This window comes from Dendrobates tinctorius, unplaced genomic scaffold (genome assembly GCF_039654945.1).
Source record: "Dendrobates tinctorius isolate UK_male_01 unplaced genomic scaffold, ASM3965494v1 ptg000032l, whole genome shotgun sequence".
Classification (NCBI taxonomy): domain Eukaryota; kingdom Metazoa; phylum Chordata; class Amphibia; order Anura; family Dendrobatidae; genus Dendrobates; species Dendrobates tinctorius.
Window position 1 is genome coordinate 37,052,238 of NW_027361700.1, and position 288,358 is coordinate 37,340,595.

The window sequence follows — 288,358 nt, forward strand, 5'->3', positions numbered from 1 at the left end:
ACAAGGCAAGGAACACAAGCAGAAACAGAGCCAGGTCAGAGCGAGGACAGAGTCTAGCAGCGGAGCGTAGGCAGAAGCCCAGAGCCGGGCCAAGGGAAGACCTTGGGACTAGACATAGAAACGAGCACTAAGGAGAGGAGAAATGGTGCGTGTGCCAGGGAGCACTACAGAGCACCATAGGAGAGAGCGAGGCAGAGCAAGCAAAGACTGAGACCATAGGGAGGAACACAAAGCAAGGAATAGCAAGGCAGAGAACACAGGGAGGACTACAAGTCACAGCATAGCAAAAGCAAGACATGGCAAAACAGGCGAGGCAGAGAACACAGGAAGGACTATAAGTCAAAGCATAGCTAAGGCGAGACATAGCAAAACAGACTAAGACAAAGAACAGCAGAAGGACTACAAGGCAAAGCAAGGCAAAGACAAACATGGCACAAGACAAGAGGCGGAATACGAGCACGGAGCGTGTGCAGAGACGCACGACAGAGCAGAGTGCAAGGGCACAGAATAGAGGGAGCGCCCCACAGACCCAGAGCCTTGCAGGGAAGCAACACAATAATCAGGCCCTGAGCATAGGAAGGGGCGGCCTGATATAGGGCATAGCACCTCCTCCTCCAGGTCAGGACCAGGGGAGCACTTCCGGGATTCTAGACATGACGAGATGATAGCAGAACCAGACAGTGCAGGATCTTAAGAAACGTCACATGATCAAGGACTCCAGACATGACGAGAAGATCACAGAAGGCAGAGCAGAAACGCAGGCATCCTGTAGCTCAGACATGAGGTGAGTGTGCACACTGCTCTAAGGAACATGCAGGACAGCAGACAAAACATGCGCATGCACATCACTCCAGGAGTTCTTGAGACAAACAGACATGGCAGACATGGCGGACGTGACAATAGCCCAGCACAGTATACAGCCCAGCATAGTGTATAGCCCAGCACAGTATACAGCCCAGCATAGTGTATAGCCCAGCACAGTATACAGCCCAGCACAGTATACAGCCCAGCACAGTATACAGCCCAGCATAGTATACAGCCCAGCACAGTATACAGCCCAGCACAGTATACAGCCCACATAGTATATAGCCCAGCACAGTATACAGCCCAGTATACAGCCCAGCATGGTATATAGCCCAGCACGATATATAGCCCGGCACAGTATATAGCCCAGCATAGTATATAGCCCAGCATAGTATATAGCCCAGCATAGTATACAGCCCAGCATAGTATACAGCCCAGCACAGTATACAGCCCAGCATAGTATATAGCCCAGCACAGTATACAGCCCAGCATGGTATATAGCCCAGCACGATATATAGCCCGGCACAGTATACAGCCCAGCATAGTATATAGCCCAGCATAGTATATAGCCCAGCACAGTATACAGCCCAGCATAGTATATAGCCCAGCATAGTATATAGCCCAGCATAGTATACAGCCCAGCATAGTATACAGCCCAGCACAGTATACAGCCCAGCTTAGTATATCGCCCAGCATGGTATACAGCCCAGCATGGTATATAGCCCAGCACAGTATACAGCCCAGCACAGTATACAGCCCAGCACAGTATACAGCCCAGCACAGTATACAGCACAGCATAGTATATAGCCCAGCATAGTATACAGCCCAGCACAGTATACAGCCCAGCACAGTATATGGCCCAGCATAATATATGGCCCAGCATAATATATAGCCCAGCATACTATACAGCCCAGAACAGTATACAGCCCAGTATAGTATACAGCCCAGCACAGTATACAGCCCAGCATAGTATATCGCCCAGCATAGTATACAGCCCAGCACAGTATACAGCCCAGCATAGTATATCGCCCACCATAGTATACAGCCCAGCATAGTATACAGCCCAGCATAGTATACAGCCCAGCACAGTATACAGCCCAGCATAATATATAGCCCAGCATAGTATACAGCCCAGTATAGCATACAGCCCAGCACAGTATACAGCCCAGCATAGTATACAGCCCAGCACAGTATACAGCCCAGCATTGTATATCGCCCAGCATAGTATACAGCCCAGCATAGTATACAGCCCAGCACAGTATACAGCCCAGCATAGTATATAGCCCAGCATAGTATATAGCCCAGCACAGTATATAGCCCAGCATAGTATATAGCCCAGCATAGTATACAGCCCAGGATAGTATACAGCCCAGCACAGTATACAGCCCAGTATAGTATATAGCCCAGCATAGTATACAGCCCAGCATAGTATATAGTGGGCCCCCCCGAATGGCCCCACAGTCCAGTACTTACACTGATATATTTAAAAAAAAAAACACTATTCTCACCTCTCCTCTTGCCCGTGCTGCTCCCGGCTTCTGTGTCCTCTGCCTGGCACACAGTGAAAGCGTGATGATGTCATCGCGCACCCGCTGTGTCAGAGGCAGAGCCAGGAATGTTGGAGAGGGAGCGTCAGCTGATGCTCTCTCCTCCATCATTGGTTTGAACTGTACCGTCAGTCGCCGGTATAGTTCAGTGCGGCGGCGGCAGGCAGAGTTGGCGCTGGGGGCAGGCGGGCCCCCCTGCCTCACAGGGGCCCCATAGCGGCTGCGTGATGTGCCACTAGCTGGGGGCCTCTGGGGGAGCGGGGGCCCTAGGCAGCTGCCTGGTCTGCCTGCCTCGAACGCCGGCCCTGTCGGGAACACTATTCTATCCTTTTTCAAAATGGTTTGCACCTTACCACTTGTACGTATATTCGGTTCCATTATCTGCACGCAGGGCTTTTGGCATTCTTCCAAATTTGTAAAACATTACAGCAAGATATTCTTCAAGTTTCTGTGGAACTTCATCCTTACTGTGAAGCAGGTAGGCAAGTGTACATCTGGAGTAGTCATTAACAAATGTGATAAAATATCTCTTCTTGCTAGGAGTTTGAACACTCATTGGACCACATACATCTGTATGTATCAGATCCAGAGGCTGTGCAGATCTACTAGTGCTTATTTTTTTTTTGGAAAGGATTTTCTGGACATTTTCACTTTAAGACAGCTAGTGCGCTTCATCATTTGACTACACTGGTTGATTTCAATACCATTTGCAAGTTGAGCTAGCTTCCTTACTGCTTCTGGGTCTCTGTGACCAAGATGTCTGTGCCATACATGCGTACATACATGTCGATCTTGTCTATCACTGTACACTCTTTCATTGCATTTTAGCTGATAAAGTTCATCATGGATTTTTCCTTCTGCAAGAGTGTGACCCTTCTTTGAGATGATGCAGCTGTTATCTTTAAAAGTAACTACATTCCCCTTTTGCGTGAGCTTCTTTACTGACAGAAGATTGCTTTCAAGGCTGGGAACAAAGAGAACATCCTTTATTGGGATCTTTCTGCTTTGTGCTGAGGAAACTGGACAGTGGAGATAGCAATATCCTACTCCTTCTGAAGTCATATAGTGACCATTAGCTAAGATGACCTTTTCTGACTTGCTTTCAATAAGGTCAGTGAAGAAATCCTTATTTGTCATATGACTGCTTGCACCAGAATCTATATACCATATATGCTTTGCAGATGGGCCTGTACTGCTATTAAATGCAGCTTCAACACATGCAGAATCTTCCTTTACAGCTGTTTTAACCTTTGGATTACTGTTCTGCTTTTTAAGCTGACACATTCCTGCTTACCGAATTCTGCAGTCTGCTTTAAGGTGGCCAGGCTTTTTACAGACAAAATTTTCACAAGTTTCTCTTATATTTAGGGAAATTCTGTGTCTTTAATGCTGTTTCTGCTCTGGATTCATTACTGTTGCTTTCATGCTGCATTTTTCTCTTGAATTCATCCACAAGTTTGCCTTTAACATACTATAGTGTCAGCTCATCATCTGGCCGTGCATCTAGTGCAGTCACGAGTGTGTCATAACTCTCCGGAAGACCACTTAACACTTAATAGAAGTGCAGCAACATGAAAATCTTTAATTTCTTCTCCAATACCCCTGAGATGCTCCAAAATATCTAGGGTGTTTCTTATTTAATCCTTCATATTCTGTCCATCACTTAGCTTAGACTGATACAGCTTTCTCATGAGATAAAGCTTATTGCTGAGATTTGATCTTTCATGCACTTAAGTTTCTGTAACTCATCCCACATCTCCTTTGCAGTTGCACATTTGCATATATGCACAATCTGATTATCATCTACACTGCTTGCGATCATGTTTTGTGCCTTCTGATCCTTCTCTGGCCAATCATCTGGTAATGGATGAGGCACTTGTTCCTGATTATATTTCCACATACCTTCTCTTATAAGCAGCATCTTCACCTTGAATTTCCAGGACTGGTAGTTCTGGTTAGTGAGGCTTGGCACTGAGAAATTGACAGGATTGCTGCTAGTGGACATCTCTGTTGCTCTGTGCTGCTTTTGCTCTGGGCATCTTGAAACAGCCACACCGCTAGTTTTCAGAGAGTCCAGTATTTCAGCTGATGTTATTTGTGTGCATTTCTTTGCATCCCGAACAATTTTCCTGGCATTTGTCACAGGTGAGGATGTTATCTGTAGTAGCCATTCAAACACATTTGTGTCAAATTCTGTGCATGTTATCAGATCAAAATCACCAGGGTATGTGAACTTTTGATAAGGGTCATTTGGATGTTTTGGGTTGTCATTATGATGTAAAAAGAGAAAACACAGTACTTTAACAATAAACCCTACCACTAACCATGAGCAGAGGAAAAAGTTTTGTTATCATTCATATTCTCTGATAAAAGGCAAAGAAAGCAAAGTTCTGCCGGGGTATGTAAACTTTTGAGCACAACTGTATATATATATATATATATATATATATATATATATATATACTATATAGATATATCTATATCTATATATATATATATCAAATGAAAAAGACAGGACGCGGACAGCACCGCTGTTACCATGGTGGAATCAAGTTGTGTGCCATGTTCGGAATGCTCCCTTGCCTGCAGCCACGGGTCCCCGTCCTGGAAAATCACAGCGATGAATGAATCTAGTGGAAGACAAAAGGACCGCACTCAACAGGATGAAGCGCTGGTACAGAGCGAAACGGCCGTTGTCAGCTCTATTTTCACTCCTGCTATCACTCCCCCGGCCAACATGTATTGCATGTGCCAATAAAACAGCAACATTTCTTCACCAGCCTGTTGAGTGTGGTCCTTTTGTTTTCCACTGGAAAAAAGGACCTCAAACAGAGAGAGGTCCACGACTCCCAGGACAGAAACGTCGCTGTATGGGCAACTAGCCAGATGGGCTAATAAATAGCACTTTGACTGGATTTTTTTTGGTGTGCTGCTTTCATCTTGAGGATATATATATATATATATATATATATATATATATATATATATATATATATATATATGTGTATATATATATACAGTGGGGTAAAAAAGTATTTAGTCAGTCAGCAATAGTGCAAGTTCCACCACTTAAAAAGATGAGAGGCATCTGTAATTTACATCATAGGTAGACCTCAACTATGGGAGACAAACTGAGAAAAAAAAATCCAGAAAATCACATTGTCTGTTTTTTTTTCATTTTATTTGCATATTATGGTGGAAAATAAGTATTTGGTCAGAAACAAGCAAACAAGATTTCTGGCTCTCACAGACCTGTAACTTCTTCTTTAAGAGTCTCCTCTTTCCTCCACTCATTACCTGTAGTAATGGCACCTGTTTAAACTTGTTATCAGTATAAAAAGACACCTGTGCACACCCTCTAACAGTCTGACTCCAAACTCCACTATGGTGAAGACCAAAGAGCTGTCAAAGGACACCAGAAACAAAATTGTAGCCCTGCACCAGGCTGGGAAGACTGAATCTGCAATAGCCAACCAGCTTGGAGTGAAGAAATCAACTGTGGGAGCAATAATTAGAAAATGGAAGACATACAAGACCACTGATAATCTCCCTCGATCTGGTGCTCCACGCAAAATCCCACCCCGTGGGGTCAGAATGATCACAAGAACGGTGAGCAATAATCCCAGAACCACGCGGGGGGACCTTGTGAATGAACTGCAGAGAGCTGGGACCAATGTAACAAGGCATACCATAAGTAACACACTACGCCACCATGGACTCAGATCCTGCAGTGCCAGATGTGTCCCACTGCTTAAGCCTGTACATGTCCGGGCCCGTCTGAAGTTTGCTAGAGAGCATTTGGATGATCCAGAGGAGTTTTGGGAGAATGTCCTATGGTCTGATGAAACCAAACTGGAACTGTTTGGTAGAAACACAACTTGTCGTGTTTGGAGGAAAAAGAATACTGAGTTGCATCCATCAAACACCATACCTACTGTAAAGCATGGTGGTGGAAACATCATGCTTTGGGGCTGTTTCTCTGCAAAGGAGCCAGGACGACTGATCCGGGTACATGAAAGAATGAATGGGGCCATGTATCGTGAGATTTTGAGTGCAAACCTCCTTCCATCAGCAAGGGCATTGAAGATGAAACGTGGCTGGGTCTTTCAACATGACAATGATCCAAAGCACACCGCCAGGGCAACGAAGGAGTGGCTTCGTAAGAAGCATTTCAAGGTCCTGGAGTGGCCTAGCCAGTCTCCAGATCTCAACACTATAGAAAACCTTTGGAGGGAGTTGAAAGTCCGTGTGGCCAAGCGAAAAGCCAAAAACATCACTGCTCTAGAGGAGATCTGCATGGAGGAATGGGCCAACATACCAACAACAGTGTGTGGCAACCTTGTGAAGACTTACAGAAAATGTTTGACCTCTGTCATTGCCAACAAAGGATATATCACAAAGTATTGAGATGAAATTTTGTTTCTGACCAAATACTTATTTTCCACCATAATATGCAAATAAAATGAAAAAAAAACAGACAATGTGATTTTCTGGATTTTTTTTTCTCAGTTTGTCTCCCATAGTTGAGGTCTACCTATGATGTAAATTACAGACGCCTCTCATCTTTTTAAGTGGTGGAACTTGCACTTTTGCTGACTGACTAAATACTTTTTTGCCCCACTGTATATATATATATATACTCAGAACAACAGCAGCACATATTATAAATAGTGAAGAAGTAAGGATCCTTTATTCTGTAATGCTCCACGGAGAGAGCTGAAACAAGGCTGGTGTTGGGAAATTAGGGAGCCTTACCTTTTTGCTATTTTGGATGTGCTGCTTCCTTTTTTTGGTTATATATGTACTATGCAAACATTTTAGGAAGGTGTGGAAGAATTCCTGCAAAGCAAGAAGAATGCTTTAAAAAGAGAAGTGTTCATAGTTTATTTTTGCCAATTATAAAGTTAATAAAATGCAAAGTCAATGCAAGGAGGAATTTCAATGAGGAACCAGATCTTGTTTTGTGTTTTGTTATGTCTTAATAATACATAGAGTTTAAAAAGGATGTACTTATTTTTCTCATGACTGTATGCATGTGTATACTGTGTTTCTATATAATATACTGTATATGAGCTTTTGATGTGATGTGATTGCGTTAATTTGCTATGTTTAGTTTTCACCAAACATGGTGCAGGCCATTATCTAATGTGCATGTATATTTATGCCTTCTCTGTATGTGTGTGGGTTTCCTTCATGTTCTGGTTTCCTCCCTCAATTATGCTTTAACCTACTGCATTCAATAAAATGCCCACAATGTATATTTATGTGGTTCTATAATGAAATAATATACAGAAGAAATGCTAGTCTAAGGGGGTCAGATTCCTTGTAGAAATGCTTGGACCTGACACCCATAATGTGCTAGTACACCATCTTGCTGGAAAAACTCAGGGAACGTGCCATCTTCTGTGCATAAAGAGGGCAACACATCATCATGTAGCAATTTCAGATATCCAGTGGCATTGAGGTTTCCATTGATGAAGAATGGCCCCACTATCTTTGTACCCCATATACCACACCATACCATCAATTATGGGTGTCAGGTCCGAGCATTCCTATATGAACAGTTTCCTGGAAAGTGAATTGGTCATCGTGGGCCAGTTGAATGGCCACCAAGGTCTCCCGATCTGACCCCCTTAGACTTTTATCTTTGGGGCCATCTGAAGGCAATAATCTATGCTGTGATGATATGAGATGTGCAGTATCTGAAACAACGGATACTGGAAGCCTGTGCTAGCATTTCTTCTGCAGTGTTGCTATCAGTGTGTCAAGAGTGGGAGAAGAGGGTTGGATTGACAATCCAACACAATGGGCAGTGTCACAATCAGGGGGTGTGACCTTTGGCCGCACACGGCTATCACAGGCACAGGGGGGCTTATCTTAGTTATCCCACCGCTGGCACCATGTGATAAAAAACAGCAAGCTAGTCTTGCCCTAACAATTTACCGCAGGGGGTTTATTTTAGTTATCCCACCACTGCCACAATATGTTTCAAGCTATCGGGATTTACAGTATGTATATCCCACTTTCCAGTTCCACTTTGGAACTTGCAGCTCTCCGGCGCCCCCCTTACCCTCAGGTCAGTCAGGGAACTACACCTAGGATAATTAGTCGCCGGACGGGCTACTCGTTGTGCACTGGCTATAAAGCCACTGCGTGGGGGAATTGTAACTAGTCCTGGCCGCAGCAAGACAAATCAGCATATAAAACCCCTTCTGTCACTGCCAGCTGGCCCACCTGCCCAGAGCACACTTTGCTGCCACCAGCTTCAGATTTCTCTTATTAATATTTAAAATTAAAGAGGGGTTCAAAGCTAACCCAAATTAGTAGCGTAATTAGCTTATAGGCATGTGAATTTGTCACAGAGCAAGGAGATAGAGCTAATAAATTTTATAGTTTATCCCCAAAAGATGGGCAGTGTTTGAAAAAGATAAAAAGGCTTTATGATATTAGACAATAACAGTATGTACAATGCAACTACAAATAAAAGGGATTTTAAAAAACAGAGATAAACTTACATATTGCTTAGATCATTTCAGGCAGAACCATGTGGGGAGGAGGAGCCAAACATCACCATTCATTTGAGATCTTATTGCCACGGCATCCCAGGCTAGAATGAGGGAGGGGTGGGGGAAAATACCTTATACCTTTGGGCTTGTGACATGACTAAATGGGCTGGCTTGTGATAGTCCTCCCCTTTCTCAAAGTACAGATTTGGGTCCTGAAAACTTATAACCATCATATCGTGGCCGGAGAATCTAACAGAATATCGGCAGAACCATCATTCATCTTATATTGAAATTAGCTTTGTAATGACGTCAAACACTAGCTGTCTATTCCGCTCTGTTCAGGAGAAATCCATTTCTCTGGTTCTGTTGGTGCTAGAATTTAGCAAGAAACACTGTAGTGAAGCCTGATCGGAGCACGTCCCAATATGTCATTTTCATATTTTTATTATAATCTGGCGACGTTCTATGACCAAGTGATTAGATTCTCATTATAGTCTATGAGAGTAGCTTCAAATGGTGGAAAAGAGACAAAGGAAATTCTGCTAATTAAGACATTCCTGAGGAAGAGGGGGGACAGGAAAGAGTAAGTGGATCACACACTGGAGTCTAATGTTACAGTCAGGCAGAGGGAGGATACAAAGCTGCAATGTGTGACAAGGGGGGAAAAGAACAGGGGGGTCACTTATCTCTGGGCAGCTATGCATCCTTCTAGAAAGTGTAGAGAATGGAAGATTCTGGAGTGTTCCGGAGAAATCATACATGATATTTTACATTATCGTTACAGGCAGCACTTTGAACACATTTTATAAGTGGTCATAATAAACTTGTAAATAATACGAAAACTAGCCCATGGAAGCTTAATACCGTTTCCGGAAAACTAGTATATGCAAATTGCCTGTTCAGAGAGGAAGAGGACTTGAACACCAGCACCACCTATTGGAAGTAGCAATCCTAAAAGTCACTATTGACCCTGTGACAAGCTTTACCACATGACTTAGGATAAAAGCCAAAACAGAATCTCAATTTTCACACACAGAGTTTCGGGGTGTTGTCCTTATCAGCACACAGTGTAAGATCTGATTCAGCTAGGTGAGAGGCTTAAGACTTGGATCTATGGGGTAACATTTCTCCTTGTGGAGAGTGACAAGCCAAGTCTGATATGTCAGAGAAAGGTGAGGAGTAGGGATGAGCGAGCATATTCGTGGGTACTCGGCGAGTATTGCGGTACTCGGAAAATAGCAAGTATTTCACTACTCGCCTCGCTATTCGGTTCTCCCGCCCAGCAGTTGCCAATGACAGTAATGCCGCACCCTTCTTGGTTGTGGGCGGCATTACTATGATTAGCTGGCCGCCCAGCGTCCTATGAGTCATCATAGCCTGGCACATAGCCCTGCCGCCGCCATTTTCTGCACATTGCATGCAGAACACAGCTAGTGTAGGGAGAGTGTGAGCAGCTGCTAGGGAGAGTTGTGTTTTTTGGTTCAAATCAGCCAGAAATCCTCTGTGAAACCCCAAGGCTCTTTTCAGAGCTGAAAGTATAAGGTCAGGGTGGGACTGAGTAGTGACCATTTTCCCAGCTTTTTTTTAGGTCACATTTACCCCTACAGGGCAGGTTTTTTGTGCAGTTATGGTGCTGTATTCACAGCGAATATTACGCACGCACGGTACTGCACAACTGACACGCAGCCAGCACCGCTGTCTTGTGTGGTGTCTGGGCTGCGTTTTCTTGCCTTAAACCTCAGGGCAGTTTTTTTGTGCTGTTGCGGTGCTGTGTTCACATAATCACAGCGAATAGTACGCACGCACCGTACTGCACATCTGACACTCAGCCAGCACCGCTGTCTTGTGTGGTGTTTGGGCTGTGTATTCTTGTCTTAAACCTCAGGGCAGTTTTTTTGTGCTGTTGCGGTGCTGTGTTCACATAATCACAGCGAATAGTACGCACGCACGGTACTGCACAAGCACAACTGACACACAGCCAGCACTGCTGTCTTGTGTGGTGTCTGGGCTGCGTATTCTTGCCTTAAACCTCAGGGCAGTTTTTTTGTGGCAGCACCGCTGTCTTGTGTGGTTACTAGGGTGCATAATCTCACCTTAAACCTCAGGACAATTTTTTTTCTGCTGCTGCGGTGCTGTTTGTAAAACACAAAGCAGTACTAGGCTGTAGTCCTACCTTCCACAAAGCACTAACTGCTCCCTGTTCCCCATCTGAACATCTGCAACTATGGCAGAAAAATCCAAAATTCCTAAAAATGCTGTTGTGAAGGGACGTGGACGTGGGGTCATTGTTACCCAACAAGGCACAGAGTCTGGGAGATCGAAAAAGGTTGATGCATCTAGTTTTCTGGTGAAATTTCCCAGTCTGGAACATAAACGGGTCTGGAAGCCAGAAGAACAAGAGCAGATACTGTCTTGGATGGCTGATAAGGCCTCAACGAAATGTTCTAGCAGCACCCACTCGTCCATGACAAAGCAGTCTACTGTCCATACAGATAACGCTGGGTCATCCTATTCTCAACCTGTTCCTAGTTCATCACCTGGTCAGGAGTCACAGGAAACATTTGACCCCAACCTTGGTCACTCCGAGGATCTGTTTGATCCATTTCCTTGCATTGCCTCTGGCCTCTCACCGCACGAAATTGAAAAGGAACGTGAGGGGGTATCGTCTGTTGAAGATGGCCAAATATTTGAAACCCCACGTCCAGAAGAAAGCCACTTTCATCCACGTGATATACCGGGTGAAGGGGTGGAGGCTGATGATGATGACACACAGTTGCCATCTGGCCAGTCGCCAATATCAACACGTAAGGAGGATGACATGGACGACGAGGTGGTCGATGATGAGACCACCGATCCAACCTGGGCCGTTGGCACGCATAGCCAGCACAGCAGCACAGAGGATGAAGGTGGATACATAGCATCAACAAAGACACCAAGGGCTACTGGTTTGAGCAGAGTGCGAACTGTGTCAACTGTTGCCAAGAGCAATCCCTCTGTGCCCCAAGTCAAGGCAAGGGTGCGTTCAGCCGCTGACTGGAAATTTTTTTCCGATAGTCCTTCTGAACCAAATCTTGTCATCTGTAGCATCTGCCATAGGAAGCTGAGCAGAGGCCAGGGCAAAGGCAACCAAAGCACCACCAGTATGCGGAAACACATGGCAGCCAAGCACCCAAGTCGGTGGGCTGAACTACAGGGTACCAAATCAGTGTCTGCGACTGCGGGTCAAACCACTGCCATGTCACTGTGATACATCCTTTCCAATCTGCTGGGCAGGGAGCAGGTGATCATCATACCTCTTGTTCACAAGCAGCGGTTGCACAAACACAGGCCAAAACAAGCTCATCCACTTGTTTGTCCCAGGAAAGTATCCAATTGTCCGTGCCCCAGGTGTATGAAAGAACGCGTAAATACCAAGCCACACATTCACAAGCAGAAATGCTGAATGCGCACATTGCCAAGTTGCTAGCAATGGAGATGTTGCCATTTAGGCTTGTGGGGACACAGTCTTTCCGTGATCTTTTGGCTTTGGCTGCCCCACGATACTCGGTTCCCAGCCGACACCATTTTTACCGGTGTGCCATCCCCGCGTTACACCAGCACGTCTTAAACAATCTAAAGCGGTCTCTCACCAACGCCGTAACCTGGAAGGTCCATCTTACAAGACACACGTGGACGATACAGCTCTGTCACGGCACACTGGCTCAACCTGGTGGATTGTTGGACAAAGTCTCAAACTGGACCATCAACACATATCCTACCCACGCCATGAATAGCGGGCCCAACCTCAATCAGGGTTTCTGCCTCATCATATACATCTAGTCTCCCCTCTTCCTCCTCCTCCTCGTCATCATATGCTGAATCACCCTCCACATCACTCCCAAGTTGGGAGCTGTGCAGCAGCAAAGCGGCAAAACACTCTGCTGAAGCTGATCATCTTAGGTGAAACACCACACACTGCAGCAGAGCTATAGCAAGGAATAAAACAACAGACCGATCAGTGGCTCTCCCCACTGCAACTCCAACCTGGTCTGGTTGTCTGCGACAATGGGCGTAACCTGGTGGCGACTTTAAAGCTCGGGAAGCTGGTACACGTGCCATGCATGGCTCACGTGCTGAACCTAGTGGTCCAGAAATTTATAAAAACATACCCTGACTTGCCGTACCTACTTGAGAAGGTGCGCCGTATTTGCACCCATTTCCGCCACTCCTCAACCGCTGTTGCCGATCTTGCAGTGCTTCAAAAGCAATTTAACTTGCCAAACCACAGACTCATTTGCGACATGCCAACACGGTGGAACTCAAAATATCATATGTTGGCAAGGGTAAGTGAGCAGCAGAGGGCACTTTCTGAATACCAACTTAAACATGCCCGTCACACTGAAACTCAGCCAAGACACATAACAACTGTCGAGCGGGTGTCGATCGCTGATATTTGTGAGGTGCTTGATAACTTTGAGTACTGCACCAAGCTTGTGAGCTTTGATCAGGCTATTAGCGTAACCATCCCTATGCTATGTCTGCTGAAAAAAATCACTGGAGAATCAAAAAATGGAATCCTTGTGTGCCCAGCAGCTGGGTATGGAGCAAGATTTCACAATGGGTGATCCTACACAGCCCAGCCAAAATCATCAGGTAACATTGGGGGATGAAGATGATGATGAAAATGAGGAGGGAGAGGAATTCTTTTTCAGTGGTACCGAGGGGACACCTCATGCTACAGAGGGGAATCCCAACCCCAGCTTCATGTCTGTCCAGCATGGGTGGGCAGAAGAGGAGGAGGTGGAGGAGGAGAGTCAGTGTGAGGAGAGGATGGGTATTGTTCCTCCTTCAGGGGTCACAGAAAACTTGCCTCTTTGCAGCTTGGCACACATGGCACACTTCATATCTGACTGTCTGTGCCAAGACCCTTGCGTAATCCTCATTTTCAATAGCAGCCTATACTGATTGGCCACCTTTCTAGACCCACGGTACAAAGACAAATTTCCTTCGCTACTGTTGCAGTCACCAAGGGGTTTCACAATGGAATTCTTCAAGAAGGCCGTTGTCGATAATTTGATGGCAACAGCACCCTCAGACACCACTGCTAGCAGAGATACCAGATACCAGATACCATGCGCATATTTAATGAGCGGGTACCACGTGACCGCTGAACCAGGAAGAGAGCAGCGCCGACAACATGGAACAAGCAGGGGAGCTGCAGAGACAAGCGCCAGGACCCGGTGAGTATGAACGGGGGGGAGGCATAGTCACCTGTCCCTGCGCTCTGCTGTCTTGCGTCCTCTGCAGTGACATTCAGGTCAGAGGGCGCTATCGCGCTCTCTGCCTGCACAGTCACTGCAGAGCGCAATGCTGTTGAGCAGGGGGCAGCGACGGAGGTGAGCATACAGGTTTTTGTTTTTTTTTGTAAGGGAGGCAGCGGCAGCAGCAACATGATGGGGCCACTCACTGTGCAGAAAAGCTGGGGCCACTCACTGTGCAGAAAAGCTGGGGCCACTCACTGTGCAGAAAAGCTGGGGCCACTCACTGTGCAAATAACTGGGGCTACTCACTGTGCAAATAACTGGGGCCACTCGCTGTGCAGAAAAGCTGGGGCCACTCACTGTGCAGAAAAGCTGGGGCCACTCACTGTGCAGAAAAGCTGGGGCCACTCACTGTGCAAATAACTGGGGCCACTCACTGTGCAGAAAAGCTGGGGCCACTCACTGTGCATCATAACTGGGGCCACTCACTGTGCAGATAACTGGGGCCACATACTGTGCATCATAACTGAGGCCACTCACTGTGCACCCTCGACTTATACGCGAGTCAATACATTTTTCCCAGTTTTTTTAGGTAAAATTAGGGGGGTCGACTTATACACGGGTCGACTTATACACGAGTATATACGGTAAGTCCTCTAGATGACAGTATCTCAACCTAAAGTCACCCAACACTTTATTTTTAAAAATTGGTGATCACATCCATCCCATTCCCTTCCCATACAAGCCCCTTTTCTACTTCTAACACATGTTTTCAAAACCTGCTTCTGACACATGTACCTCATGGTCAATAAGCTAAAAACATTGTTACGTTAATAAATATTTCCCATCAGAGGCACTTGTGAAGCGAGTGAGACCCTTCTTCCTTCATCAACCATGGTATCATGCCCCTTGGGCTAATTTTTGGAGACACTATGGCTATGCCTGGACACTGGGCATGGCCACCTCTATGCTAGTAGTCCTAGCTTCATCATAATTGTTTGGCCCTTCAGACCTGTCTTGCTTCCTTCATCAACCATGATACAGCCCCTTGGGCTAATTTTTGGAGACTATGGCTATGACTGGACACTGGGCACGGCCACCTCTATGCTAGTAGTCCTGGCTTTATCATAATTGTTTGACCCTTCAGACCTGCCTTGCTTCCTTCATAAACCATGATACAGCCCCTAGGGCTAATTTTTGGAGACACTATTGCTATGCCTACACATTGGACAGTGGCACAACAAGGACAGTAGTCCAAGCTTTATAATTGTGAATCCCTTGTGATTATGATGATGATGATGGGTGGCTTCTTCCTGCGTTAACCATAACACAGCCCCTAGGGCAGATTGCTCTCCTTACATTACTTATGCACTTAGCCGTCAGAAGATCGTCTCCATCATCAGTCGCTCTTACGACACTTCTGATATATCACTGGCACTGCGTAAGTGGCATACAAGTCCCACTCTTCCGGCAAAAAACACAGGACTTCAAATAGTATTTGTACATTCTAGTGAAGCAGTGGTGTAAAAGCAATCGTGCAGCCCCTGACCAGGTGCCCCCATGTTATATATATTTGTCTACAGCATACATTTTTTAACATTTACACTTTTTTTAGGCTTTTCCTCAGCCCCCAGATCACTTTGTAGGGTCCAGCAGACAATTACTCGCATTTTTCATTGACTTTCATTGGACTCGCTATTCGTACCGAATACCCGAGTATTAGGGTATACTCGGTACGAGTATAGCGAGTCCGAATACTTCAGTTCTCGCTCATCCCTTGTGAGGAGACTTATGTCATGCATGCTCCTCTGGGAAATTTAATTGGCAAATTGCCTCTCAGAGAGAAAGAGGATTAGAACTCTAGTGCCACCTATTGGAAGTCAATATCAACTCTTTAACAAGCCTTAGCATATGACTTATGCTAAAAGCCAAGCCAGAATCTCAACTTACAGTATGTTGTGGTGTTGCCCTTCCTCAGTGCAAAGCATGATATCTAATTCAGCTGTAATTTGGCTTTTATCCTTAGTCATGTGTCAAGGCTCATTAAAAGGTCGATATTGACTTTTCGGATTGCTACTTCCAATAAGAGGCACTAGAGTTCTAGTCTTATTCCTCTCTGAAGACTTAATTTGCATATTTAATTTCCCAGAGAAGCCATGACTGTATATAGTGCAGAAGAGCCCGCCTGCTAATACTATGGGCGTGATCAATAGGCTGTTCAGACACTTTGCACCACACTGTGTGACTGATGTCCTATGCAAGCCTTATCTGTGTGCATTTTTCCCACTTCGCAGCCAGCTCCTTTTTTTTCCTTTGGATACTGGCTGTCTTCATCAGTGAGTTGCACCTGTGCTGCCCTAAGCCTTTATCAATGGAGGCCTGCTGCATCCTGCTAGTGCATCAGTCAGTGTTTGGTGAGTCTACCTTTCATATGTAAGCTTGGAGATGTCCTTAATTTGGTTGACTGGGACAATTTCCTCAGAAAAAAGAATACAGATAATAAATGGGAAATGTTTAAGAACATCCTAAATAGGCACAAGAAATAGGAAAAGCCCAATGTGGCTAAACAAAGAAGTAAGAGGGGCAATTAACATAAAAAAGAAAGCATTTAAACTACTAAAGCAGGATGGCACCATGGAAGCTCTAAAAAATTATAGGAAGAAAAATACTTTATCTAAAAAGGGTTTGATACTGTGCCACACAAGAGGTTGGTACACAAAATGAGAATGCTGGGTCTGGGGGAAAATGTGTGTAAATGGGTAAGTAACTCGCTTAGTGATAGAAAGCAGAGGTTGTTATAAATGGTTTATTCTCTAACTGGGTCGCTGTGACCAGTCGGGTACCGCAGGGGTCGGTGTTGGGACCTATTCTCTTCAACATACCGTCTATACTTGTGTATAAGACGACCCGTGTATAAGCCGACCCCCTTAATTTTGCCACAAAAAACTGGGAAAACTTCTGTAAATTATTGGAGCCGGCACCCAAACGACAGTAAAATGACAGTGTTCAGCAGCGATACAGCTATTGTATCTTTTGTATGTGTTCACCTACAATGAATTCATATTTAATAGGGATTCAATTGGGAAGAAAAGAGCCAACTCTTTTCGGCGAGTGAAGCCAAGTGATCAAGATCACCAAGAAGAACAGTCATCCTGAAAGGACAAAACAGCTCCAGAGGCCAGTGTGAAAACTGCAAGATTAATACCGTGTATAGTCATGTATAAACCGACCCCCCTAATTGTGCCACAAAACTGGGAAAACTTATTGACTCGCGTATAAGCCTAGGGTGGAAAATGCAGCAGCTACTGGTAAATTTAAAAAATAAAAATACATACCAATAAAAGTAAAATCAATTGAGACATCAGTAGGTTAAATGTTTTTGAATAGCCTAATTGATTCAGGAGCCCCATATAATGCTCCATACAGTTCATGATAGCCCCATAAGATGCTCCATACAAGATACACCCGATATAATGCTGCGCAAAGGTTAATAATGCCCCCATAAAATGCTCCATAGAATATGCCCCATATGCTGTTACATAAAAGTTATGACCCCATAAGATGCTCCATAGATTATGCCCCCATAAGATGCTCCATACAAAATACGCCCCTTATAATGCTGCACAAAGGTTAATAATGGGCCCATAAGATGCTCCATAGAATATGCCCCATATGCTGCTCCATAAAGGTTATGGCCCCATAAGACATTCCACAAATTATGCCCCAAATGCTGCCCCATAAGATGCACCATTGAATATGCCCCCATAAGATGCTCCATTGAATATCCCCCATATGCTGCCCCCATAAGATGCTCCATTGAATATATCACCATAAGATGCTCCACTGAATATGCCCCCATAAGATGCACCACTGAATATGCCCCATATGCTGCCCCCCTTAGAAGCTCCATTGAATATGCCCCCATATGCTGCCCCCATAAGATGCTCCAATGAATATGCCCCCATAAGATGCTCCATTGAATACCCCCCCATACGCTGCCCCCATAAGATGCTCCATTGAATATGCCCCCATAAGATGCTCCACTGAATATGCCCCCATATGCTGCCCCCATAAGATGCTCCATTGAATATACCCAAATATGCAGCCCCCATAAGATGCTCCATAGATTATGCCCCCATATATTGCTTCTGTAGGTATTAAAAAAAAAAACATACTCACCTCTCATCACTAGGGGCCAGGTGCCAGTGTGCTGAGCAGGCGGACACCGGCGTGCTATGGGGGACAGGTGTTGCCGCTGGCTCAGGATCCGGCACCTGAGATATTCACCTATCCCGGTTCCAATGCTGCTCGCCTGTCTGCCCACCGGGTCTCTCTGTCAGTGATGTCAGGCAGCAGAGGGCATGCACTGACTACATCATCGCGTCCTCTGCTGTCTGAATGTCACTGACAGAACGACCAGGCGGGCAGACAGTGGCTAGCAGCATTGGAACCGGGACAGGTGAATATAGCATATGCTTACCTTCCCCTGGCGCATTAAAGTCATAAATATGCGCATATGCATGAAATTTAATGAGCGGTACCATGTGACCGCTGTAGGAAGGAAAGGAGACCGTGGGACAAGCAAGGGGGCTCCAGAGACGCAGATCAGTATGATGTGACTCCCCCGCTCCCCCTCCCCCACGACCCCCTGGCTATGTGACTCGCGTACAAGCCGAGAGGGGGACTTTCAGCCCAAAAAAATGGGCTGAAAATCTCAGCTTATACGCGAGTATATGCAGTATTTATTAATGATCTGGTAGAAGGTTTACACAGCAAAATATCGATATTTGCAGATGATACAAAACTATGTAAAGCAGTCAATACAAGAGAAGATAGTATTCTGCTACAGATGGATCTGGACAAGTTGGAAACTTGGGCCGAAAGGTGGCAGATGCGGTTTAGCAATGATAAATGTAAGGTTATACACATGGGAACAAGGATTCAATATCACCATTACACACTGAATGGGAAACCACTGGGTAAATCTGGAGAAGGACTTGGGGATCCTAGTTAATGATAAACTTACCTGGAGCAACCAGTGCCAGGCAGCAGCTGCCAAGGCAAACAGGATCATGGGATGCATTAAAACCGGTCTGGATACACATGATGAGAGCATTATACTGCCTCTGTACAAATCCCTGGTTAGACCGCACATGGAGCACTGTGTATAGTTTTGGGCACCGGTGCTCAGAAAGGATATAATGGAACTAGAGCGAGTACAAAGGAGGGCAGCAAAATTAATAAAGGGGATGGGGGAACTACAATACCCAGAGAGATTAGCAAAATTAGGATTATTTAGTCTAGAAAAAAGACGACTGAGGGGCAATCTAATAGCCATGCATAAGTATATAAGGGGACAATACAAATATCTCTCCGAGGATCTGTTTATACCAAGGAAGGTGATGGTCACAAGGGGGCATTCTCTCCGTCTGGAGGAGAGAAGGTTTTTCCACCAACATAGAAGAGGATTCTTTACTGTTATTGCAGTGAGAATCTGGAATTCCCTGCTTAAGGAGGTGGTGATGGCGAACTCAGTTGAGAGGTTCAAGAGAGGCCTGGATGTCTTCCTGGAGTGTAACAACATTGTATCTTACATATATTAGATTCTTTATAAGCACGTAGATCTGGGGATTTATTCTGACAATATAGGATTAAATGGATGGACAAATGTCTTTTTCAGCCTTGCTAACTATGTTACTACTAGATAGAGGCCTGATGCTATTGCATCGGGAGGGCGGTAATGTCATGATGGGGGCAGGCTTTGCAGCATTGAGAATCTCTTCCCCATGTGCTCACCCACCTATCCACTCTCTCTTTCCAAATGTGCTGTCTTCTGTATGTGCTCTCTCCTTTGATCTGTTTACCCCATGTGCTATCCCCTTGTCTGCTGTCTCTCTCCTTCCTGTGCGGTGTTCTCCCCTCATATGCTGTCCCGTTTGAGCTGTCTCACCCCTGTGCTCTGTCTCTCTCACCATCTGCTGTCTTCTCCTCTCATTGTCTGTGTCTGACTGTGTACAGAACATACCACAGCTCCTGGGCAGAGGAGGAAGCAAAAGACAATACTGACATTACAGCAGGAGAATGCAGAGGATACATTTTGTGAGGTAAAATATTGTTTAGAAACATTCAGTGAAATATTTTACCTCACAAAATGAATCCTCTGTGATCCCCTGCTGTAATGTCAGTATTGTCTGTTGCTTCCTCCCTTGCCAAGGAGATGTGGTATCTCCATAAACGGTCAGACACAGACAATTTTTCAAATGAACTTTCATTCATGGGAAAACCCCTTTAATGTGACCATCTTACTCTACCTCTAGACACGTCGCATATCTGCCACCGGGATCAGCCAAATGATTCACTGTGCCTGCGCAGGATTCGCGCAGGCGCAGTAAATCAGACCGCCATATAGCGTACACAGTGTTTGTGTGGTGCGACGTGTTCTGGTGGTAGTACCCCGCAAGAGGCTGGTACCACCAGCAGTTTCCATATTGAGACACCCATCACTTGGGTGTCCCAATATGGGGGTCGGTGAACATCCGCCGCTTGGAATTCTGGGATCCGGATACATTTGGATGGAACAGGATGTGAAGACTTTACAAGGTAATTATATATAGACTAGATGAAGGCCCGATGCTCACCCACCTATCCACTCTCTCTTTCCCCATGTGCTGACTTCTCCCGTCTGTGCTCTCTTCTTTGACTTGTCTACCCCATGTGCTATCCCCCTTGTCTGCTGTCTCTCTCATTCCTGGGCTGTGTTCTCCCCTCATGTGCTGTCCCGTTTGAGCTGTCTCCCCCATGTGCTCTGTCTCTCTCACCCCTGTGTCTGACATTGTACAGAACATACCACAGCTCCTGGGCAAGGAAGGAAGCAAATGACAATACTGGCATTACAGCAGGAGAATGCAGAGGATACATTTTGTGAGGTAAAATATTGTTTAGAAACATTCAGTGAAATATTTTACCTCACAAAATGAATCCTCTGTGATCCACTGCTGTAATGTCAGTATTGTCTTTTGCTTCCTCCCCTGCCCAGGAGATGTGGTATGCTCCATACCACGATCAGACACAGACAATTTTTCAAATGAAATTTCGCTCATGGGAAAACCCCTTTAATGTGACCGGCTTCCTCTGCCTGTAGACACGTCGCGCATCTGCCGCCGAGATCAGCCGAATGATTCACTGACCCTGTGTGGAATTCGAGTGTATGAGAGTGTCTGCATGTGAGTGTGTGTGAGTCTAAGTGTGTGAGTATGTGAATGTGACAGTGAGTGTGTGTGGTGCGACGGTGTACCGCACAATAGGTTGGTACCAGCAGCAGTTTACATATTGAGACATCCATCACTTGGGTGTCCCAATATGGCGGTCGGTGAACTTCCTCCGCTTGGAATTCTGGGATAGGGTGACATCTGGACAGAACAGGAATGAAAACATTACAAGGCAATTATATAAATAGATGTTACTATTTCATGTGACAAGGCTTATAAAATAGTTGATATAGTTGCTTCTTCCAATAGGTAGCACTAGAGATATATTCCTCTTCCTCTATGAAAAGGCAATTTGTACATGGAAAAATAGTAGACATTTTTTTTTAACCTCTTATATACTGATAATCATGCACTGATAAATCCTTAGGATTATTACAGTATCATTTTGTACCTGATAATATATCTAGGTAATGCCTGTGCATTGTATATAGTGTGTTTATATACAGACTTTATTCTTTTTTAACTTGTCAGTCATTAGGTCACACTCCTTCTGCAGTGACTGACATAAATCTGAAAGTCTATGGCAGACAAGCTAAGAAGCCCCAATAAGATTACTCAAGACTTCCAGTTTAATATCAGAGTATCAGGACTTAGCCTGAGAAGTCCGACTTAACCAAGTGATTAGTGACAGGGATTGTTCAACCCTCCTATGACACGAGAAGAAATAGAATGACATGTAAGCTCTGACATTCTCAAAGAATGGGACAAGTCAGATTGGAAATCACAAGTGTTGAGAGGTAAGTAACACACAGCAGAATGAGGCTATGTACAGGGATGCTTTGCAATAGGTAACACATAGCTCTGCATAGGAGCTGTTACACAATGTGGTAGGATATTATTAGAAAGACTAGATTAAAAGGTGCTGTATTTTTAATATCCAATGCACTGGAACAAAAAACAGTTGCAAAATGTACACACCCCATTTGACATCCACTGTGCTTATTTTATAATGTGATGTGATTAGGTCGAGGGTATATAAAGAGTATGGAGAGGTATATGTGGCGCCCCCAGGAGTATGGTCGCCACAATGGCATTGCCTTCCTCCAGGGAGGGTGATGTCATGCTTGGAAGCAGTGAAGGGTCTCTCTCGCAGTTAACCTATGCATGCAACACAGTTCCACTCCAGGCCAGCAGGGGGGACTCTGAACCGGAATTGAAGAATTGAAGGGAGGAGTGCTCTCTGAGGGCTAAGAGGAAGGAGTGGTCAGTTAGTGCGAGGAGGTCCACGTGTGCAGACGTGTGGCGAGAAGCTGGAGGTTGAGCTGAGGAAAGAGAGCTCCCTCACAGCGAGAGCACTTGAACTGGAGCCTGGTCTCCACGGTTGTATGGATACTAATGGTCCTGCAACAGACACCAGAGGAGGAGGCTGTAAATGTCCTACCCCCATCTAAGACTCGGAGGCACAACAGCACGGAGTGAGCCAAGAGAGGAATAGCGGCTACAGCTGTCTGCCATGCGAGGAGTACTAGTAGAAGAGAATTAGGAGGAACTTCAGTATGACTCAGTACTAGGAGTACTTCACTCAAATAAGCGCTAAGAAGGAGACTGCACAGCCCATCTGCTGAGAGAGAATCCCTGAGCTGCTTCCAGGCTAGCCTGCTCCAGTACCATCTGTAATCCGGACCCTGGACTGCATTTATCAAGTAAAGGTACAGAAATTTCACCCTGCTGAGTCTTTGTCTGCTCCCTACCCTTCTGGCACTGCTACATCCCCGTGCCAACCACATCTACACTGCCCTGGCACTACAGCTTCACCTGTGGGGAGCTTTTACATCTTTGCTGCACCATACCATCAGTCCCAGTGGATCTGAATGCAGCGTCGGCTTAACATCTCACTTGCCGAAAACCACAGGTGGCGTCACAAAATATTCCATTAACTACATTCCACCATTCAATCTCCCCTAATACTTGGGCGCCCAGGGCCGCGGACCGGGTCACCGCTGCTGTGACACATCCCGCTGACACCGGCCTGGTACCGAGTACCCCACAGCCCTGGGAGGGCAACCCAACTTGGCGTCACAAACAGGATTACGGAGCCCGGTACCCCCCGGGTCCTGTGTGCCATAGACTGTGTGTAAAAGACTGTGTGAAATTGGTGCCAATTGCCGCCATTGCCGCGCTGCTTGGCGCGCTCGGGAAGAAAAAAGGGGCAAGCCTTCGTGGGCGGAGCCTGCCGCAGAGCACGAAGAAGTGAAGTGCCGCGCGGGAAGAGAGGACAGCGCGCGAGAAGGGGAGGAGCTGAGGTCTACAGCCGAGAGCGTCGGGCCTGCGAAGCGGCCGCCGGTAAGCTCACTCAACCCCCAGCCCTGGCTAACGTTAACTAGGGGGGAAGAGAATGTCTGCGCCAAGCAGCAATGCAGTGGTGGACGCCGCCGCCAACCCCTCAGCGCCGCAAGGAGTAGCGCCCGCTGCAGCGGTCCCCATAATGCCGCTATATATGCCCTACCTTCCGGGAGCAGCCTGGCTACCGCAATACTCGGGTGAGTCACATACCCTGAGTGAATTTAAAGAGAGACTGTGCAGTTTGTTTAAAGTATACCCTCTGTCTGAAAGCCAGAAAGTGAACATCCTTATTGGACAGCTAACGGGTGCAGCACAGAGAGAGGTGAAAGCCTGGCAGGACACTGACAAAGAGACTGTTAAAAAGATTCTAGCCAAGCTGAGAAGTACCTTTGACCCCCGCACTGCAGCGGAAATCAAGAAGCGATTCTTTGGATGTAAGCAGAGAATGCAGGACAGTATAAGGGACTATGTTCTTAACCTGCAGGAGGCGCTGCGAGCAGTTAAGCAAGTTGATCCTGACAGTGTGAAGGAGGAAGATAAACTGTTAAAGGAGCAGTTCATTGAAGGACTCCTATCCAGTACCCACAGAGGGCAGTTGCGCATCATAACCCTGCAAAACCTTGACCTGGACTTTGCTGATTTTAAGGACAGGGCTATTCGGGTCCTGCAGGAATCAACTGACAGCCGTCCAGCGCCCCCTAGGCTCCCAGCGATCACCTACCATCAGGAAGCAGCCTCTTTCCCTTCCATCCCTGTGGAGGCTGATGCACAGACTCTGGATAAAGATCCTACAGAAGAGCTGCGTCTTCAGGTCCAGGAGTTGACCAGGGGAATGGCTGCACTTACTAAAACCGTGCAGTCCCTGCAGGTGTCCTCCAAGGAAAAGATCCAGCTTTCTTCCAGTCCAGAGGATATCCCGTGGCTCCGGAGGAGGAGAACCCCGCCACTCCGAGGAAGGAACAACCATCGCTATGACCAGGACGGACGTCCCATCTGTCGTCGCAGTTACAAGGCAGGTCATCTTGCAAGATTTTGTCCTTTAAATGAACAACCCCTGGGGCAGAGGGCCAACCCCCAGGAGTATGACCACAAGGCCCAAGGAATTGGCGAGCCAAGTATGTTGGAGGGAGACCGGTCCTTCCTGTGGTGGCATCCCCATGAACGCTTTGCTGGACACTGGCTCCAAGGTGACCACTATGCCCTATATCCTCTACAAGCGGTATTGGGCTGCCTCTGAACTCACCCGTGGCCCAACTAATGAACTAACAGTAGTTGACAGCAATGGTCAGTCTTTACCACAAGTGGGATGTAAAGAAATTACTGTTAAGGTGGGGAGGGTGGAGTTGAAATCTCAAGGTCTGATAGTGGTGGATATTGATCGACGTGAATGTAATCCCATGATGACTCTTGGTACAAATGTAATTGAAAATTGTCTTTCCAAGGTTATTGTCTTGTTGCAACAGGTGGCTGAGACTGCTGGTTCCAGTGAACAATGAGTCCTGCAGAAGATCAAGGCCCTGATGCAAAGACAACAGGTAGAACTCTCTGGCGGAGAAATTGGTAGTGTCAGAGTGAGTGATGCTTTCCCCATTGCAATACCCCCCAGATGTAAAATGTTGATTTGGTGTCAGGCAGCCATAGGCCTCAGAGGGAAGGATTACCAGGCACTGGTAGAACCAGTATATTCTGATAGCAGGCCCACTGTCCTGACAGCCAGAGGGGTGGATGATGTACGTAAAGGGAGAGTACCTGTACGCCTTTTGAATTGTGGGGAGGAGGAGGAGGCCACAATACTTCGGTACGCCACAGTTGCTAAGCTGCTCACTGTTAATAATAACTCTTTGCAGGCAGCAGAGCCCTTGGTCTCATCCGATCAGGTGGAGGACGATGGCTCTGTGAAGCAGCCAGATGAGTGGTGTCAGCAACTGCAGGTGGGGACTAACTCTACACCTTCATACCAGAAAAATGGGGTTTAAAGAGTGACACAAGAATATGAGCGGGTATTCAGTAAACACCAACTAGATTTTGGGCAGGCAAAAGGGGTTCAACATCATATCCCCACTGGAGATCAACCACCCATTAAAGAAAGGTACCGGCCTATACCCCCAACACAATACCAATGTGCCAAAGGTATGTTGAGAGAGCTGAAGGAAGCAGGGGTTATCAGAGACAGTTGTAGCCCCTGGGCAGCTCCAATAGTTTTTGTAAAGAAAAAGGATGGTACCATGAGAATGTGTGTTGATTACAGGAAAATTAACAGCATTACACATAAAGATGCCTACCAATTACCCAGAATTGAAGAGTCATTAGCTGCACTTAAAACTGCTAACTAATTTTCCACCTTGGATCTCACTAGTGAGTATTGGCAGGTTCCCGTGGCAGAGGCAGACAAGGAGAAAACAGCATTTACCACTCCAATGGGTCTCTGTGAGTTCAACTATATGCCATTCGGGCTCTGCACTGCCCCAAGAACATTTCAATGGCTGATGGAGTGCTGCCTGGGACACATGAACTTTGAGACAGTCCTGTTGTACCTTGATGATGTCATTGTTTTCTCCAAGACTTATGAAGACCATCTGGAGCACCTAGCTGAAGTGTTTGAAGCCTTGTCCAACTTTGGCCTGAAGGTGAAGCCTTCCAAATGTCAACTCCTGAAGCCCAAGGTACAGTACCTCGGTCATGTAGTGAGTGCAGAAGGTGTGGCACCAAATCCTGACAAAGTCACAGTCATCCGGGACTGGCCGAAGCCCAGCAACCTCCATGAAGTACGCCAATTCCTCGGGTTGGTAGGCTACTACCGAAGGTTCATTAACGGCTTCACTGAAATAGCCACTCCTATGCAAAATCTTCTGGTGGGGCAGTCCAAGACAGCCAAACAGAAGAATTCCACGTTTGAATGGACTGAGGAGTTGGAGAGGTCCTTCACCCGACTGAAGATGGCTCTCACAGGAGATGAAGTTCTGGCCTATCCAGTTTATGACAAACCCTTTGTGTTGTATACTGATGCCAGCAACGTGGGACTGGGAGCTGTACTGTCACAGGTACAGAATGGCAAGGAAAGGGTGATCTCCTATGCTAGCAGGAAGCTTCACCCCACTGAAAGGAACCCAGACAACTATAGTTCCTTCAAGCTGGAGTTCCTCACCATAGTCTGGGCTGTGACTGAAAGATTCAAGCATTACCTAGCTTCAGCCTAGTTTACCATCTTCACGGACAACAACCCGTTGACTCACTTGGACACTGCAAAACTAGGTGCACTGGAACAACAATGGATGGCTCGGCTGTCTAACTATGAGTTTACCATCAAGTACCAGGCAGGGCACAAGAATGCCAATGCTGATGCGCTGTCCAGGATGCCTAATCTGCCAGATGCAGAAGAAGACCCTGAGGCTCTTGAAGAAATAGAGTTACCTCACTTCCACCGGCCACTTGCGACCCAGGGTGCTCAAGGAGTGAGAAACAGACGGTCTGGCTTGAAAGAGGTCACCCTAAATCCATTGCCCCATCATGACTGGGCAGAAACTCAGGATAATGACCCTGCAGTCCGCCTGGTGAAGGAGCTACTGTCACAAGCTGACTCACGCCCAGAATCGATTGCTCCTGAAGAAACCCAGCAGTTGTGGAAGAGGTCGGCTGTTCATTTATGAAGGAAAGCTGTGTCGGAGGAGTATCAATGCCCGCACTCATGAGCTGGTTTGGCAGGTGATAGTCCCAAAGAGAGAGGCATCAATAGTCCTGGAAGCATACCACAATGGAGCTGGACACTTCGGATGGAAGAAGTTGGAAGCATTGCTCCGGGAGAGATTCTACTGGGCTGGTATGAGGAAAGCCATTGAGAAGTGGTGCCGAGAGTGTGGACAATGTAACCTGCGCAGAAAGGATCAAGACAGCCAGAGAGCTCCTCTGGAGCCAATAGTGACCAAGCAGCCACTCGAGTTGGTTGCCCTGGACCATGTGAAGTTGGTCTCAAGCCGGTCGGGCTACATCTATGCTCTTACCATTGTGGACCACTACTCAAGATTCCTGGTAGTTGTGCCTGTCAAAGATCAAACAGCCAGGACAGCAGCCAGAGCATTCCAACAGCACTTCTGGAGACCACATGGATATCCTGAGCAAGTGCTTACAGATCAAGGTCCCGCCTTTGAGGCAGAAGTGTTCCAGGAATTCTGTAACTTGTATGGTTGTAAGAAGATCCGGACAACACCGTATCACCCACAGACCAATGGCATGTGTGAGAAGATGAACCAGGTAGTGATTGACCTACTGAAGACCTTGCCTTTTGGAGGAGAGGAATCTGTGGCCAGAAAAGTTGCAAGATCTGGTGGACCTCTACAACCACATTCCTGTGAATTCCACCAACTGTACTCCAGCCTACCTAATGAGAGTAAGGCCTGGGAAACTGCCTATTGATTTGGACATGGGAGTCCTGACACCTGAAGTAACATCACCAGATGTGGACTGGGATACAGAGAGGCAGCAACGGTACAGAAGAGTACAAAAATGTGTGGAAAAGAGTTTAGCTCAGGCAAGAAAAAAGCAAGAAAGGAACTACAATCAGCATGCACCTGCAGTTCCCTTGTCACCAGGAGAACAAGTCCTCAAGAGGAAAAGAAGACTGCATAAGCTGGATGATCAATGGGAAGCTGAACCCTACACCATTCTACCCTCAAACTTTGACAATACCAAGGTGTGCCTTATTAGTAAAGATGGAGGAGAAACATCAACAGCAATATCAAGAGATCATTTGAAATTATGCCCTGATCAGTTAAAAGAAAGAATGGAAGAACAAGATAACGTCCAACCCATAGAGGAAGAAAAGGTCAGCACCATACTTGGAGAATTCCCTGCAAATTGGACTAAAGTAAATTATGCGATAGTGGTGCCAGTGTTGATATTTCCCCAATTGGTAGCACAGGAAGAAGTGACTCAAGAAAATCAGGAAAATCAGGCAGCAGATGCCACACCAGCAGTGGAGCCAGAGAACCCTCGACCTGCCAGTGGTGAACCTGCTGTACCCCTGGTGAGTCTAAGAGTTCACAGACACAGACAATCTAGTATCCCTGTGCCATGCGCCATGCAGAACCACCAGTAGTGTATCCAGTACATTACACACTACACCAGTATTACGCAGATCTACCCGTACTACACAAGGTATACCACCCATCAGATATCGTATATAGCCAAAGCAAATGTAAATGTTGAAATTGTGTATATATGTAACTGTTCTCAAGTTTTGTGCCTACAAGTAATCTGTAAGAGTTTCCTTTGGAATTTGCCAGTTTTGTTTTATGAACATTGTACCACAGGACTTGTGTGGTCAAAAACTTTCTTTGTAATTAGTTCACCATTTGCCCAGGAATGGACTATGGGCATTAATGCTTGGACTTGTCATCATAGGACTGTTTTTGGAGCTTGTGGTTTTTGTACATTTTTCATTTTTCAAAATCTTGTACAATTATATTTGTTATATGTTCATATGTTTTTCATCAGCCCAGGAGTGCTGACTTGCACTGGGGGGAATGTGGTGCCCCGAGGAGTATGGTCGCCACAATGGCATTGCCTTCCTCCAGGGAGGGTGATGTCATGCTTGGAAGCAGTGAAGGGTCTGTCTCGCAGTTAACCTATGCGTGCAACACAGTTCCACTCCAGGCCAGCAAGGGGGACTCTGAACAGAAATTGAAGGGAGGAGTGCTCTCTGAGGGCTAAGAGGAAGGAGTGGTCAGTAAGTGCGAGGAGGTCCACGTGTGCAGACGTGTGGCGAGAAGCTGGAGGTTGAGCTGAGGAAAGAGAGCTCCCTCACAGCGAGAGCACTTGAACTGGAGCCTGGTCTCCACGGTTGTACGGATACTAACGGTCCTGCAACAGACACCAGAGGAGTAGGAGGCTGTAAATGCCCTACCCCCATCTAAGACTCGGAGGCACAACAGCACAGAGTGAGCCAAGAGAGGAATAGCGGCTACAGCTGTCTGCCATACGAGGAGTGCTAGTAGAAGAGAATTAGGAGGAACTTCAGTGTAATTCAGTACTAGGAGTACTTCACTCAAATAAGTGCTAAGAAGGAGACTGCACAGCCCATCTGCTGAGAGAGAATCCCTGAGTTGCTTCCAGGCTAACCTACTCCGGTACCATCTGTAATCCGGACCCTGGACTGCATTTATCAAGTAAAGGTACAGAAATTGCACCCCGCTGTGTCTTTGTCTGCTTCCTACCCTTCTGGCACTGCTACATGCCCTGGGACTACAGCTTTTACATCTTTGCTGCACCATACCATCAGTCCCAGTGGATCTGCATGCAGCGTCGGCTTAACATCTCACTTGCCGAACACCACAGGTGGCGTCACAAACTATTCCATTAACTACATTCCACCATTCAATCTCCCCTAATACTTGGGCGCCCAGGGCCACGGACCGGGTCACCGCTGCTGTGACACATCCCGCTGACACCAGCCCGGTACCGAGTACCCGACAGCCCTGGGAGGGTGACCCATATAAGTATAGTGTCATATGAGTGGAGTGATCTTTACTGAGCGCTCTAATCTGTGTGAACAGATGGGATCAGCTCATACTTCCTAGTATAGCTGATTAACAAATTAGACCATGACCAATGTCCTCAGATCATTTCTTCATTACTAGGTGACAGGAGACTAAGCGCTAATACCTGCTAACCCAGGGTAAATGTTGAAAATCAGAGCAGTAGGGTGAGCGAAAGCAGGCTTTTACCCTTGTGCTGGGAACTAATGGCCAGCAACAAACCACTCACTCTTTGACAGGATATTTCAGATTAGGACTAGCGCTTTACTCCTGGTCAAAGAACCAAAGTTGTCCTACAAGGAAGTGGTGACAAATCTCTTACACTTTAGACATTATGGTTGAAGAAGCATTCCTACTTCAATAAGTTATGCATAACCCATTTCTGGGACCCCACCAATCTCCAGAATAGCTATCTCTAATCTCCTGCTGAATGGTCAGGTCTGCACCTATCAGACATCATCTATAGTGCGAATTCCCCTATAAGGCTGGAGTCACACACAGCGAATAAAAAATTGGTCCCATTTTAACGGTACGAAATCGCACAAAGAATTCTTGTTCAGGGATCGGTCTGTCATCCCATTTTCCGGCGTGGAACCGATTTTATACGCATCTAAGCATCAAATTGACATCCAATGCCAATGCCTGATGCTCTTTGCTGTTGACCTAGAGAAGTCTTGCGATTTAATCGCAAGTCACACGTGTGGTGCGTTTTCAATGCGATTTTTAATCGCATCCATAGACTTGCATTGTCGAATCCGATCCGAAAATCGGTGACAATCGCAGCATGCTGTGATTGTCTCGGTCCGACGATCGGATGCGATAAAAAATCGCATGATGTGAGCTGCCCCATAGAATAACATGGGTTCGAATGCAATGCGATTTTTTTATCACATTGCATTCGTCCGTTTTAATCGCCAGTGTGACTCCGGCCTAATAGTTGGAATTTGACCAGGCCTGACACCAACTCATAGATCTGATTAATTTTACCAAGTATACTTGGATATCAATGTAGAATATAATAAAAAATCTCAGATATATTGAGGTATTGGTCTGTTTTTATTACAGATACTTTGAAAAATCCAATTGTAAGTGAAATATGGTTTGATTGACATTCCTACTACATATCCCATCATCCTCTTCTGAAAGCCAAAGGAGCAGCCTCGTTTCCAAAATCTTACAGGCAAACACAATTTACTCTAATGACTGGGCTACAATGGGAAAAGTTCATTGCATGGCTCCAGGAATCCGGTTTTGTGCAAGTGTCAGGAAACAGAACAGCCACCTTTCTCTTTAAATGGGTTTTTATCTTCTGGTACTCCTTTAATCAAGGGATCCTCAGTTGCTAGAGATTCCACGTAGGTCTTCATTTCCTGGGCAGATTTAGAGACCTTCAAAGAGAACAAAATAAATGTTGCCTCTGTTAATCTATAAACCATGACCATAACATTCCCCAACCATGCTTGATCCATAAGTGGTTTACATTTACAAGAAGCTCAAGCTAAGGAAACACCTCACAAGGTGTTTTACACCATAACTTTCCAAGATCAGTGCCTTTTCTGACTGCCTATCCTAAAGACTACAAAGTGGTTGACTACATAAAAAGTCAAAGGCCATTGTGTCCATGTGGTCTTCTTTTTTACCCTGGTACTCTACTAAAGATTCCAGGAGAGAAGTCAACAATGAAATTCTGTTACATGCCTGATAGACCCTGGAAGGGTTCACTAAAAAAGCATTGATAAAAAGCCATATATAGCTTATTAGCTATACCTAATGCAGGGCCTGAGGGGATAATACATGGCAAAACTTCTACACAACTTCCGAATACACTTAAAAAAGGCTGATGTGCAACAAAACATGGTCGACTATAATAGATTACCATGATTTATTATCAAGATGTAGGAGTTGTCCTTTATTTTTAGTTAAAAAAAAACGACTAACATCTTGCAAACTAAAGATTAGGTCTATGGGTGTTTCCTTTTATTTGTATGGGAGGGTGCTGTGGGCATGCTGGTGACACGTGCAGACATCACTGTGCCTGGAGAGGGAGAAGGAGCTGTTTTATGTCATCTGCTCGGATCCTCCACAGCTATTTGCCTCCAGTGTCCACGACAGACTAAAAACTGCAATATTTAAGTTTTAGGCATTTTTTTTATTTCATTTAGATTGACATGGAAAAAGAGAGAAATTTGCAAAAAATATAAGTAAAAGTTCTGTTTTTATTACTGTAAGGAGAGATTGAGGAACACAGTAAAGTAGGAAGTTCCTAAATGACTTGGTGACTTCCTCAGACAACCAATAGTCAGCACAAGTTTAGTCAATTATCTTCTGGAAAATACAGTGTAGGCCAACGCTATAGAAAATCAAGAAAAATTGGTAATAGTCAAATCAACGTATTGGCCTCCCTTCCTGGTGTATTGTCATACTGAGGCTTGACTTTAGGTTCCTAGGACCCCTTTATAGATCTGTCACAGTGCTCCAATCAATGAGGTGCCATGTGTATTAATGGTGTCTTCTTAGGCTGCAAAGGGGCCTACAGGCAAAATGCACCAGGACCTAGTTGTGGCTGTTACATAGTTCTATGCCCAGATCTATGTTCAAAAAGGTAACTGAAGGGACATAGAATATTAAGATGTCCTCAGTTCTGAGAACATCCAACAATATTATTTTGTGCAGTAGATGTCTGCTGTATCAATAGCTATTTCCACATTATGTGACCGATTGGTTTTGTATCTATGGGATGTCATGGTAGCCTTCGGCCTAACAAAGGTCCCTTGTCGGCCATATGTATTTGCCTATTGGATACCTTATACAGGGAACGTTAAGTATCTGTAAAACAGTGACGGTGAATAATACACTGCAATGAAGAGTGTTGCAGTGAATCACTGGGCAATCAGAGCCTACAGTACATTATATGTAGCTCCTAATCGTGTCTTAAAAAATACAACTCTTCTTGCAAAAAAAAAATCGAAGCCCTCACACAGGTAGAATTTTTTTTTAATTGGAATGATTAAAAAAATGCTTTGTCTGTGAGAATAAAAATAATAGATTATGGTAATTTAGATTACTGAAATATATTCTGTTCTGTTATTTTTAGTGATGAGCGAGTATACTCGTTGCTCGGGTGTCCTCCGAGTATTTTGGCGTGCTCTGAGATTTGGTTTTCGTCGCCACAGCTGCATGATTTGCGACTGCTGAACAGCCTGAATACATGTGGGAATTCCCTAACAAACAGGCAATCCCCACATGTATTAAGCCTGTCCAGCAGTCGCAAATCATGTAGCTGAGGCGACGAAAACCAAATCTCCGAGCACGCCAAAATACTCGGAGGACACCCGAGCAACGAGTATACTCGCTCATCACTAGTTATTTTATCATTTGAGAATATTTTATGTATATCAATATTTTTATCTGTAGAAATAAACTAATTCATTCTATTTTTATTACATGAGCATGAGGCAGCCAACCCATCTGATTGACTTTTAGGTATGTTCTTGGTATGATCTCTGACCTGTGCATGGGTCACTGTGGAGGGAGGTGGTGAACAGTGTCTAGCACGAGTTGTCAATGCCTGATCCTATGCTGTCTGCCTTCAAGAAATGACTACTGACATAATCTATGTAGAACAGGTAGTGTCAATTTAAGATGAATGGCTATTGTTACAACTTTTTTTTAAATATAGAAAATGGCATTGACAATTCAAAAACAATAAAAAATGTTTAGATAATGACATATTGTTTGAATCAAGTTTCAATGTTAATGATACCTTTTCTTTGAAGGGATTGTGATAATAAAGTCCTTTCAAGTATTTTTTGTATTTTGTTTATTTTTATGTAAAACACTTGAGAATAGAAAAACTTTTACTTTTAATACACATTTGTCTATGCATTTGCTTTATCTAAAGGTAATAATAAATAAGATTTTTGGTGGATTCTGAATTCCTGTATACTGTATATGATATATGAGATATCCAATTGCATGCACATGTAGAGACCTTTGGTTTTAGAGAACTTGCTGCTCCCCAAGAAAAATAGACAATTATATACAACTACCCAAAAGAAGATACAACTAGAAAACAGAATATAACACTCCTGCAGAAAAAAAGCGAAAACTTAAAACACATGAAGATATACTAGTAATAAAATGAGAACATACATGATAATATACCAAGCAAAGGACATACAATTATGCAAAATGACACAATACAAAAGAACGCACTCTTACGCTAAAAAAGAGAAAATGTAACACAAGGGTTCATACAACCAAAAAAGAGAACATGCAAGATGATACCCTACTTAAAAAAACAAACAACTTTGCAAAATATCATAACATAAAAAATATCCAACAAGACGGAGGACCAAACAACTAGAAAATGTACAACTACACTAAAGAATATAATACAAGACAAACAAAAAATCATACAACTACAGGGGAGAACATATAACCTAAAAAGTTACGACACCAAAGAACATAATACATGGTAAGCAAAAAACATACAGCTAGATGGAGGACCATATACCTAAAAAATGTACAACAACACTAAAAGACATAATACATCGCAAACAAAAATCATACAACTAGATGGAGGACCGTACAACTAAAAAGTAGACATCGACACTAAAAAACATAAAACAACATGAACAAAAAAAGCATACAACTACATGGAGAACCATACAACTAGAAAATGTACAACTATACTAAAGAACATAACACAAGAGGACATATAACTACACAAGAGAACATGAAAAAAGCGAACATTCAGTTACACAGAGACACATAGATACGAATGAATAGACATAATAATTTTGATGTAAAAAGGCTGATACATTACCAGCACCCTTTCTGTTTTGGTTTCTTTTCGTAACTGCTCAACCTCCATCTTTAGAAGGTCTTTCTCTGTCATGTCTTGGGCCATTTTACAACTTTATATGAGCCCTACCGATTATATAGTCCCAAATAAAGAAGGTAGTAAGTGGTCTTCACAACGAGATTATCACCTTTTGTTGATACTGTGATAGTAGCCCTAGTTTTCTGGATATTTTTGATGGTGATGGTGGTCTTCAAGAGTAGGATTTTTTTGTGAAGAAAACTCAAGAAAGCTCCTTAGAAGATGGCATCTTGCTGCTCATCTAAATGCATATAGAGAACGTGGATGTCTTTATGTATAGAGTATGCAGAACCAGGCCTTTCTATCTCCTCTCATGTCTCATCACTCTCATTGAGACTGGCGATATTGAAGACCACAGATGGAATATCCTCTTTAATCCTAATCTGATAAAGGGCTTAGCATCTAACCTGCTTACAGCTCTGTCGGGATATACAGTATATACATCTATGCGTCAGATAAGGAAAAAAATGTTTGCTGTCTAGAGCAACTGCAGAAATGTTCAGTATATAAACAGCATATATACTGTTACCATACATATAGGACTGTTTCTATGATATATTATGCAATATATTTTACAATCATCAGAGAATTACAGGGGGCTTTTTGTATCCCTTTATCCATTATAATTAATTCTATCTCTGCTCAACCTCTGCTCATTAAATAAGCGGCAGCCACGTCTAGTCTACTTAGTATTATTGTCTCTTTCCCTTTAATAAATAAGATGGGGGCTAAAAGGGATATATTGGCTCTGTGTGCCATTGTTGCTATGGGCAGATTACTGATTGAGATTTTATAATATTACTGGGTCATTAAAACATTGACAGAAGCTGATATAAATCATTTATTTATCCAATGAGGTTGCTCATATGGCTCAAGATCGGGGAAATCCAGTGAAGGTTTGTATATTAACAACATTGAAATCCCCCAAATCAGGATATTTAGTTCTTACCTACCCCTGAATGCCCCCTATAAGGGCATTAATGGAGAAAATTTGCCTTCTCTGTTCCTTTTTCTGTTCAGTTTTTGGAAATATCTTCACAAAATTGGGACAATATTGATTTGAAAAGGACCAAGCACCCATTGTGCTGCATTTCATTACTGAAGGCTCAACATTAGTTAAAGAGTAGCTAAACTTTTATAATATTATTTCATTAACCTCCAAGCATAATACATTTTTGTAGTAAACCTCATTACCTTATTTTGCTTTTATCACTCCCAAATTGCAGTGCTGTTTCGAGTCCCAGTTCCTGCTCCTTTAGAAGCTACTTTCAACTGCTGCTCGACAAAGATCTGTCACTATATTCAGTGTGTTTGTTGGAATTCTCCTGTCAGAGTACCATGATGGAGAGCAGGGAGGCTCCATCAGTGAATATCCCATATACTGTTATCAATATGAAAAAAGTTTATTCTTTAAAGAAAGGTCCTATCACCTTTCAGCCTTAAATTAAGTGGGAGGAAGGTAGATCAATGCTGGGCTCTGCTGCCAAAAAAAAGGGAGTGAGATGCCATGGACCATAACCAAGAGGGGTTATTTTTTACTATGTGGTAATACAGGTTAAAATGGTGATGTCCTCATGTTCATGAAGGGAGCATATGATCCTGCATTTGCATGGAGTGTGCATGCATGCATGGATTTCCTACACATACATCAGTTTCTCCCAATACAAAAGTTTGGAAATTAGAATGTGAGCCCCAAGGGGGTCCGAGAATGAAGTGAGTGATGATAATTTCTGTACAGCACTCTTGAATTTGTTAGCGATATACACTGCTCAAAAAAATAAAGGGAACACTAAGATACCACATTGCAGATATTACTGAATGAAATATCACTGCTGCAAATCTTTATTCATTACATAGTGGCATGCGTTGATAACAAGAAAACATAAAAATGATCAATGTAAATCAAAATTAATATAGCATGGAGGTCTGGATTTGGAAGGATACTCAAAATCAAAGTGGAAAATCAAATTACAGGCTGATCCAACTTCAGTGGAAATGCCTCAAGACAAGGAAATGATGCTCAGTAGTGTGTGTGGCCTTCACGTGCCTGTTTGACCTCCCTATGACACCTGGGCATGCTCCTCATGAGTCGGCAGACGTTGTCATGAGGGATCTCCTCCCAGACCTGGACTAAAGCATCCACCAACTCCTGGACAGTCTGTGGTGCAACGTGACGTTGGTGGATGGAGCGAGACATGATATCCCAGATGTGTTCAATCGGATTCGGGTCTGGAGAATGGGCAGGCCAGTCCATAGCTTCAATGCCTTCATCTTGCAGGAACTGCTGACACACTGCAGCCACTTGAGGTCTGGCATTGTCCTGCATTAGGAGGAACCCAGGGCCAACCGCACCAGCATATGGTCTCAAAAGGGGTCTGAGGATCTCATCTCGGTACCTAATGGCAGTCAGGCTACCTCTGGAAAGCACATGGAGGTCTGTGCAGCCCTCCAAAGAAATGCCACCCAACACTATTACTGACCCACTGCCAAACCAGTCATGCTGAAGGATGTTGCAGGCAGCAGATTTCTCTCCATGGCGTCTCCACACTCTGTCACATCTGTCACATGTGCTCAGTGTGAACCTGTTTTCATCTGTGAAGAGCACAGGGCGCCAGTGGCGAATTTGCCCATCCTGGTGTTCTGTGGCAAATGCTAAGCGTCCTGCATGGTGTTGGGCTGTGAGCACAACCCCCATCTGTGAATGTCAGGCACTCAGACCATCCTCATGGAGTCGGTTTCTAACCGTTTGTGCAGACACATGCACATTTGTGGCCTGCTGGAGGTCATTTTGCAGGGCTCTGGCAGTGCTACTCCTGTTCCTCCTTGCACAAAGGCTGAGGTAGCGGTCCTGCTGCTGGGTTGTTGCCCTCCTACGGCCCCCTCCATGTCTCCTGGTGTACTGGTCTGTCCTGGTAGTGCCTCCAGGCTCTGGACACTACACTGACAGACACAGCAAACCTTCTTGCCACAGCTCGCATTGATGTGCCATCCTGGATGAACTGCACTACCTGAACCACTTGTGTGGGTTGTAGAGTCCGTCTCATGCTACCATGAGTGTGAAAGCACAACCAACATACAAAAGTGACCAAAACATCAGCCAGAAAGCATTGGTACTGAGATGTGGTCTGCAGAAACACTCCTTTATTGAGTGTCCACATAGAAAAAAGGTCGCACTCTTCGGGATGAGACAATTCATGGGTTTATTGACATATAAATTACATGTCAGGCGGGGAGAGTAACATATCAAGTGCAGAAAAGGCTGACAACGGCCGTTTCGCACTGTTCAAGCGCTTCAACGGGTCTCAACGTGACCCGTTGAAGTGCTTGAACAGCGCGAAATGGCCGTTGTCAGCCTTTTCTGCACTTGAAATGTCACTCTCCCAGCCTGACATGTAATTTATATGTCAATAAACCTGTGAATTGTCTCATCCCGAAGAGTGCAACCTTTTTTCTATGTGGATTCCAAGGATTATCTATTTCCAGGTCCGGCACCCGGGATTCCCAGTGGTTGGTTATCTGCATACTGCGCTACACAAGAATTCATACGGTAACAGTGGTGCCGTCCACGTTTTTTCTCCTTTATTGAGTGTGTCTTGATAATTGCCAATAATTTCCATCTGTTGTCTATTCCATTTGCACAACAGCAAGTGAAATTGATTGTCAATCAGTGTTGCTAAGTGAACAGTTTGATTTCACAGAAGTTTGATTTAAGTGGAGTTATATTCTGTTGTTTAAATGTTCCCTTCATTTTTTTCAGGAGTGTGTATATATATTATATATACACTCACTGGCCACTTTATTAGGTACACCTGTCCAACTGTGTGTTAAGACTTAATTTCTAATCAGCCAATCACATGGCGGCAACTCAGTGCATTTAGGCATGTAGACATGGTCAAGACAATCTCCTGCAGTTCAAACCGAGCATCAGTATGGGGAAGAAAGGTGATTTGAGTGCCTTTGAACGTGGCATGATTGTTGGTGCCAGAAGGGCTGGTCTGAGAATTTCAGAAACTGCTGATCTACTGGGATTATCACGCACAACCATCTCTAGGGTTTACAGAGAATGGTCCGAAAAAGAAAAAAAATCCAGGGAGCGGCAGTTCTGTGGCCGGAAATGCCATGTTGATGCCAGAGGTCAGAGGAGAATGGGCAGACTGGTTCGAGCTGATAGAAAGGCAACAGTGACTCAAATTGCCACCCGTTACAACCAAGGTGGCCAGAAGAGCATCTCTGAATGCACAGTGCGTCGAACTTTGAGGCAGATGGGCTACAGCAGCAGAAGACCACACTGGGTACCACTCCTCTCAGCTAAGAACAGGAAACTGAGGCTACAATTTGCACAAGCTCATCGAAATTGGACAGTAGAAGATTGGAAAAACGTTGCCTGGTCTGATGAGTCTCGATTTCTGCTGCGACATTCGGATGGTAGGGTCAGAATTTGGCGTAAACAACATGAAAGCATGGATCCATCCTGCCTTGTATCAACGGTTCAGGCTGGTGGTGGTGGTGTCATGGTGTGGGGAATTTTTTCTGGGCACTCTTTGGGCCCCTTGGTACCAATTGAGCATCGTTGCAACGCCACAGCCTACCTGAGTATTGTTGCTGACCATGTCCATCCCTTTATGACCACAATGTACCCAACATCTGATGGCTACTTTCAGCAGGATAATGCGCCATGTCATAAAGCTCGAATCATCTCAGATTGGTTTCTTGAACATGACAATGAGTTTACTGTACTCAAATGGCCTCCTCAGTCACCAGATCTCAATCCAATAGAGCATCTTTGGGATGTGGTGGAACGGGAGATTCGCATCAGGGATGTGCAGCCGACAAATCTGCGCCAACTGTGTGATGCCATCATGTCAATATGGTCCAAAATCTCTGAGGAATGCTTCCAGCACCTTGTTGAATCTCTGCCACGAAGAATTGAGGCAGTTCTGAAGGCAAAAGGGGGTCCAACCCCTTACTAGCATGGTGTACCTAATAAAGTGGCCAGTGAGTGTATATATATATATATATATATATATATATATATATATATATATACATATATATATATATATATATACACTAGCTGAAGAGCCCGGCGTTGCCTGGGCATAGTAACCAACTGTGGTTTGTTATAACAAATTATAATGATTATATTGCACATAAAAACCGTACATCTAATCCTATCCTGTGTGATACTGACTGCTGAGCCATGTGTCTAATCCTCTCCTGTGTGATACTGACTGCTGAGCCGTGTATCTAATCCTATCCTGTGTGATACTGACTGCTGAGCCGTGTATCTAATCCTATCCTGTGTGATACTGGGCTCCCCCTGCAGTCTGTGTCAGAGGGTGGTCTGTGTTGGCACGGTAATAAATTGTGTTATTTCCAGCTTTACAGAAGGACGATAACACCATAGAAATGATAAGAATAATAGGCCTCAGTTACCACAACTGTCTACAAAGAAAACTGTTGCTGATAGCAACCAATCACAGCTCATTTTTCATCTTTTAAACAGCTCTGGGACAGCGTGGCGAGTTTTGAGTGGCGACTTTTGTGTTTCAACTTTTATGTGGCGAGGTTGGTGTATGTGTGGTGAAATGTGTGCTGAGGGTGGTATATGTGTTGAAGCACGTGGTAGTGTGTGGTGCATTTTGTGTGTGTGTTCATATCCCCATGTGTGGGGAGTATCTCATGTCAGGGCCCCACCTTAGCAACTGTACGGCATATACTCTTTGGCGCCATCACTCTCATTCTTTAAGATCCCCTTGTTCACATCTGGCAGCTGTCAATTTGCCTCCAACACTTTTCCTTTCACTTTTTCCCCCTTTATGTAGATAGGGGCAAATTTGTTTGGTGAATTGGAATGCGCGGGGTTAAAATTTCACCTCACAACATAGCCTATGACGCTCTCGGGGTCCAGACGTGTGACTGTGCAAAATTTTGTGGCTGTAGCTGCGACGGTGCAGATGCCAATACATACATACACTTTTGCCCCATTATGTAGATGGGGCAAAATTGTTTGGTGAATTGGAACACGCGGGGTTAAAATATCGCCTCAAAACATAGCCTATGACGCTCTCAGGGCCCTGTCATGTGACTGTGCAAAATTTTGTGGCTGTAGCTACGACGGTGCCGATGCCAATACATACACTTTTTCCCCATTATGTAGATAGGGGCAAAATTGTTTGGTGAATTGGAACACGCGGGGTTAAAATTTTGCCTCTCAACATAGCCTATGACACTCTCGGGGTCCAGACGTGTGACTGTGCAAACTTTTGTGGCTGTAGCTACGACGGTGCAGATGCTAATACATACACTTTTTCCCCATTATGCAGATAGGGGCAAAATTGTTTGGTGAATTGGAACGCGCGGGGTTAAAATTTTGCCTCACAACATAGCGTATGACGCTCTCGGGGTCCAGATGTGTGACTGTGCAAAATTTTGTGGCTGTAGCTACGACGGTGCGGATGCCCATCCCGGACATACATACATACACACACCCACATTGAGCTTTATATATTAGATATACAGTAGATAGATAGATAGATAGATAGATAGATAGATAGGTGGATATGAGATAGATAGATAGATAGATAGATAGACATATATATATACTGTATATATATATATATGTAATTTACTCAGGATGGGGGGGCGGTCTAAACCTTGCACCAGCCCCCATCAGACTCTAGTTACTCCACTTACTGTAGTGTTAAAGCTGGGTTATGTAGGACAAAACAGTGTGCCTCACTAGCCCTGGAGGAAAATACGGAGGAAGGAGATTAAAACTAGAGAATGATTTGTACTGTGAAGGAAACGTCCATAAGATTTTGTACCCACTATCCTTTGTGTATAACCTTTACCAAGTTACCATTCAGTAATGTTTGTGTTGGAACAGAAGTCTCTCTCTGAACTGCAAACCACATGGTCCTGGCCAGCCCACACTACCGGCTAAGGCCCTCACAGCATATGTCCACACACCCACCCAGGACCCAAAGTGTCATGTGGCATGAGAGGTCGTAAAAAGGCATGACTGCCTCACATGTGGCTACAGAACCGCACCACGCTACACAGCCACGAGCAGTGATAGGAATGCCCATGGCCCATTATCCTTGTGTCTGCACACCACACATTCACCCCCATAAAGTCAGTACTTTCTAGAGCCTCCTTTTGCAGCAAATACAGCTGCAAGTCATTTGGATAAGTCTCTATGAGCTTTCCACATCTTGCCACTGAGATTTTTGCCCATTCCTCAAGGCAAAACTGCTCCAGGTCCTCCAGCAGTATGCTTTGGGTCATTTTATTGGAAGGTGAACCTCCTTTCCAGACTCAAATCACTGATAGACTGAAACAAGAATATCCCTGTATTTTGCACCAGCCATCTTCCCCTCGACATAGCATTTACCTTTGAAGCCAAAAAGTTCAATTTTGGTCTCATCTGACCACAGCTCCTCTCTCCATACATTTGGGGAGTCTCCCATATGTCTTTTGGCAAACTCAAAACGAGCCTTACAATTTTTGCGTGTAAGTAAATGCTTTTTTCTGCCCACTCTTCCATAAAGGCCACCTCTATGGAGTGTACGGCTTATTGTGGTCATATGGACAGATACTCCAACCTCTGCTTGAGAACTCTGCAGCTCCCTCAGGGTTACCTGTGGTCTCTGAGCTGCCTCTGACTTACAAATGTAATTGCTTGCACCAGACATGTTTTATTGCAAAACGGAATAAATATGCACATGCCAATTTTAATTATTTGATCCCACAAATTTAATTTATGCCTACATTTTTCTCACTTCCTTTCACCAACTTAGACTATTTAGTGCTGATGCCTCACACACAAATTGGATTACAAATATATTTAAACACCGGTTGTAAGGTAACAAAATAAGTAAAAAGCCAAAGGGGGGAATACTTTCGCAAGCCACTGTATTTCCAATGTTTGTCCAAGTGTTTGTCACCTTTCCATGTGTGCCTTACAACCCTAATAGGAAACGGGAGAACCCTTCTTAAAAAAAAAAAAAAGACTGGATGGTTGCCCCCACACACAAACACAAAATCTATCCTCCATTTTTAGCATTTTCTAATAACAGTTAACATATTTTCCAACATGTATATTGGTAAAATAGGGGCATTTAAGATCTGCCCAAACTCTAAGCTGGGAAAAGGCAAAACCAGGACTGCTATCAACTAGGATCTTGTTTAAGGCTCTAATCAAAGAACAAAGCATGGGAGTCTGAGAAGTTAAAAAGTCATCTCACACTGTATTTAACTCAATTGACCAAAAAATGTTCTGAGTAGAGGGCTTACACAATAAATTAAGGGGAATCTGTCACCTATTTTTAGCCCTATCAGCTGCAGTCACCGCCATCAGGGGCTTTTCTACAGCATTCTGTAATGCTGTAGATAAGCCCCCGATGTAACCTGAAAGATAAGAAAAACAATCTAGATTATACTCACCCCGGCGTCCGGTCCGATGGGTGTCGCGGTCTGGTCCGGCGCCTCCCATCTTCTAGCGATGCCGTCCTCCTTCTTACTTTTGCCGTGGGCAGAGAAAAGTACTGCAGTGCACAGGTGCCAGACCTCTCTGACCTTTCCCCGCACCTGCGCACTGCAGTACTCTGCTCTGCCTTCAATAGGGCAGATTAAAGTACGCCTGCGCAGGAGCCATGGCAGAAGTAAGAAGGAGGACGTCATCGGTAGATGGGAGGCGCCGGAGCGCGACACCCACCGCACTAGACCGTGCCCCCCGGTGAGTATAATCTATCTCGTTTTTCTTATCTTTCAGGTTACATCGGGGGCTTATCTACAGCATTACAGAATGCTGTAGATAAGCCCCTGATGGCGGTGTCGGCAGCTGAAAATAGGTGACAGATTCCCTTTAAGTCATCTATAACACAGATAGCCATTAGGGTGAGAGTGCCAACGATGAAGACAATGAGGACGTCAATATGAAAAATACAACACTCCGATCTCCTATAGCATGTTATCTGGTAAAAAAAAAAAATCACAAGAGCCAGAACATTGTCATAGGTTGTTCCCCTGGTGGAGGTTTTGTCTCTTACTTCTTCATTCATCCAAGAGAGAAGTAGTTCTTAAATCTAGTTTGTTTCTCTGCTGCAAAAACCCCTGACCTATTAAATTGTACTCTGTGAACATGTAAGAAAAGCATGAAGCAATGACAGAGAAGCATGACATTTCGTGAATCCACTGCAGGCGACACAGTACATTGTGGTTTCATGTGAGGAAGTGTCTCAGAGGCACCGTCTGTTGTTCTCAGAGTCACTGTTAAGATGCTTTGAAGGCGCTACAGTTGCAGAATGGCTTACTTGATGAATAAGACTCCAGATGTCTCTTCACCAAGACATGAAATGAAAGACATTTACAGAGAAGTGTCTACAGCAAGGGAAGCCTTGAGGGACAGCTACCAGAACCTTCAGGATGTTGCCGATTACTGCGAAAACAACTACATGGAGGTAAGAGGACAATAGAAAACCATTGACTCCAAGAATGAAATCATGTTTGACGAGGGAGTTTTTGAGATATCAGGCTTGATAAGCCATAAGTAGTTTTACTGGGTGTGGGTGGGACAACTAGTAGGATCATCTCTCAAGTTTGTGGTTGAGTACCAACTTTACTCTTATGGTGTCGATGGGTGGTATAAAGGAGAAGGAGTAACTAAACTGTTTCCATATTGAACCTTGAAAGACATGGAGGTATTTATAGCTACAGCTAAACCATTTCAAGATGACTACTCTATGTGGTACCATTGTACCAAAGCACATTTTTCAGAGCAGAGGTCAATGTTTGCAAAATTTTATCCCATGCTACAACAGCTAATCTATTCCGCAAAGACTTCATCTATGGTTAAAAGTCAGAGAATTGTATCATATGTTATAAAGTGCTACTTTCTATCACAAAATGTTATTCTTTATACATTAAATATTGCATCACATATTGTTTTTCTATGACACAGAAGACTGGTAGCACAAAATATCATTTCATGACATATACTGTTTACAAACTGGACACTGGGTAATAACCTGCAGGACATGAAGTTTTGTTTTCTATATACTCCAAGTATATTGCAGTGTTTTTTTAATGCAGATTAGTCTTTGCTCTTATTTCATATTGGTAGTAAATATGTTGGCATAAAATATCAATATGTGCTTAGTATATGGTAAATGGTGATGAAAGGAAAGATTTTGAGAAATACAGATAAATATGGTATTAGCTATATAAATCCTCCATGTCCCTTCCAATCTGTACAACATTATGTAGAGGTCAATAATCCATAGGCTTAGCATACCCTCCGTATACTGTTAAGACATCTATTAAATGTGACAGCTACTAAGGCAGTATTAGTGGGTCTCCTCCATTATCAGCTTTAGCAAGGCCCTGAACCACATTCCCTCTGCAGTCACTAGGGATGAGCTGACCTGTGGAATTTCGGGTTCTGGTACCCGAACTTTATTCCAAAGTTCAGTTCGGGTACCAGAGCTGTACCCTAATAGAGCTGAGCTAATATCTTTGGTTTCCTGCTTGTTCGGCAAGCTATAGTGCTTGCCAAATAAGCTACAGGGGGAACCCAGCTTCCTGGATCACGCCGGATGAACAGCTGTTCGCCGCAGCTGCATGTGTCGCGGCTGTGTCACAGTCACAGCACTTGCATGGAGAGCCCAACATACAGGCTCTCCATGCATGTGCTGTGACTGTAACACAGCCGCGGCCACATGCAGCTGCGGCGATCGGCTGTTCATCCGGCGTGATCCAAGAAGCCGGGTTCCCGCTGTAGCTTATTTGGCAAGCACTATAGCTTGCCGAACAAGCAGGGAACCAAAGATATTCGCTCAACTATATACCCTCTCCATTTCTCACTCCCTCTCTTTCCCCGGAACTCCGAACATTGCAAAGGACTTCCTGGAGAAGTCTGTGTTCGACATTTAGCACCGGACACTAACTGTCTGGTACAAACTCCGAACTTCGGGTTCGCTCATATCTAGTAGTCGCCAGTAGTGATGGCACTAAAATGCTCTGATGCTTGTTAGGGCCCCGTCACACATAGCGACTCACCAGCGATCCCGACAATGATATCAACTTGTCGCTGGTGAGTCGCTAAATGATCGTTGGTGAGCTGCCAAACAGACAGCTTCACCAGCGATCAGCACCAGTGACGCCGAGCGCGCGGCATCGCTGTGCAGGGAGCTGGTAACTAAGGTACACATCGGGTTTCTAAGGGGCGTGCGTCACTTAGAAACCCGATGTGTACCTTGGTTACCAGCTCCCTGCATCAGCGCGCTGGTAACTAAGGTACACATCGGGTTTCTAAGCACCGCCCGGTGCTTAGAAACCCTGCGTTTACCTTAGTTACCAGCATGCTGATCGCTGCTCACTGGTCTCCCGCCTGTCAAACGCAGCGATGCGTGCTGGCCATCGGGAGACCAGCGATCAAAAAAAGTCCTGGCTTTTGCAGGATGATTAGCGATAACCGGCAGGGGGGCCGGTCGCTGGTCAGTGTCACACACAGCGATCTCGCTGGTGAGATCGCTGTTGCGTCACAAAACTTGTGACTCAGCAGCGATCTCGCTAGCGAGACCGTTATGTGTGACGGGGGCTTTACTCGAGCCAAGCAATTAATAATGCACGTTTCAAGTAACAAGTATAATGGACTCAATGGGGAAATCTGAGCATTTCTCCAGCAGACCTTACAGGGAGGTGTGTGAGACAGTGAAAAATGTTGAAGTTAAATTGGAGTTTACAGGAAAAAAATTTAAGAGACATTCTTTCTTGTATAATGACTTATATATAAAATAAGGCAGCATTTTAAAAGGATTTAAAAATAATAATAATTTAAGTAAACCAAAATTAAAATTCTTATTAAAAAATGGAAATTTCAGTGTAATTTATGAAGGAATCAAAAACTTCCAAAACTTAGATGGAAGAAGGACAACACCCAGTATTAGACATAAAGATGTTCCTCAAACACATTCTATTCAAACTGTCATGTAGTACTCCTAGACTTATAAAGGCTTTGCACTAAGTGCAAAGCCTGTCAAAAATTACAAGCAGGATCACCCATACACTTTTGAAGGCACCAATTGTAGTATCTCATTCAAATATTGTGAGCAAAGTATGGTTGTGGTACTCTTACACTCATAAAGGCTCCAGCAACAGGCGTAGTCTCACCTGCCTCACATTCTAGCCGTCTTCGTGCACCATCATCAGCACTTCCACTTCCCCGTCCCTTACCGCGCGCCTTACGCATTTTCTAATTGCTAGGTCTCTGGAAACTAAGTTTACTTGATTTAAAAAAAAAATTGGTCACCTGTAGCAGAATGTCACCAACCAATACGGTTAAGTCCAGTGGACAACACAACTTATACCTACAACGGGATGGATGGGGTGAGGAAGGCTCTAACTGTAGGGAACTAGAGACAGGGGCACCTCCTGAGCTCCAACCTGAGCCTGTCCCTAAACTGCCCTGACGCCCTAAGCGTGTCCTTCCCCCGCCACCATCACGTGCCTAGTCCCTGATTGTGACCTCACTAATCCCTGGCTAGTGCACTGGCCAACAATGACGCTAGCCTCACCACTGCAAATGATGAATAATACAGGGAGAGTGACAAAATACAAGACAGACAGATAGAGGGGAGCTTATACTTAACAACTGTCTCTGCTGCAAAGCACCACACAGCAGAGGATAAGGCACCAGGACCAGGAACTCCATGAAAATAGCAGATTCACTACTGCAACCACAGAGCTCCTTACTCCCGGCTTGGTCAACATAGAATACTCTATCACCGACAGTCAGCTGATGGGTCATGTGACTTTTTAAAGGATGGTGGAAGTGGTCACCACCCACATCAGCTGACTAGCAACAAAGCAGCTGTCAGCAAGGAAACTGATATTTAACCCTTGCTGGCTTGAATGAAAAAAACTATATTTAAATTATAGTGGAACCAGAGCTGCCACGAATCCAAAAATGAATCGTGACAGTGGCCAAGCATTTTTTTTTTTTTTTATTTCAAACCACCGTTATTTCACACAAATCACGTTAAACTGTATGGTTGACAAATTCCATTCTGTAAATATTTTTAAACTTTTTTTGGAGTTTAATACCATTGTAACGTAACACAAAGCACGTTAAACTGTATGTATGACAATATAGTCAATATTCTCACCAAAAAAATAAATGTGATCTTGTGCAACAACTATATAGTTAACAACAGACTGCAAAGCCCTAAGCCCTGCCTATAGGCTGTATTCAGCCACTCTGCCTGCTCCAGCAGCTGTCGCTAGGCTAACTGTAGAATGTATAGCATAGAAACAGCAAAGCACAAGGTTAGCCCTCAAAAGGACTTTTAGTATGATGGTTAAGCAAAGTATCACCACTAGAGGACTCTAATTCCTTAAACTGTGCACACACAGGCCTGGATAACTGCTCTCTCCCTCCAATCTGAACTATCCCTGAGCTGCGCAATGGCGTCAGTGTGCTGAGCGTGGTGACACTGGTCTTTTTATAACCTCTGATTAGGTAATGTGGCCAGCCAATCACAGTAATGCCACTACCAAAACGGCTACGCATTACAGTGATTAACATGCAATCCCTGCATGTTTATTGGCTGTGTAACAGGCGCCAAACATACGAGGAGGGGATTCGAGCATTAAATCCGAGCACCAGCCAATGCTCGGTGAGTGTCGGCACATCCAAGCACTCAGATACTCGAGTGATATCCGGGTATCCCCGACCTCATTTGCTCATCACTAGTCACCAATCATTCAGTAATTTTCTCAGCTACTATTGGAGATAGTCTGCTCAAGTATTTAAGTATTTTTTTTTTCCTTTCATTTCTTTAACTGTTATTGAATCCATATAATGTGCAGGGAGTAAGTGTTAAGTTTCTCTGTAGCTCCCCCACAGGAGAAATAAAGCATTACACTTTTAAAATTAAAAACAATGAGCTGTCCATATCATGTACTTACAGATGGAGTCCTTCAGAGAGAGTTATATTTTGCAGCTGCTCTGCTTTATGGTTAACTGATGGAGAACCAGACTGTGTAAAGACAAGTGGCATGGTAGACTATTGGATTTGGCCACCTCTAATAAACTCCCATCAAAACATTTCTTTCAGAAAACGCTTATACCCTGATAATGAAGGCTGTGATCCGGAATGGTAGACACTCCATTATTTGAGAAAGACAAGATTTTCTAGGGCCGCAATAATAACTACAGCCTTTTATAGGAGATAGGCAGCTGTTACCTAGGAATCAGTGTCTCCTATCATTCAGGCTTTGAGCTGCAGAGCAGATTGGCAGTGAGCTGACATCAAATTTGATACAATCAGGCTCATTAGTACCCATACTAGTTGTCTATACACCAGTTTCTGTGATGCACAAGGAAAGACATTACCCCTTAGATCTCCTTCGGATGCATCTTAACCACCCAAATAAGATCTCCTGTTTTGCACTGATGATGGGTAAACTCACCTGAAACATGTGTCTGCAAATAGAGTGTGTGGCTTAGCATTTATCCTAAGTCATGTGGCAAGGCTCGTTAAAAGGGTGAATATTCACTTTTAGGATTGCAATTTCTAATAGATGGTACTAGAGTTCAAGGAATCGTCCTCTCTGAAGAGTCATTTTATGTACCACTTTCTAAAATATTCTTATTTTATAGCAATATCGGTTAAAAAAATACATATATATATATCATTTCTTCTCCCCTTGCTGTGTTTTCAGGCCCCTGACAAGCGTAAGGCCCTGGAGAGCACCATGTCTCTAGTCACACAGACGCTGGCCAGTGTGGCCTGTCAAGTGGGAGTGGCTGCCCGCCATGTGTCGGATATGTTGGAGGTACAGAGCCTAATGCTGCAGAAAGAGGAAGTAAGACTCCGGTATGTTTCTCAGGTCAGTCACAAAGAAGATCTGCTGTGTCACGCTAAAAAATGTCTGCTTATATTTAAAGTGGTTGGCTGACCATTGGGTACAAGACTCTCATTCGCTCTCCACTCGGAACAATAAGGCTATGTGCACACGTTGAGGATTTTCATGCGGATCCGCAGCATTTTTCCATGCGTTTTCTGCCAAGAGATGCAGATTCTCAGCAGAAAATTGTGCAACGTGTGCACACACCCTAAAACGGGCGCCTGGGAGAAGTTTAGCACTGGACACTAACTGTCCGGTATGAACCCCAAACTTTTAAGTTGGGGTTCGCTCATCTCTACTTGTCTATAGCTAGGAATTCTAAGAATATCTAGACATGTTTATTCATATAGCTAGCCAGTACCTAGAAATACCACTGAATATACTTGTTGTATCAAGTCCTCATGGGGTTTTTACATCTCTATATGCGGATTTTGAAAAAAATCTTGACAAAGGCAAGGACAGAGTATTATTGCGATACTTTCCAGCTTTGAAAGGGAGCACAAGTGACTCAGTAACATGGGGAATGCAAATGATTTCTATCTGCAGCTACTAGACATCCACGTGGAAAAAGTTGCCCGGCAGAAAATTGGGACGATGACAACGGCCAAAAAATTTCAACACTGCCCGAAAATCCAAAGTGGAGAGAAGAGCCGACCTCTGGGCTCTTATTCCAGAATGCCCATTAGCTTCACTGCTCTTGATAATACAGGCCATGGGATCATGGTAAGACTCGTACTATCTGCGCACTACTGGGGCAGAGGGGGCAGATACTTAATAGAAGCACAGTGTCACATGACCACTAGGATGTTGTCACTATAGATGACGGATCATTAACACTAGACCTAAGTAAGCCCCCAACGTGAGGATTCTAGCGCCTGCGAGGGCTTGTGATGACTGATTGCATTAGAGTTATAGGGAGCAACTACCTTATCTGGCATGGAAGCCCCCAAAATGGAATGTACAATGAATCCTATCACTATCCTAGACCACCTGGGAATTCACAGTGAAACTTCTCACTAGTATAAAGGGCATGTCACACTAAGAGATATCGCTAGCAATATCGCTATAACTAGTGACGTTATAGCGATATTGCTAGCGATATCGCTGTGTCTGATACTTACCTACAACCCGCTCCCCCGCTGGTTATCGCTGATCGCGCGAGAACAGGCTGGACCGTTTCTCGTCGTCAGCTTCCTGTGGCGCTTCCTGCTGTGACGACGAGCGACGCGTGGAGCCGGGCGGGAGGACGCAGGATCGCCTAGTGTGACAGGTAAGTAGTGATCCCCGTCCCCTGCTATGTCGCTGGTGAGATCTGCCTGTGTGGCAGCTCACTAGCGACCACCTAGCGATGTACCAGCCATCCTGACCATGTCATATCGCTGGTCGGGATCGCTGGTACATTGCTAAGTGTGACAGTACCTTAAGACCACCTGGCAATTTACAATTAATCCTTTCTCTTCCCTAGACCACCAGGGAATTTATAATGAATCACATGAATCCTTTCAGTACCCTAGACCCCCAGGGAATTTAGAACAAATCTTTTCACCACTAAAGGCAATCAGGGAATTTACAATGAATCGTTTCACTAATCTAGGTCACCAGGAAATTTACAATTACTTATTTTACTATCCAAGAGCACAAGAGAATTCAAATACAATTAATTATTTCACTACCCCAGATCACCAAGTCACTTACAACTAATTTTTTCAGTTCCCTAGACCACCAGGGACTTTACAATGAATCCTTTCACTGCCCTAAGCCACTAGGGAATTAACAATGAATTCATTGGATACCCCAGAACAAGGAATTTGCAACAAATCCTTTCACTTCCCTAGACTTCCAGGAATTTACAATGAATCCTTTCACTACCCTAGACCACTAGGGACTTTACAATGAATCCTTTTGCTACCCTAGACCACCAGCAAATTTACAATGAATCATTTCACTACCCTAGACCACCAGGGAATTTACAATGATGAATTCTTTCACTTCCCTAGACTTCCAGGAATTTACAATGAATCCTTTCACTATCCTAGACCACCAGGGAATTTACAATGATGAATTCTTTCACTTCCCTAGACTTCCAGGAATTTACAATGAATCCTTTCACTACTCTACACCACCAGGGAATTTACAATGAATCCATTGGATACCCCGGAACAACAAGGAATTTGCAACAAATCCTTTCACTACCTTAGATTACTAGGGAATTTACAATGAATCTTTTCTCTACCCTAGACCACTAGGGAATTTACAATGAATCCTTTCATTACCTTAGGCCACCAGGGACTTTGCAATGAATCCTCTCACTACCCTAGACCACCAGGGACTTTACAATGAATCCTCTCACTACCCTAGACCACTAGGGACTTTACAATGAATCCATTGGATACCCCAGAACAACAAGGAATTTGTAACAAATCCTTTCACTACCTTACATTACTAGGGAATTTACAATAAATATTTTCTCTGCCCTAGACCACCAGGAAATTTAAAATTACAAAACATAACTATTCATGTAAACAAATTATTTATTTCTAACAGGGTTGTTTCATAGCTGAAAAAAAATCTGTCTCCACAAAATGATCTGAACCATGTAATAAGATGTTACTTTCGGCTTTCAGACACAACGTCACTGATACAATAACGTCAGCTGTACCGAGAGGCACCATCCAGACCACTACAGGAGCATTGAGTAATAACTAAAAGGAGAAGTGGTTATACAAAGGGAGAAATGTGCAGCAAACTTTTCCCATCACTGAGTCTAAGGGGCAGAGACAGCACGAAAGAAACATTTGAGTATTCTTACAAAATAGCATCACGATGAATGACATGCTTCTATGGGTTCAAATAGGTGATCAGTGAATGGTCCTTATCACCATGCGGTGTACTTGACACATGCATAACTAAATTAGGCAGTCAACTAGAGCCCTTTTATAGGGGTGCACAATTTATACATTCGGATACTGTCTCAGCAGGTGTCAGCGTTCAATAAGAGCTTGTTCTACATTAAAGGGTTACATATGTTTTTTTTCTCAAAGAGTCGGCTAATGATAAGCAAGTCAGAGGGCAATGTATTCTGTGGAAGAAGCAGCACCACCACAGGGTAAATTTAAACTGATCCGCCATCAGATTTGACAAAATAATCGACATACATTCTTAAATAGATATCTTTGAATTGATGAGGCTGATGTACTTACTCTGACAATCCATGTGAGAATGGCTGTATAATTCTATGTGGCAGTTTGCTTGATACTAGAATGAAAATGTTATGAGTGGAGATGAAATTGCTCAGTTATCTATCTGGTTCATTTTAATATGGAACTTCAAGGTAAGTACATCAGCATCATCAGGTCCATGATATCTATTAAATCTATACAAGGTACATATACAGATATACAGCTTTTATTGTGAAATCTGGCAACAGATCAGCTTTACTGTCATAGGTGGCTCCACCAGAGCATGAGACAATCTTCAATGGCGCAAATGGTCTTGAAGTACTCTTTTACATAGATCTAGTTTTCTTTCAGTGAGAATTACATTATATCTGATCACGTCTCATAGAACTCAAATCTTTTCTCAAATTGCTTTGTGTAAAATGCACCCTTGTGGGCAAGCTGGGAACTGCAACATCACACAGACAGTGAGCTATCAATCAAGCTGGAAAGGCTGTTGGTGGGCGAAGAAACAACCTCAGAAGTCAGGCACGGAAATTAGATAGTGAGCTATGAAACAAGCTACAGAGGCTTGTACTGGGTGAGGAAACAACTTCAGGAGCAGAGGCTTGTTACGTGCTCTTTCAAACCCAGAGCACATAAAGGGGTATTCCCATCTCTGAGATCCTATCCCAATATGTAGTAGGTGTAATAATAATAATATTAGCAAATACCTACAATTAGAAGTGTAGTATAGTTTTTCTGATTCCCTATGTCTCTTTTCTCATGTGCAGGCATTGTAGTGGCTTATGTATCCATGGTTACCACCACAGATGTAGTGACAGTTAGTTAGCTAGTGGTCGTAACCATGGATACCTAAGCTACTGCAATGCCTGCACATGAGGAAAGAGACAGGGTGAATCAAGAGAACTATACTACATTTCTAATTGGCAATATTTGTTAATATTGCTATTATTACACCGGCTACATGTTGGGATAGGATCTTGGAAATAGGAATACCACTTTAGTGCTTAATTTGCATGTAAATTAAAATAATGATTTATTGGGAATGCAGCAATAGATAGAAGATGTAAAAAAAATTGACAGATTTAGCTGTGTGCCAATATGTGCGGTTTGAGCAGGGGTTGATCTTACTGACAGACTCCCTTTAATCTAGGACCAGATTTCTTTTTCATGGATTTTGATTTTGTTCTAAGAAACGACAATCAAGGGACCCATGTGTCCTATAACAATCCCCAGTGCTGTAAGAGGACCCTGGTATATATTTTGCATTCAGGCCAGAGGCTTCGGCTCAGAATGTTGGCTCCACAGATTAGAACTGAATGTTGATACTAGTAACTATAAGATGGGGATTTCCATTTGTTTCCAATATCTTAGGATTCTGACTCACAGTTATCTAGAACTGGAACGATGTCCCGGAAAATAAGTGTGAAAACCATGGGCCAGACACACGGTTCGCTGGGGTAAGTAGGCTATGGTGAATGTTCTCCATATCTGAGAGCGGTAATAATGTATTCAAGTACCATTATCATTTAAAAGCTAAGAGAGACATCTGTGATGTTGGAGAAATGGGGAAGGGTGTAACACCACTGGCACCGCAGAGATGGGGCCGATTTGTTTCCTATCTGTTTTAAGATTGAAGATTCACTGGAATTACCATATGGCATTACTTATGGGCACTGTACCTAAAAGTCTATATGGCTTGGGCATCGTAGCTGCCACTGATATGAGCTGTTGGCACAATTATACACCCCCCATCATGCCACCCTGGGCATGTACATGTGGCAAGTCCTACTCTACCTGGACTCTGGGTAGCTAACAGTCCATAATTTACGCGCAGTCTGTAAAAACCCGGCCCTCTTCCCTGACGTACGTAGCACAGGTCTGTGATTTTTTTCACTTTTCTTCCAATGTTTGTACTGCGCATGTGCTAGAGAGGCTGCCAAGTGCAGTAAAAACATGACCTCACTGTAAGAAAAATGACGTGTGCTCCAGGAGAGAAGGTCCCCCAAGCCTGGACAACCTCTTTATGGCTTCTCGCAGTAGCAGAATTAGCATGTGGCCTTGTATTGTCGTGTTGAAAAATGGATCCTAGGACACATTGGAGAAATGGCCACTCCACTGGTACAATCATTGATCCATTCTGTGCTACAAGTAAAATTGTTTGGCACAACAACCAGTCTCCGCACAAACCATTTGAAGTTCTTTATATGACGTCCAGCTACAGGCGTCCATGACCTGACACCCCCGATCTCAAAGGTTATCCTGATTCAGAGCAAGACGGCACTGGAGGCCGGACTAGAGGTCTTTCCTCTTGCTGGAGTATTTCTTATTATTGTATATATTGCATCAACTACTATTTAGTACTGTTTAATAGTGCCTGAGTTTCTGTCTCCAGCAATAGTGTTATATTTTCAGTAAAGCAGTGTTAAAAAAAAGAAGGTTCCTGCTCACTGTGTCTGTAGCTGGAGCACTTTCACTTTCCCTTTGCAAGCTGCCAGACGATGCTAAGATCCTAAGCTATAAGAAACACCAGTTCTAAGCTGTGTTATCTTTGTTCCTGAATAAAAATATATTCACCTTTGAACGGCTGGACAGTTTCATCCATGAGTCCTAATTTTTTCTTGACTGCATCAATAGCCGGAGATTGGTCTGGAGACCACATAGGGAATGCATGAAAAGGCTGTCATGAAGGGACATCATATCAGACCCACTCCTAGGATTATGGTGTCAGGTGGCATAATTTACAGTATCCATATCCCTCTAGCCTTCATTCAAGGTACACTAACAGCTCAGCATTAAACTTACAATGGGTATAGAAAGTATTCAGACCCCTTTACATTTTTCACTTGTTGTTTCATTGCAGCCATTTGGTAAATTCAAAAAAGTTAATATTTTTTTCTCATTAATGTACACTCTGCTCCCCATCTTGACTAAAAAGAAAAACAGAAATATAGAAAATTTTGCAAATTTATTAAAAAAGAAAAAACGAAATACCACCTTTGCTCAGACACTCATATTTAAGTCACATGCTGTCCATTTCCTTGTGATCCCTGGAGGCATTACTCAACATGACAACACTGACAAAGATATCAATTCTTTGTTTCTCATTTGTTCTAGAATTTCTTTGGATTGCGGCAAGATGTCTAGCTTTTGAGAATCTTTTGGTCTACTTCACTTTGTCAGGCAGGCCTTATTTAATATGAGAACAGGTGTGGCAATAATCAGACCTGCGTATGGCAATAGAATTTAAACTCAGCTTCAAGAAGGAGAGTGATGGGGTGCTACGCCAGATGACCTGGCCTCCACAGTCACCAGACCTGAACCCAGTTGAGATGGTTTGGGGTGAGCTGGACCGCAGAGTGAAGTCAAAAGGGCCAACAAGTGCTAAGCATCTCTGGGAACTCCTTCAAGACTGTTGGAAGACCATTTCCGGTGACTACCTCTTGTGTTATTTCATAGTTTTGATGCCTTCAGAGTGAATCTACAATTTTCATAGTCATGAAAATAAAGAAAACTCTTTGAATGAGAAGGTGTCCAAACTTTTGGTCTGTACTGTACATATATATATATAAATATATATATATATATATATATATATATATATATATACATATATATATATATATATAGTACAGACCAAAAGTTTGGACACACCTCATTCAAAGAGTTTATTTTCATGACTATGAAAATTGTAGATTCACTCTGAAGGCATCAAAACTATGAAATAACACATGTGGAATTATATAATCAACAAAAAAGTGTGAAACAACTGAAAATATGGCTTATATTCTAGGTTCTTAAAAGTAGCCACCTTTTGCTTTGATTACTGCTTTGCACACTCTTGGCATTCTCTTGATGAGCTTCAAGAGGTAGTCACCGGAAATGGTTTTCACTTCACAGGTGTGCCCTGTCAGGTTTAATAAGTGGGATTTCTTGCCTTATAAATGGGTTTGGGACCATCAGTTGTGTTGTGCAGAAGTCTGGTGGATACACAGCTGATAGTCCTACTGAATAGACTGTTAGAATTTGTATTATGGCAAGTAAAAAGCAGCTAAGTAAAGAAAAATGAGTGGCCATCATTACTTTAAGAAATGAAGGTCAGTCAGTCCAAAAATTGGGAAAACTTTGAAAGTGTCCCCAAGTGCAGTGGCAAAAACCATCAAGTGCCACAAAGACACTGGCTCACATGAGGACCACCCCAGGAAAGGAAGACCAAGAGTCACCTCTGCTGCGGAGGATAAGTTCATCCGAGTCACCAGCCTGAGAAATCGTAGGTTAACAGCAGCTCAGATTAGAGACCAGGTCAATGCCACACAGAGTTCTAGTAGCAGACACATCTCTACAACAACTGTTAAGAGGAGACTTTGTGCAGCAGGCCTTCATGGTAACATAGCTGCTAGGAAACCACTGCTAAGGACAGGCAAGAAGCAGAAGAGACTTGTTTTTGCTAAAGAACACAAGGAATGGACATTGGACCAATGGAAAACTGTGCTTTGGTCTGATGAGTCCAAATTTGAGATCTTTGGTTCCAACCACCGTGTCTTTGTGCGACGCACAAAAGATAAGCGGATGGACTCTACATGCCTGGTTCCCACCGTGAAGCATGGAGGAGGAGGTGAGATGGTGTGGGGGTGCTTTGCTGGTGACACTGTTGGGGATTTATTCAAAATTGGAGGCATACTGAACCAGCATGGCTACCACAGCATCTTGCAGCGGCATGCTATTCCATCCAGTTTGGGTTAAGTTGGACCATCATTTATTTTTCAACAGGACAATGACCCCAAACACACTTCCAGGCTGTGTAAGGGCTATTTGACCAAGAAGGAGAGTGATGGGGTGCTACGCCAGATGACCTGGCCTCCACAGTCACCAGACCTGAACCCAATCGAGATGGTTTGGGGTGAGCTGGACCGCAGAGTGAAGGCAAAAGGGCCAACAAGTGCTAAGCATCTCTGGGAACTCCTTCAAGACTGTTGGAAGACCATTTCCGGTGACTACCTCTTGAAGCTCGTCAAGAGAATGCCAAGAGTGTGCAAAGCAGTAATCAAAGCAAGAGGTGGCTACTTTGAAGAACCTAGAATAGAAGACATATTTTCAGTTGTTTCACACTTTTTTGTTGATTATATAATTCCACACGTGTTAATTCATAGTTTTGATGCCTTCAGCGTGAATCTACAATTTTCATAGTCAGGAAAATAAAGAAAACTCTTTGAATGAGAAGGTGTGTCCTAACTTTTGTCTGTACTGTGTATATAAATATATGTCTTTACATTGCCTAGAGATAGAAGAATAGCCCTTAATTCATTTGTCAGCTTCTGTAAAGTCAATGCAGAAGCCGACTGGATAGGATACATGTTTTACATACAGTAAACCCATGCAGAACAGTTAGATTTATATATGTCAGTGTCTAATACTGTTAGTAGTATGTGTGTGTAACATTTGGGACCTGTATGTATTTATTAAAAGATTCTTTTCACGGAAAAAAATGGCGTGGGCTCCCGAGCAATTTTCTGCGACAGAGAGGGAAAGCCAGTGACTGAGGGCAGATATTAATAGCTAGAGAGGGACCATGGTTATTGATCCCCCCCTGGCTAAAAACATCTGCCCTCAGCCACCCCAGAAAAGGAGCCTCTGTAAGAGGCGCCAATTCCGGCACTTAGCCTCTCTTTCAAGCTCTGGTTCAGAAAATAGCGCTGGAGCCCTCACCATTTTTTCCATGAAAAAAATCTTTTATTAAATACATACAGGTCCCAAATTTTACACACATACAGTGGGGTAAAAAAGTATTTAGTCAGTCAGCAATAGTGAGTTCCACCACTTAAAAAGATGAGAGGCATCTGTAATTTACATCATAGGTAGACCTCAACTATGGGAGACAAACTGAGGAAAAAAAATCCAGAAAATCACATTGTCTGTTTTTTTTTCATTTTATTTGCATATTATGGTGGAAAATAAGTATTTGGTCAGAAACAAGCAAACAAGATTTCTGGCTCTCACAGACCTGTAACTTCTTCTTTAAGAGTCTCCTCTTTCCTCCACTCATTACCTGTAGTAATGGCACCTGTTTAAACTTGTTATCAGTATAAAAAGACACCTGTGCACACCCTCTAACAGTCTGACTCCAAACTCCACTATGGTGAAGACCAAAGAGCTGTCAAAGGACACCAGAAACAAAATTGTAGCCCTGCACCAGGCTGGGAAGACTGAATCTGCAATAGCCAACCAGCTTGGAGTGAAGAAATCAACTGTGGGAGCAATAATTAGAAAATGGAAGACATACAAGACCACTGATAATCTCCCTCGATCTGGTGCTCCACGCAAAATCCCACCCCGTGGGGTCAGAATGATCACAAGAACGGTGAGCAATAATCCCAGAACCACGCGGGGGGACCTTGTGAATGAACTGCAGAGAGCTGGGACCAATGTAACAAGGCATACCATAAGTAACACACTACGCCACCATGGACTCAGATCCTGCAGTGCCAGATGTGTCCCACTGCTTAAGCCTGTACATGTCCGGGCCCGTCTGAAGTTTGCTAGAGAGCATTTGGATGATCCAGAGGAGTTTTGGGAGAATGTCCTATGGTCTGATGAAACCAAACTGGAACTGTTTGGTAGAAACACAACTTGTCGTGTTTGGAGGAAAAAGAATACTGAGTTGCATCCATCAAACACCATACCTACTGTAAAGCATGGTGGTGGAAACATCATGCTTTGGGGCTGTTTCTCTGCAAAGGGGCCAGGACGACTGATCCGGGTACATGAAAGAATGAATGGGGCCATGTATCGTGAGATTTTGAGTGCAAACCTCCTTCCATCAGCAAGGGCATTGAAGATGAAACGTGGCTGGGTCTTTCAACATGACAATGATCCAAAGCACACCGCCAGGGCAACGAAGGAGTGGCTTCGTAAGAAGCATTTCAAGGTCCTGGAGTGGCCTAGCCAGTCTCCAGATCTCAACACTATAGAAAACCTTTGGAGGGAGTTGAAAGTCCGTGTGGCCAAGCGAAAAGCCAAAAACATCACTGCTCTAGAGGAGATCTGCATGGAGGAATGGGCCAACATACCAACAACAGTGTGTGGCAACCTTGTGAAGACTTACAGAAAACGTTTGACCTCTGTCATTGCCAACAAAGGATATATCACAAAGTATTGAGATGAAATTTTGTTTCTGACCAAATACTTATTTTCCACCATAATATGCAAATAAAATGAAAAAAAAACAGACAATGTGATTTTCTGGATTTTTTTTTCTCAGTTTGTCTCCCATAGTTGAGGTCTACCTATGATGTAAATTACAGACGCCTCTCATCTTTTTAAGTGGTGGAACTTGCACTTTTGCTGACTGACTAAATACTTTTTTGCCCCACTGTATATTAGACACTGACATATATAAATCTAAGGGTATGTGCACACGTTGCGGATTCTGCTGCGGATTTGCTAAATCTGCAGGTAAAATGACCTGCGTTTTACCTGCGGATTTAGTGCAGATTTACTTCTGATTTACTGCAGATTTTGTGTGGATTTCAAATGCGTTTTTACACCTGCGAATTCCTATAATGGAAGAGGTGTAAAAACGCAGCAGAATCTTCACAAAGAATTGACATGCTGCGGATTCAAAACCGCAGCAAATCTGTGCAGAAAAATCTGCAGCATATGCACAGCGTTTTTTGTTTTACATTGGTTAAAATGGTACTGTACACCGCAGGAGAATTTGCTGCGGATCCACAGGGCCAAATCCGCTGCAGATCCGCAGCAGAATCCGCAACGTGTGCACATACCCTAACAGTTCAGCATTGGTTTACTGTATGTAAACCATGTCTCCTATCCTGTCGGGTTCTGCAGTGATTTTACAGAAGCCGACAAATGAAATAACGGCTATACTGCTATCTATCTTTCTGTGCAATATAAATACATATATACAGTATATGTGTGTAACTGACATACTATATATATATATATATATATATATATATATATATACACCTATTCTATGTGTATATATGTATTCTATCTATACTTTCGTAACCTGTCAGTGTGACTGACACAGATGCGTAAAAATCGCACAGCACTCGCATGGCATGATTGCTGTGCAAGTGCTGTGCAATTTTTTTATCGCACCCATTGACTTCTGTTGCGGGAAGCAATCCATTTTCTGATGACAATAGCAGCATGCTGCGATTTCTTTTCCAGCCTGAACTTGATTGGATCCGAGCTGGAAAAAAAAGCGCAGATGAGCACACAATCATAGTTTAACATTGGTCCAAATTTAATCCGATTTTTTATCGGATTGAGTTCGTCCGATTTCATCGCAAGTGAGCATGAACCCTAAGTAGCACACTACTCTGAATGTCCAGGGCCTTTTGAAGTTCGCCAATGACCAAGTGGATGATCCAGAGGAGGCATGGGAAAAGGTCATGTGGTCAGATGAGACCAAAATAGAGCTTTTTGGTATCAACTCCACTTGCTATGTTTGGAGGAAGAAGAAGGATGAGTACTAACCAACAACACCATTCCAACCATGAATCATGTTGGGAGAACCATCACACTTTGGGGGTGCTTTCTTGCAAAGGGGACAGGATGACTGCACCGTATTGAAGTGAGGATAAATGGAGTCACGTATCATGAGATTTTGGCCAACAAACTCTTTACCTCAGTAAGAGCATTGAAGATGAGTCATGGCTTGATCTTCCAGCATGACAATGACCCGAAACACACAGTCAGGGCAACTAAAGAGTGGCTCCGTAAGAAGCAATTCAGGGTCCTGGAGTGGCCAAGCCAGTGTCCAGACCTGAACCCAAAAGAACATCTTTGGAGGGAGCTGAAACTCAATGTTGCCCAGTGACAGTCCTGAAACCTGAAAGATCTGCAGAAGATCTGTATTGAGCAGTGGGGCAAAATCCCTGCTGCAGTATGTGCAAACTTGGTCAAGAACTACAGGAAACATCCGACCTCTGTAATTGCAAACAAAGGTTTCTGTACCAAATATTAAGTTCTGTTTTTCTATTGTATCAAATACTTATTTCATACAATAAAGTGCAAATTAATTATGTAAAAATCATACAGTCTGATTTTCTGTTTTGCCTTTTTATATTTTTAGATTCTGTCTCTCACCGTTGAGGTGTACCTATGATAAAAATGACAGACTTCTCCATTCTTTGTAGGAGGGAAAACTTGCAAAATCATCAGGGTATCAAATACTTATTTTCCCCACTGTAATTACACCCACTGCCTATTGCCACTTCTCCTATCCTTTTTGCTGGGTGTAATTCTCTGTATGTGTTCTTATTCTCAATTACTTTGGACATCGCAGTGGGGATGGTTTTATCAGTGGGCACAGTTTTATCAAGATCGTCGCTTTATTAAGGGTCTTAGCTAATATCCATAAAATTATTTGTACCGTCCGTCAATTTTGGTCCAGTTGTCAAAGAAAAACTGAATAGCAAATTGGCAACCCTGCCTGGACAGCACTTAAAAAATAAACTATGGTCCAATACTATGCGATTGATGACTAATAAGGAAAGAGTAAAAAGTAGGATTCAATAATATAATTTGGTTTTGGTAAATAGCATTTCATTTTTTTTACAGAAGAAATTCTCGGCTTAGGGATCCTGTAACTCCTCCATATATCCCAGCACAAAAGTTTCAGTGCCCAATGTAAGTACTGAACTAGGCTTTCATATTTTAACATTAGTATTAACCTATACAAACATCCACAGAATATTATCTTCTACATATATGCTTGTACAATATACATATAAGGCTAGTTTCACACTAGCGTTTATGAGCGCAGCGACGGCCTGCGCACGGCTGCCGCTAAGCCCCGCCCCCTGCCGCGCCCCCGCCGGTAGCTCCGCCCACCGGCGCAAGACGCTGCATGCGCCCTGCGTCCCCTATCTTTATCACAGGGGGCGCAGGCCGTGCGCAGTATGCGTTTGGTGGCGCATGCGTCCTTTTGACGGTGCGCCGACCTGCACCAAACGCAACCTGCTGCAGTTTGGTTGCGTCGGCGCACCGTCAAAAAGGCGCATGCGCCGCCAAACACATACTGCGCACGGCCTGCGCCCCCTGTGATAAAGATAGGGGACGCAGGGCGCATGCAGCGTCATGTGCCGGTGGGCGGAGCTACCGGCGGGGCGCGGCAGGGGGCGGGGCTTAGCGGCGGCCATGCGCAGGCCGTCGCTGCGCTCATAAACGCTAGTGTGAAACTAGCCTAAGAGAGTAATGCTGTCCTACAGCGTAACTCCAAAGTGCTCAGAAAGAATGTCTAACCTCTCCTCTCCCTATATCCACTCCTATTACTCCATATAACCTCCCTATATCTCCTCCTATTACTCCATATAACCTCCCTATATCTCCTCCTATTACTCCATATAACCTCCCTATATCTCCTCCTATTACTCCTTATAACCTCCTTATATTTCCTCCTATTACTCCATATAACCTCCCCTATATCTCCTCCTATTACTCCATATAACCTCCCTATATCTCCTCCTATTACTCCATATAACCCCCATATCTCCTCCTATTACTCCATATAACCCTCCCCTATATCTCCTCCTATTACTCCATATAACCTCCCTATATCCCCTCCTATTACTCCATGTAACCTCCCTATGTCTCCTCCTATTACTCCATATAACCTCTCTATATCTCCTCCTATTACTCCATATAACCTCCTCTATATCTCCTCCTATTACTCCATATAACCTCCCTATATCTCCTCCTATTACTCCATATAACCTCCTCTATATATCCTCCTATTACTCCATCTAACCTCCCCTATATCTCCTCCTATTACTCCATGTAACCCCCTATATCTCCTCCTATTACACCATATAACCTCCCTATATCTCCTCCTATTACTCCATATAACCTCCCCTATCTCTCCACCTATTACTCCATATAACCCTCCCCTATATCTCCTCCTATTACTCCATATAACCTCCTCTATATATCCTCCTATTACTCCATATAACCTCCCTATGTCTCCTCCTATTACTCCATATTACCTCCCTATATCTCCTCCTATTACTCCATATAACCTCCCTATATCTCCTCCTATTACTCCATATAACCTCCCTATATCTCCTCCTATTACTCCATATAACCTCCCTATGTCTCCTCCTATTACTCCATATTGCCTACCTATATCTCCTCCTATTACTCCATGTAACCTCCCTATATCTCCTCCTTTTACTCCATATAACCTCCCTTTATCCCCTCCTATTACTCCATATAACCTCCCTATATCTCCTCCTATTACTCCCTACAACCTCCATATATCTCCTCCTATCACTCCATATAATCTCCCTATATCTCCTCCTATTACTCCATATAACCTCTCTATATCTCCTCCTATTACTCCATATAGCCTCCCTATATATACTAATATTACTCCATATAACGTCCTCTATATCTCCTCCTATTACTCCATATAACCTCCCTATATCTCCTCCTATTACTCCATATAACCTCCCTATATCTCCTCCTATTACTCCATATAACCTCCCTATGTCTCCTCCTATTACTCCATATTGCCTACCTATATCTCCTCCTATTACTCCATGTAACCTACCTATATCTCCTCCTCTTACTCCATATAACCTCCATTTATCCCCTCCTATTACTCCATATAACCTCCCTATATCTCCTCCTATTACTCCCTACAACCTCCATATATCACCTCCTATCACTCCATATAATCTCCCTATATCTCCTCCTATTACTCCATATAACCTCTCTATATCTCCTCCTATTACTCCATATAGCCTCCCTATATATACTAATATTACTCCATATAACGTCCTCTATATCTCCTCCTATTACTCCATATAACCTCCCTATATCTCCTCCTATTACTCCTTATAACCTCCTTATATTTCCTCCTATTACTCCATATAACCTCCCCTATATCTCCTCCTATTACTCCATATAACCTCCCTATATCTCCTCCTATTACTCCATATAACCCCCATATCTCCTCCTATTACTCCATATAACCCTCCCCTATATCTCCTCCTATTACTCCATATAACCTCCCTATATCCCCTCCTATTACTCCATATAACCTCCCTATGTCTCCTCCTATTACTCCATATAACCTCTCTATATCTCCTCCTATTACTCCATATAACCTCCTCTATATCTCCTCCTATTACTCCATATAACCTCCCTATATCTCCTCCTATTACTCCATATAACCTCCTCTATATATCCTCCTATTACTCCATCTAACCTCCCCTATATCTCCTCCTATTACTCCATGTAACCCCCTATATCTCCTCCTATTACACCATATAACCTCCCTATATCTCCTCCTATTACTCCATATAACCTCCCCTATCTCTCCACCTATTACTCCATATAACCCTCCCCTATATCTCCTCCTATTACTCCATATAACCTCCTCTATATATCCTCCTATTACTCCATATAACCTCCCTATGTCTCCTCCTATTACTCCATATTACCTCCCTATATCTCCTCCTATTACTCCATATAACCTCCCTATATCTCCTCCTATTACTCCATATAACCTCCCTATATCTCCTCCTATTACTCCATATAACCTCCCTATGTCTCCTCCTATTACTCCATATTGCCTACCTATATCTCCTCCTATTACTCCATGTAACCTCCCTATATCTCCTCCTTTTACTCCATATAACCTCCCTTTATCCCCTCCTATTACTCCATATAACCTCCCTATATCTCCTCCTATTACTCCCTACAACCTCCATATATCTCCTCCTATCACTCCATATAATCTCCCTATATCTCCTCCTATTACTCCATATAACCTCTCTATATCTCCTCCTATTACTCCATATAGCCTCCCTATATATACTAATATTACTCCATATAACATCCTCTATATCTCCTCCTATTACTCCATATAACCTCCCTATATCTCCTCCTATTACTCCATATAACCTCCTCTATATATCCTCCTATTACTCCATCTAACCTCCCCTATATCTCCTATTACTCCATATAACCCCCTATATCTCCTCCTATTACACCATATAACCTCCCTATATCTTCTCCTATTACTCCATATAACCTCCCCTATATCTCCTCCTATTACTCCATATAACCTTCCCCTACATCTCCTCCTATTACTCCATATAACCTCCTCTATATATCCTCCTATTACTCCATATAACCTCCCTATGTCTCCTCCTATTACTCCATATTACCTCCCTATATCTCCTCCTATTACTCCATATAACCTCCATATATCTCCTCCTATTACTCCATATAACCTCCCTATATCTCCTATTACTCCATATAACCTCCTCTATATATCCTCCTATTACTCCATCTAACCTCCCTATATCTCCTCCTATTACTCCATATAACCTCCCTATATCTCCTCCTATTACTCCATATAACCTCCCCTATATATCCTCCTATTACTCCATATATCCTCCCTATATCTCCTATTACCCCATATAGCCTCCATATATCTCCTATTACTCCATATAAGCTCTCCTATATCTCCTCCTATTACTCCATATAACCTCCCTATATCTCCTCCTCTTACTCCATATAACCTCCCCTATATCTCCTCCTATTACTCCATATAACCTCCCTATATCTCCTCCTATTACACCATATAACCTCCCTAAATCTCCTCCTATTACTCCATAAAACCTCCCTATATCTCCTCCTATTACTCCATATAATAACCTCCCTATATCTCCTCCTATTACTCCATATAACATCCCTATATCTCCTTCTATTATTCCATATAAACTCCCTATATCTCCTCCTATTACTCTATATAACCTCACTATATCTCCTCCTATTACTCCATATAACCTCCCCTATATTTCCTCCATTTACTCCATGTAACCTCCCCTATATCGCCTCCTATTACTCCATATAACCTCCCTATATCTCCTCCTATTACTCCATATAACCTCCCCTATATATCCTCCTATTACTCCATATATCCTCCCTATATCTCCTATTACTCCATATAATCTCCCTATATCTCCTTCTATTATTCCATATAAACTCCCTATATCTCCTCCTATTACTCCACATAACCTCCCCTATATATCCTCCTATTACTCCATATATCCTCCCTATATCTCCTATTACTCCATATAACATCCCTATATCTCCTTCTATTATTCCATATAAACTCCCTATATCTCCTCCTATTACTCTATATAACCTCACTATATCTCCTCCTATTACTCCATATAACCTCCCCTATATTTCCTCCATTTACTCCATGTAACCTCCCCTATATCGCCTCCTATTACTCCATATAACCTCCCTATATCTCCTTCTATTACTCCATATAACCTCCCTACATCTCCACCTATTACTCCATATAACCTCCCTATTTCTCCTCCTATTACTCCATATAATCTCCCTATATCTCCTTCTATTACTCCATATAACATCCCTATATCTCTTCCTATTACTCCATATAACCTCCCTATATCTCCTCCTATTACTCCATATAATCTCCCTATATCTCCTTCTATTACTCCATATAACCTCCCTACATCTCCGCCTATTACTCCATATAACCTTCCTATGTCTCCTCCTATTACTCCCTATAACCTCCATATATCTCCTCCTATCACTCCATATAACCTCCCTATATCTCCTATTGCTCCATATAACCTCTATATCTCCTCCTATTACTCCATATAACCTCTCTATATCTCCTCCTATTACTCCATATAACCTCCCCTATATCTCCTCCTATTACTCCATATAATAACCTCCCTATATCTCCTCCTATTACTCCATATAACCTCCCCTATATCTCCTCCTATTACTACATATATCCTCCCTATATCTCCGCCTATTACTCCATATAACCTCCCTATGTCTCCTCCTATTACTCCCTATAACCTCCATATATCTCCTCCTATCACTCCATATAACCTCCCTATATCTCCTATTGCTCCATATAACCTCTATATCTCCTCCTATTACTCCATATAACCTCCATATATCTCCTCCTATTACTCCATATAACCTCTCTATATCTCCTCCTATTACTCCATATAACCTCCCCTATATCTCCTCCTATTACTCCATATAATAACCTCCCTATATCTCCTCCTATTACTCCATATAACCTCCCCTATATCTCCTCCTATTACTACATATATCCTCCCTATATCTGCTTCTATTACTCCATATAACCTCCCTATATCTCCTCCTATTACTCCCTATAACCTCCCTATGTCTCCTTCTATCACTCCATATAACCTCCCTATATCTCCAATTACTCCATATAACCTCTTTATATCTCCTCCTATTACTCCATATAACCTCCCTATATCTCCTCCTATTACTCCATTTAACCTCCCTATATCTCCTCCTATTACTCCCTATAACCTCCATATATCTCCTCCTATTACTCCATATAATCTCCCTATATCTCTTCCTATAACTCCATATAACCTCCCAATCTCTGCTCCTATTACTCCATATAACCTCCCTATATCTCCTCCTACTAATCCTTATATCCTACCTATATCTCCTCCTATTACTCCATATAACCTCCCCTATATCTCCTCCTATTACTCCATATATAACCTCCCTATATCTCCTTCTATTACTCCTTATAACCTCCCTATATCTCCTCCTATTACTCCATATAACCTCCCTATATGTCCTCCTATTTCTCCATATAGCCTCCCTATATCTCCTCCTATTACTCCATATATCCTCCCTATATCTCCCCCTATTACTCCATATAATTACCTCCCTATATATCCTCCTATTACTCTGTATAACCTCCTTATATCTCCTCCTATTACTCCATATAACCTCCTTATATCTCCTCCTATTACTCCATTTAACCTCCCTATACCTCCTCCTATTACTCCCTATAACCTCCATATATCTCCTCCTATTACTCCATATAGTCTCCCTATATCTCCTCCTATTACTCCATATAACCTCGCAATCTCTGCTCCTATTACTCCACATAACCTCCCTATATCTCCTCCTATTACTCCATATAACCTCCCCTATATCTCCTCCTATTACTCCACATATGACCTCCCTATATCTCCTATTGCTCCATATAACCTCCCTATATCTCCTCCTATTACTCCATATAACCTCCCCTATATCTCCTCCTATTACTCCACATATGACCTCCCTATATCTCCTTCTATTACTCCTTATTACCTCCCTATATCTCCTCCTGCTACTCCATATAACCTCCCTATATGTCCTCCTATTTCTCCATATAGCCTCCCTATATCTCCTCCTATTACTCCATATAACCTCCCTATATCTCCTATTACGCCATATAACCTCCCTATATCTCCTCCTATTACTCCATATAACCTCCATATATCTCCTCCTATTACGCCATATAACCTCCCTATATCTCCTATTACTCCATATAACCTCCCTATATCGCCTCCTATTACTCCATATAACCTCCCTATATATCCTCCTATTACTACATATAACCTTCCTATATCTCCTATTACTCCATATAACCTCCCTATATCTCCTTCTATTTCTCCATATTACCTCCCCTACATCTCCTCCTATTACTCCATATAACCTCCCCTATATCTCCTCCTATTACTCCATATAACCTCCCTATATCTCCTCCTATTACTCTATATATCCTCCCTATATCTCCTCCTATTCCTCCACATATCCTCCCTATATCTCCTCCTATTACTCCATATAACCTCCCTATATCTCCTCCTATTACTCCATATATCCTCCCTATATCTCCTCTTATTACTCCATATAACCTCCCTATATCTCCTCCTATTACCCCATATAACCTCCCTATATCTCCTCCTCTTACTCCATATAACTTCCCCTATATATCCTCCTATTACTCCATATAACCTCCCTATATGTCCTCCTTTTTCTCCATATAGCCTCCCTATATCTCCTCCTATTACTCCATATAACCTCCCTATATCTCCTCCTACTAATCCTTATATCCTACCTATATCTCCTCCTATTACTCCATATAACCTCCCCTATATCTCCTCCTATTACTCCATATATAACCTCCCTATATCTCCTTCTATTACTCCTTATAACCTCCCTATATCTCCTCCTATTACTCCATATAACCTCCCTATATGTCCTCCTATTTCTCCATATAGCCTCCCTATATCTCCTATTACCAATATAACCTCCCTCTATCTCCTCCTATTACTCCATATAACCTCCTTATATCTCCTCCTATTACTCCATATAACCTCCCTATATCTCCTCCTATTACTCCATATATCCTCCCTATATCTCCCCCTATTACTCCATATAATTACCTCCCTATATATCCTCCTATTACTCTGTATAACCTCCTTATATCTCCTCCTATTACTCCATATAACCTCCCTATATCTCCTCCTATTACTCCATTTAACCTCCCTATACCTCCTCCTATTACTCCCTATAACCTCCATATATCTCCTCCTATTACTCCATATAGTCTTCCTATATCTCCTCCTATTACTCCATATAACCTCGCAATCTCTGCTCCTATTACTCCACATAACCTCCCTATATCTCCTCCTATTACTCCATATAACCTCCCCTATATCTCCTCCTATTACTCCACATATGACCTCCCTATATCTCCTATTGCTCCATATAACCTCCCTATATCTCCTCCTATTACTCCATATAACCTCCCCTATATCTCCTCCTATTACTCCACATATGACCTCCCTATATCTCCTTCTATTACTCCTTATTACCTCCCTATATCTCCTCCTGCTACTCCATATAACCTCCCTATATGTCCTCCTATTTCTCCATATAGCGTCCCTATATCTCCTCCTATTACTCCATATAACCTCCCTATATCTCCTATTACGCCATATAACCTCCCTATATCTCCTCCTATTACTCCATATAACCTCCATATATCTCCTCCTATTACGTCATATAACCTCCCTATATCTCCTATTACTCCATATAACCTCCCTATATCGCCTCCTATTACTCCATATAACCTCCCTATATATCCTCCTATTACTACATATAACCTTCCTATATCTCCTATTACTCCATATAACCTCCCTATATCTCCTTCTATTTCTCCATATTACCTCCCCTACATCTCCTCCTATTACTCCATATAACCTCCCCTATATCTCCTCCTATTACTCCATATAACCTCCCCTATATCTCCTCCTATTACTCCATATAACCTCCCTATATCTCTTCCTATTACCCCATGTAACCTCCCTATATCTCCTCCTATTACTCTATATAACCTCCCTATATCTCCTCCTATTCCTCCACATATCCTCCCTATATCTCCTCCTATTACTCCATATAACCTCCCTATATCTCCTCCTATTACTCCATATATCCTCCCTATATCTCCTCTTATTACTCCATATAACCTCCCTATATCTCCTCCTATTACCCCATATAACCTCCCTATATCTCCTCCTCTTACTCCATATAACTTCCCCTATATATCCTCCTATTACTCCATATAACCTCCCTATATCTCCTTCTATTTCTCCATATTACCTCCCCTACATCTCCTCCTATTACTCCATATAACCTCCCCTATATCTCCTCCTATTACTCCATATAACCTCCCTATATCTCTTCCTATTACCCCATGTAACCTCCCTATATCTCCTCCTATTACTCTATATAACCTCCCTATATCTCCTCCTATTCCTCCACATATCCTCCCTATATCTCCTCCTATTACTCCATATAACCTCCCTATATCTCCTCCTATTACTCCATATATCCTCCCTATATCTCCTCTTATTACTCCATATAACCTCCCTATATCTCCTCCTATTACCCCATATAACCTCCCTATATCTCCTCCTCTTACTCCATATAACTTCCCCTATATATCCTCCTATTACTCCATATAACCTCCCTATATGTCCTCCTTTTTCTCCATATAGCCTCCCTATATCTCCTCCTATTACTCCATATAACCTCCCTATATCTCCTATTACGCCATATAACCTCCCTATATCTCCTATTACTGCATATAACCTCCTTATATCTCCTCCTATTACTCCATATAACCTCCCTATATCTCCTCCTATTACTCCATATATCCTCCCTATATCTCCTCCTATTACTCCATATAATTACCTCCCTATATATCCTCCTATTACTCCGTATAACCTCCTCATATCTCCTCCTATTACTCCATATAACCTCCCTATATCTCCTCCTATTACTCCATTTAACTTCCCTATATCTCCTCCTATTACTCCCTATAACCTCCATATATCTCCTCCTATTACTCCATATAACCTCCCAATCTCTGCTCCTATTACTCCATATAACCTCCCTATATCTCCTCCTATTACTCCATATATCCTCCCTATATCTCCTCCTATTACGCCATATAACCTCCCTATATCTCCTATTACTCCATATAACCTCCCTATAGCTCCTCCTATTACTCCATATAACCTCCCTATATATCCTCCTATTACTACATATAACCTTCCTATATCTCCTATTACTCCATATAACCTCCCTATATCTCCTTCTATTTCTCCATATTACCTCCCCTACATCTCCTCCTATTACTCCATATAACCTCCCCTATATCTCCTCCTATTACTCCATATAACCTCCCTATATCTCTTCCTATTACCCCATGTAACCTCCCTATATCTCCTCCTATTACTCTATATAACCTCCCTATATCTCCTCCTATTCCTCCACATATCCTCCCTATATCTCCTCCTATTACTCCATATAACCTCCCTATATCTCCTCCTATTACTCCATATATCCTCCCTATATCTCCTCTTATTACTCCATATAACCTCCCTATATCTCCTCCTATTACCCCATATAACCTCCCTATATCTCCTCCTCTTACTCCATATAACTTCCCCTATATATCCTCCTATTACTCCATATAACCTCCCTATATCTCCTTCTATTTCTCCATATTACCTCCCCTACATCTCCTCCTATTACTCCATATAACCTCCCCTATATCTCCTCCTATTACTCCATATAACCTCCCTATATCTCTTCCTATTACCCCATGTAACCTCCCTATATCTCCTCCTATTACTCTATATAACCTCCCTATATCTCCTCCTATTCCTCCACATATCCTCCCTATATCTCCTCCTATTACTCCATATAACCTCCCTATATCTCCTCCTATTACTCCATATATCCTCCCTTTATCTCCTCTTATTACTCCATATAACCTCCCTATATCTCCTCCTATTACCCCATATAACCTCCCTATATCTCCTCCTCTTACTCCATATAACTTCCCCTATATATCCTCCTATTACTCCATATAACCTCCCTATATGTCCTCCTTTTTCTCCATATAGCCTCCCTATATCTCCTCCTATTACTCCATATAACCTCCCTATATCTCCTATTACGCCATATAACCTCCCTATATCTCCTATTACTGCATATAACCTCCTTATATCTCCTCCTATTACTCCATATAACCTCCCTATATCTCCTCCTATTACTCCATATATCCTCCCTATATCTCCTCCTATTACTCCATATAATTACCTCCCTATATATCCTCCTATTACTCCGTATAACCTCCTCATATCTCCTCCTATTACTCCATATAACCTCCCTATATCTCCTCCTATTACTCCATTTAACTTCCCTATATCTCCTCCTATTACTCCCTATAACCTCCATATATCTCCTCCTATTACTCCATATAACCTCCCAATCTCTGCTCCTATTACTCCATATAACCTCCCTATATCTCCTCCTATTACTCCATATATCCTCCCTATATCTCCTCCTATTACGCCATATAACCTCCCTATATCTCCTATTACTCCATATAACCTCCCTATAGCTCCTCCTATTACTCCATATAACCTCCCCTATATCTCCTATTACTCCATATAACCTCCCTATAGCTCCTCCTATTACTCCATATAACCTCCCTATATCTCCTCCTATTACTCCATATATGACCTCCCTATATCTCCTTCTATTACTCCTTATAACCTCCCTATATCTCCTCCTATTACTCCATATAACCTCCCTATATGTCCTCCTATTTCTCCATATTGCCTCCCTATATCTCCTCCTATTACTCCATATAACCTCCCTATATCTCCTATTACGCCATATAACCTCCCCTACATCTCCTCCTATTACTCCATATAACATCCCCTATATCTCCTCCTATTTCTCCATATAACCTCCCTATATCTCTTCCTATTACCCCATGTAACCTCCCTATATCTCCTCCTCTTACTCCATATAACCTCCCCTATATCTCCTCCTATTACTCTATATAACCTCCCTATATCTCCTCCTATTCCTCCACATATCCTCCCTATATCTCCTCCTATTACTCCATATAACCTCCCTATATCTCCTCCTATTACTCCATATAACCTCCCTATATCCCCTCCTATTACTCCATATAATCTCCCTATATCTCCTCCTATTACCCCATATAACCTCCCTATATCTCCTCCTCTTACTCCATATAACCTCCCCTATATCTCCTCCTATTACTCCATATATCCTCCCTATATCTCCTCCTACTACTCCATATAACCTCCCTATATCTCTTCCTATTACCCCATATAACCTCCCTATATCTCCTCCTCTTACTCCGTATAACCTCCCCTATATCTCCTCCTACTACTCCATATAACCTCCCTATATCTCTTCCTATTACCCCATGTAACCTCCCTATATCTCCTCCTCTTACTCCATATAACCTCCCCTATATCTCCTCCTATTACTCTATATAGCCTCCCTATATCTCCTCCTATTCCTCCACATATCCTCCCTATATCTCCTCCTATTACTCCATATAACCTCCCTATATCTCCTCCTATTACTCCATATAACCTCCCTATATCCCCTCCTATTACTCCATATAATCTCCCTATATCTCCTCCTATTACCCCATATAACCTCCCTATATCTCCTCCTCTTACTCCATATAACCTCCCCTATATCTCCTCCTATTACTCCATATATCCTCCCTATATCTCCTCCTACTACTCCATATAACCTCCCTATATCTCTTCCTATTACCCCATATAACCTCCCTATATCTCCTCCTCTTACTCCGTATAACCTCCCCTATATCTCCTCCTATTACTCCATATAACCTCCCTATATCTCCTCCTATTACTCCATAACCTCCCTATATCTCCTCCTCTTACTCCATATAACCTCCCCTATATCTCCTCCTATTACTCCATATAACCTCCCTATATCTCCTCCTATTACTCTATATAACTTCCCTATATCTCCACCTATTACCACATATAACCTCCCTATATCTCCTCCTATTACTCCATATAACCTCCCTATATCCCCTCCTATTACTCCATATAATCTCCCTATATCTCCTCCTATTACTCCATATAACCTCCCCTATATCTCCTCCTATTACTCCATATATCCTCCCTATATCTCCTCCTACTACTCCATATAACCTCCCTATATCTCTTCCTATTACCCCATATAACCTCCCTATAGCTCCTCCTCTTACTCCGTATAACCTCCCCTATATCTCCTCCTATTACTCCATATAACCTCCCTATATCTCCTCCTATTACTCCATAACCTCCCTATATCTCCTCCTCTTACTCCATATAACCTCCCCTATATCTCCTCCTATTACTCCATATAACCTCCCTATATCTCCTCCTATTACTCCATATAACCTCCCTATATCTCCTCCTATTACTCTATATAACTTCCCTATATCTCCACCTATTACCACATATAACCTCCCTATATCTCCTCCTATTATTCTTCAAGGACATTAAGTGATAAGTGTTTCTTTGCTTTATTAATGCAGAAGTCCGGATACAATTTCTCCTAATTTTTCTCATCCTGCTGAAATAAATTGTGACTTACCTTTGCCCCCACCTGAGCACCAAGATCCTTTTACACTTGAGACCCAACGATCACTAGAGGCAGGTACGTGAAGATGTGTGATATCTCTGATGAGTTTACTATCTACAATCAATATGTCACATTACTGTAAAACCATGTGAAATTGACCTTAAAGGAAAGCTATCATCAGGAAATTGCCTATTCTTTGAATCAGGTTTTGCTGTTAAATATACAGTCATATGTAAAAGTTTGGGCACCCCTATTAATGTTAACCTTTTTTCTTTATAACAATTTTGGTTTTTGCAACAGGTATTTCAGTTTCATATATCTAATAACTGATGGACCCAGTTATATTTATGGATTCAAATGAGGTTTATTGTACTAACAGAAAATGTGCAATCTGCATTTAAACAAAATTTGACCGGTGCAAAAGTATGTGCACCCTTATCATTTTCTTGATTTGAACACTCCTAACTACTTTTTACTGACTTCCTGAAGCACTAAATTGGTTTTGTAACCTCATTGAGCTTTGAACTTCATAGCCAGGTGTATCAAATCATGAGAAAAGGTATTTAAAGTGGCCACTTGCAAGTAGTTCTCCTATTTGATTCTCCTATGAAGAGTGGCATCATGGGATCCTCAAAACAACTCTCAAATGATCTGAAAACAAAGATTATTCAACATAGCTTTTCAGGGGAAGGATACAAAAAGTTGTCTCAGAGATTTAACCTGTCAGTTTCCACTGTGAGGAACATAGTAAGGAAATGGAAGAACACAGGTACAGTTCTTGTTAAGCCCAGAAGTGGCAGGCCAAGAAAAATATCAGAAAGGCAGAGAAGAAGAATGGTGAGAACAGTCAAGGACAATCCACAGACCACCTCCAAAGACCTGCAGCATCATCTTGCTGCAGATGGTGTCACTGTGCATCGGTCAACAATACAGCGCACTTTGCACAAGGAGAAGCTGTATGGGAGAGTGATGCGAAAGAAGCCGTTTCTGCAAGCACGCCACAAACAGAGTCGCCTGAGGTATGCAAAAGCACATTAGGACAAGCCAGTTACATTTTGGAAGAAGGTCCTGTGGACTGTTGAAACAAAGATTGAGTTGTTTGGTCATACAAAAAGGCGTTATGCATGCGCTGTATTGTTGACCGATGCACAGTGACACCATCTGCAGCAAGATGATGCTGCAGGTCTTTGGAGGTGGTCTGTGGATTGTCCTTGACTGTTCTCACCATTCTTCTTCTCTGCCTTTCTGATATTTTTCTTGGCCTGCCACTTCTGGGCTTAACAAGAACTGTACCTGTGTTCTTCCATTTCCTTACTATGATTCTCACAGTGGAAACTGACTGGTTAAATCTCTGAGACAACTTTTTGTATCCTTCCCCTGAAAAGCTATGCTGAATAATCTTTGTTTTCAGATCATTTGAGAGTTGTTTTGAGGAGCCCATGATGCCACTCTTTATAGGAGAACCAAATAGGAGAACTACTTGCAAGTGGCCACTTTAAATACCTTTTCTCATGATTTGATACACCTGGCTATGAAGTTCAAAGCTCAATGAGGTTACAAAACCAATTTTGTGCTTCAGGAAGTCAGTAAAAAGTAGTTAGGAGTGTTCAAATCAAGAAAATAAGGGTGCCCATACTTTTGCACCGGTCAAATTTTGTTTAAATGCAGATTGCACATTTTCTGTTAGTACAATAAACCTCATTTGAATCCAGAAATATAACTGAGGCCATCAGTTATTAGATATATGAAACTGAAATACCTGTTGCAAAAACCAAAATTGTTATAAAGAAAAAAGGTTAACATTAATAGGGGTGCCCAAACTTTTACATATGACTGTATATATTTTTTTATTTTTTTGGATTAGTTTACTCTGCCTTTAAACCAAAATAGTAATCTTCTTCCTTACAGGCAAAATGTACTGTTATATACAGATAAATAGTATAATAGCAAAAAGTGGTATCAAAAGTTAGCTTTTAATGTATCTAATATATAAAAAATATTTACCAAAAAATAAACTAAAGTGAAAATAGTGCAACACCGCACAAGACTGCTATGAATAAGCATATAATATGTCACTAGTACTGACCAACATATAGGACAAGTGTTCCGGCAGTATGAAATTAGCGACAAAATATATAAAAAGAACCTGAATAGAATCAGTCAATTATTCAGGGTGTGTATCTGTATAAAGTCCTGGTAAACACAAGCATGTAGACTGCATTAATGGTCCCACAAATATCCCCATACAAAAGGCATCACATATAAGAGGAACCCTTTCACCCAATTAGTTGTATGGTAAACGGAGTAGGTCCAAGTAGTGATGACCAGGGAAGCATACAGTTTACGAGGGTACGCTGCTCCCAACGCATCTCCTTTCCGTAGAGTTCTTCATCGGATTCATATCACCAAACTAGCCACGGTTGCCCGCTGATACGGTATAGAACATACCACAAAGCAGTGCAGCATCACGCTGTCTGCGGGCAGAGGCACTATCACGCTTAAATAACATTACTGGCAACCCCATCGGAAGCACTAAGCCAAGCTTCTGGTCAGTGAAGCTCATCAGTTGAGGGTGACACGCACACGTCACCGCCGGGTTACACGTCACTTCCAGGTGAATGCCACGTGATCACTCTCTCTATATAGCACGCTATGGGCTAAAGACAAAAGAAAGTCAGTTTTTTCTCCAGAAACGTACTAAAAAATAACGGCGCTAAACCAATTACAATACATTTTTATACATTTTTCAAAGATAAATGTCACAAAGCAGTAAATTACATGGACATACAGTGTGTAGTATCTTTGTAATATTAAAAATGTAGACAATACAGTGAAATATTATTTATTGTGATCAGTAAATGCCACACAGCTTGTCTTGTAAAAGCTAGACCTCACAGATGTTTAAGCAAAGATAAACATCTATGGTTGGTACAGTTAAACTATGAATATGGAAGAAGAAAGCAAAAGTAATTTTTGTGCATATGCATGTGTAATATGTATATGAGCATGTTATATGTATATTTTATATATGCTTGTGTAAATGTCTGTATGTGTGTATGTGTAAGTGTCCCATGGACTAATATGGTCTCTATCACCCTAAGCACCAGTGACATGGGTTCCTCTAGGACTTTGTGTGTTATTTTCTTCAAATGCTTTCCACTACATACCCTCAGAGGACACAGGAACCCCAGGTGTAAAACAATGAAGGATTCAGTTCATTTTGTGAAAATTAAGTTAACTTTACTGGTGAAACTGCTGTATCATATATTCAGAAGGTATCAGGTACAAAGCTTGGTTTTCACATCTACTGCTATACACAGAGGTACCGACAGATCGGTTTCATATGGCAACACGTTACTTGTAAATAACATTTGTGCAATACGGCATGCCTGTCTTGAACACTCCATTCTGTTTTTTATCAGTCCATTAGTGACCATAGCCCATTTCCGTGAGAAAGCTATGCCCCAGGCTGTCACGTCTATTCTTCTATAACTAATGCTTCCAAGTCCAGCCTGCACATCGCTTCTTTAGCCCCACTCCTCTAGTTGTCCCGGGTCCCCACAAACTGACAGCTCTATCTTACCACAGCTGAGCTCTCCTACCTTATCTGTTCCACTTTCCAGGATCCAGAATGTTATGGCCGTATTAATATCCAGACTGCCACTGATATAGTTACTAATTAAGGATTGCTACTTCAGAATTCTCCTTCCTTGGACACACCAAGTATGCGAATGTAATAACGTTCAGGAGAGGTATATGTTACCACGGAGCAGGCAGACCAACAGTAAAAGGGGAGGTTTATTTACAGGGGAAAATACTGGTAATACAAACAGTATAAAAGTGAATGTGATGTGAACAAATTATATCAACAGCAGAGAGACATATACAGAGTGCAAACAGTAGAAAAGTTATTTTCCTAAGAGACAAACTTATCAGTCCTCAGGGGTCTTGATTGGAGGGATCACTCTTCTCCAACGTTGGAACCGGTGCGGTGCTTGCTGTCCTGTGTCTCTGGGGTCCTCGATGTAGTCCAGCTGAAGTATGAGGGATTAACACGGGAGCCAAAGGGGTATGAGGCTGACAATATCCCCATTTGCTCCAAGCCCTTCTCTCTGATAAGGCAGCGGTGTTCTCCCACCGAGATCAGGGGCTCTGCCTTACACAGTCTCTCTTTACAGGTCACTGTCCCGTCACTGAACGCCCCTCGGTCACAGGGGAGCGTCTCAGCACATAACCCGGTCTCTCTGTGGGGGAGCATCTGGTCGAGATACGCAGTCTCTCTGTGAGGCAAAGTCTCATCAAGGAGTGGAGTCAGCAGCCTTCCTGGCAGTGCAGTACCAGGCTGCTCGTACTCACTGCCCACCGCCTGTGTCCGCGGTCTTTCTGACTCCACCGGCTGTACCCGTATCCTCTCCCCTCCTCCATCAGTGTCCTCTCTCCTCCGGTCTCTGCGCTGCTCTGCAGAAAGCACGCGCAGTTTTCCCGCTCCCAGTCCTGCCCTCTTCCTGTTCCAAGCTTCAGACCAGTCCTCTAAAGCGTCCCCCCCGGGGAACCTAATGCCCTGCTCAATGGTTCCGGGCACGGAGCTGGGAAGGCAACTCCTCCCGGGCACGGAGCTGGGAGGGCAACTCCACCTCGGCTCCTTCGGTGCTTCACCCCCTTACATTCCCCCTCTCTGTGAGCTCGCCATTCCATGGCGAGAGTTTGTGGAGTTCTTGCTGACAATCATCCAGACCTCGTACAATTTGCTGCCAGATGAATTCGTCCTGGTTGTAGCATCTGGGGGGCACACCTGCCGTTGATCGTTCAGAACGGCTCAGATCAGTGGAGGTTGTGGAATCAGCCACCGGAAAAGTGGAAGTTGGAGTTTCCTCGGTTACTTTATTATTATTTATTATTTATTTATTGTTCTAGCGCCATTTATTCCATGGCGCTTTACATGTGAGGAGCGGTATACATAAAAACAAGTACAATAATCTTAAACAATACAAGTCATAACTGGTACAGGAGAGAGGACCCTGCCCGCGAGGGCTCACAATCTTCAAGGGATGGGTGATAATACAGTAGGAGAGGGTAGAGCTGGTCGTGCAGCAGTTTGGTCGATCGGTGGTTACTGCAGGTTATAGGCTTGTCGGAAGAGGTGGGTCTTCAGGCTCTTTTTGAAGGTTTCGATGGTAGGTGAGAGTCTGATATGTTGTGGTAGAGAGTTCCAGAGTAGGGGTGATGCGCGAGAGAAATCTTGTATGCGATTGTGGGAAGAGGAGATAAGACGGGAGTAGAGAAGGAGATCTTGTGAGGATCGGAGGTTGCGTGCAGGAAAGTACCGGGAGACGAGGTCACAGATGTATGGAGGAGACAAGTTGTGGATGGCTTTGTATGTCATGGTTAGGGTTTTGTAATGGAGTCTCTGGGCAATTGAGAGCCAGTGAAGGGATTGACAGAGGGGAGAAGCTGGGGAATAGCGGGGGGACAGGTGGATTAGTCGGGCAGCAGAGTTTAGAATAGATTGGAGGGGTGCGAGAGTGTTTGAGGGGAGGCCACAGAGCATGAGGTTGCAGTAGTCAAGGCGAGAGATGATGAGGGCATGGACTAGGGTTTTTGCAGATTCTTGGGTGAGGAATGAACGGATGCGTGAAATATTTTTGAGTTGAAGTCGGCAGGAAGTGGAAAGGGTTTGGATATGTGGTTTGAAGGAGAGATCAGCGTCAAGGATTACTCCGAGGCAGCGAGCTTGTGGGACTGGGGAGAGTGGGCAGTCATTTACTGTAATTGATAGGTTCGTAGGGGGGGTCACGTGAGATGGGGGAAAGATGATGAATTCTGTTTTGTCCATGTTGAGTTTCAGATATCTAGTGGAGAAGAAGGATGAAATAGTGGACAGACATTGAGGGATTCTGGTTAGTAGGGAGGTGATATCTGGTCCAGAGATGTAGATCTGTGTGTCATCAGCATAAAGATGATATTGAAAGCCATGAGATTCTATGAGCTGTCCCAGGCCAAAGGTGTAAATAGAGAACAGCAGGGGCCCAAGGACTGAACCTTGTGGGACTCCGACAGATAGGGGGCGAGGTGAGGAGGTGGTGTGTGAGTGGGAGACGCTGAATGTCCGGTCTGTTAGGTATGATGAGATCCAGGAGAGGGCCAAGTCTGTGATGCCGAGGGATGAGAGGGTCTGTAATAATAGGGAATTGTCCACTGTGTCAAAGGCAGCCGACAGGTCCAGGAGGAGGAGGACAGAGTAGTGTCGCTTGCTCTTGGCAGTTAAGAGGTCATTGGTGACCTTAGTAAGGGCAGTTTCAGTGGAGTGGTGTGACCGGAAGCCAGATTGTAAGCGGTCGAAGAGGGAGCAAGAAGAGAGATGGGAGGACAGTTCAAGGTAGACGTGTTGTTCCAGTAGCTTGGAGGCGTATGGGAGAAGTGATATAGGGCGATAGCTAGATACAGAGGATGGGTCAAGAGAGGGCTTTTTGAGGATAGGTGTGATGGAGGCATGTTTAAAGCTTGAGGGGAAAACACCAGTTGTTAGTGATAGGTTGAAGAGATGGGTTAGGGTTGGGATGAAGACTGTGGTGAGGTTTGGGATGAAGTGGGATGGGATCGGGTCGAGTGCACAGGTGGTGAGATGTGATTTTGAGAGTAGAGTGGAGAGTCGATCTTCTGTAATGGTGGAGAAGTTGGTTTTGAAGGTGGAGGGCTGGGAAGTCGGGAGGAAGGGCTCTGGGGGTTGTTGACCAAAACTGTCCCTGATGTTATCAATTTTCTGCTTGAAAAATGAGGCAAAGTCTTCAGCTGAGATGAGTGGGGAGGGAGGAGGTGCTGGGGGGCGGAGGAGAGAATTGAAGGTGTTGAATAACTGTTTAGGGTTGTGAGACAGGGAGGATATGAGAGATGAGAAGTAGGTTTGTTTAGCTGTGGCGAGTGTGGTCTTGAAAGTAGTGAGGGACTGTTTGAATGCGATGAAGTGCTCGTTGGAGTGGGATCTTTTCCATCTGCGCTCAGCAGCCCTGGAAGCTCGCCTCAGCTCTTTGGTCAGGCTGGTGTGCCAGGGCTGTCTGTTGATTTTGCGAGTTTTGGTATGTGTAAGTGGGGCAGCGGATTCCAAAGCTACAGCTATTGTGGTGTTATATAGAGCGGCAGCGTCATCCGCATTGTGTAAGGAACTTATATCTGTAAGAGGGAGGAGGGATTCAGAGAATGAGTGTAGGTCAAGGTGTTTAAGATTCCTGCGAGGGTGTGAAAGTTTGTGGGGTGGGGATTGTAGACATGGAGTGAAGAGGGAAGAGAATGTGAGCAGGTTGTGGTCAGAGAGAGGAAGAGGTGAGTTAGAGAGGTTAGATAGGGAGCAGAGGCGGGTGAAGATGAGGTCCAGTGTGTGGCCATCTTTGTGGGTGGCTGTAGAAGACCATTGAGTGAGGCCGAAGGAGGAAGTGAGAGATAGAAGTTTAGTGGCAGCTGAGAGGGAAGTGTCAATGGGGATGTTGAAGTCGCCCATGATGATAGTAGGGATGTCCGCGGAAAGGAAATGAAGTAACCAGGTGGTGAAGTGGTCAAAGAAGGTGGTGGCTGGCCCTGGGGGGCGGTAGATGACAGCCAGTTGGAGGTTGGAGGGGGAGTAGATGCGCACAGAGTGCACCTCAAAGGAAGGGAGGGTAACAGAGGGTGGCAGTGGGATTGGGGTGAAGGAGCAGGTATCTGACAGGAGAAAACCAACTCCTCCACCATGTTTGCTGCTGGGGCGGGGGGTGTGAGAAAGGTGGAAGCCGCCATACGAAAGTGCAGCAGGAGAGGCTGTGTCAGAAGGGGTGAGCCAGGTTTCGGTGATGGCAAGGAAGGAAAGTTTGGTAGTAACAAAAAGATCATGGATGTAGGAAAGCTTGTTGCAGACAGAGCGAGCGTTCCACAGAGCTCCTGTTAGTGGGACTGGGGAAGCGGGGGCTGGGTGAATGGGTATAAGGTTGGAGAGGTTACGGAAGGTTGTGATAGAGTGTGGATGGGAGGTAGAAATGACTGTGGGAATGTGGTGAGGAGGACCAGGATTTGGAGAGATATCACCAGCAGTGAGAAGGAGCAGAGAAAGTGTTAGCAGGTGGGAGTAGGAGAGGGCATGAGGGGGCTGTCTGTGTTTGGAGACAGAGGATTGTATGTTAAGGAACAGTTTTGAGGCGGAGGTGAGGTGGATGGGGAGGATTGAAGAAGAGATGAACAGTTCCTTACTAGGAGTAGGGATTAGGGGAATTAGCAGAAAGTGAAGGATTATTGGGGTGAAAGTGAAAACAAACAGAAACATTGTTTACAGTGACTGTGTCCAGTTACCTTCAGGTTCAATTCTGGTTTTAATTCTTAAATTAATCTTCACACTTCTACAACACACTTATAGGAATCACAATGCAGACTGAAGTCTATGCAGACTTGTGCTCTGCAATATATGTACAACTAAGTGCAGTCAGGTGTGAAGCAGAGAGGAGTGGTCTCTGCTCTTCTTGGTCAGACAATTAAGAGTGGACCAGATGTATATGATCAAGCCAGAGTAAACAAGGTCATAAATAACACTGGGGTAAGCTGGGGTTAGCTGAAAGGCATACCATGTGAATGCTAGGTGCAGAGGCAAGTCTATGTGCAAAGCTGGGTGATGCACTGTGTGTCCTTCATAGACAGACAGCAGGAGAGCAGGAGAGCTGGGTGGATGGACCTACCATGTGAATGCTAGGTGCAGAGGCAAGTCTATGTGCAAAGCTGGGTGATGCACTGTGTGTCCTTCATAGACAGACAGCAGGAGAGCAGGAGAGCTGGGTGGATGGACATACCTGTTGGAAGAATAGAGATGCTTGTTAGAGTGAGATGGTGGTAGGTAGCAGGGCACAGTCTGTATACATCCTTCTGGTTTTAATTCTTAAATTAATCTTCACACTTCTAGAACACACTTATAGGAATCACAATGCAGACAATGCAGACAATGCAAACTACTTCCGTAGTTTCAGGCACCAGCCCTGTTTCCGGGTTTCCCTGAAGGGGTAGAGAGTCTCCCTCTTCTTCATCTTCAGCAACGATCACCGGTTCAGCCACCGGGGGCGCCGGGGCAGATGGCACCACTGGAGGGTCTCGAGACAAACAGGGACGCAGCATATTCCGATGTAGTGTACGAGTGGGGAGTTCTTCACTTGTTTCAGGTTGAACTTCATAGACGGGTCCCGGTCCACCGAGCCGTCGTTTCACCCTATAAGGGCTCTTCTCCCACCGACACTCCAATTTGCTGTTAGGGCGCTTCTCCCTTACTAAGACTTGATTCCCTGGTCGTAGGGCTGTCCCCTTCTGGGGAGTGACCTGAGGGTGTTCCAATCCACGGAGTCGGTTCTGCACCAGCCGTTGAATGGTCCGTAGCCGGCAACGATGTTCTCGAACCCAGGAGTACACCCCCGTCCGCGGGTAGTCCTCCTCGGGCTCTAACGCCACTTCAGTCAGGCCCTTCCCGGGTCGGCCGAAGAACAGTGTAAAGGGCGTGAATCCCGTGGTACTGTGTTTACGGTTATTGTTATTGCCCACACTAATTCGGAGACGGACTCAGTCCAGCACGCTTTCTGATCCTCTTCAAGTGTCCTCAGCATCTGGATCAGGGTGCGGTTGAATCTCTCACAAGCTCCGTTCCCCTGTGGATGGTAAGGGGTGGTCCGAGACTTACCGATTTTGTACAACTGATGCAACTCTTCCATCACCCTCCCAAGGAAGCAGGCTCCTTGATCAGAATGGATTCGCTTGGGACACCCGTACACTTGAATGAAATGTTTACAGACAGCATAGGCTGCAGACCCGGCAGTCTGGTCCCGAGTGGGTGTGACCACAACAAATTTGGAATTTTGGTCAATCATCACAAGGCAATGCTCATAGCCCTGATGTGCTGGTCCAATCGTCAAGTAGTCTATGGCCAGTAACTCCATAGGGGCAGAGGACCTCACTGTTTCTGTGGGGGCTCGCTGTTCCGGCAGCTTGACTAGTTCACAATTCCGGCACTGCTGACATACTCTCTCCACGACGGACCTCATGTGGGGATGATAGAACAGCTGTTGCAGCCACTGGAATGTTTTTTCCGTCCCGAAGTGTGCTCCCTTCTCGTGTGCGTCCTTAGCCACCTGTCCTACCAGGGACGAGGGGATGATCGTTTGCCAAACGAAACTCAGTTCAGATTGTAGGTACACTTTCCTGTACAAGATACCATCCCGTAACTGTAGCCACTCCCACTGGCGCAACATTTGAAACATCTCAGGAGACATGGCTGCCCTCTCACTCTGGCTGGGCACCTGTTTGGCTACGAGCCACCGTCTCAGCTGAGCTATCTCTCGATCTTCCTGTTGTATTCGAACCCACTCATCACGGGGTTGTTCCAGCAAATTCTCGGGTGTACTTTCTTGAACTGTTTCCCGCGTCGCTGCCACCGTTCTGGCAGTCCCTCCAAACTCTGGAACCTCTATAGCCTCCAACTCTTCATCCAGACTAGGCGCTGGCGGGTGGTAATCTACTCGGGAAAGGGCGTCAGCATGAGTATTCTCCACTCCTCTCCTGTAGGAGATCCTGTACCGGAATTTTGCCATTCGTGCTACCCAGCGTTGTGCTAAGGCCCCCAGCTTAGCTGTTTCGAGGTGAGCCAACAGATTGTTATCCGTACGCACGTGGACTTCCGAGCCGTCCAAATACTCTGCAAACTTCTCAGTCATTGCCCACACCAGCGCCAACACCACCAGCTTGAATGAGCTGTAATTATCCGGATTTCTTTCTGAGTCATGTAAGAAGCGACTGGCGTATTCGATGACACGCTCCTTCCCATCCTGCATCTGTGAGGGTACTGCCCCGAGTTCTTGTAGACTTCCGACAGTGTGCAAGATAAACAGCTGTGTGAAGTCGGCATAGGCCAACACCGGGGCCTCAGTTAGGGCCTTCTTCAGGGCCTGAAATGCTTTCTCCTGTTGCTCTCCCCAGTGTATGTTCCTGTTCTTCGCACATGAGGGCACTCCTTTCAGCAATTCCAGGAGGGGGTTTGCGATGCGGGTAAAATCCTTCACAAAGCGTCCGAAGTATCCCGTGAGTCCCAGGAATGCTCACACATCCTTCACGGGTTTTGGGGTCAGCCACTTCTGCACCGCAGCGATCTACTCCCGCGAGGGCTTCACTCCCTCAGCGGAGACCACATGCCCCAGATAATTGATTTGTGTTTGGAAGAGGTGGCACTTCTGGGGTTTCACCTTCAACCTGTATTTTTGTAGCCGACTCAGAACTTGCTCCAGTCTCCGGAGATGTTCTTCAACAGTGGGAGCAAAGATGATTATATCGTCTAGGTAAATCAGGGTGGCTTCGAAGTTCAAGTCTCCCAGACACTGCTCCATGAGACGCCGAAATGTTCCCAGGGCATTGGCTAGCCTGAAGGGCATGCGGTCGAACTCAAATAGTCCCATAGGAAAAATGAAGGCTGTCTTAGCTCGGTCTTGTCCAGACATGGGTACCTGCCAGTACCCGCTGGCCAGGTCCAGTGTAGAAAAATACTGGGCATTCCCCAATGCCGACAGGGACTCCTCTATTTGTGGTAGTGGATATGAATCTCGCGCTGTGCAAGCATTGAGCCGGCGGTAATCCACACAGAAATGTAAAGTTCCATCCTTTTTCTGCACCAAGACGATGGGGGAGGCCACGGGCTCTGGCTCTCAAGGATCACTCCCTTCTTCAGCATCTGTGACAGCATTCCTTTTACCTCCTGATACATTTGTGGGGGTATCTGGCGATATCTCTCCTATATCGGTGCCGCGTCCCCAGTGGGTATCTAATGGGTGATGGCAGTCGTGCGCCCAAAATCATCTTCATCCTTTGTGAACACCTCCTGGTACTTCCCTAGCAAGACCTCCACCTGGGGAATGAGAGGGCATTTCTGAGAGTTCTGCCCGCATTTGCTTTAGAATCTGTCGGCCTTCTTGTAGCACCCTGGGATCTGGGGTGACCTCCGTCTTTACAGTCACCACCCATGGGTCTTCTGCCTTGGCAGTCAGCTGCACTGTTTCATAGGGCACCAGCTCGTCTGCTACACCTAGAATGTGGGCCAATTCTGCTCTGGGAGCCAGGGTCATGTCAGTCTCTCCCAAGTTCACACAAAGAACGAGGACGGTGCCGTTCCGCACAGTGGCCAAGGTCCGTGCAACTAGTATCCCTGACGGCAATTGATCAGCTGGGCTAGGCTCCACCTGTACCTCCACTCCTTCTAGTGGGACTCCTGCTTGCACAGGCAGGGGAAGCACGGTCTTTCCAGGGGGTAACACTCGATTCAAAGAAGCAGGGACGATGATTTTGCCTAGTTCTTTTCCGCTGCTGCATATTTCCCGGACCCGTGCTGCCCGAATCAGTTGTTGAAAGACCCTCTTCTGTGGAGTCTGGTCTCTCCACTGTCGTAAGAATTGGTCTGGGGTCTCGTTGAGCAGTATGCTTTCGAGGTCTTTAAAGCACATTCATGCCCAGGGTCATGGTATGATCCCTAGCGGCTTCTCCATCTACCAAAACTACTCCTTTTCTTCCCACATCTTTTCCACAGACTTCTATGTTCAGCCACACCAACCCTGCGACCGGGATGGGTAGGTGGGCCGCCGTAAGTTTAATGACTGGGCCCCATTCAGGCCGCAGCGCCTCTGTGAAGTGTCTACGAAAAAATTTTTCAGGCATGGTGGTCACTTGCGAACCAGTGTCTACCAGGCATCGCACAGCTTGCCCGTTGATTTCGGCCCAGACCAGTGGGCACATGGAAACAAGGCTGGTGAGACTATTTTCCCTTCTCATCTGCTCTTCACGCTCTGGGCAGTGTCCCTCGTGTTCGGAGCCACCTAGTTTAACGGGAGCCGCGGGGATGGTCGGCTCCGCTGGGGACACCACCGGGCGATATGACCGGGCTCTCCGCAAGTATACCATGTGTGGGGACGTCTTCTCGGGGTAGCTGTAGCTTCTCTTTGGGGAACAGCTCCTCTTCCTCGCATCAGTGGACCGGACCTCTCTGCCTGGGTCCTCCTGGAAGTCGCCATTTCTTCTCGGAACTGACTGATCTCCATCCTCGGGTCTTCCACCCATTGGGGAACTTTGTCTTCAGTGGTGGTTGCCTCCCTACTCCGCACCTTTCCCACTGAACCTGTCACATCCTGTTCTTGCTCGCATGCGCACCTCACTACCTACTTCAGAGAAGGTCATGTCTGGCTTCACCGGCAGGCGCTCTCGCACAGCCTGCTTCATCATTCCATCACGCAACCCCGTCACCAACTGATCCCTGAGCACCATGTCTACTGACCCTACACCTACCCCATCCTTTCTTTTAATAGCAGTGTGGAGCTCTTGTAGGGTGTTCATAAACTGGGTCACAGTCTCTCCCTCTCTTTGCACCCAATGGAACAGTCGCATATGTAGTTCCCCTACGTCAGTGGGGTCCCCATGTGTCTCCTCTAGAATACGCAGCACCTTGTCCAAAGTATTTCTTTCCTGGGGGGGTCTGTGCATGACAGAGTCCCGTGCCTCCCCCTCCAAGGCCATCAATGCTATTTCTGCCTCTAGTGCTGGTGCCAAGGGGTGCATCCGCAGTAACCCCTGAATTCTCTCAGTCCAGTTCCATAACATCACATTGTTCCCCATAAATCTCTGTAGATTATTCAACATGGCTCCCAGAGAAATGCTAGTCTTGGGGCATTCCCTGACTGCTTGGTCCACTCCATCCGCGCCTCTGTCTCTGGAGTCCTCGATGTAGTCCAGCTGAAGTATGAGGGGTTAACGCGGGAGCCAAAGGGGTATGAGGCTGACGATATCCCCTTTGCTCCAAGCCTTTCTCTCTGATAAGGCAGCGGTGTTCTCCCACTGAGGTCAGGGGCTCTGCCTTACACAGTCTCTCTTTACAGGTCACTGTCCCATCACTGAACACCCCTCGGTCACAGGGGAGCATCTCAGCACATAAACCGGTCTCTCTGTGGGGGAGCGTCTGGTCGAGATATGCAGTCTCTCTGTGAGGCAAAGTCTCATCAAGGAGGGGAGTCAGCAGCCTTCCTGGCAGTGCAGTACCAGGCTGCTCATACTCACTGCCCACCGCCTGTGTCCGCGGTCTCTCTGACTCCAGCGGCTGTACCCGTATCCTCTCCCCTCCTCCATCAGTGTCCTCTCTCCTCCGGTCTCTGCGCTGCTCTGCAGAAAGCGTGCGCAGTTTTCCCACTCCCAGTCCTGCCCTCTTCCTGTTCCTGGCTTCAGTCCAGTCCTCTAAAGCGTCCCCCCGGGGAACCTAATGCCCTGCTCAATGGTTCCGGGCATGGAGCTGGGAAGGCAACTCCCCCCGGGCACGGAGCTGGGAAGGCAACTCCCCCTCGGCTCCTTCGGTGCTTCACCCCCTTACACGACTACACCTCTTGCTTCTCCCTGTTACACCAACCACTAACTAACTAACCATGAAGCATCCACTCTTTGCACCCCTGAGCTCCTTTTAGGTACAGAACTAGGCCAAGTGATCAAGGGAACCTGTCGTGAAAAACACTATAAACCTGCAGATATGGGGTTAGTCAGCAGGTTAATAGCATTCTGAGTATGCCGTTTCAGTCATAAAGGCGTTTCCAGCGTGGTTTCAGTCGCTGCTTGGTACATAGCGAGCTGCATCTGTAACCAAGCCCTTGACAATGACTACTGGCTCTACAATGCATCAGTGCTGAGCTGGCTATCAGTCAGTGTCAGGGGCATGGCTACAGCTGCTTCTCACTGTGTACCAAGAGGTAACTGAAGTCTGGCCAGTCGTGCCTCTGACTGAAAGCTGTAGGCTTCCTGGTGAAATAAAGTTAATTTCCTCCTGACAGCCATGGTCTTAGTATGGCAGGCACATGGCTTCAGAAGGTTATTAACCTGCAGATTAACCCCATACATCCAGGTCATTACCATTTTTTTCACATGACAGACACCCGTCAATCCTCTGTGCTCTGCAACTACAATATTACTTCCGCTTTCCCCAACAAACTGTATTTGCATAGAAGCAGCAATAATAATACATTAACAGTCATATCAATTATTATCAAACACAAAAAAATCAACGATTTAGTAAATTACATTAATTACACCTTCAGGGGGTGTTTCTTCTTCAGCCATACTCGTACATGTAATACATAATACATGTAACACCTGTTCATAATGTGTAAATGCATTTGATTTCTTAATGTCTATATATGTGTATTTCATAAATATATGTGGGTGTATTTGTGTGCCTTATGTGAATATGCAAGTGTATGTGCATATTGCGTTTGTGTGTTTGTATGTGCATGTGTACAGTATATGTAGGTGGGGCGTAAAGGAGGGGGCTGCCAGACATCCTGTGGGAACTTTTACTGTCAGTGTCCGCCTCTGCTGAAATCCCCCAATGATCACTCAAACCACCATTGTATGTTTGTCTGTCCATTAATAAACGATTAATGGGGATATTTGGTGTCAGACCCCAAATGAATTGTTAATGATGACCTGTCCTAAATTCAGTTGAAACCAGAAGTTTACATACACTGTATAAAAGGACAAATATGCATGTTTTTCAAAATATTTGACATGAAATCAGAATAAACCTTTCCCGTTTTAGGTCAATTAGGATTACCATCATTATTAATATTGGCAAAATGCCAGAATAATGAGAGAGAGAGAATGTTTTAATGTTTTAAGGCATTATTATTACTGCAAAGTCAAAAGTTTACATACACAAAGATTACTATGCCTTTAAACAAATCTGGACTGCCCATAAGCTGATGTCATGTGTTTGGAAGCTTCTGTTTTTGGCAACATCCGAGTTAATTAGAGATACACCTGTGAACGTATTTTAATGCACACTGCTTTTTTTGTGTAGCATCATGGGAAAGTCTCCAGAAATCAGCCAAGATATCCGGAAGAGAATTGTGGACTTGAACAAGTCTGGCTCATCCTTGGGTACAATTTCAAGATACATGAAGGTGCCTTGTTCATCTGTACAAACAATTATACGCACGTACAGACAAGATGGGAATGTCCAGCCATCATACTGCTCAGGAAGGAGACGGGTTATGTGTCCCAGAAATGAACGTGCTTTGGTCCAACATGTGCATATCAACCCAAGGACAAAAGCAAAAGACCTATTGAAGATGATGGCGGAAGCTGGTAAGATTGTGTCAATATCCAGAGTGAAATGAGCACTGTATCAACATGAGCTGAAAGGCCACTCTGCCAGGAAGAAGCCATTACTCCAAAAGAAACAAAAAAGCTAGATTAATGTTTGCAAATTCACACAGCAGCAAAGACCTTAATTTTTGGAGACATATCTGTGGATCTGATGAAACTAAAATTAAACTTCTTGGGCATAATGACCATCGTTACATTTGGAGCAAAAGGGGAGAAGCTTGGAAGCCTAAGAACACCAACCCAACTGTGAAACATGGGGGTGGCAGCATCATGTTGTGGGGTTGTTTTTCCTGCAGGAGGGACTGGAGCACTTCACAAAATAGATGGCATCATGAGAAAAGAAGAAGATTATGTGTCAATACTGAAGCAACATCTTAAGACATCAGTCAGAAAGTTAAAGCTTGTGTGGGAATGGGTCTTCCAAATGGACAATGACCTGAAGCATACTGCCAAAATGGTAACAAAGTGGCTTAAAAACAATAAAGTCAATGTTTTGGAGTGGCCATCACAAAGCCCTGGTCTGAATCCTATTGAAAACTTATGGGCAAAGCTGAAAAGGCAGGTGCGAGCAAAGCGACCTACAAACCTAGATCAGTTACACCAGTTTTGTCAGGAGGAATGGGTCCATATTCCAACCAACTATTGCGAGAAGCTTGTGGAAGGATATTCCAAACATTTGACCCAAGTCATTCAGTTTAAGGGCAATGGTGCCAAATACTAATGAAATGTATGTAAACTTCTGACTTTGCAGTAAGTAATAAAAATGCATTGAAACATTCTCTCTCTCATTATTCTGGCATTTGACAAATATTAATAATGATGGTAATCCTAATTGACCTAAAACAGGTAAGGTTTATTCTGATTTCATGTCAGATATTGAGAAAAGCATGAATATGGGTCTTTTTATATAGTGTATGCAAACTTCTAGTTTCAACTGTACATGGACAAGCCCTTTAACCCCTTTCCTACATTAGACGTACTATTCCGTCCATGTGACCTGGGACCTAAGTCCCAAGGACGGAATAGTACGTCTAGTGCGATCAGCTGCGGCCGGGTGTCAGCTGATTATCACAGATGACACCCGGCACTATGTGTCAGGGGTGGTCACAGACCGCCCCCGACACGTTAACCCCTGGCACACTGTGATCAAACATGATTGCGGTGTACTGGGGGTTAAAGGAAGCATCGGCAGGGAGGGGGCTCCCTCTGTGCTTCCCTGAGACCCCCACAGCAGCGCAATGTGCAGCGCTGCTGCGGAGGCCTCCCTCCCTGCATGCATCCAATATGGCGACGGGGACCTTTGGGGGCCTGCAGGGAGCTGGCTTCCTAACTGCCCGCAGAGCACAGGCATGAGGAAGCTTGCAGCAGTGCCTGTGACAGATCGCTGATCACAGCGATCTGTGATGTGACAGATGACAGTGATGTCCCCCCCTGGGACATTATAATAAAGTAAAAAAAAAAGAAAAAAAAAAGTGTAAAAATAATTTTAAAAAAAAAATCGCTAAATAAATTTAAAAAAAATATTCCCTAATAACTTCATTTTTTGAAAATAAAAAAAAACAACAATAAAAGTACACATATTTGGTATCACCGCGTCCGTAATGACCCGCCCTATAAAACTATCCCATTAGTTAACCCCTTTAGCGAACCCCTTAAAAAATAAAAATAAAAAACGAACCAAAAAATAATGATTTATTATCATACCGCCGAACAAAAAGTGCAATAACGCGCGATCAAAAAGACGCATATAAATATCCATGGTACCGCTGAAAACATCATCTTGTCCCGCAAAAAATGAGCCACCATACAGCATCATCAGCGAAAAAATAAAAAAGTTATAGCTCGCAGAATAAAGCGATGCAAAAATAATTATTTTTATCTAAAATTGTTTTCATTGCATAAAACCGCCACAACATAAAAAAAGACCAAAATGAGGTATCGCTGTAACCGTACTGACCCGAAGAATAAAACAGCTTTATCAGTTTTACCGCAAGCGGAACGGTGTAAACGCACCCCCCCAAAAGAAATTCATGAAACGCCAGTTTTTGTTCATTCTGCGCCCCAAAAATCGGAATAAAAAGCGATCAAAAAATGCCACGTGCCTGAAAATGGTACCAATAAAAACGTCAACTCATCCCGCAAAAAATAAGACCTCACATGACTTGGTGGGTCAAAATATGGAAAAATTATAGCTCTCAATATGTGGTGATGCATAAACTATTTTTACAATAAAAAGCGTCTTTTAGCATATGACAGCTGCCAAACATAAAAACCGCCATAAATAGTAAATCAAACCCCCCGTTATCACCCCCTTAGTTAGGGAAAAATAATAAAATAAAAAAATGTATTTATTTCCATTTTCTCATTAGGGCTAGGGCAAATCAGGTATCAGCGTACTCAGGACAAATTGCATAATAACTTTTCCAGTCCAATTTCTCCTGTTACCCTTGGAAAAATAAAAAAAATTGAACCTGAAATAACTTTTTTTGTGGAAAAAAAGTTAAATGTTCATTTTTTTTTAAACATTCCAAAAATTCCTGTGAAGCACCTGAAGGGTTAATAAACTTCTTGAATCTGGTTTTGAGCACCTTGAGGGGTGCAGTTTTTAGAATGGTGTCACTTTTGGGTATTTTCTGTCATATAGACCCCTCAAAGTGGCTTCAAATGTGACGTGGTCCTTAAAAATAAAATGGTGTTGTAAAAATGAGAAATCGCTGGTTAACTTTTAACCCTTATAACTTCCTAACTAAAAAAAAATGTTGGTTCCCAAATTGTGCTGATGTAAAGTAAACATATGTGAAATGTTATTTATTAAGTTTTTTGTGTGCCGTATCTCTGTGATTTAAGGGCATAAAAATTCAAAGTTGGAAAATTGGCAAATTTTCACCAAATTTCCATTTTTTTCACAAATAAACGCAAGTTATATGAATGAAATTTTACCACTAACATGAAGTACAATATGTCACAAGAAAACATTGTCAGAATCACCGGGATCCATGGAAGCGTTCCAGAGTTATGGCCTCATAAAGGGACAGTGGTCAGAATGGTAAAAATTGGCCCGGTCATGAACGTGCAAACCACCCTTGGGGCTTAAGGGGTTAAGCTCCAGTACAATGCTGTCATCTAATCCTTGAAGTCATGATGGTGCCTGACAGCCGCTAAGCTCTGGAGTATACTTACTGTTTATAATCCTTCATCTCTGATTATAGAAATGTATCTGATTACACTCCTGGACACACACCAGTGCTGAAAATGTCATAACACAAAGAATGTAAAGATGTCTCTTTCTTGCTTTTACTTATGCTTGAGTTTTAATATTTTCCCATCAATATTTCAATTTTGTCTCTCTCTTCCTTTATTTTTCAGGCTCCAACTTCCCTGACGCTTATTCTTTGCCGTGCGTTGACCTCCCTCCTCCTCCAGAATCTGACATGAATGGGTCACTGTGGCTCCCCGCTCCCATTATAACAGGTATTTTTGCTTTGTTTGGGAAACTTATAAACCGGGAAACCTCAGTGAATAATGCATTAAAGGCCAAAAGATGAAAACTGAAGCCGCCCTTCTAGCTTTTGCGCTCTGTGCTTGCCGCCAATGTATTGTGCTGTAGTATGGCACCATCTAGTGGAAAGATAGTATATTACATGATTCACAGATTCCTTTATATAATATGATATAGCCTAAGCAGGCTTTCTTTCTATAGAACTTTATGGCATACAGTCCTCAGAAAAACTAAGTACACCCTCTTTGAATCCTATGGTTTTATATGTTAGGAGGACATAATAAACAAAATTCTGGTCCATAGAAGGTCTCACAATTAGGTAAAATGCAACCTGAGTAGAAAAACAAGTGACAACTTACACCGTGTCATTATTTATTTATCATCAACTAGGCCAAAACACAGAATCAGTGTGTGGAAATTAAGTGCACCCAATGAATCAATGAACCTGCTTTAGGAGCAATCACTTGAGGGAATAGTATTCTGTATGACTTTATCAGTCTTTCACATCGTTCTGGAGGAATCATGGCCACTCTTCTTTATAACCTCACTTAAGTTCATTGAGGTTCTAGGCAGAGCGCTCATAAGATCCCACCAAAGGATTTCATTAGGATAAGGTCCACTATTACAACACCTTCATTCGTTTCTTCTTCAGCCATTTTGATGTAGAGTTGCTGATGTGCTTGGGATTATTGTCCTGTGACCCAGTTGCGGCCAAGCTTTAGCTTTTGAATAGATGGCCTCATAATTGAACTCTAGGATACTTTGGTATTCAGAGGAGTTAATGGTCGACTCAATAACCATAAATTGCCCAATACTTCATGACGAGCTGTGTTGTTCCCTATGACAGAAAATTCACTCCAGTGCCTGACTGGAGTGAGATTTCTGACGTAGCGCACCGAAATGCATGCCACTCATCAAACGTTTGAGATTCATCAAGAAGACTTCAAGAATCAGCGACGCAAGCATGCTGCCTCATCAAGACTGGCGTAAAAAACACCGATCTTGATGATTTGGGCACATTGTTCCTGGGGTCTTGTGCTTTGTACACATGCAAGTTTGCAATCCTTAGCCATGCTGCCATGTTCTTTTTAGGAAGGAGAGGACTTCTCCTGGCAACGCTTCCAGACAAGCCACACTTGTTGAGTCCTTTTCTAAATGGACTGTCATGAACTTGAACATTTAATAAGCTGAGGCCTTTGAACACTGAGCTTTAGCTCTTGTGCTTTTTTGCAATTCTGCTCTGAGTACTGCACAGCCTGGCATTTGTCTGAATTTGCTGGGACATCCACTTCTGGATGTCAACTGTCTTTAATGATGGACTCCAAATTTATTGAAAATTGTCTTGTAACCAGAATAATAGCAACTATCTCTTTTCTAGCTGATGTCTCTTCTCCATGGCATTGCAGTAACACACACCTGAATGCTCCAGAACAGCAAACCTGACAAAACTTCTGTTTTTGTAGATTTGGTCACACTTGCTGATGAACAGTTATAATTGTAATTATTAAAGGATATCTGATGTGCAGCACAGATTCTTAGAATTTTGACCTAGATTTTGGTAATATTATGCCCAGCTAAAAGGAAAGGCAGGCCACACCTTTATATGCCCATGATGCAAACAGACAGGAAAAAAAAACCGAAAGGTATGAACTGGGACATAAACTGGTGTGCATGCAGCGTGTAAGCGCATGTTCACACTTGCCACTGACAAGAAAAAAAACAAAGATGATTGAATACCCTGCAGTAAATAAATAAACAGCACTAGTGCATGAAAAAAATGATGGCTTTCATATTTTTTAAATAAAAAACATGTTAACTAAGTACCATATATTATTTTCATGCACTATGCTATTTATTTATTTACTGTAGGGGATTCAATCATTATGTGTCTGTCTGTTTTTTCTGTTCAGTGGCCAGTGTGAACGTGCGCTTACACGCTGCATGCACACCAGTCTGTGTCCCAGTTTATACTTTTGTTTTTTTTCCCCTTAAAAATGCACCATTAATTCCACAGCGCTTTACAGACATCATCACTGCCCCCATTGGGGTTCACAATCTAAATTCCCTATCAGTATGTTTTTGGAGTGTGGGAGGAAACCGGGGAACCCAGAGGAAACCCATGAAAAACACGGGGAGAACATACAAACTCCTTGTAGATGGGATTTGAATCCAGGACTCCAGCTCTGCAAAGCACCAGTGCTGACCACTGAGCCACCACGCTCAGGAGCTGTGCACGCTCCATACAGGGCCTGCACACAGTGGTGTGCGGTACAGTAAACTTTTAGTGTAGTTTATTGTACCATACACCACTATACATCATCTTTGTACTTTTACCCTACAGTTTGAGCAAACTGTGGGGGTCTCAGGACTCATAGCCTCACCGATCAACATGGATTTTAATGGGCTATAAAATATCAGGATTTAAAAGTTCAGTTTCAGTTTAAATGCGCTGAAAAAAGCAAGTTACACAACGTATTAATATACTTCAGTTTTTAAAGGTGCTGTGATGTGAAGATAGCCGCTATAGGCAAAGATCCTGGCAAATCCACGTCTGGCTTGTGCACAATACAGGACAGTGTTTTCTGTGTTAGTTGACTGCTTACTTTCAAAATGTAAGACCGTCCTCCTGTGTGTCACAGCGGCTGTATAGTCCGGCTTAGCTATCGAACTGAGCCAGTAAGCCAGCCCCATTCAACTAACAGTACTGTGCTGCTACACAAGCTTTCTTTTTTTGTACGCTCCCATTGTAAAAACATATTTTTTTTCTGTAGATATGGCTCTATGTATCAATCTGCCCAGATCTTTCTAGTCTATAACTTGCTGTCTAGATATCAGATGTCATAGTTGTTGTGATAAGTTCACTTGAAGCTGTTTTCTTTCCCTCTCTCACAGCAGGAAGTCCCAGCACGATATTATTGGTGTGTTACTAACACATTGTAGTTTCTGCTGAGTTTTTTTGTCATCGATTCAAACATGATAAAAGTAACTTATGCTAGTCCACCGGTCAGTCTGAAATATGGCGCCATCCATAATGTTCACCCTGGAAACGAACAAGCTCAAGCAACAATCCATAACTGTCACCCATCCCAATAACAGTTGTACCTACCCACATGGTTTGGAATTTTTTTTTGTAGAAGAATCATAGAATCATAGAATCGTAGAGTTGGAAGGGACCTCCTGGGCCATCTGGTCCAACCCCCTGCTCAAAGCAGGATTCGCTAAATCATCCCAGTCAGATGTCTGTCCAGCCTCTGTTTGAAGACTTCCATTGAAGGAGAACTCACCACTTCTCGTGGCAGCTTGTTCCACTCATTGATCACTCTAACTGTTAAAAAGTTTTTTCTAATATCTAATCTGTGTCTCCTCCGCTTCAGTTTCATCCCATTGCTTCTAGAAACTGTGCTGAAGACTAATTAAGGAGGTCTCTTTGTCTTCTCTCTCAGAAAGATGTGCCAACACAATCTTAGAGGGGATGTCTGGGCATATAATATTGATGACTCATGTTCAGGATAGATCATTAAAGGGAATCTGTCACCTATTTTTTCGACTATCAGCTGCCGGCACCGCCATCAGGGACTTATCTACAGCATTCTGTAATGCTGTAGATAAGCCCCCGATGTAACCTGAAAGATAAGAAAAACGAGTTATATTATACTCACCCAGGGGCAGTCCGGTCCGGGTCCAATAGGTGTCGCAGTCCGGTCCTGCACCTCCCATCTTGATGCGATGTCGTCCTCTTCTTTGCTTCCCATCGCGACTCCTGTGCAGGAGCACTGCTCTGCCCTGTTGAGGGCAGAGCAGAGCCCTGCAGTGCGCAGGCACCGGAGGGCAGAGCAGTGCGCCCAGGCTCGGACTGGCCCACCGAGGTACCGTTGGATCCCTCGGTGGGCCCCGCCCCCGAATGTCACTGTCACTCACTGGTCGCTGGTACCCAGGGGCAGGGCCGGCGTCAGCACCCGGGCAAGTCACTGGGATACCCGCCGGCCGCCGCCACGCCCCCCATGTACTGGCCCCATCCTGCGCCCTCCGCGAGGGACCCACGCAGTGACGCAGCCCCTTACAGCCAGCAATGATCATCGCTTCCTTCCGCTGTAATCTTGTGTGCGGTGCCAGCACAGGACCTGTGATGAGGTCACAGGAGGGGAGGAGTCGGGTCACATGACCAGGGTGGCTGCAGGACTCTGCTGTGCTGGCCGCTTGTCATTATGGTGCTGGTCTGGATGGATGAGGTAACGTTTATGTGTGGGACAGTGGGGTCAGGGAGGGGTTTAACAAGGTGGATGTAGCAGAGCCGTGTGTGTACTTGTGTGGGGTCAGGGAGGGGTTTAACAAGGTGGATGTAGCAGAGCCGTGTGTGTACTTGTGTGGGGTCAGGGAGGGGTTTAACAAGGTGGATGTAGCAGAGCCGTGTGTGTACTTGTGTGGGGTCAGGGAGGGGTTTAACAAGGTGTATGTAGCAGAGCCGTGTGTGTACTTGTGTGGGGTCAGGGAGGGGTTTTACAAGGTGGATGCAGCAGAGCCGTGTGTGTACTTGTGTGGGGTCAGGGAGGGGTTTAACAAGGTGGATGTAGCAGAGCCGTGTGTGTACTTGTGTGGGGTCAGGAGGGGTTTAACAAGGTGGATGTAGCAGAGCCGTGTGTGTACTTGTGTGGGGTCAGGAGGGGTTGTACAAGGTAGATGTAGCAGAGCTGTGTGTGTACTTGTGTGAGGTCAGGGAGGGGTTTAACAAGGTGGATGTAGCAGAGCCATGTGTGTACTTGTGTGGGGTCAGGGAGGGGTTTAACAAGGTAGATGTAGCAGAGCCGTGTGTGTACTTGTGTGGGGTCAGGAGGGGTTTACAAGGTGGATGTAGCAGAGCCGTGTGTGTACTTGTGTGGGGTCAGGAGGGGTTGTACAAGGTAGATGTAGCAGAGCCGTGTGTGTACTTGTGTGAGGTCAGGGAGGGGTTTAACAAGGTGGATGTAGCAGAGCCGTGTGTGTACTTGTGTGGGGTCAGGGAGGGGTTTTACAAGGTGGATGTAGCAGAGCCGTGTGTGTACTTGTGTGGGGTCAGGAGGGGTTGTACAAGGTAGATGTAGCAGAGCCGTGTGTGTACTTGTGTGGGGTCAGGGAGGGGTTTAACAAGGTGGATGTAGCAGAGCCGTGTGTGTACTTGTGTGGGGTCAGGGAGGGGTTTTACAAGGTGGATGTAGCAGAGCCGTGTGTGTACTTGTGTGGGGTCAGGAGGGGTTTACAAGGTGGATGTAGCAGAGCCGTGTGTGTACTTGTGTGGGGTCAGGAGGGGTTTACAAGGTGGATGTAGCAGAGCCGTGTGTGTACTTGTTTGGGGTCAGGGAGGGGTTTTACAAGGTGGATGTAGCAGAGCCGTGTGTGTACTTGTGTGGGGTCAGGGAGGGGTTTAACAAGGTGGATGTAGCAGAGCCGTGTGTGTACTTGTGTGGGGTCAGGGAGGGGTTTACAAGGTGGATGTAGCAGAGCCGTGTGTGTACTTGTGTGGGGTCAGGGAGGGGTTTAACAAGGTGGATGTAGCAGAGCCGTGTGTGTACTAGTGTGGGGTCAGGAGGGGTTTACAAGGTGGATGTAGCAGAGCCGTGTGTGTACTTGTGTGAGGTCAGGGAGGAGTTTTACAAGGTGGATGTAGCAGAGCCGTGTGTGTACTTGTGTGGGGTCAGGGAGGGGTTTAACAAGGTGGATGTAGCAGAGCCGTGTGTGTTCTTGGGTGGGGTCACGAGGGGTTTACAAGTTGTACAGAGCAGAGCCGTGTGTGTACGAGGTGTACGGAGCAGAGCCGTGTGTGTACGAGGTGTATGGAGCAGAGCCGTGTGTGTACGAGGTGTATGGTGCAGAGCCGTGTGTGTACGAGATGTACGGAACCGAGCCGTGTGTGTACGGAGCTGAGCCGTGTGTTTATGGAGCGGAGCAGAGCCGGGGGTGTACGGAGTGAAGCTGCGTGTGTACAAGGTGTACAGAGCGGAGCCGTGTGTGTACGAGGCATACAAAGCGGAGCTGTGCGTGTATGGTGGGGAGCATTTATACCTCCCGAGTCCCAACTGTCCCGGATCCAGCGAGACAGTCCCTATTTTGAGAGAGAGACTGCCCCAGCCGGGAGCATACTTTCCCCGCGGGACACAGGAGTACACAGCGGACCCCCAAGGAGCAATTTAAAACTTGCACATAACGTTCTGCCGGAAGTGACGTGCTGGAAGCTGACCAGAAATTAGGTCATTTCAGTAGGAGATTGTGACGGAACCATGGAGGCACTTCAGGGAATGCTTCAGATCCATCACCGTGTCCTCCTCTGACAGCGGACAGCGAGATTGCCTTGGAATCGGGGATGCCAGCCATGTGAGCGGATCATGATATGTCCTGCACCAGGAGGCTCAGGTAGGCACTACAATGGGAGCTGGGCTGCTATAGTATCTTTATAGAATTTTTCTTTCTCTGTTTCTTTCTCTCTCTGTTCTTTCTCTCTAATCTTTTTTTCTCTCTCTCTGTTCTTTCGCTCTCTGTTCTCTTTCTTTCTTTCTGTCTCTGTTCTCTCTGTCTGTTCTCTCTTTCCTCTCTTTCTTTCTCTTTCTCTGTTCTTTCTTTCCCCTCTTCCTCTCTGTTCTTTCCCCTCTTTCTTTTTCTCTCTACCTCTCTGTTCTTTCTTTCCCCTCCTTCTTTTTCTCTCTCCCTGTTCTTTTTTTCTGTCAACTCTTTTTCTCTCTCCGTTCTTTCTTTCTTTCTTTCTTTCTCTCTGTTCTTTTTTTCTGTCCACTCTTTCTTTCTCTTTGTTCTTTTTCTTTCTTTCTTCTTTCTCTCTGTTCTTTCTTTCCCCTCTTTCTTTCTCTATCTGTTCTTTCTTTCTTTACCCCCTTTCTTTCTCTTTCTCTCTGTTCTTTTCTTTCTCTGTGTTCTTCCTTTCTTTCTCTCTGTTCTTTATTTTCTTTCTTTCTTTCTCTGTTCGTTCTTTCTATGTTCTTTCTTTCTTTCTCTCTCTGTATCTTTCTCTGTTCTTCCTTCCATTCTTTCTCTTTCTTTCTCTGTTCTTTATTTCCCCTCTCTTCTTTCTTTCATGCGTACACTACTAATCAGTAGCCTTCATCACATGAACGTGTTTTGCCACAGAGCGAGTGTCCGTGTGGATCACATGCGTGTCCGTGTGATCCACATGGAGACAAGTCCGTTTTTGGCCGTCACCACGGATGTCACATGGCATGAGTCGTGGTATGTGTTAAGGGGGGGCCAACTGAGACTTTTTCGCCCGGGGCCCTCAAAAACCTGGAGCCGGCCCTGCCCAGGGGTGGGATTCAGCGGGTTCTCCCTGGTATCTGGTACACAGGCCAACGCCGGGTCAGTGAGTTACTTTCTGTATGTGCTGCGTATTGGGGACCTGTGCTGCCTACTAGGGACCTGTGCCTGCCTTTTGGGGACCTGTGCTGCCTACTAGGGACCTGTGCTGCCTACTAGGGACCTGTGCCTGCCTATTAGGGACCTGTGCTGCCTACTAGGGACCTGTGCTGTCTGTTGGGGACCTGTGCTGCCTATTGGGGACCAATGCTGCCTATAGGGAACAATGCTGCCTATTGGGGACCTGTGCTGCCTATTGGGGACCAGTGCTGCCTATAGGGAACAATGCTGCCTATTGGGGACCTGTGCTGCCTATTGGGACCTGTGCTGCCTATTGGGGACCTGTGCTGCCTATTGGGTACAATGCTACCTATTGGGGACCTGTGCTGCCTATTGGGACCTGTGCTGCCTATTGGGGACCTGTGCTCCCTATTTGGGACCAATGCTGCCTATTGGGGACCTGTGCTGCCTATTGGGGACCTGTGCTGCCTATTGGGGACGTGTGCTACCTATTGGGGACCTGTGCTGCCTTTTGGGGACCTGTGCTGCCTATTGGGGACCAGTGCTGCCTATAGGGAACAATGCTGCCTATTGGGGACCTGTGCTGCCTATTGGGTACAATGCTACCTATTGGGGACCTGTGCTGCCTATTGGGACCTGTGCTGCCTATTGGGGACATGTGCTCCCTATTTGGGACCAATGCTGCCTATTGGGGACCTGTGCTGCCTATTGGGGACCTGTGCTGCCTATTGGGGACCTGTGCTGCCTATTGGGGACGTGTGCTACCTATTGGGGACCTGTGCTGCCTTTTGGGGACCTGTGCTGCCTATTGGGGACCTGTGCTGCCTATTGGGAACCTGTGCTGCCTATAGGGACCAATGCTGCCTATTGGGGACCTGTGCTGCCTATTGGGGCAGCTAATCGCACGGGTAACGGGAGGCTTTCGCCGCTAAGACCGGCAGGCAGCAACACTGCCTGGCTGGTCCGGGCGAATTTTAGCCCCCCCCTGCAGATACGAACGCTTCGATTGGCTGGGCTGTGTAGCATCTACCATGGAACTCTTGTTGGGACAAAGTGATCACTATACCCCCTACGTCAATCCTTGGGGGTGTAGATTCCAAAATGGGGTCACTTTTTAACTTCAAAGTAACACAGGTCAGATTTGCAAAAAATGGCCTGGGCATTAAGGTGAAAACAGGCCTGCGGCCCTAAAGGATTAAATGAATCGTAGTGCGGAAAGATCTGCAGCATATGAACAACGGTGCAGCTTTTAGTAGAATTAGGATGCTGAAATGATGCAGATTTGGCGTGGGATATACGGCAAAAGAACCCATGGTGTAATTCTGCGGTCTCAAAGCCTAAATGTTGAGTTGTACATTACTGTAGGTGGGCCCCTAAAATTAATTCCCTTGGTGGGCCCTAGACACCCCAGTCCGACCCTGAGTGCGCCTGTGCAGGAGCTGCGACGGGAAGCAAAGAAGAGGACATCATCGCATGAAGATGGGAGGCGCCGGACCATGACACTCATCAGAACGGACCGCCCCCCGGTTGAGTATAATATAACTTGTTTTCCCTCTCTTTCAGGTTACATCGGGGGCTTATCTACAGCATTACAGAATGCTGTAGATAAGCCCCTGATGGCGGTGCCGGCAGCTGATAGTCGAAAAAATAGGTGACAGATTCCCTTTAATATCAGGCTAATCGGGGTCTGACGCCCCCTCCAATTAGCTGTTATTGGCTCCTGCGTTGACCACTATACAGCACAGCTGTCTAATGTGTAGCACAGATCAGCACCAATATAAAAAGATAGAAGCTAATCTGCAGCTCTCCGCAGCAGCCACTACATATTGAATAGAGCTGTGCTGTTCAGTTCCTTTCAGTGTTTATATCCTGTTGCCACGAGTGTTAATAACAGCTGATCGGTGGTCGCGCCAGATATCAGACCTCCACTGATCTTATACTGATGACCTACTCTGAGGATAGATTATCAATATTATATGCATGGACAACCCCTTTAAGCTTCAGTCCCATGTCATCGTCTGATCTTTCTGTGATACAAAGTGAAGTCTTGATGGTGACTGACATCAGCTTAGCTCTTGGGTATACTTACTGTTCATAATGCTCCATCTCTATAGTTATGTATCTGATTACAGTCCAGGAATAACCATTGCTAGAAATGTTCTAAAAACAAAGAATTTTATGATTTTTGCTTCATTACTTTCACTTGTTCTTTCTATATTTCTATATTTTCCCATCTTATATTTCAATGGAACTTTTTTTATGGATTTAGTGCGCTGCTTAACATGACACACAATTACTCATGCATTAACAGATCGATGCTTTATTCATACCCAACGCGTTTCGAAGTACAAATACCATATATCATTGCCTGAGGAAGAAGTGATTTGTACTTCGAAACGCGTTGGGAATATGAATAAGGCTAGTTTCACACTAGCGTTTTTTCAATGCAGCGCACGGTGCCGCAAGCCCCGCCCCCTGCCGGCTCCCTGCCCGCCCCATCCGGTCATCGCCGCCTACTATCGCACATGGACGCTTGCGATCTGCGCACCCTATCTTTAGCATAGGGTGCGCAGATCGTGCGCTGGCCATGCACAGCGCACGCCAAAATCCTTCTAGCGCACGGCCAGCGCACCCTATGCTAAAGATAGGGTGCGCAGATCGCAAGCGTCCATGTGCGATAGTAGGCGGTGATGACCGGATGGGGCGGGCAGGGAGCCGGCAGGGGGCGGGGCTTGCGGCGCCGTGCGCTGCGTCGAATAAACGCTAGTGTGAAACTAGCCTAAACTATATGTTTCGGCGGTCACTCTTCTGGCCTATGGATGTGCGGCAGCTGACTGATAATTTCATGCACTATACCTCTCCTATATCAGGTGAGTAGAATTTTAATACCTTTCGTACCCTGTTTATCGGATGAGACCCTATTTGCGCTTTTCTCCATTCCTATAGTGTGAATCAGTATATGTGACGAGCACCAGCTTACGCTGAGTCGTTTTTCTTGAATGAGTGGACCCTCTGGGCCGTGGCACCCACCCACCTAGGGCGAGCTGACCTAGTGAGAAGCCACCCCCTATACAGGGAGTGTCAGGGGCAAGACCAAGGGGGTAAGCCACCACGGCAGCTGGACCAGACGGCCGGCTCAGGGAAACACTAGACAAGGCACGGGACAAGAGATGGAGTACAAGCACGGAGTATGTGCAGAGACGCAAGACAGAGCAAAGTGCAGGGGCACAGAATAGAGGGAGCGACCCAGCAGACCATGCAGCCATGCAGGGAAGTGTGGCGCCCCTGAGGCTCAGTCGCCACAGAGGTACTGCACCTTCTCCTAAGACAAGGCGAGACAAGACGTTAATTCAAAGAAACTGTTAGGAGTGGCGGAAGACACTAAAAAAAATAAATAAATTAAGTGCCTTCGCCACTTGGGGTCCACCGTGCGGTGGATGGCGAAACTGAAAGAGGCAGAGCGGTAATGTGCACAGGGTTCTAACTCACCCAAGTGCAAACAGGCAATCTCTGTTAAAGGACACAGAGCTGCACAGGTAAATAATGAAAAATATAGTAACGCTGAGTCTGTTAACCGCACAGAGTCTCAGCGGCACACGTACGGTAGCCAGTAACAGGAATAGTTAAAACGTCACTACAACCGAGCGGACTTACCATAGAAGAACGTGTGCTCGGCGTCGCAACTGCGCACGCCCGGAAGGACTGCAACCGCAATATCGCAAGCGCGATGCAGGACGCTTAGCTGCTGTAATAGATGAAGCTTGAGCGCGCTGGCGCTAGCGCTGCTACTGGCTGACCCAAACACTCACACACTTGTAATAACCAAGGAAGGGGATATTTAATGAGTCAGTCACCAGTCCAAGCATCCATCATCAAACACACAGCAGCAAGTATGAGAAATACTAGCACATGGCAGAACAGCCATGCGCACTTTTTATAGCGTATGGGACCCTCCGGAAATCTCCAGAGCCCAGAGCAGAACCAATGAAATCAGGAGCAGGACCTGAGCACCTGACTCCTGAACTCCAATGAGAGCTCGTCCCGTGGGCATGCTCAGAAGCTGGAAAAAAGGACTTAGCCTCTGGAGACAAATGTGAGAATCTGGATTCCTGCATAGGCATCATAGAAACCAAATTCCTAACAGTAACTTCATTAAGGAACACTTCAGGGTAATAACAAGTGCCAAACGTAAATACACAGGGAACACATAGCAAAGTGCGTGCAAGGGCACGCCAAGGTCCAAAGCATGGTACGTGCAGGATGGTAGGCAGAAGCATGATGATGTCAGACTCCGGACGGCAAGCAAAGATCAACCGGGACATCAGGTTCTGTAGCTCTGATGGTGATCGGCAGGATCCAGGCATCCGGTAAGCAGACTAGGGTTCCATGCAAGGAGGCAAGAAAAAGTTAGAGACATGATGCGTGTCAAGAAACACGCCAGGGTCCAGGATAGGGTGGGGTGGGGTGGCATCGGGATCCGGAGTGCTGGCATCAACCGACAGGATCCAGGAATCAGGCTGCTGGAGTCAGCTTCGTACATCAGGCCGCAGTCATCTAGGTCCGGACCTCTGGCAGCGGTCGTCAGGTTACGGAATTCGGCAAACAGGACAGGGTTCAAAGCAGAGCAAAGTAAGCAAAAGACTTGTGCAAGAGTAGCACGAAAACGCACAGTGCGAGAACCAGCGTGAGTGCAAGGGAGCACGGAAACCACAGCTGGGGCACCGGCAGGCGGTACTGGCGGGTGGCACAGGCAGGCGGGCACCACTAGAGGCGGCACGGCTGAGGCACACACAGGCGGTAACCACTATAGCACTGGACAGCGGGCATGGCTGAGGCACACAGGCGGGCACGACAGGAGCGGCATGGCTGAGGCGCAACAGGCGGGCAATGGGCGACCAGGGGCGTGCAAGAGGGCACGGAGCCACAAGGCAGGGCTAGGCAAAGGTACAGGATAGAGACGCGTGCGATACAGCACAGCAAAGCCTAGTATGAGAGGTGCAAGAGCGCACGAAATATCAGAGACAAGGCATAGAGTATGAGGCAGAGTCCTGCGCATGCAGAGGGCATGCCAGGGGCAAAGTACAAGGCGAGACCTGCGCATGCCGAGGGGCACGCCAGGGACAGGTTCTAAGCGAGGCCTGCACGTGTAGAGAGACACGCCAGGGACAGGGTACAGGAAGCAGCAAAGCAAGACAGGAAACCAGGCTGAGCTTAGGCAGAGGACGGAACCAGGAACAGAAGCATAGGCAGAAACACGGAGTCAGGTCAGAACAAGAACAGAGCTAGCAGCGGAGCGTAGGCCGAAGCCCAGGGCTGGGCCAAGGCAGAGCCTTGTGACTAGCCTAGAAACGTGCAAGAGAGCACAATAGGACAGAGTCTAGCAGCAGAGCGTAGGTCTAAGCCCAGAGCCGGGCCAAGGCAGAGCCTTAGGACTAGACATGGAAAAGAGCACAAAACAAAACGAGGAGGAATAGTGTGAGAGCCAGGGAGCACTACAGAGCACCATAGGAGAGAGCGAGGCAGAGCAAGCAAAGACAGAGACCATAGGGAGGAACAAGGCAGAGCGAAGGCAAGGTACGGAACAAGGAACGGGAGCACAGAACGGAATCAGAGCAAGGAAGGACTACAAGGCAAAGCAGAGCGGAGACAAAACATGGCACGAAGGACAAACACTAGACAAGGCACGGGACAAGAGACGGAGTACAAGCACGGAGCGTGTGCAGAGACGCACGACAGAGCAAAGTGTAGGGGCACAGAATAGGGGGAGCGACCCAGCAGACCAAGCAGCCATGCAGGGAAGCAACACAATACTCAGGCCCTGAGCATAGGGAGGGGCGGTCTGATAGAAGGCATTGCACCTCCACTTCCGGGTCAGGACCAGGGGAGAACTTCCGGTTCAGTCCTCAGGATAACAGAGAGCAGTCACATGATCAGGATTCCAGGCATGCAGAGAGGATTGCCGAACCAGACAGTGCTGGATCCTAGGAAAGGTCACATGATCAGGGGTTTTCAGACATGCAGAGATGACTGCAGAACCGGACAGTGCTGGATCCTAGGAAAGGTCACATGATCAGGGGTTTTCAGACATGCAGAGAAGATCACAGGAGGCAGAGCAGAAACGCAGGCATCTTGCAGCCCAACAGTCACAAGGTAAGTGTGCACAATGCACCAGAGATCACGCAGGATAGCTGACATGATATGCGCGTGCACTTCGCTCCAGGGGCTCTTGAGGCAAAACAGACATGGCGGACATGACAGACATGGCGAGCATGACAGTACCCCCCTCCTTAAGCCCCCTCTTATCGGGACTGGAAAAAAAATTTTTTGGCCAAATCCAGAGTTTAAGTAAAAGTCACTCCTGACAACGACGATCCGTCTTCTTGAAACGGACACCTGCACCGGTCAAGACACAGGAGCTGCAGGCGAAGATACGTGGATCCAGTGGGGAGGCCTGCGGGTAGACAAGGAAGTCTTCACTCTCTGGTTGCCACAATTTTCCAAGCGAGTACAGAGGGTATAGGCCGGGTCTGATTCTTCATCAGAACGGTGGCCGAGGTACCAGCGGAGTCCATGACCTGAGTATTCTGTGACGAGCGTCAGCTTACGCTGAGTCGTTTTTCTTGAATGAGTGGACCCTCTGGGCCGTGGCACCCACCCACCTAGGGCGAGCTGACCTAGTGAGGAGCCACCCCCTATACAGGGAGTGTCAGGGGCAAGACCAAGGGGGTGAGCCACCACGGCAGCTGGACCAGACGGCAGGCTTAGGGAAACACTAGACAAGGCACGGGACAAGAGATGGAGTACAAGCACGGAGCGTGTGCAGAGTCGCACGACAGAGCAAAGTGCAGGGGCACAGAATAGAGGGAGCGACCCAGAAGACCAAACAGCCATGCAGGGAAGTGTGGCGCCCCTGAGGCTCAGTCGCCACAGAGGTACTGTACCTTCTCCTAAGGTATAGTGCCCCACCATCCAGGTAAGGTGAGAACTCCTTTCCACGCTCCAACACTCGCACCCCACACGCCAGGGTAGTTCTGCACAACCACATTGCGGCTCAGTGCTTAGAGAGTAGCAGAGCAGCTTTGGTGGTTCCCTGCTTGGAACACTGGACGTGCTGGGAGGTGGGTGGAGTTAGAATCCATAAAAGACTGGGAAGGTTTAGAATTAGAAGTCAGTCTGCGGGGGGCAGTCTGCGAGAGCAGTCCCCTGGGGAAGTAGATGAAGGAAGCCACTCGGAGAGGAGTGGGGATCCCTGGAAGAAGGGATGGAGGAAGGAGTGCTGCAGCTGCCTCAGTGACCTGAGCCAGCTGGCACGGGAAAGGAAGGAAAGAAGAAGGACACTGATCTGTAACCTAAGCATCCATAAGAAAGAGAGAATAGTACGGAACGAAGGAGAATAGAACAGAGAGGACGTGGGTTGGAAGGAAGCACCCTGCATATAGGTTCTAAGCGCAAGGCCGGGGCCCGGTCCCCGAGGTTGTATGGACACTTATGGTTCTGCAGCAGACACCCGTGGAGTAGTTGGCTGTAAATGCACTACTCCCATCTAAGACTTGGGGCACAACAGCATTTGGATAGAGACCCGGGACTCAGGAGAAGGGTGTCCCCGAAGCAGGCTACAGCTGTCTGTCATACAAGTAGAGTTCTTGGGAACATCTGATGAGAGGAACTCCAGTGTAACTCTGTACTAGGAGATCTTCATACTTTTAGGCACTATAGAGGAGACGTTCAGAAAGGTACATGTTGGCGGAGTGTTGGAGGGGAGCCTACCATCTTGCCTGGAGATTGACTGAGTCTCTGACCCGGAGGACACGGCCCGGAGGCAGGCACCTGTGTGCACTACAGACTGTGAGTAAAGCTTTGGAACTACAAGCCCCGGTGTCCTCCATTCATTATTGCGTCTACATCCTCAGCACCACTACATCTGGGTACCAGCTCCTACACTGCCTGCGCTTCTCCTCATCCATTACACCTACACTGCCCTGGGGCTACAGCTCCACCTGTGGGGAGCTTCACCATCTTGGCTGCCACACACCACCAGCCCCAGAGGATCTGCAAGCAGCGTCGGCTTAACACCTCACTTGCCGAACACCACAGGTGGCGTCACGAACTATTCATTCAAACTAACTACAATACGAATTTCCCCCATTACTTGAGCGCCCAGGGCCACGGACAGGGGCACCGCTGCTGTGACACATCCCGCTGACACCGGCCCGGTACCGAGTACCCAACAGCCCTGGGAGGGCTACCCAGAAGCAACACAATACTCAGGCCCTGAGCATAGGGAGGGGCGGTCTGATATAGGGCATTGCACCTCCACTTCCAGTTCAGATCCTCAGGATAACAGAGAGCAGCCACATGATCAGGATTCCAGGCATGCAGAGTGGATTGCCGAACCAGACAGTGCTGAATCCTAGGAAAGGTCACATGATCAGGGGTTTTCAAGACATGCAGAGATGATTGCAGAACCGGACAGTGCTGGATCCTAGGAAAGGTCACATGATCAGGGGTTTTCAGACATGCAGAGAAGATCACAGGAGGCAGAGCAGAAACGCAGGCATCTTGCAGCCCAACAGTCACAAGGTAAGTGTGCACAATGCACCAGAGATCACGCAGGATAGCAGGCATGATATGCGCATGCACATCGCTCCAGGGGTTCTTGAGGCAAAACAGACATGGCGGACATGACAGACATGGTGAGCATGACAGTATATTTTCCCATCAATATCTCATTTTTGACTTTCACTTCCTTCGTTTTCCAGGTCCCAACTTCCCTGACCCCTATTCTTTTCCATGCAGTGACCACCCTCCTCCTCCTCCAGAATCTGACGTGAATGGTACACTGTGGCTCCCTGCTCCTGTTATAAAAGGTATTTTGATCTTGTTCTGAAAACACCTGCTTTGTAAAAACTAGGAAATACACTGAATAATGCATAACAGACAAAATCCAAAAGAAATTAACTGAAGCCGTCCTTTGAGCTCTTGCACTCTGTACATGCAGTTGGAACACTATGTAAACTGTAAAGAAAATAAAAATGCAATGTTTTGGAAATCTCTTATAGCCATATTTTATTCACTACAGAAAACACATATCAAATGTATCAAATGCTGAGCATTGGACATTTTTTCATTTAGTTTGAAAATAATTTACTCATTTTGAAATTATGGCCTGATGAGACGAATATTGAACTTTTTGGCAATAATTCTAAAAGGTATGTTTGGTGCAAAGCCTACACTGTGCATTGTAAAAAGAACACAATACCCACAGTGAAGCATGGTGAAGGCAGCATTATGCTTTGGGGTTGTTTTTTTGGCAAGGTAAATGGAATTTTGAACAGTTACACATGTCAGACAATTTTGCAAAGAAAACTTTAGGCCTCTGCTAAAAAGCGATAGATGAAGAGGAATTCCATCTTTCAGCATGACAAAGACCGTAAGCACACCTTCAATTCCTAAAAAGAATAGTTTAATGAGAAGAAGATTAAAGTCCTGGACAAGAAATGAATCCAATAGCAAACCTATTGGTTGGCCTGAAAAGGGAGATGGTTGCCAATTTTAGATGTGCCATGCAGATAGTCTCTAGGTTACAAACTACATATGTTCTGTAGCTTTGTTCCTAACTCATATACTGTATGTAGTTAAGTTAGAACAGGGAAGGGAGAAGAAAAACTAATATTTACCGCACCGCTGATTGCTCTTCTGTCATCGGGCACTCTGCATCTCTCGGCCACAAAAAACACTATAGATTAGGACTTACAGCCACGTCAAGGCCTCGGAGGCTACGGAGCATGATAAAGTTGCAATAGTGTGGGGAAGGTGACTTGACGGACAGACTTGACTGGAGGAAGAGGGGATGGTTTGTGCACTATAGACGGGGATTGGCAATGACAGAAGGGTAAAAACTGGGGAAGATAGAAAAGGGAGTGCAATACCTGGATTTGACCACAAGATGGCAGGGGGGAGCGTAGTTTAGGACTTGACAGCAGCTTAAGGCTATAGAAACCGCTTAGTCATGGGGGGCGGGGAGATAGGAACCCAGGAAGGGATTTCCCAAGGAGGGAGATAAATAGAACAGGAGTGGGTTTCAGAAAGTTCTAGTCCCGGGAGGAGCTCAGGAGCAGAAGACTGACAACGGTGGAGAGCTCAACCAGGGGACTGACGGGAAGAGACAGTCAGGGGGGTGGTCCTGACATTAGGAACCACAGGACAGACGAGGCCCCGGGGGTACCGATTGGACGACGACCTCGGGCAGGTGAAGCGCTGGCGGTAGATAAGTCTAGGACAGCCCCAGCGAAAGATCCGCGAGAAACGTCACTACGACTGAAGGAAGGTGAAGGTACCCGGGCCTGAGTACGGAGGGCTGTAAAGGAACTGCGGTGTATGGCTACGATCGTCAGGAGGACAGCCAATAAAACCCGGACCTGTTGCAACTGAAATCTGCCTCCGTCTCGTCTCTGTGTCGGCTGTGCGCGGTAAGCAGTGGACTACCCCCCAATCTGGGCCCCTACCACAATGGCATATTTGCGTCTTTATGATGGACTGTGACCTCCAAGGCCTGGACACGGCCAGAAGTCTTGGAGATGCTGCATGCGAAGGCAGAAAGAGGACTGGACAGCGAGGAAGGTTTTTCAAAGTTTTGCTAGTGTCTATAATAGTGGTGCCCTTTCTTTATAGACTGGAAATGATGCATTTTTAGGATAAATTAATATTGAATATACTGGTCTGCATGTGAGCTGCTACATAGCCTATAGGCCTGTGTAGGTATTTGGCAGAAGTTCTTGTCCATTTATATGTGATACTTACAGTACCTTACCTCTGTCACCCTGGGTTCAAATCTATGCTGATCAATCTGACATGGGCAATTCTGTTACCAAGAGGACTGGATTTTTTAATTACAGTATATTCCATACCTCCTCATGGTTTTAGCATAGCAGTTTACCTCTATTACCATCATGTCTTCAGCATCAGCATGGCACATCTAGAATTGGCAAGCTTTGCAGTAGCTCCAAATCTGTCAAATTGAACATCTCCTACATACAGCTCCCTCTTCAGGTAATTCACAGATTTTTAATTGTATTTATGTCTTGACTCTTTTTTGCCCATTCCAAAACTTTTCTTTCCTAGCAAAGTCATTCTTTTGTTGATTTGATGATATGCTTAGTGCCTTTGTCGTCCAGAAAGGTAAAATTCCAGCTGCCGAAAAATATCCCCAAAGTATAATGCTGCCTCCTACATGCTTCACTGTGGGTATGGTATCAATCAAACATACCTTTTAGAATTATCATTTAATCTTACTCCGTGGTCCTCCACAGCCACCCAACACAGAGAGACATACATTAGACCTTATCTCCACCCACCTCTGTTCCCTATATAACCCTACAACCTCACCTCTCCCCTATTTGCCCACCATCTACTCACTTTCTTATCCCTGTCCTCACCTGCTTCAGAAACTAGCACACCCCTGCAGAAACCTTGCACACCTAAACATTCACATGCTCTTCGACTCTATTCCCCCGCTGTCCTCCATATCTTCACTCCACAACACAGACAGTGCTATCATTTGCTACAACAACACACTGGCATCGGCTATTGACTCGGTCGCCCCTTTCATGCAAGGCAGAGTGCAACGAAGCAATAATCTACTCTGGCACAACAACCTTGCAAAAAAGCTTCACCAAGTGTCAAGGGTTGCAGAGCGGTGCTGGAAGAAAACTAACTTGAAAGAAGACTTCCCAGCATTCAAAACAGCAACTTTCACATTCAAATCAACCCTCATCTTTGCTAAAAAGGTCTATTTGACAACCCTTGTATCTTTTTTATCCTATAACCCCAAACAGTTATTCAACACTTTTAACACCTTCCTCCGACCTCCCTTATCTCTGCAGAAGACTTTGTACACTTAAAAAATAAGGTCGACCAAACAAGGCAGTTCTTTACTGCCCATCCACCACAACCCCTATGTATAAGAAACCACTGCCCCTCCCCCATAACCTTGCTCCCCACCATCGCTAAAGGAGATCTCACTCATCTCCTCTCCAAATCGTACCTCACCATTTGTGTAATTGACCCTATCCCATCCCAACTCTTCCCCAACCTCACCACCATGCGTATCCCAGCCCTAACCCATCTTTTCAACCTATCACTAACCTCTGTTAACTTCCATTCTGCTTTCAAACATGCCATGATCACATCTATCCTGAAGAAACCATCCCTTGACCCGACCTCTACGTTCAGCTATCATCCCATATCGCTGCTCCCGTTCGCCTTGAACAGCAATGTCCATGCTGAATTTTCCTCCCATCTCTCATCTAACTCACTCTTTAATGACCTATAATCCAAGTTCAGGTTCTGTCCCAAGGATAATCCAAATCCCACGCTTGTGAATCACTGTCCGTGGCACTCGCCTATTCACATACAGAAGAAAAATGTGTGCACAGATAAAAAAAATATACAAGAACAAGTAGCGTGCTACTGCCCCGGCCCATGTCAAGAAAGCAGACCAGTCTGATGCAAATTTTCCCCATTCAATGGGCCTAATCCCAGCACAAATACAGCCTGTCACACTCAGATTTCTGCCCCGAATCTTGTAATAAATATGCAAATCTGACATATCTGAACATATCCCAACTTAGCTGAAGTAAACCATAAGTTAGGAAACAACATTCACATTTGCAGTTTCAACTAGTGATGGGTCATTTGCAATAGAGTCAACTTGATGAGATAGCTCCTTTATGTGGGCTATGAGAGCCCTCTTCCCTCCCAATGAAAGCAACTTGCACTTTATAAATGGATCACACTGGGGGTAAAATGATGCTGTCCAGCTGCCAATGTGACTGAAACCCACCCAGCCTGCACTACCAGTCAAAACCTTGAAAGGCCACCTGGTATTGGCTAGTAACAGGTGGGTGAGATGTTGATTACTTCAGGACTGGGTGATTGTGTGTGGTACAGGGAGGTAGTCGTGGCTGAGAGCATTTGCATTGGCGCGCCCTGACCTCCCATCAAATGCACACACTGTCCATAGCTCTGCATACCTGTGATTTCATAACCTGCACATTTATGAAGGCTTCCTCGGTCCGTTTTTTACAAAATGAGCAAAAGTCCAGTTCAACTTTCAAATAAACAACTTTACTGATCCTTGTACACAGCATATCTATATTCCTTCCAGCATCAGCATCAGTTTTCACATCATGCAACTCTTCTTCTGTCCCTGTCCTTCTGTCTGTGTCACTAAGCTTGCTTCCAGGACGGACCGTACCTTTCGGTTCTTCAGCGTCCTCTCTGTGCAGGCTCACTCCGTTTGGGGGTTCCCTCGACCATTTCGCCCCGGTCCTGAGGGCATCAGCCCATGCAATAGGCTGCCACATGGTGAGTGACCTGCCCGTACTGCTTAGTCTTCCCTAGCAACTGCAGTTCCCACTAAAGCTGCATTGCTAGCACATTTGCCGCTGCTTCCTCTGATGATGTCCCGGCTGCCAATACTAGATGGCTGGGCCTTGCTATTGTCAATGTTGCGTAGCCCAGTGTTGCCCAGGGCTAATTAGCCCACCTGAGCTGAACGGGCGCCCTGGTCCCATTTGACTCTATCAGGAAGTCTTTTCTGCCTTATCCACCGTGGCCCCTCCAATGTTAACTATTTACTATATACACTATGTGGAATTCCTATCTACTACTATGTAGACTAAACTGCTCCTATCTACTGGCCAAACATGAACACTACACTTTCCATACATATAATATGATACACACAGTATGAACGTACATCAACGGGTAAAAATATATAGTAATATGAAATCACATTTAACGGGAAGTACTTAAAGGGGTAGGAGCGTGTTCCAAACTTAGTAACCCCTTACAATTGTAACATAAATATTACGTTCTCCTGCCCCCGCCCATGAACACCTATTTAAAAAGTGCTCCAAAAGAGATCCCACCTCGATTTTAGTGGGTGGAGTTAATTGTCCAGTTCACAAAAAAAAAGCCAAACTGCACATCAATAGTTTTAACACTAGATGGCAGCACAGTCAGGTTTCTGATGTGCCATTATTTTATTTGGCTTTTAGCTGACGTTTTTTTGCTTTTTTTTTTTCAGACAACGAAATACCCATTTGTAAATCTCAACAAAGTGTTGATGAATGTTTTCCACCACCCCCAGTCATTGACAACACAGAAAATCAGTTACCATGGCCGATAGGAAATGGTATGTTATCTTGGATTTGGTAAAAAACCCTTTCTTAACCCTTGGTACTTTTGACAATTATTTATGGTCCCTCCAGTGGATGGGAGTAAGGGCATAGCGATAGTGAATGGGCCGCAGTTGTACTGAGATTCTGCTAGGGGGTCCTGAGACTCACCTGCCTCAGACAAATACGCTATAGGGTTGGCACATGGAAGGCGGGTGGAGGAAGCTGTTACACACGGATTCCTACATGCGTCACGTTACCTTTCTGGCCATGCCATTGATGCTATATACAGGAAAAGTCCTTTGTTGTTTCTTATTTTTATCTGTTCATTTTAAATTTGATATATAGATATGGCGAGTTTAGGAATTAGAATATCTCACTGGAAGCTGACAACTCCAGAGATGGAGCGAAAACAGACCTGTGAGCAATCTGCTGCCCTGAGGACTAGTCATGACTATCGGCATCTGTTTTTGTAGGTCTCACATCCCCCGCGTGCACACGACCTTCAGCTGCTGACCTTCCACCACCTCCAGACTCTGAAATGACAAGTGCGTTATGGCCGGGGGAAGATGGTATGTCAGGTACAGATACTAATGTTTTATATGTATAATTCTACTCTTTTGGGCTATGTTCCCACATGAGCTTTTACAGAGTTTTTAATGCCGCAGACTTTCTACTTTTCGACACTTGATCATGTCATTTAGGTTATTTGCGGGTTTTTTCATTGTGTTTTTGACGTTGTGGCTTTTCTCTCTTGTTGGTGTGTCATACGTTAAATAAATCTGTTTTGTTTTTTTATACTTCCTGGCATTTGACTTTAACAAACCTTTCTTCAAAACAGTCATGTGCGGATTACTTGTGTTTTTTATGCGCTTCTGCCGCAGACGTGCACTAAAAACACATGTGCGTTTTTTACCTGCGGATTTTCTGTATTGTCTGGGGAAATCCGCACATAAAACTCAGCGTACCCACAGAAAAGTTGACATTTGTGGATTTGAAACTCGCACCGCAGGTCAGTTTATGCTGAGTAAGAAAAAAGCACAGTGGGCAGGAGATTTTTATACATCCCATCCACTCTGCTGTAGCTGTAAGATGCTGCGTTTTTGACGTAGTGAAAATTCATAGCAACTCGCTAAAAACTCATTGTGGGCAAAATAACCATGACCAAACGTTATTAAAAACGCTCGCTTCACAATTTTCTTGCCGTGTAAACAGGTTGCCAACTTGTGCAGGACAAAAGATCGTTGTTCTCAGCGGTACATGGTTCTGTGTAAACAGGTCTTGCACTATCAGGAACTATGGCAGCCTGTGTGCACTGAGTGATCTAGTGATGATCACTCAGTGCGCATTATTTACTTTTGTCTGCCATGTACAACAGTCATTCAAACGACCACCGATCGGTAAAAGGTCCCCGATCTGCGGTCATATTGTGCTGACAGTCGGCCTCTGTAAATGGACCTTTAGTCATGTTACTGTCACAGATTGCACTATGTGAAATTATACTGTAAACTGCATTATGTGTTTATGTAAGAAAAAAACACTATAAAAAGAAATATACAAATATACACAACCCTTGCTAAACGCATTGTAACCACTAGGTGTCACTATAAGATCCGCAGTAAGCGGACCGCTAAAATGCACAGCTTCTGCTATGGCCTCTTTCACACTTCAGTTGTTTGACCTCAGATGCAAACCGTGAAAGTGTGGAAAAAAAGGATCCGTTTCCGCTTTGGAAAAAACGGTTGCACCGGATCTGTTTTTTGGACGAATCCGCCGCAGCCGCCGGGTGGCTGAAATTTAAAGGAACAGAACTCTGGGGAGAGAGAGAGAGTTTCTATGGGGAAAAAAACGGATCTGCCAAAGAAATGGCGGATCCGCTTTTTTCTAAAAAAAGGCGGATTTTGACTGACGTCAAACAACTGAAGAGTGAAAGAGGCCTAAGACTCCCACTGATCGAAAAAAGAGGGAACTTGTGTCCTACGTTTTTTTGGCAAGTCCATAGAAAATGAATGGATGAACCGAGCGCATGCGTAACGGTTGCTTCATTTTAACAGGGACACAAGTCCCCCATTTTAGCCATTGGAGGTCTCAGTAGTGTCATCTATGATCTAGTAGCGACCACATATCATATGCATGGGTGACAACTTACTGTCTTACTTCCTTACTGGAAGATCCCTTTAACTACTAAAATAAGGATCTGAAAGATGCAAACTGTTTCAGATTTGCATTCCTTTAAGATTGCATTTACTATTATTCATCACAAAGGTGGATTGATACTAAAGATGCCTGAATCGGGTACACGGGGTGCACAATGCAAATCAGCTTTTACTATAGCTGCTATGTGAATGGAGGTGAATGACTCAGAGGATGTCTGGTGAAACGATCGGTGAGGGGCCGACCACTGGGATTCACAAGGTTCTCCACAACTGGGCACTTTAATGCTCACTGCTGCTAATGAAGAAAAAAGTGTAATATTCTGGCAAACTATGATGGTCCAAGTGGTAGGACTCGCCATGATCTATAAGATAACACCTATCCTGAGCAAAGGTAATAACTTTGTTTCACTTGACAAAGTAGTAAAGTCTTTTATAAGGTTTAAAAAATTGTAGCCAAGAGCAGAGAATGGGTTAAATTAAATGCTGTACCTATTTCTTCATTCCTAAGCCTTCCAGCTCTGATTGTCTCCACTGGTCTCTGCTAACATCCTGCAGCATGCCTCAGATCCAGCAGGACACTCCTGTATTTGGGGGCTTGTACGTTTGTCCCAGGAGGGCAGCGTCAAGTCCCGGTTTAAACTGTATTTGCATGTTTGGCATGCTGATATAGTTGAATATAATGGTGGCGCAGGGAGCCACCAGTTCTCTGCTCCACCATTAATCAGTGCCGTCTCAGCTCAGCACAGGAGCATTGATGATATTAGTGTCTGGTGTCTGCTGCACTATACACAGCATGAAGCAGAGAACTGCCTCGCTCTTCATGGGAATGAGGCTAGGTGTATGTGTGTATATATATATATATATATATATATATATATATATATATATATATATGTAGCCTGTGAAATAAGTATTGAATGCGTCACCAATTGTCTACGTAAATATGTTTCTAAAGGGGCTATTGATGTGAAATTTCCACCAGATGTCAGGAAGTACCCATCCAGTCTACACAGGCAAATAAATCAAACCATAGATGTCCATAAATTAAGTTATGTGTAATAATGAGAAATTACACAGGGAAAAGTATTGAAAACACAAAGAAAGAAAAGGTTGAAAAATCCATGGAATGGTATGACAACAACTGAAAAATATCACTAATTAGAAAGCAATCCTGCCATTTACTGAAAAATAATATCACTTGGTTCAACTGATAGCGTATAAAAAGGTGTCTCATTACCAAGGTGCCACACAAGAAACAGCTCATGATGGGTAAAACCAGTAAGCTGTCTCGAGACCTTTGTAACCTTATTGTTGCAAAAAATACTGATGGCATTGGTTACAGAAGAATTTTTAAATTACTGAAGGTTCAAGTGAGCACTGTTGGGGCATAATCCACAAGCAGAAAGAACATCATTTCACCATAAACCGGCCATGACCACGTGCTTCCCACAATTTGAAAGATTTGAGACAGAGGAGTGAAAAGAATTCAGAAGAGTTGTCCAAGAGCCAAAGACCACCTGTTGAGAGCTGCGGAAAGACCTAGAATCAACAGGTGCAATTGTTTCAAAGAAAACAATAAGTAATGCATTCAACTTCCATGACCTGTATGCAAGCTCGCCACACAAGACTTCATTGCTGTAAAAAAAAAAAACATGTTCAAGCACACTTGCTCAACGATATTTAGACAAACCGGTGAAATACTGGGAGAATATAGTCTGGTCAGATGAGACCAAAATTGAACTCCTTGTATGCCATAATATACACCATGTTTGGAGGCCAAAGGGAAATGCATATCACCCCAAAGCACCATACAGTGAAGTTTGGAGGTGGGACCATCATGGTGTGAGGTTGCTTTTCAGCATATGGCAGTGGCAAACTTCATATAATTGAAGGACAGCTGAATAGACAAATGTACTGAGACATTCATGATAAAAATCTGCTGCCATCTGCAAGGATGATGAGCATGAAATGAGAGTGCACATTTCAACAAGACAATTATCCCAAACACATAGCTAAGGAAACTCAATTTGTGTCAGAGAAAGAAAATAAAGCTGCTACAATGGCACAGGCAATAACCTGACCTGAATCCAATAGAAAATGTATGGAAGGAACTAAAGCTCAGAGTTCATAGAAGGAGTCCACAGAACCTTCAGGATTGAAGAGTGTTTGTGTGGAAGAATGGGCCAAAATCATACCTGAGCAATGCATGCGACTAGTTTCTCCATCTAGGAGGATTCTTGAAGCTGTCATCACCAAAGGCTTTTGTAAATATGTGTGTGGGGGAGGCATCATTGCACAGTGGGGCACTATGAAACAGTAGCGTAGCTACCGGGGGGGGGGCAGAGGGGGCGGTCGCCCAGGGCCCCGCACTCTGAGGGGGCCCACCTGGATTTACACTTAACTGTATCTGCAGCAGAGAGGGAGAATCGATCATCTCCCTGCTCTGCCCCTATGTTCTCTTCTCTGCCGCAGGACCTGTGATGAAGGTCACAGGAGGGGAGGAATCAAGGTCACATGATGTTCCACCGAAAGTGACGTGCTGGAAGCTGACCGGAAATTAGGTAATTTCAGGAGGAAATTGTGATGGAATCATGGAGGCACCTCTGGGAATGCTTCAGATTCATGACCGTCTCCTCCGACAGTGGGATCGCCTTGCACTCGGGGATGTCAGCCATGTGAGCAGATCATGATATGTCCTGCACTGGGAGGCTCAGGTGGGCACTACAATGGGAGCCGGTCTGCTATAGTATCTTTATAGAATCTTTCTTTCTCTCTCTGTTTCTTTCTCTCTCTCTGTTCTTTCTCTCTCTGTTTCTTTCTCTCTTTTCTTTCTTTCTTTCCTCTCTTCCTTTCTCTCTCTCTCTGTTCTTTCTTTCGCTCTGTTCTTTCTTTCCCTTCTTTCTTTCACTCTAATCTTTCTCTCTTTTCTTTCTTTCTCTCTCTGTTCTTTCTTTCTCTCTCTGTTCTTTCTTTCTCTCTGTTCTTTCTTTCTCTCTCTCTGTTCTTTCTTTCCCTCTCTCTGTTCTTTCTTTCCTCTCTTTCTCTCTCTCTGTTCTTTGTTTCTGTTCTTCCCCTCTTTCTTTCTCTAATCTTTCTTTCTTTCTTTCTCCTTCTAATCTTTCTTTCTCTCTCTGTTATTTCTTTCTCTCTCTATGTTCTTCCTTTCTCTCTCTGTTCTTTCTTTCTCTCTCTGTTCTTTCTTTCTCTATAATGTAGCCCCCTTCATATGGTATAATACAGCGCCCCCAAAAAATATAATGTAGCCCCTTCAGAATATAATGCAGCCTCCCTCATAGAGTATCATGCTGCCCTCCCTTATATGGGGTATCATGCTGCCCCCCTTATATGGGGTATCATGCTGCCCCCCTCATGCGGGGTATCATACTACCCCCCTCATACGGGGTATCATGCTGCCCCCCATCATACGGGATATCATGCTGCCCCCTCCTCATACAGGGTATCATACTACCCCGCTCATACGGGTATTATGCTGCCCCCCCCATACGGGGTATATCATGCTGCCCGCTCATACGGGTATTATGCTGCCCCTCCATACGGGGTATATCATGCTGCCCGCTCATACGGGTATTATGCTGCCCCCCCCCATACGGGGTATCATAATCATGCAACCAGGACTCACTATATAAATTTAAAAAAAAAACTATACTCACCTCTCCTCCTCGCTCCCACGCTGATTTCGGCGGCGGCTCTTCTCTGATGTCAGGAGCTGCGCTTCAGTCAGACCGGCACACAGAGGGGACGCGATGAAGTGATGTCATCGCGCACCCGCTGTGTGTCAGAGGAAGAGGGTAATGATGGGAGAGGGAGCATCATATAATGCTCTCTCTTCCGTTATTGCGGCCCGCACTGACGCCACAATAATGGAATATATATATATATATATATATATATATATATATATATATATATATATTTATTTATTTATTTTTGGCAACAGCGTGGTCATCTCCTGAGGTTCTCTGGTTAGGGGCCCACTCAGAAGTTTCGCCCCCCCCTGAACCAAAACCCTAGCTACGCCTCTGCTATGGGAGCATTAATGTTTGTGGGAATCGTTCAAGGTATCAATCTGTGTTAGGGCATAATTGTGTGGGGGGTATAGTGGGGACATCATGGACAAGGAAGGCATTGTGGTGGCATCATTCAGAGATGTGATGACTTGTAGGTTCAACTTATTGTGCAGAGATACACTGGAGATGCACCATAATGTGGGCGTGTGGGGTACCATAGTGTCACCATAAAGTGTAGAGGGCACTGTGCAGTCATCATAATCTGTTGGCAAATGGGCACAGTGAGGGCAATAATATGTGTGGGACTATTTTGGGGACATGATACTGTGTAGATGGGCATTGTGGGGGCATCAAATTGTATGGGGGTCATCAGGTGTGTATTAAACAGTGTGGAAACAGTTTAGTGCTGACACTATTTCTCTGGCACACAGAAAGGACTGTGCGGAGTTAAGGCCCCGTCTCACTAAGCGATCTCGGTAGCGAGATCGCTGCTGAGTCACAACTTTTGTGACGTAACAGCGATCTCACCAGCGAGATCGCTGTGTGTGACAGCGATCAGCGAGCGGCCCCCCTGCCGGTATCGCTGATCGCTGGAAGAAACCTCTGGACATTTCTTTGGTCGCTGGTCTCCCGCTGGCCAGCACGCATCGCTGTGTGTGACAGGCGGGAGACCAGCGATCAGGTGTAAAAAATAATAAAAAAAATAAAAAATATAGTTATTCTCACCTTCCGACGTCGCGTTCAGCCATCCCGCCTCTCTCCACGCTCCGGTCCCAGTGATCCTTTGCATGAATGACCGCGAGATGTCACGGTCTCGCGGGATAACAAAGTCTCGCGGTCATTCATGCAAAGGATCACTGGGACCGGAGCGTGGAGAGAGGCAGGATGGCTGAACAGGACGTCGGAAGGTGAGAATAACTATTTTTTATTATTTTTTACAGCGATGGCCAGCGATGCCGCACGCTCGGCATCGCTGTGCTGATCGCTGGTGAAGCTGTCTGTGTGACAGCTCACCAGCGATCACATAGCGACTTACTAGCAATCCTGACACCTTGATATCGGTGTCGGGATCGCTGGTAAGTCGCTTAGTGTGACGGGGCCTTTAGAGGTGTGGCTTAGCCATAAAAAAAATGCATCAACTCTTTGCTGTTATTAAAGGTTCTGAGATGTCCAGCATCTTTCATAAAACTGCTTCCACCAAACTCAGGCCTCAGTAGTGATGTTGGCATTCGCAGTACGTAACAGTGGTCATGTGAATGATGACGTAATCAGAGACCGGTGGGGAGCACTGGAACGGCTGCCTCGAGTCAAGGGGATATAAAGAAGATGAGGTTAGGAGTTTATTTGGCTACGTAACTCATGGAGACATGTCCTTTTTTCCCAGCATCAGTGATGGAAAGGGCCAATACAAGTCTGTGGTTACTGTCGTCATATGCGTACTGTCTATATTTAACACTGCATTCATGAAAAACACTGATGGTAAAAACGGACACATGGGTGACACACTGATGGCAAAAACAGACAAACTGGTGACACACTTATGGTAAAAATGGACAAACTGATGACAAAAACATACACACAGGTGACATACTGATGGTAAAAACGAATACACGGGTGACATACTGATGGTAAAAACGGACATACTGATGGTAAAAACATACACACAGGTGACATACTGATGGCAAAAACTGACAAACTGGTGACACACTGATGGTAAAAACGGACACACTGATGGTAAAAACGTACACACAAATGACACACTGATGGTAAAAACGGACACACTAGTGACACACTGATGGTAAAAACGGACACACGGATGACACACTGATGGTAAAAACAGACACACTGGTGACACACTGATGGTAAAAACGGACACACTGTTGGTAAACAAACTGGTGACACACTGATGGTAAAAACGTACACACAGATGATACACTGATGGTAAAAACGGACACACTAGTGACACACTGATGGTAAAAACGGACACACGGATGACACACTGATGGTAAAAACGGACACACGGATGACACACTGATGGTAAAAACAGACACACTGGTGACACACTGATGGTGAAAACGGACACACTGTTGGTAAACAAACTGGTGACACACTGATGGTAAAAACGGACACACTGATGGTAAAAACGTACACACGGATGACACACTGATGGTAAAAACATACACACGGATGACACACTGATAGTAAAAACGTACACACGGATGACACACTGATGATAAAAACTACACACTGGTGACACACTGATGGTAAAAATGAGCACACTGTTGGTAAAAACATACACACAGGTGACACACTGATGGTAAAAACGGACACACTGTTGGTAAAAACGAACACACTGATCGCACTGATGGTAAAAACGGAAAAATGGATGGTAAAAACAGACACACGGGTGACACACTGATGGTTAAAACGGACACACTGTTGTTAAAAACATACACACAGGTGACATTCTGATGGTAAAAGCAGACAAACTGGTGACACACTGATGGTAAAAACAGACACACGGGTGACACACTGATGGTAAAAACAGACACATGGGTGACACATTGATGGTAAAAATGGAAACATGGGTGACACACTGATGGTAAAAACAGACACACTGATGGTAAAAACAGACACACTGATGGTAGAAAAGAACACACTGGTGACACATATATAGTAAAATGGACATGCTGTTGGTAGAAACAAACACACAGATGACACACTGATGGTAAAAACAGACACACTGATGATAAAAAAAGGACACACAGATGGTAAAAATGGACACACGGATGACACACTGATGGTAAAAATGGGCACGTGGATGACACACTGATGGTAAAAACAGACACACGGATGGTAAAAACGGATACACGGATGACACACTGATTGTATAAACTGACACACTGATGGCAAATACGGACACATGATGGTAAAACGGACACATGGATGACACACTAGTAGTAAAAACATATACACACTGATGGTAAAAACAGACACACGGATGACACACTGATGGTAAAAGCGGTGTACGGTCAGTGTCTCTGTTTTTACCATCAGTGTGTCTGATTTTACCATCTGTGTTTCATCAGCGTACGGTCAGTGTGTCTGATGACACACTGATCCAAAACACTGATGACACCGGTACCATTTTTCACGGAAGTGTGAATGAGGCCTTACACTCCAAAAAAAACCTACAACTAAGGGCTCATACTCACTGGCGAAAAAAAAAACGGTCTGATTTCTGGACCGTAAAAAAGGGAGGAGTGCTATGCGATTTCTAATCTTTCCATCCGTTTTCCATCCGTATGCAATCCATTTTTTTTCTCAGCAACTCTTTTTCTACAGTCATTTACAGGACCATTTACAGTGTTCTATGACACATAATGGTAATGTATCCGTTAAAAACAGATAGAAAAGGGATGGTCCATTTTTCGTCCTTTTTTTATCGCACCCATTGACTTGCATTGCCGATTTTCAAACGAAAATCGCAGCATGCTGCGATTTTTTTTCTCAGTCCAATTTCGGATGGGAAAAAAATCGCAAATGAGATGTCACCCACTGAATAACATTGGTCAGAGTGCAATCCAATTTTTAATCGGATTGCACTTATCTGAATTTTCGCACCAGTGAGTATGAGCCTTAATTGTCCAATACCTAGTGCCATATTCATGCATTCCACCGATTTTAATAGCTATTGTGTAATGTGTCTTTTCACTTGCTGCCATGAAAGTAAAAATTAATGTAGGCCCCATGTTCAAAATAATACACTTTTTGTCACAATTTTCAATGCTGCATTAAAATTTAAAAAGAAGTTTATACCAAAATGTGGCAAAATAATGGCTAAGTAATCCCACCGTAGAATATCCAAATAATGCTGCTACACATGACACAGTCATAGATATACAGGTTACTTACTATACAAATGGAAAAGGCATAGAGTCCACATAATACCTCTATATAGCACCAAAATAATACCGCCATATATTGCTTCCTAATGAAAAGTTCAATGGTTATTTCACTTTTCAGATTTTATTCTAACTAGGTTCTTTATTTTCCTAATCTTGCAGCTGATACCACGGAGAGCACGACTTATCTGGATGATTTCCCCCCTCCTCCTGACTTCTAGACAACAGAACTACAATACAAGGACGGCACACACTGCAGGCTTTTCGGTCCTACCACCCCCAATGTATTTACAGATTTCCTCACAAGATACTTTATCATATGAAAATAAAATGTTGTTTAAGAGGCTGTATATGGGTGATCATGGGTATCCATAAACATTCAATGTCAGTAGATCAAGCTGATCTCGACGAGATCCACCAACTTCCTTATCTGTTTCCTGATGGAGGACGGGCTAGAGAAGGATTAGACATGTTGGATATTAACATCACCTATTCTTTTTTTTGTTATTTTGAGGGGAAAAAAAGCAGGCCAGGCACTCCATATACAACTGTCAGTTGACAGCTATTCCTCTTAATTCCATCATAAATATGCTGTAGATGTCTATTTCAGTAAGGGGAAAGGAATGATCTGCTGCAGACCCCCATTTATGACTCACAGGAAAAGGGCCAGGCATGTTAAAATCCAAAATACACAATTGCTCTTAGGCCAGGATCACACTTGCGAGAAACTCGCATGAGTCTCGCATTTTATTATCCGACACTGCCACCGGCATTCGGGACCGGAGCGCTCAGCTGCATAGAAATACATGCAGCCGCACACTCCGGTCCCGAGTACCCGCGGCAGTGCCAGGTATTAAGATGCGAGACTCGTGTGAGTTTCTCGCAAGTCTGACCCCGCACTTGCCCTGATAAACTGACCATCGAGAACCCACCATACACATAAGATCATGTGCCAAATTGGTCAAAATCAGTGAATTTGGCAAAATTTTAACAGTAAAAGGTCAACTTGTAAAGCCGCCGCATACACAATAGATAGTTCCCCCAAACACAGGAGTGCTCGGCTCAGATTTAATTTACGGCAGATTATCTCAGGGAGAGCAAAGGATTGCCAATCCAAAACCAGACATGCCAGATCCTTCTCTGCCATGATGTTATCTGTTGAGGGACAGTCAGGAGACCCCAATATTTACTAAACTGCTGTCAGCTGACCCTGCCGATATTACTATGTGTGGCTGATATTAGTCTAATGTGTATGGGAATCTTTATTGTCTCATCCAATTTTCCCCTTGGCCAAGCATTCATGTGTATGGGATGGTCAGGGTGTATCGCTCTAAGCCAAAACTATCTACTGTATAGTGTATGGCCTCCATAAGGATTCCTTCTCTTACCCGTTCACCACTACACCACTAATGGGCATAGACCCTCAGCACAAAGAGAATGGCCTTTATACCCAATACAAGAACTTTGTCACTTCTTGGAACAGGCCTCCCAAATGTCAATGTGAATAAAGATTGTCCTAATCTGAGGACATCGTCGGAGAAGCTGAGAACAGACTTGGATATGGACCTCAGACTCAGATCTAAACCTCAACATCTTGACTAATTTTAAAACTTGATCTGTCTGGTGACCACTTTTCAGCACAGTTTTCTTGATGGACATATAGTGAAGTCTTTATGGAGCATAACTAATGGTCCTTCACCAGATGAGACCAGATCTACCTGACTAATGAGGGCAGGTCAGGATATATTGGTGTTATCTAAGGTTGTGACAGAAGTGCTGTGCTTGCAGTCCACTTCCAACATGGAATGCAGACATTTACACAGGACTTAAGGTGTGTTATATCAGAGCTAAGTATTCCCTGAGGCGCTGAATGCTGGGACATTATGTAAGTGACTTCTGTTTTCTTGCTGAATTGCACAACTTTCTCTCCTGCCCCTCCGTCCACTCCAGTGTGACAACCACAGATTCCTACCTTACACAGCCTGCTTCAACTTGTAGGGGGGTCAATACAGTTTGGGTTTAGTGATCAGACCCCCTTATAAGACAGAATGAGAAAGTTGTTCTCCTTAAAGTACTTAAAGTATAATATAGGTAGAGTGGCTGTACTTGGTAGTAGAGCGCTTCACCATCAAGATGCAGGCATAAACATGTCAGTTGAAGACTTGGACTCACAGGGAGGCAACAAGCTTGATGGTTACACAGCCTCACAGGAAGCAACAAGTTGAATTCATCAATTATGGTTATTATAATCTTATGGCAATTTGCTTACACATATAACACTTGCAATGGTCTGCTGACAATCCCCTCAGCAGCACTTCCTTCACTCTCCTGTCTGTGTGCCACTTGATTAGCAGTACAGCAGACACCTTCAGTGCTTGTCAAGGATTTTTTTTTTTTACCTCGCTTTGGCAACAGTACCCTGCAGAAACTAGTATGGATAATGTGGCATGCTCACAGCACACTCCTCACAGTCACCACTTCAGACAAGGCCTTAATCTATGGAGTGGCCCTCCTATTCACACTCCAGCCATCAGCTCTTAAATTCATCTGATGTTGCTTCTTACCCCTCATATATACAGTAAGTGCGGATAGTATTCAGACCCCTTTAAATTTTTCACCCTTTGTTTCATTGCAGCCATTTGGTAAATTCAAAAAAGTTCATTTTTTTTCTCATTAATGTGTACACTGCACCCCATCTTGACTGAAAAAAAACAGAAATGTAGAAATGTTTGAAAATTTATTAAAAAAGAAAAACTGAAATATCGCATGGTCATAAGTATTCAGACCCTTTGCTCAGTATTGAGTAGAAGCACCTTTTGAGCTAGTACAGCCATGAGTCTTCTTGGGAATGATGCAGTAAGTTTTTCATACCTGGATTTGGGAATCCTCTGCCATTCTTCCTTGCAGATCCTCTCCAGTTCCGTCAGGTTGGGTGGTGAACGTTGGTGGACAGCCATTTTCAGGTCTCTCCAGAGATGCTCAATTGGGTTTAGGTCAGGGCTCTGGATGGGCCAGTCTAGAATGGTCACAGAGTTGTTCTGAAGCCACTCCTTTGTTATTTTAGCTGTGTGCTTAGGCCGGGTTCACATAGCGTTAAGGGTGGCTTCACATTAGCGTTTCAGGGCGCAGCGACGGCCTGCACACGGCCGCCGCTAAGCCCTGCCCCCTGTCGCGCCTCCGGTAGCTCCGCCTACGGGCGCATGACGCTACATGCGTCCCGCGTCCCCTATCTTTATTACTGGGGACACAGGCCGTGCGCAGTATGCGTTTGGTGGCGCATGCGTCCTTTTGACGGTGCGCCGACCAGCGCCAAACGCAACCTGTTGCAATTTGGTTGCGCTCGGCGCACCGTCAAAAGGACGCATACACCGCCAAACGCATACTGCGCACGGCCTGCGTCCCCAGTGATAAAGATAGGGGACGCAGGACGCATGCAGCGTCATGCGCCCGTAGGCGGAGCTACCGGAGGAGGCGCAGCAGGGGGTGGGGCTTAGCGGCGGCCGTGCGCAGGCCGTCGCTGCGCCCTGAAACGCTAATGTGAAACCACCCTGACACAGCCCGTTCAACGCATAGCGTTGACGAGCTGCGTTAGCGCTATAGCATAACGCGATATGCGTTATGCTATACCGCTAGTGCTAATGCTTCATCAGCTTCATCTAATTATAGATTGTCATTTCATTTATATACTACAATACTGTGATATTGTAAAATATATAACAAGTAATCAGATTCAGGTACTTAAAAAAAAAGTTTTTAAAGATGAAAAAGAGTGAAAAATTTGAATTATATTCCTTTTTGCACCTTTAAAAATAAAGACATAACAAAAAGAAACACATTCGGTGTTGTTGCATATGTAAAAGTTCAATCAAAATATTCAATTAATTATGCTGTACAATATAATTGGCATGAAACATAAAAAATTGGCGATTTTTGGTTGCAACCCCAACAAAATACAAAAAAGTTTGGTATCGCTGACTTGAAGAATCATGTTTCGAGGTTATTTTTACAGTATAATGAATGCCGTGAAAACAAAACCCAAACCAGTAACTGTGGTCTTTCTGTATTACCTGTACACTACACACTATATACAGAGCTCCAATGTATAATGTCACTGGTGATCACTGTATTACCTGTACACTATATATGGAGCTCGTATGTATAATGTCACCGGTGATCACTGTAATTTCTGTACACTATATACAGAGCTCCTGTGTATAATGTCACCAGTGATCACTGCATTACTTGTATACTGACAATATATAGAGCTCCTGCGTGTAATGTCACCAGTGGTAATATTTGTGTTATTAGTATGGTGGTTTTTATTAATGACTAGCTGAAGAGCCCGGAGTTGCCAGGGCATAGTAACTAACTGCCATCCCACTCTTTCCCTCCGCAACCCCGTTCTCCACTCGTGGTCCTGCTTTCTCCCTCTGAAGCCCAGCTCTCCACTCGCCATCCAGCATTCTCCCTCAGCAGCCCCGCTCTCCATCCACCATCCCACTCTCTCCCTCCACAACCCGTCTCCACTGGCTGTCCCGCTCTTTCCCTCATCAGCTCCGCTTTCGCTCCGTAGTCCCGCTGTATCTCTCTGCAGCCTAGCTCTCCATCCACCGTAATGCGCTCTCCTTCCGAAGCCCCACTCTCCAATCGCCATCCCGCATTCTCCCTCCACAGCCCCACTCCTTCAGCAGCCCCTGTCTCCACTGGCCGTCCCGCTCTCCCTCCACAACCCCGCTTTCCACTGGCCATCCTGCTCTCTCCCTCTGCAGCACTGCTCTCCACTCGCCATCCCACTCTCTCCCACCACAGCCCCTGTCTTCACTGGCTGTCCAACTCTATCCTTCCGCAGCCCCGCCCTCCACCTGCCATCCCGCTCTTTCCCTCTGTAGCCCCGCTGTCCATGCACCGTCCCTTTCTATCCCTCAGCAGCACCGCTCTCCATGTAAAATACTGAATGTGTGTAAGTGGCCTAAGGATAAGTTATTGATTGGTGGGAGACCGACTACTATGACTGGGCCGATCAGCAGAATGTGGAACTTTTATCCCCTTTAGACTGGAGAGGCACATACAACTCAACAACTGATCCATTCACGCTGTAAGTTGCTGCTCTTGTTTTTTTCTGGAAACCCCCAAAGAGAAGGAATTGAGCTGCTTTCAGACATCCCACCTGCTGCTGCATTTTAATATGGGGTTAAAAGTGCCCTGTCAGGGATAAAAGTTTCCCATTCTTCTGATTGGTGCGGTTTCCAATGGTCGGATTCCACCGATCAATAAGTGATAGCCTACCTAAGGCCAGAGACACACTAGCGTATCACATCCTCTGTGAGAGCATCAGATGCGATACGCTAATGACACTCGGTTCCTGCCCTTCTGCGAGCATGCGCCAAGGGTCATGCTACTGTGCTCTGATCTTCTCGCATGAGAGAATCACAGCACAGCTGCGGCGGAGATGGAGAAATTAATGTCTCCATCTCCTCACCGGCCGGCGTCAGCAGGAATCGCTCTGCACACGGGTGATGTCAGAGTGCAGTGCTATGTTTCACGTGCACCCATAGACCTTTATGGGTGCATACAATCCAAATTCAGCATGAAATCACAGCATGCTGTGTTTTTTGTTGTTTTTTTTTTGTCTGATCATGATCCGATCAGAGCTGAAAAAAACGCCATTTAGAACATGAGCATAGGACTAAATTGGTACGAATGCAATCCGATTTATAATTGGATTGCATTAGTTCGATTTAATCACAAGTGGGAGTGAGCCCAACCTGTGGATTGGTGATGACTTGTTTTCACCAAAGAACCCTTTAATGCGAACTAACGTAATAAAACCCAGTTATGGTGTATGCACAGTAGATGTGCAGGAGCCGCCTGTGTTTTACAGTCGACGCTTCACTATAACTGGGAAAATGGCTAACAGGTATTTGAATATAGTTGTAAGGTGGGTCCCTAGAGTCAATCCCCCTGTAGGCCCCAGACACCCCAGTTTGACCCTGGGTCTCTACAGTATAATGCACTCCCCATAGTCTTCCATACAGTATAGTGCACTCCCCATTTGCCTCTATACAGCATAATACACTTCCCATAGGCCTCCATACAGTATAATGAACTTCCCTTTGGTCTCCATACAATATAATGCACTGCCCATAGGCCTCTATACAGTATAAAGCATTCCCTATAGGCTTCCAAACAGTACACTGCACTCTCCATAGTCCTCCCTACAGTATAATACACTCCCTTTAGTCCTCCATATAGTATAATGTATTTCTCATAGCCCTCCATATAGTATAATGACCTTCCAATAGTACTCCATATAGTATAATGCACTCCCCATAAGCCTCCATACAGTATAATGCATTGCCCATAGACCTCCATTTAGTATAATGCGCTCCCCATAAGCCTCCATATAGTATAATGCACTGCCAATAGACCTCTATATAGTATAATCCACTCCCCATAGGTCTACATACAGTATAATACACTCCCCATAGGTCTCTATATAGTATAATGCACTCCCCATAGGCCTCTATATAGTATAATGCACTCCATATAGGCCTCTGTTATTAATGGGTCACCGAGGAGGAAAAAAAACAACAAGCTAAGTCTCAGAAAACCAGAGAGGTTGGTAACTATGCAGATTGCAGATCCCTGATCTTAACCACACAACTAGCAGCAGTCGTGGAGCGTTCCTACGATGGTCCTAGATGCCTCGTCATAACCGGAGAGCTACATAAGCCTAAAGCAGGAAAAGAGGAAAACTAACTGCCCCAGAGCAGACCCCAAAGGAAAGACAGCCCCCCACATATATTGACGGTGAAACAAGATGAAAACACAAACCAAGGCAGGAAAATAGGATGAGCAAACGATAGGGCCCAACTAACTAGAAAGGACAGGAAAGGAAAGCCACTGTCTGCAATCTGCCAAAAAACCCTACCAAAATAATGTCCAATACGTCTGATAGCAAAATTAACCCTGAAGTCACTAGACTTCTCCCACTATATCAGCACTCTGAAATATTCTGAAACAGAGCAAAAAGAGGCCAATCTAATAAGGGACAAAAAGGCAAATTGGCAAATACAGATAAATAGGAGTGGAAGTTCAGCATAGCCCCAGCAGGGGCAGGCTGACCACACAAGAAACTGAATTGACCAACAAGCGCAAGTGTGAACATTAGCAAAAAACAAACTTAACTTGAGAAGACTGGAAGAGAGCTGAAGTCCAAGACCTGAGAAGCAGACTGAATCACCAGCACCAGGATAGGGCGTCGGCTGTCTTATATCCAGTCTGATACTCCAGAGATCCAATCATTATCCTCCTCATCAGGTGGCAGATCACTACCACTTAAACCAACCTCACTACCTCCTGTCACCACCAGAGGGAGAACAGAAGGAGAACTCTCAACTGGTGGAGCAGAAAATGAGCTCATAACAGGCCTCCATACAGTATATTGCACGCACCATAAAAAAATACAATACACACATCTAAGCGCAGCAGCACCATGTAGTGACGTCATCGTGCCCGCTGTGCTGAGATGTCAGATGCAGAGAGGAAATGATGGGAGACAAAGCGTCTGCTGATGCTCCCTCTCACACCTATCTTTGAACTGTATCGGCAAGCGGGATGGATGAATGGCACATATAAGGCAGGAATATGACATTTACAGAAAAAGAGTATGTGTTTAACCCCTTCATCACCGGGTGATTTTTTTTTTTTTAAATATATGCTTTTGTTTTTTTCATTACAGTGTTTACTGATTGGAGTAATCATTTTTCTACCTTGATAGATCGGACTGTTGTGTCATGGCAATACTAAATATGATTCTTATTTTATTTCTGCATTATTAAGCAAAAGCAGGGTGATTCGAATTTGTATCAGCTTTTTTTTCATCTTTAGTCTCCCAAATTTTTTTTACTTAATTTTTAGTCCTCCTAGGGGACTTGAACAGTATTGCAGTTTATAAACAAAGTAATGAAAACCTATGAAGTCCGACCCCAGGACAAAGATGGCAGCCATGGGTGTGCCACTCGTAAAAAGCATCTATTTACTATTAAACTCATGCCTAAGCCATGGTAACCAGGTAGCATCTCAGCACAACAGGATCCATGGTAACCCATAGCAAATAAAAAAGGACGCCCAGTGGGTCCATGTAATTTTTGCTTGCTTTCTTTGTATCGCAGACACTCTTTCAGCTACATATGTGGTTCCCAGCAGCAACTGTTCAATCTCCCTGCAGCGCCACCACAGGGAAAATGAAGTATTACCCAGTTCTCATTAGAATAAATGCACAATCCCTCGATAGGCTAACTAGTAATTGATGGTCCTGAGCAGCCCACCGCCCCCCTTCTGATAGCACAGAATTGCCCAGTAGGGTACATGTCCTCCGTTGATATTATTACTCTACCCAACAACTAGCCAGTAAATATCTATTCACCCATAAATAGACAATACTTGTTATTTCCAGGCATTACATACAGTACAATTTTTTTCCGCTAGTCACTCTCAATTTATGAGTTTAGACCTCTACACACCGCACCCAGATTTCAGCTGAGGGTGGAGAGCTAAGGAGGGGTGAGAAAGTAATGTCTGTGGAGTGAAGATAAGGTCAACAGATGAGAAGGCGAAATTCTGCCTAGCAAAACAAACAAGTGAATGTGGCTGAGCTGTAATACCTGAGATAGCCTATGGAAAAGAGTGGCACTGTTTCAGGAAGAAAGCAGCCATGTTACTCTCATCTTGTACAACCCCCTGTCAGGCAAATTCCCTCTCAGGTCTATAATGGCTAAGAAAGAAGTAGAAGAAAATAGAACGGTTTTTCCTCATGGATATAGCCAAGTACATCATTCAGCCACCTCAGTCAGGCCCATAGACATGAATGGAGCAGCATTGGTCATGTGTGACTATGACGCTCTAATAAATCCATTAAATCCTGGCACAGTATGGAAGAATGGGAGATTGGGTTCTAGTGATCGATGAGACCTCACATATCACACATCTAGCCAAGGTACATTTTATGTAATTGCACAAGAGGCAACGCAACTCAATTGTGGGTCATTCTGTCATCTAATCAAGTTCCTACGATGGTACAATTCTGGAACAACATTGTGTGTCTCTATCTAGAAATTAATAGGATCAAGTGATTGTTGGAAGAGGTAGATTTCTGTTGATGGGATCCAATGAGATAACAGGGTAATGCCTTGGCGGTCTACTGACTGTCTTCTGACAACAGATCATGAGTCAAACAGGGATTGAGCATGAAGGATTTCAAGATGCCTGATCCCTTGTTTCATCAGATAAGCATGTTAGAAACGCGTATATCTGCACAGAGATTGAAGCTTCAGAGACTGGGAGTTCTGTGGAACCTGTTTGGGTAAGAATACAAGGACAGAACAATGGAAAGGACACCATTGTAGGCATTTACTACAGGCCGCCTGTGCAAGCTGAAGATATGGATGAACTCTTTATGCATCAAATGGCAAAGTTCTCCAAAAAATATGACATAGTTGTCATGGGAGATTTCAACTATCCAGACATTTGTTGGGAATCTCTCTCAGGCAAAAATAACAGGTCAAGGAAATTCTTATCCTCTCTTGCTAACAACTTTATCTTCCAAAAAGTAGGGGAGAAAACAAGGGGAACTGCTACCTTGGGACTAATCCTTACAAACAGGGAGGAAGTGGTTGAGGAGGTAAAAGTGGCTAGGACCCTAGGAGGTAGCGACCATGCTATTTTAGAATTTTGGATAACTAGAGAAGGAAGACCTGTGAAGACTCAGACGTCAAGGTTAGATTTCAGAAAGGCAGATTTTAAGGGATTCAGAAAGAGAATTGGAGGGATCCAATGGCTGGTATCCTTAAAGACAAAAATGTCCAGGAAGGATGGGAAATCTTGAAAAATAAAATTCTCAAAGCACAATTGTTAACAATTCCGAAAAGAGGGAAGCATTTAAGGAAGCCAGGATGGATGAACACAGAACTTAAGCACATGCTAAAAAGGAAGAAAGAAATGTTTATAAAATGGAAAGAGGGAGGCATAGCTAAAGAAGAATATAATGCTGTCTGCAGAACCTGCAGGGCACAAATCAGATTACTAAAGCTGACAATGAATTGAGGCTTGCAAGAGACGTCAAAAGCAATAACAAAGGATTTTGGGGATATGTCAAAAGTAAAAGAAAAGTCAAAGATACTATAGGATTTTTACAGGATGAAAATGATGAAATAGTAAGACAGGATGTTGAGAAGGCTGAACTTTTAAATTCCTATTTTGCATCTGTTTTCTCTCAGAAAGGAAATGTAACATCAACTGAACTGTTCTTCACTGTCCTATTAAGGGAATAGAAGAATCCAGGATATCTATAAACAGAAAGAGAGTGAGGAAACACTTAGCTAACCTAAATGAATTCAAGTCTCCAGGTCCCGATGAATTACACCCGAGTACTGAAGGAGATAGCAGAAGAAATTTTTGAACCCCTCTCCATAATCTTTGAAAATTCTTGGAGAACAGGAGAAGTCCCAGAAGACTGGAGAAGTGCAAATGTTATTATCTTCAAAAAGGGGAAGACGGTGGACCCAGGCAACTATAGGCCAGTGAGTCTGACTTCTATACCAGGAAAAATCTTTGAACAAATTATTAAAAAACATGTATGTCAGTACCTGGATAAGAATGAAGTGATTAAACAGAGTCAGCATAGGTTTGTAACTAATAAGTCATGTCAGACTAACTTAATTTCCTTTTATGACAGAATCACTGATTGGGTGGATCAGAGAAATGTTGTAGATATAGTATATCTTGGCTTCAGCAAAGCATTTGACAAAATATCTCACACAATCCTTATTGAAAAAATGACTAGGTATGGAATGGACAAGGCAACTGTTAGGTGGATTCATAACTGGCTTAGTGATCGGACCCAAAGAGTGGTCGTAAATGGCTGCACATCCAGTTGGAAGAATGTCTCAAGTGGGGTACCACAGGGCTCTGTCCTGGGCCCTGTATTGTTCAACATCTTTATCAACAATTTAGATGAAGGAATTGAGGGTAAACTGATTAAATTTGCTTATGACACAAAGCTAGGAGGGATAGCTAATACTAGAGAAGAGAGAGAGAGGATCCAAAAAGATATAAATAAACTGGAGCAGTGGGCAGCAACTAACAGAATGGTTTTTAACAGGGAAAAATGCAAAGTACTACATCTGGGCAATAACAATGAAAAAAGCATATACAGAATGGGAGGAATAGAGCTAAGCAACAGCACATGTGAAAAAGACTTGGGTATACTAATAGATCACAGACTGAATATGAGTCAACAGTGTGATGCAGCAGCAAAAAAGGCAAATGCAATTCTAGGATGTATTAACAGAAGCATTCAGACTAGATCACGTGAAGTCATTATTGCCCTCTACTCCTCTTTGGTCAGACCCCATCTGGAATACTGTATCCAGTTTTGGGCGCCACATTTTAAAAAAGACATCAACAAACTGGAGCAAGTTCAGAAAAGAGCAACCAGAATGGTGACCGGTCTGCAAACCCTGTCTTAGGAAGAAAGATTGCAGGATTTGGGAATGTTTAGCTTGCAAAACAGAAGACTGAGAGGAGACTTAATAGCTGTCTACAAATATCTCAAGGACTGTCACATTGTAGAAGGATCATCTTTATTCTCATTTGCACAAGGAAAGACTAGAAGCAATGGGATGAAACTGAATGGGAGGAGACACAGATTAGATATTAGAAAAAACTTTTTGACAGTGATCAATGAGTGGAACAGGCTGCCACGAGAGGTGGTGAGTTCTCCTTCAATGGAAGTCTTCAAACAGAGGCTGGACAGACATCTGTCTGGGATGATTTAGCGAATCCTGCTTTGAGCAGGGGGTTGGACCAGATGGCCAAGGAGGTCCCTTCCAACTCTACGATTCTATGATTCTAAGCCACTGCCAAAAGTGTCTGCAGAAATTTGTCTCTTTCTCCCACTTGAAAGAAACACTCATTCAGGCGAGTTAAACATTCCTGTTTACGTAGAGACCAGGAGATCAACCAACAGCTCTCTTAGATGTATGTCCCATCTGAACAACAATTGTCTACATTCATGGGCTAAAGTGTTGGCAGTGGCACCCTTGAAATTGTTCCAAAAAATGAAATATTTCTTCCAGAAAATTATTTATATTTTTTAACAATTTTCATTCTCAAGTTCTCAGACAGTTTTCTTCTCTTTCTGTTCTCCATGCTCAGTGTGGCACACAGACACACAATGCAAAGATTGAGTCAATTTCTCCCCTTTTTATCTGGTTTCATGTGTAATTTTTATATTGCCCACACCTGTTACTTACTACATGTAAATTAGAACGAGCATCAAATGCTTGAAACAAAGTTGTTTACCCACATTTTACTAAAGATACCAACTATTTTGGTCTGGCCCATTTTTGGGGTTTAGTATTAAATTATTTGTATTGTGCCAATACACACAAAGTAAAAAAAACCATGTGTACAACAAAACATGTGTAATTGCAATAATTTTCTGCAAGAAATACTTCATTTTCTGGAACAATTTCAAGGGTGCCAACACTTTTGGCCTTGACTGTATATGCCCTATTAGAGCTTATGAACATTATGGAGAAAAAAAGCTATATTTGGGACCTCTTCTGTTAACCAGAGTTGAGAGTTCCCCCTGATTATATACTATATGGTCAACCGTGTATTAGAATAGGCGGCATGTACTACCCCAAAGTTGCAAATACCCACAGTATAACTAAGTGATAACAGTCGGTTGTAAGGGGTTTAAGCTGTAAAAACACATTGATGAGCTGATCACTGGGATAACAGTGTTAAAGGTATCAGGTTAGGCTATATTCACTATTCCAGTAGTCATCCATTAGAACAGATCCAGCAGCAAATCGTTGCCCAAAAAGTTTTGCAGACCCAACTTCTTTGTATGCTTGGAAAAATCTGATTTCAACTGGCTCTGTTTTTTCAACATTGGAAAACAGATCCGTTAAATAGCCATCCGTTTTCTTCCATTTGCAAAGGATCCATTTTTTGCTTACTGGATCAGTTTCTAATAGATGATTATACATTCACATGTCCATTAGTGCATGTTAAATATCTATTTTTCCACCTCCAGTAAGCAAAAAAAAAACAAAAAAATCAAAACAGAATCTTTTTAAATGGGATAAAAACGGATGGCCATTTAACAGATCCGCTTCCCATAGACTTCAATGTTACAAAAAAAAATGAATCCAGTCTGTACAACTTTGATGGATTTGAGGATTGATGCTGGATTAACTCGAAACTATGAGTACTGGACATGTGAACTTAGCCTTATAGACAGCTCCAATAATCCATATCATGCAACTCTTCAGGCTGGAGTATTTCAGAATCAGTGTTGACTTTTCTATTGTCCTATGCCTCTCTCACATAATGCCTCCATTATCCTTTTCTCCGCTTGCCACATAACATGTCTTCAGCTCACGCCAAGGAATTTTGGAAGCCCTAAAGGAAAAAACGATCTCCCTATCTGATATATACGGCTGAAAGCCAAATAAAACCTCTATATCAAAGTTGTTCCTGGCATCCTCTGTGTTATTACACGGTGCTCTTAATATTAAAATGTTGCAGTAGAACTAGTATAATACAGTGAGTAAGGCAGCAAACATGGCATAGTAATGGTCACTGGTAAGGATCAGGAGAGTAGCTGTAAGGGGTATTAAGGTAGAAGTTACTGCCATCCAGGTCCTAGTTAGTGAGGGGGTTCAAAATCCACGCTGTCTTAAGATAAGATACCAGGACGGGTAGTGGGGCCTGTTATAGATTTTACCTTGGGACCCCAGAGTAGTTACATTGGACATCCACACTCCTCACATCAAAGTTTTTATCCTCTTAATACAGTATATTGCAATAATCATATTATATAGCACTGTGTACTTTACAATTGCTCATTTGCCTTTCTACCCAGTAAATTATTCTCTTTTCTCTGCACTATGTAGAAACAAGAAGTGTCTTTTCCCTCCATGAATCACTTGGCCTCTTCACACCCTGACCCATCTGTGAACATTTTTCTCCTGTTTCTACATAGAGCTTAGAAGGATTTAGCTCATTAGTTTTTAATCAGGTGATGTCACAGATCTAATGGAAAACAGAAGAATTAGCTGGGTAGAAAGGCAAAATGAGCAATTGTAAGTACACAGTGCCATATAATATGACTGCAATATAACAAAGAATTTATCGGCTACTTGGACAACCACTTCTTATACCCCACTCTTGGCCCCGATAAAATAGAAAAGCTCATACTCACCTCCCGTGGAGGCACCATTCCCGCGGTGTTGGCACTCACTCTCCCTGGGGTTTCCGTGCTGTTGTTGTGACACATGACCCTAGCGCCCAATCAGTGCTTGTGTCTTTGTCTCCACCTTCTGTCGAATAGAACATGAAGAGGAAGTCAGGTTCAATTCAACAAAAGGCGGGGACAGTGACGCCAGTGCTGATTTGGCGCCAGGTTCACGTGTCCAAACAACAGCACAGAAGCCCAAGGGAGAGCGAGTGCCGACACCACTGGAATGAGATAAGCTTTTTTCTGGGTGCTAAACTTTTAGATCAAGAAGGAGTTGTCCTAGTAGGGGACAACCCTTTTAAGCGGATAAAAACTTTGATTCTTTAATTTTGGTTACTAGCTCCTGTGGGTTCCTATTACAACTATGGAAATCAGATGGGTTTTGTTGGAGTCACAATTGGCCCTAAAATAATCATTTACTAACTACATCATACTCTCCAGCACAATACACCTAATTCTTTTTTTTAACCTAGCTCAGCTCATCACGTCTAATGCATATTCCCATTTTGAATGATATATATCTGAGATTGGTCTGACCGGATGTCTATAGGCATATCATGATATTACAGTCAGCCCAATTCTCATCTATAGGCTAGATTGAGCACCATCCCATTCATGGAATAAAGCTAAATTGCAATGCCAAACACAATCAAGAGTGGCGCGGGTTCTAGAAAAAAAAGACTTTTTATTCTAATCTCATAAAACAGCTTTAAGGAGAAAACAAAAATGTAGTCACTTAGAAGAATGTCACAAATGTCAGGTATCTTAAACCTATTAGTTGTCACCATACCCTGTTCATTATATGCATACTTTCAGATGTATAAATATATGTGCCTTTTCTACCTGTGGTATTGTCCCCTAAACTCACTCCCCACACATTACTATCAAAAGACAGCGAAAAATAATCTACATTTCTTTGAGGACTTTTCTAAGATTCCATTGAAGACTTTACCTAGTGGACTAGAAAGTATTGTGGTACTATAATAACTAGAATAGGACTCCATTCTGCCACAAATACCTTCATCAGCAATTGAGTTCAGGACAAGAAAAGCCTGCCATGAAAGCAAATCTTCTGGTCCCCTGAGGGCGCAGTGCATGACTCAGGGATTCACAGTAGATAGAATATTCACGCAGATTCTGCAGCAGACCGAACTTGTGCTCATGCTGCTTCACTTCCTCTGCCCCCTATGTGTAAAGGGAACCTGTCAAGTCCCCGAAGACCTCAGAACAGCCAATAGTTGTGTCTACATACAGTTGAAACCAGAAGTTTACATACAATATATATAAAAAGACACATGTGCACGTTTTTCTCAATATCTAACATGAAATTAGAAGAAACCTTTCCCGATTTAGGTCAATTAGGATTAGCATAATTATTAATATTTGCCAAATGCCAGAATAATGAGAGAGAGAATGTTTTAAGGCATTTTTATTACTTACTGCAGTCAAAAGTTTACATACATTTCATTAGTATTTGGTACCATTGTCCTTAAACTGAATGACTCAGGTCAAATGTTTGGGATATCCTTCCACAAGCTTCTCACAATAATTGGTCAGGTCACTGTCCATTTGGAAGACCCATTTCCACTCAAGCTTTAACTTCCTGGCTGATCTCTTTAAAGATGTTGCTTCAGTATTGCCACATAATCTTCTTTTCTCACAATGCCATCTATTTTGTGAAGTTCACCAGTCTCTCCTGCAGCAAAACAACCCCACAACAGGATGCTGCCACCGTGTTGCACAGTTGGGACGGTGTTCTTAGGCCTTCAAGTTTCTCCCTTTTTAATTCAAACGTAACGATGGTCATTATGCTCAAAAAGGTCAATTTTAGCTTCATCAGACCACAGGACATGTCTCCAAAAATTAAGGTCTTTGTTCCTGTGTGCATTTGCAAACATTAATCTGGCTTTTCTATGTTTCTTTTGGAGTAATGGCTTCTTCCTGGCAGAGTGGTCTTTCAGCCCATGTTGATACAGTACTCATTTCACAGTGGATATTTACACAATCTTCCCAGCTTCCGCCATCATCTTTACAATGTCTTTTGCTTTTGCCCTTAAATTGATATGCACATGTCGGACCAAAGCACGTTCATCTCTGGGACACAGAACACATCTCCTTCCTGAGCGGTATGATGGCTGGACATTCCCATCTTGCTTGTAATTGCATATAATTGTTTGTACAGATGAACGAGGCACCTTCAGGTATCTTGAAATTGTACCCAAGGATAAGCCTGACTTGTGCAAGTCCATAATTCTCTTCCTGATATTTTGGCTGATTTCTCAAGACTTTCCCATAATGTTACACAAAGAAGCCTTGTGTTTCAGGTTTGCATTAAAAATCATTCATAGGTGTGTCTCTAATTAGTTCAGATGTTGCCAAAAAACTTCCAAACACATGACATCATCATATGGGCAGTCCAGAATTGTTTAAAGGCATATTAATCTTATTGTATGTAAACTTTTGACTTTGTAGTAAGTAATAAAAATTCCTTAAAACATTATCTCTCTCATAATTCTGGCATTTGGCAAATATTAATAATGATGTTAACCCTAATTGACCTAAAACGGGAAAGGTTTCTTCTGATTTCATGTCAGATATTGAGAAAACCATGCATGTGTGTCTATTTATATAGTGTGTGTAAATTTCTGGTTCCAACTTTAGGTAAAAACTCTGCCTAACAGACCCTTTATTACATTAAACACATACCGTAAATACTCGTGTATAAGCTGACCCGTGTATAAGCCGACCCCCCTAAATTTGCCACAAAAAACTGGCAAAACTTATTGACTCGCGAATAAGCCTAGGGTGGAAAATGCAGCAGCTACTGGTAAATTTCAAAAATAAAAATAGATACCAATAAAAGTAAAATTAATTGAGACATCAGTAGGTTAAATGTTTTTGAATATCCATATTGAATCACGTGCCCCATATAATGCTCTGTACAGTTCATGATGGCCCCATAAGATGCTCCGTACAAAATACTCCCCATATAATGCTGAACAAAGGTTAATAATGCCCCCATAAGATGCTCCATAGAATAATATGCCCCATATGCTGCCCCATGAAGGTTATGACCCCATAAGATATTCCATAGATTATGCTCCATAGATTATGGCCTCATAAAATGCTCCATAGATTATGCCCCCATAAGGTGCTCCATAGATTATGCCCTCATAAGATGCTCCATAGATTATGCCCCATATGCTGCTCCATAGATTACACCCCCATATGCTGCTCCATAACTATGCCTCCATACGCTGCTCCATAATTATGCCCCATAAGATGCTCCATAGATTATGCCCCCATATATTGCTGCTGCTGCTGCCACTGCAAATTTAAAAAAATGACATACTCACCTCTCGTCGCTGGGGGCCCAGTGCCAGTGTCCTGAGCAGGCGGTGACAGGTTCTGATGTCACCGCTGGCTCAGGACCCCGGCACTGGCAATATTTACCAATCCCCGCTCCATGGCTGCGCGTTGCTGTCTGCCAGGTCCCTCTGTCAGTCAGTGACATTCAGGCAGAGGGCGCGGCGCGCACTTATGTCACCGTGCCCTCTCACCTGAACATCACAGACAGAGGATGCAGAGGAGAGGACATAAGCGCGCAGCAGTGGACTGGGGACAGGTGAATATTGCATATATTTACCCCCCCGGCATGTCTCTGCAGCCCCCCTGCTTCTCCCAGTCTCAGGCTCCTTTCTTCAGTGGCCACGTGGTACCGCTCATTAAAGTCATAAATATGCGCATATTCATGACTTTAATGAGCAGTACCACGTGACCGCTGAAGGAAGGAGCCCGAGACCGGGAGAAGCAGGGGGGCTGAAGAGACTGCGCCGGGGGGTAAGTATGACCTGACACCCCCGCTCCCCCTCCCCGCCGACCCCCTGGTATATGACTTGCGTATAAGCCGAGAGGGGGACTTTCAGCCCAAAAAAATGGGCTGAAAATCTTGGCTTATACGCGAGTATATGCGGTAAATAGATACTTAGAAAAAGTCAGTGGGGTGTTAGTGTTCCAAGACTATTTGGACTATTTAGCATGTTACCATTTTTCTTTTTTTTTAATTTATTTAGGGATTCTTTATAAATTATTTTTACATGTTTTTTTTTTACTTTATTTTATTGTCCTGGGGGGGACATCACTGTCCGTGACCACCCCTGACACATAGTGCAAGGTGTCAGCTGTGATAATCAGCTGACACCCGACCGTGATCAGCGGCGCTCCCCCCCCGTGAGCGCCGCTGATCGCGCTGGACATACTATTCCGTCCTTGGGACTTAGGTCCCAGGTCACATGGACGGAATAGTACATCCAATGTAGGAAAGGGGTTAAATAACCTTTCATGTTTCACAATAACAAACAACAAACATAGAGAAACTTAGAACTGTTTGTGAGGTGGAGACTTTCAGACAATAAGTAAACAGTTCTCTATATTGTGCCACTATGAGCATTGTCTGTAAATGTATGACCAGAAATACTGTGTAATGGTCTGAATGCATTCTGTATATTTCAATATGGACTCAAAATATCCATTGTTATATTCACACTACACGGAGTCAAATGGCAGTGATGTCATTCACTCCAGTCACTTGCACGCTGAAGTCAGCTGTTGGCTTTAGAAGAGGACACCGCACGGTGGGTGAGCAGAGGGAAGGTGAGTACTTATTGATTTATTTATTTTAAATCAGTGAGTACACGGTGGCCATATTACTACATGAATGACTATGGGCTGTGCATTATACTACATGTATGACTCTGGGCTGTGCATTACACTACATGGATGACTATGGGCTGTGCGTTATACTACATGGATGGCTATGGGCTGTGCATTATATTACATGGATGGCTATGGGCTGTGCATTATATTACATGGATGGCTATGGGCTGTGCATTACACTACATGGATGACAATGGGTTGTATACTATATGTATGACTATGGGCTGTGCATTATACTATATAGATGACTATGGGCTGTGCATTATATATGGAGGAGCATTATACTATATGGAGGAATATGAGCTGTGCATGTTACTATACCAAGGATATGGACTGTGCATTATGCTATATGGATGACTATGGGCTGTGTATTATATTATATGAAGGATACGGGCTGTGTATTATACCTATATGTAGGACTATGGGCTGTGCATTATACATGGAGGATGATTATACTATATGGAGAACTATGTGGTGCACTATAGTATATTGAGGACTTTGGGTTGTGCACTATATATGGAGGACTATTGAGGGTGCATTATATTATATGGATGACTATGGGGTGCATTATACTATATGGAGGACTATGGGGCACATTATACTATATGGAAGACTATGGGATGTGCACTATACTATATGGAGGACTTTGGGCTTTTCATTACATATGGAGGCTTAAGGAGGGTGCATTATATTATATGGAGGACTATGGGAGTGAATTATACTATAGAGAAGACTATAGGGGGTGCATTATACTAAAGGAAGGACTATGAGAGTGCAATAGACTTCTGGCTTGGGGCCTCATGAATTCTATGTACATCTCTGGTAAATATAATGGTTTATTTTTTTCTGTATATTAAAGAACAGCGGCAGAAGCCCAGGATAAGGGATATATGCTAGGATAGGGGATATATATATCAGAATAGGGCCTAGGATAAGGGACATATACCAGGATGAGGGACATAAATACCAGAACGGAGGGCATAAATCTTACACCAGGGTCCATCAGACTCTAGTTACGCCACTGTATAAGACTCTTCAATAATGCCACCAGTGGCTGGTGTCTGGTTATGCATTGTTTGCACCACGTCATAACAGCCATAGGTGACTTACTAGGTACTAAAGATGGTAGTTATAAAGGGAAGTAATAATTCTGAGACTGCACTAGAAGAATATTTAGAATTGAGAGTCCTCAGTGGCTGATACCTTTTAATGGCTAACTGAAAAGATGGTAACAAATTGCAATCTTTCGAGACTACGCAGGTCTCTTCATCAGGCTAGACTCTCAATTCTAAATATTTTTCTATCTACTGGCTAACACGGTACAAAGATATATATCTTTCCTGTATCGAGACTGCACTAGTCAGTAAAAGAAGCATTTTGTTATTTAGAGAAATCATTTGTCATACTAGTTGTTTTGATTTAAGCTATTAAAATTGCCCTTGCATTGCAAGAGACAATAGCAACTTGAATCACACCAAAAGGATTTACAAATACCGACTGACAAGGGCACGAAGAACTGTGTGTGCCTTTGGATTGCTGGTATTTAAATGGCGCATTTTGGGGACAGCCATCAATCTAAAAATTGAGACAATTGTTGCGGTTGTGAAAGCGTGTGTTGTTCTGCACAATTACATCCTGGAGAAAGAGTAACAACAATTAGAACTTGACGAACCTGTTCATACCACATTGCAGGATTACCAAGATCACCCTCTGAGGGCTACAGTGGAAGTTGCACAAATGAGGGATAAATTTGTTGCCTACTTTGTTTCTGATACTGGACGTGTGGCATGGCAAGACGAAATGGTTTAAGCCACTAAGTAAAATGTACCTGTAATGTTATGTACCTGTAATGTTATGTACCTGTAATGTTATGTACCTGTGATGTTTGCTGACTTTAATACTAACACCTTGACTGTAACTTTAATACTAAACACCTTGACTGTAACACAACCGTTAATATTTCACTCAACAATACACACGTTTAAATAAAGACAAAAAGAAAACACAGGGTAACAGGTACTGTGAACCAAAAAAATTTTTATTAACAAACATAACACCAGGAAACACAGGAAATTTGACAAATAACAAAAAAGAAAAAAAAAAGGGCTTTACTTTTCAGATCTGCGGGAGGGAGTAATATTGTGGACCTGGGGGGTGTCGGGCTGTGATGATAGGCTAGGAGTGGTTGGGGAAGTTGTTACAGGGGAAGTGGCAGTCAATTAGAGGATAGGGTCAGAAACATTGGCAGAGGGCACATTTTGGGAAGAGGACACATTAGAAGTGGAATACAAGTTGGAAGGGACTTACACATTGGATGGGATAGAACAAAGGGAAGGTAGGGAGAGACTTGGAAACGGTGACACATTCAGAGGTGAGGGTGGAGGGTTGGGTAATGGTTTGTCGCTACTTTTATTTTCCTGGCCTTGGTTTTGCTGGTTCCTCTGCGTTTTTGTTCCTGTCCCTGGGGTGCTGAACTCAGCTGCGTGGTGGAAGTGGAAGGCTGGGCTGCTGCACTCGGCTGCACTCGGTGTAGCTGGGTAATGTTGGAACAGTCCTAATGTCCAGCAGTGGTTGAGGTGGTGGATAGGTCACTTGGTGAGCATACTGGCATCCAAGTCCTTTTGATGTTGAGAAATGTGCTGGTGGATTCTGCCACTGAAGCTGTGCTGGAGCTTGTTGGAGGTGTGGCTGAAAACAACTTTCTGGACATGTTCAGTCAGAAGTAAGCATGCTTTTTGAACACATGCGTACGCATGTCTTTGCGTTCCAATGCGTTCCCATAGACAGTAATGCACTGTATTTATGCACTCATCCACATGCGCATGCCTGCACATATTTGACGGATTTTTGACGCCTCAAAAAATGCAACATGTTGCGTTCGCAGCACATCACGAAACGACGCAATCCGCATGCGAACGCATGCAAACGCATTTTCCTGCATATCCCTGCGTACACCATGTTAAAGATCTGCACGAATGACACATGCGGATCTATGCGGATCATATGCTGCGCACCGAAACGCAAATGTGAAACCAGCCTTAGAGAGTATTTCTTCTTCTAGGTGTTTATTATATCGTAGTCATCCATGTTACATGCAGAAATACATAAATACAGTATATACTTGTACATATCTGTCATTAATAACAGTTGGATCATTTGTGAGAAAAAAGTTCATATGGCTTCAAGTTCAAAACAAAAAGTTATAAGGCAAGGTCACAAAGTAAAGCAGATATAGAAAGGTTATATGGAGTAATAGGAGGAGATATAGGGGAGGTTATATGGAGTAATAGGAGGAGATATAGGGGAGGTTATATGGAGTAATAGGAGGAGATATAGGGAGGTTATATGGAGTAATAGGAGGAGATATAGGGAGGTTATATGGAGTAATAGGAGGAGATATAGGGAGGTTATATGGAGTAATAGGGAGAGATATAGGGAGGTTATATGGAGTAATAGGAGGAGATATAGGGAGGTTATATGGAGTAATAAGTGGAGATATAGGGAGGATATATGGAGTAATAGGAGGAGATATAGGGAGGTTATATGGAGTAATAGGAGGAGATATAGGGAGGTTATATGGAGTAATAGGAGGAGATATAGGGAGGTTATATGGAGTAATAGGAGGAGATATAGGGAGGGAATATGGAGTAATAGGAGGAGATATAGGGAGGATATATGGAGTAATAGGAGGAGATATAGGGAGGTTATATGGAGTAATAGGAGGGGATATAGGGAGGTTATATGGAGTAATAGGAGGAGATATAGGGAGGTTATATGGAGTAATAGGAGGAGATATAGGGAGGGAATATGGAGTAATAGGAGGAGATATAGGGAGGATATATGGAGTAATAAGAGGAGATATAGGGAGGTTATATGGAGTAATAGGAGATATAGGGGGTTATATGGAGTAATAGGAGGAGATATAGAAAGGTTATGTGGAGTAATAGGAGGAGATATAGGGAGGTTATATGGAGTAATAGGAGGAGATATAGGGAGGTTATATGGAGTAATAGGAGGAGATATAGGGAGGTTATATGGAGTAATAGGAGATATAGGGGGTTATATGGAGTAATAGGAGGAGATATAGGGAGGTTATATGGAGTAATAGGAGGAGATATAGGGAGGTTATATGGAGTAATAGGAGGAGATATAGGGAGGTTATATGGAGTAATAGGCGATATAGGGGGTAATATGGAGTAATAGGAGGAGATATAGGGAGGTTATATGGAGTAATAGGAGATATAGGGGGTTATATGGAGTAATAGGAGGAGATATAGGGAGGTTATATGGAGTAATAGGACGAGATATAGGGAGGTTATATGGAGTAATAGGAGATATAGGGGGTTATATGGAATAATAGGAGGAGATATAGGGAGGTTATATGGAGTAATGGGAGATATAGGGGGTTATATGGAGTAATAGGAGGAGATATAGGGAGGTTATATGGAGTAATAGGAGGAGATATAGGGAGGTTATATGGAGTAATAGGAGGAGATATAGGGAGGTTATATGGAGTAATAGGAGGAGATATAGGGAGGTTATATGGAGTAATAGGAGGAGACATAGGGAGGTTATATGGAGTAATAGGGGGAGATAGAGGGAGGTTATATGGAGTAATAGGAGGAGATATAGGGAGGTTATATGGAGTAATAGGAGGAGATACAGGGAGGTTATATGGAGTAATAGGAGGAGATATAGGGGTTATGTGGAGTAATAGGAGGAAATATAGGGGAGGTTATATGGAGTGTCCCTCACTGCTGAGTATTTGGACCAGTGTAGCAGGAAGTGGGTCTCATCCTCCAGGGCCTCCTGGTCACAGTGTTGGCACAGTCTTTCCTCCCTGGGCTTGTAGCTCTGCCTGTGTCGGCCGACCTCGATGGGAACTGAGTCTATATCGGCTCAGGATCTTGCGGTCTCTGGGGTCCGGGAGTTTCTCCAGATATGGGGCCAGTCTGTAGTCTCTCTGTAGACTCTGGTACATGGTCAGTTTCTGTGAGCTGATGATGTCGTTCTTCCAGTCACTTACGTACCTCTCCTGGCCTTCGTCTACCATCTTCCTGATTCCAACTTTTGTCAGGTTGTTGTGATTGGTGTTCTGGTCAGGTTGGGTTTGAGTGGGCTGTTCCGAGGGTCCTGGTTTTTCTGTTTCCCCTACATGTGTCAGGGCTTTATGGTGATGGGAGCTTGGATTGCTCCTACGTAGGTGAGCCCGGAATGACAGTGCCCTCTTTAGAACTGTTAGGTGTAGAGGGAATCTGCCCAGCTCGGCCCGGCAAGCACTGTTGGAGGTGCTCTGATGGACTTGGAGAAGGTGCTTGCAGAATTCCAGGTGGAATATTTCTGTTGGGCTGGAATCCCACCTTGACCAGTCTGGGTAGGTGTGAGGGCTCCAGACTTCGCTGCCATACAGGAGGATTGGGGCGATGATAGTCAAGGATTCTTAACCAGACCCTCACTGGTGGCTTCAGATGGTAGAGTTTCCTTCGGATGGCATAGAAGGTTTTGCTGGCCTTGTCTTTCAGGGTCTCTATGGCTTGTTTGAAGCTTGTTTGAAGAGGTTACATGGAGTAATAGGAGGAGATAAAGGGGGTTATATGGAGTAATAGGAGGAGATAAAGGGAGGTTATGCGGAGTAATAGGAGGAGATATAGGGAGGTTACATGGAGTAATAGGAACAGATATAGGGAGGTTATATGGAGTAATAGGAGGAGATATAGGGGAGGTTATATGGAGGAATAGGAGGAAATATACGGAAGGTTACATAGAGTAATACGAGGAGATATAGGGAGGTTACATGGAGTAATAGGAGGAGATATAGGGGAGGTAATATGGAGTAATAGGAGGAGATATAGGGGAGGTTATATGGAGTAATAGGAGGAGAAATAGGGGGTTATATGGAGTAATAGGAGGAGATATAGGGGAGGTAATATGGAGTAATAGGAGGAGATATAGGGGAGGTTATGCGGAGTAATAGGAAGAGATATAGGGAGGTTATATTGAGTAATAGGAGGAGATATAGGGGGTTACATGGAGTAATAGGAGGAGATAAACGAAGATTATGCGGAGTAATAGGAGGAGATATAGGGAGGTTATATAGAGTAATAGGAGATATAGGGGGGTTATATGGAGTAATTGGAGGAGATATAGGGAGGATATATGGAGTAATAGGAGGAGATAGATGGAGGTTATATGGAGTAATAGGAGGAGATATAGGGGGTTATATGGAGTAATAGGAGGAGATATAGGGGAGGTAATATTAAGTAATAGGAGGAGATATAGGGGAGGTTATATGGAGTAATAGGAGGAGATATAGGGGGTTATATGGAGTAATAGGAGGAAATATACGGAAGGTTATATGGAGTAATAGGAGGAAATATACGGAAGGTTATATGGAGTAATAGAAGGAGATATAGGGAAGGTAATATGGAGTAATAGGAGGAGATATAGGGAGGTTATATGGAGTAATAGGAGGAGATATAGGGGAGGTTATATGGAGTAATAGGAGGAGATATAGGGAGGTTATATGGAGTAATAGGAGGAGATATAGGGAGGTTATATGGAGTAATAGGAGGAGATATAGGGAGGTTATATGGAGTAATAGGAGGAGATATAGGGAGGTTATATGGAGTAATAGGAGGAGATATAGGGAGGTTATATGGAGTAACAGGAGGAGATATAGGGAGGTTATATGGAGTAATAGGAGGAGATATAGGGAGGTTATATGGAGTAATAGAAGGAGATATAGGGAGGTTATATGGAGTAATAGGAGGAGATATAGGGAGGTTATATGGAGTAATAGGAGATATAGGGGGTTATATGGAGTAATAGGAGGAGATATAGGGAGGTTATATGGAGTAATAGGACGAGATATAGGGAGGTTATATGGAGTAATAGGAGATATAGGGGGTTATATGGAGTAATAGGAGGAGATATAGGGAGGTTATATGGAGTAATAGGAGATATAGGGGGTTATATGGAGTAATAGGAGGAGATATAGGGAGGTTATATGGAATAATAGGAGGAGATATAGGGAGGTTATATGGAGTAATAGGAGGAGATATAGGGAGGTTATATGGAGTAATAGGAGGAGATATAGGGAGGTTATATGGAGTAATAGGGGGAGATATAGGGAGGATATATGGAGTAATAGGAGGAGATATAGGGAGGTTATATGGAGTAATAGGAGGAGATATAGGGAGGTTATATGGAGTAATAGGAGGAGATATAGGGAGGTTATATGGAGTAATAGGAGGAGACATAGGGAGGTTATATGGAGTAATAGGGGGAGATAGAGGGAGGTTATATGGAGTAATAGGAGGAGATATAGGGGGTTATGTGGAGTAATAGGAGGAAATATAGGGGTGGTTATATGGAGTGTCCCTCACTGCTGAGTATTTGGACCAGTGTAGCAGGAAGTGGGTCTCATCCTCCAGGGCCTCCTGGTCACAGTGTTGGCACAGTCTTTCCTCCCTGGGCTTGTAGCTCTGCCTGTGTCGGCCGACCTCGATGGGAACTGAGTCTATATCGGCTCAGGATCTTGCGGTCTCTGGGGTCCGGGAGTTTCTCCAGATATGGGGCCAGTCTGTAGTCTCTCTGTAGACTCTGGTACATGGTCAGTTTCTGTGAGCTGATGATGTCGTTCTTCCAGTCACTTACGTACCTCTCCTGGCCTTCGTCTACCATCTTCCTGATTCCCACTTTTGTCAGGTTGTTGTGATTGGTGTTCTGGTCAGGTTGGGTTTGAGTGGGCTGTTCCGAGGGTCCTGGTTTTTCTGTTTCCCCTACATGTGTCAGGGCTTTATGGTGATGGGAGCTTGGATTGCTCCTACGTAGGTGAGCCCGGAATGACAGTGCCCTCTTTAGAACCGTTAGGTGTAGAGGGAATCTGCCCAGCTCGGCCCGGCAAGCACTGTTGGAGGTGCTCTGATGGACTTGGAGAAGGTGCTTGCAGAATTCCAGGTGGAATATTTCTGTTGGGCTGGAATCCCACCTTGACCAGTCTGGGTAGGTGTGAGGGCTCCAGACTTCGCTGCCATACAGGAGGATTGGGGCGATGATAGTCAAGGATTCTTAACCAGACCCTCACTGGTGGCTTCAGATGGTAGAGTTTCCTTCGGATGGCATAGAAGGTTTTGCTGGCCTTGTCTTTCAGGGTCTCTATGGCTTGTTTGAAGCTTGTTTGAAGAGGTTACATGGAGTAATAGGAGGAGATAAAGGGGGTTATATGGAGTAATAGGAGGAGATAAAGGGAGGTTATGCGGAGTAATAGGAGGAGATATAGGGAGGTTACATGGAGTAATAGGAACAGATATAGGGAGGTTATATGGAGTAATAGGAGGAGATATAGGGGAGGTTATATGGAGGAATAGGAGGAAATATACGGAAGGTTATATAGAGTAATAGGAGGAGATATAGGGAGGTTACATGGAGTAATAGGAGGAGATATAGGGAGGTTACATGGAGTAATAGGAGGAGATATAGGGGAGGTTATATGGAGTAATAGGAGGAGATATAGGGGGTTATATGGAGTAATAGGAGGAGATATAGGGGAGGTAATATGGAGTAATAGGAGGAGATATAGGGGAGGTTATGCGGAGTAATAGGAAGAGATATAGGGAGGTTATATTGAGTAATAGGAGGAGATATAGGGGGTTACATGGAGTAATAGGAGGAGATAAACGAAGATTATGCGGAGTAATAGGAGATATAGGGAGGTTATATAGAGTAATAGGAGATATAGGGGGGTTATATGGAGTAATTGGAGGAGATATAGGGAGGATATATGGAGTAATAGGAGGAGATAGATGGAGGTTATATGGAGTAATAGGAGGAGATATAGGGGAGGTAATATTAAGTAATAGGAGATATAGGGGAGGTTATATGGAGTAATAGGAGGAGATATAGGGGGTTATATGGAGTAATAGGAGGAAATATACGGAAGGTTATATGGAGTAATAGGAGGAAATATACGGAAGGTGATATGGAGTAATAGAAGGAGATATAGGGAAGGTAATATGGAGTAATAGGAGGAGATATAGGGAGGTTACATGGAGTAATAGGAGGAGATATAGGGGAGGTTATATGGAGTAATAGGAGATATAGGGAGGTTATATGGAGTAATAGGGGGAGATATAGGGAGGTTATATGGAGTAATAGGAGGAGATATAGGGAGGTTATATGGAGTAATAGGAGGAGATATAGGGAGGTTATATGGAGTAATAGGAGGAGATATAGGGAGGTTATATTGAGTAATAGGAGGAGATATAGGGGGTTATATGGAGTAATAGGAGGAGATAAACAAAGATTATGCGGAGTAATAGGAGGAGATATAGGGAGGTTACATAGAGTAATAGGAGATATAGGGGGGTTATATGGAGTAATTGGAGGAGATATAGGGAGGATATATGGAGTAATAGGAGGAGATAGATGGAGGTTATATGGAGTAATAGGAGGAGATATAGGGGGTTATATGGAGTAATAGGAGGAGATATAGGGGAGGTAATATTAAGTAATAGGAGGAGATATAGGGGGTTATATGGAGTAATAGGAGGAAATATACGGAAGGTTATATGGAGTAATAGGAGGAAATATACCGAAGGTTATATGGAGTAATAGAAGGAGATATAGGGGAGGTAATATGGAGTAATAGGAGGAGATATAGGGAGGTTATATGGAGTAATAGGAGGAGATATAGGGGAGGTTATATGGAGTAATAGGAGGAGATATAGGGGAGGTTATATGGAGTAATAGGAGGAGATATAGGGGGTTATATGGAGTAATAGGAGGAGATAAAGGAAGGTTATGCGGAGCAATAGGAGGAGATATAGGGAGGTTATATGGAGTAATAGGAGGAGATATAGGGGGTTATATGGAGTAATAGGAGGAGATAAAGGAAGGTTATGCGGAGTAATAGGAGGAGATATAGGGAGGTTATATGGAGTAATAGGAGGAGATATAGGGGAGGTTATATGGAGTAATAGGAGGAGATATAGGGGAGGTTATATGGAGTAATAGGGAGAGATATAGGGAGGTTATATGGAATAATAGGAGATATAGGAGAGGTTATATGGAGTAATAGGAGGAGATATAGGGAGGTTATATGGAGTAATAGGAGGAGACATAGGGAGGTTATGTGGAGTAATAGGAGGAGACATAGGGAGGTTATGTGGAGTAATAGGAGGAGATAATGGGAGATTATATGGAGTAATAGGAGGAGATATAGGGGGTTATATGGAGTAATAGGAGGAGATAAAGGAAGGTTATGCGGAGTAATAGGAGGAGATATAGGGAGGTTACATGGAGTAATAGGAAGAGATATAGGGATGTTATATGGAGTAATAGGATGAGATAAAGGGAGGTTACATGGAGTAATAGGAAGAGATATAGGGAGGTTTCATGGAGTAATAGGAGATATAGGGGGTTATATGGAGTAATAGGAGGAGATGTAGTGATGCTACATGGAGTAACAGGAGGAGATATAGTGGCTGTAAAGGTCTGGGCACCCCTGGTCAAAATTATTGCTACTGTGAACAGTTAAGCAAGAAGAAGAAAATGAAATTATTTCTAAAAGGCCTAGAGTTAAAGATGCAATAAGGACTGCGCTTGCTTCTGGTAGAGTAAAGGGTTCTTTATTCAGCCAACGCGTTTCCTGAGCCTGCTGGCTCACTTCATCAGCCCTGATGAAGTGAGCCAGCAGGCTCAGGAAACGCGTTGGCTGAATAAAGAACCCTTTACTCTACCAGAAGCAAGTGCAGTCCTTATTGCACTTCCACGTCATTTCTGCAATTCTGTCCTAGGACCCTGTGCAGACTTGCTGCTGCTTCTTAAGCGTTCATGGGTGTTGTGACTTCCTCACAACCCCAATAGGTGAGCACCTTCCTTACTGTTCCACAATTTTAATTGTTTTATACGGATTTCACACAGTGGATGCGCCCTGTATCTCTCCTTTTATCTTAGAGTTAAAGATGACACATTTGCTTGGTGTTTTAGGCGCTATACTGTATGTGTATATATATATATACACTCACTGGCCACTTTATTAGGTACACCTGTCCAACTGTGTGTTAAGACTTAATTTCTAATCAGCCAATCACATGGCGGCAACTCAGTGCATTTAGGCATGTAGACATGGTCAAGACAATCTCCTGCAGTTCAAACCGAGCATCAGTATGGGGAAGAAAGGTGATTTGAGTGCCTTTGAACGTGGCATGATTGTTGGTGCCAGAAGGGCTGGTCTGAGAATTTCAGAAACTGCTGATCTACTGGGATTTTCACGCACAACCATCTCTAGGGTTTACAGAGAATGGTCCGAAAAAGAAAAAAAATCCAGTGAGCGGCAGTTCTGTGGCCGGAAATGCCATGTTGATGCCAGAGGTCAGAGGAGAATGGGCAGACTGGTTCGAGCTGATAGAAAGGCAACAGTGACTCAAATTGCCACCCGTTACAACCAAGGTAGGCAGAAGAGCATCTCTGAACGCACAGTGCGTCGAACTTTGAGGCAGATGGGCTACAGCAGCAGAAGACCACACTGGGTACCACTCCTCTCAGCTAAGAACAGGAAACTGAGGCTACAATTTGCACAAGCTAATCGAAATTGGACAGTAGAAGATTGGAAAAACGTTGCCTGGTCTGATGAGTCTCGATTTCTGCTGCGACATTCGGATGGTAGGGTCAGAATTTGGCGTAAACAACATGAAAGCATGGATCCATCCTGCCTTGTATCAACGGTTCAGGCTGGTGGTGGTGGTGTCATGGTGTGGGGAATTTTTTCTGGGCACTCTTTGGGCCCCTTGGTACCAATTGAGCATCGTTGCAACGCCACAGCCTACCTGAGTATTGTTGCTGACCATGTCCATCCCTTTATGACCACAATGTACCCAACATCTGATGGCTACTTTCAGCAGGATAATGCGCCATGTCATAAAGCTCGAATCATCTCAGATTGGTTTCTTGAACATGACAATGAGTTTACTGTACTCAAATGGCCTCCTCAGTCACCAGATCTCAATCCAATAGAGCATCTTTGGGATGTGGTGGAACGGGAGATTCGCATCAGGGATGTGCAGCCGACAAATCTGCGCCAACTGTGTGATGCCATCATGTCAATATGGTCCAAAATCTCTGAGGAAGGCTTCCAGCACCTTGTTGAATCTCTGCCACGAAGAATTGAGGCAGTTCTGAAGGCAAAAGGGGGTCCAACCCCTTACTAGCATGGTGTACCTAATAAAGTGGCCAGTGAGTGTATATATATATATATAGTCATTTTTTGCATTTTCGGGCACCCTTGAGATTTGTGTGTGTGCAAATATCTGTGGTCAAGTTTTCAGACTTTAATTAGGGTTATGGCTTGTTTACTATCATCGATTGGAAAGGCCAGGTGATGCAAATTTTCATAAAAACCCAGCCTCCTCTAACCTTGTGCCAAAATAACAGCAGCCATGGATTCTTCTAAGCAGCTGCCTAGCACTCTAAAAACGAAAATGGTGGAAGCCCACAAAGCAGGAGAAGGCTATCAGAAGATAGCAAAGCGTTTTGAAGTTGCCCTTTCCTCAGATTGAAATGTAATTAAGAAATGGCAGTTAACAGGAACTGTGGAGGTCAAGATAAGGTCTGGAAGACCAAGCAAAATTTCAGTGAGAGCTGCTCGTAGGATTGCTAGAGAGGTAAATCAGAACTCCCGCTTGACTGCAAAAGACCTTCAGAAAGATTTAGAGGACTATGGAGTTGTGGTTCATTGTTCTACTGTTCAGTGACATCTGCACAAATATAGCCTTCATGGAAGAGTGATCAGAAGAAAACCTTTCTGGCGTTCTCACCAAAAAAATTCAGCTTCAGAAGTATGCAAAAGAACATTTAAAACAAGCTTGATGCATTTTGGAAACAAGTCCTCTGGGCTGATGAGGTTAAAATAGAACTCTTTGTTGATCACAATGATAAAAGTATGTGTGGAGAAAAATGGGCACAGAATTTCAGGAAAAGAACATCTCGCCAACCACTAAGCCAGGGGGTGGATCAATCATGCTTTGGGATTGTATTGCAGCCAATGGCGCAGGCATCATTTCACGGGTATAGAGGAAAGAATGGATTCAACAAATTTTTGATGCAAACATAACACCATCTGTAAAAAAGCTGAAGTTAAAAGGATGATGGTTTCTATAAATGGATAATGATCCTAAACACACGTCAAAATCCACAATAGATGACCTCAAAAGGCACAAGCTGAATGGCCTTCACAGTCCCCTGACCTGAACATCATTGAAAATCTATGGCTAGTTCTGAAAATAGCAGTGCATGCAAGACGACCCCAGAATCTCACAGAACTGGAAGAATTTTCCAAGGAAGAATGGATGTAAATCCCTGAAACAAGAAATGAATGACTCTTGTCTGGCTACAAAAAGTGTTTACAAACTATGATACTTTCAAAAGGGGTTGCTACTAGGTACTAACTGTTATGATGAGTCACCGAAGGAGGAAAAAACAAAATACCAGCTAAGTCCAGAAAAACCAGAGAGGTTGGCAGCTATCGGAATCGGATTGCAGACCCCTGAACCTATCCACAACAATTAGCAGTAGCCGTGGGGGGTTCCTACGTTGCCCTAGACCCCTCGATCACAGCCGGAGAGCTACATAGCCTAAAGACAGAAAGGGGAAAAATTAAACTGCCCCAGAGCAGACCCCAAAGCAATAGGCAGCCCCCAACATATAATGACGGTGAAGCAAGATGAAAACACTAACACAGATAGAAAGATAGGTTGAGCAAATGATGGGGCCCAAGCTAACTACATAGGACAGGATAGGAAAGCTGCTGTCTGCCATCCACAAAAACCCTATCAAAATGAGCCAACCGACTGATAGGAAAAACAGGCCCTGAAGTCGCTAGGCTTCAAAAGACTATATCAGCACTCAGGTATATTCTGAAGACAGAGCAAAAGATCAACAGATCAGAGACAAAAATGGAATTCAGCTCACCCCCGGCCGGGGATGGCAGAACTCCCAAAAAACAAGGCAAAACAAAAACAAAACTGAAGAGTACAAAGCAGAGCAGAAAAACTTAGCTTTGAGACGCAGGAATCAGACTGGTCTCCAAGAAAAATTTTGCATAGGCCCATTTTACTTTTTGCAATTTTTAAAATCTAAAAGATGAAAATATATTTTTTTCTGCCTAAAATACAAAGGTGTCATCTTTAACTTTAGGGTCTAAGAAGTAAGGTTTCTCCTTGCGGAGAGTGATATGCCAGCTGTGGCTTGTCAAGGTAAGGAGACTTATTCGCCGTGCAATGCTCCTCTGGGAAAATAATATGCAAATTGCCTCTTCAGAAAGAAAGAGGACTTTTACTCTACAGCGCTACCTATTGGTAGTAGCGATCCTACAAGTCACAATCAACCCTTTAACGAGTCTTGTAGTATGACTTAGGATACAAGCCAATTTGATTTGGCTTGTATCCTAAGTCATACTACAAGACTCGTTAAAGGGTTGATTGTGACTTGTAGGATCGCTACTACCAATAGGTGGCGCTGTAGAGTAAAAGTCCTCTTTCTTTCTGAAGAGGCAATTTGCATATCTTTAACTTTAGGCCTTTTAGAGATCATTTTATCTTCAACTTGCTTAACTGTTCACAACAGTAATTTGACCAGGGGCTCCCAAACGTTTAAATGCCACTGTATACATGGAGTTGGTGCAAATTTATTCACAAGTTCCATTCATTGGCCACATTAGTGGTCTGTGGCGGATGAACAGGAGAAGTACTGACGGATCTCTCTTTTGATCATCTGTTGGGCTGGCACAATGTTCAAATAAAGAACCACGGCTGACAACCAGTAATGGGTAGTACTGGCACTTTCATGTAGCAGCCACAGACTTGTGAATCAATTCAGATCAACCCTGGTTATATAGAGTAATAGGAGGACATATCAGACACATTATATGAATAGGTTTAATATGTGCATTCCTGAAGTACAATGTTATTAACAATAAGTAAATTAGTAATATATAATGTAACAGATACATACAGAAATTCTGAGCAATGTTCCCATTAATACACTTATTGGTTATTAAGTTTCCTGAGGACCATACACCATCTCGTAACTCCGCGATACACATATATACTAGCAGGATCACTTTCTATGTTTGCTTTGTGCCTTGGAAGTACTAAAGTTCTTATTGCGAAGGAAGAATTCTAACCGGTAACACCATCAGATATTAAATAAGGCTAAACAATAAATACTCCCTAACTTGATAGTTACATAGACTTTCTCCGAGAATGAAGCACACACATACAGTGGGGAAAAAAAGTATTTAGTCAGCCACCAATTGTGCAAGTTCTCCCACTTAAAAAGATGAGAGACGCCTGTAATTGACATCATAGGTAGACCACAACTATGAGAGTCACAATGAGAAAACAAATCCAGAAAATCACCTTGTCTGCTTTGGCAAGTTTTATTTTGTAAATTATGGTGGAAAATAAGTATTTGGTCATTAACAAAAGTTCATCTCAATACTTTGTGATATATCCTTTGTTGGCAATGACAGAGGTCAAACGTTTTCTGTAAGTCTTCACAAGGTTGGCACACACTGCTGGTGGTATGGTGGCCCATTCCTCCATGCTGATCTCCTCTAGAGCAGTGATGTTTTGGGCCTGTCGTTGGGCAACACAGACTTTCAAATCCCTCCAAATGTTTTCTATGGGGTTGAGATCTGGAGACTGGGTAGGCCACTCCAGGACCTTCATATGCATCTTACAAAGCCACTCCTTCATTGCCCTGGTGGTGTGCTTGGGATCATTATCATGCTGAAAGACCCATCCACGTTTCATCTTCAATGCCCTTGCTGATAGAAGGAGGTTTGCACCTAAAATCTCACGATACATGGCCCCATTCATTCTTTCATGTACACGGATCAGTTGTCCTCGTCCCTTTGCAGAGAAACAGCCCCAAAGCATGAAGTTGTCACCCCCATGCTTCACAGTAGGTATGGTGTTCTTTGGATGCAACTCAGCATTCTGTCTCCAGCAAACACGACGAGTTTTGTTTCTACCAAACAGTTCTATTTTGGTTTCATCAGACCATATAACATCTCCCAATACTCTTCTGGATAATTCATATGCTCTCTAGCAAACATCAGGTGGGCCCGGACCTGTACTAGTTTAAGCAAGGGGATGTGTCTGGCACTGCAGGATTTGAGTCCCTGGTGACATAGTGTGTTACTGATGGTAGCCTTTGTTACGGTGGTACCAGCTCTATGCAGGTCATTCACTAGGTCCCCTCATGTGGTTCTGGGATTTTCTTGCGATCATTTTGAACCCATAGTGTGAGATTTTGCGTGTAGCCCCAGATTGAGGTAGATTATCAGTGGTATTGTATGTCTTCCATTTTCTTATTATTGCACCCACAATTGATTTGATCACATCCAGCTGCTTGCCTATTGCAGATTCAGTCTTCTCAGCCTGGTGCAGGGCTACAATTTTGTTTCTGGTGTCCTTCCACAGCTCTTTGGTCTTCACCATAGTGGAGTTTGGAGTGTGACTGTTTGAGGTTATGGACAGGTGTCTTTTATACTGATAACAAGTTCAAACAGGTGCCATTACTACAGGTAATTAGTGGAGGACAGAGGAGCCTCTTAAAGAAGAAGTTACAGGTCTGTGAGAGCCAGAAACCTTGCATGCTTTTAGGTGACCAAATACTTATTTTCCACCATAATTTGAAAAATAAATCTTGCCAAATCATACAAGGTGATTTTCTGGATTTGTTTTCTCATTTTGACTCTCATAGATGTGGTCTACCTGTGATGTCAATTACAGGCCTCTCTCATCTTTTTAAGTGGGAGAACTTGCACAATTGGTGGCTGACTAAATACTTTTTTTCCCCACTGTACAGACTCCATTCAGTAGTGTTCCCTAGGAATGGATGAGTACAGAAAAGTATATCATGTTGTGCTTGGTATAAGTGTAATGGCAGTGTAGCAGTTCTAAGATGTCAGTGCAAAATATAGCGACCCCATACACTGTAATATGGCATAAGGATAGGAGACTTCTTGACAAGATAACGCTTTAAAACAACAAGATGCTGCTTTCTTCTAAAAACAGCTCCACCCTTGACACTAGGTTGTGTTTGCTATTGCAGCTCATCTCAATTGACGTGAATGGGGCTGAACCTCAGTACCACACAGAAGCTGTGGACAGGTATGGCTTGTTTTTTTTTTTTTAAAGAATTTCTTCAAAACTAGAACAACCCCTTCAGAAAACCCATAACATGCTATGTCTCTGGTTGGATTGTCATAGAGTTGGATGATGATGAAGATGCTTATGTGCTAGGTACTAAAACGGAGGAGGCAAGAAGCCACTCTGTCTTGGCATGAGTAATTAGAAATCAGGTCTCCCATGAAGGAAAACCTACCTGACTTGGCATTTTCTTATATGACCCCAAGCCCTTCCGTCTGGAAGCTATCAGAAATAAATAGTACATTCAGTGCCTACAGTATATATCATTGCCCTATTCATATACTTTGGAATGAAGCAATAGCATTTGCATCTGTCCTTCCATAGATTGAGGCATCTTGATGTGCAAGCTTTGAGTGCCTAAAGGACACAATGCCCATTAGATGACTGTTGGTTGATTATTTGGCTGACAACCATCTCAGCCAACTCTCCGATACTCAAGAGCATTCATTCAGCCAATCACCCCTGTGTTCTCTACAAGAAGGCCGATGGGTGGCATAACGGCTAGCAGCTTATATCTAGGAGAACAATGTGACTGATAGTCCGAAGTCATGTCCAATCGACATCTCTTCCAACCATCGGTTGGCTGCCTCCCCAATACATATTAGACTATTGGCCAAACCCATTAATATTGGCATTCTCAGCCAATACTACTCTAATACCACCATCAGGGATGACAACCCAAGGCCTGTGCTGATCACAGAGTCACTGCCTTCTGCTTACTGAGCAACCTGCTCTCTTGCTGTTATCATGACCCTTATCTGATGGGTCACTTATCCTTGTCCACTTCACAACTTATCTCCTGGTCTTTCTGCACCATCATTGGCTACGTAGTTTTCAGAAAAACAGGCAAACCATTTTCGTCAATCTCAGACAACCCTTTAATCAACTCCCATTAGGGTTTTTTGTTTGTGATCCTGTAACAGACCCACCTGTAGTAATGGAGACCTCACCTCCATGATGTGCAGGTATACATAGAATGTGACTGGTGGGTGTTCATGCAGTTCTACATTCATAACCATGACTTCTGAATTTTAATGATTAATACTCTATTGCTTCTGTGTCCAGTTCTGTAAATATTAAGGGAGTGCTCCACTTTGAACTATACATTTTAGTCTGAAGAGTTCTCTTATGATAAACCAATCACAATCCGGCGATCAGATGTAAAGTAACCTGGGTGCAAGTGTTCAGTCACCCCACAGCACTCCCACTGGTGAAATGAAGCATTACACAAACTACATTTAAACCTATGAGTCATCTGTATTATTACAGACATGCTGGTTCCTCCTGAGCAAGAGGTGTCCATTGCAGCCACAGTTCAGTCTAGATTATGGATAAGGGTAATGAATTCAGGACTCCTCCAATAGTAACTAAGAATTCCCTAACATGACACAGAAGATTAACGTTGGCTGAACCCGCCAATTACACATGGATCAGCCAACCATCTACTATGTATTTGCACCTCAAGACAGATGATGTAAGAGAAGATAATGAGTGGCTACAGTTTAAACCCTGATCACTTTGATCTCCAGGCAGATGAATCTGTTACCAACTAGCTCAAGCGTTCTCATAGAAAACACATAAACTCTGAACCAAGCCGAGCATTTTTCTGTATAAGGGAGATGGGAGAGATATCTGTAAGCTGAATGAGCGCTCAGAGACCAATATATAAGGCCTTTAGATGACAAGAACATATCCATTAAATGCTGAGGTTCAATTGGCTCAAAAAGGCAAAAAGTAATTCACTCCTACTGCCTGGCATCAATTTCATATCAAATGGTTCTACGCCAACTCCTTCTATGATCCTGTAATGATGTGTTCTTATTAACGCATGGAAGAAATTTACTTTTAGTTATGTCAAAAGTACTTAGTGCAAATTAATGGATCCAGCCCATTTCCCATAATGATTAACCCTTGAAATAGAACAGAATATTTAGATATTTGAACGTCTATATATTTGAGAGGTATATAGTAATTGCATCTTCTTCATGCATCAGCAGTGCGTGAAATTGTTAAGCAGTTAAAACGGTATTGTTCTTTTTTCTTCTGTGAAGACGAATACATAGCAATCCTTAAGTCTCTGTTCTGTTAAGCGTCAGAAAGAACAGTCCATAGTACCTTGAGAAGACATTAGAATATTTGGACATTGGCATGTGAGGGACAACTCAACAACCTTATAGAAGTTGTTGTTGGAAGTTGACATAACTGCATAGTAGGACAGACTGTAGAAACGGAGATGCGTCACAGTGCTCAGAGTTCTTGAAAATCCTCTTAGGACTTGTTCAGAAGTGCCTGTAGATATTGTGCAACCACATCAGCTGATTCCCATGGGACAACTTTTGCTTTGAAGGACCCTTTCTGCTTTTCTTCCATCTTTCTAATGAGCTTGTGCATGGGATAACTCTTTCTAGGAAAAGCAACATCAGTGGAAGTAAATATAACTGTTGGACAAAAATCATTGGCGCCATCACCAACGTATAAAAGGTTCTCAAACTTTACACCTTCTTGGGATCGTTCATTGAGGTACTCGGTCACTATCTTCCTTTTGCACATGTTTGCCGGGCACTGGAGACAGCTATGAGAATGATAAGGTCCTAGAGTTAAGTATCCAGTCTTTTCCACACTGGTAGGGTTGCTAATAACCCTGCGGAAGAGAGAATGATAGCCGTACCTTTTCAAGTTGCTCTCAATGCCAAACATATTGGCATCAGAAATGAGGATGATCTCAAACCGATCTTGGTTCTTGGCCAAAAAACGGAAGAGAGTAGGCATTCCCGGTGATAGTGGGATTTTTTCGTACACAGATTTGAGGTCGCTCACCTTCACACCTTTATCTCCAAGATATTTGAATACTCTCTGCATGTACTGGTTATAAAAGCCATCTTGGAAGGTTTCCCGTAACCAGTCAGGAAGCTCCTGCTCAGGCGCAACCTGAACCACCGAATCATCACTATTCTCATTGACAATTGTCTCGTCAAAGTCAAAAACAAGAAGGTACTTGTGGCTGGATGCCATCCTTGTCACCTACAAAACAATGATACAGTTAATATAAGTTGGGGAATTTTCATAGCGCTCCTGACATTGTCTTTTAAGCGAAGATTAAAGGGGTATTACCATATTACCATCTCCAAAATCCTATCCCAATTTAAAGTAGGTGTAATCTATTTATATAATTGCCTTGTAATGTTTTCATTTCCTGTTCTGTTCAGATGTCACCGTATTCTAGAATTCCAAGTGGAGGAAGTTCACCGTCACACCACACACACACACACTCTATACGCCGTACACACCACACACACACACATACACTCACGTACTCACACATACACTCACATACTCACACTCTCTCACTCACAGAACCTCTTGCACGGTATCACCAGTGGAACACCGAAGCACTGCGCCTGCGCGAATTCCGCGCAGGCGCAGTGAATCATTCAGCTGATCCCGGTGGCAGATGCGTGACATGTCTACAGGTAGAGGAACCCGGTCACATTACAGGGTTTTTCCCATGAACGAAAGTTAATTTTAAAAATTGTCTGTCTGACCGTGTACAGAGCATACCACAGCTCCTGGGCAGGGGAGGAAGCAAAACACAATACTGACATTACAGCAGGGGATCACAGAGGATTCATTTTGTGAGGTAAAATACTTCACTGACTGTTTTTAAACAATATTTTACCTCACAAAATGTATCTTCTGCGATCTCCTGCTGTAATGTCAGTATTGTCTTTTGCTTCCTCCCCTGCCCAGGAGCTGTGGTATGTTCTGTATACGGTCAGGCACAGGGGTGAGAGAGACAGAGCACAGGGGGGAGACAGCTCAAATGGGACAGCACATGAGGGTAGAACACAGCACAGGAAGGAGAGAGACAGCAGACAAGGGGGATAGCACATGGAGTAGACAGGTCAAAGAAGAGAGCACAGACAGGAGAAGTTAGCACATGGGGAAAGGGAGAGTGGATAGGTAGGTTTGCACATGGGGGGGGGATTCTCAACGCTGCAAAGCCTGCCCCCATCGTGACATTACTGCCCTCCCGATGCGATAGCATCGGGCCTCCATCTAGTAATAAGAATAATAGCAAATACCTCCAATTAGAAATGTAGTATGGTTCTTCTGCTTAGCTATGTTGACCCATGTGCAGGGCATTGCAGTAGCTTAGGTATCCATAGTTACAGCCACTAAAAATTAACTGTCACTATACCAGTAGTTGTAGCCATGGATACCAAAGTTACTGCAATGCTCTGCACATGGGGTAAGCTACACAGAAGAACTATACCACGTTTCTAACTGTAGCTATTTGCTAATATTACTGTTACATATTGGGATAGGGATTATCTACATATTGGGATAGGATTTTGGAGATGGGAACACCCTATACATGTCAGACAGACCAATTTAAGTACCAGTGGATCCTCTGGCAAGCCAAAGATCCGATACATTTATAAGACCAAAGGTCCAGCAGAAGACAAATCCATTTAGAGCCATCACATGCTACTACATTGGGTTGACCTAGGAATGATCTCCTTTGGTAGGTCCCAGGAAGCTCCGTCAGATACTGCTTGGATGCCCTTTGGTAGCACATATGGACACTCGCCCTTGTAATGTGATGGTACCAGCTGATGAGTGTAGGCAATAGTTATTTTAAAATGTACCATTGCCTCCTAAGAATCACAACTTATTGCCTATTCATGGGTGATAAACGTGTGATCGATGGTGGTCCAGGGAATCATGTTCCCTCCGTTAGAATGAAGTACAGTTCTAGGCTATCCCCGACAGTCCTTTAGAACTTGGATAGATCAGCACTGTGTACGCTTAATTGCAGTTCTATTAAAATGCAACCCATGATGGGTGGGGGTCCCAAAGGTGAATAGGTAATGAGCTCCGATTCTGGGAAAACCCATTAAGATTGGAAGTGATTGAAGCATTTTAGGATTGTTACAGAATGAACATGTGTTACATAAGAGTAATAAATGTTTCTGATGTGGTGTACAGATACATTCGGGTATTGCTGGAGCTTTAAAGCGTCCCATGCTGAGGTTAACGGCAGCACATTACTGACGCATCAGGACACAAGTGTAACTAATGGATTGCATGTGCCGCCTAATGGTGCCGTGGATCGGAACCTTTGTGATGTTCACATCTGTAGAAGAAAAGAAGAAGACCGCACTCGGACCAATGTCATCCAATTGTTCAGTGCAGATGAGCGACTTTTTTCACTGACCGAATCGGTGCGTGAAAAAAACCACAGCCTGCACAAGCTTCTTCTGTAAATCAGGTGAGGTTCACCCATTCATAGTGAGTGCGATCAGATCAGATCATGCTGCAATTTTTTCCTTTGACATGGTTGGAGGAAAAAAAAAAAAATCAGACATATGCACGGCCCCATAGACTAACACTGGTCAGAGGGTGGTGTGAATGAGCCCTTAGTGTCAGCTGCTGCAACTACGCCTGATTTGCTTCAATAAGATGCAATACCAGACACAACCATAGACGTGGGTGGCGCTGTTTTTAGACGTGTTTGATGATATCTGATGATGGATTGAAAGCGGTTACTACCGTATATTTAGAGAGTTTTTCATGACTTGCTTCTAGTGCTCCCCAGCCATAGATAACATGGATATATACATTTAGAGGATGGCACGTGCAGTGAGATCCGGAGCTAAATATAGGTTAATCATATGCATGGACTGATGTGATAATTATAGATCTGGTAGTAAAAACAGCTGGAAAACTGGTCTGCAAACTGCTGCGTAGAGCAGATGGCGACGCTGACGAAAAGCTGGGGGTCCTTCATGTCAATCACAGCCTGATATACAGCACTGCATCGCTATAGATTTATATGTTTGTATATTAATGGTATGTGACAGAAGTGCGGATAGCAGCAATGGAACGTGATTGGCCCTCCTGGTAAATACAGCCGTTTCTCATATTACATCTCATCCTCCTTTAAGCACGACCTGTAGTGATGGGCGAGCGTGCTTGGGTAAGGTGTTATCTGAGCATGCTCGTCTCCTAATCGAGTATTTCATCGTGTTCGAGTCCCCACGGCTGCATGTCTTGCGGTTGTTCGACAACCGCTGCAACTTTTTTTTCGAGCACCCGAAAATATTCCATTAAGATACAAGTGTGCTTGGGTAGAACAGGCAGATAGTTGGTAACTACCTCACTGCTAGTTCTCAAGACTCATAGTAAAAAATAGATAAATAAATAGTCCCAGATAACCCCTTTAAAGGTTACATATAGTTCTATGGGGAAAGATTCGGTATAACCTGTTTTCATTGTTTAAACCTTGGCTTTCAGGATATTGGGTCCGGTGGGCGGTCCTATCAGTGACTGACAGCTGACTCTATATGCACTCTTATAGAAGGACCGCCCACTTGACCCAATATCCCAGAAAGAACAGAGGTTTAAACGATGAAAGCACAGGTTATACCGAATCTTTCCCCACAAAACTATATATCAAACTGCTCAGCTCCACCTGCTTTATAACATGGTGCCTATAGACTGGACAGCAATTTCATGGTGACAGGATCCTGTTAAGGTCAAACCAAAGATGTAGTGTAGCTCACATCCCATGGTATAGATCTAGAATTATTCAATTATTGTTTGAACTTTCTTAAAAAGACCACCTCTTTGAGAAGACCACGCACTTGTCCAGACTAGATTTTCAGTCCTAGCATATAACTTACAGATGGCCATCTCAGAGAAGACCACCTCCTACAAGACAGCTTTTCAGTGTCATTATTGGTTGATTCACCTATATTAGATTTTTGAAGGTATTTTGATTGTTTTCTACTGATCCTTTTTAATGTTGTAATGTGCAATATGGATCCATTAATAAGGGTCCCAAATACAATGTCTATTTCTGCCATTCCTATAGCCCTGCCACTTGTAATGATCAGGTAAGAAGGTTGTTCTTTTTTTTTTGCTACTGCCAATTCTATCAAAGCCCCTGAATATACGTGAATGTCATCCCAAATGGCGTAACTTAAGGAAGTAGTCCCATCTCCAAGCTCCTATCCCAATATGTAGTAGGTGTAATAATAATAATATTAGCAATTAACTCCAATTAGAAATGTAGTATAGTTCTCCTGATTCGCTATATCGCTTTTCCCATGAGCAGGCATTGCAGTAGCTTAGGTGTCCATGGTTATGACCATTCATAACTGCTTCAATGTCCTAAGCATGGGGTAAACGACACAGCTAATCAGAAGAACTATACTACATTTCTAATTGTTGGTATTTGCTAATATTATATTGGGATAGGATCTCGGAGATGGGAATACCCCTTTAAAGCTTGTGGGCCCCAATGCAAAGTCTTTAGCAGGGTCCCTAATATAGATCTTTAATCGGATGCGATTGCATCCTCTGCCCCCGTTATAGTTAGACATTCATCTCCTGCATCCTTCACCATTTAATTACTGTGTACTGCCCACATCCTCTACCAAATTATTAGGTTGTGATCGGCGACATTGGAGATTGAAAGTAGAATTTTCAAAATAAAAATATAGTGATTCTTATCCTTCTTTATACAGCTGGGCCAGATAACTGTAGGCGAGGGGTACATGTAACCTATTGGTGCGCCCCCCTAGTCAGAGTGATGGGGTGTAATGGAGGGGGCTGAGGGCCACCAGTAATGCTATCCCCGCTGCAGGACACCATGTCTGGGCTGCTGCAGGTCCCCTACCGATGGCAAGGAAGGAGGCGAAGCTCTGCAGATCTGGAATACTAACACTACAAGAAAAGTATCACCTAGAAATGATACATTATAGAATGTTCTTTCTGGCCAAGGAAAAGGATAACAGCAGCCAGTAAGGAGCAGAGCCCGAATAACGCCTGGCTCTGAACTTGGCTCCAGTGGGGCATTCATGACCATAAAGTGCCAGAACTGCCTCTAAGGTCAGAGCAGTGCCCACTCCTGCACAGGGACAGACCTCCCTGATATTACACTGCAGGCACCACTAAGATAGAAGGCGCCTTCATTTACAACACCCCTTTAAAAAAATCATATATGTACATGTATAAAAATTAAATATACAATAGTCTTCCCCCACATATCTAGTGGTTGCTCCCACTCCTTGCTTTGCCCTCTACAAGTTAACCCCCTTGCTACCCCCAGTGGTATCTCCCCCTCCTCATTGAATAGCACGGGAGGTCAAGACAGTCCATGTCATGCACAGGGGGGGTGCTGGATTAGCTTACGCTCTTTTCCTGACGGCTTCCCTCTTCTGTAGGCGGTTAGGTGCTGTCCTGTGTGTTATCTCCTCCGATGTTTTATATCAAGCGAGAACCGGCCGCATCGCGTCACGTCACACGGTGAGGAGCCAATCGCGTGTCAGCTGCGAGCAGAGGACGCCGCAACAGGGAGGGATGGCCGCGCCCCACGCAGACTAACCCCGCCCATTTCCATTCACAAGCAGCCACGTGGGTGGGAGAGGAACGCCCACTGCTGAGAATCACGCCCACAATGGTTGGAACGGGAGAGCTGTCCGTGCTCGAAAGGCGCATATGTAGAAAAGGTGTAAAGTGTGTGTGTGTGTGTGTGTACGTATGTGTGTGTGTGTGTACGTATGTATGTGTGTACGTATGTGTGTGTGTGTGTGTGTACGTATGTGCGTGTGTGTGTACGTATGTATGTGTGTACGTATGTGTGTGTGTGTGTACGTATGTGTGTGTACGTATGTGTGTGTGTGTGTACGTATGTATGTGTGTGTGTGTGTGTGTACATATGTGTGTGTGTACGTATGTGTGTGTGTGTGTGTGTACGTATGTATGTGTGTGTACGTATGTATGTGTGTGTACGTATGTGTGTGTACGTGTGTGTGTACGTATGTATGTGTGTGCGTTTACGTATGTATGTGTGTGTACGTATGTGTGTGCGTGTACGTATGTATGTGTGTACGTATGTGTGTGTACGTATGTATGTGTGTGTGTGTGTACGTATGTACATATGTATGTGTGTGTACATATGTGTGTGTGTACATGTGTGTGTACATATGTGTGTGTGTGTGTACATGTGTATGTATGTGTGCGTGTGTACATGTGTATGTGTGTGTACATATGTGTGTGTGTGTACATGTGTGTGTGTACATATGTGTGTGTGCGTGTGTATGTGTGTGTACATATGTGTGCGTGTGTACATATGTATGTGTGTACATGTGTGTGTGTACATGTGTGTGTGTACATGTGTATGTGTGTACATGTGTGTGTACATGTGTATGTGTGTACATGTGTATGTATGTGTGCGTGTGTACATGTGTATGTGTGTGTACATATGTGTGTGTGTACATGTGTGTGCGTGTGTGTGTACATGTGTGTGCGTGTGTACATATGTATGTGTGTGTACATGTGTATGTATGTGTGCGTGTGTACATGTGTGTGTATGTACATGTGTGTGTACATGTGTATGTATGTGTGCGTGTGTACATGTGTATGTGTGTGTACATGTGTGTGTGTGTACATGTGTGTGTGCGTACATGTGTGTGTGCGTACATGTGTGTGTGCGTGTGTATGTATGTGTGCGTGTGTACATATGTATGTGTGTGTACATGTGTATGTATGTGTGCGTGTGTACATATGTATGTGTGTGTACATGTGTGTGTGTGTGTACATGTGTATGTATGTGTGCGTGTGTACATATGTATGTGTGTGTGTACATATGTGTGTGTACATATGTGTGTGTACATATGTGTATGTGTGTGTGTGTGTACATATGTATGTGTGTGTACATATGTGTGTGCTTGTGTATGTGTGTACATTCATGTCTGCAGTGTGTGTGTGGTGTGTCCCGCAGCTGCCTGCTAACCCACCTCCGTGCAGTCACAGCCGGCAGGAAAGACGGTGGTTTGTGGCCTGTGCTGGAGATGGGGTGTGGCGAGGGCGCCCGCACCCCATCTCCAGCACAGGCCGCAAACCACCGTCTTTCTTGCCAGCTGTGACTGCACGGAGGTGGGTGGGCAGGCAGCTGCGGGATGTGGCGGGCATCTGGTGGGGCCCCGGCGGCGGCGGTGGGTGCCCCGGTGGGGGTCCGGCAGCAGCAGGTGTCCCAGCGGCGGTGGCAGGTGTCCCAGTGGGGATCCTGCTGGTGGTACTGCGCAAGGGCCTGGTACCACCAGCGGGTGCAATAAGGGAATACCCATCACTTGGGTATTCCAATATGGCGGTCGGCATACTTCTGGTGCATAGCGGTGGATTGTGAGATAGCGACACAATCGCCGGTAGCTGTGAGAGCCGATTGGCAATTATATATTAGATAGTAGCTTGGCCCATGCAAAATTTTCGCACATTGGTCGTCGGGGGGCGCAGGCAATTTCAGAAAAAGCAAGCTGGTCAAATGTAAATGTATTTCATGAGCTGATGAACACAGACAGGTATTTATATATGTAGATTGGTAATACAATAAATTTGTTTGATAAATAGAGGCCAAAAATTGTCTTCTGGTTGAGGTGCCACCTGCAGGTCATTGTGTCTTTCTGCAGGTTTATGAAAATGAGTGTTTAAACTGTATTTAGTGATAAAATTGTGAATGTGTGGTTTGTTTGGCTCATTTCTTGCTGAAGGGGGCAAGTTTACCTTTCAAATGGTGTATCATTTGTGTGTGTGGGGTGAAGTAATCACCGAAAAAGCAGTGCATGTATACAAATGTGTTTGCATGTGACTCACCATTTGTGTGTGTGGGGTGAAGTAATCACCAAAATAGCAGTGTATGTATACAAATGTGTTTGCATATGTGACTCACCTGCAGTGAAGTGTGCAATCCTCCAATGTGCCTGAAATAGGCTGGGCGAGCTGGAAAGCCCCCAAGGCAAATGTTTGGATTTGTTTGTGATGTCTGTAAGCAGCTTTGTGGTAGTGTGCTTTGGGGTAGTGTGCTTCCACCTGCAGGTCATTTGACCTTTCAAATGGTGTATCATTTGTTGGTGTGGGTGGAGTATGAACGGAGCAAGTGTGCAATTCAATAGGCAGTGCATGTTTACAAATGTATTTGCACATGTGCCTCACCTGCAGTGAAGTGTGCAATCCTCCAATTTGGCTGAAATAGGCTGGGCAAGCAGTTTGGCAAGCTGGAAAGCCCCCAAGGCAAATGTTTGGATTTGTTTGTGATGTCTGTAAGCAGCTTTGTGGTAGTGTGCTTCATCTACACATCTGGGTCTCGATGACTGCAGCCGGTGATGTCCAGCACATGACCCAACAGGTGAGATTCGAGTCCTGAAAACCTGAGTGGAGTTAATAGAGAAGTATCTCTTTTCCTTAAGTAGCGCAAACCTATTCCGCAGCACAGTACACGGGCTGTCACCATTCTGGGCTGCTGAGAATGTCATTTCTGATATGTCGGTCATCAAGAACAAGTAACAGAATGTAGTGTAGAGCAGTTGTCTGCGGCAAGCTACAACTCCCAGCATGCTCTGACACTCTCTACCAGGGAGCTGTGGGCGACATGGAGAAGTCTGTGTTCAGCCTCCGCTAGTGTTGCCCCCATACCCACCTGTCACCTGCCCAGAGTTTCCGACTTGATTATTTTTTCTGGACATCTTATCCAGAATTTGCGGACAGACACCATATTTTGCGGAGGCACTGATTCTGTGCGATGCGTCTACAGCCCATCATTCCGATATGAGGACGTCTGCGCTGGGAACTGTACAATGATGGGAGTTATCCTAATAGCCTGTACAAGCTTCTCCAGCTCCGGAACAAAATCATTTCATGAGTCTGTGATTGTTTTGGGACAGTGGAAAGATGCGCCTAATTTTTATGGCCTGCCCAGGAATTGCCGGCCGTTTAGCAGCCCAGCACCCACATCGTCACATCCCCAGTGTAATAATCCAGTGGACAGAGGTGTATGGGGACTGATCAGGTTTCCTCTGCCTGGATCTGTTTTTTCTCCCCTCTCCCCATCTCGATGATGATGATGATGTCTATGGTGACAGCTTCTTCCATGCACCTGCGTAGAATGTGCTCAGTCGTTGTGGCACCTGTCACACCACTAATTATGCTTTTCTTTGAGGAAGTACACAATGAGACAGCAGGTATCGTAGGCTGAGAGGCAAACACGTAGAATGCTAGGTCACCCTTCTGCTCACATAACACATCAGGGGCTGGGCCCTGAGCCATTGTACGATGCAAAAATAAGTGTATTACTTCTCACAGTGAGGCACAAACGTAGCAGTCACTGCCAGCAGATGGTATGCAAAGGCATCTGCTCACTAATATAAGGGCCGGCCTTAGGGTACAAGTCTAACGTTTCTCTATGTGACCGGAGACTTGTGACTCCTTCCAGAATGCACACTGTGCGCTGTGAGAATTGTCCGGTGCCGGGAGCAGAGGGCACATGACCGCAAGTATGTGATTTTCATAAATGCAGTCACGTGCCGACTAGACGTGGTGAACGAGGTCGAACACGTCTAGTCGGAATGTGGCCGGAAGTGTGCACATCGCAGAGTTGTGGTCACATGATCACACTCTCCCGGCACCAGCATTGGGGAATTCTCACAGCGCGCAATGGGCACATTGTGAGGATTCAAAAGTCTGAAGTCACATAGAGTGACTGCAGACTTGTACCCCAAAGCCAGACAACCCCAAAATTAAGTTTTCAGCCCAAAAAATAACTCCATTCTCGTATACCTTAGCTGACGATACACATTAGAGAGTAGTTAGCCAAAGAATCGTTTAACTTCCAGATAGTCTTCCGACTCCAGCATACACAGGGGCGCTCAGTCCTCTGCCAGACTCCTCTGCCAGACTCCTCTCCAGTCAATATTTGGCTATTGAAATTCAATAGGATGGATCCTTCTCTTCTCACCCTGACGTCATCTGTCTGGGGAAGAGTTGAAAAAAAAAACCCATACACATTAGAAGGTCAGCTGATCTTACCAAAAACCTTTGGATTTTGTCTGACTTTTATTTAATATCTGTGAGGGCCTTTAGTGTCTCTCTTTTATCTAATTGGCTGCTCACCGCCTATTGTCAAATGTCATCCATCATTAGCTGCAGAACGGAGACGGATTACAGAAAACCTATGCCTCATCCCTCTGCTCCTGCTCTTTTGTATGTTTTAGCAAGTTTTTAGCTCAGGAGTGGCGAGCCATTAGGTAATGCTGGGAGCAGTGCATGCTGGAACGTGATGGAGAGGAAGTTCTAGCTCCTATAGTACTCACAGAATGCTGATGAAGAGCAACTTCTCACTCAATAAGATTGGATGGCAAGTTACAGAACATGAGAATCATCAGGACATCTTGGGCTGTTATATGTTGTTGTGAGGGATGATGGCAGAAAAACTATGCTCTTATTATGGTCTGGGTGAAATAACAGGTGTGCCTATAATGGTGGCAGCAGAGTGAACGCGCACTCTGTCGTGCATCATTTTCGGGCATATACGCCTACTGGACTCCCAGACGCAGTCTACTACCACCGATCAGCTACTTGTTTGCTGATTATTGGTCACGTAATGGCTTATTTAGTTAAGCTGCTCGCTGTTCCTATGTGCACAGAACAATCGGTAATAGATCGGCTGTCACTGTTCTCGGCAGCACATCATGTTTTCACTGTGAACTATGATTTTTATGCATTTTTCTTGTTCATCAGGTGATCGGCAGCCCGTTTACACTGCAATATTATCAAGAAACCAGTTTTCTTAGGAACAACTTCCTGATAATCGGTCAGTGAAATCCAGCTTTTGGTTCTATGATGATGAGGATTCAGATCAGTAGAGTCATGGTGGTCCAGGTATTAGTGATCTACTACGGCCTTGTGAACCCTCCTAACTAATCTACCACAAGGTCTTTCTGACTAAGACAAACATTTCGTAAGGTCTGAATATTTGGTCTCGCTCGTTTACTTAAAGTGCCACTTAATATCTGTCAAGATCTGTGTCAATATTTTCTTTCTTCTACTCTCTAAATACATACGCTGCCTAATTAGCTTCCTAAGGAGTCAGCCCCAGAGTGTGTGCAGAAGTCGTATTATAGCGGTTCAGTGACTGTGGTGACCTCTGTGTACAACACTATATAAATACCATAGTATGACGCAGTAACACATATAGGATATAAGACATGGTCATACAGTTATGTGCAAAGTAATAGCAATCTAACAACACTAATGCGTTTAATTACTGTTTTTAGCAGAAAAGATCATACAACATAGGAAAAAATTCTAAGTGTAGGCGGGTAATGGGTAACCAACAGAATCAATAGTAATGATATGCACTCTGCTAATTGGGTGTAATTGACTCATTTAAAGGGAATCTGTCACCCCCCCCCCCACCCCCGGGGACGTATATGACTTATTAATATGGGCATACAGGTAATGGAAATGTTACACTGGTCCTACCTGTATGCCCATATTAGTGGTCTTGTTGTTGAGAAATCATCTTTTATTTATTTATCCTAATGACTTCTTCCAGGCTCCAGGGCGTACAGTGCTTGGAAGAAATCCCTGCCTCCCGTCTTCATTACAATATCACCCCCCTCCCATCAACGTCCCAGTGCCCTGTGACATGCACTTGTGGCACCGGAATCCCGTGCATGCGCCCTGCACTTCCTCCAGAATCCCGACCTTTTCCTTCATTCTATGAGCAGTGTATTCAGGGATCTTCTACGCAGGTGAGTCACTGTGACCTCTGGCGTGCGCGACGATAAGGTGCTCTCCACAATTTCCTCCCTTCACAGTCATTGCTAGGAACCATGTGTACAAAGCGAAGACTACGCCCAGAGGAAGTTGGGAACCTTATCTTTGCGCACGCAGGAGGTCACTGGTGCAGAAGTCACAGTGACTCGCTGCCGCCTGCTCCCTGACACTCTAAAGGGTTAAATGTATTTAATGTTTATGTATATTATAGAAGGACAGCACTCACTGGGGCTGCAGTTAGCTTAGACGGGGTTAACTGTAATGACCGACCCAGTTTGGGAGGGGGAACAGAGAGTTAGTGTCAAGGACAGGATTTAACAGAGTCAGTGAGGGCTAAGCAGTGACTAGTGACAGGCTCAGGATGGGGCTGCTAGAGACAATGTGAGCCCAGAACCTCGGGTCAGTTGATTGCCAGAGAACCCAGCACAGTGGCTCAGTGGATAGGGTTCGAATCGTCCTGGGTTCGAATCCCACCAATGACAACATCTGCAAGGAGTTTGTATGTTCTCCCAGTGTTTACGTGGGTTTCCTCCGGGTACTCTGGTTTCCTTCCACATTTCAAAGACATACTGATAGGGAATTTAGATTGTGTGCCCCATCTGGGACAGTGATGATAATGTGTGCAAACTGTAAGGCTAAGTGCACACGTACCGGAATTCTCGCGGAAATTACCGCGAGAATTCCGGAATTCCAGTCCGCGGGAAAATCGCATTTTAAATTCCCGCAATTTTCCCGCGGAAAAACTAGCATTTTGCAAGCGTATTTAGCTTGCAAAATGCTAGCGTTTTCCAAGCGATCTGTAGCATCGCTTGGAGAACTGATTGACAGGTTGGTCACACTCATCAAACATAGTGTTTGACGAGTGTGACCAACTTTTTACTACTGAGGCCGCCTATGCGGCATCAGTAGTAAAAGATATAATGTAAAAAAAAATTAAAAAACGGTGTTATTCTCACCCTCCGACGTCCCGCACATCCGTTCCCAGTAATCCTTTGCGAAAATGCCCGCGATGACGTCAGTTCTCGCGGGATCGCGACGTCTCGCGAATGACCGCGAGACTTCGCGATCCCGCGAGAACGGACGCCATCGCGAGCATTTTCGCAAAGGACTACTGTGAACGAGAGCGTGAAGAGAGGCTGGAAGGCTGCGCGGGACGTCGGAGGGTGAGAATAACAATATTTTTTATTTTTAAATTCTATTTTTTACAGGGATATGGTACCCAAAGCCCGGAGGACAGTCTCCTCTCCTCCGGACCGTGGGTACCATCCGCAATTGTTCTGCTTACTTTCTGCATGTTGTGCACAGCCACATGCGGGAAATAAGCGGAACAATGCATTCCTATGGGTGCGGGATCGCCGCGATTCCGCAAATTAATGAGCATGTTGCGGTTTTTACCGCGAAGCAATTCCGCCGCGGTAAAAACCGCAGCATTAGCACAGCATTGCGGAATCCCATAGGAATGCATGGGATGCTTATTTTTCGCGTTTTCGCGGCAAAATTGCGCGGTTAAAACCGCCACGGAAACGCGAAAAAAACGCCACGTGTGAACTCAGCCTTAAGCATAGCGGAATATGTTAACGCTATATAAAGATTATTATTAACCCCTCCGCATTACTCCCCTTTGCCGGCCTAGGAACATCGAGATAGACGTTAGGGGCACACTCTTTTTGCGCGAAAAGATGGACTACAGATATACTGCTAGAAAAGGAGAAGATTCCTTAGAAGTGATAGTAAGAGAGATGTTCTACCTACAGTATACTGAGAACCAGGTCTGGAGTTGTGTCCGATAGCTGTGGGAAAGATGACAACCCGTTGGGCCTTATCCTCTATACCTGCCTGTAAATACTGCTATTCACCAAGTAAAAGTTTGGTTGTTTTTATGAACCTTGTGTTTCATGGATTGATTGTTGTCCTAGTTCCAGAAGAGGGATTCCTGGAGTCAGAAGAGGCCTGCGGCCCTGAAGTAAGTGAGATGCACCTAACACAAAGCAGCACACCGGGACTGGACACAAGTTGTCTGTAGGATGTCAATGAAAGTGGGGACTGAAGGTCGCCCACGACTACCTCGCTTGGGCATCTTTCATTAGCATAATGGTTTGGGGATGTTTCTCATCCCATTGAGTTAGCCCCAACTGTCGCATACCAGGCACCATGGACCAGTTTGAATATATCAAAATACTGGAAGAGGTCACATTGCCTTATGCTGAAGAAATGCCCTTGAAATGGATGTTTCAGCAGGACAAAGACCCCAAACACACCAGCAAGTGGCCAACACCCTGGTTCCAGACTAACAAGATTGATGTTATGAAGTGGCCAGCCCAATCCCCAGACCTCAATCCGATTCAGAATATGTGGCGTGACATCAAAAATGCTGTTTTTGATACAAAACCTAAGAATGCAAAACAACTGTGGAAAGTCCAGTCAGCTTGGGCTGGAATATGTTTGCAAATGCCAGATTTTAGTGGACTCCATGGCACCCAGATGTAAAGCAGTTATCAGAAATAAAGGTTAAAGAACTAAATATTCAGTGATTAACAGAAAAGTAAAGTCTGGAAACAAATGTCAGTTTATACTGTAGATATTCGAGTTTGTAAATGAAAATGCACAGTGCTATTTTTATTATATTATGTTCATGTTTTATTTGGAATTGAATGTGCAGCTCCCAGTGCCTTTGTGTATATGGCAATAAATGCTGTTATGAGGATTGAGCTTTATCTCAGTTGTTTTAAACACACTGCTATTATTTTGCACATAACTTTAGTTGCCTTGTGTATTTGCTGATATCCATTTAAAGCACCTCTCCAGTGTTTTTCTTTTTTTTTTTATTTATCTCTGGAGTGGTACTAACCTAAGGTCCTTGCCACTACTCTCTTTCTTGTCTTCCTCTCCTGAAGTTTGTGACCTGCTGGATCGCTCTAGTATTTCATGGCGCTGGCCAGTGGTTACAAATCCATACAAGTCTATGAGATCTTCATTCTGGTTTTCACAGACTTACATTTAGCGCTTGTGATGGAACATCTCACTTTCAAACAGCCAGGAGTTGCGGTCACAAGATGGTGCACCAGGACTGGAGCTGCACCAGAAATACAGTTGCATCTCACAAAATTAGAATATCATCAAAAAGTTTATTTCAGTTCTTCAATACAAAAGTGAAACTGATATATTATATAGTCATTACAGAGTGATCTATTTCACGTATTTATTTCAGTTAATGAGGATGATTATGGCTTACAGCCAAGGAAAACCCAAAAGTCATTATCTCAGTCAATTAGAATACTTTATAACACCAGCTAGAAAAATGATTTTAAAATCCAAAATATTGGCCTACTGAAATGTATGTTCAGTAAATGCACTCAATACTTGGTCGGGGCTCCCTTTCCATCAATTACTGCATCAATGCAGCGTGGCATGGAGGCGATCAGCCTGTGGCACTGCTGAGGTGTTATGGAAGCCCAGGTTGCTTTGGTAGCTCGTCTGCATTGTTCACCTCAGCTCGTCTGCATTGTTGGGTCTGGTGTCTCTCATCTCCCTCTTGACAATACCCCATAGATTCTCTATGGGGTTAAACTCAGGCAAGTTTGCTGGCTAATCAAGCACAGTGATACTGTTGTTTGTAAACCAGGTATTGGTACTTTTGGCAGTGTGAACAGGCGCCAAGTCCTGCTGGAGAATGAAATTTCCATCTCCAAAAAGCTTATTGGCAGAGGGAAGCATGAAGTGCTCTAAAATTTCCTGGTAGACGACTGCGCTGACTTTGGTCTTGATAAAACACAGTGGACCTACGCCAGCAGATGACATGGCTCCCTAAACCATCACTGTTTGTGGAAACTTCACACTAGACCTCAAGCAGCTTGGATTGTGGCCTCTCCACTCTTCCTCCAGATTCTTGGACCTTGATTTCCAAATGAAATGCAAAATTTACTTTCATCTGAAAAGAATACCTTGGAAAATTGAGCAACATTCCAGTTTTTTTTCTCCTTGGTCCAGTAAGACGCTTCTAGCATTGTCTATTGTTCATGGGTGGCTGACACAAGGAATACGACACTTGTAGCCCATGTCCTGGATACGTCTGTGTGTAGTGGCTCTTGAAGCAATGACTGCAGCAGCAGTCCACTCCTTGGGAATCTCCCGCAAATTTTTGAATGGCCTTTTCTGAACAATCCTTTCAAGGCTTCGGTGATCCCGGTTGCTTGTGCACCTTTTTCCACCACACTTTTTCCTTCCATTCAACTTTCCATTAATGTGCTTGGATACAGCACTCTGTGAACAGCCAGCTTCTTTAGCAATGACCTTTTGTGGCTTACCCTCCTAGTGGAGTGTGTCAATGACTGCCTTCTGGACATCTGTCAAGTCAGCAGTCTTCCCCATGATTGCAGAGCCTACTGAAACAGACTAAGGGACCTTTTTAAACACTTAGGAAGCCTTTGCTGTGTTTTTTGGTAATTATTCTAATTTATTGAGATGACTTTTGGGTTTTCATTGGCTGTAAGCCATAATCATCAATATTAACAGAAATAAACACTTGAAATAGATCACTCTGTTTGTAATGACTGCTTGTAATATGAGTTTCACTTTTTGTTTTGAAGAACTGAAATAAATTTACTTTATGATAATATTCTAATTTGTGAGAAGCACCTGTAGGTGAAGATACCAGAGGGTAAGTATAAGACCGGGGATGGGCAGGGATCATACAGTAGAAGCACCACTCCAGTCCTGAAAAAGAAAACACTGGAGTGGAGCTTTACTAAAGTACAGAGGTGTACACAGAGGAGCGCTATAACTGATATCTTAACCTTTTAAGAATAATTTCTTTGTTGGTTCTTTCTGCTTGGCCTTGAAAAATTCTCAGTTATGTTGCACTGGAAACTGGTCCGTACATTCTGGAATAAAGTTGGCTGTATAGATGACTGTCAGACAATCATTCAGACCACAGCCGATTATCCCATCCGAGAGAACGATGCTATGGGCAGTCCAGTCAAACATGCCCGATCAATAGCTCCTCCAATCATCAGTCGGCCAGAGACTCTGTACACACTAAGATTGTCGGCAACACCAGTCGAGAGTGGTGGGTTTCGGCTGACTTTAGTCAAATGTATATGGGGGATATATGAAGTGACATAACATTGTGCTGCCGTTCTTTATTGTGACCGTTACAGCTAAGGGCTCAGATGTAAACTCTCTATGTCTCTACTAGAGTAAAAAAGCTCCTAAAACAGGTATTCACCCCATCATTTTCATCACCAAATACAGAGGCATCTTTCAACAGCTCTGTATATACAGAAGGTGCCATTTATTCCTTCTCCTTGTTTGCAAACCTGTTCCAGCTCAGAAAGGAAAAGTCCGTGAACTCTTTTAATAGACACTGGTTTATGTTAAGGGTTATTGCTATTTGTGCTAGTGTGGAATCGGGTAAATTATAGCATTGAGCACCATGCCAAACCATAGATCACAAGTTGCCGTGTAGACGGCTTTGTACACAGCACCACTGACGGGATAATGACAGGCAACCCTGTGGTCGCACAGACCGCACCACTCCACATCCACAATAGTTATTTTAGCTCCATCTCTGGGCTGGTAACCATTATATTTCCTTTAATTATCATACAAGCGTGTGCCACATGGAGGGTGCGCTTCTTATTTGTAGTACTAAAAAAAAAAAGTGTACAACGTGCTGCACACAGCTGGTGGGGCCGCCCTATGGAAAAATAGGCTGTTCAGGACTGGGAAAACTTGGCTGCTTGCTTCTACAAAGAGCACCACACCCATCAATAGGCTGCATCTGGAAAATCAACCCAGCAAGCTGCAATACCACACACAGGCTTAGGACAGGTGTGGTGCTAGTTGCGGAAGAAAGTGGGGTTTTTTTTTTACCCCTTTAGACTGTCCATTGAGATTGTGGTTTCATTTGATCACGGTTAATAAAGGGTGTACAGGTTTACCCTCATTCTGCCAATAGTTTGGTATTACATAGGACCCCCCCCTTCCCCAATCTTTCAGATATGGACATATCATAAAAGGTCTAAAAGGAAAAGGTCCATTGAGGGTTTCTTTGCTGATTGTCAGCCACTTATAATTGCCTTTCTACAGAGCGTGTAAACATTTGGTCCTATTCACTTCTAATTTACTTTCCTGTCAGTCTTCACTGCAGCTTTCATTACATTCATGGATCAGGATGAACACCACCACCCAATCTGATGAATATGTGAAACTGCTACAGTATAAAAATGGGATTATACTGTAATGTGAAAGCAATGCAGGGTCTACGGCTACAGTCCATAGAGCCTCCTGGAAGAGCTCTTTACACGCCTGAAGACCATGACAAGAAGCCATTGTCTTCACACAATGGGCAGTTGTTAGTGTATGTAATCTCTGCAGAAAACACAATGGGGAAAAAATCATTTCCATAAACAGGACTGCTTTAAAATGTCAGCCTGGACCTAAAGTTGTGTGAATCCATGGAGCAGGCAGTTGGAGGTTCTGTGTATTGTGGCCCCTGAATACTCCCTTTTTGTTTTCTCCACCACACGGTTCCAGAGATGTGGCCCTTTTTATGTGGTGGGCATTTTTATGGTCTTTTAACTCTGTGAGACACGGCCCCCTTGGTAAAGACACTAAAAATTAGGACTAAATAAAAAGGTCCATATCTCTGAAGTCATATAGCGGATTTGAAAGACAATAAAACAGTATACCAGGGGATCAGGAGCAGCTAGAATAAGAGCAAAATCTGGACACTATTGAACAGGGGAATGATTATCTTTAAAGGGTATGGCCTCCTTTGGGGTTTTCTTATACTGAAATTAATGTATTTTTGGCTAAAAATAATTTTTGTAATTGGATCCTATTAAATTATTTCAGCCATAGCAAACAGCAGTCAATGCCGCCAAGCTGGATCTCCAACAACTCAGTCTCCTTCCGTCCATGTCTTCTCCTAAATGACCACCTAAGCTCAGTCATTATTAAATCAATGCATTTCAGTTGACGTAATTAGTTTTTTCTTTTTCTCGCCCCTCACCAAAAAATCTATTAATAAAATATCAAGACATTCAGTGCGACAGCAGCTAGAAAAATGCTGAACAAGGACCTCCAGATCATCTATTTCTTGCTCCAGCAATTTAAGAATTGTAGGGCCTGTAAGCCAACAAATACATATTTATTTTCAGCAAAGTCATAAATCATTTCTATTTAAAGTTTTTCTTCTGAAGGTGTCCAAGAAAAAGTCCTGGGATAAAATAGGCATCAAGTGAACAGTAAAACTTTTGTGCTAGAAGCACAAAAAAAAAATAGGTAAAAATAAAGATCTGAGCAAATCTGTTGAGGACCCAAGTGTGAGGACTAGATGACACAGTAAGCATCTCAAAAAGGGATGATCTTGTGTTATATTCCTGGTATGAAGTGGTTTGTACCTACCAAAAGTGCTTCAAAGATCATAAAAAGTAAACCAGCGGCAGGGTGATGGATGCTCAAGGCTCACTTAGAGCAAAGACGGTCCCATCTGGTCAGGAATACTTTGAGAACCATGACAAAAAAGTTTAAGATGTTGACTTGTCCTCCAAAATCTCAACATCTTAATCTAAGCGTACAGCTGTGGGATGTGTTGGCACAACATGCCCGAACCAGGAAGGACCCATCTCATAACTTACAAAAAAAATAAAAAAGTTGCAGAAGGTGCACGACTTCATATCATAAATACAAAGACTCCAACGGAAGTGTGACAGACCCAACTCATTTCTTTTAATGAAGGTTATGAGCAAAAGCCTATAATATCAGTTGTTTAGAGATCAAAGTAGAATGTGTGGAGGTACCAGAGACACGAAGATGAAGAAATACCCACCAATCGAGGATTACTGGGTGTAGAATTTCTTTGATAGTTTCCAAATCCTGTTCACATTAGGTATTTGGCCTAAATTTAGCATATCTGCTGGGAGAGTTCCCGATGATTGCTAAACATGGCTACAGTGCTCCATTGGCAGTGGGAAGTCAAGTGTGTCTTTTTGGTCTTTGGTGAGCATACAAAAATGTGGCAAAGTGTAGCAGACGTGATTTTACCTTACGGGTGCAAACATCAGCATAAGATTAACAAATATCTACTAAGCATGAAAGTCTAAACCTGAGGGAACACATACGGAATATGCTTTTGGATAAGCTATAAGTTGGATAGCTGTAAGTTATTAAAAGTTAATAGCGGAGGCAGGAATCCCTTGTTTCCATATGTACGGTATATAACAACGCCAAGACAATGAAAAGCTGAAGACTGCAGAGGGGGGAAAACTGATGGAAAATATAGGCAAGGGCGTACAGTCTATAGCTGTAGACCACTGCTATGGGGCGAGTGAGATGATGGGTCCTCCCCAAACTTCCCTTGCCTCTTGTCACAATGTCATCGGTATCTGCATCCATATGATGCAGACAGTGTTGAGAAGAATGGTGCGGCAGGAGGCAGTAAGCTCCCTTCTGCAACATTCAGACTGTGAGTCTCAGAGCGACTCAGCTCTCCAGGCTTGATTGTCAAATTGTGCCTCCTGTGCAGACAGGGCCTCAGTTTGTACAGTGCACTGATCAAAGCAGTCATTAGAATAGCAGATGAGAAATTTGTACTTTTTTTTTTTGTTTGTCAGTACATTTGGAGAGACATGCTGCCTTGTGGTGGCATCATAGTGTGTGGGAATGGGGGGCTGTATTGCCATCAAATTGTGTGAAGGTCCTCATACTGTGTTGGGGGCAGTGGGTAAGAACTCTTTGGCTTAGGACTATAGGGGACATCATATTGTGCGGAGGAGGTGGAGGCGTTAGGGCTCTAATATTGTCTGTGGGTCCATCATCTAGTGTTTGTGTGGTCTCTCATACTGTCTGTGGGGCCATCATGCTGTGTGTGATCTCTCATACTGTGTGGGGCCATCATGCGGTGTGTGTGATCTCTCATACTGTGTGGGGCCATCATGCGGTGTGTGTGATCTCTCATACTGTGTGGGGCCATCATGCTGTGTGTGGTCTCTCATACTGTGTGAGGCCATCATGCGGTGTGTGATCTCTCATACTGGGTGGGGCCCATCATGCGGTGTGTGATCTCTCATACTGTGTGGGGCCATCATGCTGTGTGTGGTCTCTCATACTGTGTGAGGCCATCATGCGGTGTGTGATCTCTCATACTGTGTGGGGCCATCATGCGGTGTGTGATCTCTCATACTGTGTGGGGCCATCATGCTGTGTGTGGTCTCTCATACTGTGTGAGGCCATCATGCGGTGTGTGATCTCTCATACTGTGTGGGGCCATCATGCTGTGTGTGATCTCTCATACTGTGTGGGGCCATCATGCTGTGTGTGGTCTCTCATACTGTGTGAGGCCATCATGCGGTGTGTGATCTCTCATACTGTGTGGGGCCATCATGCGGTGTGTGATCTCTCATACTGTCTGTGGGGCCACCGTGCTCTGTGTGGTCCCTCATACTGTCTGTGGATACATCATGCTGTGTGTATGGTCCCTCATACTGTCTGTGGATACATCATGCTGTGTGTGTGGTCCCTCATGCTAGCCGTGGATAAATCATGCTGTGTGTGTGGTCCCTCATACTGTCTGTGGATACAGCATGCTGTGTGTGGTCCCTCATACTGTCTGTGGATACATCATGCTGTGTGTGGTCCCTCATACTGTCTGTGGATACATCATGCTGTGTGTGGTCCCTCATACTGTCTGTGGATACAGCATGCTGTGTGTGTGTGGTCCCTCATACTGTCTGTGGATACAGCATGCTGTGTGTGTGGTCCCTCATACTGTCTGTGGATACAGCATGCTGTGTGTGTGTGGTCCCTCATACTGTCTGTGGATACAGCATGCTGTGTGTGTGTGGTCCCTCATACTGTCTGTGGATACAGCATGCTGTGTGTGTGTGGTCCCTCATACTGTCTGTGGATACAGCATGCTGTGTGTGTGTGGTCCCTCATACTGTCTGTGGATACAGCATGCTGTGTGTGTGTGGTCCCTCATACTGTCTGTGGATACAGCATGCTGTGTGTGTGTGGTCTCATACTGTGTGAGGCCATCATGCGGTGTGTGATCTCTCATACTGTGTGGGGCCATCATGCGGTGTGTGATCTCTCATACTGTCTGTGGGGCCACCGTGCTCTGTGTGGTCCCTCATACTGTCTGTGGATACATCATGCTGTGTGTATGGTCCCTCATACTGTCTGTGGATACATCATGCTGTGTGTGTGGTCCCTCATGCTAGTCGTGGATAAATCATGCTGTGTGTGTGGTCCCTCATACTGTCTGTGGATACAGCATGCTGTGTGTGGTCCCTCATACTGTCTGTGGATACATCATGCTGTGTGTGGTCCCTCATACTGTCTGTGGAGACACCATGCTGTGTGTGTGGTCCCTCATACTGTCTGTGGAGACACCATGCTGTGTGTGTGTGGTCCCTCATACTGTCTGTGGAGACACCATGCTGTGTGTGTGTGGTCCCTCATACTGTCTGTGGAGACACCATGCTGTGTGTGTGTGGTCCCTCATACTGTCTGTGGAGACACCATGCTGTGTGTGTGTGGTCCCTCATACTGTCTGTGGAGACACCATGCTGTGTGTGTGTGTGGTCCCTCATACTGTCTGTGGAGACACCATGCTGTGTGTGTGGTCTCTCATGCTATCCGTGGAGACACTATGCTGTGTGAGGCCATCATACAGTCTGTGGGGCTATCATGCTGTGTGTGTGGTTTCTCATACTGTCTGTGGGACATCATGCTGTGTGTATGGTCCTTCATACTGTCTGTGGAGACACCATGCTGTGTGGTCCCTCATGCTATCTGTGGAGACATCATGCTGTGTGGTCCCTCATACTGCCTGTGGAGACATCATGCTGTGAGTGTGATCCCTCATATGGTCTGTGGGACATCATGCTGTCTTTAGGGGGATGTGGGGCCACCATGCTGTGTGTGTGGTCCATCAAACTGTCTGTGGAGACACCATGCTGTGTGTGTGGTCCCTCATACCTGTCTGTGGAGACACCATGCTGTGTGTGTGGTCCCTCATACTGTCTGTGGAGACACCATGCTGTGTGTGTGGTCCCTCATACTGTCTGTGGATACATCATGCTATGTGTGTGGTCCCTAATACGGTCTGTGGAGACACCATGCTGTGTGTGTGGTCCCTCATACGATCTGTGGAGACACCGTGCTGTGTGTGGTCCCACATGCTATCCGTGGAGACACCATGTTGTGTGGTCCCTCATACTGTCTGTGGATACATCATGCTGTGTGTGTGTGGTCCCTCATACTGTCTGTGGATACAGCATGCTGTGTGTGGTCCCTCATACTGTCTGTGGATACAGCATGCTGTGTGTGGTCCCTCATACTGTCTGTGGATACAGCATGCTGTGTGTGGTCCCTCATACCGTCTGTGGATACATCATGCTGTGTGTGTGGTCCCTCATACTGTCTGTGGATACATCATGCTGTGTGTGTGGTCCCTCATGCTATCCGTGGAGACACCATGCTGTGTGTGTGGTCCCTCATGCTATCCGTGGAGACACCATGCTGTGTGTGTGGTCCCTCATGCTATCCGTGGAGACACTATGCTGTGTGAGGCCATCATACAGTCTGTGGGGCTATCATGCTGTTTGTGTGGTCCCTCATATGGTCTGTGGGGCCACCATGCTGTGTGTGTAGTCCCTCATACTGTCTGTGGAGACACCATGCTGTGTGTGTGGTCCCTCATACTGTCTGTGGAGACACCATGCTGTGTGAGTGGTCCCTCATACTGTCTGTGGAGACACCATGCTGTGTGAGTGGTCCCTCATACTGTCTGTGGAGACACCATGCTGTGTGTGTGGTCCCTCATACTATCCGTGGAGACACCATGTTGTGTGGTCCCTCATACTTTTTGTGGATACATCATGCCGTTTGTGTGGTCCCTCATACTGTCTGTGGATACAGCATGCTGTGTGTGGTCCCTCATACTGTCTGTGGATACAGCATGCTGTGTGTGGTCCCTCATACTGTCTGTGGATACAGCATGCTGTGTGTGGTCCCTCATACTGTCTGTGGATACAGCATGCTGTGTGTGGTCCCTCATACTGTCTGTGGATACAGCATGCTGTGTGTGGTCCCTCATACTGTCTGTAGATACATCATGCTCTGTGTGTGGTCCCTCATATGATCTGTGGAAACACCATGCTGTGTATGGTCCCTCATGCTGTCCGTGGAGACACCATGCTGTGTGTGTAGTCCCTCATGCTGTCTGTGGAGACACCATGCTGTGTGTGTAGTCCCTCATGCTGTCTGTGGAGACACCATGCTGTGTATGTGGTCCCTCATGCTGTCTGTGGAGACACCATGCTGTGTATGTGGTCCCTCATACTGTCTGTAGATACATCATGCTCTGTGTGTGGTCCCTCACATGATCTGTGGAAACACCATGCTGTGTGTGGTTTCACAGACTGTCTGTGGGACATCATGCTGTGTTTAGGTGGCTGTGGGGCCGCTATGCTGTGTGTATGGTCCTTCATACTGTCTGTGGATACATCATGCTGTGTATGTAGTCCCTCATACTGTCTGTGGATACATCATGCTGTGTGTGTGTGGTCCCTCATACTGTCTGTGGATACATCATGCTGTGTGTGTGTGTGGACCCTAATACTGTCTGTGGAGACACCATGCTGTGTGGTTTCTCATGCTATCCGTGGAGACATCATGCTGTGTGGTCCCTCATACTGTGTGAGGCCATCATACTGCCTGTGGAGACATCATGCTGTGAGTGTGATCCCTCATATGGTCGGTGGGACACCATGCTGTCTTTAGGGGGCTGTGGGGCCACCATGCTGTGTGTGTGGTCCCTCATACTGTCTGTGGAGACACTATGCTGTGTGTGTGGTCCCTCATACTGTCTGTGGAGACATCATGCTGTGTGTGTGGAGACACCATGCTGTGTGTGTGGTCCCTAATACTGTCTGTGGAGACACCATGGTGTGTGTGTGTGTGTTTTCCCTCATACTATCCATGGAGACATCATGCTGTGTGGTCCCTCATACTTTGTGAGGCCATCATACTGCCTGTGGAGACATCATGCTGTGAGTGTGATCCCTCATATGGTCTGTGGGACACCATGCTGTCTTTAGGGGGCTGTGGGGCCACCATGCTGTGTGTGGTCCCTCATACTGTCTGTGGAGACACCATGCTGTGTGTGTGGTCCCTCATACTGTCTGTGGAGACACCATGCTGTGTGTATGGATACATCATGCTGTGTGTGGTCCCTCATACTATCTGTGGATACATCATGCTGTGTGTATGGATACATCATGCTGTGTGGTACCTCATACTGTCTGTGGAAACACCATGCTGTGTGTGTGGTCCCTAATACTGTCTGTGGAGACACCCTGCTGTGTGTGTGTGGTCCCTCATACTATCCGTGGAGACATCATGCTGTGTGGTCCCTCATACTGTGAGAGGCCATCATACTGCCTGTGGAGACATCATGCTGTGAGTGTGATCCCTCATATGGTCTGTGGAGACACCATGCTGTGTGGTCCCTAATATTGTCTGTGGAGACACCATGCTGTGTGTGGTCCCTCATGCTATCCGTGGAGACACCATGTTGTGTGGTCCCTCATGCTATCCGTGGAGACACCATGTTGTGTGGTCCCTCATGCGATCCGTGGAGACACCATGTTGTGTGGTCCCTCATGCTATCCGTGGAGACACCATGTTGTGTGGTCCCTCATACTGTCTGTGGATACACCATGCTGTGTGTGTGGTCCCTCATACGGTCTGTGGGGCCATCATGCTTTGTTTAGGGGTCTGTGGGGCCATCATTATATGTATAGGCTGTGCTGTGTGTAGGGGGGCTGTAGGGATATTAGACTTAATGGCCAGATATAGTGTGATTCCTGATGTACACAGAGGATAGCTTAATCACTTGAAACAGATACACTTTAAACTAAACAGAAGTATTTTGGCTACATAACAACTGTAAAAATGGCAACCAAGAGGGAGAGTACAATCTTCCACAAACCTGTAACATTTCCCCATCCCGTTCTTTTGGTCTAAACTCCACAAAATGAGAGCATACAATGAATGTCTGTAAAAAATTCAAGAGACATTTTGAAGTATTTCTAATCATAGTCACTGGAGAAATAAATTCTATAGCATCTAAATACAAACCAGTCCGAATACATGATCGTGGCTAGAGGTGCAAGGTGAGAAGTATGAAATTGTATATAAGCAACAGTATAAATAACATTAGATGTCATAATAAGAACACAGTATGGAGAGGGCATTATAAAGCATTGCAAAAGGGGAAATCTGCTTTTCTGAAGAATAAACATTCTTAAAGATTTGAAAATTCACAGGATGCAAGTTTTTGGTTTGCAGCTTTTTTTTCTGCTACATGTGAAGATTTTTTTTTTTTTTTTTTTAAATCCCATTCACTTGAATGGCAAAGAAATTTCCAGGGGATTTGCAGTGCGCACCGCAAATCTGTAGCAAATACAGCATTATGAACATGGCCAACAGACAATTTTTCTGTGGTGGAATTTGCCACTGATCCATCATAAATCCAAAACAAAACCTGCTTTTATTACATTGTAATCCGATGAAATCAGGAAGCCTATGCCAGAGGGGATACAAGTGCAAGTATTACTGCGTACACAGAGTGTATATCTTTTCTAATCAGACCAATGTCAAAGTAAAGAGTTAATCTTAGACCTATGTATTAAGATGTAATTTACAATGTTATGTACATAACACAAGGAATGAGTTTGCATACATTGAAAAATGGAAAAGCTAGTTGGACTTACAGAAATTGCTGAGTCTTTCAAAGTGGATGATGTGACAGAATGGGTACAAGTAGAAAAGGCCAGAAGGCTCATACACAGATTACGACAACGTATGGAAATTCCATCCACAGGTGGCTACACCTATCAGAGAATGCTGATCGTGCATCACAAAAAAATTTAAAATATATATACGGTATGTACAACCACCCCTAGCCATTACACATATACAGAGAGGTCAGACCTGACATACAAGTTATCAAAGTTGTTTGCTAGAGAGAAATTTTAAGTGCCATAATAGTTCCAAATAGCTTCCATATAAAAATTATAGGCAATAGATGTTCAGATAAAAAAAAACATAGGCTAGCAGCCTCATGTGATGGAATAACAAGAAAGACGTGTGGTAGGTGAAAAATACTCTAAAAAGGCAGAATTTTCACAAAATCCCCCAGGAAGAAGAAATACGCGAAACGCACGTTGGGGCTCTGTGCCGCATTCCCAGGTTGTATTCCAATATTAATTCTGCCTGTACAGTATTTTTCATCTACCACCCACCTTTATACAGTATGTGCTGCTACTTGTTACTCTATCACATGAGGCTGCTAGCCTACATTTTTTTTTTTAACTTAGCATCTATTGCCTATAATGTTTATATGAAAACTATTTGGCGCTTTCAATATCTCTCTAGCAAACATCTTTGATAACTTGTATGTCAGGTCTGACCTCTCTGTATGTGTGTTATGGCTAGGGGTGGTTGAATATTTATTTTACGTGATGCACGATCAGCATTAGCACGTATATGTGCAGCATTCTCTGATAGGTGTAGCCACTTGTGGACAGAATTTCCATACATTGCCATAATCTGTGTATGACCCTTCTGCCCTTTTCTACTTGTACCCTTTCATATTTGCATTTGCATCCCCTTCAAATGTTATATGTATTTCTTATATATATTTTCAATAACGCGTGTATACTTTTATCTGGCATAGGCTTCCTGTTTTTGTAGGATTACATGGATTGTGGAAATGCCATAAATCTAAGCCATTAATGGGTTTATTCTGCATTCATTACATGTGGATTTTGTGTAAATCCACAATCTATATTAACATCCTGTAAATTTACATTAAAATCAGCACTTCCGGTCAATTTCTGCTACAGACAGTAAAATCTCACACACTTTGCTGCGCACATAATTTATAGCAAGGAACATGATAAAAAATTACCTGCAGGTATCCAGAACTATTTTAATGTCTAAGACCAAGCAGGACTGATGAGAAGTATGTTACACCCCTCTAACCATTCTCAGTAAAGAAAAGCAGAATTATATGCTCTGCTTGGATTTGCTCCAATTTTGCCAAGTAGAAGGGGGGAAATGAACCCAAATACATTAGTGTTGCACTGATACATAGAGCAATAATTGATTGGACCCACTACAATTTTCTCAAATTAATGTCTTCCGATAAGAGGTGCTTTCCACCTTAGCTTGCTGAAAAAGTTTCTGTCCCCAGATTTCGCAATATATACTGGCACTGACACTTGGCAAACGCACATTTTAATTTCCAGGATTATACAGCCATTCTGACTTGGATTTTCAATATAAGTATATCGGCCACATTTGGCCTCACGATATATCCAATTTGTATAGAGAAATCTGGTGACAGATCCTCTTTACAATGACTTCAAGCCACTTACAAAAGGGGTCCTAATGTCTAATTAAAGGGAATCAGTCAGCATTTTTTTTTTCTATGTAATCTGAGAGCACCATGATGTAGTCATGGAGACCCTGATTCCAGAGATTTGTCATGTTTTGGGCTGTGTGTTGCTGTTTCAATAAAAAAAAAAAGCAGTGTTTTATCAGCAGGAGATTGTAACTACAGAACTAGGTGTCTTGTGCCGTCTAGTCAACTGCTCTATGTAACCCTGCCCCCACCGCTGATTGGTAGCTTTCTGCCTATACACTGTGTACACAGAAAGCTGCCAACCAGTGGTGTGGGCGGGCTTATAGAGAGCTCAGCTTTTGCGCTCTGCGAGACCTGCAGCAGAGAAACAGTGACTGTATCAAAATGACAGCATTCAGACCAGCAAGTGACACATCGCTGGAACCATGTTGCTTTCAGATTACATAGCCAAAACCTGCAGAACTAAAACCTAGATGGTTTTCCCAATACATATTATTCACATATCCATTGGATAAGTGATAAATGTATCATCGCTGGGGGTCTGAGAGCTGATCATGAGAATAAAGGTTCTCAAAGATCTCTGTAGTGCATTGCCATTCTGTCAGTCCATAAAAATAAATTAAGCGCTGTCAATGCAGAAGAACCACAGCTCAATTCTCTGGGTCAGACTCACAGGGACCATAAATTTATGACATACCCTGATGTCTCATTAATGTATTTTGGGATTAATACCCCTTTAAAGGGGTTATCCCGGGATTATTTTTTTTTTACTGTTGGTCTAAGAACTAACAGGCAGGGTGTTGCTAACTACCTGTCTGTACTGCACACTACCGATCTCTACTGGCACAAAACGGTCACAGCTCACTCCTCACGGCAATTCTGCAGCTTCTGACGATGTCACACTGACAGAGCAGCTGCTTCTCATCCGTTCTGCTCTGTCGACAGGGCATCATTGCCTATGCAATGCTGATTGACACCTGTCTTTGCGCTGCCTGTTGGTTGCCGGCGGTCAATCAGCCGGACGGCAGTCACGCCTCATCGATGGAGCAGCCTGGAAGAGGAAAAACAGCTCTGTCGACGTGAAGCAGATGAATAGCCCACAGAAGAGGTCCATGACTGCATTGATTCGGTACCGGGGACAACCCGTCTATCCGTTCTTAGTCCCATAGTATATAATTAAAAAAAAAAAAAGTGTAAAGTGATAGTCATGGATGACCCCTTTATGTATACTGGGGTCATCTGCTGGATGACCGCATAAAGGAGAATTAACGTCATTACCGCACAGTGATGTGTGACTCTAAAAGATATTACATGGTTGAAATCAGATTTTTGAACAGGCGAATGAGTGAATGAGTGAATTAGGCTCCAGCTCCACTAATAAGCCCTTTATTATCAATGCTGCAGTATTATCTGATAGCTAATATATTAGAATAGAAATTCACACAATCCAGTTCACACCACCTCTGAGAAATAACACAACTTGGACCTCCAGGGTCTTGTATGGCCCCAAATTATATTTTTAAACTGTATATATAATTTTTATTTTAATCTCCACCTCACATGAAATCGGTCCTCGCTTCCCACAGCAATCAACCAGAGCTCAGGTATGTGCGGCAGGACCACTTTTTTTTCAGTTTTGATAAAAGACGCCCATGTTATGACAGGACACAAGCAAAAAAAAAAAAAAAATTGGCCCAATAAGTCTTGTAACTTCATATCATGGGGGACCCATCTGCTGATATAACAGCCAGGACACATCGTATCCTCCTATTAAAGTGCTTGGTACGTTAGTGTTTTAACTTGGAACACAATTTCTCAGTGGTCATTGAAGACAAGTGGAAAGGAAGGATTTTATTAGAAAAATGATTTTTTTTCTTTTACATTTACTAAAAGGGAATAAACTTTAAAGGTGCAGCTCCACTTTGCCTGTGAACAGTCAACAAACGCTTATTGTATTACTGGCAAGAAAATGTGCCAACCAGAACGAAGAGAACAAAAAATATAATTTAGACAAAAAAAAAAAACAGGAAACAAAGAAAATGAACTATAGGAATCCAGCAAACTAAAACTGCACCTTTAAAGGTTAATTTAAAAATAATAAAAAAAAACCTAGATGCACACCACTTTTACATGTTGGTACAATATTACCAAAGGCCAGGAAAAGAAAAAAAAAAAAAAAGAAAAAAAAAAAAAAGAAGGCTTATGAAACTTCTCTTTTAGGGAGATTACAAAATAAAAAGTTGGGAGTATGGGCAGAACTACACAAATAAAAATTACACATTTTTTGTTGAAATACATCAGACTAGGTTCAGCCTATACAAAAAAAAAAAAATCCTCTAAAATAATCTTGGTAGTAAAATAATACATATGGGAGTGCCGTCCAACCTTTCTCAGCCGTGACAGCATACCTTCTCGTGGTTATAACATGAAGAGTGAAGGGAGCAAAAAAAAAAAAAAAAAAAAATTATTTTTTTAATGCTTTGAGGAAATTGTCAGTTTCAGACATTAGTATTCAATAGGGAAAGAAAATACCCTAAAGTTCCATCTCCTCCTCCCCAGCGTAGTTTGGATCCCATCCATCTCGGCCGTTCCTGGAGGCCAGCTTTAACTCGTTTTAGCCTTGCATGTCGAGAGCCCGAAAGGCCTTCCTGCTCTGTGGTGCCACCTGTAGGGCCAGACTGTAGATGCCATCATGACAATTTATAGGTTAAAATAATGCTTGAGCTGTGATCAAGGAGTCAGCCACCCCCGCTGGGACAACACTGCTCTACGCTATAGTCCTTTCCCAAAAAAGGGCAGCGCTCCATTTTTGTTTCTCGTGACTGCACTTCAGCAGTTAACAAGGGCCACACGTGTAGAGGAAGCCTAGCCAAGTTCTGTTCACTCAGATCTACGATGGGGCACCATCCCCTGATCCGGCTGGCACTGCTACTTGAAGCCTACCACTGGCATTAATGGTGTTGAGTAGCGCTGGTCTTCTCTGCCAGGTGCCGTAGGAAACTATCATCGGGCTGTCCACGGTGGTTCAATGCCTCGCTTTTAAAGAGAGCCGGAGGTGGAGGAAGGTGTGGAACAGGCGGTACCGCCAGGTGATGTGGATGGGAGTGAGGATGCAGATGGAGGTGAGAAAATGGATGTGGGATGGGTCGAGGCGGCAGGGAACCCAAGGTATTAAGGTTAAGAGGTGGTGTGGGACTGCTGGGTGGCACGTGGATTGTTGGGAGGTTAGTGACAACTTGTGAGGGATTATTAAGAGCAATCTGCAAGGCTGGCGGGACACCCACTGGACTGGTGACCCTGAAGCACTTCTCTTTGTGAGCCTTAAGCATATTGGAGAAACGGAAGCGCATACCGCACACGTCACATGGGTAAGGCTTTTCCCCCGTGTGGGTCCTGCGGTGGCGTTTCATGTTTGGGCGGCTGGTGAAGCTCTTGCCACAGATTTCACAAATAAAGGGCTTTTCTCCTGGAAAAAAAAAAAAAAAGTTTGCCTATTATGTGAAATGTCATCGTGTTTTTTTTTTCAATTGAGGAACATTTTCGAACTCTACAAGTCATATTAAATGGGTATTCTGGTCCAAGCAAGCTATGAGCTTTCCACAGAATAGGTAACAACTATTAATTGGGTGTTGGTCCCACTGCAGTGACCCCACCAATCTCTTCTCCCAGCAGATCATGCACGAGCTCTGCCGCTATAGCACTGGAGCACTGGATACAAAGACAGGTGAGCTCTGCTATATCCGTCGGTGTGTAGACATGAACAATGCAACAGGGCACATGGGCAGCCTTTAGTGCCATTCAATTCTTCTGAAAGCGATCTTACGGCCATTGGACAACGAATCTGTGGGAATCTGACAGTAGGGCCACACCAATATAGGAGCCATCACCTATCTAGTGGATTACACTGGAATACCCCTTTAAGCTCCATATAGGGGTTCCTACACAGTCAGAAAGTTACTCTAAAAGGAAACCTGTCAGCAGGTGTGTGTACCTTAAACTAATGTCACCTATTAAGTTGCTGAAATGCTGAATAAAACTATATATTCCTTTAAGGAATCTGTGTTTCCATCAGAGAAAGCACTTGTCCAGTTTTTATGCTAGTGATCCACAAGTGTAGGGGGCTTGGCCTTACACATACAGCCTCTCTCCCTGCCCACTGCCCATCACTTACTGACGGGTCACTCTTTTCTCAGTGATCTGCTGACCGCCCGAAATCTTGTGCAAGCGCCTCCATCTCCGGAGTGATGCGTGCACAGGAAGTTCCTGAGGATGCTGTGAGAGCAGGACTATCAATCTCCACATGTGTGAGATCCGGGGTGGGTGAGCAGGTGGCAGAGAGGAGTGGACCTGTCAGTCAGTGATGGGAGGATAAAGAGGGAGAGGCAGGAGAGCTGTAAATGCAGGATTAAGCCCCTTTACTTGCAGCTTATTAGCATAAAAATTGGAAAATGGAGAAACACTGATTACTAAACCAAAGAGGTATGGATTTATTCTGCACCTAATATAGATGACATGAGTTTGATTTACAAATACCTACTGACAGCTTCCCTTTAAATTTACATCAATTATGGATTCTTTGAGTTCTGTAGAAATGGAGCGGAGACCACTATAAAGTTATATTAAGAAACCAGCAATGCATTTTAGACCTGGAAAGGTGTGAGGAGAAAAGGTGAAGAATCATTTTAAAGTTTCCTGGGTGCTAACGTTTTCAGTCTTCTCCACAGACTCTGTGACTAGAGGTCATTCCAGCCTCTTCTCCTCTATTACATGATACATCTTACAGGCTGACGAATATTGCTCCTCGCAAGAGACCAGTGACAACACAGAAGGTATAAAACTTCTACATCACAGTGTGGGGCAGAACAGACATGACCTATAGCATATAGGAGGGAGGAGGCAGCACGCCAAATTTGTTGTAGATCAGTGTATTAGTCCAATATGTGACGTCTTGGCTACAACATCAGTCTTTCTAAAGCAAGTGTCGTAGCCAAAATGTCGCACGTTGGACTAATACACTATTTTTTGCCCCAATCTTGGAGATCTGCCTCGTCCTTCCAACACATCTGTTCATGTAGAGGCCTGCCGGGGATTGTCCACCATGAGACGTGTGCCCTGACTAAATACGTCACAAGTCGGGACTTGGAGTGCTGTTATCTTTAATGATCTGTATCATGTCCTATACACAGGCCACAGGTAACCATGATCTAGTGACATCAAGTTACCAATGATCCGAATAAAGGCACCTGCCCGGAAGACAGAGACCATCATGGCATCCAAGTATCGTGCAGGGAAATTGAGTGTGCCTGCTGTTCCATTCTAAGGGTACGTTCACATGAGCATATTTGCTGACCAGGAAAAATTACTTGGACAACCACCAGGTCCACGGCTATTCAAATGGGATGTTCAGATAAGTATTTTTTTTTTTTTTTACATGCCCTGGATCTGCTCATGAAAAAAAAACTGCAGTGTGCATTCTATTTTCTGTGTGTTGGGTGAAAGTCGCCTATATAAGGCTATTGGGGCAGAAAAACACAGATCTTCTGTAAAGCATCAATATTTTAGAGATATTTAAGTTCTTATCAAAGAAAACTGTATTTGGTCTTGTAAATGGGATAAATGTAACAGGGATAAAGATGCCTCGTTCTGGTAATGGGTGAGGGTCCCATTGGCTGGACCGCCTCTGATCTAGGAGTTATCACCCGGACATCCTACATGTGGATAGGTGATAACTTTTTCCTACTGGAATAGTAGTGAACATTATAGGCATGCTAGATTTTTTTCTTTGGGTGACAGGGCTTCCTCTACTGTAAACAATTAGAACAGCGACTGTCACTTTCAACCTGAAAACTCAATTAGTAGGGATACAAGAGTGCAGGGGTTACATACCAGTGTGCGTCTTCATGTGCTCATCAAAGTATTGCTTCATGTTGAAGTCTTTACCGCACCACTGGCACATGAACTGCTTGTGTCCAATATGGATGCTCATGTGGGAACGCAACTGGTACTTGTACTGAAAGCGCTCATCACAGTTCTAGGAGCAGAAGGCACAGGGTCAGTGTGAGGACTAAAGGCAATGTACACAGCTTATAATAAGAGGAGGCCGTTATATTTCCAAACCATAGCATGTTTCTATGTAGTCACTAAACAGAAAGCGTTGCTAGCACTGCATGTGTGGATGGACGGTATCAATCAGCCTTACTGGATAGAGGTCACTCTACATGTAACACATGGGGACACAAAAAACAAGATGGCAGGTCTGGATCTCACCTCACATCTGAACGGCTTCTCCCCAGAGTGTTGCAGTGAGTGGACCTTCAGAGACATGCTTCTCTTGAACGACTTTCCACACGTTTCACAGGTGAATGGCATATCCTTCGTGTGAGCTGCAGAAACGTGTGATAAAAGGAAATATATCTATACAGGGTAAAACTGCTCACCAAGAAACTAGATATCTATAACGCCAATAGCTTCACCTCACAGGAAAGATCGTCATACCCAGCTCCGTTGTTCTGCCAATCGTGCCAGGACGTTAACTGAAAGTCTTACAGTGGCAATATGCACTGCAGTGAACTTTTTCTTTTACAACATGGCCCCTGTTCATCAAAACTGGTGATTTTTACACCGGTCTTAATGAAGGGGAATGGTGGACTCAAACTCCTGATCAATTACAGGAAATCTTTCTGCAGGTTTTTGCTATGTAATCTGTGAGCAGCATACTGTCTGTAGGGGCTGAGAGCTTGATTCCAGGGATGTCTCACTTACTAAGCTGTTTCAATAAAATCTGTGTTTTATCAGTAGGAGATTATCACTACAGGACTAGTTGTCTTGTGCCTTTTAGGGTACCGTTACACCTAGCGATGCACCAGCGATCCCGACTAGCGATATGACGCGGTCAGGATCGCTGGTGCATCGCTAGGTGGTCGCTAGTGAGCTGCCACACAGGCAGATCTCACCAGCGACATAGCGGTGGTCGGGGATCGCTACTTACCTGTCAGACGCGGCAATCCTGCGTCCTCCCGCCCTGCTCCACGCGTCGCTTCTTGGCGCCACAGGAAGCCCAGCAGGAAGTGGCCGACGAGGAATGGTCCAGGAGCTTCTCGCGCGATCAGCGATAACCAACGGGGGAGCCGGTTGGAGGTAAGTATCACATGCAGCGATATCGCTAGCAATATCGCTGCAACGTCACAAAATCGGTGACTTTACAGCGATATTGCTAGCGATATCGCAGTGTGTAACGGGGGCTTTAGTCAACTGCTCTGTGTAACCCCACCCCTAGCACTGATTAGCAACTTTCTGTCAATGTACAGTATAAACAGAGAGCTGGCAATCAGTGGTGTGGACGGGGTTATACAGGACAGAGCATTCACAGCACTGCTAGATTTGCAGCAAAGAATACAGAAATTGCATAAAAATGACAGTATGTAGACCAGTACATTGCTGGAGTCAGGATCTCTATCCCTACATCATGCTGCTCTCAAATTAAGAGGTGAACACCTCTTACTGAATCAGGAATGTCTGACAAATGGCATGCACCTCCGTACAGCGCACCACAAATCTTACTCCAGTCAGACTCATGAATTAGACGAGCTGTGGTGTCATGCCAGTGAAGCTCATTTTGGTGTTGCTGGGTAATGCCAAAAATCAAAAACGTTAGTGCAACTTCGTGTTGTGCATAAATGTTGTAACTTTTCATAGTTTTGTATGCCAGATGCCTAAAAGCTTTGATTCATCGTGGCCAACATGTACATTCATTTTATGGCATTGACTATTTTGGATAAAGTTATAATAAAGTGGTTTTAGGAGGCAACAATCATTATCAGGAATGAGCTGGTAGTACAGCCATCAAAGTAACTTCTGTGTACACCGATAATAGACAACATGTAGCTTCCAACGAACACAATCAAAGACTCAATCCACGCAGCATGGCACATGCTGGCCTCTGCTCTGCATGTCTGGAGCATGCAGCATCCCTATCATGAGCGTCATCTAGTGGTCAAAGTATAAACTGCAGGCTAAAAATCAAGGCGATAAGATTGTTTTTGTCTGCAAAACCTACCTACAAGATGCTTGCGAACATGGGCCATTGTGTAGAACTTCTTCTCGCAGATCTCGCAGGAGAATTTCTTCTCGGCGTAGCCATGGACGATCTTGATGTGCTCATGGAGGGACCAGAGCTTCTTAAATGTTTTGTTACATGTGATGCACTGTGAAGAAGGGGGATAGATGAACGGTCGTAGTTCTAGGACGGAATATTTATATTTGGTAAAGCATAAAGAATCAACAATCATAAGCAGATCAATCCTGACACGTTTATAAGCCATTTATAGCCTGATGTCCTCAGGATCTAGATATTTATATTCATCAGCTTTCACCCTCAGAAAAGCAAGGGAAGCCAATTTCTCCAATGTGAAGCTCCACTTTATATAGTTATGAACGGGACATATTCTTCCACCTGTAAAATGTATGTAGTTTCCAGGACACTATATGGTAAAAATGAAGAATGTCATTCAAAACAATAACTCGCATGTCAAGGGGAAAAAATATGACCTGGAAAAAGAGGGAGGAATAAAACCAAAGCACAAAAATAAAAAGTTAGCCAACATGGGAAAGAGTTCAGGGGAAAGGCGAAGAAATGAGATTTCTGGGGTGCTTGGGATTTTTTGTTTCTTTACAAATCGGACAAGTCCTTAAGGTACCCTTGTTGCTGAGATGAGACCTGAGTGATCCTGCATTAAATCTAGGCCTTAGATAAGTGTTCCTTAACCTGTGACACAGCGGCTTTTCGGACATTTCAGCATGTCCTGCTAGCTGTACGTTGGGGATTTTTACTTTGGATGCAAAAAAAACCCAATAAAACAAAATAAGGATAAGCCCAAGTGGTGGATTGTAGTCCACCCGTGTTTCTGCTGCCTCCTCACATTGGCATGCCAGGCTTGACAGGTCACTCTCCATGAGGCGAAAATTTACCCCTTAGACCCGAGCTTCAGGTTACAAAGCTCAGTGGATCTATGTGAGATCACAGGGAGCAATCTGCAGGATAGTCTGTAGTACTACATAACAAAAATTAGGTACAATCAATCATAAAAGTACCCTATAGTGCATACTGAGACGTGACAATAATCAACTAACGAGTAAGTGAATTTTTTAGTAACATTTTATCTTTTACATTTCACAATCTGTTTTAAAAATAAAAAAATCTTTACGTTTTTACACTTTGGCTTTTTTAGACTAACTTAGCCACAATGAACAAACTATTTTATAGTGATGCATCTAATGAGCGGGTGCACAGTTCACTATGAAGGGAGAGGGAGAGCATGGAGAGCTGTGAAATCACATACTGTGACTGGTGTGTTATTAGAGGTATAGAGAGGGGTTACTGGTCATTGTAATCTTGACACTGATCACAAGGAGCCTGCTGAAAACTAGTGATGGGTCATTAGCGAATTATCCACTACAAAAAGCCGGCTCTCTTCTGTAAATTATTGGAGCCGGCACCCAAACGACAGTAAAATGACAGTGTCCAGCAGCGATACAGCTATTGTATCTTTAGTATGTGTTCACCTACGATGAATTCATATTTAATAGGGATTCATTTGGGAAGAAAAGAGCGGACTCTTTTTGGCGAGTGAAGCCAAGTGATCAAGATCACCAAGAAGAACAGTCATCCTGAAAGGACAAAACAGCTCCAGAGGCCAGTGTGAAAACTGCAAGATTACTACCGTGTATAGTCATGTATAAACCGACCCCCCCTAATTGTGCCACAAAACTGGGAAAACTTATTGACTCGCGTATAAGCCTAGGGTGGAAAATGCAGCAGCTACTGGTAAATTTCAAAAATAAAAATACATACCAATAAAAGTAAAATTAAGACATCAGTAGGTTAAATGTTTTTGAATATCCATATTGAATCAGGAGCCCCATATAATGCTCCATACAGTTCATGATGGCCCCATAAGATGCTCCGTACAAAATACACCCCATATAATGCTGCACAAAGGTTAATAATGACCCCATAAGATGCACATAGAATATGCCACATAAGCTGCTCCATAAAGGTTATGGCCCCATAAGATGTTCCATAGAATATGCCCCCATAGGATGATCCATAGAATATGCCCCATATGCTGCTCCATAAAGGTTATGGCCCCATAAGATGCTTCATAGAATATGCCACCATAAGATGCTCCATAAAATGCTCCATAGAATAGGCCCCCATAAGATGCTCTATAGATTATGACCCATAAGATGCTCCATATTATATGCCCCCATAAGATGCTCCATAGAATAATCCCCATATGCTGAAGCTGCTGCAAATTAAAAAAAAATAATATACTCACCTCTCCGTCGCTGAGGGCAGGTGCCGGTGTCACTGCTGGCTCAGGACCCGGCACCTGAGATATTCACCTGTCCCCATTCCCACGCTGCTCGCCGCTGTATGCAGTGTCCTCTGTCAGTGACGTTCAGCAGGCAGAGGGCGCGGCGTGCACCAACTACGTCACCGCACCCTCTGACCTGAACGCCACTGACAGAGGACACAGCAGACAGCGGTGAGCAGCGTGGGAACGGGGACAGGTGAATATAGCGTATACTTACCCCTTCCTGGCGCGGTCTCTGCAGCCCCGTTCTCCCACGGTCTCCAGGGCCTGCCTTCAGCGGTCATGTGGCACCACTCATTAAAGATATGAATATGCGCATATTCATGTCTTTAATGAGCAGTACCACGTAACCGCTGAAGGCAGGCCCCTGAGACCGTGGGACAAGCAGGGGGGCTGCAGAGACCGTGCCGGGGGGGGGGGGCTGAAAATCTCGGCTTATACGCGAGTATATACAGCAATTCTGTATTTTTTTTCTTATTTTTTATAAGATTGTGATATGAGAAGAAAAAAAAATACAAAAATAAAAATATATATATCTAAAACCAGAACCTGATAGGTCGCTTTAGGATAATGGCTTCCTTTTAATTGTTGGACTCATGAGACCCCTTAGGAAACCCAAAAGTTGTTAAGAACAAACTTGCCAAGAAGCATCCAATTAGCCGGATCCCTCAGGAATAACCTAATGGTCTGTGCCATGTATGTCAGCACTTTCTCTGGGACTATGGAGTAATGAGTATCTTCTGTGCAGACAGCGAGATGGAGTGAATTGTCAGGAGGCCCACTGCTCCTGATAATGATGAACCACTATCAATATCTCTCCAAGGCGCCTTGTGCACATTACACGCATGTTGGACAAAGCGTAACATTTTGGCGAGAATGGCCGACTACTTAATAAAGAGGTGCCTGAATTTGCCCTGAATCAGAAGAAAGGTTGGTTCCCTAAGGGTGTGTGCTCACGCTGCAGATTGTCCTGCAGATTTGTCAAAAACCGCAGGTAAATCGGCAGGTCAAAAGACCTGCGGTTTATCTACAGTTTTTCTGCGGTTTGACACCTGCCATGGAGCAGGTGCCAAACCGCAGCGGAATCCGCACAAAGAATTGACATGCTGCGGTTTTGAAACCGCAGCAAGTCCACATTGTCTGCACAGTGGTTTTCATTTTTCATTAATTTTAATGGTACTGTACACCGCAGGACCAAAACCGCTGCGGATCCGCAGCAGAATCCGCAGCGTGTGCACACACCCTAAGTGTCCAATCATTTTTCCTGGGGAAAGAAGCGTTGATGCGGTAAGTGTCTGGCAGCGACTTAATCCGTATTCATTGTGAAATTACAAAACCTTGCCAACCTGGAAATATCTTCTTAGTGATTTCTAAGTTAATAGAGGGGGAAAGTCATACTAGCCAGACTCAAAAAACTCAGTATAACCCATGGATTTTACACAAAGCCCTATAACTTAAATGGAACCAGTGTAAGGATTCATTTCACCAGAGGAGGCGCTGGAGAGATACTGAACACTTGCTGCTGCGCTGCCCTACAGATGGCAGCGGTACAGTGGTCTTAGTCACTCCCTCATGATTGCTCCAACTCTTCTTTTAGGCTACGGTGAGGTAAACGCATTTTTGATCAGCGTACATCTGTGTGCACAAAGGAGCAATGAATGACCTAGGGCAATTTATCACATGGCAGAAAAAAAAAAATGGCAGCATGCATTAGTCAAATCCATTCTATGGACACCGAACTGGTAGTTTTGTCAGAAGTGTCCTGCACCCCTCCGGGAGCTGCGAACATGACAAGTCTGAGAATTGCACAGTCCGTCTGTGGTCTGTGATCGCCCCAAGGCCACGGTCAGACGTCTGTTATCCATGCATGTGTCCCGAGTTCGTCACCGACCGAACATGCACTCACTATAGGGCTGTTCTCATGTCCGTGCTCTGTTACAGCAGAAGGGCCTTTATGAGGCATACACCTTAACAAATTAGGCGCATTTTACAAGTACTGGGTGCCTCCACCAGCAATGTTATTCCTGTAATTTATGCCACTAAAGTGGTGTCAATTTTCAAAGATTTGCCGAGTGGGTGTTGCCACACACCGTCCACTCTGTCGCAGATGGTTGCGACTGGTGTAACAATGGCAAAAGTTGCCAAAGTATAGTGCAATTTCCAGTTTCACTTAAATTTGGTGACATTACATTTACACCAGAAAACTGGCAAAACACCTTAATGAAACAGACCTCAAGTGTCTGGAAAAAAATAAAAAATGGACACATGACTTGATTTGAGTTGTGAATCAAATCTCCCATTCAAATCAATGGGACTGTAAAGATGAATGGCGCAAACTCATTTTTAGTTTTCTACTCTGTAATGGATAGGAGAAGCTTGGAGGGTCTTTTCCATGCATATGACAAAAACTGAAGCTAAACTGATGGTAAAAACAGACCCACAGACCAAAAATGGATGAAAATCAATCAGCATGCTGGCAAATAATAAACTTTTTCCTTGTAAGCAAAAAATATCTGAATAAGGCCTTACACAAAGAAAGGGAAAGTATATTAATTATTTTCAACCAGTAGCTTTTTCTGAAAAGGAATATAAAATGTGAACCTAAACCTTACTACGGTGGTGAAAAAGATGCCGTGCTACTACCATGGAGTGATAAAATGGAGCCACACAAAGAGTACAAAAAATAAAAGGGACAATTCAGGATTTTTTTTTTATTTTTTTTTTTTAAATGGCCACAAAGCAAAGAATGTGATAAATTGTCAGTATAGTTTATACCCCTGGTAAGTCCCCCATCTCTCTGGTGGTCCCGCTGTTGTATGGAAGCTTTCCTGCAGTGACGACAAACCAACCACGTGTCCTCTTCAGCCAATCAATGGCCCCGGCAGTGATGGTAGCGCAGTCGGCGTGCGACTATTGAGTACAGTAATTGGTTGTTTTTACACTGGCCATTTATTAGGAAAGCTTGTTCCTGATAATCAGCCTGTCTAAATAGGCTGCCAATCACCCGAAGCACAAGCAAAATGCTTGTCGGCTGAAATTATTTTTAAGCTTGTTTTATTCTTGGCAGCATATCATCCTGTGTAAACAGGTAATGTGATGTCGAGAGCAATGGCATGCTATGCGCCCAGAATGATTATTTTAATGTTTTTGTGCAGGCAGGAGTGCAGTCGGCTCATGTATTAATGATTGGCTTTTACGTAGCCATTCAGTGCCTATTTAAAGGGCACAGGTTGGCTAGTCTAAATGCAGCCTTAACGTGGGAAGTCTTAACGTGATCACTGCAGCAAAACTAAAAGATTAGCCGGACGTCGGAGCAGATGGGGATTTACCAGGTGAGTACAAGGTATTTTATTACAACCTCGGCTTTTTGGTCTTGGGTTTAAAAATTCTAGACAAACCCTAAAAATCAGATCATTAATAGTGCATGTTATCTCAATGTACAGGAAGTGCATTTAATACTGGGCACATAAGATCAAAAAATGACTAGGTGCTTCAACAAGTGGAAATACAAAGGATTAGCCCGGTGGCCGCCTCCAGGTGCCATTACTCACCGTCTTTGTGGCCATATTACAGCAACCCTGTTTGAAGGAAAGAAGTTTTACATATGCGGCCGTTGGAAGACATAAACAAACGTCTTTGCTGCAGGTCAGTGTGACACGTACACACGATCACATGTGACCCCGATGCTAGAAACAACTTGCTCACAACACCCATCAATAGAAACCAGTTGTAGATAACCTAAGGACAGCTCTGACCCAGCAAGAGACACATAGGATGGAGCCCAGAAAGAGCCGGAGCAGGGAGGGGGGGGGATTTGGGGGTAGAGAGCCGGGGCGGGGGGGAACCGGAGCAGGGCGGGGAGAGCCGTAGCGGGCCGGGGGGGGGGGGGGGGGGGGGGCTAGAGACCACACTGGACTCATCTCATTTTTTCCTATGCTCTTCAACTTTTTTTCTAAAACGCTGCAGCGTTTCAGAATAAAACAATTTATGCTACACTGTCTGTGGTTTGGGCAGCATTAACTGACTGACAGGATTCCCTTAAAAATTGCTAGCATATTAGACCTGTGAAGATTAAACTATTAGCACCCTCTATGATCGACTGTGTGAAAGGCGCATGTACAGCAGCTGCAGTCTGGTTCATACTTGCCTAAATATTTCTCTTTTTTTAACTGTAGTTTCAGTGGAAGAACGCTGCAATATATTATCCAGTTCAAGACTGAGCCATTTTTCTTCATTTATGGCCAAGCACATTTTGGGAGGTTTTTTTGTACATGTGATGTAAAGATAATCTGTTGGCAGGTTTTTGCCATGTAATGTGAGAACAGCATATAGGTTGAGCTCAATGGACTTAGGTCTACATTTAGCCTGAAAAACGACAAAAAACTATGATGCAGGAGCTGACAGTCTGATTCCACAGACTAGGCTGTGTATTGCTTTTTCAGTAAAATCTGTTTTATCAGCACATCACTACTACAGGACTAGATGGCTCGTGCCTCCTAGTCAACTGCTCTGTGTAACCACGCCCCCACCACCGATTAGCAGATTTCTGTCAATATACATTGTCAACAGAAAGCTGCCAATCAGTGTGGGGGGGGGGTATACAGAGCTCGGCATTTAGAGCGCTACTAGCAGACCACCAAGTGGCACATTACTGGAATGAGGGTTTCTGTCCCTATATCACACTGCTCTCAGATTACTTATCAAAAATCTGGTGACAGATTCCCTTTAAAGAGCTGTAAACATTTATCTCTTTTGAATCAAACAATTTTTCCATTTTTTTGTGATAAATGGGGCATCATTTCATCAATGGGGCATAATTGTTATGTTGCTTTCATACTTTCCTATTTTTTTTGCCAATATTATGGGGAAAAAAAAGGAAATATTTGTGTTTTTCACTATATTTTTTAAACCACTGTAATAAATTTTAAAATTTGTTTCCCTTTCCATAACAAATATAAACTTTAGGGTGTTTTTACACTTAACGTATTTTTGTGGGCCGATTTTGTGGCGCCAATAGCTTCCTATGGGGCCACAAAATCGGGCCGCAAAAATTCAGTGGTGCGCCATGTGGCCGTATATACGGCCATGAAAAAATATCGAGCTTGCTCGATAGTTTTCACAGCTCACGGACACGGCCCTCATTTAAATCAATGGGGCCGCAAAAACAAACAGAAGTTTGCGGCGTGCCGTCACTTCCGGTTTTGCGGAACGCCGTTTTTTTTCTCCAATACTATTTCCATAGTATTGGGGGGGAAAAAAAAGAGGCGATCCACAAACATTTTTTGCGGTCCGTTATTGTAGTACAACACAAAAAATGCGGCGATACGGCACACAAAAACGGGCCACAATAACGGACTGCAAATAATGCGATAAGTGTAAAACCAGCTTTATACATTGGACACTTATTTCAGCAGGGACAAGACAAGTAACAACTATTTGAATTGGCAGTCGCTTAATTTTATTATTGATTTTTTTAACTGCTTTTTATTTTGCATTTATTTTTCACTATTTCACATATTGTGCCCCCTTATAAAGGACTTTGATACAATTTCAACATTTAAATCTTTTTTTTTTTTTTTTTAAATGCGATTTCACCTGTAACTGGGACAAGGATATTAGCCCCAGTTATAGGAGAAATTCAGCCTTCACGCTGCATTTAAGGGCTGGCTGGGTCTCCTGCAACTCAGCAGTTTCTTCTTCCTCGCTACCCCCAGCAATCATATGACCTATGGGTCAAGAGAAGAAAGTCGCTATCGCTTCCTAATACTGAATACGCGACGCTTGATTAGCACTGTGTATTAAAGCAAATGGAAAGGCATAGACAGTAATAAACCATTTCTGCCTTCTCTAAGGGGAGGTGGCTGTGTCTGACAGAAGCCACCCAATGCCTGTTGCTGCACAATCACATGCAGCTGCTCTACTATGCAGGGACTTTTTAGGACTTTGTTGTATAGTAGATCCAGACAGAATGGACATTTTTCATCTTTGCGTCGTTTGGAAGTAGATAATCTACTTACTGCTAATTAAAAAAAAAAAAAAAATTGTACAGTAGCCTACAACCACGGTAAAGGCTGAAGAGGATGTGGCGCTTCACAAAACAGTTGATGTAACAGGGTGCTAATAATAGTTGAACCCCCACCAATCTAATATTGATGAATTATTGTAAAGGCAAACCATCAATTTTTAAAGGCTAAATAACCCCTTTAACTCCAAACAGTAAAGTAATTCTCTCACACTAGTCATGAGTAGCATCCTGTATTATACTCCAGAGCTGTATTCACACTTCTGCGGTCACTGGAAACAGTTAAAAAGCTGTTCCTTACAATACATATGGTCTGATCTCATGTGACTGAACACTGCTTGGTGTAAAGTTTATGATTTCCCCACGCTCCATGCAGACACTTGACCAGAATTAAAGACTGAAAGATTTGGCACTGAATTCTGCAGAACTGTGACTACAGCTCTGGAGTAAAAGTGCACATTGATTTTACATGTTAACTACTGGACATCCACAGTAAAGCAGATCTGTCAACAGGTTTCACAATATAAACTCAATACATTAGTAAATAAATCTGTTAAGACTACATGTGCTCACTTTTAAAAAACAAAAGGATTATTCAGCCATTATGACATGGATTTTTTTTTTCTACAATATTTTTTAGCCTGATATAAAGATTAACTGGACAGTATTGTAAGGTCTACAGCCTGAGGCTGCTTCATGCGGCCCACAGGCATTGTAGACCCCTTTGCAAGCTCTCTGCACAGCAATGCCAATGGCAGTCGCCGTCAGCAGCTGACATCGGCGCGCTGGCGCAGGGAGGTAACATCATACGCTGGCACACAGATGTTAGCTGCTGGCCTCCAACTGGCTGGCGACTTGGCATTGGAGTGCTGAGAGTTTGTCTCTGCGCACCAACACATTTCAATGGAATGTGCCTCCAAGGATGCACATTCAACTGAAATAAAAAACTGCCGATGGCAGTCCCTAGACCGGGCCGCAATAGTCAAGGGGTCTACAGTGACTGGAGGCCATGTGCAGAAAAGAGGACATTGAGAGAACAGAGGACAGGTGAAAAGAAACTTTTTTTGTTTTTTCATTTCATTAGCCAAGCATTTTTTGGGAACTGGAATAATGGTTCAGATTACCAAATGACCAATTCAGCTGCCCACATTGGAGACTGTGGCAAGTTACAATGGTGTACAAGTCTGTGATATGGCCCAAGTGTCAGTCATGTCATCAGGTGATGATGTTAGGTGCAGACATACCTGAATGTTCTTCTCACAGTCCGTTTGGAGATGAAGGGACAACTCACTCTCCAAAACAAATTTTTTGCCACACTTATCACAAATCTGCATCCTCCGATGCGTAACATTCATGTGCTTTTCCAGATACCATCGTGTGTTGAATACACGTGGACATTTGTCACAAGAAAGGGTCTCCTTTTCCTCACCCTTTCCCTTCTCAGTGGGAGACTTAGGTTCTTTGGGAGATTTCTTTTTCCGTTTGGGGGCTTCACCACTTGTAACTTGTTCATTATTGAGATTGTTGGTCAGCATGGTGCCATCTCCAGCCACCATGTGGGAGATCTCAGTTTTTTGGTCCTGGTTTACATGTTGCATATTGGTCTGATCTCCAGTAGGGTGAGGTTCGTTTTCATCATCCTCATTGCTGTCCTGGTCGTCGTCTACAGAGTCACCTCCATCCTCGTCACTACTGGTCTTCATGTGTGAAGGGTCTTTTCCCACCCCCTTTTCTCCTTTGGAGACATTTAAGGTTTGGTTATTAAGGTTCACCTCCACAATTATCTGCTCTCTTTTGTAATTCACATCATCCTCATCTTCTTCCTCATCATCGTCATCATCGTCGTCGTCGTCATCATCATCCTCCTCAGATTCTCCAGAGTTTTGTCTTTCTCCTTTGACAGGTCGAACCTCGTTGACTGGTTTACTGTCCCGAAAAAAAGGTTGCTGCTCAGATTCAAGATGTGGGTTACCTACTTTAGTGTCCATCATGACAGGATACGGTCCGCTGGTTTCTCGTTTGAATTGCTTATTTGACAGATCAAGTTCTTGAGTTGTAGTATGGTAAAATGGAGGAGGAACAGTAACTCGCAAAGGGTCATCAAGTCCCAACCCAGAAACATCAGGAGGGCGACCGTCTAGCAATTTTTGGCAGGAGTTGGCAGCTTGACCCATTGGGTCAGGCTGTAAGTTTGAAGGACGTAACATGTCTGAGTAATCAATTATTGTAAAGTTCATGAAAAGATGTTCATAAGACACTGAGGAGATATTTAATGTTTCAGGAATATAGGGCCACACTACATCATGGGATCTATCGAAAGGTTGGCCTGCAAAGAAAAAAAGAAAAAGCAATGGTTTAATATTTTTATTTAGTAAAAGGCTACTCACTCACTACTTCCATCTCAGAACCATTCAAGGCAATTACACACTCTTCCTTCCCTTGGACAAGTCATATTTTAATGTACAGTAAGTCATTTTTTCAACACACAAGACATGCATGACATGCATGGACCCACTGGGAATCTCTTGGACTACATGAGGCTGTCAAGCTCAAGTCACGAATTTGAGTCCCGCGGCCACTCCGCGCATTGGAGTCTGTACTTGGACCGGGATACAGCAATGTGTGAAAGCAGCATTACAGAAACACCATAATTCAACCACTCTTTGCTTTTTTTTTTTTTAAGCTCCACCTCTAGTGAGCGAAGCCTGGATATAATAATTCCAATTTAAGCTATGAAAGATTTAGGCCTGATGAGGCTGGTGTACTCACTTTGAAAATTCATGTCAGAGTGGCTGTCTAATCCTGAACTAAAAAAAAAGTATTTTCTGAGCATTCTAAACATGAAGACTGTGCAGCACTCAAAAAGTACCTCAGTCTCTACAAGTAGCTGAGTGGTCGACGTGTTAAGAATTAAACTTTTAATCAATCCAGTATTGAAAGCCTCTCCAGAAGAGTAACAGGGTATCCAGGACTTTTTGAGGGTTTTTTACTACGGGGATAAGAATTTATTGGCATGTTGTTGCCAACAACCTGCCTTGTTCTACCCTGTGATGAGCTATTACAGCTCACAGCACTCATGGACCTCCGCTCCTGCTGGCGATTCTTCAGATTCCTTTGACCGCATGTCAACAGAGCAGTTTCTTCATTGCCACTGAGCTCTGTCAATGGGGCGTCACAGTTAATGTTATGCTAATTGAAAAGCTGATTGCCCACTACCTAACTATGGAGAGTACGGTAGTCTGTCAATCAGCATGTCAGCAGCGACACCCGTTAACAGAGCATAGCAGAACTGCTATGTTGGTGTGAGGTCAAAGGAAACTGGAGAATTTCCGACTGAGTCAGGGAAGATCATCATCGGGCAGAACAGCAAGGTAGTTAGCAACTATTTGCCAGTAAGTTCTTAGCCCCACATGAAAAAATAAAGTCCCAGAACACCCCTTTAAAGTAGCCGTCTCATGTTTGTCTCCCAGTCGCATAGTGTGCAGTTCGGGCCGGCTGTCTTCAGAAGCACACTGCCCCCTGGAAACCGGGAAGGCAAACGAGCAGTGTGCTCCTAAAGACTGACAGCCAGCCCGAACTACTTGCCCTTCCAAGACAAATATGGGTTCTGTACAATATATCTATTAAACATATATACATACGCACAGTATTATCTGATGAGCAAAGTCACCGACACTGGCAGACAGTAAGTCTCTGCAGTATTTCTCTTTTGTGTCCTCTATAATCTGGAAGTTAACACATCAGACTATCTAGCTCCTATATATCAATGCCATACAGCGACACTCCCACCATAACGCTGCTAGGTGGGATGGGAGAAGAAATGGAGAATTAGAAACAGTCAAGGTTGGTTCACTATTTAACTTTCATGGAAATTGATAAAGAAAACCACAGGTACAAGCTGTAACTCACCATCCGCTCTGCGCCTGGATGCGGGGGCCGCCTCACCTTAATTAATTACATTATATCCAGTGGGTAAGCCATAAATGTCATTATTGGAGGGCTGTTTAATAATGGACATCTATCACCCATCCACGGGATACATTAGGAAATGTCTGACCTCTGGGAGCCCTTTCATCATTCGTCAACATTTCTGCCATTTAGTGTGGAATCACACATACATCAACCATACGGAGGATAAGGGATACAGATCCATCATGGAAAAACTGCAATGGTCAATGTATGCGCTTGATAAGTGCGATCACCTTGTAGACATATCTATACACATTGCCAGTCTCTGCGCTCTGAAGACCCTCAGCATACGCATGTGGTGTCTCTGTAGCTTATGACGGGATCTTTCATCACTCGGTGTATTTACTGATATATGCTGCTGTGCAATTGAACTAGCAGTCGTCGATGAGGAGAGGATGAGGGGGAGCAGTCTGGGAAAAATCCAATTATTAAGAGAAATATAAATCACAAAAGAAGCAGCCATTCTTCACAGAAACTCAATATCAGACATGGAAACAAGTCACATGGGAGAGAGCCGCCAATAGTAGGCAGGGATGGGGGTCCCTCCGCCTGGCAAGATTCAGATTAATAATCGCAGCTGTATGAACAAGGCCAGCTTACTTGGTGGATGCAGTCCCGCCTGCACTGCTAATAATGGGGACTCCACTGAAGAGACCACTGTATGGCATGTGTGGAAGGGCAAACCAGCAATTCAAGCAGAAATCATTAGGAAAAGCAGAGAAACAATTGGTGTCACAAGTTAGGAGCGTTACGTTTTACATGCACACGTAAATAGCGGAAACGCCAGTAAACGTCCCACTGTAATCAATCATTTACGTTCTATAAATGGAGTGGATGGCTCGACTGTTCATTTGGAAAATTTCCTCACTGTAAATTGATAGAAGCGATGGGTTTGGGATCCACAACATGTCCCTTCATGCTGCAGATGTCGGTGTGCATTTCGCCCTTGGCAATGCAGTGTGAAGGGTGCACCTTCCCCAGTATGCTGCGAATCCTACACCTGCAGCTCTGCTCAGTTTACGCAGCACATGCAGGAGATTTCTTAAACTCTTGGATACTAAGCTGGCACTGTAAGATAGACGATTTTCTGCAAACAAATGCGCAACATAAGAACTTGGCCTTAAGGGGTTGTTCAAGTAGTGGACAGCAGCAGCTCTCACTTGGTCCGGATGTATGCAATTTGTCAGAAGGCGAGGCGAGTGAAGAGCTGATTGGCCACAGTGATCCCGTGACATAGTAATGTCACATGATCCCTGGGAGAATCAGTGCCAACACCGCTGCAACGGCGCTGTCACCAGAGAGTATAGGTTTTATTATTTTAAAAGTGAGAAACACAGGGTTTGAGAAGGGGTTGTCCGAGTAGTCGACAATCCCTTTTAAGGGAATGTGACAACAGAAAATGACATTGTGCTTAAAGGGAACCAGTCAGTTGATTCATGCTGCCCAAACCACTGGCAGCATGAATTATAGCAAGGTATGTATTAATCCGAAACACTCCAGACATTTAAGAGGAACACAGTTTAAAGATCCAGCTGGGTACCAGAGGTAGAGATGAGACTAGTCCAGCACAGACCTCAGCTGGCTGCATGGAGCGGTTACTGCGGCTGTAATCACTCTTTGACACCTTGATAGACAGCCAACTCCACATCGTGTGTACAGAGCAGACTAATAGTCAAACATCCGGGAAATGATTGCCGGCGCACTCACCGCATAGTGAGCAGTGACTATTGGCAGTTAAATAGCATTTCAGGATGTAACAGGTTCCCCTTTAAAATAAAGTTTTTGTGAGATATTTTATAAATTTTTGGCAATGTATTTTTTTCATATCATATTTTCTTTAGGAAAAAAAAAGTAATCGTACAATTTTCACAATAGCCATTGGGGCTATTTTAAGCCATTTAGGGCTCACTGTTATCAGAGGCAGGATTACAAAGACAGGCAACACCCCTATACACAGTGGATACCTCCAATCACAATAAGTGATTTCACAGTTCCCACTGCTTGTCCTCCCTTCATGATGACCTTTGCACACGCTCATTAGAGGCCTCAATAGAAAAAGCAGGAGCCCCAATTGGTCAGTGTTTATAGTGCAAAATTTCACATTGGTATTTGAAATTGAAGAGATTGCGAATTGAAAAAAAAAAAAAAAAAACACATTGCAGATAATTGACCCCCCCCAGATATCCTGCATTCAAAGCAAAGCTTTTAGGGAGTAATACCTTACTAATATGGTGGGGCCAATGGTACATGCAAACAATTCAGATTCTGTATGAAAAACTGCTGCAGAAGCATCTAGAAATTACTGCTGATGCCAACTTTTTAATTTGCTTTCACTTGATTTTCTTTTGTCTTACTTTTCTTTAATGCCCTTATACCTGGATAAAGGAAGATAAAAATAAGGAGGTTACCGCAGACCTTTTCGGGGTGGGTCTTACCTGCCTGCACAGCATGTTGCCTATCTAGGCCAGGCAGAGAGTAGCTGCTTAGCACCTACACAGCAAGCTTGCAAAGTGTCATTCATCTATTACAACCATCTACACATTACTGTCCAAAGCATTGCATGTGGCTGGGGCACAGAGTTGGGAACTTCCTGAACCTCTGAAAGAACTGAATATATACATCTGAAGGGTACAAATAACTAAACACAGGCATAGATCTCACACAGACAATTGATTCGAACATCCATGCAAATGCGCTTTTATCTCTGTCAGGAACAAGAAGTCAGAAACACATGAAATGTATCTGTAATGCTTCAGGTCAGCAAGAATAATTGTGTCATCTATTGGAAATATATCCAGTGATGACCAACCATTACACATCCGCATGTCAGCAGACAGCAAAACCACATCACATAGGTCCACGCTGGCGTCAGATGCAGGATGATTTAAGCAAAGCCAAAAGGACGCCATGGTGACCTGATGCATATCAAGGCGATTCTCGCGCAACTACAGAGGAGACTGCCTGCCGTGATGAAATGGACATGGTATTTGCAGCAGTCAGTATTCGGCCTCCGGCCCTGGATGTCAGTACAAAAATGCTGAAAAGAAGCTGATTTCCCTATGGCTTTCCTGCACTATCATAAATATGATCACTTAGGAACTTAGGATATGCTACAGTAGCTGCAAAAATGTATACAATTTCTAAAATCTCACGCAATTGTGCTTCTTGTCCTGCAGTTATTCACCTGTGCTGTATTTGGGGGGGGATGTTTTTTCTAAACACAGCATGTCAATTCTTTTACATTTATGCGAACTGAGAATTCACATTTTTTAATTGTATTCCCTGTTTTTTAGGACATGTTCTCACATAGCATAAAAGATGAAATTTAAGGGATTTTTTGTGCAGAAAATTTGTTAAGTTTCACAGATCATGAAAGGCTATTGTAATGTCATCAATAAACTCATGCCTATTGTGCATTTTAACCCCTTTTCACTTTATGTGGTAATAACTCTGGAGCGCTTCAACATACCCCAGTGATTTTGAGATTGTTTTTTGTGGCACATTATAATTTATGATAATGGTAAATTTAGGTTGATTTGTTTTGTGTTTATTTATAAAAAAAAATATCAGAAATTTGACAAAAATGTAAAAAAAAAAAAAATTAGCAATTTTCAAACTATCCCTTTAATCCAGATAGTCATACCACAGAAAAACATTAATAAATAACATTTCCCACATGTCTGCTTTATATCAGCACCATTTTAAAAACACTAGTTTATTTTGTTAGCCTTTTAGGAGGTTTAAAAATGTAGCAGTCATTTTTCATTATTCCAAGGAAATTTGCAAAATGTATTTTTTTTGGAGGGCCCTATCCAGGTTTGAAGTGACTTTGGGGGTCCTATATACTGGAAAACCCCCAACGTGATACCATTTTAAAAACAGCACCCCCTGACATATTGAAAACTTCTATCAGGTAGTTTATTAACCCTTCAGGTGATTTACAGGAATTAATGCAAAGTGACATGACAGGAATGAAAAAATGTTTGTTTACCACCTAAATGTCGCTGACTTCTGAACTGACCGCTATATCCAGGAGACTCTAAGGCTGCTATTTGGCCATGAACTGCTATGGCAAACATCAGGACCACACAATCAGGATCTTGGTGTGTCAATTAGATTAAAAGCGGAAGCCCCCACAATCTATTAGCCATTTATTTGATATAGTCACTTTTGACAGCAGCATCTAAAGGGCCTGTCACACTAAGCGATATCTCTAGCAATATTACTATAACGTCACTGGTTTTTGTGACGTTATAGCGATATTGCTAGCGATATCGGTATGTCTGATACTTACCTCCGACCGCTCCCCCGCTGGTTATCGCTGATCGCGCGAGAACGTCCTGGACCGTTTCTCGTCGTCAGCTTCCTGCTGTGACGACGAGCGACGCATGGACGCGGGCGGGAGGACGTCAGGATCGCCGCGTCTGACAGGTAAGTAGCAACCCCCGTCCCTAGCGATGTCGCTGGTGAGATCTGCCTGTGTGGCAGCTCACTAGCGACCACTTAGCGATGTACCAGCGATCTTGACCGCGTCATATCGTTGATCGGGATCGCTGGCACATCGCTAAGTGCAACAGTACCTTTATGGGTTAAACAGATATGGCCGGTGCCAACACGATACAAGTTGTTTCTGATACAAGTTGATAGCAAGTTGTCAACTAGAGTGTACAGGGACAGCTGCTGGATGGTCACCTGTATGTGGATGCTATTTTCAGATCTCAGGTCAGTAAAAAGACGTATTGGCGGTCATTAAGTGGTTAAGACGGTGGTCAACTGTGTTTTGTACAGTTTTTTCATCTGTAGACATCCATGGTGAGCCTGAAAAAAATGCATAAAAAAACAGAACCGCATAACTGGTGGTTTCACATTAGCGTTTCATGTGCCGCCAAACGCATACTGCGCACGGCCTGCGTCCCCAGTGATAAAGATAGGGGACGCAGGACGCATGCAGTGTCATGCGCCCATAGGCGGACCTACCGGAGGAGGCGCGGAAAGGCTTAGCGGCGGCCGTGCGCAGGCCGTCGCTGCGCCCTGAAACAGTAATGTGAAACCAGCCATAGTGCAGAATTCCAGCATTTTTGCATGGCAAAAAAAAATGTAAACACTGTATCAAGTCTGCACCAAAAACACAAGAAAATGGCAACAAACATAAAAAAAAGCAGCCACACACAGTGATCAAAGCATTTTTCGTGTTTTCAGGCTCCCCAGAGAAGTCTACAGGGGGGGGTCTCAGTTATTGGCTGAATGGGCAATTTTTATCCCAGTCACAAAACGGAATTACAGGTTGGATGCCCGACCGCCGCTCCCTTTAGTTTCTATGGAGCAGTTGTAAAAAGCCCACTGCAGTGCTTGGCAGTCCCATAGAGAATGAATGAAGTGGAGGGCGATCATGTGCTGAACGGTGAGGGACTGAGCAGTCGGACCTCCACATTATCAGGTACGGTAATCATCTATCCTGCAGTTAGGTGATAACTTATTTTCACCAGATAACCCATTTGAACACAGTAAATCTTCCACACAAAAAATGCAGCCTTTACAGCCTCGGCCTTATATAAAGAAATGTTACATTAAATAACACGAGTACGGTGTATTAGGGAATATCATCAGTGGCGTTTTTACCCCTGCACTTCTGTGGGTGGGTAAGAAGAATTGTCTCTTCCCTGTAATTACCCTTAATGAAAACAGGAACAAATCCAGAACAAAATTTTGGCCATCACCTTTAGTTCACAAATGGACAAAACACTCCAAAAGCCAATCCGTTCAGTGACCCAGTAATACGCCCTCATACACACCAGGCGTATCAGATTTCTCGGTTAGTGAAAATCTACTTCGCATATATCATCCACATCGAATACTAAAAGGATTGTAAGATCAGGCAGAAGGTTGTGCTGCCGGTCTCATCCATAGCCTGTGTTTGATAATACAGTTTATGCTTCATCACCTGAGATGCGATACCAGACACTACCAGGAACAAAACTGGCGCTGTTTCTTCTTAAAAGAATAAAGCTAAAACTTTCACACCCCCACGATAAACAAGCATGTGGAGCATCCTCTAATATGTGGTCCACCCCTCCTGGAGATTCAGCCCCTTGCAGTAGTAGGTTTCATTTCCAGAGGTTTTGATCTTCTTAGTATGAAGAAATGTATTGTCTTTTTTTTTTTTCTCTCCAGCATCTTGTGTAATAAGACCCAGAAGACAATGCAGAACTACCTGATGGAGGAGAGGGAGGTGGCGATGTATCTCTGGGGCTGGAGGTAAACATGAGTGCTCCTGGTAGACTGGTGACTACAAGCTGGTGCAGCAAAACAGCAATATACTGTAAGTGGCCGACTGCTGCACTCAACCCGATAACGCCGAGCAGCATGGGTCGTGCAACACACAACTGACAGTCGGAAAATTATCTGCTCATTACAGTAGCAGCATGGTGGATTTGATGAAATTTCAGACACAACCTTCAGTGTGAACAGATGACCCAAGCCATCTTTTTATGCTGCAAAGTAAAGGGGGAAAGCAATTTCACAATGAAATCCACTGTAAATTTTCTACTGTAGACACCACCAGGGTGAACAAGCTCTAAAGATTATCTCATCCCCTGTCATGTGCTGGAGTACCATCTATTGCTCACTGTCATCAGCCATTTCAGGATAGGAAAAAGGAGATTATTAAATCAAAATGGTGGCTGTCGGCTGGGCAGATAGCTGCCCATCAAACTATCTCAGCTGTATTTTCCATAAACCGGAGGGCTCGCTCAGCCAATCACTCGTGTCCTCTATGGAAGAGCTGCTCCCAGACATCACTTCGGTGGCTGATCTCAGGCAGGACAAAAGGATCGTCAGTCTGAATTCAGACATGCCGGATCCTTAGGTCCCCGACAATTATCAGTCAGAGGCACCACTACATGTTAGGCCTCATTCAGATGTCCGTGTTTGAACATGTTCATGAAAAAATGGTACGTGTGTCTTCAGTGTATCGGATCCAAGCGTTGTCAGTGTTTGGTCAGTGTGTGGTAAACATCAGGGATTCTCACATATGGATATGGTAAGTAACTGATAAAGGTTCCCCTATCCTTTTCACGGACCCATAGACTTCTATTGGCACTCTTCATCCGCGATACTGGAAAAAAACACAAACATGTGCACAGTCCCATAGACTACAATAGCTTCATGTTCTATCCGTGAGAACATACATGCAAGACCGATGTCTGAATGAGCCATAGACTGTCGGCCGAATACATCTAATACATTCGGAATGTCGGCTAATGTGTATAGGGGGCTTAAAGGAGTTGGTCCAGGCTCGGGTTCAAGTCTGCAGTCACTTTATGAATCCTCACAGTGCACGCTTGTCAGGATTCTCCAAAGCCGGGAGCAGGCTGGTGTGACCACAAGTACGCAATCTGCATACAAAGGGTCATGTGCTAACTAGCAGTACAGTCAGATCTGTCACTCCAAAGCAGTGGGCAGAGAGGAGCCGCCTGTCTGACTAGTCTATAGCAGTGTCGGTCCACGGCAGCTTTTAAAGTATGTTTTTCGCTGAAAGTCCGCAACATTTCAGAGTCAAACATAACTGGCAGTCCCTGATACATGCTGCCCACGGCCTGAGCACAGCTGTCAGGTTCACTTTAAAGGGGATGTCCTGTACGGATATTGATGGCCTATTCTTAGGATACGTCATCAATATTAGATTAGCCGGAGGTGTGATACCGGGCACCCCCACTGATCAGCTGTACAGAGGCTGCAGTAGGGTACTGCCGTGTCACCACTATTCATATGAATAGAGCCAGACTTACAGTACCTGGCCACAGCCACTATACAGCTGATAGAACTGTATTGTGCTGGTCCGCAACTAACCACATTCGGCCGACACCAGGAACATCTGATTGCTGCAGGTACTGGGTGTCGCACCCACACCAATCTGATATTATGACCTATTCAAAGGATAGACCCTCCATATAAAAGTATTAGACAACCCCTTGGAGTCATTTCACCCTATGCACACTCGTTCCAGATAACTGTGTAATGAAATGCACCTTAAGAAAGTCAATATAAAATTGCTGCCCCATGATTGTCATCTTCCATACCATTAGTTACATTTCCATAAGTGACTGTGTGAAATTAGCTGCCTACACTAGAGCAGCACTAGGTGACATGTTCTTAAGACAAAACATCTAGTAGTTGTTTTTCGATTTTATATAATTCTCATAGCGCCTGAAGATAGCATATCCCTACATTGTCACACCTAATACCTGCATTATAAGCATGAGAATAAGTAGAGGAGGAACAAAATCAACCATGTGATGCCCAGCAGCCTCACAAATTGGTGCGAGCACTTAAGGGGATTTTACACATAGCGATATCGCTAAAGCATCACCGATTTGGTGACGCAGCAGAGATATCGCTATGTGTGATACTTACCTCCGACCGGCTCCCCCGCTGTCCATCGCTGATCGCACAGCTCCATTTCTCGTCGTCTGCTTCCTGCTGGCGCCGACGAGCGACGCGTGCGGGAGGACGTCAGGATCGCTGCGTGTGAAAGGTAAGTAACGACCTCTAGATCGCTGCTGCATCGCTGTGAGATCTTCAGGTGTGAAAGCACACTAGCGATCCTGACCGGGTCATATCGCTGGTCGGGATCGCTGGTGCATCGCTAAATGTAAAGGGGGCTTTACACTGCAGCCTCACCTGTTATTTCTGCACTGACTGCAATGCAAACATATGTAAATGGCAGTGGCTGAGCCCGCATTGTGCTGGGGGATTAACAGACAGTAAACAGGCCCTGAATACCTGCCCAGCACTACCTGGCTAGATGACATACTAAAGGTGCACTCTGGAAAAAACGTACACACTGTGTTATGTCTAGGGTAGGGTCTGAGGGGGGAGGAGAATGAGACAGGATTCCCTTTCCGGTGTACCTTTAATACCTCAGTCCTATGCCATCCACTCAGGTCTGGCCCTAAAGGCCCTTTTACATTTAGCGATGCACCAGTGATCCGACCAGCGATCCGACCCGGTCAGGATCGCTGGTGCATCGCTAAATGATCGCTAGTGAGCCGTCACACAGGCAGACCTCACAGCGATGCAGCAGCGACGCAGCGCACGATACTCACCTTTCACACACAGCGATCCTGACGTCCTCCCGCCCGCCTCCACGCGTCGCTCGTCGTCACAGCAGGAAGCCCCAGCAGGAAGCTGACGACGAGAAATGGAGCCGGACATTCTCGCGCGATCAGCGACGGACAGCGGGGGAGCCGGTCGGAGGTAAGTATCACACATAGCGATATCGCTATAACGTCACAAAATCGGTGACGTTATAGCAATATCGCTAGCGATATCGCTATGTGTAAAACCCCCTTAAGAGTAAAAGACCCTATTTATATTAGATTAAATAAAAAATCGTCTGGCCATTTAATGTGTGTGGGGGCCTCCCAACAGGTAAGGGTCGCACATTGTGAATGGCTGCCCCCAATCCTTATGTTCTCCGGGAATAAGCAGACGCCTGAAGAGTCTGGCAGCAGTTTTCGCCATTCTGCCTATTGAAAAGATATGAATCGGTTCAACTGAGTGATCTTGTGTATGGCAGAGATGGGAGAGATAGCCGTTTACTGAGCACTCATTTGGCCGGCAGCTTCTATTTGTGTATGGCCAGTTTTATACAATGGGGCAGAGTTAATAACGTCTTTGAATTTAAACCACGGTGAAATATACAACAAAAAGCAGTGATGTAATGCCGGACAAAAGCGTCTTAAGATGCGCCAAATGTATCATCCAGCATTGGCCACCGTGACAGGTGCGCTGTCAGACTGTTTAGTCTACGATGTGACTGACAAAATAGTGACCAGGATCAGTAAGTCTGCCCCTCTGTCAGAAAGCCTGCCCCTCTGTCAGAAAGCCAGGCATTACACATTATTCACGTGACTGCTACAGCCAATTACAAGCATGCGATAGTTGAGGTCTGTGATTGACTGCAGCGGTCACATGAAAAACAGAACACTAGAGGAAGTATGCGGGACCATTAGGAGTCTCTAGAACAGCAAGTTATTTAAAAAGTGAGAAAAGGAGATTTTTTTTTTTAACTCGTTCCTTATTCTTGGAGACCCTGTAAAGCATCCCATGAACTGATTCATGCTGCCCAAGCCATGTGCAACATAGACCGGAGTCTGACTGCACGTTTGCAGACAAGTATAATTTTTCTCTGAAGTGCTCCGGCGTTTCAGACAAAACACAGATTAAAGTGCCTGCCTGGTCTCTCCCTATGGGATCACATGACACAGACCTGTCAATCAACGCTGCGGAATATGATAGCGCGATATAAGCAAAGCATAACAAATAATTATAATAGCTAGAGTGCATGCAGGGAGAAGCTGAACGGGGTTTTCTTGAAATTGTCAGAGTAAAACATATTTGGCTGCACTCGTGCAGAAAGACGCTAATTAATGGCGACCGTAGTTTGGGCACCGTGAATCAACTGATAAGACTTCCTCTTAAGGTGCCCATACAAATCGGAGGAAAATCAGCAGAACCTGATAACTATATCATGTAGACAGAGGTGTCCAGACTCTCCTCCCAGCATCAAATGTCATAGGGGAGAAAAGTCGGCCATGTTGTATTTACACAAAGCCAATAACTTTTCTTCCCTTCACAGGAAGCAAATCCCACCACAGATGTCCGACAGCAGATTTTTTTTTTTTGCCTTTTCCTTTTGTTGTGGTCACGGCACATGAAAAAAAAAAAAAACAACAGATAACAGTTATATTACAATATACCATTTAAAGGGTTTTCCTATACATAGACTTTACCAATTTTCCACAGTACAAGTGATCAATTCTACATGAGTGGGGGTCTGACCGCTAGGATCACCTAATTTACTGAAAGGTTCCAGTAAGGGGAGCTTTTACACCCATTAGAATGCAGTGGCAGAGCGCATGCCCGACCGCTGCCACTGATTATGGGACTGTCAGAAAGAAGAGTTCAGCAGTCCAATAGCGAATGAATAGAGTTGCTGGTCGGGTATGGACAGTGAAATAACAATGCCCCATTCTAGCGATTAGTGGGCTTTCTCAGGGGTCGGTCGCATAGCAATCTGAAAGTTATCATCTATTCCGTAGACGGGTGATAACTTGTTCCAAGCAGAAAACCCCTTTAAGGCAAGTCAGTTACAAGAACCGACAACCATCTTCATGGCGTCACTTACATTTGTTTGATCACATGACCAAGGAATAATCTGTTAACAAGACACTATAATTTATAGCTGCCCATCTCCTCTGTACAAGGAAGATGACAATGGTATATCTCATACTTCATACTCAGCAATTAGTATTAAGAGTATAATTATATGGCTCGCGTATAGTGGAGAAAAGGTAATGAGATATAATTAGCATATTAAGAGCGATTATTAGGACTACATTACACAACTTTATCGTCTGCCTTAGTGTCGCATTTCTTGGACAGACTGCGGGTCTTATAGGGATATCTACAATACTCTCTGGTAGCTCAGGACATGAGATCCGCATTCAGGCCAGAAATATCTTCCCTTAGGCTACTATCATACAGGGTGGATAGGAGTCCGATTGGTCCCACCTATTACAAAAGCAGGAAAGTGAATGAGATAAATGCATAAAAAAAATAATAATTGCACAGAAAATCGCCAGCAGCAGCTTGTCAATTTACAAAGCAGACATTCATCCTATGTGCCAAAACAGCAGCGAAATCCATGACAAACTGGTCAAGTAACTCATTCCAAATTACTTCCACTGAATTCACGTCCGTGTGAAAGTGTCTGGTCTGGCATTTACTGTACACCAGTCTCAGGACTACAGTGGAAGTCCATCAGGGAAGGCTGAGGGTTGTAGTCCCACAGCTGCAAAGTGCTGAGAATAAGTCAAGTATACCCCTGTATGAAGCAAAGTAATAGAAATACAGTTAAACTACAAATACAGCGATATCTCACCCAGGCGGCACTGGCAGCTGGGGAGGCAGAGAACTGAGAACCACACAAGACACGGCAGTAGGAGTATGAGGGCTGGGAACCAGGCAGGAGCTGACCCGGTATACTCGCTGGGTTTTCTTCTTTAAAGATTGTTATAGATTTTTCCCCATACACAAATACGGTAGTACCACATGACATTAAGAAACTTTGCATAAATGTTATAAAAAAAAAAAAAAAAAAAAAATCAGCTTATTCCTCCTCCTGGACTTTCAATTCACAGGTAATATACAGTGTGTCTTCAGGGAAAGCAGATTTTACCCCAGAACTGAGCGAGATTGAATGATCAGTGCAGAAGGAGGAAGAAGCGGATTTCTCTGATATTTTACAAAGTTTCTTCTCTTTCATGTGTACTATTGATCTATGTAACGGTTACTCTGTCAATAAGCGCCTCCTTTCAATGACATCCCTGAATATGTGCGTCTTCTGACCAGCGGGACGCAGATGCTCAGTGCTGAGAGCGCTGCAATAGGCACGGCTGCCACCGACAACACGGGCGGGAACAGATGTGGGCACCATTCCAGTCACTATGTCTATGGGCAAAGAAGTGCTCCCCTCTGTGGCTGCAGCAGATCATTGCCCCTCCCCAGGCCCTGAACAGCCCCATGCAGGAGCAGTGCACTACCCTACCCCATGCAGCAGCCGTGCACTACCCCATGCAGCAGCCCCATGCAGGAGCAGTGCACTACCCCATGCAGGAGCAGTGCCCCTACCCCATACAGCAGCCCCATGCAGGAGCAGTGCCCCTACCCCATACAGCAGCCCCATGCAGGAGCAGTGCCCCTACCCCATACAGCATCCCCATGCAGGAGCAGTGCCCCTACCCCATACAGCATCCCCATGCAGGAGCAGTGCCACTACCCCATACAGCAGCCCCATGCAGGAGCAGTGCCACTACCCCATACAGCAGCCCCATGCAGGAGCAGTGCCACTACCCCATACAGCAGCCCCATGTAGGAGCAGTGCACAGCCCCATACAGAAGCCTCATGTAGGAGCAGTGCACAGCCCCATACAGGAGCCCCATGTAGGAGCAGTGCACAGCCCCATACAGGAGCCCCATGTAGGAGCAGTGCACAGCCCCATACAGGAGCCCCATGTAGGAGCAGTGCACAGCCCCATACAGGAGCCCCATGTAGGAGCAGTGCACAGCCCCATACAGGAGCCCCATGTAGGAGCAGTGCACAGCCCCATACAGGAGCCCCATGTAGGAGCAGTGCACAGCCCCATACAGGAGCCCCATGTAGGAGCAGTGCACAGCCCCATACAGGAGCCCCATGTAGGAGCAGTGCACAGCCCCATACAGGAGCCCCATGTAGGAGCAGTGCACAGCCCCATACAGGAGCCCCATGTAGGAGCAGTGCACAGCCCCATACAGGAGCCCCATGTAGGAGCAGTGCACAGCCCCATACAGGAGCCCCATGTAGGAGCAGTGCACAGCCCCATACAGGAGCCCCATGTAGGAGCAGTGCACAGCCCCATACAGCAGTCCCATGTAGGAGCAGTGCACAGCCCCATACAGCAGCCCCATGTAGGAGCAGTGCAGTACCCCATACAGCAGCCCCATGTAGGAGCAGTGCAGAACCCCATACAGCAGCCCCATGTAGGAGCAGTGCAGAACCCCATACAGCAGCCCCATGTAGGAGCAGAGCAGTGCACTACCCCATACAGCAGCCCCATGTATGAGCAGTGCCCTACCCCATACAGGAGCCCCATGTAGGAGCAGTGCCCTACCCCATACAGCAGCCCCATGTATGAGCAGTGCACTACCCCATACAGCAGCCCCATGTATGAGCAGTGCCCTACCCCATACAGGAGCCCCATGTAGGAGCAGTGCACAGCTCCATACAGAAGCGCCATGTAGGAGCAGTGCACAGCCCCATACAGCAGCCCCATGTAGGAGCAGTGCAGTACCCCATACAGCAGCCCCATGTAGGAGCAGTGCACTACCCCATACAGCAGCCCCATGTAGGAGCAGAGCAGTGCACTACCCCATACAGCAGCCCCATGTAGGAGCAGAGCAGTGCACTACCCCATACAGCAGCCCCATGTAGGAGCAGAGCAGTGCACTACCCCATACAGCAGCCCCATGTAGGAGCAGAGCAGTGCACTACCCCATACAGCAGCCCCATGTAGGAGCAGAGCAGTGCACTACCCCATACAGCAGCCCCATGTAGGAGCAGAGCAGTGCACTACCCCATACAGGAGCCCCATGTAGGAGCAGTGCACAGCTCCATACAGCAGCCCCATGTAGGAGCAGTGCACAGCCCCATACAGCAGCCCCATGTAGGAGCAGTGCAGTACCCCATACAGCAGCCCCATGTAGGAGCAGTGCAGTACCCCATACAGTAGCCCCATGTAGGAGCAGAGCAGTGCACTACCCCATACAGCAGCCCCATGTAGGAGCAGAGCAGTGCACTACCCCATACAGCAGCCCCATGTAGGAGCAGTGCACTACCCCATACAGCAGCCCCATGTAAGAGCAGTGAACAGCCCCATACAGGAGCCCCATGTAGGAGCAGCGCACTACCCCATACAGCAGACCCATGTAAGAGAAGTGAACAGCCCCATACAGCAGCCCTATGTAGGAGCAGTGCACAGCCCCATACAGCAGCCCCATGTAGGAGCAGTGCACTACCCCATACAGCAGCCCCATGTAAGAGCAGTGAACAGCCCCATACAGGAGCCCCATGTAGGAGCAGCGCACTACCCCATACAGCAGACCCATGTAAGAGAAGTGAACAGCCCCATACAGCAGCCCTATGTAGGAGCAGTGCACAGTCCCAGAGGCCTCTCTGGCCTGCACAAAATGCCAGCACAAACCCCACTGTGGCCTAGCACCTCAGGCCTGCTATGTGCACTCACTTTCCAATCACTGGCAGTCCTTGTCTAGGCCTCGGCCTGAGCCTTCTCCCTCACAGAATGCACCCGGCCGTCATTTCCCGCCCGGCTCTCTCTCCCTCACTCACCCTCCCTCCCGGGGTATCTCGGTCCATGGCTCCCGGGAAGCTTCCTTCCTGTCCTCCTCCTCCTTCACCGTTCACGTCACAACACCGAGCGCCCCCCCTCCGTGCGCGCTCCCGGTGTCGCGTAGCTACGTGGCCGCTGCCCGCTCCGTGTCGGGGGCGCGCCTACCTTGGCTCACAACCAGAACAGAACTCTACGCATGCGCGCCAGGAGGGGGGCGTTGTATGGTGCGCATGTCCTATACGTAGAACTCGGCCTGTGACACATTAGCTAGTGCGCATGCGATGAACGTGAACGCGCCTATAATGAGGCACATGCGTAATAACGAGCTACCGCGATAAAGAGGAAAAGCGCATGCGTGAACGTGTGATGCGGCGTGCCCGACGATTGGCTGGTGTATCACGTATGATTGGAAATAAAACACGAGTAGAAACGCTGTCCCTTCCGCAGGAACCATTTTGTGTTGGCACAACTCTGTTTCGCCTTAGGATTTATGGTCTTCAATAAAATGGCCGCAGGGAAGACGTAACGGCCTCAATTGTGCATTGTGGGGTGTTTTTTTTTTTCTTTATTTTACCCGAGCATGCGCAGAAACTCGAATAACACAATGGATGTAAGGACGTATAGACACCTTTGTCATTAACGACGTGTTGGACGCATGCGCAAAAAGGGGGTGGGGTTTATTTTTGACAGACGGGATCTGGTAACCCTTTATGTGAAAACTGTGCCTTAAATGGCCCGCAGCAATAAAAAAAAAATCAACTGAACAGTGGCCAGATTTTAAGAAGCAGAGTTTGTGTTTTTTGTTTTTAACGTAAACTCCTACTTAAATTAGCATTTAGTTATGGGTTTTGAGGATCCGATTATAAATGACACAAATCTGACTGCTACCACTAGAGGCCGCTCAAGAGCTGATTGGATTGTTCATTGACTCTGTCTGCAGCGTGCGCCACCTAGTGGTGACACAAGTTTCTTACCCTCTTCAGGGACAGTTTTGCATTTTGTTTTTTCCTGCGCTTCTTCCAATAATAATAGCGTTTTTATTATTCCGACGACATGAGGCTCGTTTTTTGCATAACGAGTTGTTTTTTGTTGTTTTTTAATGTCATCATTAATTTTAGGGTCCAGTCAGACGGCTGTTTTACTAGCAAAGCTCGGATTGGCTGTCTGCTCTCCTGAGCGTGACGCCATGTATTTCTATGCAGCTGTCACGCTCAGGTCAGGAGAGCGGACGGCCAGTCGGAGGATTGTGATGAGACGAGTAATACGGACGTCTGACTGCGCCCTTATTACACTAAAATTCCAAGTTTGGTGACAGAACTCAATTCCGTCATTGGTTTTTGGGTCTCATTTTTGCGGTTTTCATTGTGCAGTGAACTTGAGGTGACTCTCCAGGTTGAAACGGGTACAGCGACACCAAACCAAATGGGGAAGCAAAAAAAGTAACGTACTAATGACAAATTCCCTTGAAATACTTTTCAGAACCCTGACCATATTCCAAAAGACTTGCAAGTGCTACTTTGAAGAATTCTGGCCCAAGAGGGCGTAACACCAAAATCACTAAACTCTGAGGTGGGCAGAGCTGTGGCCCTACCCCTCCCCAGCACCTGAGGGCCCCTTATGAGCTCGATCTTGTCCGCTACAATCTGGGCTGGCATCTGCTGCTCTCCCCCTGAGACAGGGGCTGAGGATGAAAGTCAACGCTAAATCCTGTATCAACATTTCGGGCTCAAACCTTTACCAGCTGAGGCACCACTTGCCTCTACAAGGAGAGGAAAAAAAGGTTTATCCAAGGGACTGTCGACCGGTTGAGAATTAAGGTGATGAAGACCTAAAAAGCCGGTGATTTGGGTGAGTTGACATGTCTGCAGTGTGTGGTGGATTCAGCCATACATCCTTAAGAACAGCACTGCCTGCTATATATATATATATATATATATATATTTAATTATTTTTTCTTAAAGGACATCATATAGATCTCTTCTAATTTATAGATATAGAAAAAATCAAACCACTGAAAAGTTCAGCCCTCACTGACAACTTATCGTCATAGTCACAGTTCCAACTTGATTTCCATGGGCACCACGAAATGCTACAAAGAGTTTTAGGCCGGGGTCACACTGGCGAGGAATACGGCCGAGTGAGGGGCGCTAAAAGCATGCAATAGATATGGACCAATGATTCTCTATGGGGTCCCTCGCACCAGCCGTATATTTCTCGTCTGTATTCTACGCTCCGTGCCAATCGCAGCATGTGACCCCAGCCTAAGGGAAATTTCTGTCTAAACTGCCTGGATGATAATTGTAGATTCACATTGCCAAAATGTCTGTGACTCAAATACTGTTCCATAAATGTGATACACTTATGCTTGTTTTTACAGCACCAACATATTCCGACAGCACCTTACAGACACCATCATCGCTGTCCCCATTGGGGCTCATCTTAAATTCTCTATCTGTATGTGTTTGGAGGAAATCCATGCAAACACGGGGAGAACATACAAGCTCCTTGCAGAAGTTTTCCTTGGCTGACTGCAAAGCTACAGTCCTAACCACTGAGTCACTGTGCTGTGAGTATAATTCTGCATTACATCTGTTACGTGTGAATATACCCTTTGGCTCTGTTCACATGGCATTAAAATCTGAGGCTGAATATTAAGACTGGCTCGAGCCTTCTGCTGTGGATTTGCTCTGCATAGGCTGCAGGGGATGTAGCAGACCATCATGATAATCAGTCAGAAGCATTTTCCCCTGAAAAAGGGGACATGTCTCTTGTCTTTACAACAAATCACTAATGTTACAAAAATGTAATCTTTTTGAAGAGTATTGAAATAATCCTATATTGTCCAGAACTTGCTGGGTCTCCCAATAAAACCAGTAATACTGTATATTGATATTATTATTCATGATATTATTATTATTATTATTATTATTATTATTATTATTATTATTATTATTATTATTATTCATGATATTATATTATTATTCATGATATTATGATATATATTCAATACGTATGTAATGATTTGCGTGTTTTTGAGGAGTCATCATGTCTGGAACCGATGCAGCTGACGTATACAGGTATGCATGTCACCACCTCCAACACAAAAGTATTTCCAGTATCCGTCCTTTAGTTAGTGCATGCCCTTATCATCTCCCACCCCAACTACTGCAATATCCTCCTCTGTGGCCTTCTAACACTCTCGCACCTCTCTAGTCCATCCATAACTCCAGTGCCCAATTAAAACATTTCCTCTGTTCTCCCCTCAATAAATCCCTTCATTGGCCTCCAAACTACATATCCAGTTCAAACATTGACCTACAAAGCCGCCCATAATCTGTCTCCTTCATATATCTCTGGATTAATCTCCCGATGTCTTCCAACACGTAATCTCCAGTCCTCCCAAGACCTTCTTCTCTCCTCCACTCATATGTTCCTCACCCAATCGCCTCCAAGACTTCTCCCGCGTAATCCCCATCCTCTGGAATTCTGTGCCACAACATGTCTTATTGTCTGCCACATTCGGAACTTTCAGACCGAACCCGAAAACCCAACTCTTCAAGAAAGCTTACAGCCTGCAATGACCACGCTGCCACATCAACACCACCGAAGCTGCCGCAACCCCTGATCTTCCTGTCTCCTTAGCCATCATCTTATAGACTATACCAGGGCAGGCTCCTCTCCCCTCGTGTCGATCACTGTTAGTTTGTTCACCATAATTTATATTTTTGTTTTGCATGTAACCCCTCCTCATGTACAGCAGCACAATAATGAACTTCTTACAAGGAGGTTGCTTATTATTTCTCATCCAGCAGGGGGTGACTGCGAGACGTTCTTCAGGCACAAGTAAGACGCAGCACAAGCTTCATTTACGGGTCGGTATAACAATCCATGTGAGGAGAAACATAAGCAGAAGGTGCAGTTTTCTCCCATCAACCAAGATTAGCCCCCACTTTCAGAGGCATGTGTAATGTCCTTACATGGAGGCAATAGGGCCCTCACATCCGGCAGCGTCATGTACAACATGCGGAGTCCCATGGGTCCTTATACGGCTGAATTCACACATCCGCTTTTCTTTTAGGAGTACTATCCGTCATTCATCCCTTAAGGACAAAGAAAATGTTTGTTTCTGTGCTTGCATTCCCCCCTCTTCTTTCAAGAGCCAGGACCTTTTTATTTTTCCGTTTCAGTATACATTTATAATGACTTACCAATTCATTCTCCAAGTCGGAATATTTTAGCAGACTGAAAAAAATTCTGAGCTTTGCAAAGAAAAAAAAATTGGATTGTGTCGCCATTCTCTGAAACCCATAGCTTTTAAAATGTTCCCGCTGATGTATGAGGGCATGATTTGTGCGCGGCAGGCTGTAGCTTTCATTGATACCATTTTGGGGTACATGAGACATTTTAATTGCTTCTTATTGGATTTTTGGGAGAGCTTTCACGGAAAAATGTTTTCTTTTTTTTTATCTCCATTGTTTCCCTTACAAATAATATTATTTTATTATATATAGATAGATAGATAGATAGATAGATAGATAGATATAGATATAGATTGATAGATTGAACGTTTATGGCACGGTGATACTGATATATGATTATTTTTCAATAGAAAAAAAAGTGACTGCCACAAATTTTTTCTCAATTTTCTTTCTTCTTTACATTGCATTTTTGAACTTCTGTAAGGGACTAGAAACTGTAATCATCTGATCACTAGACCGACAATTTTCAGGATGTAGCAAAATCCATGATCTCCTAGGCAGCCCAGCCTATTGTTGGGTGTTCACAGGAACCTCAAGATGGCATCAACTGGGGCCTTCATCAGCCTTCAGCTCCAGTGTTTCTTTTATTTCAGTGCTGGAGTGGTGCCACTGAGTTCCCCGTCCCTAGTTTCATACTTACGAGCCGCCATCTTCATTCTCTATCGGCGCAGCTCCGGTCATCCTCCGCAGGTTGTGACCTGCCGGAGCAATGTGGTGTTTGCTGGGCGATGCAGAAGTCACAACTCAATGGAAGTCTATGAGAGCCAGAACAAGGATCTCACAGACTTACACTGAGAGCTAGTGACCATTACCTCTGACATCCGGTCAGCCAGAAGTTGTGGTCACAAGATGCGGAACAAGTCAAGCAGCAGCTGCAAAAGCAAACAAGATTTTAGGATGTATAAAAATCCCGCAATCCCAACGTATTGCAACCCTTTATAAATCACTGGTAAGACCACATCTAGAATATGGGATCCAGTTTTGGGCTCCACATTTAAAAAGGATATTCAGAAGTTAGAATCGGTTCAAAGGCGGGCAACTGGATTATTACAAGGGATGGAAGCCCTCTCATATGATGAGAGGTTGGAAAAGTTGGGCTTGTTTAACTTAGAAAAAAAAAGACATCTCAGAGGAGATTTCATTTACATGTATAAATATATATGTGGCCAGTACAAATGACTGGCATATGACTTATTCCTTCCAAAGACCATACTGAGGACCAGGGGGCACTCATTACTGGTGGAAGAAAGGTGATTCCGACAGCTAAATAGGAAAGGGTTCTTTACAGTTTTACAGTTACAGCAGTCAGACTGTGGAATGCCCGACCACAAGAGGTTCTAAAAACTGCAACCCTCAAGGTGCTCAAAACCACATTCAAGAAGTTTATTAACCCTTCGGGTGCTTCACATGAATTTTTGGAATGTGGAAAAAATTTTACTATAGACCCAATTTTTTTATTTTTACAAGGGTAATAGAAAAAGAATGCATGCCAAAATTTGTTTTGCAGTTACTCCTGAGCATGCTGATACCCCATATGTGGAGGAAAACCATTGTTTGAGCACACGGCAGAGCTCGGAAGGGAAGGAGCGCCATTTGGCTTTTTGAAAGCAAAATCTGCTGGAACAATTAGTGGACACCATGTTGCGTTTGGAGTGCCCCTGATGTGTCTACAGTAAAAATTCCATACAAGTTACACCATTTTGGAAACTAGACCCCTCAGGGAACATATCTAGATGTATGGTGAGCACATTGAACCCCCAGGTGCTTCACAGAAGTTTAAAACGTTGAGCTTTGAGAATAAAAAAAATCTCATTTTCCCCACAAAAATGTTTTTTAGTCCAAAATTTAGCATTTTAATAAGGGTATCACAAAAAATGGCACAGTACAATTTGTTGTGCTATTTCTCCTGAGTATGCCGATACCTAATATGTGGGAGAAAACTACTGATTAGGTGCATGGCAGGGCTCAGAAGGAAAGGAGCATCATTGGGATTTTTGAATGTAAAATTTGCTGGAATCATTAGCGGAAGCCATGTCCCATTTGGTGAGCCCCTGATATGCCTAAACAATGGAACCCCCCCACAAGGGACACAATTTTGGAAATTAGACCCCTCAAGGAATGTATTTACATGTGTGGTGAGCACCTTGAACTCCCAGGTGCTTCACGGAAGTTTATAGCATTGAGCCGTGAATATAAAAAAATCACGTTTTCCTCACAGAAATGTTTTTTTAGCTCCAAATTTTGCACTTTCATAAGAGTAAAAGGAGAAGTTTCACCATACAATTTGTTGTGCAATTTCTCCTGAGTATGCCGGTACCGCATATGTGGAAGAAAACTACTGTTTGGGTGCATTGCAGGGCTCGGAAGGGAAGACGCACCATATTGGAGTTCAAATTTTGCTGGAATGGTTTGATGATTCCATATCACATTGGCAGAGCCCCTGAGAAACCAGAACAACAGAAACCCCCTATATGTGAACTCATTTTACAAACTACACTTCCCAACCCTACCATCTAGAGGTGTACTGATCATATTGACACCACTTGTGCCTCACAGAATTTTATACCATTGAGCGGTGAGGACAGAACAATTTTTTACCACTAAAATGTTGTTTTAGCCCAAGGTTTTAATTTTTCTAAGGGCTAATAGGAAAACTTTTTACAACAAACTGAGGTCCATTTTTACCTGTGTGCGCCAATACCCTACATGCAATCGGGAAATATTTTTCAGGCAGAGTGCAAAGTTCAGAAGTGAAGGAGCGCCATACTATAGTGCAGATTTTACTGTTATGATTTGCAGTTGCCATGACCCACTGGGAAAGCCCCTGAGTTGCCAGAACAGGAAAAAAAGCATAAGTGACCCCATTTTATAAACTACACCTCTCATTGAATTCAACTAGGAGTGCAGTGATCATATTGACACCATGGGTGTGTCACAGAATTTTGTACCATTGGGCATTGTAGAAAAATAAATACTTTTTTACCATCAAAATTTTGTTTTAGACACAGATTTTACATTTTCACTCAAGAAGTGGTTAAAAATGGAACCATAATTTGTCCCACAATTTCTACTGAATGTGTCAATACCCCATATGTGGCTACACAGTACTGCTTAGCCATACGGAGAGACTCAGGAAGGACAGAGTGCCATTTGCCTCCTACAGTACAGATTTTCCTAGAATAGTTTTCTGACTCCATATACAGAGCCTCTAAGTGCTAGAAGAACAGAATCCCCCCTCAAGTGATCCCATTTTGGAAATTATACCCTTTTGGGAATTTATCTACAAGTGCAGTGACGATTTTGACTCCATGGGTATTTTCCAGAAACAAGCAGCAATGAATGTTGTCGAGTGAAAATTGCAAACTGCTGTTGTAGTGACAAGTACGCTGTAGTGACCAGTACGTTGTAGTTACCAATACCTTATAGTGCCCACTACGTTATGCAAAGCTCATGCTTCTGGAGACATGGCGAAGCGTGTTGAAGAGCCATATCACTTTTCCAGAGCCTTTGTGCTACCAGTAACATGGAAGCCCCCTATATTTCTGTTAACAGATGAAGGTCCTGAGTGGGGAGTTGCATTTTTGTGGATTGAGTTGAAGATTTTGCTAGGAACATTTTACATAAAGTTTGGGATCACATTTATCCAGCGCTCTACCCTGAGCTCTTACTATGGGTTTTCCATCTATATCTCTGAGTGACATGATTCAGATGAAACTCCAAGGGATCCATTCTCTATAATGAGGCCGCAGAGATACTCTGGGCTACATCTGGCAACTGTTCAGCGGTGTCCTTTTTTTTCAGAAGTCCGCAAAACTGTGGCCGACGACATTTTCATGCACTCCTAAAAAGACGGACACTGCCGGATCCTGGGCCAGACGGCGTCCACGGTGCCTCCATCTGCCTCAATATAGGGAATCTTCCGACAGGGAATCTGTCCGAATCACATGTTTTGGAGATTTACACGGAAACCCTGGTGTAAGTGCAGAGCACAGGATAAATGTGCGCCAAGCCTTACTGCAATCTTTGGCAGGCAGAATGAACAAATCAACAGCTGGTGAAGAATGGGCTATATATTTTTTGCGCCATTCCTCATGTAGTATATGGCGACTTTATTCTTCGGGTCGGTGCAATTACAGCGATACCAGATTTATATCGGGTTTTTATGTTTGGCTGCTGTCACACACTAAAAAACACTTTTTATTGCAAAAACTAGTTTTTGTATCACCTTATTTTGAGAGCTATAATTTTGTCACATTTCATCCTACAGAATCATGTGAGGGCTTGTTTTTTGCGAGACAAGTTGAGATTCTTATTGGTACTATTTTCAGACACATGACATTTTTTGATCACCTTCTATACTGATTTTTGAGTGCAGAATGAACAAAAAGCAGCAATTCAGGAATTTTTCTTTTATGTCGTTCCGTGTATAGTAAAATCGATAAGGCAGCTTTATTTTTCGAGTCAGTACAATTACAGTGATACCACATTTAGATTTTTTATTTTATGTTTTGTCACTTTTACACAATAAAAACAATTTTATAGAAAAAAATATTATTTTTGCATCGCTTTATTCTGCGAGCTATAACTTTTTTATTTTTTCGCTGATGATGCTGTATGGCTGCTCGTTTTTTGTGGGACAAGATGATGTTTTCAGTGGTACCATGTTTATTTATATTCATCTGTTTCATCATATTTTATTCTTGTTTTTGTTCGGCGTTATTTTGATAAAGCATTGTTTTTTGCCTTGTTTTTTACTTATTTTTTTATATGGTGTTCACTAAAGGGGTTAATTAGTGGGACAGTTTTATCGGCCGGGTCGTTGTGGACACGGCGATAACAAATATGTACACTGTTATTGTTTTGTTTGTTTTTTTCTTAAAATTTTTTATTTATGGGTACAATATATTTTCGATTTTTTTATTATTCACGGGAGGTGAGTATAGGCTTTATTATTTTATTGGGGCCAAACATTTAGTTTAAGGAGGGGTTGGCCTAGTAGTGGACAACCCCTTTTACCCCTTTACCCCCAAGGGTGGTTTGCACGTTCATGACGGGGCCAATTTTTACAATTGTGACCACTGTCTCTTTATGAGGTAATAACTCTGGAATGCTTCCATGGATCCCAGAGATTCTGACATTGTTTTCTCGTGACATATTGTAGTTCATGTCAGTGGTAAAATTTAATTCAAATAGCTTGCGTTTATTTGTGAAAAAAATGGAAATTTGGTGAAAAATTTGAAAATTTCACAATTTTCCAACTTTGAATTTTTATGCCCTTAAATCACAGCGATATGGCACACAAAAAACTTAATAAATAACATTTCACATATGTTTACTTTACATCAGCACAATTTTGGAACCAACATTTTTTTTTGTTAGGAAGTTATAAGGGTTAAAAGTTGACTAGCGATTTCTCATTTTTGCAACGCCATTTTATTTTTACGGACCACATCACATTTGAAGTCACTTTGAGGGGTCTATATGATAGAAAATACCCAAAAGTGACACCATTCTAAAACTGCACCCCTCAAGGTACTCAAAACCAGATTCAAGAAGTTTATTAACCCTTCAGGTGCTTCACAGGAATTTTTTGAATGTTTAAAAAAAATGAACATTTAACTTTTTTCACAAAAAAATTACTTCAGGTCCAATTTTTTTTTATTTTACCAAGGGTAACAGGAGAAATTGGACTGGAAAAGTTATTGTGCAATTTGTCCTGAGTACGCTGATACCTGATATGTGGTGGGGAACCACTGTTTCGGCACATAGCAGAGCTCAGAAGGGAAGGAACGCCGTTTGACAATGCAAAATTGGCTGGAATTCAGATCGGACGCCATGTCACGTTTGGAGAGCCCCTGATGTGCCTAAACAGTGGAAACCCCCCACAAGTGACCCCATTTTGGAAACTAGACCCCCCAAGGAACTTATCTAGATATGTGGTGAGAACTTTGAACCCACAAGGGCTTCACAGAAGTTTATAACGTACAGCCGTAAAAATAAAAAATCATATTTTATCCACAAAAATGATCTTTTCACCCCAGTTTTTATTTTCCCAAGGGTAACAGGACCCTAAAAGTTATTGTGCAATTTGTCCTGAGTACGCTGATACCCCATATGTGGGTGTAAACGACTATTTGGGTGCATGGCAGAGCTCGGAAGGGAAGCAGCGCCATTTGACTTTTTTGGTTGGAATTGAGATCGGACACCATGTCACGTTTGGAGAGCCCCTGATGTGCCACAGCAGTGGAAACCCCCCACAAATAACACCATTTTGGAAACTAGACCCCTTAAGGAACTTATCTAGATATGTGGTGAGCACTTTGAACCCCCAGTGCTTCACAGAAGTTTATAATGCCCGGGCGTGAAAATAAAAAAATCATATTTTTTCCACAAACATGATCTTTTAGTCCCCAATTTTTTTTTATTTTCCCAAAGGTATCAGGAGAAATTGGACACCAAAAGTTGTTGTCCAATTTGTCCTGAGTACGCTGATACCCCATATGTGGGAGAAAACTACTGTATGGGGACACGTCGGGGCTCGGAAGGGAAGTAGTGACGTTTTGGAATGCAAACTTTGATGGAATGGTCTGCGGGTGTCATGTCGCGTTTGGAGAGCCTCTGATGTGCCTAAACTGTTGAAACTCCCCACAAGTGACCCCATTTTGGAAGCTAGACCCCCCACGGAACTTATCTAGATGTGTGGTGAGCACGTTGAACCCCCAAGTGCTTCACAGAAGTTTATAATGCCCGGGCGTGAAAATAAAAAAATTATATTTTTTTTGCACAAAAATTATATTTTTGCCCCCAATTTTTAATTTTTTTAAGGGTAACAGGAGAAATTGGACGCCAAAAGTTGTTTTGCAATTGGTCCTTAGTAGGCTGATACCCCATATGTGGGGGTAAAACACTGTTTGGGCACATGGCACAGCTTGGAAGGGAAGGAGCACCATTTGACTTTTTCAACGCAGAATTGGCTGGAATTGAGATCAGATGCCATGTTGCGTTTGGAGAGCACCTGATGTGCCCAAACAGTGGAAACCCCCAATTCTAACTCCAACCCTAACCCCAACACACCCCTAACCCTAATCTCAGCCCTAACCCTAGCCCTAACCCTAATGAGAAAATGGAAATAAATACTTTTTTTTATTTTATTATTTTTCCCTAACTAATGGGGTGATAACGGGGGGTTTGATTTACTATTTATGGCGGTTTTTATATTTGGCAGCTGTCACACGCTAAAAGACGCTTTTTATTGTAAAAATAGATTTTGCATCATCATATTTGAGAGCTATAATTTTTCAATATTTTGACCGAGCGAGTCATGTGAGGTCTTATTTTTTGCGGGACGAGTTAACATTTTTCTTGGTACCATTTTCGGGCACGTGACATTTTTTGATCGCTTTTTATTCCGATTTTTGGAACGCAAAATGAACAAAAACCAGCATTTCAAGGATTTCTTTTTGGGGGGTGCGTTTACACCATGCTGCATGCGGTGAAATTGGTAAGGCGGTTTTATTAATCGGGTCCGTACGATTACAGCGATACCTCATTTATGTTTTTTTATGTTTTGGCGCTTTTATGCAATGAAAACAATTTTATATAAAAAATAATTATTTTTGCATCACTTTATTATGCAAGATATAACTTTTTTATTTTTTTGCTGATGCTGTATGGCGGCTCGTTTTTAGCGGGACAAGATGACGTTTTCAGCGGTACCATGGATATTTATATGCGTCTTTTTGATTGCGCGTTATTGCACTTTTTGTTCGGCGGTGTGATAATAAAGCATTATTTTTTGCTTTGTTTTTTATTTTTTAAGGGGTTCGCTAAAGGGGTTAACTAATGGGACAGTTTTATAGGGCGGGTCGTTACGGACGCGGCGATACTAAATATGTGTACTTTTATTGTTTTGTTTTATTTTATTTAAAAAAAAATGAATTTATTGGGGAATTTTTTTTTTTTTATTTATTTAGCGATTTTTTTATAAATTATTTTTACACTTTTTTTTTTAACTTTATTACACTGTCCCAGGGGGGACATCACTGTCCTGTGTCAGATCGCTGATGTGACAGATCAGCGATCTCACACAAGCACTGCACAAGGCTTCCTCATGCCTGCACTGTGCAGGCAGTGAGGAAGCCGGCTCCCTGCAGGCCCCCGGAGGTCCCCGCCGCCATATTGGATCTGGGGACCTGCAGGGAAGGAGGCTCCTGCAGCAGTGCTGCACATTGCGCTGCTGCGGGCGTCTCAGGGAAGCATGGAGGGAGCCCCCTCCCTGCCGATGCTTCCCTAAACCCCCGGTACACTGCGATCATGTTTGATCGCAGTGTGCCAGGGGTTAACATGCTGGGGGTGGTCCGTGACCGCCCCTGACACATAGTGCCGGGTGTCAGCTGTGATAATCAGCTGACACCTGGCCTCGATCAGCGGCGCTCACCCCGTGAGCGCCGCTGATCTCTAGGACTTACTATCCCGTCCTTGGGAATTAAGTCCCAGGGCACATGGACGGGATAGTACGTCACATGACAGAAAGGGGTTAAAAGAAACTGACAATGACTGGACATGCGCACAACAGGTCATTTGTCACTACGATGCATGGCTATGTGCACAAACAGATTATCGAGGAGTTTTTGGAGCAGAAACTCAACAGAAACTCTCCAAACTCTCCTTCAAATCTCAAAGCTCCTGAATAACTTTTGAGTTTCATCTCAGGTTCTGCCTGAGAAACTCAGCAAAAAGACTCCATGTGCACAATGTCAATGTCGACAATCCTTTTAGCATTTATTTTTAAACAACTAAAGTATTGTTGAGTATATAATATATATACTGTAATATCACTTTTGGCCGTATACGCCTAGATGAGGTGGGCAGCAAAACTTAGTGGACTACGTGTTGCTGTCCAAGAGACGTGTACGACCAAAAGTGATGTTTGACAGAGCACACTGACTCCGTCAGCATCATTACAGTCAACGGCCCGATCGGCACTTAGGCCCAAATCCTTTTTGCAGGAGGTTTGGACATAAGCCCTGACGGAGCCACTGAACGTAGTGCGCTATCAGGTGAACATAGCCTCAGAAATGCTTGTTTTCGTTCTTCTGCATTTTTTAACGTGGTCTATTCACATGGAGTTTTCGGTACATGGACTTTGGAGCAAAATTCTTCTGCAAAGTCCACATGAAAAGAATGCTTCTAATGCACTTTGGCTAAGATTCCTATTGATTTCAAAGGAAAAACGCCTACAGGGCACATGGTGAAGTCTCCGTGCAGTCTGCTGGAAAAAAATAATATAAATTTGACCGAATGGAATTACGCAGAAAGAATGCCCCATACACAAAAACCACATTCAAAAATACTCGACTGCTGCAACCAATTACCAAGTGCGAAGGTGCAGGAGGGTGAGTTTGTCTCTTGTTTTTTATCTTCAAAGGGGTTGGGAAAAGCAAAAAATGTGCCTTCCTGCCGATTGTGCCCGGCACCGTTCATCACTGGCACAGCCGGGACTGCAGCTGCCTCTGCTGACGTCCTGTCGACAGAGTTGCAGCTTCTTTTCCGCTCTGTTGACGGGGAGGGACTTTGACATCATCTGATTGACAACCAGATTCCCCCTGCCTAACTGCGGGAGCCGACTGTCAATCAGAATAAAGTCAGAAACCACGCCCCATCGACAGAGCAGGGCGGAAAAGAAGCCGAAGCTCTGTCGATGGGGCGTCAGCAGAGGCAGCTGAACAGCGCTGGGCACAACCGGTATATACCGTAGGTAACAACTGCCTGCCTGTTAGTGCTATGGCACATTTTTGTTTTTTGTTTTTCACAAAGTTCCTGATATCCCCTTTAATCAATCCATAGAAAGAAATGAAGAAAAAAAGCCGACCATAAAGTCCAAAATGTAATGCAATGGGAAATCAATCATTTGTATTAATTTATATGATAAACATGTAATAACACCAGAAAAAACATATCAGTGTACCTAAAAAAGACACAAAAATGAAAAACAAGGCCGCACATCTAGTGACCAAAGTCAATGGAACAGATCAAAGCTAAAATGTTGCGTGCCGATCAATATGGGACAACTATGGTAGGTGACAGTAACTGAGTGAAAAAAATACAAAATCAAAGCATTTTCATAAAGTAGGAAGGTAAGGAGTTGCATAAAATATGTATCAGGTGATAAAGTGCAAGTGCAGAATAGCTCCAGAAGGTGTCACCAGAGATACATGATCTAGGTGTATGGAATCTTTCAAGAGGATGCAAGGGCACAATAGAGCATATCAACACTGCTTCCTATGGCTTTACACAAAAAAGCCTTTCTTCCTTTTCTGAAGGGTGGCAGACAGATGTACCGTTTTTGTCGGTTTTAAAACCATTTTATTTTTACATTATAATTACACGTTGTTCGTAAAGTTACAAAACATGATGTGAACGCGGCCTTACTGGCACCAGTGCAGCTCTTCCTGGGCTACTTCAGCTGATGTGGTTGGCATGTGGGCATACAGCTGGCACCATGGTGACGGGCACTGAGCCACTTCAGGTTCCTCCTTGCTGGCATTACACCAGTTCTGCTCCTGCCAGCCGTCTTTTCTACCAGTGGGCATAGCGCCCCTTCCTTGTGCCAATATGACTGGCAGGAGGGCACTGTTGGGGGCAATGCAGCTCATGTGCCATTGAGGCCACTGTGGAGGGCATCACTGCTGTTACTGTTTCCAGTGTGGCTGGCACTTCTAGGGGCACCAGCATGCAGCCCATACACCCAGCAACCACATGTGCCTGCCAGGATGCAGCCCCTGGCGGTGCCCTAACGTCACCTCGCCCCCTGTGAGCGGGCGGACATGACATCCGCTGCAGACCCTGTACAGTCACTGAAGCTGCAGAACTGGGTGAAAGGTGACGTCGCCTCTCACTGCCTCTGCCAAGTTCTCCCTCTTCCAGTGGCTGCTGGGAGCAGGGGGCGGATCCTCCACTAAATGGGCGTGTTTGTGTGAATGATTGACACACTCTCCCGCCTACTGGACGATAGAAGCCCTGTAGCTCCGCCTGGGTGGGCGTGGCCTAGTGTGATTGATATGTTGTTGTGTTCAGATTCAGAAACCGGTTTGGCCCAGCTTAGAGCTGGAGACGGAGAGCGGAGCGGAATGTGGCCCCAGCGGTGCTGCGTCCTGGGGCCCCAATGGGGAAGGGGCCGTAGGTGAGACATCAATATATGTGTGCATGTATGGTGCGGGCACAGCATAGACCATCTAGGCGCCCTATGTCCCCTGTCCTGTGTGTGGCATGGGCTGCTGATGTCTTATGTAACGGTTCTCCCTGGGAGAAGTGCTGCAGTGAAACTACAAGTCCCAGCACACCTACTGCCAGTGCATGCTGGGAGTTGTAGTTCCACACCATCCAGTTGCAGAGTGATTCCTTTATCTTGCCCAGTATACATTGTACAGTGTATGGCGGGTGATGTGTGCTGTGTACCGTGCTCAGCAGGGGGTGATGCTGGCGGCGTGCATGCTGGGAGTTGTAGTTCCACACCATCCAGTTGCAGAGTGATTCCTTTATCTTGCTCAGTATACATTGTACAGTGTATGGCGGGTGATGTGAGCTGTGTACCGTGCTCAGCAGGGGGTGATGCTGGCGGCGTGCATGCTAGGAGTTGTAGTTCCACACCATCCAGTTGCAGAGTGATTCCTTTATTTTGCTCAGTATACATTGTACAGTGTATGGCGGGTGATGTGAGCTGTGTACCTTGTTGAGCAGGGGGTGATGCTGGCGGCGTGCATGCTGGGAGTTGTAGTTCCACACCATCCAGTTGCAGAGTGATTCCTTTATCTTGCTCAGTATACATTGTACAGTGTATGGCGGGTGATGTGAGCTGTGTACCTTGTTGAGCAGGGGGTGATGCTGGCGGCGTGCATGCTGGGAGTTGTAGTTCCACACTATCCAGTTGCAGAGTGATTCCTTTATCTTGTATACATTGTACAGTGTATGGCGGGTGATGTGAGCTGTGTACCGTGCTCAGCAGGGTGTGATGCTGGCGGCGTGCCCGCACACGTGTGTCCTTATGTAAGGTGCTTATGCCACCATTAACCTGCATGGCTGATCCTGTGTCTCCCACAGCCGCTGTGAAGATGCTGCTTATCGTTTATCATCCAGCAGGGGGAGACTGTGAGCCCCCCATCAGGCCCCAGGTAAGTGAGGCCCCTGTACTGTAGATTGCAGTTATCAGCTGCCTGTGGTGGCGGTCACGCCTGCCCCGCGCTGCACAGATAAGAGCGGCCGCTCAGTGCTGTGTGCGCTGTAAGTATCCTCCGGCCTCCTCTTATTATTACTCCCTTCATCCCCCCCCCCAGATCCCCCTTGAAGTGTAACCTATGGCAGGGATGGCAATGGAGGACACCAGCGCCCCTCGGTGTGGGATCACCCCACTGCAGCAAATCTTGGCCTCAGGAACCGGCGCTCTCCTCACCTCACTTTTCGGTATGGTCCCTTTTTTAGATGTAGTAGTGGAGAGGATCGGACTCGGTTGCCCATATCTCACCCACTTTCTCACCCACAGTGACGCCCCTTGATGTGGTGAAGATCCGGCTGCAGTCACAGAAGAGACCATTCTCCAAAGGTAGCGTTCCCCCTCATCCCTTGGGTGGGTTTACATTAATCTACATGTGCTGCAAATGCTTCCTCACATAACAATCCTCGAAATCCTCTGCTGCCGCCGCTTATCCCCCGTCCTGTTAGTCATAGTCTAAGAAGTCTATGTTGTGCCGTTCCTTGGTCATTCCTCCAGTAATCAATTGCCAATTGGTTTTACTATTACCCCTTGTTAAAGGGAACCTGTCATGTGAAAAACACGCTATTAGCCAGCAGATATTAAACCTCAATGTTCATAGTGTGCCTTTAAGTAATGGGCAACTTCCAAGTTCAAAACATCATCAAAAAAAGGAAGTCTTTATGCCATAAAATCACCAATTTTATTAATATAGCATTAAAATTTGGACAACAAATTTAATAAAATGGGGACAGCAAAATGCAAAAAATAGCGGTCATTTAAAGTACCGAAAGCAGAAAATACATAATAAAAAGCATTTATAACAAAGGGACAAAATTCCCCTGAAAAGGTAGTTACCTGGTAATTAAAGGGTCAGGGATTTATAGAGTGCTGCAAAATGCACTGAAAAAAACAGCCTCCTGGTGACCAGAAAAAAGGTAATATGCCGAGGTTAAGAAGGGTATATTTCATCATAACTGAAAGCCAAAATCACTTCTGTGTTTCATATATTTAGAAAAACCAGCTAATTCTCGTGCTTCAGTATAATTAGTAAGCTGTGCATCCATTAAAGAGTTAACCAAAGTGCAGGCATTGTAGCTGTAATGGCAATGTAACATACATAAAAGTGCAATATAATGAGCCATGAGAAGGAAGTGATACATTGCTGGAAAATGGAGTACTGTACCTTTAAATGACCGTGGCACCCCTATTATGCTGTTAAGCTGCAGGTTAATAGTGTTCTGAACCTGCTCAGGGCCTGCACTGAGAGCCTCACTGCCAGGAGAAAATTAACTTTATTCCTTGGGTTGCAGTTACGGGGCGGCGCTGGCGGGACTTCAGTCACCGCTCTGTGTAACAGCGCCCCCACACTGACAGTGGGCCAACGCCGCCCTTATGACGGCAACCCAAATGTTCCCGTGAGGAATAACGTGAATTTCCTCCTGGCAGTGGGGCTCTCAGTGAGGCGCCGGGTTAATAGCTTTTTTCATGTGACAGGTTCATTTTAAAGGGCTGTGTCAGAACATTGATTGGACAGTGTCAGACTGGGTACGGACACATCCCCGACTTGTAACACCCAGCTGACAATTTTTTCATACATTTCCTGGAGGAAGAAGAGAGAAACAGCACAAATCAGAATATTTAGAAGAGAGGCTCCAGACTGTTTAGTGGGGAATGCAAGCAATAATGAGCCCATCAGGTCATTAGAACCGATGTGTCCTCTTCAGGGCGCACTTTGACAGCCACTGCAAGGACGTGTGATTAATGACACGTGTCCTGGTAGGCAGCAAGTCCATGCACTTGCTGACTCTTAGGACGTAGGCGGGCGTATAAATCGGACTGCAATGCTCGGACTGGCCGTCTGCTCTCCCCACCTGAGCGTGACTGCTGCATAGAAATATATAAAGCTGTCAGTCTGGTGAGGATAGCCACCGGCCAGTCCGAGCATTGCAGTCCGATTTATACGACCGCCTACGTCCTAAGAGTCAGCAATTGCATGGACTTGCTGCCTACCAGGACACGTGTCATTAATCACACGTCCTTGCAGTGGGTCCTTGGGGACCTCAGTGTTGGGCTATATGTTTTTGTAATTAGGAAGCCTTTTAACCCATTACTATAGAACTCACTTAAAATATGCACATAGCCGTCATGCCCAGAGTGCGCCCAATTAGCCCTGATCTCTCACATTACTCCTTGAGGGTAAGCCGTCCTGCCACTACTAATGTGCTGTCACACCGCCAGTAATATGTATCAGTGTTCTGATACTTCCACATTAAGCTGTCACTCCTCTTCATGTACCCCCTGATCTTCCAGTGCCGCAGCTGCTCCGGCACCTCTTGTGACCTCTCTGTATGTATCTGTATGTATTTGTATCCGCAGAATACAAATCACATTCACAGATGTGCGCTCATAACTTCCTCTTGTGTTGCAGTAATGTCTGTAAAGTCTCATCCCCGGGCACCCCCCTTGCGCCACCCCACATGTGAGTACATAAAGCGTGACCCCGTACTTCTGGCTACTGTGTAAATTGTCCTGTTTTCTGAGCTGCTCTTTGATCATACGATGAGACGTTATGGTCTGCATGTCATTGCCCTCTGTGTCCTACAAGAGCCACCTAACGCCCGCAGATCCGTGATCCTGCAGATCTAGCCTGGAATATCTTGTGATCTGCTGTTTTGAGTTTACTATATGGCTAGGTATTGTGTGAATAGACCCCTCCCCGTGTATGTGCAGCCCCTGAAGTCACTATTTGGGGGCAGAATAGATGGGGTAGTCACCGTAACGTAGGAGTCACCCTGCCCGTGTGCATGCTTGGAACCCTGCTCATCTACCATGTAGACCGAGCCTGCTGCGGACCATCTACTAACACATAGCTGCCTGTGTATGTACCATGCCGTCAGTCTCCTCTTCTGACCCCTCTTCTCTTTATTAACCCCCAGGGCGCTGCTTCCTGTACTGTAATGGTCTGATGGATCACCTGTTTGTGTGCCAGCATGCTACAGCTTGTAGCGCCTGGTATCGAGCACCCACCCACTTCCACGGCACACTGGTAATTATCATGCCTCTGCTATTGTGGGGTGGATCGGAATAGCCGGAATAGCTCATACTGTGACATCAGTCACGATAAGCCTTAGACAGTAATATTGTCATGTCAAATCCACTGTCCAACCCGCCGTATAAGTATATGCAGACATATATACATTTATATTGTGTGTATACAATATTGTATGTGTACAATTATATTGTATGTATTGGCGCTTTGTCACGATTTTACTGATACCAGCGGGGTCTTGGAATAGGACAAGTCAGTTCATGAAATCTCTTGCCACCTAAATTTTCCGTGATCACCTGTGAGTGATGTTATTGAAAAGTGGAAGTATTCAGGAACCATGGCATCTCAGCACCTAAACGGAGACCATGTAAAGTCACAGACCCCTGTCACCAAGTGCTGAGGCTCACAGTGCATGAAAACTGCAGATACCAAACCTCCTCTCATATGAGTTTCCATGGTCAAGCAGCTTCGTGCAAGCCTTACATTACCAAGCACAATGCCATGCATCGGATGGAGTAGTATAAAGCTACCAGCAGTAGTCTCTGGAGCAGTGGAAAGGTGTACTGTGGAGTGATGAATCACATTTCTCTATCTAGCATCTGGTGGACAGGAGAGCATTACCTCCCTGACTGCATTGTGCCAGCTGTGAAGTTTGGTGGAGAAGGGATATTCTTATGGGAGGTGTATTTTGGGTGTCAGCCTCGGCGATTTAGTGCCATTGAGGAGAAATCTTCATACTTCAGCATACAAGACATTTTGGACAGTTGACATTTTCAACATTGTGACAGGTCCGAGTATGACTGAACTGCCACACTGAGATGTGGCTCTAGTAATTTGATTTTAGTGTTTTGTTTTTTTTTCTGCAGGATGCTTTTGTGAAGATAACCCGTCATGAGGGTTTAACCTCACTATGGAGTGGCCTACCCCCTACATTGTGAGTCCAAATGAAGCAAATCTGCGCACTTGTTTCTACGCCTAGTGCAGGACCTGCGGGGGCAGAGCATAACAGCAATCCTTGCATCAAGCTCCGCCCCCGCGGTTCTACACTACATATAACTTAGTATATCATTTTTGACTGCTTGTTAGTATATCATTCTAGTTACACATGAAGTTACGGTATATGTGAGCTGAAAATTGAGACGTGGACCTCCTTAGAATAATGAACATGCATTCTGCAATGTATCTAGTGCAAAGGTCTAGAAGTTCTCTGGTTTCACTTGCAATATTGATCCACATTTTTAATCGTTGGCAGAATGAGATCGGACTTTACTTTGCTGACTAACAATGAATATAAGTGGTTATATAGATAAGAAATGTGACTAATCTGTTAATGCCTTTAGTCTACATTGTGTAATAAACGTGACACAGTAAACATTGCTTTTCATATAAACTTTCATCTCACTCTCGGTGTTACCTTGTTATCTAACTTGTCTTATTGTGGTTGGCAACTAGCAAAGGCGCTCTGTCCCCCGTGGACCATATGTGCTGTGTTTTTCTGTCCTGCTAGTAATGTATCCCCAGGTGACACTGCTCTCTGTCTCCCCCTACAGGGTGATGGCTGTGCCTGCAACCATTATCTACTTCACCTGTTACGATCATCTGAGGGATTTTCTCTGTTACAACATGGGATACAGCGGGAGTCACATCCCTCTAGTTGCTGGTGCACTTGCCCGCTGTAAGTTTATTATTCATAGATATAACACATTGTAATAATAAGCAATATATGTAATAATTAGAAATTTATGACAAGTTTCTATATCTCCTATATCAGTGGGAGCAGTTACCGTCATCAGTCCTCTGGAGCTGATCCGTACAAAACTTCAGTCTCGGCAGTTGTCCTACATTGAGCTTGGAGCCTGTCTGCGTTCTGCTGTCTCTCAGGGCGGATGGTTGTCACTTTGGAAGGGATGGGGACCGACGGTGCTGAGAGACGTCCCGTTCTCCGGTAAATCCACTATAAATATTACTCAATGTAACCTCCCTATATCTCCTCCTATTACTCCATATATCCTCCCTATATCTCCTCCTATTACTCCATATAACCTCCCTATATCTCCTCCTATTACTCCATATATCCTCCCTATATCTCCTCCTATTACTCCATATATCCTCCCTATATCTCCTCCTATTACTCCATATATCCTCCCTATATCTCCTCCTATTACTCCATATATCCTCCCTATATCTCCTCCTATTACTCCATATATCCTCCCTATATCTCCTCCTATTACTCCATATATCCTCCCTATATCTCCTCCTATTACTCCATATATCCTCCCTATATCTCCTCCTATTACTCCATATATCCTCCCTATATCTCCTCCTATTACTCCATATAACCTCCCTATATCTCCTCCTATTACTCCATATATCCTCCCTATATCTCCTCCTATTACTCCATATAACCTCCCTATATCTAGCCCTATTACTCCATAAAACCTCCCTATATCTCCTTCTATTACTCCATATAACCTCCCTATATCTCCTCCTATTACTCCATATATCCTCCCTATATCTCCTCCTATTACTCCATATAACCTCCCCTATATCTCCTCCTATTACTCCATATATCCTCCCTATATCTCCTCCTATTACTCCATATATCCTCCCTATATCTCCTCCTATTACTAGATATAACCTCCCTATATCTCCCCCTATTACTCCATATAACCTCCCCTATATCTCCTCCTATTACTCCATATAACCTCCCTATATCTCCTCCTATTACTCCATATAACCTCCCTATATCTCCTCCTATTACTCCATATAACCTCCCTATATCTCCTCCTATTACTTCATGTAACCCCCCTATATCTCCTCCTATTACTCCATATAACCTCCCCTATATCTCCTCCTATTACTCCATATAACCTCCCTATATCTCCTCCTATTACTCCATATAACCTCCCTATATCTCCTCCTATTACTCCATATAACCTCCCCTATATCTCCTCCTATTACTCCATATAACCTCCCCTATATCTCCTCCTATTACTCCATATAACCTCCCCTATATCTCCTCCTATTACTCCATATATCCTCCCCTATATCTCCTCCTATTACTCCATATAACCTCCCTATATCTCCTCCTATTTCTCCATATAACCTCCCCTATATCTCCTCCTTTTACTCCATATAACCTCCCTATATCTCCTCCTATTACTCCATATAACCTCCCTATATCTCCTATTACTCCATATAACCTCCCCTATATCTCCTCCTATTACTCCATATAACCTCCCCTATATCTCCTCCTATTACTCCATATATCCTCCCCTATATCTCCTCCTATTACTCCATATAACCTCCCCTATATCTCCTCCTATTACTCCATATATCCTCCCCTATATCTCCTCCTATTACTCCATATAACCTCCCTATATCTCCTCCTATTACTCCATATAACCTCCCCTATATCTCCTCCTATTACTCCATATAATCTCCCTATATCTCCCCCTATTACTCCATATAACCTCCCTATATCTCCTCCTATTACTCCATATAACCTCCCTATATCTCCTCCTATACTCCATATAACCTCCCCTATATCTCCTCCTATTACTCCATATATCCTCCCTATATCTCCCCCTATTACTCCATATAACCTCCCTATATCTCCTCCTATACTCCATATAACCTCCCCTATATCGCCTCCTATTACTCCATATATCCTCCCTATATCTCCCCCTATTACTCCATATAACCTCCCTATATCTCCTCCTATACTCCATATAACCTCCCCTATATCTCCTCCTATTACTCCATATATCCTCCCTATATCTCCTCCTATTACTCCATATAACCCCCCTATATCTCCTCCTAGTACTACATATAACCTCCCTATATCTCCTCCTATTACTCCATATAACCTCCCTATATCTCCTCCTATTACTCCATATAACCTCCCCTATATCTCCTCCTATTACTCCATATAACCTCCCTATATCTCCTCCTATTACTCCATATAACCTCCCTATATCTCCTCCTATTACTCCATATAACCTCCCTATATCTCCTCCTATTACTCCATATAACCTCCCCTATATCTCCTCCTATTACTCCATATAACCTCCCTTTATCTCCTCCTATTACTCCATATAACCTCCCTATATCTCCTCCTATTACTCCATATCACCTCCCTATGTCTCCTATTACTCCATATAACCTCCCTATATCTCCTCCTATTACTCCATATAACCTCCCCCATATCTCCTATTACTCCATATAACCTCCCTATATCTCCTCCTATTACTACATATAACCTCCCTATATCTCCTCCTATTGCTCCATATAACCTCCCTATATCTCCTGTTACTCCATATAACCTCCCCTATATCTCCTCCTATTACTCCATATAACCTCCCTATATCTCCTCCTATTACTCCATATAACCTCCCTATAACTCCTCCTGCTACTCCATATAACCTCCCTATATCTCCTCCTATTACTCCATATAACCTCCCTATATCTCCTCCTATTACTCCATATAACCTCCCTATATCTCCTCCTATTACTCCATATAACCTCCCTATATCTCCTCCTATTACTCCATATAACCTCCCTATATCTCCTCCTATTACTCCATATAACCTCCCTATATCTCCTCCTATTACTCCATATAACCTCCCTATATCTCCTCCTATTACTCCATATCACCTCCCTATATCTCCTATTACTCCATATAACCTCCCTATATCTCCTCCTATTACTCCATATAACCTCCCCCATATCTCCTATTACTCCATATAACCTCCCTATATCTCCTCCTATTACTACATATAACCTCCCTATATCTCCTCCTATTACTCCATATAACCTCCCCATATCTCCTCCTGTTACTCCATATAACCTCCCTATATCTCCTCCTATTACCCCATGTAACCTCTCCTATATCTCCTCCTATTACTCCATATAACCTCCCTATATCTCCTCCTATTACTCCATATAACCTCCCTATATCTCCTCCTATTACTCCATATAACCTCCCCCATATCTCCTATTACTCCATATAACCTCCCTATATCTCCTCCTATTACTACATATAACCTCCCTATATCTCCTCCTATTACTCCATATAACCTCCCCATATCTCCTCCTGTTACTCCATATAACCCCCCTATATCTCCTCCTGTTACTCCATATAACCTCCCCTATATCTCCTCCTATTACTCCATATAACCTCTCTATATCTCCTCCTATTACTCCATATAACCTCCCTATATCTCCTCCTATTACTCCATATAACCTCCCCATATCTCCTCCTGTTACTCCATATAACCCCCCTATATCTCCTCCTGTTACTCCATATAACCTCCCCTATATCTCCTCCTATTACTCCATATAACCTCTCTATATCTCCTCCTATTACTCCATATAACCCCCCTATATCTCCTCCTATTACTCCATATAACCTCCCTATATCTCCTCCTATTACTCCATATAACCTCCCTATATCTCCTCCTATTACTCCATATAACCTCCCTATATCTCCTCCTATTACTAGATATAACCTCCCTATATCTCCTCCTATTACTAGATATAACCCCCTATATTTCTTCTTATTACTCTATAAAATTTCTGTGTTCTTGTCTCTAGCTCTGTATTGGTTTAATTATGAGCTTGTGAAGAAGAAGTTGAATGACGCTTGGGGGACATCTGAGACCCAGTTTCTGATCAATTTCACATCTGGGGCCTTGTCTGGAGCAGTAAGTTTGCTTATTATTGATTTTTCCCTGTGATGGTTATCCTCCTCCTCATCTCTCCACATATCCTATTCTATTCTAATGGCTGTCCAGGTCATCCTCTTCTGTAGTGCTATCCACTATTAGTGTTTTCTCTTCTGTCTCCCAGGTGGCCGCCATCCTCACTTTACCATTTGATGTGGTGAAAACTCATAGACAAATTGAACTTGGAGACTCGGAATTAGGTAAGAGGCTTTGTGTGAGGTCTATGGTGCTATCTGTCCTTACAGTGGAGTGTAACCACAGGCTGGCGATTTTAGTAACCTGGTTGTGTCACCCTTTTTTTTTTTTCAAGCCAGTTCAATGATTGGAAGGAAAATTTGGGTAAACAGGGATGAGAAAACATGAACTGCGGTTGTATTGTTAAACAATAGAAAGGCATGACTGCTTCCTTCTTAAGAACAGCGCCCCACTGGTCAGTGGGTTTTGTCTGGTATCACAGCTCATCTCCAGTCATTCTTTTGGGCACATCTGAGGTGCAGTACTAGACATAACCCATAGACAAATGTGGAACAGCCTTTAGATAGAAACTGGCCATGTTTTGTCCAATCTCAAACAACCCTAACCATGGGCCAGAAGCTCTCAAATGTTTATTATAATATAAAACCTATAGAAAAAGGGCCCTTTAAAGGGAATCTGTCACGCTTTTTTTGCCCTATTGGCTGCCGGCATAGACATCGGGGGCTTATCTACAGCATTCTGTAATGCTGTAGATAAGCCTCCGATGTAACTTGAAAGAGAAGAAAAACACGTTATATTATACTCACCGAGGTGGGCGGTCCGGTCCGATGGGTGTCGCCGTCCCGTCCGGCGCCTCCCTTCTTCATGCGATGTCGTCCTCTTCTCCCGTCCTGTAATGGCTCCGGCGCAGGCGCACTGCTCTGCCCTGTTGAGGGCAGAGTAGAATTCTGCAATGCGCAGGCGCCATACCTCTCCCGACGCCTGCGCAATGCGCCTGCGCCGGAGCCATTACAGGATGGGAGAAGAGGACGACATCGCATGAAGGGAGGCGCCGGACGGGACGGCAACACCCATCGGACCGGACCGCCCACCTCCGTGAGTATAATATAACGTGTTTTTCTTCTCTTTCAGGTTACATCGGAGGCTTATCTACAGCATTACAGAATGCTGTAGATAAGCCCCCGATGTCTATGCCGGCAGCCAATAGGGCAAAAACGTGACAGATTCCCTTTAAAGGGGGTCCTTGTTATTATGCAATTTTTGTGATAAGTTCTCTTTAACAATAAACTGATTACAAACGTATTTTGCTGCTGGGAGCCCAAGCTGGAATTTTTGTAGAAATCTGTCTGAAAGTGTTAAGTTTCCTTGTCACGCCACCACATTGCCCATACAAATCAATGGGCTGTGTATGTAATACAGAAAACTACATGACCACAGTGAGGAAACTGGGGCCAATGTTGAAGCCCCTCTGCGCCTGTTCCATAGAAATTTCTAAGTATATATGTCTGCCTAGGTAAATGACTCAGTTTTGAAAGAGATGGTAGCTCAGCAATATTTAGCAAGGGTAGGTTAGGAATTACAGAAACCTTATAGGCACCATGTTCTTCCTGTAATATTGAGAATTATCTTTTTACTTTGACAGAAAGCTGTCTTAGTATAATAGGACAGAAGCCTGTGAGTGTGCAGTAGGAAGATCTGCCTCATCCCTTCATGTGGAGGATCATGTGATAGGTGTGCATATCCTGATCCACGTGAATACTTTTCCGCCCAGTGATGATAAAAGTATTCTCAGGGTGATGCCTTCATTGGCTAACCAGAAAATAATATGTTTGCAAGCTTTCAGAGCACAGTGGCAAGATAACAAATGGATTAATAAGAAAAAAGCATATAGTGAGTCATAAATCCAGGTGTTATATTGAGTCCTAATGCCAAAATGTTGAACATCCTTATAAGTTTAAATTCCCAAATTTTTCTCTCTCTGTCATCCTTAAAATGACCTTTTAGTATTAAGACTTTTAAGTCTGTCATACAATGTCCAGTTCCAGAGAAATGTTTTCCCACAGGTGTGTCTATTTCATTCCTGATTGTGTGTCTGTGTAAATTCATCCTTGTTTGTAGTTTTTGCATGGTTTCCCCAATATAGATAGCTCCAGGGCACCTCGTGCATTGTATCATATTTATGACTCACTACATGGACACAGTTCACACTTCCACCAGAAGGACTTCAGACAACTAAGAACATCATTCCCACTGCCTCTCCATTTGTAAGAAAATGCTAATTCGATTTCCTTGACTCTTCTTTAGGAGGCATCACACATCCCACCTAATGAACAAATATCCTACTGTATTATCCCTTAAATGTTGTTGTTTTTTCTTATTAATCCATTTGTTATCTAGCCTGAAGAAAGAGCCACTGTGCTCTGAAAGCTTGCAAACATATTATTTTCTGGTTAGCCAATAAAGGTATCACCCTGAGAATACTTTTGTCATCATTGGGTGGAATAGTATTCACATGGATTTTTCTGGCTAACACTGTACCACAATATAATTTATTATTGTACATCATATTCTGATCTAACACTGCAGTTCCAAGGGTGTTGATGTAAGAAGAGGCTGCTCACACTGCAGTCCATCTGATCTAATACTGTTCACATTACTGTCCACACTGTTTCTTTAAATTCTTTGCTATGGAAGTTCTTACCTCAGTATGCCTGATATCTCCACTATTAGATTAGAAAGCAACATTGGACAGCTGCAGTGGGAACAGAAAGTATTCAGACCCCTTTAAATTTTGCATTCTTTGTTTCATTGCAGCCATTTGGTAAATTCAAAAAATTTCATTTTTTTCTCATTATTATACACATTATTATACCCATCTTGACTGAAAAAAACAGAAATGTAGAAATTTTTGCAAATTTATTAAAAAAGAAAAACTGAACTATCACATGGTCATAAGTATTCAGACCCTTTGCTCAGACACTCATATTTAAGTCACATGCTGTCCTTTTCCTTGTGATCCTCATTGAGATGGTTCTCCTCCTTCATTGGAGTCCAGCTGTGTTTAATTAAACTGATAGGACTTGATATGTAAAGGCACACACCTGTCTATATAAGACCTCACTGCTCACAGTGCATGTCAGACCAAATGAGAATCATGAGGTCAAAGGAACTGGCCAAGGAGCTCAGAGACAGAATTGTGGCAAGGCACAGATCTGGCCAAGGTTACAAAAGAATTTCTGCAGTACTCAAGGTTCTTAAGAGCACAGTGGCCTCCATAATCCTTAAATGGAAGAAGTTTGGGACCACCAGAAGTCTTCCTAGACCGTGGGAGAGGTAAAAAAGAACTCCAAGATCACTGTGTCTGAGCTCCACAGATGCAGTAGGGAGATGGGAGAAAGTCCCACAAAGTCAACTATCACTTAAGCCGTCCACCAGTCAGGCCTTTGTGGTAGAGTGGCCAATAGAAGCCTCTCCTCAGTGCAAAACATATGCAAGTCTGCATAGAGTTTGCTAAAAATGACATGAAGGACTCCCAGAAATAATATTCTCTGGTCTGATGATACGAAGATAAAACCTTTTGGTGATAATTTTAAGCGGTATGTGTGGAGAAAACCAGGCACTGCTCATCACCTGCCCAATACAATCCCAATAGTGAAACATGGTGGTGGCAGCATCATGCTATGGGGTGTTTTTCAGCTGCAAGGACAGGACGACTGGTTGCAATTGACGGAAACATGAATGTGGCCAAGTACAGAGCTATCCTGGATGAAAACCTCTTCTAGAGTGCCCTGGACCTCATACTTGGCCGAAGGTTCATCTTCCAACAAGACAATGACCCTAAGCACACAGCTAAAATAACAAAGGAGTGGCTTCAGAACAACTCTGTGATCATTCTTGACTGACCCAGCCAGAGCCCAGACCTAAACCCAATTGAGCATCTCTGGAGAGACCTGAAAATGGCTGTCCACCCACGTTAACTATCCAACCTGACGGAACTGGAGAGGATCTGCAGGGAATAATGACAGAGGATCCCCAAATCCAGGTGTGAAAAACTTGTTGCATCATTCCCAAGAAGACTCATGGCTGTACTAGCTCGAAAGGGTGCTTCTACTCGATACTGAGCAAAGGGTCTTAATACTTATGACCATGTGATATTTCAGTTTTTGTTTTTTAATAAATTTGCAAAAATTTCTACATTTCTGTTTTTTTAAGTCAAGATGGGGTTCAGAGTGTACATTAATGAGAAAAAAATTGAACTTTTTTGAATTTACCAAATGGCTGCAATGAAAAAGAGTGAAAAATTTAAAGGGGTCTGAATACTTTCCATACCCACTGCATATAAGCAGTCTCTTCTTACCTTAGCACCTCTGGTATCTCTTAGTATTAGATCACACAGAGTGGACAGCAGTGTGAGCAGTCTCTTTTTACCATAGCACCCCTGGTATCTCCAGTATTAGATCACATGCAACATATCGGACAGCAGTGTGAGCAGCCTCTTCTTACTTCACCGCCCCTGGTATCTCCCGTACTAGATTAGATAGACATGGTAGACAGCAGTGTGAGCAGTCTCTTACTGTATATACACTGGGTGCAGAATTATTAGGCAAATGATTATTTTGATCACATCATCCTTTTTATTATACATGTTGTCCTACTCCAAGTTGTATAGGCTAGAAAGCTAACTGCCAATTATGTAAATCAGGTGATTTGCATCTCTGTAATGAGGAGGGGTGTGGTCTAATGACATCAACACCCTATATAAGGTGTGCTCAATTATTAGGCAACTTCCTTTCCTTTGGCAAAATGGGTCAGAAGAAAGATTTGACGAACTGTGAAAAGTCAAAAATTGTGAGATGTCTTGCAGAGGGATGAAGCTGTCTTGAAATTGCCAAACTTTTGAAGCATGATCACCGAACAATCAAGCGTTTCATGGCAAACGGCCAACAGGGTCGCAAAAAGCGTGTTGATAAAAAAAGGCGCAAAATAACTGCCCATGAATTGAGGAAAATCAAGCGTGAAGCTGCCAAGATGCCATTTGCCACCAGTTTTGCCATATTTCAGAGCTGTAACGTTACTAGAGTATCAAAAAGCACAAGGTGTGCCATACTCAGGGACATGGCCAAGCTAAGGAAGGCTGAAAAACGACCACCTTTCAACAAGAAACGTAAGATAAAATGTCAAGACTGGGCCAAGAAATATCTTAAGACTGATTTTTCTAAGGTTTTATGGACTGATGAAATGAGAGTGACTCTTGATGGGCCAGATGGATGGGCCCGAGGCTGGATCAGTAAAGGCCAGAGAGCTCCACTCTGACTCAGACACCAGCAAGGTGGAGGTGGGGTACTGGTATGGGCTGGTGTGATGAGCGTCAGCTTACGCTGAGTTGTTTTTCTTGAATGAGTGGACCCTCTGGGCCGTGGCACCCACCCACCTAAGGCGAGCTGACCTAGTGAGAACCCACCCCTTATACAGGGAGGGTCAGGGGCAAGACCAAGGGGGTGAGCCACCACAGCAGCTGGACCAGACGGCCGTCTCAAGGAGACACTATTGAGTATCTGGCAACAGGACGGACAGGATACCAAACATAAAGCGAAGTCACAGAGTTTCTTCAGCAAACGTGGTTTCACACTTTATTCAGGTGCAAGGCATAAACAGGGAATCAGGTGCAGGGCACAAACAGTGAAACACGGCAAGGTGCGTGCAAGGGCACGCCAAATGTTCCAGACATAACATGTGCAGAAAACATACCAGGGTCCAGGGCAGGGTACGTGTTAGGGATCACACCAGAGTTCCTAGGAGAGATGCGTGCTAGGACACGCTAGAGTCCAAGACAGGGTGCGTGCTTAGGAGACACGCCAGGGTCCAAGGCAGGGTGCGATGGCATCGGACTCCGGACTACTGGCAACGACCGACAGGATCCAGGCATCAGGCTGCGGACATCAGCTCCGGACATCAGGCCGCAGTCATCTGGTTCCGGACCTCTGGCAGCGGTCGGCAGGTTTCGGGAATCCGGCAGGCAAACCAGGATATGAGGCAGGGTGCGTGATAGGTGACACGCCAGGGACAGGTACAAGGACGGAGACCTGCGCATGTAGAGGGACACGCCAGGGACAAGTACAAGGACAGAGTCCTGCGCGTGCAGAGAGGCACGTCAGGATCAGGCGAGGCAGAGTCCTGCGCGTGCAGAGAGGCACGTGAGGATCAGGCGAGGCAGAGTCCTGCGCGTGCAGAGAGGCACGCCAGGGTCAGGCGAGGCAGAGTCCTGCGCGTGCAGAGAGGCACGCCAGGGTCAGGTACAAGGACAGGGTTAGGACCTGTGCGTGCAAGAGGGCACGACAGGATACATGGCAAGACCTGCGCGTACTTTTACAGAAGCACGGGGAGGTGTTGTGAGTTCATTTTCCGGTCCACCAGTTGTGAGTTCTCCTTCCAGGCTCCCTCTGGTGGTAACAGGAGGTAGTGAGTCTGATTTAATCAGTAGAGATCTGCCACCTGATAATGAGGATGACGATTGGACCTCAGGAATCTCAGACTGGATTTAAGACAGCCGACGTCCTATTCTGGTGCTGGTGATTCCTTCTGGCTTGTCAGGTTTTGGTTTTCAGCTCTGTTCCAGTCATCTAAAGCTAAGTTTTTCTGCTAATGTTTACACTTGATTTTGTTGGTCTATTCAGTATTTTGTGTGGTCAGCCAGCCTCGGCTGGGGCTGCGCTAAATTTCCACTCTTATTTATCTGTATTTGCCAATTTGCTTTTTGTCCCTTATTAGATTGGCCTCTTTTTTGCTCTGTCTCAGAATATTTCAGAGTGCTGATATAGTGGGAAAATTCTAGTGACTTCACGGTTAATTTTGCTATCAGAAGTGTTGGACTTTATTTTTGTAGGGTTTTTTGCAGATTGCAGACAGTGTCTTTCCTTTCCTATCCTTTCTAGTTAGTTTGGGCCCCATCATTTGTTCAGCCTATTTTCCTGCCTGTGTTTGCGCTTTCATCTTGTTTCACCGTCAATACATGTGTGGGGGCTGTCTTTCCTTTGGGGTCTGCTCTGGGGCAGTTAGTTTTCCCCTTTTCTTGCTTCAGGCTTATTCAGTCCTCCGGCTGTGACGAAGCGTCTAGGACCATCGTAGGTACGCTCCACGGCTGCTACTAGTTGTGTGGTTAGGATCAGGGATCTGCAATCTGCATAGTTACCAACCTCTCTGGCTTTCTGTGACTTAGCTTGTTTTGTTTTTTTCTCCTCGGTGACCCATTCATAACAGAATCACCAGCCATACCCGCAGATTCTAGGGTACTCAAAAGCAGGAGAGAGTTGTTAAAAAAAAAAGAAAAGTGTCAGAATTTTTTTTTTTTTTTCTCTCTTTTTCTCTGGGGCCGTAGGAGGATTTTTTTTTTTCCTAATGGAGATTAAGCATTTGTCTGATCGTGTGGAGCAACTTGCTGCTGAAGTGCAGGGAATTTCCACCTACCTCATTCAGTCACATGCTGCTGAACCTATGATCCCTACTCCTGATGTGTGTTCTGGGGATCGGTCTAAATTTCTGAATTTTAAGAATAATTGTAAATTATTTCTGGCCTTGAAGCCTAACTCATCGGGGAGCTCTGTGCAGCAGGTTAAAATTGTCATCTCCTTGCTGCGCGGCGATCCCCAGGATTGGGCTTTTTCTCTGACACCTGAAAATCCTATTCTGACTAATGTGAATGCATTTTTTTCAAGCCTTGGGGTTGTTGTATGATGAACCTAATGCTGTTGATCAAGCTGAGAGAACCCTGTTGGCATTAAACCAGGGTCAAGAATCTGCAGAGTTATACTGTCAAAATTCCAAAAGTGGACGGTCCTTACTACATGGAATGATAGTGCATTGGCAGCTCTCTTTCGGAAGGGTTTATCAGAGACCTCTGTTCCCTCTGTTATGGTGGGATTTCCTGTTCCCTCTGGTCTGGATGATTCTATGTCGTTAGCCATTCAAGTTGATCGGCGTTTACGTGAACGTAAAACTACACGGGAGGCGCTGCCACCTTTTGAACAAACGTCTGAACCTATGCAATGTGATGGGGTTTTGTCTAGGGCGCAACGTCAGGAGTTTAGAAGGCATAATAAGCTGTGTTTTTTCTGTGGAGACATCTCTCATACTATTTCTGTCTGCCCTAAACGAGAGAAACGTTTTGCACACACATTTGCTGTGGGCGGTGTACAACCTAAGTTTCTTTTGGCAATTACTCTGATTTTCTCCTTATACACGTTTTCCACGAAGGCTTTTGTGGATTCAGGAGCAGCGTTGAATCTGATGGATTTCAACTTTGATAAACATTGTGGTTTTTCTATGACGCCTCTGCGGACGCCTATTCCTTTGATGGGTATTGATGCTACTCCTTTGGCGGAGAATAAACCTCAGTTTTGGACCTAGGTGACAATGTGAGTTGCCCCAGACCACCAAGAAAATTGTAAATATTTGGTGCTGCATAATTTGCATGTTACTATTGTTCTGGGTTTTCCTTGGTTGCAAACTCATAATCCAGTTTTAGATTGGAAATCTGGGTCTGTGGTGAGTTGGGGTTGTCAGTGTGTTCTTAGGGACGCTCCTGTTTTCTCCACCTCTCCTCAGTCTCATGATATTCCTGATTATCTAGCCGATTTTTCTGATGTATTTAGTGAGAGCAAGTCTGCATCTTTGCCTCCTCATAGGAGTTATGACTGTGCAATTTAGTTGATGCCTGGGTGTAAATTTCCCAAGGGTCGGCTTTTCAACTTATCAGTACCCGAACATGATGCTATGCGATCCTATATTAACGAGTCGTTGGAGAAGGGTCATATTAGACCATCCTCGTCACCTTTAGGTGCTGGGGGTTTTTTTGTGGCCAAGAAAGATGGTTCATTAAGACCGTGTATTGATTATCGTTCCCTTAACAAGATGACGGTTAAATATCAGTACCCGTTACCTCTGATGTCTGATTTATTCCCCAGAGTTAAGAGTGCCTGCTGGTTTACTAAGCTTGACCTCAGGGGGCGTATAATCTTATTCGTATCAAGCACGGGGATGAATGGAAGACGGCGTTTAATACTCCGGATGGACATTTTGAGTACCTGGTGATGCCTTTTGGGCTCACTAATGCCCCTTCTGTCTTCCAGTCCTTTATAAATGATATTTTCCGTGACTTTATGGATAAGTTTTTGATCATCTATCTGGATGATATTTTGATCTTTTCTAGTGATTGGGATTCTCATGTGGAACAAGTCCGGACTGTGTTCCGGATTTTGAGGGAGAATTCCATGTTTGTTAAGGGATCGAAATGCCTCTTTGGTGTACAGAGGATTTCATTTTTGTGATTTATCTTGTCTCCATCGACTATTGAAATGGACCCGGCCAAGGTACAGGCCATTTATGATTGGGTTCAGCCTACTTCTTTGAAGGCCCTCCAGAAGTTTTTGGGTTTTGCTAATTTATATCGTAAATTTATATTTTTTCTGGTATTTTCTGGTATTGCCAAACCACTGACTGATCTGACCAAGAAGGGTGCTGATGTGCTGAATTGGTCTCCTGAGGCTGGCTCAGCATTTCAGGAGCTTAAGCAGAGATTTACTTCAGCTCCAGTTTTACGGCAACCTGATGTCTCACTTCCATTTCAGGTGGAGGTAGATGCTTCTGAGATTGGTGCAGGAGCTGTTTTGTCCCCAAAAGACCCTGTGACTTCTAAGATGAATCCCTGTGCCGCCTTTTCTCGAAAGTTCTCCCCATCTGAACACAACTATGACGTGGGGAATCGGGAATTGTTGGCCATGAAATGGGCATTTGAGGAGTGGAGACATTGGTTGGAGGGAGCTAGACATCAAGTTGTGGTCCTCACCGATCACAATAATTTGATTTATCTGGAGTCGGCCGTTCGCTTGAATCCTAGACAGGCTAGATGGGCCTTGTTTTTCACACGTTATAATTTTGTGGTCTCTTTTCTTCCGGGCACTAAGAATGTTAAGGCAGACGCCCTTTCTAGGAGTTTCTTCGCCGATTCTCTTAATGTGACCAAGCCTACTACCATCCTAGATGAGGGGGTAGTTCTTTCTGCCATTTCACCTGATTTGAGACGCGCCCTGGAGGAATTTCAGGAGGATAAACCTGAGTGTTGCCCTATGGGAAAACTGTATGTTCCTGACCAGTGGAGAAAGAGAGTGATGTCTGAAATTTATTGCTCCGCATTGGCTGGTCATCCAGGTATTTTTGGTACCAGAGATTTGGTGAGTCAGTCTTTTTGGTGGCCTGCCTTATCTCGTGACGTCAGGAATTTTGTACAGTCCTGTGGGACTTGTTCTCGGTCTAAACCCTGTTCTCGTTCTAGTGGGTTGCTGATGCCCCTGCCGGTGCCCAAGAGGCCATGGACCCATATCTCAATGGATTTTATTTCTGATCTTCCTGTCTCTCAGAGAATGACTGTTATCTGGGTGATTTGTGATAAATTTTCGAAGATGATCCATCTTGTACCACTTCCAAAGTTGCCATCTTCCGCTGTGTTGGTGCCCTTGTTTTTACAACACGTCGTTCGTTTACATGGGATTCCTGAGAACATTGTGTCCGACAGAGGAGTCCAGTTTGTTTCCAGATTCTGGAAAGCCTTTTGTTCCAATCTGGGAATTCAGTTATCCTTCTCCGTGTTTCATCCCCAGACCAATGGACAGACTGAGAGAACAAACCAGACCTTGGAGTCTTATTTGAGATGTTTTATATCTGCTGATCAGGATGATTGGGTCTCATTTTTGCCCTTGGCCGAATTCGCACTGAACAATAGAGCTAGTTCTGCCACTTTGATGTCACCCTTTTTCTGTAATTTTGGGTTTCATCCTCGATTCTCTTCAGGGCAAGTGGAATCTTCGTCCTGCCCAGGTGTGGACACTGTGGTTATGAGAATGCAGCAGATATGGGACCAAGTGGTGGATAAGTTGTCACTCTCTCTGGAAAAGGCCCAGCGTTTTTCCAACCGGCGTAGGACCATTGGTCCTCGGTTTAAAGTGGGTGATATGGTTTGGTTGTCGTCTAAGAATATTCCTATGAAGGTTGCATCTCCAAAATTTAAGCCAAGATTTATTGGACCTTATAAGATTTTGGAGATTCTTAATCCTGTTTCAGTTCGATTGGCTCTTTCAGTTACGTTCGAGATCCATAACGTATTTCACAAATCTCTGTTGAAGAGGTTTATTGAGCCAGTGGTTCCTATGGCAGCACCTCCTGACCCTGTGTTGGTTGGAGGCAATGTGGAATATGAGGTAGAGAAAATATTGGATTCTCGTTTGGTTAGACGGAGACTCCAGTATTTGGTCAAATGGAAGGGTTATGGCCATGAGGATAATTCTTGGGTCTCTGCCTCTGATATTCATGCCAATAGATTGGTTCGTGCTTTTCACCGGGCCCATCCTGATCGGCCTGGTGGCGTGGATGAGGGTTCGGTGACCCCTCCTCAAGGGGGGGTTACTGTTGTGAGTTCATTTTCCTGTCCACCAGTTGTGAGTTCTCCTTCCAGGCTCCCTCTGGTGGTAACAGGAGGTAGTGAGACTGATTTAATCAGTAGAAATCTGCCACCTGATAATGAGGATGACGATTGGACCTCAGGAATGACTGGATTTAAGACAGCCGACGCCCTATTCTGGTGCTGGTGTTTCCTTCTGGCTTGTGAGGTCTTGGTTTTCAGCTCTGTTCCAGTCATCTAAAGCAAAGCTTTTCTGCTAATGTTCACACTTGATTTTGTTGGTCTATTCAGTATTTTGTGTGGTCAGCCAGCCCCGGCTGGGGCTGCTCTAAATTTCCACTCTTATTTATCTGTTTATCTGTGTTTGCCAATTTGCTTTTTGTCCCTTATTAGATTGGCCTCTTTTTTGCTCTGTCTCAGAATATTTCAGAGTGCTGATATAGTGGGAGAAGTCTAGTGACTTCAGGGTTAATTTTGCTATCAGAAGTGTTGGACTTTATTTTTGTAGGGTTTTTTGCAGATTGCAGACAGTGTCTTTCCTTTCCTATCCTTTCTAGTTAGTTTGGGCCCCATCGTTTGTTCAGCCTATTTTCCTGCCTGTGTTTATGCTTTCATCTTGTTTCACCGTCAATACATGTGTGGGGGCTGTCTTTCCTTTGGGGTCTGCTCTGCCCCTTTTCTTGCTTCAGGCTTATTTAGTCCTCCGGCTGTGACGAAGCGTCTAGGACCATCGTAGGTACGCTCCACGGCTGCTGCTAGTTGTGTGGTTAGGATCAGGGATCTGCAATCTGCATAGTTACCAACCTCTCTGGTTTTCTGTGACTTAGCTTGTTTTGTTTTTTTCTCCTCGGTGACCCATTCATAACAGGGAGGTATGCCAGGGAGCAGGAGAGGGCCTGCGCGTGCTTTAGAGAGCACGTAGAGCGCAGTGCAGAAACAGCGTGAGGTGCAAGAGAGCACAGAGAGCACGGCTGTGGCACTGGCTAGCTGATTGGGCTGCAGCACTGACAGACGGGCAAGACTCTAGCGAACCCGGCTGAGGCATGGCAGGCAACACAGCTGTCACTGACCGACGGGCATGGCTGAGGCACAAACAGGAGGCTAGGAAGGCCAGGCGCATGCAAAGAGCACACGAAGCAGCAAGGGAAGACAAGACAAGAAACCAGGCAGAGCTTAGGCAGAGTACGGAACCAGGAACGGAAGCATAGGCAGAAACACGGAACAAGAACAGAGCTAGCAGCGGAGCGTAGGCCGGAGCACAGAGCCAGGCCAAGGGACTAGCCTGGAAATGTGCAAGAGAGCACAATAGGGAAGAGTCTAGCAGCGGAGCGTAGGCCGAAGCCCAGAGCCGGACCAAGGTAGAGCCTTGGGACTAGACATGGAAAAGAGCACCAAAAGTAAGAGAGGAGGAATAGTGCGTGTGCCAGGGAGTACTACAGGAGAGAGCGCGGCAGAGCAAGCAAAGACAGAGACCATAGGGAGGAACAAGGCAGAGCATAGCGAAGGCAAGACATGGCAGAAACAGGCAAGGCAGAGAATAACAGAAGGACTACAAGTCCAAGCAGGACAAGGACGAACATGGCACAACGGACAAACATAAGGCAAGGCACGGGACAAGAGACGGAGTACGAGCACGGAGCGTGTGCAGAGACGCACGACAGAGCAAAGTGCAAGGGCACAGAATAGAGGGAGCGACCCAGCAGACCAAGCAGCCATGCAGGGAAGCAACACAATACTCAGGCCCTGAGCATAGGAAGGGGCGGTCTGATATAGGGCATTAGCACCTCCACTTCCGTGTCAGGACCAGGGGAGAACTTCCAGTTCATATCCTCCAGGATCACAGGGAGCAGTCACATGATCAGGATTCCAGACATGCAGGGATGATTGCAGAACCAGTGCTGAAACCTAGGCAGGTCACATGATCAGAGTTCCAGACATGCAGAGATGATTGCAGAACCAGTGCTGAAACCTAGGCAGGTCACATGATCAGAGTTCCAGACATGCAGAGATGAATGCAGAACCAGCCTCTGCTGGAACATAGGAAGGACACATGATCAGGGGTTCTAGACATGACGAGATGATCACAGAAGGCAGAGCAGAAACGCAGGCATCCCGCAGCTCAACAGTCATGAGGTGAGTGTGCACACTGCTGTAGGGAACATGCAGGACAGCAGACATGATATGCGCATGCTCATCGCTCCAGGGATTCATGAGGCAAAACAGACATGACAGACATGGTGGGCATGACAGCTGGTATCATCAAAGATGAACTTGTGGGACCTTTTCGGGTTGAGGATGGAGTGAAGCTCAACTCCCAGACCTACTGCCAGTTTCTGGAAGACACCTTCTTCAAGCTGTGGTACAGGAAGAAGTTGGTATCGTTCAAGAAAAACATGATTTTCATGCAGGACAATGCTCTATCACATGCATCCAAATACTCCACAGCGTGGCTGCCCAGTAAAGGTCTAAAAGAAGAAAAAATAATGACATGTCCCACTTGGTTCATCTGATCTGAACCCCATAGAGAACCTGTGGTCCCTCATAAAATGTGAGATCTACAGGGAGGGAAACATTACACCTCTGGGAACAGTGTCAGGGAGGCTGTGGTGGCTGCTGCCTGCAATGTTGATCGTAAACAGATCAAGCAACTGACAGAATCTATGGATGGAAGGCTTTTGAGTGTCATCGTAAAGAAAGGTGGCTATATTGATCACTGATTCTTTTTGTTTTTGAATGTCAGAAATGTTTATTTCTAAATTTTGTGTTGCTCTATTGGTTTACCTGGTGAAAATAAGCAAGTGAGATGGGTATATATTTGGTTTTTATTAAGTTTTTTTTTATTAAGTTGCCTAATAATTCTGCACTATAATAGTTACCTGCACAGATATCATCCTAAGATAGCCAAATCTACAAAAAAAAACCACTCCAACTTCCAAAAATATTAAGCTTTGATATCTATGAGTCTTTTGGGTTGATTGAGAACATAGTTGTTATTCAATAATAAAAAGAATCCTCTCAAACATAACTTGCCTAATAATTCTGCACACGGTGTACCTCAGCAACCCTCATATATTCAGTATTAGTTCAGATAGACATGGTGGACAGCAGTATGAACAGCCTTTTCTTACCTCACCACCCCTGGTATTTCCCTATTAGATCAGATAAACGTGGTGGACAGCAGTGTGAGCAGTCTCTTACTGTATATACCTCAGCATCCCTCATATCTTCAGTATTAGTTCAGATAGACATGGTGGACAGTAGTATGAACAGCCTTTTCTTACCTCACCACTCCTGGTATTTCCCTATTAGATCAGATAGACGTGGTGGACAGCAGTGGGAGCAGCCTCTTTTTACCTTAGCACCCCTCGTATCTCCAGTATTAGATCTGATAGATGGGGTGGACAGCAGTGTGAGCAGCCTCTTCTTACCTCAGCACCTCTGGTATCTCCAGTGTTATATCACACAGACTGGGTGGACAGCAGTGTTAGCAGCCTTTTATTACCTCAGCATCCTTGGTATATCTAGTACTAGATTAAATTATCCATTGGAAGCACATTTTCCTACAGATGAAAAGAGGGGGCACAATTTCTACTGTACATGCTCTGTCACCTTTTTTATTATCATTCTAGGTAAGCTTTTGTAAGTGTAACAAGAAAGTGGTAGTTTTAATTCTATGGTGATTACATTCCTAGATAAAACTGTGATATATTAACTAATGGTAGTTAGGAATGTAATTAAAATAGCATTTCCTTTAGATATTTACCGTAATATTTTCTACTACCTGTGCAGAACTCCTTTAAGGAATGATTTTTTTTTGGTAGTATTTTAATCAAAACTCATCATTTGTTTAGGATCATCAAGACGTCAGAAATCTTCCACCTGGGGGGCTATGCGCATAATCAAAGCAGAATCTGGAACTCGTGGACTTTTTGCAGGTGACATATTTCAACCCAGTAGACCCACCTGTTGTCTCCTCATTTCTTCCTCATGTGACTGACCTCCTTCAATCTTTCCTCCTGCAGGGTTCATGCCACGAGTTATCAAGGTGGCTCCAGCCTGCGCCATAATGATCAGCTCTTATGAATTTGGAAAGAATTTTTTCCAAAAGAGTAACCAGGAAAAAGCTTCAGATTCTGTGGCGTTCTTAAAAAATCACAAGCAACCAAGTTGTAGCTCTTAAGATCTTGTCTGGGCTTAGACAAACCATAAAATACATGGTGGACTATTCCCAGGCAGTTATTGTGGACCACAAATTACCTAAAACCAAGCATAGTTCCTCTTCTTAGTAAACACTTCACCTGGGCTATGTGTAAACTTGACAATTCCCAACCGTCACATCCTTGGCACATGCTAAAGCTGACAGCTTTCTATCCGAGAAGAACATGGGATTACTGCTATGTCACATTTGTGCCATCTGTATTCTAGTCAGGTGTGTGCATATGTCCAAAGCTAAATATGCCTAGCTCTAGGTTACAAGGCAAAATATTTTAGTGAAATCCCAATTTCAATGCCCTCATCACTGGTTAGAGCTTTTGAAAAATACATTCTGTAGAAGAAACATGTCCCTATGTCTGAGTGTCTACTGAAGAACCTTCAGATGTTGAGTAGTGCAAATATGAAAGGATCAGCAATCCAAAGGACCCAATTTTATATAAGTCTAATACTTCCTTTGGTCAACTTGCTGAATATTGCTCTTCATGGCAATGGGAATCTCATTTTGGAAATCGTCTAGGCTCGATTTTCCCAGGGTCTTGTTGTAATCTAAGCTAATAGTTCTTTTGAAATTGAGTCTTGTAGTACAAAACCAAAGATCATACTCTGGACTCTAAGTCTTGATACAGCAGTTTTGATCCGCGCTATGGTCTTCGTGTGACTTTAGAGAAAGCATGGAACCTCTAGCCATTAAAGACATGTAAGTGAAATTTGCCTATCACTGTATGAGTTCAGGTGGATGGCGCTTGATCAAGTGTTGAGAAGTCTGAAGATCAGGCAGAAGAAAATGTTGGGTTGCTGTGGATCTACAGCAGCTACAATTTCTGTTTTGGACAAAGGTGGCTGAATGCAGAGACGTTGGACTGTATGATTAGGAGATGTGAAAGCAGAGACTGAATCACTGGACTTAACATTGAATAGCTCTATTTAACACCCTTCTAAGTCTTCCCCGGTCACCTCCCCACCAAACTCCTGTCCTGTCATCATCGATGGCAACACGTTACGTCAAGATGTCCTATGAAGTGCCTATTTACCTGTAGGAAGTTTTCCTAAGCCGCTGCTGCCCCAGCTTGAAGATGGCAAATCGAGAGGGGCTTGCACAACCTCCATCTCTTCTTTCCTGTCATCTTTGGACTTTTATCTTTGTTTTTTTATTATTTTTGTGCCGTAGCGGTGCAGTCTTTATGGGTAAAATTGTATGTTTTTTTTATGAATAGCTAAAGTTGCAGTCTATATTGTGATCCACGGTGACCACTATATTACCATGTTTGGTGCCATCTTCTCATGATAGCTGTAGATGTGGAAGCGTTATTTGGTCAATTTCAATAGTTTTTCCAATAGCGAAGAAGATTATAATGGACCAACACTTTGGATTTCATGCTGCCCTGTTGTGGCAGTCTCCAGTTTACTGGCTCATCCCCTAACCTATGTTCGCCATAGGTGCAAGTAGAATAAATGAAGTGTGAGGTTTTCTAAAGAAGTATGGAAACTCGGCATCATGTTTCAGGAGAACATTCCATCTAGTTTTATAATATTGGTCACTGCTCTTTTAATATTTGGCCCATAATGGACTTCTGAAAAGTGAACTGCAAATATAACTTCACTGTAAGGCTGGGGTTGTATGGCCATAATGGGTCTGCCAGAGCCTGGACAAAATGAAGGGATGACATCTAGGTCAGTGGTTCCCCATGGGAAATCGGCACACACAATAACTTTAAAAAGGACCTGCCCGCTCTCCTGATATATAAGTTTAGGGTCAATTCCTCCAGTGTCAATACATGTTTTCCTAGTACTTTGCATTGTGCTGTTCCTCTTTTATTCCCCCTGGAAATGTGTGGGCGAGCTGACAGCTGGGTGCGTCCATTGCTTTTGTCAGTAGAGCGTGTCTTTGTACACTGACATTGTCCAATCAGAGCTAATAGTGACTGCCATCGGGCTGTGTCCTTGCTGACTAAAGCAATGGTAGTGGTCATATGTTTCCAGGAGGAACAGCAGAGGAATATGAAAATGATATTTTATGGAGAATGCAACTAATTACTAAAACAGACATGTCGGATGGCAGGGAGCGCCTATACTGCACCCCACCTGTGATCGGGCAGGTTTTTTTTATACATTGGCTGAGAGTAGGGGAGTCGATGGTCCACCAGTGGTTCCCAAAAGACTGCAACTTTAATCTGTGGAAATCTAACCCTTTCACTGCCAACATTGCAGGCATATATGGCAAGTAAAAGGTCTGAGCTGCTGAGCAGCTGTTACATATAACACATCACCTGATGGTAGTTCCTGTGGGATGGCAAGGAATGGGTTAACGCATAAGTTACTCCTGGGTCAATGGCAAACAGCCCCTACAAAACACATTGTATTTGTAATTGGTGAAAGTAGGAGTTGTAATGGATTCGGCCAATTTGTTGGCTCAGCCGTCACGCTACCATTAGGATTTTGGCCTTATTCAGATGGGTCACAATATGGCGGTTAGTCTCAGTCTAAGGGCTCGATCACACTGCTGTATAACACGGCCGAGTCCTATGTGGTGTTTTATCTGACAGCACTCGGCCCAACGTTATACAATTGGGCAGCTCAGAGCTGCGATTATTTTTAAATTTAAGAAAATAATGGCAGCATGCTGCGACTAGCAATGATACTCCGCTCACACATGCTCATACAAGTCTATGGGTGCATGTGAAACATCGGGCTGCACTCGGATGTCATCCAAGTGCAGTTCAATTACCGCAGACGCCGACAGTGGAGGAGATGGATGAATTACTTTCTCCGCCTCCTCTGCACCTGTGCTGCGATTCTATAATATGAGAGCATCGGAGCACTGATACCCTGATTAATCTCTGACTGTGCAAATGACACTGATAAAACTTTATCAAGTCCAGTTTTCTCGCATGAGAGAACTGAGAGTTGTGTGACCCCAGCCTAAGTCCGGATTCACACGTGTGTATCGCAGTCTGACTACAGACAGTGAGGCACTCACTAATTGTATAAATGTGCCCCTGCTTTGTACTGTGTAATGGCTGTGTCTGACCGTGCAGGGACATGGGCCGAACATACCACAGCTCCTGGGCAAGGGAGGAAGCAAAACAGGATACAGACAGGACAGTTTGGGGATCACAGCTGCTGCTTTCTGTGATGTGAAACATTTCCCTGCTTTTTTAAAAACTTATTTTACCTCATAGAAAGAATCAGCTGTGATCCTGTGCTGTAATATCAGTATATTCTCTTTTGCTTTCTCCTCTGCCCAGGAGATGTTGTATGATCAGACCATGTACCTGTACGGACAGACACGGCCATTACACAGTACACAGCAGGGACACATTTATAAGATTATCTCAGCACAGGAACATTTTTTTATACATCCAATTGTGGAATTTATTTTTTATTCCATAATTAAAATCTACTTTGTTCTTAGGAATAATTTAAGGAGAGGCTCCTAAACCTTCCCTGAAAAATAATGTGGAAAGAAGGACTGGGCATATTGAAATTCAGTATGCCCAATCCATTGTTTTTAGAGGATTTTCAGCTAACAGTTAATGGCACTTCTAGAAATGAGATTGGACCACATTTGCTGTCGCAACAGGACACGTCAGGGACATCTGAATAAGGCTCTATCTTCCATGGTTTTGCTATTGAGCCAACATTATGGCAGCACCATTGTTTGACCATTAACCCATTAGCGTTTTGTCTGTTTTCTGTTGTAGGGGTTTTTTTAATGTAAGAATTAGCAGAGATAGAATTTGCTCGTCAATATTCACATTCTTAATAAATTTACTTAGTTGAGGGAAGAAACTTTCCTTCATTCGTTTTAGTTCCTCAACTGGCATTTCTCAGAAAATAAATCTAGATGGAAAGATCAGATCTAGGTCTATTTTTCACTTGTGGTTATGAAATAACCTATCGGTAGGGTCAGGTAATGTGCGCAATGGATTACAAAGGAGAAAATCATCCATTAGCTACAGGCCGACATTGGCTGGGTTTTATTACAGGACCTCTCCTCGGCTCACTATATTGACCACTGTTTAGTTCCATAGGCGTTCAGACACAGGGTGCGGTGGTGTGTAGTCATGGTATACACTGATAATAAATGGCATTTCATGCATGAATATTGCATTGGGTTCATTATTTTGTGGTGTGAATGGTGAGATGATCTCGATCTACCCTGGTCTTATTACATATATCCTCATGTACACTGCTGTATTACCACTCCACTACTTTGGAAGGAGCTCCCAGATGGCTGTGGGACACTAATTTACCTCAGATTCCATATGAAGAATCTTGGCATGCTCCTATGGAGCTCCCAGATGGCTGTGGGACACTAATTTACCTCAGATTCCATATGAAGAATCTTGGCATGCTCCTATGGAGCTCCCAGATGGCTGTGGGACACCAATTTACCTCAGATTCCATATGAAGAATCTTGGCATGCTCCTATGGAGCTCCCAGATGCCTGTGGGACACTAATTTACCTCAGATTCCATATGAAGAATCTTGGCATGCTCCTATGGAGCTCCCAGATGCCTGTGGGACACTAATTTACCTCAGATTCTATATGAAGAATCTTGGCATGCTCCTATGGAGCTCCCAGATGCCTGTGGGACACTAAATTACCTCAGATTCCATACGAAGAATCTTGGCATGCTCCTATGGAGCTCCCAGATGGCTGTGGGACCCTAATTTACCTCAGATTCCATACGAAGAATCTTGGCATGCTCCTATGGAGCTCCCAGATGGCTGTGGGACACTAATTTACCTCAGGTTCCATACGAAGAATCTTGGCATGCTCCTATGGAGCTCCCAGATGCCTGTGGGACACTAATTTACCTCAGGTGCCATATGAAGAATCTTGGCATGCTCCTATGGAGCTCCCAGATGCCTGTGGGACACTAATTTACCTCAGATTCCATATGAAGAATCTTGGCATGCTCCTATGGAGCTCCCAGATGCCTGTGGGACACTAATTTACCTCAGATTCCATCTGAAGAATCTTGGCATGCTCCTATGGAGCTCCCAGATGCCTGTGGGACACTAATTTACCTCAGATTCCATATGAAGAATCTTGGCATGCTCCTATGGAGCTCCCAGATGCCTGTGTGACACTAATTTACCTCAGGTTCCATATGAAGAATCTTGGCATGCTCCTATGGAGCTCCCAGATGGCTGTGGGACCCTAATTTACCTCAGATTCCATATGAAGAATCTTGGCATGCTCCTATGGAGCTCCCAGATGGCTGTGGGACACTAATTTACCTCAGATTCCATATGAACAATCTTGGCATGCTCCTATGGAGCTCCCAGATGCCTGTGGGACACTAATTTACCTCAGGTTCCATATGAAGAATCTTGGCATGCTCCTATGGAGCTCCCAGATGCCTGTGGGACACTAATTTACCTCAGATTCCATATGAAGAATCTTGGCATGCTCCTATGGAGCTCCCAGATGCCTGTGGGACACTAATTTACCTCAGGTTCCATATGAAGAATCTTGGCATGCTCCTATGGAGCTCCCAGATGGCTGTGGGACACTAATTTACATCAGATTCCATATGAAGAATCTTGGCATGCTCCTATGGAGCTCCCAGATGCCTGTGAGACACTAATTTACCTGAGATTCCATACGAAGAATCTTGGCATGCTCCTATGGAGCTCCCAGATGGCTGTGGGACCCTAATTTACCTCAGATTCCATATGAACAATCTTGGCATGCTCCTATGGAGCTCCCAGATGCCTGTGAGACACTAATTTACCTGAGATTCCATACGAAGAATCTTGGCATGCTCCTATGGAGCTCCCAGATGGCTGTGGGACCCTAATTTACCTCAGATTCCATATGAAGAATCTTGGCATGCTCCTATGGAGCTCCCAGATGGCTGTGGGACACTAATTTACCTCAGATTCCATATGAACAATCTTGGCATGCTCCTATGGAGCTCCCAGATGCCTGTGGGACACTAATTTACCTCAGGTTCCATATGAAGAATCTTGGCATGCTCCTATGGAGCTCCCAGATGGCTGTGGGACACTAATTTACATCAGATTCCATATGAAGAATCTTGGCATGCTCCTATGGAGCTCCCAGATGCCTGTGAGACACTAATTTACCTGAGATTCCATACGAAGAATCTTGGCATGCTCCTATGGAGCTCCCAGATGGCTGTGGGACCCTAATTTACCTCAGATTCCATATGAAGAATCTTGGCATGCTCCTATGGAGCTCCCAGATGCCTGTGAGACACTAATTTACCTGAGATTCCATACGAAGAATCTTGGCATGCTCCTATGGAGCTCCCAGATGGCTGTGGGACCCTAATTTACCTCAGATTCCATATGAAGAATCTTGGCATGCTCCTATGGAGCTCCCAGATGGCTGTGGGACACTAATTTACCTCAGATTCCATATGAACAATCTTGGCATGCTCCTATGGAGCTCCCAGATGCCTGTGGGACACTAATTTACCTGAGATTCCATACGAAGAATCTTGGCATGCTCCTATGGAGCTCCCAGATGGCTGTGGGACCCTAATTTACCTCAGATTCCATATGAAGAATCTTGGCATGCTCCTATGGAGCTCCCAGATGCCTGTGAGACACTAATTTACCTGAGATTCCATACGAAGAATCTTGGCATGCTCCTATGGAGCTCCCAGATGGCTGTGGGACCCTAATTTACCTCAGATTCCATATGAAGAATCTTGGCATGCTCCTATGGAGCTCCCAGATGGCTGTGGGACACTAATTTACCTCAGATTCCATATGAACAATCTTGGCATGCTCCTATGGAGCTCCCAGATGCCTGTGGGACACTAATTTACCTCAGGTTCCATATGAAGAATCTTGGCATGCTCCTATGGAGCTCCCAGATGGCTGTGGGACACTAATTTACATCAGATTCCATATGAAGAATCTTGGCATGCTCCTATGGAGCTCCCAGATGCCTGTGAGACACTAATTTACCTGAGATTCCATACGAAGAATCTTGGCATGCTCCTATGGAGCTCCCAGATGGCTGTGGGACCCTAATTTACCTCAGATTCCATATGAAGAATCTTGGCATGCTCCTATGGAGCTCCCAGATGCCTGTGAGACACTAATTTACCTGAGATTCCATACGAAGAATCTTGGCATGCTCCTATGGAGCTCCCAGATGGCTGTGGGACCCTAATTTACCTCAGATTCCATATGAAGAATCTTGGCATGCTCCTATGGAGCTCCCAGATGGCTGTGGGACACTAATTTACCTCAGATTCCATATGAACAATCTTGGCATGCTCCTATGGAGCTCCCAGATGCCTGTGGGACACTAATTTACCTCAGGTTCCCAGGGCCGCCATCAGGGCTTGACAGCCCTTACTGCTGTATGGGGCCCGATGAACATCAGTACAGAAGGGGGCCCGCAGATCAGGGGCCCCGCTCCTGTGCTGCCAGTCATCGGGCCCCAAGTGCTGTGCGTCATAGGGGCGCCGGGTAGGCCCCAAGTGTGCGCTGCGATCGGGCCTGCAGCGCACACATCAGCAGAGCCGCCACAGCGCCCGACATCCGAAAGATAGAGAAGAGCTGAAGGACCTGTGGTGACGTCATCATCACAGGCCTTCAGCATTGATCAGATCCGCCCCCTGATCACATGACGACGTCACCACAGGTCCTTTCAGCTCACACAGCAGCAGCTCCATCTTCAGCGCAGGAGCGAGAAGAAAGTTTTTATTTTTGAAAGGGGCAATATGTATCCCTGGCAGAATGGAGACACGGGCAGGATTGGAGACACACAGGGGCAAATATGGAGACGGGGCAGGATTGGAGACACATGGAGACGGGGAAGGATTGGAGTCACACAGGGGCAAATATGGAGACGGGGCAGGATTGGAGACACGGGCAAATATGGAGACGGGGCAGGATTGGAGTCACACGGGGCAAATATGGAGACGGGGCAGGATTGGAGACACGGGCAAATATGGAGACGGGGCAGGATTGGAGACACGGGTAAATATGGAGACAGGGGGCAGGAATGGAGACGGGCAAATATGGAGACAGGGGGCAGGATTGGAGTCACACGGGCAAATACAGAGACGGGGCAGGATTGGAGTCACACGGGCAAATATGGAGACGGGGCTGGATTGGAGTCACACAGGGGCATATATGGAGACGGGGCAGGATTGGAGTCACGGGCAAATGTGGAGACGGGGCAGGATTGAAGTCACACGGGCAAATGTGGAGACAGGGGGCAGGATTGGAGTCACACGGGCAAATGTGGAGACGGGGCAGGATTGGAGTCACAGGGGCAAATATGGAGACGGGGCAGGATTGGAGTCACACAGGGGCAAATGTGGAGACGGGGCAGGATTGGAGTCACACAGGGGCAAATGTGGAGACGGGGCAGGATTGGAGTCACACAGGGGCAAATATGGAGACAGGGCGCAGGATTGGAGACACACAGGGGCAAATATGGAGACAGTGGGCAGGATTAGAGACACACAGGGCCAAATATGTAGACACGGGGGCAAAATGCAAGACATGGGGTAGAATGCAAGACATGGAGGCAGAATGCAGACATGGGGGCAGAATGCAAGACATGGGGGCAGAATGCAAGACATGGGGGCAGAATGCAAGACATGGGGACAGAATGCAAGACATGGGGGCAGAATGCAAGACATGGGGGCAGAATGCAAGACATGGCAGAATGCAGACATGGGTGCAGAATGCAGACATGGGGGCAGAATGCAAGACATGGGGGCAGGCAGAATATGACAGTGAGACACAGGAGGGGGATGAATGTGACAGTGAGACATGGGGCAGAAAGGACATGGGGCAGAATGTGAGACATGAGGGCAGAATGCAGAACGTGAGGGCAGAATGCAAGATATGGGGGCAGAATGCAGACATGGGGGCAGAATGTGACAGTAAGACACAGGGGGGGCAGAATGGGACATTGAGACACAGGAGGGGGCAGAATGTGAGACATGGGGGCAGAATGTGACAGTGAGACACAGGAGGGGGCAGAATGTGACAGTGAGACACAGGAGGGGGCAGAATGTGAGACATGGGGCAGAATGTTACAGTGAGACACAGGAGGGGGCAGAATGTGACAGACACAGAAGGGGGCAGAATGCCCATGGGGCAGAATGTGAGACACGGGGTCAGAATGGACATGGGGGCAGAATGTGACAGTAAGACACAAGTGGGGGCAGAATGTGACAGTGAGACACAGGAGGGTGCAGAATGTGACAGTGAAACACAGGAGGGGACAGAATGTGAGGCACGGGGGCAGAATGTGACAGAGAGACACAGGAGGGGGCAGAATGTGACAGTGAGACACAGGAGGGGGCAGAATGTGAGACACAGGGTACAGGATGGGAGACACATGGTGCAGGATCATGGGGCTGGATGGATACGATGTAGACAGATGGGGCAGGATCTGGAGATCATGTGGGGCAGAATGGATACTCATGAGGGCAGGATGAGAGAAAATATGGCTGGAGCCAGGATGGGGGAGATTATTACCATAGGGGCTAATTAAGGGATATTATTACTGCAGTGATGTATTTATTTTATTTTTTTGAGGATACTGTTTTAAATGGGGGGAGGTTCTGTTACTGTGCAGAGCGACAGTATGTCGCCTTTTTTTCTTCTTCATCTGGTGTAGTGTAGAAGTTGGGAAAAAAATTAAGTAATGTGTTCTGCAAGTGGAGCTCTAGATAACTGTGTTACTTCCTCCAGAGACAAGCCCTGGCTGGAAGACGTGATGGCGATCTGTGCTGGATGAAAGATGAAAAGCAAAGATGAAGGACTTCACCTAGAGACATCACTTGTGAGTTTGTGTTACCTGTACAATGACACTATACACTATATACAGAGTGCCTTTGTACAATGTCACCAGTGATCACTGTATTACCTGTACACTGACACTATATACAGAGGTCCTGTGCATAATGTCACCAGTGATCACTGTATTACCTGTACACTGACACTATATACAGAGTTCCTGTGTATAATGTCACTGGTGATCACTGTATTACCTGTACACACACTACATACTAAGTACAGATCTCCTGTGTATAATGGCACTTATGGTGATAGTAATATGTTTTTTTTATTAATGATCAGTATTGTAGTATTCAGTCACCATGTGCTGGTAATATGTGGTCTGGTCATGGTGCGGTGGTATTTGTCCCTTGTATGTGCTGTTATTCTGTCACTGGTGGTAATATGTGGCCTGGACATGGTATGGCTGTATTTGTTCCCTGTATGTGGTATTATTGGTCACCATGTGGTGGTAATATGGTGTCTGGGCATGGTGTGGTGGTATTTATCCCTTTGGATGTGATATTATTGGTCATTTTAAAAATTGAAAAATAAATAAAAAAATATACCTAAATTGTATTGGATATTTTAGCAAATGTTTAATAGGTTAGAGTAGAATAGGGCTCAGCCAAAAGAGTCTACCTAGTGGTGGCAGATTTAAAAAATCTTTTGGTCATAACAAGAGCTGCTGGCTATGTGTGTGATCTGGAGATGGGAACTGTTAATGTGTGATTGGTGAGAAGTGGAATTTTTCTAAGAGAGAGCGGTGGGGCTGTGGACAGTTTGAGGGGTGGAGGGCGGGGCTGGGGTGGAGCCTGGGTGGAGTCTCAAGGGGGCCCAAAACATTTTGCCAGTATGGGGCCGCAAAATTCCTAGTGGCAGCCCTGTGCACGCGCCACTGTACAGATTCAGTGTATATGTATGATCCAGGACTCCACTCTATGTACAGGCTCATCGTATATCCGAGAGCCCTAAGAAATAGGATTATTTGGAGGGTGCACAGTACATGCTGTCTATGTATAGGACCTGTCAGTATCAAGCAGCCATTAACACCGGTAGCACCTATCTTCTCTCTATTCAGAAATGGATTTCCCCTTTAAGAAAGTTGCAGTTAAAGGGAATCTGTCACCATGACTTCACCCCCAAACTATATATATTCATATGTAGCTCTGTCAACGACAAGCTCAGAAGTACCTTTACATGGCCAGTTTGTTTCTCTATTACTGAGAAATCAGCAACTAGATATGCAAATGAGGCTGAAGAGATATTTGTAGATCTGAATCCTCCGTCACTCCAGCTCTATTCCCCCTCCTGCTTGACCAACAGCTCCTTTGCCTGCTGTCACACATCATAGAGGCTGTCCGTCAAGCAGGAGGAAGCCGCTCTGGGTGGAGAACAGAGCTGGAGTGACAGAGGCTTCTGATTTACAAATAGCCATTCGTCCTCATTTGCCTATCAACACAAACACTGATTTCTCAGGAATGGGGGAACGGAGTGGCCATGTAAAAGTATTGCTGGACTTGTCTTTGCACATATAAATAGTTTGGGGTGTAAAATCCTGCTGATTCCCTTTAGAGCTGTGTTCCCACTGAGCTTTTGATGTCGCAGATTTTCTGCACCTATTACGGTAAGTAATATAGGTTACTTGCATTTTATCAAAAATACACAGAGTAAAAAAAAAAAAAATCACACGAAAAATGCTTTGTGGAAACAGATTTTGTTGCAGACATTTCTGTCACTGAATTTTGTCACTGGGGAAAAAAAGATTTCTCAATATTTTTTCCACAACATTAGGCCTCATATGTCAGAACAGGCCTCGTTGCCCATAGCAACCAAGCACAGAGCAGCTTTCATTTTACCTCACCTGTGTATAAGCTGGGCTTTGGCTGCTCTGGATAGTAAAAGGCATTCATGTGTCCAACATATGATACTATTTCCTCATACATTTACCTCACAGAAACGTAGTCCTGATATACAGAACCGTTCTGTAATGATGATGTAATGTATAGGCATTAATGTACACAAACACTGAAGTCACTGCTATAATACTATTACCAGGTTATATTTGCTCGCACACATCCCGGTGTGGTCCTGTTACATTCACAGGAGGTTTCCACTAAGCTACAGATAAGATTGTGTTTAATGCTTATCCAATATGTCTCATGCATCAACCCTGCTGGCTATGACTCTCCCTGCGCCATAATCCTCCGTGAGAAAGTGTGCTCCATTTTATTTACATGTATTTACGTCAGGGGAACAAGCCCCAAGGGACAAAACACTATAGAAAGCCTTTTATCACCAATAATACCATTATACTAAGGAAAAATAATGCCGCCATACTGTGACCACAATCATATCTACTACATAGTGAAAATATAATATTACCAATACTTCTAGAGCACAAACGCATACAGTACAAAAAAAACATATTCTCAATAATATTGCCACACTGTGACCATAACTATTCCCGCTACATATATATTACCAATACTTCTAGAGCACAAACGCATACAGTACAAAAAAAAACATATTCTCAATAATATTGCCACACTGTGACCATAACTATTCCCGCTACATATATATTACCAATTCTTCTAGAGCACAAACGCATACAGTACAAAAAAAACATATTCTCAATAATATTGCCACACTGTGACCATAACTATTCCCGCTACATATATATTACCAATACTTCTAGAGCACAAACGCATACAGTACAAAAAAAAAACATATTCTCAATAATATTGCCACACTGTGACCATAACAATTCCCACTACATATACAGTCATATGTAAAAGTTTGGGCACCCCTATTAATGTTAACCTTTTTTCTTTATAATAATTTTGGTTTTTGCAACAGCTATTTCAGTTTCATATATCTAATAACTGATGGACTCACTTATATTTCTGGATTCAGATGAGGTTTATGGTACTAACAGAAAATGTGCAATCTGCATTTTAACAAAATTTGACCGGTGCAAAAGTATGGGCACCCTTATCATTTTCTTGATTTGAACACTCCTAACTACTTTTTACTGACTTCCTGAAGCACTAAATTGGTTTTGTAACCTCATTGAGCTTTGAACTTCATAGCCAGGTGTATCAAATCATGAGAAAAGGTATTTAAGGTGGCCACTTGCAAGTAGTTCTCCTATTTGATTCCCCTATGAAGAGTGGCATCATGGGCTCCTCAAAACAACTCTCAAATGATCTGAAAACAAAGATTATTCAACATAGCTTTTCAGGGGAATGATACAAAAAGTTGTCTCAGAGATTTAACCTGTCAGTTTCCACTGTGAGGAACATAGTAAGGAAATGGAAGAACACAGGTACAGTTCTTGTTAAGCCCAGAAGTGGCAGGCCAAGAAAAATATCAGAAAGGCAGAGAAGAAGAATGGTGAGAACAGTCTAGGACAATCCACAGACCACCTCCAAAGACCTGCATCATCATCTTGCTGCAGATGGTGTCACTGTGTATCGGTCAACAATACAGCGCACTTTGCACAAGGAGAAGCTGTATGGGAGAGTGATGCGAAAGAAGCCGTTTCTGCAAACACGCCACAAACAGAGTCGCCTGAGGTATGCAAAAGCACATTTGGACAAGCCAGTTACATTTTGGAAGAAGGTCCTGTGGACTGATGAAACAAAGATTGAGTTGTTTGGCCATACAAAAAGGCGTTATGCATGGAGGCTAAAAAACACAGCATTCCAAGAAAAACACTTGCTACCCACAGTAAAATTTGGTGGAGGTTCCATCATGCTTTGGGGCTGTGTGGCCAATGCCGGCACCGGGAATCTTGTTAAAGTTGAGGGTCGCATGGATTCAACTCAGCATCAGCAGATTCTTGACAATAATGTGCAAGAATCAGTGACAAAGTTGAAGTTACGCAGGGGATGGATATTTCAGCAAGACAATGATCCAAAACACCGCTCCAAATCTACTCAGGCATTCATGCAGAGGAACAATTACAATGTTCTGGAATGGCCATCCCAGTCCCCAGACCTGAATATCATTGAACATATGTGGGATGATTTGAAGCGGGCTGTCCATGCTCGGCGACCATCAAACTTAACTGAACTGGAATTGTTTTGTAAACAGGAATGGTCACAAATACCTTCATCCAGGATCCAGGAACTCATTAATAGCTACAGGAAGCGACTAGAGGCTGTTATTTTTGCAAAAGGAGGATCTACGAAATATTAATGTCACTTTTACGTTGAGGTGCCCATACTTTTGCACCGGTCAAATTTTGTTAAAATGCAGATTGCACATTTTCTGTTAGTACAATAAACCTCATTTGAATCCAGAAATATAACTGAGTCCATCAGTTATTAGATATATGAAACTGAAATAGCTGTTGCAAAAACCATAATTGGTATAAAGAAAAAAGGTTAACATTAATAGGGGTGCCCAAACTTTTACATATGACTGTATATTACCAATACTTCTAGAGCACAAACGCATACAGTACAAAAAAAACCATATTCTCAATAATATTGCCACACTGTGACCATAACTATTCCCGCTACAAATATATTACCAATACTTCTAGAGCACAAACGCATACAGTACAAAAAAAACATATTTTCAATAATATTGCCACACTGTGACCATAACTATTCCCACTACATATATATTACCAATACTTCTAGAGCACAAACGCATACAGTACAAAAAAAAACATATTCTCAATAATATTGCCACACTGTGACCATAACTATTCCCACTAGATATATATTACCAATACTTCTAGAGCACAAACGCATACAGTACAAAAAAAACATATTCTCAATAATATTGCCACACTGTGACCATAACTATTCCCACTACATATATATTACCAATACTTCTAGAGCACAAACGCATACAGTACAAAAAAAAACATATTCTCAATAATATTGCCACACTGTGACCATAACTATTCCCATTGCATATATATTACCAATATTACAGAACAAAGCACAAGTTTAACGACCAATAATACCATATACTAGGCCAAGCTAATACCGCCAAACCCTAACCAAAACTGTGTCCACTACATATAAAATGAATATTGCCTTACTTCTACAAAACATTACAAGCTGCGCAAAGACTACTATTACCAACAATACCTCTATAAGAGGATGAAATACCGCCACACCATAACCACAGCCGTATCCCCACATAGACAACAAATATTATTACCGTACTTTTACACTGTACAAAAACTAATAGTACAATAATACTTCTATACTCAGTTTAAATGATGCCGCCACACCATAACCACAAACATTTCTACACCATAATGAATAGTATTAAAATACCTATACTGTGCAAAGCCAATTATTGCCAATAATACTACTATACGTGGCTGAAGTAATACTGTTACACGATGGTAGCAACCATTTCCACTTTTCAATGAATGAATACTATTACCATACGACTACAAAACAAAACACACTGTATAAAGCCATCATTTCCAATGATACCGCTATACTAATCCAAAATAAAACCGCTAAACCATAACCAAAACCATTTCCACTACATAATTAATTAATAATGTTACCAAACTTCTATGGAACAGAAAACGCTTTTTTTCAAAGCCAAATAGTGCCAATAATACCACAATACACCTACAAACTGTTCCTACACACGCTCACCATCATGCCACTACCATCCATCCATCTATCCATCCATTTTTTTCTTAAAGTGTTAAAACTTTTCTGTGTGCCATTATAAATGGTTTGACTTCTTCTTGTGCTTTTCCAGTGAATGAGAAGACTTCCGAAGTTATCCAGGCCGCTTTCAGACATGCTTCTTTTCCTAACATCACGGGAGAAAAAGCTGTCGGATTTCTGGGGAAAGTCACATATGGTTTAACAAAGTAAGAATGACAGCATTGTTAAATTTTATGAAACGGGTACAATACGCTAAGGGACACTGAGAAGCTTCTCTGAAGAAGCAGAAAGCGAAACGCGTTAGGGGGTTCAAGTCCTGGCAAATATGAAGTATTTATTCATGATCTGAAATGTTTATGGTGGTCCTCCACTCTTGAATTCCTGAAGGTGTCTCCCTTCTTTAAAGGTTGAATTTAATGCACTTTATATTTATTCCTCTGTGGCTGCTATTATATTCCCATATGCCTCCATTTTAACTGTATTTCCATCTGACTCCACTAGATAGAGACATTGTGGACTGTTGATTTCTGCGGACTTTCTTTAATATACATGTAAAAAAAAAAATTGTGAAAATTGAGCACAATTTCTTCATATAGATTCATACTCTAATTAGTGTTCTAAACACCATCCAATGATCAGTTCATAAATAATTCAGTTTATTAATTTACATTTACCAGTGACATGACTTTTACAGTAGATTCCCTTTTTAATTGTGTTTTTATGGTTTTTTTCTGAATTATATGTTAATAAAATGTATCTTTTTATTCAAGTCAGTATCCTTTTTGGCTATATGATTTATTTATACTCCCATGAACTTGTAGGACCTTCTTAGGCTATATGTATATAGACGGCAGGTTAAGATCCACCCTCCTTTTTCCAGATCATAAATTAAATTTTAAAAAAATAGCATATTTTGAATCGGAGCATCCGCCCGAATAACCACTTCATACTATTTAGTAAGTATCAATCTGAAATGGTAGAGTCATTGATTTTTGGCTAGTTAACTCCCCCCCGAAAAAAAATAGATAAAAAAAAGTCATACGGACCTCAAAATATGGTAGTAATAAAAATGCAGCTCATATCGACCCAAACAAAAAGGGTTATAGACCTATGAAAGTGAGGTGCAAAAATCGACAATGAGGACTGCGACTAAGTTGCCCAAGGGCCTGAATAATAATAATAATAATGACAACAATAATAATAATAGCAATAATAATAATCACGATAATAATAATGATGATAATAATAAATAATAATAATAATAAAAAATAATAGTAAATATAGTACACAGTCCATAAAGATTTATAGTCACAAAAGTCCACCACTAGCAAATCACAAATCCTAGTGCTTGCAATATAGCAGACCTGCCTTATACATGGAGATAGGGCTGATCTCGTAGTTATAAGCCTGATATATTAATGATGGGGTGTGCTCACCCCCACTCTGCGGTGACGGACTCCTGGCTTCTGTGCATCAAGAGTAGCCAGTGAGTAGGTGTGAGGAGCGCTCTCTTCTTGAATGCACTATACTCCTAATAATGCGCCGTATATTTGATTGCTCCTATTGGACAAACCACACATTATTTTGGCTATTAGAAGAATGTACCTTTGCACAAATTTGCTGTCTTTGCAACAGGGCGACATAGCCTGCTGACCGATGTAGCCGCTCATTTAGGGTTAATAATACGGATACTAACTAAGGTGCCTCTGCTTCAGTATTCAGATCAGTAATCTATCGATAGAAAGCAGTGAAGTGGATCTGAAGGAGGATGACGCTGTGGAGATCATGATCAAAAACGTCAGCGCATCTTTCAAAGGAACTCTGAACTACGGATATGGGACCTGATTGTAAGTGGACATGACAATTATAAAATATATTCCATAAATAAATATATACATAGAAATAATATAGAGAGTATGTTTAATATATAAAATATTAGATTATGGGGAGCAGAACCTGACACCATCACGGGTCAACTGATACCTGGTGCAGTGGTCACGAAAAGTGCACAATGTATGGAGCCAAAATATCGCAGCTCTGTAGATTGCATAGTGGCCGTTCTCGGTACTG

At 44.1% G+C, this 288,358-nt stretch overlaps 6 protein-coding genes across 12 annotated transcripts in view; 3 read left to right on the plus strand and 3 right to left on the minus strand.

Annotated features, from left to right (window-relative positions):
- Positions 1 to 627: 627 nt before the first annotated feature.
- LOC141086580 (uncharacterized) lies at positions 628 to 127,648 on the plus strand. 3 transcript variants are annotated; one of them, XM_073572739.1, is made up of 11 exons: positions 628 to 784; positions 49,791 to 49,958; positions 50,523 to 50,699; positions 54,530 to 54,615; positions 62,744 to 62,812; positions 75,963 to 76,084; positions 95,546 to 95,650; positions 111,791 to 111,898; positions 117,121 to 117,228; positions 117,688 to 117,792; positions 127,463 to 127,648. In XM_073572739.1, the coding sequence occupies exons 2-11, from the start codon at positions 49,824 to 49,826 to the stop codon at positions 127,519 to 127,521; spliced, it is 1,074 nt and encodes a 357-aa protein (XP_073428840.1). In that variant the 5' UTR covers positions 628 to 784; positions 49,791 to 49,823; the 3' UTR covers positions 127,522 to 127,648. The 3 variants fall into 3 exon arrangements, with proteins under 3 accessions (XP_073428840.1, XP_073428839.1, XP_073428837.1); XM_073572738.1 differs by lacking the exon at positions 628 to 784 and adding an exon at positions 44,248 to 44,527 and having other exon boundaries at positions 117,688 to 117,783; XM_073572736.1 differs by lacking the exon at positions 628 to 784 and adding an exon at positions 44,251 to 44,527.
- GNGT2 (G protein subunit gamma transducin 2) lies at positions 31,238 to 35,153 on the minus strand. The gene is made up of 2 exons (XM_073572914.1): positions 35,007 to 35,153; positions 31,238 to 31,566 (listed from the first exon to the last, which is right to left on the minus strand). The coding sequence occupies exons 1-2, from the start codon at positions 35,088 to 35,090 to the stop codon at positions 31,441 to 31,443; spliced, it is 210 nt and encodes a 69-aa protein (XP_073429015.1). The 5' UTR covers positions 35,091 to 35,153; the 3' UTR covers positions 31,238 to 31,440.
- A 35,885-nt stretch (positions 127,649 to 163,533) lies between the features above and the next one.
- On the minus strand, positions 163,534 to 171,816 carry PHOSPHO1 (phosphoethanolamine/phosphocholine phosphatase 1). The gene is made up of 2 exons (XM_073572740.1): positions 171,743 to 171,816; positions 163,534 to 166,564 (listed from the first exon to the last, which is right to left on the minus strand). Exon 2 carries the CDS (start codon positions 166,553 to 166,555, stop codon positions 165,812 to 165,814), a length of 744 nt encoding a protein of 247 aa, XP_073428841.1. The 5' UTR covers positions 166,556 to 166,564; positions 171,743 to 171,816; the 3' UTR covers positions 163,534 to 165,811.
- A 24,154-nt stretch (positions 171,817 to 195,970) lies between these two features.
- On the minus strand, positions 195,971 to 230,100 carry ZNF652 (zinc finger protein 652). 4 transcript variants are annotated; one of them, XM_073572743.1, is made up of 7 exons: positions 230,081 to 230,100; positions 212,243 to 213,324; positions 208,528 to 208,554; positions 202,657 to 202,804; positions 200,868 to 200,983; positions 200,487 to 200,631; positions 195,971 to 198,066 (listed from the first exon to the last, which is right to left on the minus strand). In XM_073572743.1, the coding sequence occupies exons 2-7, from the start codon at positions 213,233 to 213,235 to the stop codon at positions 197,552 to 197,554; spliced, it is 1,944 nt and encodes a 647-aa protein (XP_073428844.1). In that variant the 5' UTR covers positions 213,236 to 213,324; positions 230,081 to 230,100; the 3' UTR covers positions 195,971 to 197,551. The 4 variants fall into 4 exon arrangements, with proteins under 4 accessions (XP_073428844.1, XP_073428843.1, XP_073428842.1 ...); XM_073572742.1 differs by lacking the exon at positions 230,081 to 230,100 and adding an exon at positions 229,811 to 230,074; XM_073572741.1 differs by lacking the exon at positions 230,081 to 230,100 and adding an exon at positions 229,915 to 230,073.
- A 15,140-nt stretch (positions 230,101 to 245,240) lies between these two features.
- Positions 245,241 to 274,942, plus strand: SLC25A39 (solute carrier family 25 member 39). 2 transcript variants are annotated; one of them, XM_073572745.1, is made up of 13 exons: positions 245,241 to 245,356; positions 246,274 to 246,344; positions 246,507 to 246,633; positions 246,713 to 246,772; positions 248,853 to 248,903; positions 249,361 to 249,470; positions 250,340 to 250,407; positions 251,024 to 251,148; positions 251,245 to 251,418; positions 255,069 to 255,178; positions 255,324 to 255,399; positions 270,476 to 270,559; positions 270,647 to 274,942. In XM_073572745.1, the coding sequence occupies exons 3-13, from the start codon at positions 246,528 to 246,530 to the stop codon at positions 270,802 to 270,804; spliced, it is 1,122 nt and encodes a 373-aa protein (XP_073428846.1). In that variant the 5' UTR covers positions 245,241 to 245,356; positions 246,274 to 246,344; positions 246,507 to 246,527; the 3' UTR covers positions 270,805 to 274,942. The 2 variants fall into 2 exon arrangements, with proteins under 2 accessions (XP_073428846.1, XP_073428847.1); XM_073572746.1 differs by lacking the exon at positions 248,853 to 248,903.
- Positions 274,943 to 285,026: 10,084 nt separating this feature from the next.
- The window catches only part of LOC141086585 (endogenous retrovirus group PABLB member 1 Env polyprotein-like), a 17,787-nt gene continuing 14,455 nt past the window's right edge, over positions 285,027 to 288,358 (plus strand). The window contains exons 1-2 of the mRNA XM_073572748.1: positions 285,027 to 286,494; positions 288,004 to 288,135. The gene's annotated coding sequence lies outside the window, so the exon portion shown is untranslated. The remainder of the gene's footprint in view (positions 286,495 to 288,003; positions 288,136 to 288,358) is intronic.

Excerpts from the sequence above, each read along its gene's own strand:
- GNGT2 (XM_073572914.1), bottom strand. The coding sequence starts at position 35,090 with ATGGCCCAAGACATGACAGAGAAAGACCTTCTAAAGATGGAGGTTGAG. Across the intron at positions 31,567-35,006 it reads CCAAAACAGAAAGGGTGCTG|GTCTCTAAATCTGCCCAGGA; the intron begins GTAATGTATCAG and ends TTCTCTTTGAAG.
- SLC25A39 (XM_073572745.1), top strand. The coding sequence starts at position 246,528 with ATGGCAGGGATGGCAATGGAGGACACCAGCGCCCCTCGGTGTGGGATC. Across the intron at positions 248,904-249,360 it reads CCCCTTGCGCCACCCCACAT|GGCGCTGCTTCCTGTACTGT; the intron begins GTGAGTACATAA and ends ATTAACCCCCAG. Across the intron at positions 255,179-255,323 it reads CTGGGGCCTTGTCTGGAGCA|GTGGCCGCCATCCTCACTTT; the intron begins GTAAGTTTGCTT and ends TCTGTCTCCCAG.
- LOC141086580 (XM_073572736.1), top strand. The coding sequence starts at position 44,372 with ATGGCTTACTTGATGAATAAGACTCCAGATGTCTCTTCACCAAGACAT. Across the intron at positions 76,085-95,545 it reads CCAACGATCACTAGAGGCAG|GCTCCAACTTCCCTGACGCT; the intron begins GTACGTGAAGAT and ends TTTATTTTTCAG. Across the intron at positions 117,229-117,687 it reads ACCATGGCCGATAGGAAATG|GTCTCACATCCCCCGCGTGC; the intron begins GTATGTTATCTT and ends CTGTTTTTGTAG.
- PHOSPHO1 (XM_073572740.1), bottom strand. The coding sequence starts at position 166,555 with ATGGCATCCAGCCACAAGTACCTTCTTGTTTTTGACTTTGACGAGACA.
- ZNF652 (XM_073572743.1), bottom strand. The coding sequence starts at position 213,235 with ATGAACTTTACAATAATTGATTACTCAGACATGTTACGTCCTTCAAAC. Across the intron at positions 208,555-212,242 it reads ACTGTGAGAAGAACATTCAG|GGTTGCTGTAATATGGCCAC; the intron begins GTATGTCTGCAC and ends TCCTTCAAACAG. Across the intron at positions 200,984-202,656 it reads TGTTCGCAAGCATCTTGTAG|CTCACACGAAGGATATGCCA; the intron begins GTAGGTTTTGCA and ends ACGTTTCTGCAG.